The 277,327-nt window shown below is 35.4% G+C and overlaps 37 protein-coding genes, 1 long non-coding RNA gene, 1 other non-coding gene and 1 pseudogene across 60 annotated transcripts in view; 23 read left to right on the top strand and 17 right to left on the bottom strand.

The window, feature by feature from the left end:
* The window catches only part of NHL8 (NDR1/HIN1-like 8), a 10,950-nt gene extending 2,997 nt beyond the window's left edge, over positions 1-7,953 (top strand). Inside the window, exons 5-7 of the mRNA XM_023699011.2 lie at positions 1-97; positions 198-345; positions 7,538-7,953. The exon at positions 1-97 is cut by the window's left edge and continues 130 nt beyond it. Of these exons, the coding sequence (XP_023554779.1) occupies positions 1-97; positions 198-345; positions 7,538-7,666 (374 nt within the window). The 3' untranslated portion in view covers positions 7,667-7,953. The remainder of the gene's footprint in view (positions 98-197; positions 346-7,537) is intronic.
* A 1,586-nt stretch (positions 7,954-9,539) lies between these two features.
* SAMBA (valine-tRNA ligase) lies at positions 9,540-12,971 on the top strand. 2 transcript variants are annotated; one of them, XM_023697983.2, is made up of 3 exons: positions 9,540-9,896; positions 11,160-11,270; positions 12,588-12,971. In XM_023697983.2, exons 1-3 carry the CDS (start codon positions 9,749-9,751, stop codon positions 12,668-12,670), a joined length of 342 nt encoding a protein of 113 aa, XP_023553751.1. In that variant the 5' UTR covers positions 9,540-9,748; the 3' UTR covers positions 12,671-12,971. The 2 variants fall into 2 exon arrangements, with proteins under 2 accessions (XP_023553751.1, XP_023553752.1); XM_023697984.2 differs by having other exon boundaries at positions 9,547-9,896; positions 12,617-12,971.
* Positions 12,972-13,825: 854 nt separating this feature from the next.
* Positions 13,826-15,187, bottom strand: LOC111811877 (uncharacterized). Of its 2 annotated transcripts, none has more exons than XM_023698916.2 (3): positions 14,799-15,187; positions 14,673-14,717; positions 13,826-14,587 (listed from the first exon to the last, which is right to left on the bottom strand). In XM_023698916.2, the coding sequence occupies exons 1-3, from the start codon at positions 15,088-15,090 to the stop codon at positions 14,445-14,447; spliced, it is 480 nt and encodes a 159-aa protein (XP_023554684.1). In that variant the 5' UTR covers positions 15,091-15,187; the 3' UTR covers positions 13,826-14,444. The 2 variants fall into 2 exon arrangements, with proteins under 2 accessions (XP_023554684.1, XP_023554685.1); XM_023698917.2 differs by having other exon boundaries at positions 13,826-14,584; positions 14,799-15,186.
* Positions 15,188-16,796: 1,609 nt separating this feature from the next.
* LOC111776368 (uncharacterized) lies at positions 16,797-20,579 on the top strand. The gene is made up of 2 exons (XM_023655801.2): positions 16,797-16,936; positions 19,884-20,579. The coding sequence occupies exons 1-2, from the start codon at positions 16,806-16,808 to the stop codon at positions 20,338-20,340; spliced, it is 588 nt and encodes a 195-aa protein (XP_023511569.2). The 5' UTR covers positions 16,797-16,805; the 3' UTR covers positions 20,341-20,579.
* A 7,566-nt stretch (positions 20,580-28,145) lies between these two features.
* On the top strand, positions 28,146-35,064 carry LOC111776386 (homeobox-leucine zipper protein HDG5). Of its 2 annotated transcripts, none has more exons than XM_023655821.2 (12): positions 28,146-28,352; positions 28,506-28,630; positions 28,705-28,889; positions 28,976-29,093; positions 30,917-31,105; positions 31,411-31,875; positions 32,026-32,127; positions 32,199-32,411; positions 32,721-32,889; positions 32,982-33,250; positions 33,945-34,040; positions 34,115-35,064. In XM_023655821.2, the coding sequence occupies exons 2-12, from the start codon at positions 28,529-28,531 to the stop codon at positions 34,574-34,576; spliced, it is 2,370 nt and encodes a 789-aa protein (XP_023511589.2). In that variant the 5' UTR covers positions 28,146-28,352; positions 28,506-28,528; the 3' UTR covers positions 34,577-35,064. The 2 variants fall into 2 exon arrangements, with proteins under 2 accessions (XP_023511589.2, XP_023511590.2); XM_023655822.2 differs by having other exon boundaries at positions 28,146-28,387.
* A 4,563-nt stretch (positions 35,065-39,627) lies between these two features.
* LOC111776470 (lysine-specific demethylase JMJ13) lies at positions 39,628-48,309 on the top strand. 7 transcript variants are annotated; one of them, XM_087118155.1, is made up of 12 exons: positions 39,628-40,052; positions 40,193-40,303; positions 40,901-41,278; positions 42,966-43,122; positions 43,198-43,417; positions 44,080-44,133; positions 44,216-44,307; positions 44,401-44,678; positions 44,783-45,178; positions 45,614-45,987; positions 46,279-46,533; positions 47,581-48,309. In XM_087118155.1, the coding sequence occupies exons 3-12, from the start codon at positions 41,011-41,013 to the stop codon at positions 47,929-47,931; spliced, it is 2,445 nt and encodes an 814-aa protein (XP_086974281.1). In that variant the 5' UTR covers positions 39,628-40,052; positions 40,193-40,303; positions 40,901-41,010; the 3' UTR covers positions 47,932-48,309. The 7 variants fall into 7 exon arrangements, with proteins under 7 accessions (XP_086974281.1, XP_086974282.1, XP_086974283.1 ...); XM_087118156.1 differs by lacking the exon at positions 40,193-40,303; XM_087118157.1 differs by lacking the exons at positions 39,628-40,052; positions 40,193-40,303 and adding an exon at positions 40,363-40,498.
* A 6-nt stretch (positions 48,310-48,315) lies between these two features.
* On the top strand, positions 48,316-48,418 carry LOC111776528 (U6 spliceosomal RNA). The gene has a single exon (XR_015412019.1). It is a non-coding gene; the product is annotated as a U6 spliceosomal RNA (small nuclear RNA).
* Positions 48,419-63,645: 15,227 nt separating this feature from the next.
* LOC111811344 (putative transcription factor KAN2) lies at positions 63,646-68,546 on the top strand. The gene is made up of 6 exons (XM_023698147.2): positions 63,646-64,586; positions 64,684-64,760; positions 65,443-65,488; positions 65,573-65,750; positions 67,029-67,089; positions 68,252-68,546. Exons 1-6 carry the CDS (start codon positions 64,001-64,003, stop codon positions 68,375-68,377), a joined length of 1,074 nt encoding a protein of 357 aa, XP_023553915.1. The 5' UTR covers positions 63,646-64,000; the 3' UTR covers positions 68,378-68,546.
* Positions 68,547-77,669: 9,123 nt separating this feature from the next.
* On the bottom strand, positions 77,670-84,354 carry LOC111811343 (inactive poly [ADP-ribose] polymerase RCD1). 2 transcript variants are annotated; one of them, XM_023698146.2, is made up of 8 exons: positions 84,202-84,354; positions 83,694-83,806; positions 80,599-81,803; positions 79,964-80,211; positions 79,665-79,708; positions 78,507-78,692; positions 78,332-78,427; positions 77,670-77,931 (listed from the first exon to the last, which is right to left on the bottom strand). In XM_023698146.2, exons 3-8 carry the CDS (start codon positions 81,690-81,692, stop codon positions 77,875-77,877), a joined length of 1,725 nt encoding a protein of 574 aa, XP_023553914.2. In that variant the 5' UTR covers positions 81,693-81,803; positions 83,694-83,806; positions 84,202-84,354; the 3' UTR covers positions 77,670-77,874. The 2 variants fall into 2 exon arrangements, with proteins under 2 accessions (XP_023553914.2, XP_023553913.2); XM_023698145.2 differs by having other exon boundaries at positions 84,178-84,350.
* A 7,059-nt stretch (positions 84,355-91,413) lies between these two features.
* Positions 91,414-100,931, top strand: LOC111811599 (glycerol-3-phosphate acyltransferase ATS11, chloroplastic). 2 transcript variants are annotated; one of them, XR_002817570.2, is made up of 14 exons: positions 91,414-91,724; positions 92,349-92,446; positions 93,565-93,651; positions 93,747-93,844; positions 94,443-94,500; positions 96,850-96,951; positions 97,054-97,115; positions 97,351-97,461; positions 98,100-98,178; positions 99,190-99,309; positions 99,383-99,496; positions 99,671-99,848; positions 100,086-100,287; positions 100,621-100,931. XR_002817570.2 is itself a non-coding variant. In XM_023698529.2 (13 exons), exons 1-12 carry the CDS (start codon positions 91,445-91,447, stop codon positions 99,803-99,805), a joined length of 1,344 nt encoding a protein of 447 aa, XP_023554297.2. In that variant the 5' UTR covers positions 91,414-91,444; the 3' UTR covers positions 99,806-99,848; positions 100,086-100,482. The 2 variants fall into 2 exon arrangements, 1 of the variants encoding a protein (XP_023554297.2); XM_023698529.2 differs by lacking the exon at positions 100,621-100,931 and having other exon boundaries at positions 100,086-100,482.
* An 849-nt stretch (positions 100,932-101,780) lies between these two features.
* Positions 101,781-105,892, bottom strand: LOC111811177 (putative xyloglucan endotransglucosylase/hydrolase protein 30). Its single transcript, XM_023697926.2, has 4 exons — positions 105,584-105,892; positions 105,372-105,472; positions 104,681-104,889; positions 101,781-102,405 (listed from the first exon to the last, which is right to left on the bottom strand). The coding sequence occupies exons 1-4, from the start codon at positions 105,792-105,794 to the stop codon at positions 101,883-101,885; spliced, it is 1,044 nt and encodes a 347-aa protein (XP_023553694.1). The 5' UTR covers positions 105,795-105,892; the 3' UTR covers positions 101,781-101,882.
* Positions 105,893-110,373: 4,481 nt separating this feature from the next.
* On the top strand, positions 110,374-116,111 carry LOC111811541 (protein IWS1 homolog 1). Its single transcript, XM_023698438.2, has 12 exons — positions 110,374-110,540; positions 110,678-110,858; positions 110,943-111,432; positions 112,346-112,465; positions 112,774-112,994; positions 113,062-113,191; positions 113,283-113,345; positions 113,443-113,520; positions 114,091-114,182; positions 114,282-114,347; positions 114,489-114,642; positions 115,671-116,111. The coding sequence occupies exons 2-12, from the start codon at positions 110,839-110,841 to the stop codon at positions 115,767-115,769; spliced, it is 1,533 nt and encodes a 510-aa protein (XP_023554206.1). The 5' UTR covers positions 110,374-110,540; positions 110,678-110,838; the 3' UTR covers positions 115,770-116,111.
* Positions 116,112-117,492: 1,381 nt separating this feature from the next.
* Positions 117,493-121,512, top strand: LOC111811186 (protein AE7). 2 transcript variants are annotated; one of them, XM_087117906.1, is made up of 6 exons: positions 117,493-117,756; positions 118,252-118,385; positions 118,781-118,884; positions 118,996-119,095; positions 119,964-120,009; positions 121,099-121,512. In XM_087117906.1, the coding sequence occupies exons 2-6, from the start codon at positions 118,260-118,262 to the stop codon at positions 121,197-121,199; spliced, it is 477 nt and encodes a 158-aa protein (XP_086974032.1). In that variant the 5' UTR covers positions 117,493-117,756; positions 118,252-118,259; the 3' UTR covers positions 121,200-121,512. The 2 variants fall into 2 exon arrangements, with proteins under 2 accessions (XP_086974032.1, XP_086974031.1); XM_087117905.1 differs by having other exon boundaries at positions 117,494-117,756; positions 118,248-118,385.
* A 1,163-nt stretch (positions 121,513-122,675) lies between these two features.
* Positions 122,676-129,460, top strand: LOC111811419 (phosphomevalonate kinase, peroxisomal). Of its 2 annotated transcripts, none has more exons than XM_087117904.1 (11): positions 122,676-122,952; positions 123,054-123,098; positions 123,321-123,471; positions 124,491-124,588; positions 124,901-125,013; positions 125,110-125,162; positions 125,307-125,687; positions 126,694-126,798; positions 127,651-127,878; positions 128,702-128,824; positions 128,979-129,460. In XM_087117904.1, exons 2-11 carry the CDS (start codon positions 123,091-123,093, stop codon positions 129,240-129,242), a joined length of 1,524 nt encoding a protein of 507 aa, XP_086974030.1. In that variant the 5' UTR covers positions 122,676-122,952; positions 123,054-123,090; the 3' UTR covers positions 129,243-129,460. The 2 variants fall into 2 exon arrangements, with proteins under 2 accessions (XP_086974030.1, XP_023554025.2); XM_023698257.2 differs by having other exon boundaries at positions 122,677-122,952; positions 123,051-123,098.
* Positions 129,461-130,281: 821 nt separating this feature from the next.
* Positions 130,282-132,467, bottom strand: LOC111811418 (Tetratricopeptide repeat (TPR)-like superfamily protein). The gene has a single exon (XM_023698256.2). The coding sequence runs from the start codon at positions 132,160-132,162 to the stop codon at positions 130,345-130,347; it is 1,818 nt and encodes a 605-aa protein (XP_023554024.2). The 5' UTR covers positions 132,163-132,467; the 3' UTR covers positions 130,282-130,344.
* Positions 132,468-134,823: 2,356 nt separating this feature from the next.
* On the top strand, positions 134,824-142,653 carry SUV2 (protein dimerization). The gene is made up of 12 exons (XM_023697916.2): positions 134,824-135,247; positions 135,931-135,969; positions 136,414-136,532; positions 136,997-137,052; positions 137,164-137,516; positions 138,083-138,151; positions 138,824-138,906; positions 139,516-139,857; positions 139,927-140,033; positions 140,845-141,002; positions 141,659-141,852; positions 141,965-142,653. Exons 1-12 carry the CDS (start codon positions 134,867-134,869, stop codon positions 142,230-142,232), a joined length of 2,169 nt encoding a protein of 722 aa, XP_023553684.2. The 5' UTR covers positions 134,824-134,866; the 3' UTR covers positions 142,233-142,653.
* A 230-nt stretch (positions 142,654-142,883) lies between these two features.
* Positions 142,884-149,615, bottom strand: LOC111776281 (DEAD-box ATP-dependent RNA helicase 5). 2 transcript variants are annotated; one of them, XM_023655694.2, is made up of 13 exons: positions 149,041-149,615; positions 148,838-148,962; positions 148,024-148,131; positions 147,625-147,705; positions 146,661-146,739; positions 146,418-146,503; positions 146,279-146,335; positions 146,127-146,194; positions 145,717-145,779; positions 145,503-145,596; positions 144,094-144,258; positions 143,905-143,997; positions 142,884-143,157 (listed from the first exon to the last, which is right to left on the bottom strand). In XM_023655694.2, the coding sequence occupies exons 1-13, from the start codon at positions 149,513-149,515 to the stop codon at positions 143,062-143,064; spliced, it is 1,590 nt and encodes a 529-aa protein (XP_023511462.2). In that variant the 5' UTR covers positions 149,516-149,615; the 3' UTR covers positions 142,884-143,061. The 2 variants fall into 2 exon arrangements, with proteins under 2 accessions (XP_023511462.2, XP_023511461.2); XM_023655693.2 differs by having other exon boundaries at positions 145,717-145,785; positions 149,041-149,614.
* Positions 149,616-152,052: 2,437 nt separating this feature from the next.
* On the top strand, positions 152,053-155,726 carry LOC111776489 (phosphoribulokinase, chloroplastic). Its single transcript, XM_023655945.2, has 5 exons — positions 152,053-152,831; positions 152,905-152,989; positions 153,066-153,150; positions 153,985-154,229; positions 155,251-155,726. Exons 1-5 carry the CDS (start codon positions 152,269-152,271, stop codon positions 155,500-155,502), a joined length of 1,230 nt encoding a protein of 409 aa, XP_023511713.2. The 5' UTR covers positions 152,053-152,268; the 3' UTR covers positions 155,503-155,726.
* Positions 153,238-155,353, bottom strand: LOC147789167 (uncharacterized). The gene is made up of 2 exons (XR_015412004.1): positions 155,214-155,353; positions 153,238-153,701 (listed from the first exon to the last, which is right to left on the bottom strand). It is a non-coding gene; the product is annotated as an uncharacterized LOC147789167 (long non-coding RNA).
* A 949-nt stretch (positions 155,727-156,675) lies between the features above and the next one.
* On the bottom strand, positions 156,676-162,248 carry LOC111811410 (plastidal glycolate/glycerate translocator 1, chloroplastic). The gene is made up of 9 exons (XM_023698239.2): positions 162,156-162,248; positions 161,547-162,063; positions 161,138-161,453; positions 159,926-160,187; positions 159,688-159,803; positions 159,116-159,225; positions 158,228-158,405; positions 157,904-158,033; positions 156,676-157,036 (listed from the first exon to the last, which is right to left on the bottom strand). Exons 2-9 carry the CDS (start codon positions 161,982-161,984, stop codon positions 156,886-156,888), a joined length of 1,701 nt encoding a protein of 566 aa, XP_023554007.2. The 5' UTR covers positions 161,985-162,063; positions 162,156-162,248; the 3' UTR covers positions 156,676-156,885.
* An 868-nt stretch (positions 162,249-163,116) lies between these two features.
* On the bottom strand, positions 163,117-172,254 carry LOC111811409 (AMP-dependent synthetase and ligase family protein). Of its 3 annotated transcripts, XM_023698235.2 has the most exons (9): positions 172,095-172,254; positions 171,896-172,000; positions 171,347-171,403; positions 166,763-167,860; positions 165,536-165,725; positions 165,270-165,415; positions 164,361-164,428; positions 163,483-163,585; positions 163,117-163,384 (listed from the first exon to the last, which is right to left on the bottom strand). In XM_023698235.2, the coding sequence occupies exons 3-9, from the start codon at positions 171,347-171,349 to the stop codon at positions 163,271-163,273; spliced, it is 1,722 nt and encodes a 573-aa protein (XP_023554003.2). In that variant the 5' UTR covers positions 171,350-171,403; positions 171,896-172,000; positions 172,095-172,254; the 3' UTR covers positions 163,117-163,270. The 3 variants fall into 3 exon arrangements, with proteins under 3 accessions (XP_023554003.2, XP_023554005.2, XP_023554006.2); XM_023698237.2 differs by lacking the exon at positions 171,347-171,403; XM_023698238.2 differs by lacking the exons at positions 171,347-171,403; positions 171,896-172,000; positions 172,095-172,254 and adding an exon at positions 167,959-168,337.
* A 7,885-nt stretch (positions 172,255-180,139) lies between these two features.
* Positions 180,140-184,838, top strand: LOC111776474 (Homeodomain-like superfamily protein). 3 transcript variants are annotated; one of them, XM_023655921.2, is made up of 8 exons: positions 180,141-180,472; positions 180,586-180,784; positions 182,019-182,095; positions 182,188-182,251; positions 182,588-182,627; positions 183,157-183,226; positions 183,315-183,715; positions 184,541-184,838. In XM_023655921.2, exons 2-8 carry the CDS (start codon positions 180,658-180,660, stop codon positions 184,542-184,544), a joined length of 783 nt encoding a protein of 260 aa, XP_023511689.2. In that variant the 5' UTR covers positions 180,141-180,472; positions 180,586-180,657; the 3' UTR covers positions 184,545-184,838. The 3 variants fall into 3 exon arrangements, with proteins under 3 accessions (XP_023511688.2, XP_023511690.1, XP_023511689.2); XM_023655920.2 differs by lacking the exon at positions 184,541-184,838 and having other exon boundaries at positions 180,140-180,784; positions 183,315-183,719; XM_023655922.2 differs by lacking the exons at positions 182,019-182,095; positions 182,188-182,251 and having other exon boundaries at positions 180,140-180,784.
* A 577-nt stretch (positions 184,839-185,415) lies between these two features.
* Positions 185,416-188,594, bottom strand: LOC111776321 (isoflavone reductase homolog). Its single transcript, XM_023655746.2, has 4 exons — positions 188,236-188,594; positions 187,194-187,434; positions 186,552-186,755; positions 185,416-185,800 (listed from the first exon to the last, which is right to left on the bottom strand). The coding sequence occupies exons 1-4, from the start codon at positions 188,554-188,556 to the stop codon at positions 185,637-185,639; spliced, it is 930 nt and encodes a 309-aa protein (XP_023511514.2). The 5' UTR covers positions 188,557-188,594; the 3' UTR covers positions 185,416-185,636.
* A 2,395-nt stretch (positions 188,595-190,989) lies between these two features.
* Positions 190,990-191,705, top strand: LOC111776338 (NAC domain-containing protein 30-like). The gene is made up of 2 exons (XM_023655769.2): positions 190,990-191,417; positions 191,510-191,705. Exons 1-2 carry the CDS (start codon positions 190,990-190,992, stop codon positions 191,703-191,705), a joined length of 624 nt encoding a protein of 207 aa, XP_023511537.2.
* Positions 191,706-195,694: 3,989 nt separating this feature from the next.
* Positions 195,695-196,341, top strand: LOC111776337 (NAC domain-containing protein 30-like). The gene is made up of 2 exons (XM_023655767.2): positions 195,695-196,062; positions 196,155-196,341. The coding sequence occupies exons 1-2, from the start codon at positions 195,695-195,697 to the stop codon at positions 196,339-196,341; spliced, it is 555 nt and encodes a 184-aa protein (XP_023511535.2).
* Positions 196,342-200,530: 4,189 nt separating this feature from the next.
* LOC147789166 (uncharacterized) lies at positions 200,531-201,789 on the bottom strand. The gene is made up of 4 exons (XM_087118240.1): positions 201,464-201,789; positions 201,192-201,328; positions 200,919-201,098; positions 200,531-200,769 (listed from the first exon to the last, which is right to left on the bottom strand). The coding sequence occupies exons 1-4, from the start codon at positions 201,787-201,789 to the stop codon at positions 200,531-200,533; spliced, it is 882 nt and encodes a 293-aa protein (XP_086974366.1).
* A 1,255-nt stretch (positions 201,790-203,044) lies between these two features.
* Positions 203,045-206,170, bottom strand: LOC111776322 (isoflavone reductase homolog). Its single transcript, XM_023655747.2, has 4 exons — positions 205,835-206,170; positions 204,254-204,494; positions 203,369-203,572; positions 203,045-203,285 (listed from the first exon to the last, which is right to left on the bottom strand). The coding sequence occupies exons 1-4, from the start codon at positions 206,153-206,155 to the stop codon at positions 203,125-203,127; spliced, it is 927 nt and encodes a 308-aa protein (XP_023511515.2). The 5' UTR covers positions 206,156-206,170; the 3' UTR covers positions 203,045-203,124.
* Positions 206,171-208,775: 2,605 nt separating this feature from the next.
* On the top strand, positions 208,776-209,431 carry LOC147789165 (NAC domain-containing protein 30-like). The gene is made up of 2 exons (XM_087118239.1): positions 208,776-209,143; positions 209,236-209,431. Exons 1-2 carry the CDS (start codon positions 208,776-208,778, stop codon positions 209,429-209,431), a joined length of 564 nt encoding a protein of 187 aa, XP_086974365.1.
* Positions 209,432-211,197: 1,766 nt separating this feature from the next.
* On the top strand, positions 211,198-214,576 carry LOC111811889 (bifunctional pinoresinol-lariciresinol reductase 2). The gene is made up of 3 exons (XM_023698938.2): positions 211,198-211,578; positions 212,855-213,095; positions 214,028-214,576. The coding sequence occupies exons 1-3, from the start codon at positions 211,249-211,251 to the stop codon at positions 214,393-214,395; spliced, it is 939 nt and encodes a 312-aa protein (XP_023554706.2). The 5' UTR covers positions 211,198-211,248; the 3' UTR covers positions 214,396-214,576.
* Positions 214,577-215,067: 491 nt separating this feature from the next.
* Positions 215,068-222,616, bottom strand: LOC111811890 (MOB kinase activator-like 1A). 3 transcript variants are annotated; one of them, XM_023698940.2, is made up of 7 exons: positions 222,489-222,616; positions 220,724-220,772; positions 217,843-217,951; positions 217,432-217,525; positions 216,661-216,794; positions 216,419-216,582; positions 215,068-215,460 (listed from the first exon to the last, which is right to left on the bottom strand). In XM_023698940.2, the coding sequence occupies exons 1-7, from the start codon at positions 222,509-222,511 to the stop codon at positions 215,386-215,388; spliced, it is 648 nt and encodes a 215-aa protein (XP_023554708.1). In that variant the 5' UTR covers positions 222,512-222,616; the 3' UTR covers positions 215,068-215,385. The 3 variants fall into 3 exon arrangements, with proteins under 3 accessions (XP_023554708.1, XP_023554707.1, XP_086974149.1); XM_023698939.2 differs by having other exon boundaries at positions 220,724-220,775; positions 222,489-222,526; XM_087118023.1 differs by having other exon boundaries at positions 216,419-216,794; positions 220,724-220,775; positions 222,489-222,613.
* A 1,666-nt stretch (positions 222,617-224,282) lies between these two features.
* LOC111776336 (NAC domain-containing protein JA2L-like) lies at positions 224,283-224,938 on the bottom strand. Its single transcript, XM_023655766.2, has 2 exons — positions 224,571-224,938; positions 224,283-224,478 (listed from the first exon to the last, which is right to left on the bottom strand). The coding sequence occupies exons 1-2, from the start codon at positions 224,936-224,938 to the stop codon at positions 224,283-224,285; spliced, it is 564 nt and encodes a 187-aa protein (XP_023511534.2).
* Positions 224,939-225,532: 594 nt separating this feature from the next.
* On the top strand, positions 225,533-226,320 carry LOC147789164 (NAC domain-containing protein 30-like). Its single transcript, XM_087118238.1, has 2 exons — positions 225,533-225,986; positions 226,062-226,320. The coding sequence occupies exons 1-2, from the start codon at positions 225,619-225,621 to the stop codon at positions 226,318-226,320; spliced, it is 627 nt and encodes a 208-aa protein (XP_086974364.1). The 5' UTR covers positions 225,533-225,618.
* Positions 226,321-226,575: 255 nt separating this feature from the next.
* On the top strand, positions 226,576-228,557 carry LOC111776332 (uncharacterized). Its single transcript, XM_087118237.1, has 3 exons — positions 226,576-226,672; positions 227,903-228,239; positions 228,314-228,557. Exons 1-3 carry the CDS (start codon positions 226,576-226,578, stop codon positions 228,555-228,557), a joined length of 678 nt encoding a protein of 225 aa, XP_086974363.1.
* Positions 228,558-231,184: 2,627 nt separating this feature from the next.
* Positions 231,185-232,912, top strand: LOC147789163 (uncharacterized; annotated as a pseudogene).
* A 1,474-nt stretch (positions 232,913-234,386) lies between these two features.
* On the bottom strand, positions 234,387-235,042 carry LOC147789162 (NAC domain-containing protein 30-like). Its single transcript, XM_087118236.1, has 2 exons — positions 234,675-235,042; positions 234,387-234,582 (listed from the first exon to the last, which is right to left on the bottom strand). Exons 1-2 carry the CDS (start codon positions 235,040-235,042, stop codon positions 234,387-234,389), a joined length of 564 nt encoding a protein of 187 aa, XP_086974362.1.
* A 1,768-nt stretch (positions 235,043-236,810) lies between these two features.
* On the top strand, positions 236,811-238,569 carry LOC111776334 (uncharacterized). Its single transcript, XM_023655764.2, has 4 exons — positions 236,811-237,221; positions 237,967-238,062; positions 238,156-238,204; positions 238,364-238,569. Exons 1-4 carry the CDS (start codon positions 236,865-236,867, stop codon positions 238,450-238,452), a joined length of 591 nt encoding a protein of 196 aa, XP_023511532.2. The 5' UTR covers positions 236,811-236,864; the 3' UTR covers positions 238,453-238,569.
* Positions 238,570-238,716: 147 nt separating this feature from the next.
* LOC111811467 (putative methyltransferase PMT21) lies at positions 238,717-242,539 on the bottom strand. Its single transcript, XM_023698328.2, has 8 exons — positions 242,345-242,539; positions 241,150-241,445; positions 240,933-241,081; positions 240,650-240,845; positions 240,355-240,565; positions 239,606-240,278; positions 239,420-239,497; positions 238,717-239,328 (listed from the first exon to the last, which is right to left on the bottom strand). Exons 2-8 carry the CDS (start codon positions 241,426-241,428, stop codon positions 239,106-239,108), a joined length of 1,809 nt encoding a protein of 602 aa, XP_023554096.2. The 5' UTR covers positions 241,429-241,445; positions 242,345-242,539; the 3' UTR covers positions 238,717-239,105.
* Positions 242,540-256,365: 13,826 nt separating this feature from the next.
* On the top strand, positions 256,366-267,570 carry LOC111811096 (formin-like protein 14). Its single transcript, XM_087118000.1, has 19 exons — positions 256,366-256,528; positions 256,960-257,079; positions 257,167-257,870; positions 257,952-258,173; positions 258,321-260,155; positions 260,533-260,659; positions 260,848-260,919; positions 261,194-261,292; positions 262,064-262,105; positions 262,188-262,268; positions 262,347-262,397; positions 262,482-262,563; positions 262,853-262,947; positions 263,065-263,136; positions 263,229-263,345; positions 263,682-263,750; positions 263,841-263,907; positions 266,860-267,113; positions 267,203-267,570. Exons 2-18 carry the CDS (start codon positions 257,007-257,009, stop codon positions 266,991-266,993), a joined length of 3,942 nt encoding a protein of 1,313 aa, XP_086974126.1. The 5' UTR covers positions 256,366-256,528; positions 256,960-257,006; the 3' UTR covers positions 266,994-267,113; positions 267,203-267,570.
* A 1,064-nt stretch (positions 267,571-268,634) lies between these two features.
* LOC111811097 (putative polyamine transporter At1g31830) lies at positions 268,635-273,963 on the bottom strand. 2 transcript variants are annotated; one of them, XM_087118281.1, is made up of 2 exons: positions 273,596-273,963; positions 268,635-270,577 (listed from the first exon to the last, which is right to left on the bottom strand). In XM_087118281.1, exons 1-2 carry the CDS (start codon positions 273,800-273,802, stop codon positions 269,120-269,122), a joined length of 1,665 nt encoding a protein of 554 aa, XP_086974407.1. In that variant the 5' UTR covers positions 273,803-273,963; the 3' UTR covers positions 268,635-269,119. The 2 variants fall into 2 exon arrangements, with proteins under 2 accessions (XP_086974407.1, XP_023553594.2); XM_023697826.2 differs by lacking the exon at positions 273,596-273,963 and adding an exon at positions 271,571-271,744.
* Positions 273,964-276,054: 2,091 nt separating this feature from the next.
* On the bottom strand, positions 276,055-276,842 carry LOC111776335 (NAC domain-containing protein 30-like). The gene is made up of 2 exons (XM_023655765.2): positions 276,389-276,842; positions 276,055-276,313 (listed from the first exon to the last, which is right to left on the bottom strand). Exons 1-2 carry the CDS (start codon positions 276,754-276,756, stop codon positions 276,055-276,057), a joined length of 627 nt encoding a protein of 208 aa, XP_023511533.2. The 5' UTR covers positions 276,757-276,842.
* Positions 276,843-277,327: the final 485 nt, after the last annotated feature.

The following is a 277,327-nucleotide window of genomic DNA, read 5'->3' as shown; positions in this document are numbered from 1 at the left end:
CACGGACCGAAGGTTGCAATAAGATGGTTTGCAATAACTGTGGACAGTATTTCTGTTACCGCTGCAGCAAGGCAATTGATGGATATGACCATTTCAGGTTTGTTCGTGCGAACGAGCATTAGTTTAGTACTGACGATTCGCATCAATTGTGCACTTCTCTTATATAGATGAATCTAACACGCTAATCTTTCATGAAGGGAGGGCACATGTGAATTGTTTTCGCAAGAAACCATTCAGCAGTGGGAAGAGCGCATGAATGCACGGCAGCTGTTGGGCCAGATTCGTGCAGAACTTTTTCCTGAAAATGGTCATCCATGTCCTAATTGTGGTCAAATTAATGCCAAGGTGAGTAGCGAGTAGGACACATTTACTAATGGATATGGTGTTTCTTTAGGTAGTCTGTGTGTCAATCAGCTGAACTATACAAAGAAATGAATGCATTCGAAGGGGGAAACGGGTCGTAATGTAAAAATTTTGGTAGTATTATCACTCAATGTAGTCCATCCAAGATTCCTTTTTAGTATAGCACTGTAACTGTCCAAGCTCACCGCTAGCAGATATTGTCCTGTTTGGGCTTTCCCTTCGAGCTTTCCTTCAAAGTTTTTAAAACGCGTCTGCTAGAGATTTCTACACCCTTATAAAGAACGTTTTGTTCCCCTCTCCAACCGACATGGGATCTCACAATCTACCCCCTTTAGGGCCCAGCGTCCTCACTAGTGACACAATCGCACTTTCGAAGGCAGCGGACTAGCGATTGTGCGGCACTCACTTTCCAGCGACAAGTGAGTTAAGCCAATTTGTTCTTGCGTCGCCTACGGCCAAGCGACGTACGGTCGAGCCTCTAGCCTCGGTTTTAAAAGAAGGTTTTAGAAAACGAGGAGAGAGAGAGATTTTTGAAAGAGAGATTTTAGAAAGAGACGTTATATAAGCAAGCAAGAGAAAGATAACAACGGCTTAGCATATATAACCTTGGGTAGGGAGAAGTTGACGACTAGTCATATCCTCTATAGTACATTCTGGGCCATTTTAGTTCTGGCAGGCCTAGACATGATTTTCTTGAGGTGTCATACGCTCTAGAATTACAAAAGGAAAAACACTAGAATGAAAAGACATGACAAGGGTTTGGCTTGTCATGGGCATGCGGCCATGGGCAACATGCCCTGGACAGGCATGACCGTGACATCCTCCCCCACCTAATTGGTTGACGTCCCTGTCAACCGACTACTTTCATACCTTGCGATGTGGGTGGCGGCGGAGTTCAGATCTTCGGCGCGTTCCCAGCTTGTTTCCTCTGTAGGGAGATTCTTCCATTTGACAAGGAATTCACGAATCGTCCGTACAGGTCTTCCTATCTTCCTAACCCTGTCGGCTAGGATCTCTTCCACTTCCTTTGTTTCTTTTTGTTTCAGATCGATGCTCGGTCTTGTGGTTGCGTTTCGATGGTCGTCGTCTGGATCAGGGTGATAGGGCTTCAAGTTGCTCACATGAATGACGGGGTGGATTTTCATCCATGCGGGGAGTGCAACTCGGTAGGAGGTAGCCCCAATCTTTTTAAGGACTTCAACCGGGCCTTCGTATTTACGAACTAGTCTCTGGTTCTTTCGGCTACGAAATCTGATCTGTTCTGGTCTCAGCTTGATAAGGACTTGATCTCCTGCACGGAAATGAAGGGGGCGACGCTTCTTGTCCGCCCATTTCTTCATATGCTTGGAAGCCTTCTCTAAATATGCTCGGGCTATATCTGTCGTCTGCTTCCATTCTCTTGTAAAGTTGTGAGCTTGAGGGTTTTTTCCTGCATAAGGATGATCAATAATATGGGGTAAGGCCGGTTGTCGTCCACTTACAATTTCAAAGGGACTCTTCCCTGTAGACGAGCTTGTTTGACAATTGAAGCAAAATTGGGCGACATCTAACAATTGTATCCAGTTCTTTTGGCGAGCGTCGACGAAGTGACGTAAGTATTCTTCAAGCAAGCAGTTGAACCGTTCTGTCTGTCCATCGGTTTGAGGGTGATAACTCGAGGAGATGTTCAAGGTTGTTCCCAAGAAAGCGAATAACTCAGTCCAGAATGTCCCAATGAATCTGCCATCCCTATCACTGATGATGCTCGACGGAATGCCCCATAACTTTACAACGTGTTTGAAAAACAGTTGGGCTGTGAGTTCCGCCGAGCATAATTTGGGAGTGGGGATGAACGTCGCATATTTTGAGAACCGGTCCACAATAACCAAGATGGCGTCATATTCCCCGACTTTTGGGAGGTGTGTTATGAAGTCCAGAGATACACTTTCCCAAGGTCTTGTTGGCACAGGTAGAGGTTCCAAGAGTCCAGAGACTTTGGCTTTCTCGACCTTATCCTGTTGGCAGATGAGGCACGTCTTGGTGTATTGCATGATGTCTTCTCGCATGTTTGGCCAGAAGTACCCCTTCTTTATTAGGGCGTAGGTTCTTTGCCATCCCGGGTGTCTGGCCCATAAGGTGTCATGACATTCTTGAATGAGCTTCTTCCTCAGTTCCCCCGTTCTTGGGACGTACAATCTGTTTCCTTTGGTTATCAGGAGGTCCCCCTCAACCCAAAACTGCCGTGTCTTTCCAGCCTTAGCTAATTCGACAACGGCTTTGGCCGATGGGTCTTTGTGTAAATGTTCCTTGATGATGTCGCGCATCGATCCGTCGATCTTACTTGAATGAATATGGGCTAACATGCACAGGGCCGCATGTTCGCCCTTCCGACTCAGCGCGTCGGCTGCTTGATTACTCTTTCCCGTTTTGTGTTCGAACTTGAAGTCGAATTCAGCCAACGACTCCTGCCACCGGGCTTGTTTTGCTGTTAATTTTGGTTGATCAAAGAAGTGGCAAGTGGCGCTGTTATCCGTCTTCACTACGAACTGCGATCCTAAGAGATACTGTCTCCAGACTCGAAGGCAATGGACTACAGCCAGCATTTCTTTCTCGGAGACAGTGTATCTTCGTTCGGCATCGTTGAGCTTTCGACTTTCGTAAGCGATGGGGTGGCCTTCTTGAATAAGGACCCCACCGAGAGCAAAGTCGGAAGCATCGGTTTCCACTTCAAATGGCTTTGTGACGTCAACCAACCCGAGGACAGGACCCCTCGTCATGGTTGTTTTCAAATTTTCAAAGGCCATTTGACAATCATTCGACCACGACCAAGGGTGGTCTTTCTTCAACAGCTCTGTTAATGGGGCGGCTCGTCGTGAAAACCCTTCGACGAACCGCCTATAGTAGTTGGCTAGTCCTAAGAAGGACCTCAACTCAGATACGGAAGTAGGAACCTTCCATTCTTGGATAGCTTTTATCTTGTCGCTATCCATATTGATTTGTCCACATCTGACGACATGTCCAAGGAAGTTGATGCATGTTTGTGCGAATGCACATTTCTCCTTCTTCACATACAGCTGGTTCTGCCGGAGCTTGTCAAACACTAACTTCAAGTGCACTTTGTGTTCCTCGAGGGTTGTGCTGTAAACAACAATGTCGTCGATGTATACTATGACGAACTGATCCAGGTATTCGTAGAAAACCTGGTTCTTCAACGTGCAGAACGTAGCTGGGGCGTTTGTCAAGCCAAAGGGCATTACTAGGAATTCGAAGGCCCCATATCTTGTTACGCACGTCGTCTTGGGTTCGTCCCCTTCGGCAATACGTACTTGATAATATCCCGATCGTAAGTCCAACTTCGTGAAGTACTTGGCCCCGTGAAGTTGGTCGAACAAGTCGGATATTATCGGCAGAGGATATTTGTTGCGTACTGTCACCTTGTTTAAGGCTCTATAGTCTATATGCACAGACGCAACGTCCCATCCTTCTTCTTCTGGAATAGTACGGGGGCTCCATAAGGGGCCTTTGCCGGGCGAATGAATCCCGCCTTCAGCAACTCGTCTAGTTGTTTCCTCAATTCGGCTAGCTCGGGTGGAGCCATCCGGTATGCATTCTTCGCGGGCGGCTTAACCCCGGGGAGGAGTTCGATTTCGTGGTCAATGCCTCAACGAGGTGGTAGTGTTTGTGGTAGACTCTCTGGCATTATGTCGGTATAGCTGTCTAATACATCCTTGATTTTCTCTGGGACAGTCTCTTCGGTGGTTGCCTCTTCTATCAGTGGTATGGCCATGAAGGTAGGTTCCTCTCGGGCGAGTCCCCTTTTCAGCTGTATGGCCGAGATCATCCGAAGATTACCTGGTTGCTTGATGCTTGCAGGTATTACTGCGGGGTTACGGTCGGTGATCACCAAGCATTTTGCCAATGGCATTGGGATGACCTTGTGTTCTAGGAGGAACTCCATCCCAAGTACCACATCGAAGTCGTCCATGCGAACCACGACAAGGTCTAGCTCTCCAGTCCAATCCCCTATTTTGAAGGGGACTCCTTTGGAAACTCCCACAATAGGCAAGGCCTCGGAGTTGACAGCTTTCATTTTCCCCGGGTCTTTTCCTATGGTGAGTCCCAATCTTCTGGCTTCTTGATCAGCAATGAAGTTGTGGGTTGCTCCAGAGTCTATCAGAGTGCTCTTGCTCAGTCGAGAGTTTATGGTGGCATCTACGAACATAAGCCCTTTCTCTATTATCTCCTTCGGTTCGACTTTCCGTTGGAGGGCTGACAAGAATTTGAGTGCGCCCATTCGGGGGTTGTCGTGATCTTCTTTCTTGTCTAGCAAAGTCTCGACCCTGGCCTCATTGCTCTCTTGAATGGACACTTGGAGTGCAGTGAGAGAGGCCCGATGAGGACAGTAGGATACCTTGTGGTGGCCTTTACATAGCATGCATTGCAAAGGCGTCGTCGGGTGGTTCTTTTGGTGGTAAGGCCCTCGAGATGTCCCCGCTTGATTGTTCTGAGGAGGTCTATCCGTCCATCCATTCGATCTGTTGGGGCTTCCATTTCGATGGCCTGGTGGTCTGTATGGTTTGCCCCCATTGTTTGGGGCTGGTGTCGCTCTTCTTTGGGATCCTGCTTCGTTCCCACAGTCCACGAGTCTCTCGGCGCAGGCCATTGCGGCAGCTAGGGTTTGGACCCTGTTCTCATGTATCTTTGTTTTGGCCCACGGCTGTAGACCATTTATAAAGAAGAACACCTTGTCCTTCTCTGCTGTACCCCTGATATCCAGCATCAGGGTTGAGAACTGTCTGACGTAGTCCCGTATGTTTCCAGTGTGTTTCAGGGCTACTATTTTCTCCATTGCTATGTGTCCTGCGTTTTCGGGGAGGAATTGTTCCCTCAACTCTCTCTTGAGGTCCTCCCATGAGTCGATGGTGCACAATCCATCCTCGATGTCTTGCACCTTCGTACGCCACCACAGTTTGGCGTCGTCTACGAGATACATCGCAGCTACAGTCACCTTCTTGTCGTCGGTACAAGCCGTTGTGGCTTTGAAGTACTGTTCGACGTCAAAGATGAAGTTCTCCAACTCTTTGGCGTCCCGATTCCCTTTGAAGGCTCTAGGGTCTGGGAACCTTAGTTTGTTGGATCCTGCATTAGTTTGTCCAGCCGTGACACCTTCCACGGCTTTCATGGTAACTTCAATTCGAGTGCTCATGGCGGCCATCCTTTCTTGGAGGTCGTCGACTGTTGATCTGAATTCATCAGCCAATCCATTGAACAAACTCATCATTGTGTTTTGTAGTACGTCGAACTCTTCGCCACGTCCCTCTTTGTGTGCGACAGAGCTATCCGGACTATCAGACGGTTTTGGGCTGCTCGTAGGAGCAACTCTTTCTTCGAGCGAGGTCACTCGAAACAACAGTTCTGCGATTGGCAACCCGTCTAGGCGGTTGCCCATTGCGTCGACTTGGACGACTTTCTCACTCAGTTCCGTCACCCGTGTTTCCAGGAAACGGAGGGTGTCAGGGACTTCTTTGAGGAACAGCATTTCCTCCTCTATTAGCGTAAGCCGATCGGCTTGTGCTTTGGGTGTCGACTTTGTCGTCGACATGATCTCGGTCTGTATGACGTTACGGAGCTAACAAAGCTCTGATACCACTTGACACAATCGCACTTTCGAAGGCAGCGGACTAGCGATTGTGCGGCACTCACTTTCCAGCGACAAGTGAGTTAAGCCAATTTGTTCTTGCGTCGCCTACGGCCAAGCGACGTACGGTCGAGCCTCTAGCCTCGGTTTTAAAAGAAGGTTTTAGAAAACGAGGAGAGAGAGAGATTTTTGAAAGAGAGATTTTAGAAAGAGACGTTATATAAGCAAGCAAGAGAAAGATAACAACGGCTTAGCATATATAACCTTGGGTATGGAGAAGTTGACGACTAGTCATATCCCCCTATAGTACATTCTGGGCCATTTTAGTTCTGGCAGGCCTAGACATGATTTTCTTGAGGTGTCATACGCTCTAGAATTACAAAAGGAAAAACACTAGAATGAAAAGACATGACAAGGGTTTGGCTTGTCATGGGCATGCGGCCATGGGCAACATGCCCTGGACAGGCATGACCGTGACAACTAGCACTCATTTTCTTCTCTAATCGATGTGGGATCTCACAATCTACTCCCTTGGGGCCAGCGTCCTTGCTGGCACATCGCCTTATGTCCACCCCATTTCGGGGTTCAACCTCCTCCACATCGCCCAGTGTCCAACTCTCATACCATTTGTAATTGCCTAAGCCAATCGCTAGCCGATATTGTCCTGTTTGGGCTTTCCCTCAAAATTTTTAAAACGCGTATGCTGAGGTTTCCAAACCCTTATAAATATTTTGTTTCCCACTCCAAGCCTCAAATATTTACCATTTGAGATATTATTGAGAGTTGATATCTCTTTCCTTAACGATGGTATTCAACGTAGATTCCCTATTAGGATTCAGAGTTTCTTTTCTGATAGGCAAGACAACCCTATCATTCAGAGTGTTATTTTGGGGAAAAAAAAATGGATTTCTCTGTCCGATGCCATCATGCTCTTGTTCTGTATCCTCCAATTGAGCATTTCCAGCTATCGTGCTCGCAATTGTTCGAACATCTTACAAATGGTACTCTTCAACCTAGTTTTCCTTTTCCTTTCCCCATAGCGATTGATTCAACTCTATAAATAGCTTTGGCGAACTTCATCAAGTTTTGAATCAAGCTATTGGTCATTTCCTCTAGCATTACCGAAACCCGGGTCTCGATCTCTTTACTACATTCCTCTGTTTCTTATTGCTAATAATTTGCTTGATCTAGATCTCAACACCATCATGCTTTCATTCTTTATCCTCCAATTGAGCGTTTCCAGCTATCGTGCTTGCAATTGTTCGAACATCTTACAAATGGTACTCTTCAACCTAGTTTTCCTTTTCCTTTCCCCATAGCGATTGATTCAACTCTATAAATAGCTTTGGCGTGCTCCACATCAAGTTTTGAATCAAGCTATTGGTCTTTTCTTCTAGCATTACCGAAACCCGGGTCTCGATCTCTCTACTACATTCCTCCATTTCTTATCGCATATAATTTGCTTGATCTAGATCTTAACATGCTGATGAGTGAAAAAAAAATACTGTGTTTGTGATTCGACTTTATTTTGTTTTCATTCTTTTAATGAATGAACAGGTTGGCAATAACAATCACATACGTTGCTGGTCGTGTCAAAACCACTACTGCTATCTATGCAAAAAAGTTGTGAAGCGCAGCTCCCAGCATTATGGACCCAAGGGCTGCAAACAACACACAGCTGGTTAGTTTTACTGCTACACTTCCAAAAGCTAAGGCTTATTACTCATCAAAATTAAAGGGAAGAGCCATTTACAATCTCGTAAAGCTTTTATCTTCTTCTCCCACTTTTTCTTTCCCTCTTTCACTTCATTTTTCTGACTGATTTAGTTTAGTTGATCATAGGATAATGTTTTATTCAGCACTTCTTTTTTTTGTTGAAACAGATAGCAGAAATTTTTTAAGGTTTACCCATGTAAAGGTATTAGAATTACAGGCCTGTTCTAATAATACCCATGTTGTGGTTCACGTGTTTAGTTAATTTGTGTGAATTCTCTCCTTCACCCGTCGATAAATGTGACCGTCTAAGCCTACCACTAGCAAATACTGTCCGTTTCAGTCTATTAGGTATCGCCGTCAGCCTCACGGTTTTAAAATGCGTATGTTAAGGAGAGGTTTCCACACCCTTATAAAGAATGCTTCGTTTCCCTCTCCAACCGATGTGGGATCTCACAATCCATCCCTTTCAGTGCCCAACATCCTCACTGGCACTCGTCCCCTCTCCAATTGATGTGGGATCACACAATCCACCCCTATTTGGGACTTAACGTTCTCGCCGACACACCGCTCCGTGCCTAACTCTGATACCATTAGTAACAGCTCAAGTCCACCACTAGCAGAGATTGTCTGCTTTGGCTTGTTACTTATTATTGTTAGTCTAACGATTTTAAAACGTGTTTGCTAGGGAGAGGTTTCCATGTTCTTATGTTCTTATAAAGAATGCTTCGTTTCCCTCTCCATGTAAGATATCACAATAAATGTATCCAAATAAATATTTGGATGGTAATTAAGTATAATAGTTAAAATGTTATGTTGTTATCATCATTATTTTGAATAGTTATATGCTAATTTTTTTTTTTCAATTCTTTAAAAAAAAAACTAAGGTTGGTAAGAAATTGTGAGTTTGGGAAAAAGAAAAATCTTTAAAAAAAAGTTTTTGAAAAAATTATTAAAATTTTAATTTGTGCATCAAAATTAGTTTAAAACGTAATGTTATTGGAACTATGAAGATTTTTCAATTTTTTATTTTATTAAAATTAATAGATGAATCATTATAAATTGAATAAATGTTAGAATCTAAGTGAAATTTAATTATTTTTACGAAACTTATATAAATTAAAATTATAGGTTAATTTATAAGCTTAATTTCTAAATTTTAAAATTTACCTTTAAGGTAGAAAACCTCTCAAGTAAATGAGCTTTAAAATCAACCGATAAGAATAATATCTGTTAGTCGTAGGCAGTAGGCTTGGACTGTTATAAAATGGTATCAGAATTATCTGTTAGTAGGCAGTAAGAGGTTTGGGCTGTTATAAATGGTATCAGAATCAAACATGTAACACAGATAATATCTGTTAGCAGTAGGTAGGCAGTAGGCTTGGGCGGAGTAGGCTTGGGCGGTTATAAATGGTATCAGAATAAGATAAATGGTATGAGAATCAGACATGAAACACAAAGGAGAATATCTGTTAGCAATAGAAAGGATAATATCTATTAGCAGTAGGCTTGAGATGTTATAAATGGTATCAGAATATCTGTTAGCAGTAGGCTTGGGCTGTTATAAATGGTACCGGAATTAGACATCGAGCAGTAGGCTTGAGCTGTTATAAATGGTATCAGAATATCTGTTAGCAGTAGACTTAGGTTGTTATAAATGGTACCCGAATCAGACATCGAGCTGTTATAAATGGTATCAGAATATCGGTTAGCAGTAGACTTGGACGGTTATAAATGGTACCAGAATCAGACATCGAGCGGAAGAGATCGTGGAAGAACGATCTTATCTCATAAGAGTGGGAGTTACCCCAACCGGTCTACTCTCGTCTATTTGTATCTCAAGTTTAAAAAATAAATGGTCGTGTATATAAATCCTCGAAGCGCTTCAAATTGACAGCAGAAATTCAAAACCCTTATCTTCTCCGATCTCCATTGCTCAATTTTCCTCTCAGACCCCTTCGTTGCATTTGCTGTTTTACTTGTTCCTAAACGTTGATTTGATTTCTGATTCCTGTACAGTTCTAGGGCTTAGTTCATACGAAATTTGGGATCGCAATGAATACCTCGTCGCCGGCTAATTCTTCCATTTCTACCACACCGGTTGCCGGAAGGTGTACCACTAATGCTGCAATGTCTCTTGACGATTTTCGCTTCCCCGCCAATTTGGTTTCCTTACAAGAGCGCAAGGACGAGGCCATGAGCGGTTAGTTTCCTTTTGATCCTCCTTCTTAGCTCTTCGTCGTTCCAGCGATGTTCTTAAACTTGGGAATCTGATTCTGATTTTCCTGCTTCCTTAGGTATAAAATTTCTTTCAAGATCGTGTGTTTGTTTCATGGTTACTTCAACTCCAAAACAATGTTGTTGATGTTTCTACTTTTGTTCTTGTAAATCAGTTCGTGTTGTTTTGTGCCTTTTAGATTTCTTTAGGCCTTGATTTGATTGCTGGGGAACTGATCAACTGACGAAAATGCTATGTTCTTCCACCAATATACGACGAGAAACATGTAGTCGTCGGTGGACATAGATATACATACTAACTAAAAATTTAAGGGATGGGGAAATAAGAACAAGGCTAGAAAATTTGAAAATACTTTTTTGAGTTTACGACATGGTAAGAGGTGTTGGATGATGAAAGTCCCACATCGGCTAATTTAGGGAATGATCATTGGTTTATAATCAAGGAATACTATCTCCATTGGTACGAGGCTTTTTGGGAAAGCCCAAAGCAAAGCCATGAGAGCTTATGCTCAAAGTGGACAATATCATACCATTGTGGCTTACTCTGTCATGAATGATGCGGCTTCTAACTAGAACTACAGAGAAGGTAGTGAATTTTTTAGTTGGTACTTGGTCGTTTGAAACATCATTGAAAACCAAAATCTAACTAGTCTTTAATGTAGTGAGTAACCAGATAGTGGTTGAGGATTCTTGGGAGAGGAGTCCCACGTCGGCTAATTAAGAGATTGATCATGCGTTTATAAGTAAGGAATACTATCTCCATTGATACGAGGCCTTTTGGAGAAGCCCAAAGCAAACCCACGAGAGGTTATGCTCAAAGTGGACAATATCATACCATTGTGAAGAGTCATTATTCCTAACAATGGTCTCCCACCCCCGGACAAAAGAAAATGATTTTATGTGCCCTAATGGAGTTTTTCTTTTATAAATTTCACCTTCATTTAGTATGCAGTAGCGTGAATTTACATAAAGAGTTAAGAGGGAGATGATCCATTCTTATTCTTTCTCAATTTTGTGAAACATTTCCAGGTAAAATACAATATAGATCTTCTGTTGAAATGTTTTGATGTTTCCCACTTGTGTTATATTTGGGCGTTTGTTGATTAAGAGGGGTAGTGGATAAGAGTTTTAATTGAACATTATAATGTCTTTTTGCTATGCATTTTGGTTAATGAATGAAGCACTTCCTCTTGTAGTGAGTAAGGTTTGAATTATCTGTGCGTTGCAGCTCTTAAATCTAATATAATGGCTGCACTGAACAAGGAGGTCAAATCTCTGGATGATGATAACTGGATGTTTGAAGGTCCTCGCTCTCGTATCAACCTTATGTCACGACAAGGTCAACTATTCAACTAGATCTGACTTCCTCATTCTGCATTCTGCACTCTTATTTAACCTTCCTCCCCCTTGCTTGTTCACCGATGTATGTGATGCATACCGATGTAACAGTATAGCCCTTGTATGCATCTTGACATGTGTGAGCATAGTCTGCTTGTTCACCGATGTATGTGATGCATACCGATGTAACAGTATAGCCCTTGTATGCATCTTGACATGTGTGAGCATAGTCTGCTTGTTCACCGATGTATGTGATGCATACCGATGTAACAGTATAGCCCTTGTATGCATCTTGACATGTGTGAGCATAGTCTGCTTGTTCACCGATGTATGTGATGCATACCGATGTAACAGTATAGCCCTTGTATGCATCTTGACATGTGTGAGCATAGTCTGTCCTTTGAATTACATATGCAAAGAAGCAAATGCGGTAAGATCTTACATCGGTTGAGGAGAACGAAACATTCTTTATAAAGGTGTGGAAACCTCTCCCTAATGGACGCGTTTTAAAAACCTTCAGAGGAAGCTTGAAAGGGAAGCCCAAAGAGGACAATATCTGCTAGTGGTGGACTTGGGCTATTACAAATAGTATTAGAGCCAGACAGGGGGTGGACATGGGGGGTTCCACATCGATTGGAGAAGGGAACGAGTGCCAGCGAGAATGCTAGGTCTAGAAGGGGGGTGGATTGTAAGATCCCACATTGGTTGGAGAGGAGAACGAAACATTCTTTATAAGGGTGTGGAAATCTCTCCTTAGTGGACTCGTTTTAAAAACCTTGAGGGAAAACCCGAAAAGGGAAGCCCAAAGAGGACAATATCTATTAACGGTGAGCTTGGGCTGTTACAAATAGTATCAGACCCAGACACCGAACGATGTACCAACGAGGAGGTTGAGCCCTGAAGGAGGGTGTGCACGAGGCAGTGTGCCAGTAAGTATGCTAGGCCCCAAAGGGAGGTGGATTGGAGGGTTCCACGTCGATTGGAGAAGAGAACGAGTGTTAGTGAGAATGCTGGGTCCCAAAAGGGGGTGGATTGTAAGATCCCACGTCGATCGGAGAGGATAATGAAACATTCTTTATAAGGGTGTAGAAACCTCTCCCTAGTGGACGCGTTTTAAAAACCTTGAGGGGGGAAAACCCAAAGAGAACAATATCTACTAGCGGTGAGCTTGAGCTGTTACACATGCACACGCCATTGACTTGGAAGATTAGTGTGTAAGAGCTCTAGTGATGGATGTTTAGTTTTCAGCTATTGATTTCAGTTGTTGAATGCAACTATTGCCATATATGCTTGACTACTCTACTTTTGCGGTTTCAAGGTGCTAATTGCCATGCAATTCCATATCAGGTGCTCATTTCCTCAAAAAGACAGAAGAGAAAACAAGATAATGGGCCAGCTTGATCATAATCTCAGTAGAGTTCTTCAGTAGAGTTCTTCAGTAGAGTTCCTCAGTAGAGTTCTTCAGCCTCATTCCCACAATCCAATCAACTAATCCTTCTATTCTATTTTTAATTTTTCTTTACCTGTTTAAGGGTTTGCAAATGCTTGTCAAAATCAAACCTTGCTTCACATGTTAGGATAATTTTTTATCTTCCTCGTTTTTCTATTCGAATAGGTGATGTATTTATATGAAGAGTTCGACCTATGGCGCTTGAATCGAGGTTTTGAACGTTAAATTAAATTAACCCTATAATCCTCTGCAGTGCCTTTTTACTTATCCAATTTCGATTATACCTCTTAGTCTCAAAATAAGTCGTAATAATAATCTTAAAAGCTTAAAAACTAGACTCATACAGAATCAAATTAAAACAATTATGTCATCTCTTTTATCAAATTTTACCTAATACGTCATATTTTGAAAATAGATTTTCTAATAGAACTAAATATTTTAGCTTTCGTGGTCAAGTGTTAAAGATTTAGAGAGAAAGATGTGGGTAAGAAAGAAGAAAACAAAACTTGCCAAACACAAATTGGAGAACCCAATAATCATCTTGGCTTCCTTGTGTGTATTAACCATTCTTTCTTCCATGAATTTGGCTTTTTCCATTTGTTGAATGCTTTCAAATTTTATACCTAACCACTATTTTGATATGCTTTTAGGTTTACCTATCACAACTCAATTAATACAACGTATACGTTCGTTACGATATGATAAAAAAATAGACATAGAATTAAAATTTTACTTAATATATTACATCTCAAAGTCACAAGATAATGAGAAAAGTAACTCGTGTATCTCATAAAATCAAAAAACTCTCTTCATATGTGAGATCTTCAACATATAGATATAAAAACTACTAATAATTATTAGATATAAATTTGAAATACCTAAAATTGCTCATCATATTGTGGTGATTTAATCCAATAATTTCTTCTAGTAATTTTTTTAGTGATATATACCAAACTCAAATTTGGCTCTTATAGTCAAATTATGTTATCAAAATTAATTATGAGATTGATTTCAATTATACCCAACACTTTTAAAATATGAGATCGAAACTTTGATCCTAACAAAAATAAATAGAAAATTTTGATAGAAAATTTGGAAGAAATGAATAATAAAACGGGGCAAGATGTCCCGATCACCCAAAATTTCCAAAAATAAATAGGCAATAGTCAGAGGGCCTAAAGATAAATAGGCAGTAGACGGAGGGCCTAAAGATAAATAGGCAATAGACGGAGGGCCTAAAGATAAATAGGCAATAGATAGAGGGCCTAAAAGTAAATTTGATAGGAAGAAAGAACCTGACTCCCGCAGCTACGCCAGTATTTTCCAACTGGCGTATTGGCCCTTCTCCCAATTCTGTAACGGTCCGATTCGGAAAATCGAAAATAGCAGTAAATATGCTCCAGCTGGATTCCACTTTCGTATCCGCCGCGCCGGCGTCGGAAGTTCACGTGAACTATCTATCGGTGCTTCGGTAACTGGTTCTGTTTTCTGATCAACTATTTATTTACTCATTCTTTGTTTAGATTTAAGATTATAGTATCTAAACGGAAGTTACAGAAGCGCCGACAAAAAAACTTGGAAAACTAAAAGGAAATGGAATAAAGACGATTTGATCCGGCGGAGTATTTGATGTACAGAAGCACACGCGGCGGCGAGTGAAGCCGTACGGCGAAAACGAGGTCAGTGAGATTTTACCGGAAGTTCAGATGATCGGAAATGCGGAGTTTAGAAATCCGCGAGTTTCCTCGGAGAGCGAGATTTATGAGAGGATGATTTTACGATCTCTTTTAGGTTACGGAAACTCTGAATCGCCAGAATGTTGCCTTGCTTCGGCACAATAAGTTCGTCTCCATCGGCTTTGATTTCTGCTAGTAAAACACCAAATCCAAAGGTTCAATTACAGAAATTACACAGAGAATGCCTCAATTAGCAAAATCCTCTACTACATTATACCTAATTGTTCAGAAGGATGTTTGAATCCATGAAACTGAGCCAAATCTGAAAAAATCGAAACAGAATATTAACCTAGACGATCGATTAGATTGAAAGTAAAGCGAAATAAGGAGCGATTGAAGGTACCTGACTGCGAAGGAGTGTGCGAGAAGATGTAAAGGATGAGGAAGCAGATAATGGTAAGGATAGGGATGGCGTGAACGAGGTTCTCCTGCCGCGGAGGAGAAGGCGATGGAAATGAGAATCGGAAAGATTTAGAGACTTTCTCGTCGTCTTGTCCGTCGTAGATGACAATTGAGGAAGAAGATGGAGAATGCTTCTTGCGCTTTGGATCGTCGGCCGGAAGTTGATCGGATTTGGCTCCGGCGCCATGGCCGTGGAGCTTGGAAACTGGTGAGCCTAGAGATTGCCTTTGCATTGTAGAGAGAGAGAGGTAGAGAGAGAAAGGCGATGTTTGCTCACTAAAAGGCAATTATAACATTTTGTCTTGTTTTCCATATTTTTTCCATTTGTCTCTCGTTTGATTTTAACGTGACATTAAGTCCATATTTTATTTTTAAAATATTTTTAAAATTTTAATAATTTTAATAATATCTTTAAATTTTTTATTTAAAAAAAACCTTTGAATTGTTAACAAATATATATATATATTTTTTTTTTTTTTTGAGAAAATTAAAAAATACGTACTATTTTTAAAAAATATCCGAATTTTTTTTAAAGTAGTATTAACATCATTTACCTTTAAAAAATTTTTTTTGAGCGTCAATATGGACAAAAATCGTCTATGGACGCCTCATATGTACTATTAGTAATTATATTTTTTTTTGAAGTTTTTAAACAAATTTAAGATATTTTTAAAGTTTTAAAAAAATTTAAGGGCGTTAAGGAAACTTTTGAAAACTCGAGCATTTCTTAAGCATTTTTGAAACATTTTAAAATTATATTACCGATTCCCTCTAAAACTAACTGTAAGGATATTTTTTAATTTTTTTGTAGTAAGATATTATTGAAACTTTTGAAAGTGTAAGTATTACACAGTATTTTTATTAATTTAGCTTATATATATATAGAGGAATAAGTTAAATAAATCAAAATTAAAATTATATTTTATTTATTATTTAGTCCATAAATATATTTTTTAAATATGAATTTTTATAAATTATATGAACATTAAAAATATTTTTAAATTTAGTAGGGTGTTTTATTTTTTTTAATTGAAATAATATTTTAAAAATAAAAAATAAAAAAAAATATATTTTCACTTTTTATTTAAATTATTTGTCTTTACTCTTATAATTTATTCTTATTTCAATTAATTACTTATTTATTAATTTAAATATTTTTATGATTATTATGATTATATATATATATATATTTATTTATTTAAGCTAATTTGTCCTTTTGTTGGTGGGTAATTTAAAATATTTATATAGTTTTTCCAGAAAAAAATAAATAAATTTTAACTTTAAATGTTTAATTTCATTAATTTAAACCTCAAATTATATAATATATACTAATTTGTTATTTTAAAAAATTATAATAGACTCGTAAAAATATTTTTTTACTCTCCATTCTACTCGATCCATAGTTTATTTGAGATAAAAACTAATATGAAAATTACTTTCGAGAGCTAAGTTTATGCTCTTCATGATAGTGGTCACCCGATCTAAAATGCCTTAGTTATTTTTTATATTTATTTTCAATAAAAAATGTTTATCGTAGAGCAATGTGCGAGAAATCTTTATAACAGTGACTGTACACAAAATTTTAACCGAGAATGTAAATTAATAAATAAGACATCAATTATCATTTTAAGGAAAGAACGTAGCTGAATGAATAAGACATCAATTATCATTTTAAAGTTACTGAAATGAGCATGGCTCAACAATAATTAATATTTTTTTTTCTCTATGTTGGATATTTAAATATTTAAAGTCGATAGTTTTGATTCCGACGTTAATAAAATAAAAATAAAAAAATAAAAATAAAAATCCTCCATATAATTAATTTTTTTAATTTATTTATATTGGGCTTTTATTTTAAAGCCCATTTGGACCAGGCTCAGGCCCAGGCCCAAACCGGAATTTCAATAAAACCAAAGAAGAAAAAAGAAGATGAACAGAGCGAGGGAAAATGGTGTTATGGGAGATTGCACTGGCAACAGCCTATTTCTTGGGGCTCAAGAAAACATTTAAGCTCGTTTTGAAGACTCAGCGGCGTCTTGTATCCCCCAACCACCCTCGGATTCGTCGATTTCTTCACCGGTATTTTCCCCTTCTTTCTTATGTTCTTCGTATTTTCTTGATCTTAATGCTTCTGAATGCTTCTGCGCATTGTCTCGTTCAACGCCTTTTTTTTCCACTTGATTCTGTAGGATTTGAATTGAAGTCGCTATTTGATTAGTATGTGATGGATGTTTCAATGTCTTGTTTCGATGATGAAAGTTGTTCGATATCTTTTTGTTGAAAAAATCTGGAAGTTGAGGATGTTAGTGATATTGCATAAGACTTCCGTAACTATTGATCTGGATTTTGGAATGTTCATTCACAAATCAAGGATATGTGTCCTTGTGAAACATGATTTTGGGCTTAATATGCTGAACTTTCCATCGTTAATACTCTATCTTCTTGCTCTGCACCTGGGATTTGTTACAGAATCCAGCCCTTGGCATTAAACAAAATGTGAGATCCACTTCGGTTGGTTGGGGAGGAGAATGAAGCATTCTTTATAAGGGTGTGGAAATCTCTCCCTAACAGACGTTGTAAAAACCTTGAGGGGAATCCCAAAAGGGAAGGTCCAAAGAGAACAATATGTGCTAGCGGTGGGCTTAGGCTGTTACAAATTATATTAGAGCCAGACACCGGGCAATGTGCCAATGAGGAGGCTGAGCCTTGAAGGGGAGTGGACACGAGGCAGTGTGCCAGTAAGGACGCTCGGCCTCGAAGGGGGTGGATTGGAGGGTCCCACATCAATTGGAGAATGAAATGAGTACCAGCAAGGACGCTAGGCCCCGAAAGGGGTGGATTGTGAGATCCCACATCGGTTGGGGAGGAGAACAAAACATTCTTTATAAGGGTGTGGAAACCTCTCTCTGGCAAACACGTTTTAAAAACCTTGAGGGGAAGCCCGAAAGGAAAGCCCAAAGAGGACAATATCTGCTAGCGGTGGGTTGAGCCAGACACCGAGTGATGTGCCAGCAAGGAGGTTGAGTCTCGAAGGGGGTTGAACACAAGACGGTGTGCCAGTAAGGACGTTGTGCCCCGTAGAGGGTGGATTGGGGGTCCCACATGAATTAGAGAATGGAATGAGTGCCAGCGAGGGCGCTAGGCCCCAAAGAGGAGTGGATTGTGAGATCCCACATCGGTTGGGGAGGAGAACGAACGAAGCATTCTTTATAAGGGTGTGGAAACCTCTCTCTAGCAGACGCGTTTTAAAAACCTTGAGGGGAGGCCCGAAAGGAAAAGTTCAAAGAGGGCAATATCTACTAGCGGTGGGTTTAGGTTCTTACACAAATCTCGTGGCAATGGTCGGTGAACTAATTACTCTTAATATGTTTTGTTTATGGTTACTGGATTGAAGCCTTTACATTTGCATAGTAGCATTCTGGTGGAATAGTTGGAGTTATTTATTGTATTGTATGGAAGATATACATGGTCTTAGATGTGGAATTTTTCGGGTCTTCATTTTCTCTGTAGAGTCGTAGAGTGTAGGCAATTGGGTGATTAAGTTAGTGAAGTTTCAACCTGATAACTGTTGACTGTTCGTACGTACCTGAGGTTTAACAATCCACCTCCTTTGGGGGCCACGTCCTCGCTGGCACACCGCCCGGTGCCTATCTCTGATACCATTTGTAACAGTCCAAGCCCACCGCTAACAGATATTGTCCTCTTTGGACTTTCCCTTTTCGATTTTTCCTCAAGGTTTTAAAACGCGTATGTTAGGAAGAGGTTTCCACACCCTTACAAGAAATGCTTTGTTCCCCTTTCAAACCAACGTGGGATCTCACAATCCACCCCCTTGGGGGCCCAGTGTCCTCGTTGGCCCACCACCCCGTGCCTGACTCTGATGCCATTTGTAACAGTTCAAGCCCACCGCTATTAGATATCGTTCTCTTTGGGCTTTCCCTTTTGAATTTCCCCTCAAAGTTTTACGATGCATCTGTTAGGGAGAGGTTTCCACACAACTTATAAAAAATGCTTCGTTCTCCTCTTCAACCGACGTGGGATCTCACACCTTCTAAATATTTTAATTTGTTGCCTAACGTAAAAGGTTTGCTTCCCAAATTTTGGAGACGTCTTCAAACATGTCGAGTCCCTTCCACCGGGGCATATTTTGGGGTTGTTAGTGGTCCTCTTTTCCTTCACAGTTTTCTAATGCTAAATTTGTTATTTAGAACAATGTCTAGAATATGGAACAAATTGCTGCAATGAAACCGATTCTTTCATATTGAGTGATGCAATGCCGAGCGTTTCACTTCGACCAATACGTGAGATCCTACATCGGTTGGGGAGGAGAACGAAACACCCTTTATAAGGGTGTGCAAACCTTTTCCTAGCAGACGTGTTTTAAAAACCTTGAGGGGAAGCCTGAGGGGAAGCCTGAAAGGGAAAGCCCAAAGAGGACAATATCTGCTAGCGGTGGGCTTGGGCTATTACAAATGATATCAAAGCCAAACACCAGGCAATGTGCCAGCGAGGACGCTGAGCCTCGAAAGGGGGTGTGGATTGTGAGATCTCACATCGATTTGAGAGGGGAACGAGTGCCAGCGAGGATGTTGGGTTCTGAAAGGAGTGGATTGTGAGATCCCACATCGATTGGAGAAGGGAACGAGTGTAAACGAGGCTGCTGGGCCTCGAAGGGGATGGATTCTGAGATCTCACATCGATTGAAGAGTGGAACGAATGCAAACGAGGATGCTGGGTTTGGAAGGCGGGTGGATTCTGAGAACCCACATCGTTTGGAAAAGGGAACGAAACATTTTTTATAAGGGTATGAAAACCTCTCCCTAGTAGACGTGTTTTAAAATCTTGAGGGGAAGCCCAAAGGGAAAAGCTGAGAGGACAATATCTGCTAGGAGTGAGTTTGGGTGGTTCTCGATAAACTCACCAAAATTCCATAATAACTTCAGGATTAATTCCTATATCTTTGCTGCTAGTCTGAACTGGTTTTTTTTTTCTTTAACTGCTCGTATGCACGTTTTCCTTACTGCAGACGAACACGAGCCATATTCGACGTTACTCTGAAAGCTCACCGGACCATTGAGCATCGTGACTTAAAAGTTGGTAGGAATGTTAGCAGCTGGATTTCGCAATGGCTTAATCGAATGAAACCGTCTGCTGGGATTCATCAACATCCCAGTGGCACTGACACAGGTATGAAAATGATAAAACAGGTCTCCAACTCGTACATGAAACATCGAGCCAGCACTCGAGCAGCGATCGGTCAGAAAGTCGATAAATATCTATCATTTACCTCATCAGTACACGGATGGCCTAAGGCCTTCCCTACCATTGCAATGATCATGAGGCAACGAAAGCCTGCTGGGACTATGAATCAACACAGACAATTTAGCATTTGTAGCTCTGAAGGAATGAAAACAGATTATAGAAGAGGACGTTTCGAGCACGGTATTCGAGACGATATTAAGCAATGGATGATCCGAAACTAGAAGAGAAGATAGTATTCATTTTCTTCTTGTTTTAAAATGTTTGGAACATGTTCTTGGAAGCCATGAGTTTGCTTTTGAATAAATCCCAAAGGTAGTGTTTACATTTTAGGCAGCTAGCAGATAGATGGCAAGATATTACAATCTCCGTATCATTATATCAAATTTTTGCATATTTTTTTATACAAATACATTATATTTGTGAGATCCCACCGTTCGAGGAGAACGAAACATTTCGCACTACCTGTATGGAGAGAAAATCCAAATTTTTACCGACTTCAAGAGTTTAAAATATTTATACACCCAGAAAGAGTTAAACATGAGACAAAGAAGGTAGCTAGAATTGGTGAAAGATTATGACGTACATATCCAGTAACATCCTGGAAAAGTAAACTTGGTGGCAAATGCCTTAAGTAGAAAGACGAGTCGTTCGTCGGCCTTTCTTACAAGGGAAGTAAGGGTATAAAAAGATTTCGAGCGAGCCTAACCAAGGGAGTCATAGCACAACTGGCCTGACTCACCGTACAACCCACACTTAGGCAGAGAATCATTGACTCCCAATCTCTCGCTTTTGGCATAGCAGGCCCCAGCGGGAGGCCCGCACGACGGGCTATTAGCTCAGTGGTAGAGCGCGTCCCTGATAATTGCGTCGTTGTGCCTGGGCTGTGAGGGCTCTCAGCCACATGGATAGTTCAATGTGCTCATCAGCGCCTGACCCTGAGATGTGGATCATCCAAGGCACATTAGCATGACGTACTTCTCCTGTTTGAACTGGGGTTTGAAACCAAACTTCTCCTCAGGAGGATAGATGGGTCAATTAAGGTGAGATCCAATGTAGATCCAACTTTCTATTCACTCGTGGGATCCGGGTGGTCCGGGGGGACCACCTCGGCTCCTCTCTTCTCGAGAATCCATACATCCCTTATCAGTATATGGACAGCTATCTCTCGAGCACAGGTTTAGGTTCAACCTCAATGGAAAAATAAAACGGAGCACCTAACAACGTATCTTCACAGACCAAGAACTATGAGATCGCCCCTTTCATTCTGGGGTGACGGAGGGATCGTACCATTCGAGCCTTTTTTTTTCATGCTTTTCCCGGAGGTCTGGAGAAAGCTCCAATCAATAGGATTTTGAGATGATCCTAACCTACGGAAAATCCTAAGTCAATCCTAAGCCAACTAGTCAAGAGTCCAGTAGAAGGATTCTTGAAATCCTCACATGAAGGATTATTATGCCAGGGACGCATATGTGTCCCGACAATAGAAGAGCTTCCCCCGAAAGGAAAAGTCCGAGACAATATCTGCCAGTTACAATAGTTCATATATATATATATTGTACTTAAATGGATGGATTTGAGTAATAAATTATTAATTATATTAATAAATACAAACTTTTAAGACATGAATTTTGCCATAAAGTTATAGGGTTTGTTGAGATTGGTTTTGAAGTATATATATATATTCCCATGAGATCGAATTTGGTATCAACCAATTTGGATATAGTTTTCACATTCAATATACTTCATTTAAGTTCTGGATAACAATAATTATTAATATTAATAATAATAATTTTAAACTAAATAATTTATATCCAATTTCATTAATTGATTTTGTAAAAGTATTTTAAAGAAAATAAAAAGTCAACTCCCCTGTAGTTGACTTTTTGTGTTTGTGACTTTTCTAAAATGTCAAATAGATTAATAACCTATTAAACATAAAATCTATATCGACTAAAAAAAAGTTTAGGGATATATTCCATATTTTTTACCGTTTAAGGACAAATATCACAATGATTAAATTATAACGCGTAGAGGAATGAACGTGGGATCTCACAATCAACCCTTTTTAGGGTCCAGCATCCTCATTGGCACACCGCCCGGTGTCTAGCTTTGATACCATTTGTAACAGCCCGAGCCCACCGCTAACAAATATTGTTCGTCTTGGCCAGTTATGTATCGCTATCAGTCTCACGGTTTTAAAACGTGTCTACTAGAAAAAGATTTCCACACCCTTTTAAGAAATGCGTCGTTCTCCTCTCCAACCGATGCGGGATCTCACATTATAAATTTGGCCCATATGATTTTAAAAGTCAAAATTTTATCCCCATGATTTGATAAAACCCTTATAAATAGTCCCTATTATATGAATATATTCAATTTTATCCCGATGATTTTAAACCTATTCAATTTAAAAAAAAAAAAAAAAATCACTCAAAAGTGTGCATAGATATGAAAATATTATTACTCAACGAAAGAATACAGATTTAAGAATTAGAAAAAGAATTGGGATGAAAATGTTCAATCTTCATTGATATTCACGAACTTTAAATAGGATACAAGATACTAAATAATATCTACGAAGAAAATATAAACTAACTAAATCCTGATAATAAAATAAAATATACTACTATTCAAATTCAACTGATTACGATATCTAAGATATATTTCCTAACTAATATATTCTGGAAGATTACGAATATCATATATTCCATAACTAATTCAAACTAAAATAAGTTGCACTAAATTGTGACATCTATTATATACAAACTTGAAAATTGTCTTATTAAACGATAAATTCATCGATTTTTGAAAAATATAAATACTAAACATAAAATTTAAAACTTTGAAACTCATTCGGTATTTTTTAAAGTTGAAAGACCTATTAAACACGAAACACAAAATTCAACGACACCCACTAAACACTTTTCAAAATTCAACGACCTATTAATCAGATACAAAACGTGAAAATTTAGAGACTATAAACTCATAGCTTAGTCGATAGTTTCTCAGTCGATACACTAATTTGGCTCCGTTCTTGAATTGTCCTCGAGCTTAGGGTTTTGTTCGAGTTTATTTGATGAAACTAAAACACACCCGAGAAAAAAGGATTAAAAAATAATTCGAACAAAAATGAGATAGACAATGAGGTTTGTACCATAGAATTTAATGGCAAAGTTGAAGTGATAAATGATGGTAGCTCGAGTTGGTTTTTGACCAAATAGTAAATCCCATAAATTTGTATGCAGAAAATGCCGCGTTATAATTATTATTTCTGCTCAGAGTTTTATTATTTATTTTGTACCAAACCAATTTCTCCTCTGCACCATATTATTATTTGCTTTTCATAATTCATGTGTCCCCAATCACCATAATTCAAAAATTTGTGGCTCGGAACGTCTCCCGGTTCGAGAAAATAGAAGGTTGTGTTCATACACAATAGATCAGGTCGATAGACACGTTGTCTACGTCGTACAAAATTAGGGTAAAAATGTCTTTTACACAATAGATCAGGTCAATAAACATGTTGTCTACATCATACAAAATTAGGGTAAAAATGTCATTTTTTTTCTTTGTCCTTGAGTCAACTTTTCCCAGTTCGAGAATATTAGGGTTTGTGTTCGTAGAAAACGGATCAAGTCGGTAGGTCTGTTGTCTGCATCGTACAAAATTAGGGTAAAAATGTCTTTTTACACAATAGATCAGGTCAATAAACATGTTGTCTACGTCATACAAAATTAGGGTAAAAATGTCATTTTTTTTTCTTTGTCCTTGAGTCAACTTTTCCCAATTCGAGAAAATTAGGGTTTGTGTTCGTAGAAAACAGACCAGGTCGATAAGTCTGTTGTCTGCATCGTACAAAATTAAGGTAAAAATGTCTTTTTACACAATAGATCAGGTCAATAAACATGTTGTCTACGTCAAAATTAGGGTAAAAATGTCATTTTTTTTTCTTTGTCCTTGAGTCAACTTTTCCCAGTTCGAGAAAATTAGGGTTTGTGTTCGTAGAAAACGAATCAGGTCGGTAAGTCTGTTGTCTGCATCGTACAAAATTAAGGTAAAAATGTTACATTTTTTTTGTCCTTGATTTTCCGAGTTTGAGAAAATTGAAGTTTGTGTTTGTAGAAAACGGATTAGGTCGATAGGCCACATCGTGCAAAACTAGGGTAGAAATTGTACATTTTTTTTTTCTGGATTCAACTTTTCCGAGTTCGAGAAAATTGAAGTTTGTGTTTGTAGAAAACGGATCAGGTAGATAGGCTTGTTGCTTGCGTCGTACAAAATTAGGGTAAAAATGTTACATTCTTTTTTTGTCCTTGATTCTACTTTTTCAAGTTCGAGAAAATTGAAGTTTGTATTTATAAAAAATGAACCAAATCGATAAACCTGGTGCGAGAATTATATAAAATTAGATCAAAAAAATATTTCTTATCATTGATTTATGACAATTTAGTCCCTATCGTTAAGTTTCTCGTAAAATTTTATTAAGTTTTTTACATTTTCTTATGCTATATTACGTTTGGTTATTAATTGATTTATATCCATCTACCTAAGTAACAAACGTCCTATAATTTTAGCAATGGAAATGAGTTCTTACTGTTATACTCTCAATTTGATTAATCGATCCCTTCACCATACATATTTTAGTCTACGATTCACTCTGTGAAATAAAAAGCGTCGTGATCTTGACACGCTCACGACCAGCTTTAAGGGGAATTAAGTCCCATATAGATTTTTCGCCCCAGTTTTGTGGCTTCGTCGGACTTTAGACGAGGTTTGTCTTCGCCAATCGAACATCGCTTGTGCGGAATCCAAGCATGTTCAACCACACATGTCTCCTATGCGTGCATGTTCGATCGTCTGTGACACATCCGGCTTGCCTCTACACCAGGCCAAGTCATTCGGCTCGACCTTGCCTCTACTCGAGCCAAGGTCTCTCAATGCAATGTCGCATCTCGTCTTGTCATCCCGATGTCTCTATCTTGCTTATGTCTCAACTTGTCTTCAATGCCCACTTCGTGTGGTGTGTTAGATGATGCACCGTTCTCCTTGGTCGCATCATGGCACTCGTCTAGGTCCTCGCGTGGTCGGATGGGCGCCACTTGAAGGTCGTTGCTTCTATTGTCGGTACGTGAGGGTCACAACCTACTCTCTTCATAGTTAGGTTGTCAACATTCTCTCCCACATAAACTAGTCCACGTCCTCGATGACTTACTTTGGGGCACAACCACACTTTGGATTGTAACATTCTCCCCCACTTAATCTCGGCATCATCCCGATGACGATCAGAACTATTTAATAAAATAAAAAAATTAGCACAATTTTTAAAAATATAAAAGGGTTTTACTGCAACGATCTACAAGTTCAGGGAACTAGTTACTAAAAATGTCAACAGAGTGGGACGAGGACCGAGATTCTTCACTCAAAATTGAGCCTTTGTATGGAGAATATACGCCTTAATTAGTTGAGTTAGGCATCCAACCTTATCCATATACCATAGAGACTTTAGATTATTACTTGAACACGATTCTCTTATATGTTAACCACATACTCTTCAAGATTACATTAATAACCTTGGATTTTCATACGATTGATAATATTAAATTGTAAATAGAATAATAAAATTTATTATTAAAAATTAAATAATTAATTACGAGACTTTAGCCCTAAATCCCAATAATATCTTACTTGCACTAATACTGGTGAGACATGTATCCCAACACGTTTAAAGATCTGAAAAATTTGATCAATGCAATCCAACACCTGTACCGTTTGAGTTGGGTTGGGTTCAAATGAATTAAATTTTTATGAGTTCGGTTTCAGCTTGACCCAACTCTACCTACGAACATCCCTACGATCGTTTAGAACTGTTCGAAGGATCTGAAGAATCCGATCAATGCAACCCAACTGGACGGTTTGAATTGTGGTTTCAACTAATTTGAGTTGGGTTGGGTTCAAATGAATTAAATTTTTATGGGTTCAGTTTCAGCTTTACCCAACTCTACCCACGAACATTCATTGTTTAGAACTGTTCAAAGGATCTGAAGAATCCGATCAATGCAACCCAACAACTGTATTGTTTGAATTGTGGTTTCATCTAATTTGAGTTGGGTTGGGTTCAAATGAATTAAATTTTTATGGGTTCGGTTTCAACTTGACCCAACTCTACCCACGAACATCCTGACCATCTTTAGTGAGATTATTTAGGATACCATATTGTCGTAAGTTCGAATATCACCTCCACATACACATGTGATATAACTTAGGGTTGTTTCTGCTTAGAATATTACATCACGTGTAGTAGTTGGAGTTTGGTTAGAATTATGTCGAGAGAGGATTATTTATTATTATTATTATTTTTTTTGTTAGCTCGACCTCGACCTCGAGTAGAAACATTTAGACTCCCTAATTTTTTTTATTAGAGTATACGTCTTTAACTAGTTTAATTAAGATAATTATTAATTAATATTATTTTTAATTTAATTGATTATTAAACAAAAAAAGAAAAAAAAATTGTTAATCTTTGTTGTGTTGGGCCCGTAGGATCCAAAACAATGGACGGTCCAGATGCTATTGACCTGTTGACTGGTTGATTAATTTCTACCGGTCAAAGCTTTTTAAAGTCAAAGCTATATTTTATCTCTCAATCCACAATCCGGTTACTTGCTATCTCGGTAAATGGTTAATTAACACGAAAGCCTCCAATTCCAATACGAAATGGAAATTACAATTCACGAACCAATAACAGAGCGCGTGTAGTAAACACAGTCATATGGCGCGTGAAATACAGCAACGTAGAGGTTTGACTTTTCCGTAGTGTAGGGAGAGAATTAAAATCCATTTAAAAATCGCCACGTGGAAGGTAATAGCCGTAGTAAAAAAGTTGGAGCCGATCCGTTTGTGTGAACGTGCATTAAAAACTCGTCGTGGTGATTTTTCTTTTTTGTTCAAAAATTAAATTACGAAATTTATTACGGAGAGAGAAAATGATTTTGCTCTGCTTTTGAAAGATCTCAAAATAAATAAAACAAAATAAATAAATAAATTATATAAAAATGTTAAAATAAAATTACCTTGGGATAACAAAATTTAAAATTTACAATATATATATATATATATATATATATATATATATATATAAACTAAATTTGAGATTTTCGTTTAGATTTCTAAATATTTTTAATTTCTAAATGATATTAATTTTTTAGTTATTTTTTGAACCATTTATATAACTACCCCAAAAAAATGAAATTACACAATTTGGACAATTTTTTTTAACCTTTGACATCCCACCTCGGTCTGAAACCTTTTTTATAAGGATGTGAAAACTTCTCTGTCTAACGTACGTGTTTTAAAAAACTTGAGGGTAATGTTGAAAGCAAAAACTTAAAGAGATCAACTTCTTCCTACCCGACAGTTATATACTCTAAGTCGTTGTTGTTGCCTTTTTGCTTGCATCATATATAACACCAATTTCAATCTCTCAAATCTTGCTATCAAAACTCTCTTTCGAAATCTCTCTGCCCTCATTTTCTAAAACTTTCTTTTTGAACCGGGGGGCCAGAGGCTCGAGCATACGTTGCCTGGTCACCCGTTTCCTAAAATTTTTTTCTTGAATTGGAGCTAGAGGCTCGAGCATACGTTGCCTAGCCACCCATTTTCTAAAACTTTTTTCTTGAACTGGGGCTAGAGGCTCGAGCATATGTTGCCTGGCCACCTGCTTTCTCAAACTTTTTTCTTGAACCGGGGCCAGAGGCTCGAGCATATTTGCCCGACCACTTGCTTTCTAAAACTTTCTTCTTGAACCGGGGCCAGAGACTCGAGCATACGTTGTCTGGCCATAGACAACGCAAGAACGAATTGACTTGACTCACTTGTTGCTGGGAAGTGAGTGCTGCACAATCGCAAGTTCCGCTGCCATCAAAAAGTGCGATTATGAAGCAGTGGGCTTGAGCCGTTACAATAACCTAACGAATTAACTTTTAGGGCACAATTTTTTCAAATTTGTGAGGCCTCAAGATTTACCAAACAAACAAAGCATAAAGGTCTCTCCTTTTTGCAAGATGTGAGGTTTTTAGAGAGAGAGAGAGACAACAAAATTTGTCTAAGTTTTCCATTTGTGGGTCTGAATTTTAACACCACCTTCCTCCTCCTCATCCTCTTCTTCTTCATCCCAACCTCTTTCTCCGACCACCGCCAAAACCAAGAACAATCTTCATTTGGTGGAATTTCCTTGGTGGGTTAGAAAAAACACTAAAGAAAACAGCTAAAGTTGGTAGCTTTATTACAATATCTTTGCATGCCAAGCTTCTAAACACAAAACTCCCTCTTTTCCCAACAGATCTTTGAATCAATTATGACCAAAACGTTCTAATAATCTCATTTTCAGGTCAGTGCGGTGTAACTCCAAGAATGTATGGAGATTGCCAAGTGATATCAAGCAATATGGGAACAAACATAAACCCTAATTTCAATTTCATCTCCAATTTCCAACACTTTTCTTCCATATTGCCTGTAAGTTCTTCATTTTTTATCCTTTGTTCTTCATTTTTTTGGTTGAAATTATTATGGGTTTTGAATGTTTGCAGAAGGAGGAAAATGGGGTATTGAGAGGGAAAGAAGATATGGAAAGTGGGTCTGGAAGTGAGCAGCTTGTTGAAGAACATCAAGGAATAATTGAAATGGATAGCAATAATGATAATGTTCTTCACCAAAATTTGAAGAAGAAACGCTATCATAGGCATACTGCTCGTCAGATCCAAGAAATGGAGGCGTAAATTTCTTGTTTTCTTTTTGTGTTTTTTGGTTTGAAGATTGATGTTTCAAAAGGGTTTGATTTTGTTTGTTTGGTTTTGGTAGTTTGTTTAAGGAATGTCCACACCCTGATGACAAGCAGAGGCTTAAACTTAGCCAAGAACTCGGACTCAAACCTCGTCAAGTTAAGTTTTGGTTCCAAAATCGAAGAACTCAGATGAAGGTTCGTGTTTGTTTTTTTTTTTTTTTTTGTTCAAAAAGTCGTTCTAAACTGACTCTAAACGTCGAGTTTTACAAACCCGTTTTATATTTCATCTTGATTTGGCTTTAAACCTCGCTAATTGAAGTTTTGGCTCCAAAATCGAAGAACTCAGATGAAGTTTTGTGTTTTTTTTTTTTGGTTCAAAAAGTCGTTCTAAACTGACTTTAAATGTCGAGTTTTACAAACCGGTTTTATATTTCATCTTGATTTGGCTTTAAACCTCGCTAAGTGAAGTTTTGGCTCCAAAATCGAAGAACCCAGATGAAGGTTTGTGTTTTTTTTTTTAGTTATGTATTCAAAAAGTTGTTCTAAACGGACTCCAAACGTCAAGTTTTACCAACCCTTTCTATATTTCATCTTGATTTGGCCTTAAACCTCGTCAAGTCGAGTTTTGGCTCCAAAATCGAAGAACCGAGATGAAGGTTTGTGTTTTTTTTTAAATTATTCAAAAAGTTGTTCTAAACCGACTCTAAACGTCAAATTTTACAAACCCCTTCTATATTTCACTTTGATTTGGCTGAAGGTTTGTAAAAAGTTGTTCTAAACTGCTGTAAACGTCAAGTTTTACAAACTCGTTTTATATTTCATCTTGATTTCTCTTAAACCTAGTCAAGTTTTGGCTCCAAAATCGAAGAATCCAAATGAAAATTTGAATTTTTTAAGTATTTAGGAAGCCATTTCAAACCGACTTAAACTCATTTTATATTTCACTTTAATTTGGCCTTAAATCTGGCCGAGTCAAGTTTTGATTCCAAAATCGAAGAACTCAGATCAACACTCTATTTTTTATGTATTTAAAAAGTCATTTCAAACAGATTCCGAATGCCAAATTTTACAAACCCATTTTATATTTCACCTTGGTTTGGCCTCAAACCTCACCATGTCAAGTTTTGAGCTCCAAAATCGAAGAACCCACATAAAGGTTCGTGTTTTCAAAGTATTTAAAAAGTCATTTCAAATAGGCTCGGAGTGTCAAATTTTACAAACCCATTTTATATTTCACCTTGGATTGGCCTTAAACTTCACCCTGTCAAGTTTTGGGCTCCAAAATTGAAGAACTCTGGTGAAGGTTCGTGTTTTTGAAGTATTTAAAAAGTCATTTCAAACAGACTCTGAGTGTCAAATTTTACAAACCCATTTTATATTTCACCTTAGTTTAGCCTCAAACCACACCACGTTAAGTTTTGGGCTCCAAAATCGAAGAACCCAGATGAACGTTCGTGTTTTTTTAAGTATTCAGAAAGACATTCCAAACACTCTAAACGTCAAACCCACTTTGTATTTCACCTTAACCTGGCCTCAAACTTCACCAAACCAAGTTTTAGCTCCAAAATCGAAGAACCCAGATGAAAGTTCGTGTTTTTTTTTAGTATTTAAAAAGTCATTCCAAGCCAATCCGCTAACCCATTTCATATTTCACCTTGATTCTTGAGAGAAAAAAAAAGAAAAAAAAAGAAAAAAAGAGTATTTTGGTGATTCCTTCCATTTAAGAGCCTTGAAACCCTAAAACTGTGAACCCATAATGATCTTTACAAGCTACCATTGCTATCTTCTTCCTTTTAACAGTCTGTCCGCCATTAAAGCGACCTTGTGGTTGCTGTATTAAAAAGCCCTAACTGCTCAAATGTCTGTGTTTCCCAATGGCATTACAAATTAAATGCTTTCCCTTTAACTTTTACCACTGTTTTAAATCAGCTTAGTAAGTGAATTAGTGACTTAATTAGGGTTTCTTTTTGGTAATCAATTAATTAGAGACTTAATCTTTGGTTTAATTTGTTTGACAGGCACAACACGACAGAGCTGATAATGTCATACTTCGAGCTGAAAATGAAACCTTAAAAAATGAGAATTATAGACTGCAAACTGCCCTAAGAAACATCATATGCCCTAGCTGTGGAGGGCAGGGTATCCTTGGGGAACCTAGCTTGGATGAACAGCAGCTTCGTCTCGAGAATGCTAGGCTTCGAGATCAGGTAAATTAATTAGGTCAAATTATAAGTTGATTCGTCTGTGAATCTTCGAGTTTGTGTCTCGTGATTCGTCCTAGAATTTTAAAAAGGGTCTAATGAGACCTTAAAGGCCAAATCAAGGTGAGATTTGCGAATTTTCGAGTATCTTTCGAACTTTCTAATTAGGTCAAATTATAAGTTTGTTAGTCCGTGAATTTTCGAGTCCGTGTCTCGTGATTCGTCTTAGAAATTTAAAGTGTCTAATAAGCCATCGATCTTGTAGATTTGTGTCTGTTTGATCTTTGAACTTTTAATTTTGTTGTTAACAGTTGGAACAAGTTTGCTCGATGACCACAAGATACACAGGTCGCCCAATTGAAGGGATGCCCATGCAACCATCTTTGGATTTGGACATGAATATATACTCGAGGCAATACACGGAGGCCATGGTTTCGTCCTCCGACATGATGTCGATGCCCTCGATGCTCCCGCCCGAGGCTGCCCACTTCTCGAAGGGCGACCTATTAATTGATGAGGAAAAGACACTGGCAATGGACCTGGCTGTGTCGTCCATAGCTGAACTTGTTAAGATGTGTCGCTCGACTGAGCCTCTTTGGGTTCGAGATAGCGAGAGCGGTAAGGACATTCTAAATGTCGAAGAGCATGCCAGGATGTTTCCATGGCCATTGAACCTCAAGCAACACTTGATCAATGAGTTTAGGACCGAAGCCACTCGTGACAGCGCCGTTGTTATAATGAATAGCATAACTCTTGTCGACGCCTTTCTTGATGCCGTAAGTTCCCATTTCTATGCTTTTGTTTCGAAATTCAATGGTTATGCATCTAGCTCTCCGTTCCTGGTTCTCCTATAGCTGGATTTCGTTATTCGTCGACCCGATCCAACTTGAAATTTGACTAATCTTTTTGAATTGGAGTTTTTTTAGAACAAATGGATGGAACTATTTCCTTCAATTGTGGCCAAAGCAAGAACTATTCAAGTCATTTCATCAAGTGTTTCAGGCCATGCTAGTGGTTCCCTTCAGCTGGTAATATAATCTAAACCCTAAACTTCCAATTCCATCTCTAATACTAAGAACTTTTTCTTCCTTTCCTTTAGATGTATGCAGAACTTCAAGCCCTTTCTCCGCTCGTTCCGACGAGAGAAGCTCACTTTCTCCGGTGCTGCCAACAGAACGCCGACGAAGGAAGCTGGGCCATCGTCGATTTCCCGATCGACACCTTTCACGACAGCCTTCAGCACTCGTTTCCGAGATACAGAAGAAAGCCCTCTGGTTGCATTATTCAAGACATGCCCAATGGATACTCTAGGGTAAACCCTTCAAACCTCTTCTTTTTCGAGTCTTACCACAAAATCTCGAGTTCGACAAATTACCACTCAACTCAAAAATTCAAATCATGGGTTACGAAAAATTGATTCAAATTCATTCAGGGTGTGAAAACGTCAGCTAAATTGTTTCCGCTTTCCTCGAACATAGAATAATCAGAAGAGACTAGAACAGTGATATAGCAATTATATTAAACGGTTGAACGTATGAGAGAAATTACAAAACATGTTTCGAACCGTACATTCAGATTACGATGGATCGACCGTGCCGAGTGATTATTAATATGTTTGTAGGTTACATGGGTGGAGCATGGAGAGATAGAAGAGAAGCCAATCCATCAAATATTCAATCACTTTGTGCATAGTGGAATGGCTTTTGGGGCACACCGTTGGTTGGCTATCTTACAAAGGCAATGCGAGAGAATTGCAAGCCTCATGGCTAGAAACATCTCTGATCTTGGAGGTTCTAACTCTATTTTATCTCTTTCTCTTTGAATTTGACCTAATTTTGTGATAAATTTGTACATTATGGTTTCTTTTGGGATTTGTTTTCAGTAATACCTTCACCGGAAGCTAGACAAAACCTAATGAAACTAGCACAAAGAATGATCAGAACTTTCTCCGTCAACATAAGCACCTCCGGTGGCCAGTCATGGACGGCGTTATCTGAATCTCCCGACGATACTGTTCGTATAACCACACGAAAAATCGTCGAGCCTGGCCAACCTAATGGGGTTATTCTCAGCGCCGTCTCGACCACTTGGCTTCCTTATCCTCATTATCGAGTCTTCGATCTTCTTCGAGACGAACGTCGACGGTCTCAGGTATTTTGACCCAATAATTTGTCGAGTCGCTATAGATTACGTTAGTCTCAGGTATTTTGACCTAAATAATTCGTCGAGTCGCTATAGATTACGGTTGTTTTAGGTATTTTGACCTAAATACTTCGTCGAGTCGCTATAGATTACGGTAGTCTCAGGTATTTTGACCTAAATATTTTGTCGAGTCACTATAGATTACGGTAGTCTCAGGTACTTGACCTAAATAATTTGTCGAGTCGCTATAGATTACGATAGTCTCAGGTACTTTGACCTAAATATTTCGTTGAGTTGCTATAGATTATGGAAGTCTCGGGTATTTTGACCTAAATAATTCATCAAGTCGCTGTAGATTACAGTAGTCTCAGGTATTTTGACCTAAATAATTCATTGAGTCGCTGTAGATTACGATAGTCTCAGGTATTTTGACCTAAATAATCCGTCGAGTCGCTATAGATTACAGTAGTCTCAGGTATTTTGACCTACATAATTCATCGAGTCGCTATAGATTACGATAGTCTCAGGTATTTTGACCTAAGTAATTCGTCGAGTCACTATAGATTACGGTAGTCTTGGGTATTTTGACCTAAATATTTCGTCGAGTCGCTATAGATTACGGTAGTCTCAAGTATTTTGACCTAAATAATTCGTTGAGTCGCTATAGATCACGGTAGATTTAAAAACGTTGATATCGTTTCAGCTCGAGGTTCTTTCGAATGGGAATTCGCTGCACGAAGTTGCTCACATTGCCAATGGCTCTCACCCTGGAAATTGCATCTCTCTTCTTCGTATCAATGTGAGTTTCTCTTATGAAACTTGAAAACCCTAATCTCTGATTTCATCTCTATTGAAACTATTTGAATGTTGCAGGTGGCCAGCAACTCGTCCCAGCACGTCGAGCTAATGCTGCAAGAGAGCTGCACGGATCAGTCGGGCAGCCTCGTCGTCTACGCAACGATCGACGTCGATTCAATTCAATTAGCCATGAGTGGAGAAGACCCATCTTGCATTCCTCTCCTCCCCATAGGATTTTCCATTGTCCCCGTCGTCGGGTCTACCGTTGACGGACACCCATCACCACCACCCGAAGACGGTGTCGCTAACTCCGGCTGCCTCCTTACCGTCGGCTTGCAAGTTCTAGCCAGCACTATTCCATCAGCAAAGCTCAACCTATCAAGCGTTACTGCCATCAACAATCACCTATGTAACACGGTGCACCAAATCAACGCCGCTCTCGGCAGCCCGGCTAGTATCGAGAACGGTAATACCATTGCTGAGCCTAATAATGCACCAGCGCCGGCACCGGCACCGGCGCCAGCACCCAAGCAATAAGCTTTTGCATGGTAGGCAAAGAAAGAAGTGAGCTGCCAATTACCCAAAATCTCCCTCCCTCATGCCACCCATGACGTAGATTCCAAGGGTATTTTCGGTAACATGAAAAAAAAAAACTAGGGTTTTTGAGTGGGAGATTGTGGGTAATTGGGAGAGAGAGATGGTAAATTAGTTAAAAAAAAAAGTGTAATTAATTAAAATTATAGGAGTAGTTTTTGGTGGGTAAATAAGAGAGAGAAATAGGGTAGATTTGATGTGTGGATGTGGATCAGGGTGTAGGGTTATTGTGGAAGTCAAGAACGCACCAGATAAAACCCTTGGTCCCTGACAAGGCTGTCAGAAAGTGGGGCCTTGTCCAGTCAGCAAGGGTGGTGGTTCGGGCATTGACTTCTTCTGCTTAAATTGTGTGTCAGTCAGACGTCGTCGTTTCAGTTGCTTTTCAATTCTTATTTTTATTTAGATGAATTATTATGACTGAATTTATTGCTTCCCATTAATTGCCTTTCCTCCTTTCTCTTTTCCAAAAAAAAATTATTATTATTCAGCCACGTGGATGTCCAGTCATCCGTAGAAGCCACGTCACCAATCTCTTAATTATTTAAGCTTATGATAGACACCATATGAGAAATATATCTCAATTTACTCTTAAATATTTAAAAAAATAAATACTACTTTCATAATTTATTTTAAATATTTTTAAAAATTTTTAAAAAACAAAATTTGAAGTCGAGGGTCAGTTGCGACATGCACCGACCAAGTCCATATTGTGCACAATGCAAGTCCTCATGAGGGACGACGAGACAACCAGAATTGAGTGGGGGAGAGTCCACGAGAATGAGTAGCTCACCTCGAGAAAGTGCTCTAAGAAGTGAGCACGAGTGAATTCCTTGAGTCATCTCCTCTTGCTTAAGGTGGATGACTTCACACGGTATTTTTGAAATAAAGAATGAGTAACGGTAGGGATATTAATGGAAATTTAAAAAAAATAAAAGGGTATTTTTGTAAATTCAAATGTGTTAGAATGATTAAATTGCAAAATAACATAGGGAATATCCAAAGGTGGGTCTTAATATTGTTGGGTTACATGTGGTAGGGAATGATTGATGTTTATCCATTTGAATGATTTTAGAGGCCATCCCCTCAATTTAAGGGTAGTCAATGCTAGAAAGGGCAATATATTGCTAAATATATCCCTCAAAAAGGTAAGAAAAACAAAATATTTTATCATAATTATAAATTATAGGTAAAAGATATGGTGGTCTCATCAATGCCATCCATGTGAACTTTCTTTAACATGTTTCGTAATCAATAGCGTAAAAAAGTAGCCGTGTTTGAAAAATTCGATCATTCGAAAAATCTGATTCACTCAATCTAACCTTTACTGTTTGAGTTGGGTTCGGCTCGGTTCATCAAATAAATGAATTGGATTGGTTCATGGGTTCTCCTAAAATTAGATTGGGTTGCAATCTAACCTTCACGGTTTGAGTTGGGTTCGGCTCCGTTCATCAAATAAATGAATTGGATTGGTTCATGGGTTCTCCTAAAATTAGATTGGGTTGAACTCTATCCATAAAAAATTATCGAGAGGTCACCCAACATAGAATTGCTTCGAACCAAGGATGCTCGGATGTGACAGTATGTCACCCAATCTTTTAAGTATTGAATTATGCATTTGTCAAACGAGAACCGAGTTTGTACAAAGCTAAACTCTCTAATAGGGTTGGGATTGTGTTTGTGTTGAAACAAAGGGCTTCCGCTCCTTAGCTAACTTCTAAGGTTCACAACTAATTCCTTCTCTTCTCGACCCCTTTTACCAACTTCTAAATTTTCCTAGAAGACTTATTTTTGCAGTATGAGATACGTATAAAAATAGGCTCGGTTCAATCTCTATTTCATGTGTTACAAACTAATTCGATTGAGGAAGAACAATCTCCAACTTTGAAAGGTGAGTATTTGCACGGTAGAAGTGTGGGGTTGCTATAAATAGCACTAGATTCATAATTTGTGTTTCAAATTTTATTTATTATTTTAATTCCATAACTTCTTGTAGTGGGCAAAATGGACGAGAAGTTCTGTAACTTATTGGACATTTGAAGGGTAGCAATGAATAACTTACCATCATGACCACTAACTTCTTTTAACGAGCATTTGACCGTTTATTTTGTGGGGAGGCTATAAATACTAATAAATTAGTACGCACAAAGACATATTTTTTATAAATGAAATTGAGCTCTCTAAGTTATACTTTCACTCTTAGAAATGTGAGCGTCATATTTGTCATTTCTAAGTTTCAAGCTATTCTTGTAGTAGATTGCATCCGAGACATTCAATGAAGTCTTGATCAAGTTCGATTGTTGAGTGACTCAATTTAAAATAAAGTTCCAAATCTTGCTTTTAGATCTTTGATCATAACAGGTAATCTGTAATCTAATTCTAGTATTATCTCTTAGTTGATCCGAATTTTGTATTAAAAAAATATTAATTTATTTGATTCAAGGATTTTTGTTTCAACAAAAGCTTGGATCATTGGGCTGAGGATTATAAATTGTCTTATCAAAGACAATCTAAAATATTCAAGAACCCCAAAATGATAAGGAATCACCCCCGAAAGAAAGTGAGATTCGAATTATCTTGTTATCAAATATTTTAACTCCAGAAAACTTGTTTGAAATTCGAATCACTCTACAACCAAGATTGATTTGAATGATTCTAAATATGTAACCTAAATGTTCGAACCTCCGTTTGTAAGAAAAAAATAATTTATGTATTTATCTATCGAAAAGAATTGAACTATATTCAAGTTGACAACTATCAGATCCCACATCAATTATAGAGGAGAACGAAACATTCCTTATAAAGACGTGGAAACCTCTCTCTAATAGACGCGTTTTAAAACCATGAGGCTGATGACTATATGTAACGGGATAAAGCGATGAAATCATGTTCTTATTAACCTACAAATGTGTATACTCAAAGGTACACCAATAAAAGTAAGAACCAAAAATCTATTTTCTTTTAGTTCCTAAACTAAATTAAATATTTTAAGAGTTTGGGGACCAAAATAGAACAATTTAAATAGTTTCGAGTATATTTGGTGTCACAATTGCAGTTTCGAGGCAACGAACTTGACAATTATGCAACACATATTCTAATCCAACGAACAAGCCAACCGAATTCTGACACATGGTCGAGTTTCGAGCCACGTTTTGAGAGAAAAATGTTTTAGAAAACGTGGTCAGGAAAATCGTTAAAAGTAAGCATTGTAAAAGTCAATTGTATTGAAAACATGTCGACAAAAAAAATTACAATATTTGGTCGGGGGGAAAGTTTGATGACTACTTGATCCCCTATAGTATATTTTGAGGCGATCAAGTCTGACAATCTTAGACATGATTTCGCCGAACCATCATGCAAATAAAGGTTCGATTCTCTTTTATGTTTTCATATTCAAATTTTGAAATAAAACATTATATATTTTTTAATAAATATAAAAAAATGGTAATATATATATATATATAGTATTTTATGTTATAAATTTATTATATTAAAATATTTATTATAAAGTAATAATAATAATTGTTTTGTAATTTTCTAATTAATTTTGTAATAAAAAGGAAAGAATTGTAAAATGTATTATTTTGTGGACAACGCCGGTCCTTACTCGTTGGACAAAAAGGGTAAAAAAAGGTCAAGAGGTTTGCCACAGAAATAATGGCATTTATGTCAATTCGTACAGTTGCACCCACTGAATCTTCGCGGCGAGTAGAAACGTCACTGTACGCGCGCCCTCCCAAGATTCTCTTTCCGTGAATTCAGTAATTTCCGGGGCGCCACTTTCCCATTAATATATTTTCAGATATATATATTTTTAATATTATTTATGCTTCAATCACATTAATTAAAATTAAATTCCGCCGATTGAATTTAAATAAATTAAAATTTCACAAATTTAATTACATAATTAATTTTTAAAATTTTAGGAGGAGAGACACGTTTTAATTTAATGTTTGAAAATAAATAAATAAATAAATAAAGGTTAATTATCCTTTTACTTTTATTAAAAATAAAAATTAAATAAATAATAAAAATCTATACTTTGTTTAAGAAAGAATATTAAACTTGAAAATAGTTTTAAAAATACATTTTAATGTGTGAAAAGTATTACAAAAATATGACTGAGTTTTCAAAACAAATTATTAATACCTTTTAATTTAAAATAAAAATAGAATTTAGAGGTATTTTTTTAAATAAATTATAAAATTTAAGACTATTTTTATTAATTTAGCCATTTTTTAATTAGGGACTAAAACATAGGAATAAACCTTCCAAACTTAAATTATATATGGTGGATGATGAAAGTCCCAGTCGACTAATTTAGGGAATGATCCTGTTTATAATTAAAGAATACTCTCTCCATTAGTATGAGATCTTTTTGGGAAACCTAAAGCAAAGTCATGAGAGCTTATATTCAAAGTGGACAATATCATACCATTGTGGAGAGTCGTGTTCGTCTAACATGGTATTAGAGTCATGCCCTAAAATTAGTTGTGCATACTATTTGTGGGGAGTCGTGTTCGTCTAACGTGGTATTAGAGTCATGCCCTAAAATTAGTCGTGCTAATAGATTGGTAAATCCTCAAATGTCGAACAAATGAGTCGAGCCTCGATTAGGGGGATGCGTACTTTGTTCGAGGGGAGGTGTTGCCCTAAACTTAGTCATGCCAATAGATTGGTAAATCCTCAAATGTCGAACAAAGGAGTCGAGTCTCGATTAAGGGGAGGACAGGAGAAAATGACTGAAACTCTCCAAAGGAGTCGAGCCTCAATTAGGGGGAGACGTACTTTGTTCGAGGGGAGGTGTTGGATGATGAAAGTCCCACGTCGACTAATTTAGGGTTTATAAATAAATAATAAATTAAAGATTGGGTGTTGGATGATAATTTTATTTTTCAAAAATTGGGTATAGTTAAAGAGATGAATAAATTGGAATATGATTACAATTATTAATTAAAAATAAATTAAATGCTTATATAATTGTTTTCCAAAATCAGGAACTATCCTCCTGACCTCTGTGTGTTTCAAGCTCGCCTTTAGTTCTCGTTCTTCCCGCCGGAAACTTGCTTTCCTCGCCGGATAACCGCTTAGACTCCGGTGAAGCTCCTCTCTCTTCCACAGGCCACTCATCTTTCTCATTTTCTCTACTGTTTTTCCTTGGATTGGTCGGAATGGATTTCGATCTCCATGTAAATTTTCTAATGACTCGGTTTTGTGTCGTTTGTTGTGTTCTGTGAGAATGTGGTCGGCCTGCTGCTCGTCGGAGGCTTGCTCCTGACTGTTCGTTGATAACTATGACCTAAGTTCATTTGATTTTAGATTTCTTTCCTTGTTCTGTTCTTTCTTTTGTTCTCCGGTTGTTTGTAGTTCGAGGAAGTGATCACAGAGGGAGGCGTGTACAGAACGATTTCGGCATGAGATGGTACCATTTCGATTCTTTGTTTTTTTATGAGTTAGAACTTTCTTGTAGCTGCATGATATTGTTATTCGCTTCTTTTCAAGCCGATCATTCTATATCATTACGTTTGATGAGATCTTGTGCATTGTTTGGTTTTACCACAGGATCAGAGAAGTGACAAACAATTTTTGTTTGCGTTCTTCCCTCGATAATTTCTGCCTCTTCTATGCAGCTTTTTGACTCGCAAAAAGTCTGACATTATTGGAATCTATATGGTAATGGTTGAGTGGCTGAACTTTTTTTCTGCTCGAAATTTTAGTAACTCCTTGTCCTTATCTATCTATTCATTTAACCTTCAATTTTGTTTTTAGTTGTCTTTGTCCTCTAAGACTAGGGCGCTGGAATTTGGTTTGAACTTTGAAGAACTTAATTTGTATTTTAAAAACAGATTATTCTGGTATCATGTCGAGGTCGAACTTTTGAATTTTACGAATTTCTTATCGAACTGTTATTCCAGTAATTATAATTCCATCTCGTGCTTTTCAAGTTCAAGTGCGCTAACTGGTTGAACATTACTGAATGTTTGGCTCGCTCTGTCTGTGTTCCGTAATTAGAATTGTCACTGACGAGTCGTGCGTGAGTGTAGCTGTTAGTATTTCAAATGAAGCTTGTGATCAATTCGATTAAATTGTTTCTTCTTCCCAGTTTGATTATGTTCTTCTGTTAAAGGCAGTAATTATTCATAAGTGCAATTCTACAAGCTCCTGTTCCCCAGTTGCTTCTCTGGTTCAAATATCTTGTATTATTTCAAACTGAAAAAGTGTCCATGGCATCTTGTAGAGTCTAATTTTGTTATTTCATCCTGGTTATAGTGTTGACAGGTGGAATGACGAATCTTCATGTCCCCAGAGTCCCAAAATGGCGTCGAGTTTCTTTAACGAAAAAGGATTCAGTGAATGAAATCTGAAGCTGTTGCAGAAATATGTGGACGACAAGCAGGGGAGATGCTTCAAGAGCTTCGGTATCATGTGGCATGAAATTTCATGATGATGTAGATTCATTTTCATGGAAAAATGGTCCTTCTATTGGGAATGATGACTTTTCTAAGCGAGGAGTGGGCAAGTTTCACTGCAGTGATCTAGAATGGATTAATAAGATTCCAGAATGTCCCGTATATCATCCCTCAAAAGAGGAATTTGAGGATCCTCTGGTTTATTTGCAGAAAATTGCTCGGGATGCTTCAAGTTATGGTCAGATATCCTATTTTTTTTTTTCTATTCACATCATCATTCCATGCAATATCTTATTATCTCAATAATTAATGAATTATGAGAGTTTTAGATGATAATGAATGGGAATAAGGATAGTTTAGTTTAGGCATTGAAGTTGTTGAAGTACTGTTGTTCTGCAAAGGAACTTTTTTCAGGAGAAGGAATCTTTAGTATAGTCTAGTCAAAATTGGATATTGGTCATAGTTGATTCAGTGTAGGCACGTGAGATTAGTGATATATCATTACTATTTTCCTTTTTCTCTAGGCGACCTTTATTTAAAGTTGCTACATACAAGAAGTTTATGATGTTGGTTGACTCTCAAAACATGAAGTTATGTTCACTCGCTTACTCCTTTGAAATTTGGGATATGTGGTACTGATGGTGGTTTAGAGTTTGGTTTTGATTATTTGTGCGTTTAAAACACCATCTGTTCTATTAAATGGATCTTTTTTAGTCCTATCATTCTTTCATTATATTTTTGTCCAATGGTTTGAACCGTTCGTCATTATTAGTTTATTATGATTTATTTTTTTGAACAATGCTTCTCTACAAAGCTTACAGACTTCGTTCAAAGTTTTGATGTTAGACTGATTCACTTCAAATGTTCATACTTAAGAATTATATTTCTCATTTACTCTATACGTTTGATTGCTGCCTTCTAATAGTCACTTACTTGACTTCTTATCAGACTACAGGTTCTATCAGTGATCTTTCTACATATTTTGTTATATTTCTATTACACTCCACACAAGTTTTCACATTGTGCATTGTGCATAAATTTAATGTATCCTATGCCAGATGATCATGTAGATACTATTGAATTTTATTGAGTTCGTCAAAGCACAATACAGATGGCCATTGGCCAGTCTTAAAATAAACATTGTGCATCAATAGTTGATACTTGTGATTGTTTAAGATGAGTCTTGTTTTTTTGGGTTTTCTTTCCTAGTGTGTTATATACTTGTCTTTCCTTTATGGGGCTATTTTCTTAGCCCTTGTGTCTCTTCTGTAAGTTTTCCAGTACTTTCATCATTCCCAACGGAAGTTTTTCATGGTTTTTATACTTCCCACTGACCTTTACCCTTGTTTACGAATTTAGAACTTGGTAATTTCTTTAGACCTGTAGATTGGACTTTATCAAAAAGCGCATCCTTAAAATTTTCGTTAATAATTTTAGATAACTGAATTTCATATAGGTTGACATTTTGTTACGTTAGTTCATTGGGAAACCTGTAAAGTTAAAATCGTAACATTTAAAACAAGTTTATATTGTAAGTAAAAGTTGGTCCTTCAACAATCTCTCCAACATATTGTCATGGTTGTAAGTAAAAGTTGGCCCTTTAACTCGATTGCTTTGGTCATTTTGACTTGATATTACAGACATAACCTCTCCCATTTCATTTTGACTTGATGAAATCATGGTCATCATATATTTATGCACGAAACTTTTTAGTAATACTATTCTATTGCATTTCACTTAAGGCCTGAAACTTCTGTCACTTTATTTGAGTACCTCCCTAATACATAAGAGCTTGTAGAATGACTAATCTTCTCTTAACAACTAGGTGAACGTATAATTTCATTTCACTTTCCCAATCAAGAGAGTCCTCTTTTTGTTTTTTGTTTACAATAATTGTTGCTTCTCATTTTCATTGGAACTTTCAGGTATGTGCAAGATAGTTTCTCCTTTTAGTGCTTCTATCCCTGCTGGGATGGTTTTAATGAAGGAAAAAGTAGGATTCAAATTCACAACCAGAGTTCAACCACTTCGTCTTGCTGAGTGGGACGCAGATGATAGAATGACCTTCTACATGAGTGGGAGGTGTGTTCCTTACATAGTAAATTATTCTGGCCTTATTATCCCTTGTTTATTTTAAATTTTGATACGACTTTACAGAAATTATACCTTTCGCGAATTCGAGAAAATGGCGAACAAGGTTTTTGAGCGTAGATATTGTAGTTCTGGGTACCTTCCTGCCAAATACTTAGAGAAGGAATTTTGGCATGAAATTATTGGTGGGAAAACAGATACCGTAGAATATGCTTGTGACATTGATGGTACAGCATTTTCGTCTTCTCCAAATGATGAGCTTGGGAGAAGTAAATGGAATTTGAAGGTTTATCCATTTTTCTTCTTTTGTTCTATTTTGTTCCTAAAAGTCTTTACCTAAGTTTATATGAAAGATAATTGTCAGAATGTGACTAACATGATATGCAGATGGTGGAAGTTGAAAGGTAATTCGCCCATGTAGATCGTCTTTTATGGTCAATGAGCTTGCCGACTCATAGAAGCAAGCACTCTGTGAGAGTACTAATAATAGGAGATAGTGGTGATTGATTAGCTAGGGGTAGGGATTAAGAGACCTTAGAGGGGGAAATGGTTCGACTACGAGAGAGACATAGCCCTCTTGAAAGGCTATGATACTGTACTTTCTTTTTTGATTTTGTAATTTAGTTATGTATTGAGTTTAGTATTATTGGGATCCTAACACTGCAATGCAACTGACTGTATATACGAGTTCTCTTGGGGATTAGATTCAGTATTACAGTACATATCTGATAACATTGCTTCTATTGATGAGTTACTTACGTAGTTTTTCTGTTTTTAGTTAAGATAAATGGGTTCAAATGATCAGACTCAGTACATTCATAATTATGAGTTTAAACTATACCCATCACCTATTTAAGATGAATTGCACGATATTTGTCACAGTTTTTTGAATAAAAATATGAAATTTAGCTGCGAGATAAATGCTTATATATGCTATTCTTCTTTCAGAAACTATCATTGTTACCCAAGTCTGTCTTGCGTCATTTAGAGATGGAGATTCCGGTAATGAGATTGCTTCTTTTATATATGATACTGTGGAAGTTTCAGCCATAGTTTCTTACGTGACTTGGTTTGAATCTTTCAGGGAGTTACTGAGCCAATGCTGTATATTGGAATGCTGTTTAGTATATTTGCCTGGCATGTGGAGGATCATTTCCTGTATAGGCATGTTACCAAGTAGTCAAGATTTTTTGTAATCAGTATTACCCTCGGATGATAAAATTATTTTATTATTTCTTTGTGGTTTACTTGCATTTTCATATCTTGCAGTATTAATTATCATCACTGTGGAGCATCGAAAACTTGGTACTGTATTCCTGGTGATGCAGCTTTAAGATTTGAGGGCGTTGTCAGAGAAAATGTGTACAAAGATGATATTCTATCAGAAAATAGTGAGGATGGAGCTTTTGATATTCTTTCGGGGAAAACAACATTGTTTCCTCCAAATATTCTGCTGGAACACGGCGTCCCTGTATACAAGGCTGTTCAAAAACCTGGGGAGTTCATTATTACCTTTCCAAGAGCATACCATGCTGGTTTTAGTCACGGTGATACATTATAATCATTATCCTATGTTTTTCTTGTTCCTTATCCAACTACCTGCATTGTTTCTTAGTTTGTGACAGATTTTTTTTTCTCTTCAAATCTAAAGGCTTCAATTGTGGTGAAGCTGTGAACTTCGCTGTGAGCAATTGGTTTCCTTTGGGTGATCTGGCTAGCCAGCGTTATGCTCTTCTCAATAGAGTTCCCCTACTTCCTTACGAAGAACTTTTGTGTAAAGAAGCAATGCTTCTCCATACAAATATTGAACTTGAAGATTCAGATCATGCATCCATGGAATCAGTCTCTCACCGTTCCCTCAAGATATCTTTTGTGAGTTTGATTCGCTTCCACCATTGTGCTCGGTGGTTACTCATAAAATCCAGGGTGTGTAGGAGGATTTCTTCAAGGTCCCATGCCACCATCCTCTGCAGTTTATGCAAACGTGACTGCTACATTGCATATGTCAATTGCAGCTGTTATGGACATCCTGTGTGCCTTCGCCATGGTATACTTCCTCAATTTATATTTGAGAATATGTTTCACATCCTATCAAAATATAAATGAAATAAATAAATAAATAAATAATAGTATATCTGTGTGTGCATGTATGTATGTTTGACTTCTTTTTTTTTTGGGTTAAAAAAGGATCGACCCCATTTATTTGCTGAGTCTTCTGAATGATGTATGTTTATCTTGGGTCGTGGACTATTTTTGAGTAAAGAAGGAATGTGGCCCAAAACTGACAGAGTAGATTAGCATGACAAAGTAAATCTTTTGTCCCATGTACTTGCAAATTTTCATCTGTTTATTAATTATTACGATAGCAGCCTGCAACAATATGAAGAAAAAGAACAAAGAACATACAAATTACGTCCATTAAATGATATTAATATTCATTGTTCTGTTTTAATTCCTATGCTTACCTTGATTGCCCACCCAGATTTTGATTCTATTAACTTTTCATGTGGGAGAAATCATACACTGGTTTTGAGGGAGGACATTTCAGAAATGGAAACTGCAGCCAGGAAGTTTGAAAAGGAAGGAAGAATTTTAGAGGAAATGCTTGAGCGAACCAAAAGTAATCAGGACTTATATTCTTATCCACTGTCCAATTTGTTTCAGAAAGCTGAAGAAGAGGGTTACAATGCATACTGTTCGGTGACATTTCGGTTGAACCCTGAGCTCGAAGAAGTTGTTGGTAGTTATTCACAAGAGAACGAAGGTTTTAAAACTAAGCAGGCTATGGCGAGTGGTGCTGCTGACATATTAAGTACTGAAATGTCTGAGGCTTTACGTAGTCCTAAGCCAATCAATGTAAGATTTAGTTGTTTTCTTGAGATCTGCTTTTCTTGTTCACAATATTTTAGTGAGTGTAACTGCCCAAGCCCACCACTAGTAAATATTGTCTTCTTTGGGCTTTCCTTTTCGGGCTTCCCCTCAAAGTTTTTAAAACATGTCTACTAAGGAGAGGTTTCCACACCCTTGTAAAGGGTATTTCGTCCTCCTCTCCAACCGACGTGAGAACTCACACTGAGACTCTCCATAATTTGGAGGAAGGCTCACATTCTGGTTTAACTGAAATGTCACTTGTTGCTTCTTTCTAAGCAGATACAGAAACATGCTTATAACGAATTAGGGAACCATGAAGCCCCCAGTTTCTCTCAAGTGTTGTGCTATACATGCGAGTCTTTTCCTTCCCTTCAGTCAGGGAAGAACTGCTCAGGATCACATATTCAACCTCGGGCGGATCAGAATGATGATGATGATTCGGACATGGAGATTTTTAGAGTTAAGCGTCGATCATTGAAGGTGAAAAAGAACATCACGAATGATAACAGGATAAAGCAGTCTACTCAACAGGTACTGTGGATAGAATTGCATTCAGTTACGCTCTAATTTAATATCTAAGATTTTCTTACTCTTTGCTATTGATATTATGACTATATATGCATGTGTACTGAGTGCTGTAAAATTTAATCTCGATAATTTTATTAACTGAAAGGTTTGGTATTAATTGTGAGTAGAAATATATTTTTGGTTTTAATACTACTTTGATCATGGACTCCTTGTACTTTTGGTTTTAGTTCATATTAGTTCATGCAGTTTCAAAATGATCTTGGTCCTATACTTTCAAAATATCCATTTTAGTCATGTACTTCTTCTCAAACCAGAAACTTGGTCAATGTCTATGCTATTTTGTCGAAAGATACTTCATCGCTTTCGGCTATAACCTCTCCCTTTATGTTTCCGCTAATGAATCAATTGTAACGGCCCAAGCCCACTGCTAGTAGATATTGTTCTCTTTGGGCTTTCCCTTTCGAGCTTCCTCTCTAGGTTTTTAAAACACGTCTACCAGGGAGAGGTTTCCACACCATTATAAGAAATGTTTCATTCCACTCTCCAACCGATGTGGGATCTCACAATCCACCCCCCATTGGGGCTCAGCGTCCTCATTGGCACATCGCCCGATGTCTAACAACGATGCGTAACGGGCCAAAGCGGATAATATCTGTTAGTGGTGGGCTTGGGTTGTTACAAATGGTATCGGAGCCGGGCATTGAGCAGTGTGCCAGTAAGGGCGCTGGGTTCCCAAGGGGGGTGGATTGTGAGATCCCACATCGGTTGGAGAAGGGAATGGAACATTTTTTATAAGAGTGTGGAAACCTCTCCCTAACAGACACGTTTTAAAAATCGTGAGACTAACGACGATACGTAACGGGCCAAGGCGGATAATATCTATTAGCGGTGGGCTTGGACTGTTACACCAATAGTCATTTGACTTTTGGTCTAATTATATACACAATGTTTTACTTATTAAGAACAATTTACCAAAAACTTCTGTTGAGCCTGTTGAATATTTGAAGTTGTAGAGTATTCTGGCTGATCTCAAATGTTTCTTTCTACTAGGGTCTCAAAAGACTGAAAAAACTCCATCCACACACGAGGTGTGGTCAATTAATGTCATCAGTTTGTTGCAAAGCTGACAAGTCAGTTTCCAAAGTGTTTCCTACCAGTAAAGATAGTGTCTTTGTAGATAGATCTAGCAGAACAACCATTCCCATCTCTTTAAAGTTAAAGAGATTCAGCATTGGGGAAGCAGGGAGTAGACAACAACTTGAACGCCACAGTAAAGAAATGTTCTGGCATGAACAGGGAAAGGCCTCACACAAACCTCTCCCTGCTGCTGAGTGTGGGCCGAAGCGCATTAAAGTCCGAGTTCTATCGTCATACCTGGGGTCTCACCACAAGTTGCATTGAAGCTTTTGGCTATAAGGTATTGTCCAGCTATCAGGTTAGTGATTGATTGATCCACTCTCAAGCGTGCTTTTTCGCTTTATTTTGCTAACGATACGATACGAAAAGAAAAGGAGTAGACGAATACAGTTGACTCAATGGTTGAATGTGTATATACTTTATGCAGGCCTAGCATATAGTTAGCCTATTGTTAAGGTTCTTGAGCTGCGTGTTTTTCGATCATCAGCCGGGGAACCTTCCTGCAAGAGTGATGATATGGGATGTGGATAATTGATAGATGTAGTAGTTAGATGTAACATGTAAATATTCTGGCCAAATTTTATGCTGATAAACAGGTGAATTCCAAATGCACATTGAATAAAATTGGCTCTATGATTCTCATTTTCTGTCTTCATATTAGGGGGACATCCGATCAGAACAATACAAAGAAGATTAGCATGGTCTTTGGGCAAAGATGACACGCATAAATCGAGAAATGGTATTAGAGCCAGACACCGAGCGGTGTGCCAGCGAGGACGCTGGGCCTCCAAGGTGGGTGGATTGTGAGATCCCACATTGGTTGGAGAGGGGAACAAAGCATTTCTTGTAACGGTGTGGAAACCTCTCCCTAGTAGACGTGTTTTAAAACTGTGAGGCTGACGACGATACGTAACGGGCCATAGCAGACAATATCTACTAGCGATGATCTCGGGCTCTTACAAACGGTAATTACTTATTTTGTTGTTAAACTAACAGAATAAAATGCAGAGAAATGCCTGTTTTTGCTCGCTCATGCATTTCCATCAAATCCATGGCTATGGATAGCGTTAATCAGGTAAGTTGATCTATTTGAGTTTAAACTTTTTAGATCCACCAAGGTATGAGTGTTCATAGTAGTTTTTCTTATGAAATATTTTTTCTTTTCATAAATCAATTTATTATTCATTACTTTCTTTTATTCGATTTTTTGCCATTTTTTTATATCATAAATCATTTAATTGTTAATTTAATACATGCACACATTTCTTTGAGGTCACATATAGAATTATATTATATAGTTCCTAAGTAGAGTTGTCGAGTAAATAATCTATGAAAGTTAACTACAATAATTCTTCCCGAAAGTGTAAAGTTCATAATGAAAAATCTAAAAGTTCGAACCCCAATTTTGCATATCCATTCTTTAAGTTCAACACATGCATAGGTGACTGATCTTGATCTTTTCTTTTTTTATGGTAATATATGTCTTATTTTTTTTATCTTTTGAGCTATGTTCAAATTGGTTATATACTTTTATCTTGGTCATTCAGGAAATGAGTTCATAGCTATTCAATAAGGCTACAAATAGGTACGCTTTATTCATAAAACAACTCCCTTTTTAGCTATTTCACCGTGGTGGAAGACAACCTAATGTATAGACCAATATTAATAGAAAGTTTAGGTAAGGTAAGAATTACGTGAAATAAACAACCCACGTTTATTAGTAAAGGATAATCTTTTGTTTGCTTCTCAATTACAACAAAGGGCATAATTTATAAACATGTAATTATTCACTAATTATGTCACAATCAAATGGCAAAACCCACCAAATTTCTCCACAAAACGTCATATCCCTATTTTGTGGGACATGTTTGCTACTCTTGTGAGAAACATAAATTACATTCTTTTTCCTAAATAAAAAAAAAAAAAGAAAAGAAAAAAAAGGGCTTTAATTTGTGGGACCTACCCTCCTTCTATGACCATTTCTAGCTTTGCTTTATTATGACCATTTCTAGCTTTGCTTTATTATTTGAAGAGAATATTATGTGTTGAATGGAAATTGAGATATTGGAAGGAATGGAAGAAAGCAAAGAAAATTTAGTAAATGGTTTCTTGTTTGTACCCTTTTTCTTAGCTTTTCAAAAAGATTCATTATGTTTCATCTTTTTCTTATTTATTTATGCTAATGGGAGAAAATATTCATTAAATCTCAAGATTTATATTCCACAATATCCATTTTAAATAGTAATTAAAATAATATTCGCTCCAAATTAAATAATAATTAAGAAAAATCGTGTTCATTTATTATCATCGTGTTCATTGAGGCCATCATATTGTGACAATGGTGGAATGTTTTACTAAATTAATGCTGAAAAGTTGTTAGCTATATTGTGACAATTTTTTCAAAATCCACCCGAGTACCAAATACTATCATTTTCTAACAAATCTTCATTGTCTAACTACTACGTCATTATAATATTTCAAAAGTTGCAATATTACAGTTTTTGTGACGTTTGAGTAAAGGAGAAATACATGAATGAACCGAAACTACATTTAGATATGAAGATTGTGAGGATATGATGATTAAGAAATGAGTGAAAAAAAGTAATAGTTATTTACCTATACTAAAAATGTGCACATTCCTTTTTTTGGTGATCTATCATTGAAAACTCTAAATTTAAGCGTTCTTGACGAGATATTGTATGATGGATGGCTTCAAGGGTATGAGTGATGACAAAATATACTTAAAAAAAACCGCTTGTTGGTCTGGATGCATAGTTTTCAATCTTAGAAATAGTTTAAGTCAGGTTGGTAGCGTAATCATGTTGTAAGAGATGCAATAGAATGTCAGTAGTTACTATTTATACCAACAAGTTATTTATTTCTTTTCGGTGGCTTAATTATTGGACCTCTTGAAAACTTTTATAGGAACCATGTGAGTGAGGATGAAGCATATTAAAAGGTTTAATATATACTGTAACAACCCAAGTCCACCGCTACTAGATATTGTCCTTTTTGTACTTTTCATTTTGGGTTTTCTCTCAACGTTTTTAAAACGCATATGCTAGGAAGAAAGTTACACATCCTTATAAATAATGTTTTGTTCCCATCTCCAACCGATTTGGGATCCCACAATCCACCCCCTCTTAAGGCCCAATATTCTTGCTGGCACACGGCCCGATGTCCACCCCCTTCGAGGCCCAGCATCCTCACTAGCACTCGTTTCCCTCTCCAATCGATGTGGGATCTCACTTATACAGTTAATCGTCACTCTTAAAAGTATTTAAAACAATTAGATCACGTGCCTGTCACAGGAGATGCACGAGAATGTCAAGGTTACCAAGTGTCAAATCCAATTCCGAATCCTAATCTAAATACTACACACGAGAACCATTATATTTATTATTTCAAAAATTACAATATTACCCTTGGATTAAAAAAAATCTTTTATATCACGAATTTTGTTGATCCCACCAACAATGTATTACATAGACAATAAATTATTTTTATTACAAAAACGAAACAATAAAAATAATTATTCAAATTATTGATTCATCCCCTAATCAAAGTCAAATTTGTAATTAAACATGTTATTGAAATGAATAAATAGACTTTAATTCATTTATTTAACTTTAATTGACATTTACATCAATAAATTAGACTTTTATCATGTTGTGAAATCTCTCTATCAAATATAGACGTCAATTAAATAGCTTAAATTTATTTTTATATAATAATTTATGAAGTGAGATAATTAAATAATAAGCATTTAATTCACAAAAGAAAATAAATGCTTGAATCCAACCACTAATATTAGAAGAGAATAATAAAATTCAAATATCAAATTCTTTACCTAAATTAATGTCAAAGATCGCACATATATGAAATATGTAGACCCATATATGCATTTATTAAAATATTAACTTATCCATCTAAATTATTCTTTTTTTTTTATCTTTTTTTATATAAAAAAAATATTAGCTTTCAAAAATTTTAATATTTTAAATTTTTTTTTAAAACCTTCGAAATAAAATTCATTTAAATTTTTTAAAAAATAAAAAAATATGTTCTTATAATTCGATTATGAACCGAACAGTTAGTATCCCATTTTAAAAGTGTTCCTGAACTTTAAAAAATAAAATTAAAAAGTCGAGATAGACGATTTTTTTTATATTTTTTTAAGTCGAAAGATATTAATAATTTTTTTTAAAATTTAAAGATATTTTAAAAATAATATTAAAACTTACCGAGGAATTATTAAAAATTTCGAAAGTTTAGGGATATCTTATTAATAATATGATAATGGTTGATTTAAAAAAAATTAAATATTCAAATATATATATATATATATATATATATAAATAAAATAAAAAACCTAAAATATTATGTTTTTAAATAAAGTTTGTTTATTTTATTATACATTGGCTCCAGCCCATATGATTCGGGCACTATATAATAAAAAATAATGATAATTATGATATAATAATATGCATATCAGACCATATACTAAAAAATAATTAATCTAATAATTGCATTAATGTAAGATTCTCTTTAACAAAACCCATGGTCTTGGAATACTGAAAATCAAACCTTTATTAAAAAATTTGAGTTAAATATTTAATTTTTAATTTCCAAAATTACTGACAAAAATTTAATTAGATGCTTCCTATGCTTAGTTTAAAACAAAATTAGAAACCCTAATTCCTCATTTTCATGTACCTAATACTATATATTATTATTTTTTTAACTTATAAATATCATTATTACTAATAATAATAATAATAATAATAATAATAATAATAGTTTTTATATTGAAAAAGGAGCTATGTGAATAATTATTTATAAGAAAATAATTAAGTTCGAGTGTTTGAAAGTATATGAAGTATAATAGAATAAATACCGAAATATATTATCGATTTTAATATATTGGTTAAATTAATAAAAATATCCTTAAATTTTTTACTTGTTTAGAAAATACCTTTAAATTTTAAAAAGTATTTTTATTTACGGGTAAATTGTTATATTTTGTTTATTTCAAAAATATTCTTGAACTTTTAATAGTTTTTCAAAACTACCCTTGAATTTTAAAAAATTTGATTAATACCCTTTGAATTTTAAAAAATTTGATTAATACCCTTTGAATTTTAGAGAATTACTGAATTATCTATAAATATTTTAATATTAATTTAGAAAGTTTAGTTAAAAGTATTTTTTTTATTTTTTTAAGATTTTTTTAAAAGTATTATTTAAAAATATTTTAGGGTATTTTTTAAACCATTTTAAAATTGAACAAAATTTTAAAAAAATAACATTAACATTTAGTATATATATTTATGGAATAAAATTGATAAGATTTTTATAAAAAATGATATTAATATATATATATATATTTAAGTTTGTGAATTAATTCATGTATTTAATGGTTAATTTGTGGATTGATAAAATAAATTTGTAAAACATTAGTGGATAAATTAACGATAAAAAAAAATGGAACGAGAGTAGAAATTATAATATTTAACTTAAATATAGTTTTAATTTAATGCAATTGAAAGTATATGGTAAAATATAAAAAAAGAAATGTTTTTATTCTCCTTTTCACCGGACGTAGGATCTCATAATTCATGCTTTTGGGGGCTAACGTCCTCGCTGGTACACCACTCGGTGACTAACTTTGATACCAAATGGTCCAAGTCCATCGCTAGCAAATATTGTCCACTTTGACCCGTCACATATCACAGTTTTAAAACGTGTTTACTAGAAGAGATTTTCACACCGTTATGAGAAATGCTTCGTTTCTCTCTCCATCCGACTTCGGGTCTCGCATTATATTTAAAAAAATTGAAAATCACTTTATAGAAGTATGCATACGAATCTCCGAAAACAAATATATATATATATACAAATCGTCAAAACCTATCCCTAACATTATTAAATGAACAATTGTACCCTATTATCATTATGTTCAACCATTCGTGTATTTTATTCTTTTTCAAACTTTGGTCAATCGAATGAATAGATAATTTATATCTATATGTACCTAATACGAATGGTAGCGATTTAGTCTATGTTATCTACTCTTACTTTAGATTCAGATCTCACATTTCAACTTCGTCTTAGCATCTGTTTGCATTTGACTCGTGCTTGGCTTCACCACATTCTCAGGTCAGTTCATCTTCTCAACCTTCTGTTCGATCATTGTTGGTTTGTCATTTCGCACCATTGTACACCCGCTGTAGAGTTTCACGAGCTGTTGGTCTCGATTGGACCAATCTAGTGGGGTTCGATTCAGTTAGACTAATTTGGTCACTTACTCCTACTTAATTCGATTTTAAGGTTGGTATGCATCGATTCTTCCTCATTTTAAGCTAAAGTACCATGTAGAATGTTGATTTAAGTTGTTCATAAGAGTCGACTAGTAAAAAAAGGATTTAGAGCGAAATAACTTAGATCTAGAATGAGGCAGGTTGTGTAATCATTCGTGAATGGATTAAGCGCAATACCATTGTCATAGGCTAGATGATCTACAATTTAGTTCCTGATTCCAGGCTAGAGGAGTGGTCTATATTTTAAGACCCGGTCACAAACTGGATGGTCTATCTCTAAGGCGAGTTACAAGTTAGATACTCAGTTTTGAACGATTCTTACTTGTAAAATGATGAATACATGTATATAGTAACGATCTTAATCGGTCTAGTGCTAAAAAAGTCTAATCGTTACTTGTAATGGACGGTAAATATCTCTAAACTGAACAGAAATAATGAAATATGTGTCACAATTTAATATGATTTAAATACAAAAGTACGATCGAAAATTGATAATGATGTGTATGATTATAGATGTATTATATTCAGACATAAAATAAACATAATACAAACATGTCAGTGTTTGTATTGATGTTCCAACTTTGGTCTCCCTACAAAGATCTAATTTGGGTAAATAATATGATTTGAAGAATAAATATTGTCTCTAATGCTGTCTGAAACCTTAGGAAACACAAACCAAATTATTTATCCGTTTAATTAAATCACAACAATTTTGCATAAACAAATCCCACTTTTGTCGTTGCCATTGATATGGTATCTTCTTGATCTCGAGAGAGGATTTATAATTTATACCAATTTTTCTTTTAATTTAATTAATCTATTTAGCGTTTTCAAATCAGATATTATCCGTTTTGGATTTTCACTTTCGGGCTAGGGAGAGTTTCCAATCGCTTATACAGAATGTTTCGTTCTCTCCCACCAATGTGGGTTTAGAGAGACGTTTCCGAACCCTTGAAAAGAATGTTTTGTTCTCCTCCCCAACCGATGTGGGATATCTCGATCCACCCCCTTTCGGAGCCCAGCGTCTTCGCTGATGCTCGTTCCCTTCTCCAATCGATATAGGACCCCCCCAATCCACTCCCCCCCCCCTTCGGCGGCCCAACGTCCTTGCTGGCACACCGCCTCGTGTCCACCTTCCTTTGAGGCTCAACCTCTTCACTGGCACATTGCCTAGTGTCGGGCTCTGATACCATTTGTAACAGCCTAAACCCACCACTGACAGATATTGTTCTCTTTGGATATCACTTGTGTGCTTCCCCTCAAGGTTTTAAAACAGGTCTGTTAGGGAGAGATTTCCACACCCTTGTAAGGAATGTTCATTCCCTTCTCCAATTGATGTAGGACCCCCCAATCCACCCCCCCCCCCCCTCGGGGCCCAACGTCCTTGCTGGCACACCGCCTCGTGTCCACCTCCCTTTGAAGCTCAACCTCCTCACTGACACATTGCCTAGTGTCTGGCTTTGATACCATTTGTAACAGCCCAAACCCACCACTAGCAGATATTGTTCTCTTTGAACATTTCTTATGTACTTCCCCTCAAGGTTTTAAAACGCGTCTGCTAGGGAGAGATTTTCACACTTTCATAAGAAATGTTCGTTCCCCTTTTCAACCAATATGGGATCTCACAATTATTGTAGGTTTGGACCGAGGATCTTCTTAATAGGAGCTCGCTATTATATTGTTGAAGGTAAGTGACTTTGTTATTGAAACGTCTTTCGGAGTGCGAAATAAAAGCATGACATACTTCGAAAGCTTTTATCTTTCAGCTATTTCTAACTCGGTTCAATTTTGTAGGACCTTCATAGCATGCATGTGGTAGCGATCTCAATCTTAGTGTAGTCATGTTTTAGAAGTCGGATATTACTTTTTTTTACTTCGATATATGTATAAAAACATATCCAAGATTTGATTACACGTGTAAAACATTCCAATTAAGATTAATAGTATAAGAGTTATTGTGTCACTCGAGTAAAAAAAGGGACACAAATGCTCGATTGGAGCATCTTTTTTATTATCAACTCTTTATTTTTTATATATCTATATATCGTTTGGGACGACTGTTTTCAGAATTCTCTTTGGAAAAAATATACCAAAAACTTGTTTATGATTTGGAGAGTTCAAGAAACGACACGAGAGTCTATAAAGGCATTTTCAAAGTTTGAGATCATAGAGATAATGTCGGGGATAGAGATAATGACAGCAAGAAGATATTGTTCTCTTTGGACTTTCCCTTTCTGATTTTCCGCGGAAGATTTTTAAAACGCGTCTGTTAGGGAGAGGCTTCCACGCCCTTATAAATAATTTTTTTGTTCTTCTCCCCAATCGATATAGGATCTCACAATTCACCCGTTTCGGGGTCCAACGTCCTCACTGGAACTCATTCCCCTCTTCGACGATGTGGGATCTCACAATTTTAGCTTGAAATATTATAATTCGGCTTTGAATATGCATAATTAAATCCTTTATTCAAGGGGATTGATGTAGCCATCGATCAATAGATTGATTAATTGAACGTTCTATTATTGCTTGTTTTCAATGCATATAATTACATGCTTAATGCTCTTAATCTTCTTCTCATGCACATAATTGGAACGTGATACAATGGTGGTGATCTTGAATAAAAATTAAGACCCGAGCATCACCTAACTATTCTAGTTCATCATTACCAATCATTTAAAGGCCTAATTTCCATCTAAAATTTGATGGATTTCTACTCTAAATAGAGTTTTGATGCATTTACAAAAATTAAAAAAAATATTGTAATTTTTGAAAGAATATAGTTACAAGAAACATTAAAAAAAAAAAAAAACATGAACCTGTCTATTTTTTTTAGTACAACAAATATGAGATAGGAAGTTTGAATTTTTGAACTCGGAATAGGGGTGTTAGTGAGTCGGGTTGGGTTACGTTGGGACGTTTTTTAGACCCAACTCAATTGTTCCAATTCTAAATTTTTCAACTCAAATAACCCTTATAAATAATAAATTTGAGGTTTTCGGTTCAATTCAATCTAGTTTTAGGGGAACCATTAACCAACCTAATTTACAAGGTTTTCATTTGTAACATCTCAAGTCAATCACTAGCAGATATTGTCCGTTTTGGCCCGTTACGCATCGTCGTCATCAGTCTCACAATTTTAAAACGCGTCTACTAGGGAGAGGTTTCCACACCCTTATAAGTAATGTTTCATGATGTGAGATCTCATAATCCACCTCATTGGGAATCAACCTCACAATTTTAAAACGTGTCTACTAGGGAGAGGTTTCCACGCCCTTATAAGTAATGTTTCATGATGTGAGATCTCATAATCCACCTCATTGGGGACCAGTGTCCTCGCTGGCACATCCCTCGAAACCTGGCTCTAAGACCATTGATAACAACTCAAACTCACCACTAGTAGATATTATCTGTTTTGGCCCGTTACAAATCGTCATCAGCCTCACGATTTTAAAACAAGTATGCTAGGGAGAGATTTCCACACGCTTATAAGAAATGTTTCATCCCCTCCAATCGATGTGGGATCTCACCTCACTTATTTAAACCCAACCCAATTCATATAAGCTGATCGAATTTTCAAGTCATTGAATTTTTTAAATGCCCGTATGGGTTGAGCTAAAATGCTCGGCCTAAATCGAAATGGCTGGTCCAAGTATAGCCATATATAGCTCACTATATATAAATATATATGGTTCATAAAGAGGTGTGCCCACAAAAAAGGATGAAGATAAATAATTAAATTAGAAAAGGAAGCGAAGGAATGGGGAGTGTTTGGATTATCCACAAATAAGTAATGTTCAAAGACAAACTTCAAAAGCCAAAGTTTACACCACAAACCTAAAGCTTACCCAAAGCTCATTTCATAAGTTTTTAAAGCTCCAAAATCTTACCTTTTCTTTTCATAAAAAGGTGAGAAAAAAAAAGTTTTCATTTTTATTTCTCGATCACTCCCTTAAGCAACTCGTTCTTACGAAATTTCTCTCTTTTTCGTGTTCGATCAATATCCCGTTTATTTTTTACGATAATGAACTCGATATCTTCATAATTGATTCGTATTTTACCCTATTTTATATTTAGAAACAGTTTGATTCGAAAGAAGTTTGGACATTTATGTATCTCTAGGGTAGTGATGACTAATCAGAGTATAAAACTGATCGAGATTAATTTTCATACCCAAAAAGAAAACTAGGGATTAGTCTTTGTCAAACTTGTTTTAGATTTGCCTCCGTTCTTTTAAAAGTTGCAATATTACTCTCGACCTACTTGAATAGAATTTGGGACTTGAACACTTCTAGACTGTTTTAAGCCAAAGCCCAAAGAAAACAATATCTCCTAGGGTGGGCTTGGACTGTTACAAATGGTATTAGAGCCAGACACCGGGTGATGTGCTAGCGAGGAGGCTGAGCTCCGAAGGGGGGTGGACACCAGGCGTGTGCCAGTAAGAATGCTGGGCTCCAAAGGGGTGGATTGGGTGGTTCAACATCGATTGAAGAAGGGAACGAGTACCAACGAGGACGCTGGTTCCCGAAGGGGTGTGGATTGTAAAATCTCACATCGGTCGGAGAAGGGAAAACCTAAAGAGGACAATACTGTAATGACCCATGCTCTGAATTCGGATTCCACACTTGATGGCCTCGACATTTCCCTGCAACATAGTCAAGTTATTTACCCTTCACTTCTAAGAGTGAACAATATCCACACAAACCAACACGAATCCTTCCAGCATGTTTTGTCCTCACTCACATGTATTCTAGAAAAAATTGGATGAGTTCACCCAACATAGAATTGCTCTAAGTAAAACAAGTTTAACCTCGAGGTTCCTATGATTGAGCCACAATAAAAGTGCATCTCGTTGGTATAAATAGTAACTTTCAATTCTTTTAAGTCTTTCTAGTCATCCTATTCTAAGAATCGCTCTTATATGGATGTGATCTCACGTTATTTGATTTTACTTAGGTGTTACAAATATTCTAATAAATTTTATTTTATTGTATTTTTCTATTATGGAGAAAAAAACAAACAATAACCTTTATTTCTATTTATATAGTGAAATCAAAGAACAAGTTTGAGAAAATGAGGAGTCATGAAATTAGTAATATTTTCCTTGTGCGTTTTGAAGTTCTATTTTTCGTTATTTAGCAGAAAAAAGACAAAGCATAGCATTCAATCATAAGCATATGTTTGTGGGTTTTGGTCCTTGTCTTGTCGTGTCCATCCGATTAAGATAATAATGGGATTGTCAAAATTCGAATCTTTCGTCACATCTTTACGCTAATTAATTTCTTTATCGGTTTGACAAGTTTTATGAGAAATGTCTCGCTTTGATTTGAATGCAATCAATTAACTAAATTCGGGACGAATCAATTCATCAACCCCTATAAGATTACTAGTCGCTGAGAGCACTCGTCTTGAGATGGACTTACTGTTCAGATACTTTCAGTAATTATCCACTTTGCACTTGATGAAACTTTGGAGTAGAACAAAAGACAGGGGGACTCAAGTTAAAAGACTCTAATAGCTCAAGCCCACCGCTAGCAGCAGATATTGCCCACTTTGGTCTGTTGCATATCGTCTTCAGTTTCACGGTTTTAAAACGTATCTACTAGGGAGAGGTTTCCACACCCTTATATGGAATGCTTCGTTTCCCTCTCCAACCGACGTGGATCTCACGATCCACCCCCCTTGGGGTCCAACGTTCTCGCTGGCACACCGCTCAATATCTAGCTCTGATACCGATTTTAAAACGCGTCTACTAAGGAGAAGTTTTCACACCCTTATAAGAAATGTCTCGTTCCCCTCTCCAACTGATGTGGGGTCTCACAAAGACATTTATCCGAGAGACAAATGTGACCAAACGATCGAATTACTAATGACAAGTAGGAACATTAAAGTTAGTTGGGTTTGGTTGGGTAGGAAAACTCTACTGGACCAATCCAAAATTTCGAGTTGGTTGGGTTGATGAACTGAGCAACCTGAATAGAGTTCACAACCACCAACTCAACCTGTCAAGTTGAGTTAGGTTGTCTGGTTGTTCTTTTTTTAAAAAAAAAATTATATTTATCCACAATACACGTTAATAACTAAAATCTCATAAAATTCAAATATCAAATATTTACAAGCTACAACGCATTACTAACATCAGTTACAAACGTTAAATATTGTTAATCTTTTTATGAGTATGGTTAGATTGGGTTAGACTGTAATCCTATCTTCATGTATCCAACCAAAAAAATGTCAACCAGCAAACTAAACAAAATGTTCGATTTTCCAAAAATCCAACCCAACCCAAACCAGAAGAATCTAACTCAAACTTTTATGGATTGGGTTGAGTAGCTCTGGATGGTCGGATTATCAGTTCATATGAACATCCCGAAATCATTTTGTAACATGCTTTGAATAATTTAAAATCAATTTTGATAGTCTAAAAGTATATAATTAAATATTAAATTTATTTTGAATGATGAATTACTTGTTCCAAAGTATTTTGAATACGACCAGATTAATTTTAACCATTTTAAAATTTCTCCGAGATAAACCCTAAAACGGGAAAACTTTAAATGTTTAGGGTTCGGGATTATAGATAACTTATTGGTTAAAGTTTGGGGGAATGAATGAATGAATTATAAAGGTAATAAAATTAAACATTGCGTGTAAGAAATGGGTATTATCGAAAAGACAATATGGTGGAAAAGCATATAAGAAAAATAAATCAATTTAAAATAAAAAGATAAAATTAAAAATTAAAAAAAAAAAAAAAAGGCTAAATTTAAAAGGCAAGTTCGTACCCAAAATGACAAAAGACTTTAAAGAGAAGGCTCCCTAAAACTAAAACACCAACACAAATGACCTTACTTTCAGCAGTACACCAACAGCCTTATGCCTCTCTCTATAAAGGTAGATATGAAAATTTAGAGAAGATACCGACCCCGATCGAGTTTAGCTTAATAGGATAAGATTCGTTACATATCGTCGTCGGTCTCACGGTTTTAAAACACGTCTTTCAGAGTTACCTTATGCCCCTCTCTAAGGTAGATATGAAAATTTAGAGAAGATATCGAGCCTGATTGAGTTTAGGTTAATGGGATAAGACCGGTTGTGTATCGTCGTCAGTCTCACGGTTTTAAAACACGACTATCCGAGTTACTTTATGCTCTCTCTATAAAGGTAGATATGAAAATTTAGAGAAGATATCGAGCCTGATCGAGTTTAGGTTAATGGGATTAGACCCATTGCGTATCGTCATTAGTCTCACAGTTTTAAAACATGTCTTTTCGAGTTACTTTATGCCCCTCTCTATAAAGGTAGATATGAAAATTTAGAGAAGATATCGAGCCTGATCGAGTTTAGCTTAATGGGATAAGACCCGATGCGTATCGTCGTCAGTCTCACGGTCTTAAAACACGTCTTTCAAAGTAACTTTATGCCCCTCTCTATAAAGGTAGATGTGAAAATTTAGAGAAGATATCGAGCCTGGTCGAGTTTAGCTTAATGGGATAAGACCCGTTGCGTATCGTCGTCAGTCTCACGGTCTTAAAACACGTCTTTCAAAGTAACTTTATGCTCCTCTCTATAAAGGTAGATGTGAAAATTTAGAGAAGATATCGAGCCTGGTCGAGTTTAGCTTAATGGGATAAGACCCGTTGCGTATCATCGTCAGTCTCACGGTCTTAAAACACGTCTTTCAAAGTAACTTTATGCCCCTCTCTATAAAGGTAGATGTGAAAATTTAGAGAAGATATCGAGCCTGGTCGAGTTTAGCTTAATGGGATAAGACCTGTTGCGTATCATCGTCAGTCTCACGGTCTTAAAACACGTCTTTCAAAGTAACTTTATGCCCCTCTCTATAAAGGTAGATGTGAAAATTTAGAGAAGATATCGAGCCTGGTCGAGTTTAGCTTAATGGGATAAGACCCGTTGCGTATCGTCGTCAGTCTCACGGTCTTAAAACACGTCTTGCAAAGTAACCTTATGCCCCTCTCTATAAAGGTTGATGTGAAAATTTAGAGAAGATATTGAGCCCAATCGAGTTTAGCTTAATGGGATAAGGACCATTATATATCATCGTCAATCTCACAGTTTTAAAACACGTCTTTCAGAGTTACCTTATGCCCCTCTCTATAAAGGTAGATATGAAACTTTAGAGAAGATATCAAGCCTGGTCGAGTTTAGCTTAATGGGATAAGACTTATTACATATCGTCGTCAGCCTCACGGTTTTAAAATACGTCTTTCTGAGTAACTTTATGCCCCTCTCTATAAAGGTAGATATGAAAATTTAGAGAAGATACCGAGCCTGATCGAGTTTAGCTTAATGGGATAAGACTCGTTGCGTATCGTCATCAGTCTCACGGTCTTAAAACACGTCTTTTAGAGTTACCTTATGCCCCTCTCTATAAAGGTAGATATGAAAGTTTAGAGAAGATATTAAGCCCGATCGAGTTTAGCTTAATGGGATAAAAACCATTATATATCGTTGTCAGTCTCACGGTTTTAAAACACGTCTTTCAGAGTTACCTTATGCTTCTCTATTAAGGTACATATGAACATTTAGAGAAGATATCAAACCCAATCGAGTTTAGCTTAATGGAATAAGGCATCGAATGTAATCGTCCAAATCCACCACTAGCAGATATTGTTTGTCCGCTTGGGCCCGTTACGTTTTGTCGTTAGCCTCACGGTTCAAGTTTATTTTAATGGAGTAAGGTACCGATTGTAATCGTTCAAGTTCATTGCTTGCTAATATTGTCTGTCCGCTTTGGTCCATTACGTACTCCCATTAGCCTCACGGGTATAAAACGCATCTTTCAGAATTACGTAGCGAAACCGATACTTATCTAGATACCGTTCTCTCTGGCCTTCCTCTCAAAGTTTTTGGGTTTCCTTAAACCTACATAAAGAATGTTTCGTTCTCTTCTTTAACTGATGTGAGATCTCATACCGATAATTATCTTAAACATTGATAATTCATTGGATTCAAAAAGAAAAAAAATTGTACCGTTGTAGAAGATTTAATTTGTTGTTATGTTAATCGATCTAAACTCAGCTCATATCATTTATTGTTCAAAGCTAAGCATACTTAACTTTGTAGTTCTTATGATAGAGTCACTAAAAACGGTAAAATACACAGTATTTGTATAAGTAATAACCTTCAATTCTTCTTAACCATCATATTCTCACGACCACTCTCATTCAGATATGATCTCAATTCATTCATGTAACTCTTATTTACTCGAGCGTCACATGTCCACCAGTTTCCACTATGATTTATCCCCAAACCACATTCTACTAGGAGAGGTCCAGCTCTGATACTATATGTAATGTCCCATGCACGAATCGTCAAATCTAAATTCCAAATTCTGATCTGAATCTTAAACATGAAACGTTACCAACCCAACTGCTTTTACCATTTAGAAATCGTTTGCAAATTCGTTCCATTTCTATCCTTCTCTTCCATATTGTTTGCTTTCTCATAAGATCAAACATCAAATTAAAATAAAATTAAAAAAAGAAAAAACAAGAAAGAGAGAATAGAAAGAAAAAGAGGTAAGGTAAAAAACCAAGAGAGGAACCAACATCAAATTATTTACCCTTTTCTCTTTTTTTCATCTTTTCCTCACTTTCTCACCTAGTACCCTACACCCCCACGTCCAATAAAGAATCAACCTTTCTCTCTCTCCTCTCTCTTTCTCTCTCCTCCCCTCTCCTTCTCTCTCCTCCATTGCTCTCCTCAAGTGTCATTTTCTCAAATATACTTCACACAAGAAACAACCATTCATCACTTCATATCTATTCTCATTTCTTCTTTCTCTCTCTTCTTTCTCTCTCTTCTTTCTCTCTCTAAACTTCCATCAAAATCCCAAAGAAAAGAGGAAAAAGAAGAAGAACCCACAAATCTCCTCTCAATTCCCTTCAAAACCCATATTCACACTTCTCCAACAAATCTCTAAATCTCGAGAAAAATACGAATCAAGAACGACGACGAAGACGAAGAAGGAGAAGAAGCAAGAACAAAACTTTATGCGTATGGAGCTATTCCCAGCACAGCCAGATTTATCCCTCCAAATTAGCCCTCCAAATACCAATAAACCCTCTTCTTCTTGGATAACAACACCTTCTCAAGAAGAAGTTGATTTGAGGTTTTGGAATAATCTAAGTTTGGAGTCCACTAAATCCACTCCCAAACACCCCCCTCCACCTCCGCCTCCTAATCATCATCTTCATCGTCATCGTCATCATCATCATACCTCCGCTCCCCTTTTCGAAACCCTAAACAAAACCCGACACCGACCCGCCATTTTCCACCACGATACGACATCGCTTCTCAACCCGCCACCACCGCCTCCCCCGCTCCCGTTTCCAGGATTCTTGCAACCCATTAGAGGAATTCCGGTGTACCATCAAACAATTAACCCCTCCGGCATCGGTGTCGATGGTGGCCGAGGCGTTACTCCCTCTACCGTCGACCACCGCCAGATTATGATGCGGTCGAGGTTCTTGTCTAGGTTTCCAGCCAAACGAAGCATGAGAGCCCCACGGATGAGATGGACATCAACTCTTCATGCTCGCTTCGTTCATGCCGTCGAACTTCTCGGCGGCCACGAAAGTACGACGACCCTCTAATTTCTTCCCCTTTTGTTCAAATTCGAAGTTGATGGGTTACGATAAATTTAATCATTTATTCATATTCTCGACACAATCAGGAGCCACACCGAAGTCGGTTCTCGAGCTTATGGATGTCAAAGATCTAACCTTAGCCCATGTCAAATCTCATTTACAGGTACATAACTCATAAATCTTTCAAAAAAAAATAAAAATTGCTCAAAAACACAATTTAGGGTTAAGTTTTGGTAAGAAAATAAGAATCCCAATGGTTTTGCATTGTTGTTACATCCTTAATTAATACAGACAGAAATCAAGGTTGTTTTTTTAAGAACATGTTTGGTTTTTTGTTTTTTTTTTTTTTTTTTTCAAATTCCAATGTTTTTTTCTTCTTTAAAAATGCTCTGCAAAATGGCTCAAATTCTTAGCTTTTATTTTTCTTCTAGATCTGATGGTTCTGCTTCTGCTTAGCTAACAAACAGCTTTTTGCTTGGGAGAATGAGCCATACCAACTATGAGTAAAATAAAATATAAATTAAATTAAATTAAATTAAAATTTTTAATTTTTTTTTATTAATTCATCTGAACACATGCACACAAGACAAGGTAGCTCAGAGAAGACTGTTCTCTTCGATGAATAAATGAGAGCAGCTGTTCAAATTTAATGTAAATTAAATGTTTTTTAAATCATTAAAATCTTCAAACATTTGAGATAATTGTCTGTGTTTTGTGAACAAAACATAGATTTGTTCTTGATTTCACTGTCTTTCTTTTTTTTTATTTTTTTGGAATTTTTGTTTAAATTATCCAATAAAAACTCATAATTTGATTTAAAATATATATATATTTATCTATTGCAGATGTACAGAACAGTGAAGACTACAGACAGAGCTGCAGCTTCTTCAGGTGTGTTTTTTTTTTTTTTTTAATTATATTTTTTTTTTCTTTTTAAATCGTTTTTTAAAGCGTTTTTATTGAATATTTTTATAGGCCAATCAGATTTATATGAAAATGCTTCATCTGGGGACACAAGCAATATTGAAGATATAATATTTGATATTCAAAAGCCAGCCATGGGAAGGCAAAATGAGAGCTTAGTTCATCAAACAACAAGGCAAAACCCTCTTCAAGACAAGGATTATCATGCCCTTTGGAGCAATTCTTCAAGGTGATAATTCAATTCTTGTGCCTTTTTTTTTCGTTTTCCTGACACGATTATGAGAAGATTCGAACCTAGGAAATACGAAAGACGTTAAATCGTAATTTATGAGATCCTACATCGGTTTGGGAGGAGAACGAAGGATTCTTTATAAGGGTATGAAAACCTCTCATTAGCATACGCGTTTTAAAAACCTTGAAAGGAAGCTCGAAAGGGACAGCCCAAAGAGGACAATATCTGCTAGCTAGCGGTAAACTTGGGTTGTTACATAATCTATCTGATATCTTAAGTTTAATGGGTTACTGCAAACTTACTTACCGTAATTCATTAAACTTAGGAAGTAAGAAAGACGTTAAATCATAATATGTGAGATCCCACACCGACTGGGGAGAAGAACGAAGCATTATTTATAAGAGTGTGAAAATCTCTCCCCTAGCATACACGTTTTAGAAACCTTGAGGGGAATCCGAAGGGGACAGCTCAAAGAGAACAATATCTGCTGAGGGTGAACTTGAGCGGTTACATAATCTTTCTGATATCTTAAGCTTAATGTGTTACGGTAAACTTAGGTATGTCAAAATGATTTTAAATGGGTTGGGGAGAAGAACGCAACATTCTTTATAAGGGTGTGGAAACCTCTCCCTAACAGATGCGTTTTCAAAACCTTGAGGGAAAGCCTAAAGAAGACATTATCTGTGAGTGGTGAGCTAGATAATCTATCTGAAATCTTAAGCTTAATAGGTTACGGTAAACTTAGTTAGGTCAAAATTACTTTCAATGGGTTCGAACAAGAACGGATCGACCAGCTCAAGAACTTAAATCGACCGATAATGATGAGGCAATTATGAGCATAGTCTCTTAAAATGGATGAAAAGGATGTAAAAAGAAAGCACACGAACTCCCTAATCCCAAGAGAGAGAGGGAGAAATCTCCATGTTTTGGATTTTGTGGGGCTCAAATATGGAGACTTTATTCAAATGGGACCTGCAATAAGAAACTTAGTGTCAAAGCTAAGCCCTTTTGATGGACCCATTAGTGGAAATTTTGGTGCCTAAAAACAAAGCTTTTTTTTCTTTGTTCTTTTGAATATGGAGTTTGCAAATTCCTCGTAGTTTGTGGGTTTAGTAATGGGTTATCACATGGGGTTGGTGTTGCTTTTTTATCAATCAAAAGCACCAAATGCAAAGTGAAAAAAGATTTGTAGCTTTCTTTTTCCTTCACTTTTCTTGCTTTGCATGCTCTAATTTGAAAATTATGCTCCCTTTGTTTCTTTGTTTATGTTAATAGGGAAGCTTGGTTGCATGGTTTGCCAAACGATTCTTCTCGGGACCTTTCTTCGTCCCTCGAGGTACTCTATTTTATCTCCCCTGTCTTTCGATATGATATATTGTAGGAGATAAAGTTTGATCTTGCGTTATTGAAAAATCTTAAGTAAAACTCTGATCTTATTCGATATTATCTTAACCTGAGTTATTACGTTATTCAAGTATCTGAAGTAGAACCCTGATCTTATTCGATATTATTCTTAGTTCGAGTTATTACGTTATTAAAGAATCTGACGTAGAACCCTGATCTTATTTGATATTATTCTTAGCCCGAGCTATTACGTTATTGAAGAATTTGGAGTAGAACCCTAATCTTATTTGATATTATTCTTAGCTCAAGTTATTACATTGTTGAAGAATTTGCAGTAGAACCCTGATCCCTGATCTTATTTGATATTATTCTTAGCCCGAGTTATTACGTTTTTGAAGAATTTGAAGTAGAAACCTGATCTTATTCAATGTTATTCTTAGCTCGAGTTATTACGTTATTGAAGAATCTGAAGTAGAACCCTGATCTTATTCGATATTATTCTTAGTTTGAGTCATTACGTTATTGAAGAATCTAATGTAAAACCCTGATCTTATTTGATATATTCTTAGCCTGAGTTATTACATTGTTGAAGAATCTGTAGTAGAACCCTGATCCCTGATCCCTGATCTTATTTAATATTATTCTTAGCCCGAGTTATTACGTTATTGAAGAATTTGGAGTAGAACCCTGATCTTATTCAATGTTACTCTTAGCCCGAGTTATTATGTTATTGAAGAATTTGAAGTAGAACCCTGATCTTATTCGATATCATTCTTAGTTCGAGTCATTACGTTATTGAAGAATCTGACGTAGAACCTTGATCTTATTTGATATTATTCTTTGCCCGAGTTATTACATTGTTGAAAAATTTGCAGTAGAATCCTGATCCCTGATCTTATTTGATATTATTCTTAGCCCGAGTTATTACGTTATTGAAGAATCTGGAGTAGAACCTTGATCTTATTCGATATTATTCTTAACCCGAGTTATTACATTATTGAAGAATCTGAAGAAGAACCCTAATCTTATTCGATATTATTCTTAGCTTGAGTTACTCGTTAGATTTTTGTTGTTTGAAGTGAAGTTACAAAGCCTGTTTGGATTGACTTACTATGTATTTGAAGCGTAATCAAATTTTCTTAATTGATTCACAGAATGATACGGATCCGAAGTGCTCAAACAACGAGAGACTATCGGAAAGAAGCTCATCGTCGGATGATTGTGGAGGGACAAACTCTCATAAGCCAAATTTAGAATTCACATTAGGAAGGCCAATTTGATGAACAGAAACAAAGAGATTGGTTAGTTTTCTACTCATTTTGAGATATGATTATATCTTAGAACAGAAATTGAAGTGTAAGAAAAGAAAGCTAAAGAAAAGCAGCTCCTAATTTCTATCAACCTTTGAGCTCCCAAATCAAAATATATAAATCTAATTCATTTTTGTTTGTTTTTGCACTCATATGATCTAATCGGGTTGGGTCGGGATGATTTTTTAAGCCCACCGATAGCAGATATTGTCCGTTTTGGCCCGTTACGTATTGCTGTCAACCTTATAGTTTTAAAATGTTTTTGTTAGGGAAAGGTTTTCACACCCTAATAAGGAATGTTTCGTTCTCCTGGCTAATCGATGTGGGGTTTCACTCAAACAGTTTAAAAAGTTATTTGAAACGGGCTCGTGCTTGGGCTCGGAGGGACAAAATTGTAAATTTGGTAGGCCACATGGATTAGAAAAAAAGGAAAAAGGAGAGGGTAGAGAGAATATAAACAAAAAGATTGAAAAAGAAAGTGAATTAGAAGAAAAGATAGCAAAATGACAAAAGTTGGGGTACCAAAAGGAGAATTTGGAGTTGCTTTTAATACCCATTTTGCAGATTTTTATACCCATTAATCTAATTTTTCAAAACAAAGCTTTCAAATTAAGTCCCAATTAGAATCAATTACTTTTTTTTTTTTTTTTTTTTTTTTGTTCTTTATTAGCTTTAGCACTTTGGAAATGGTGCTTCCCACCCATGCATGAATTTCTTGTTTTTTTTTGTCAAAAAAAAAAAAAATTATAAAAAATTGAGCATGATTGATGTTCCTATGAGTTTAAGATGTTTTTTTTTTTAATAAAAAAAAACATGTTTTTGTTCGTTTCTCTGTTTGCGTTATTTTTGGAATGATCTACTAGTGAAAGGTTTCCACGCAGTTGTAAGGGATGTTTCGTTCTCCTCTCCAACTAAAAAATTATTTCATTTTTTAAATAATTGTGACTCTAATCTTAAATTTTTAAAAAGATTTGTTTCATTAAAAACAATACTAAAATTTGAATCATCGTCAGCTAGCTCATCTTACCGACATTTTTCTTTATTAAACATATATATATGGCTCGAGGGCGGTTAAGGAAGGCAATAAGGGCCGACCAAGGAGGACAACGAAAGGCATTTCTCGTCTCCTAAGCCAGGTGGTACTCGTGTGGAGGTGTGTCATGACGAAACAAGGAAATGATAGGTCGCAAAAACGAGAAATGAAAGCGTGACCGAGCCCTACGCCTAGCATATTATTGAACTTGAGTTAGAAATCTAGCTTTTGAAGATAGTGGATCACTCCGGTATTCTCTTGCATCCCCTACGTATCTAACGGCTCCGACATTTTCTTGCATCCCTACAACTTGGTTAGGTTACCTCGAGCGCTTTTCAGAATATTTTGTCCACACTTACATGCATCATAGAAAAATTCTCACGAGATCACCCATCATAGAATTGTTTCAAAGAAAGCCAGATTAACTATGTAGTTTTTATGATTGAACCACCGAAAAGAAAGGTGCACCTTATTGGTATACGTTTTAATTTTCAATTCTTTTAAGTTTAAGGTGCACCTCATTCAGATGTGGTCTCGGTTCATTCATATATCTTTTCTTCACTCGGGTGTCTCACTTATCTTTTCTTCCCCAGGAAATCTATCCGTCACGAACTCTCTCCCTATAATCTCCACTCCAAGACCTGATGAACACAATTATTTGTGAGAAACACCCGTACTCTTTATTAAGACAAAATGAGAAGTGATTACAAGACACTATCTAGAAACTACTACACTCTATTGTGTTCGAGATTTCTTGGGATGAAAACCTTGACTGTGTGGAGGGGTATTTACACGAGAAACTAAACAATTTATTCCTAAAATAACTAAATCATGTTCCCGAAATATATAGACAATGCGCTCGTACAATTATTGAGTTTAATTCTATTAGGTCAGTAATTATATTTTAACAATCCCCATTGAAATAAATGGAGAATTTCGCCCGGATGAAAAATGAAATAGATGGCGAGGATGGAGACAGAAAAGGCACCGCCCGGTGAACATGTCTAGGTAAGAGCGTTTTTTGCTACTCCATTAGTGACGAGTCCCGAGAGGAGAATGAAGCATATGAACTAATAGTATTAAGAATTAAAACATAGATTTAATGGTCTAATCTCTTCTTAATCATATGATGACTAATTCTCCTCTAATCTTACCCGCCTGTGATGTCAACGTCAAAGTAAATGATAAAAGGCCATGTTTCTTTGTACCATATTTTGATGGGAAATTTGTCAGCAAGCTGTACACAAAAGTCAAATACAGGATAATTCAATAAAACTACTTCACGCGCTATGGATTTGTATGGTTTCACCGACGCTGTAAGAAACAATTACCCAACCAATACATGAGAGCGTTGTTAACACGCGCTTAGCTTAGAGACTAACAAATTATGAGCTCTCTCTATTTTTTATTTTGCTCATCAATTATTGAAATTTTAATAATATTATTAAACTATAAAATAAAATTAAAATATTCTGATGTTACATAGAGACGGTTGATATTTTGTTTTTAAAATTGTGAGATCTTACTTCGATTGCATAGCCGAATGAAACATTTCTGATAAAGGTGTAGAAACTTCTCTCCGGCATACGCGTTTTAAAACTGTGAGGCTAGCGGTGATATGTAATAGGCAAACCAAACAATATCTACTGGCGATGGTTTAGATTGTTACAAAAATACTTGTGTTTGCGTTGGGTAGGTGTTGGCGGGCATGATGTGCGCGCAAGGGTGAGAGGGGCATTGGTGTGGCGCAGGGCTTAGCGCATGCACTCAAGGTCATGTAGGGCGCACGTGCACGACGACAAGCAGGGCACCTAGGCAAGATTGGCAAGTAGGACCAGCATTGGCGCATGCTCGAGGACCAACAATGGCGTCCATGAACTTGCCTTGGCCATAGGCCTTAGTATGCACACGAGCGCTCAGGCCATGCTCCCACCCATGCATCATTCTCATTAGCACCCAAACCCACACTAACCCAACACGTGACCTAAAACAAAAATTGAGATCTAAAATGTGTGGACGCCTTTTCTTCTCCAAGAACACCTTTGGAAGGTATAAAAACGGCAAGGGTAATATTGTAATTTTTGAAAAATACACGGTTTTAAACAAATTAATTTTGATTTTTTTTTTCTTTTTACACATTTAATACCCTAAATAAACTAGGGTACTTGTTTTATTTGTCTTGCCACTGATCTCAGATGCTGAGCATCTGAATTGTCCTTATTGGTCCAAAAAAAAAAAAAAAAAGAACAAAAATGCTTATTTTCAACACAAAGAAGGGTTTAAATAACTCATGGTACATGGTCATTCAATTACAATCAAGATGTCTCTTCATCCCTCGAACGATGCCTCGAACGATGCCCAGTATATGTCATAATTGTACTCTTGCAGTAGCGGGATAGCAATTGTCTGGTATTTGTTCTAATCCAGAGAACAAGTTAGTCGTGAAAAATTCGAACTTCGTGGACAACGTCAGAGTATACTTGAAGCTCGAGTCATGTTTGAGAGAAATGTTTTGAAAAACGTGAACGAAGAAATACGTTGAAGACAATTTGAAAGAAAACAATGTTATAAGCTAAAAGCGCTTAGGCAATAACGACTTTAATAGCATATAACCTGGGTAGGAAGAGGCGATGACTAGTCATATTCGTTTATAATATATTTTTAGACATTTTAGCTTTGATAGGTGTAGACATAATTTTGGTGACCGATTATATTTTCGTATGAATAAATAATAACAATATTTTTCATTTTAAGCATTAAAAAAAAAAAAAAACAGATATTTAAATTTAGTCCTATACTTTAATAAATGTCAAATTAGTTCATATATTTTGAATAAATTTTAAATTTAATATTTTAAATTATTTGTTATCAAAATTGATTACATAATAATAATAATTTTAAGCAAAAGACTACTTTTAAATATTTTAAAATTTTACAAAGGAAATATTAACCAAGATTCTTTTATTACAGAAAAGTCAAAAAAAAAAAAAAAAAAAAACTAATAATAAATATTATAATTCAGACGAATAAAATTCAAAATAGAGATCCCTTAACCAAACTTTTAAAAATTTCACTAATAACTTTGAATTAAAAAAAATTAAAAATATCCTTAAACTTTCCAATAGGTTAAAAAATACCCTTTATCATTAATTTCTAGATGAAAATCGTTAATACTTTGTCTAAAAAATGTTCGTTCAAAAAACAACTTTATAAAATATTTAAAAATTACCCTTAAATTTTTAAAAATTTAACTAACTTTATAAAAAAAAAAAAAATTTAAAAATATATTTCAAAAAGTTTAAAACGGATGCGTTTCAAAAATACTGATGAACTTTTAAAGGTAATATTAAAAAGTTCAGAAATAATATACCGATAGTAAAAAAAGAAATTAATTTTTTTTTCTTTAAAATTTTATAAATATATTTTAAACAGACTATCAATAAATGCATTTATGAAGTTAAAAGTGTTAATAAATAAAATGATACTTTTATTAATACAAATATATATATATATAAAAATTAAAAATAAAAATATATTAAAGAAAGAAAGGAATAGGAGAGAGGAGAGAGGAGAGAGAAAGTAGGGCAATATAATTTGAAAATGATTAGGTTTATGATTTAGTTTGGGCCCACATTCAGAGGAGATTGGGACCCCTAACCCTACACGTGTAGGGCCCTGTCCTCTTGCTTTTGATTGTTGACATTTTTTTTTTTCTTTATTTCCCAAGAAATAAATTAAATATTTTTATATTTTCAACAATATTTACACCCACGCACAGCCTTGAATTGAATTTATCGAGATCCATGTTTTTGCTTTTCTATTATTTTTACTGTTTTACATGCAGTCACTTTTTTTCTTTTTCTTTTTTTCTCTTTTTTGTTTTGAATTGGTTGGCATCGAGTTTTGGAAGTTTTGGACTTGTTTGACATTGGTCGGGAAGAAAATACAAAACTATATTTACTTTTTTTTAGTAAAAGATCAGAAATGATTCGACAATAAAATCAACTCACGAGAAAAAATAAATACTTACTCAATCAACTCAAATCTAATTAACCAAAAAAAAAAACTAACAAATACGGAAGCCTTTTTAATTCCAGAAACTAAATAAACCCGATATCCCAAAACCCCAAATGAAAAATATAATGGTTAGATCTTATTTTAGCCTTGAATTTTCAGTTTCGTTTCATTTTGGATCCCAAATTTTTAAAATGTCTTTTGTTTTAGTTTCAAAATTAAAAAAAAAATAATAACTAGGTTTGTCCTCAAGTTTATTTTATTTAAAAAAATTAATATATATTTTTCATTATATTTATTAAAATATTAATGAAAATTTGATACTAGCATTAAAGAAAATAAATTAAGATAAAACTTTGTATATTAAAATAAACGCTTTGAAAGATTATAAACTAAATTAGCGTTTAAATATAAAATATATATATATATATATGTATTTAAAAAGTTTTGCAGTCCAAAATAAAAACAAATTTGAAAGTCCACAAAATAAAATGAAATTTAAAATTAAAATGTGATATACAATATAATAAATTAAAAGAAAATTCAATATATACCATAAAATTTATAAGTAATAAAATATTATCTCAAAACAAAATCTCTTCTATTGTTAATAATTAACATTAATAATATTAATCAAATGAAAAAAGGGGTTTGGTTTGGGATAATAATTCTTGGAAAGTTAACAGTAAAAAGTAAATAAAATAAAGTGTGAATGGTGACGTGTGAAAGAAGGAAAAACAGTAAAAAAAAAAAAAAGAGAGATGGGGCCCACTGTCAGAGACGTTGAAAATTCAAAATAAAATATTTAAAAAAAAGGAGGCGCAAAAATCGAAGACGAAAAAGAAAATGATTTTGCCATCTATTGCTTTATGATTACTTTGCTTGCTTGCTGACCGTACGGGCAGTCCGGGCAGGAAGAGCCAAGAAAACGTTTGGTTTGACAGTGACTTTACCTCCTGTTCTTTACCCCCATAGTCCTCTCCTTGTCTGCCTCCCATTCAACCCAACCTCCTCCATCTTCTTTTTTATTTCTTTCGATAAAAAAACAAATATTCCATATCTTTAGGACTATATTGCAATTTCCTATTTCTTTGGACTAGACATAACTTCCCGATATTCTTGCATCTCTTAAGACATTATATTATTAACAAGAGAAGATATCTATTTGAACGTTACGCTGATACCTTTTCCTTTCATGTAGTATATATGATATGAGAATTTGAGCCTTTATCTTCAAAACAGAAGAGCTGAATTATGCTCATGTCGACAACGACACTATAATGCTTAATGACCTTTTTTATGTGAGAATATAATGTCATAGTTGTAGAGATAGAAATCACTTCTTGTGAACTCGTTGAAGATCATTCTGGTAAAGTCCATAGCCTATTAGAGGAAGTAGGTGCTCTATTGGAATTTGAGAATGATCGAGTGACTTTGAATCATTGGCCTGGATCTATACCAAACTTATACGGAAAAGGTACAACTATCTAATTTTTCTACTTTTAGATACTCAATTCAAACCTATTGGTAATACTACTCGGCATCAACACATTTGTATCCATTTTTCATCATATTGTGCAGGATCAGATATACCAAGACGAACTCATCTTATTTTTTCTAATTGATTCTATGATGATGGTCAAAATGGTTCGATTTCATAGGCCGAAAAGGTATAATAAAACACAGCAAGAAAAGTGAGAGTAGAAAAGGGGGGGGGGGGGAAATGGTGGGAAAGAGATGCTAAAAAAGAGAGGTGCAGATGGCGAAGTTTGAGGAAGGATAAATGAAAGTGGGACAAGAAAAGAAGTGGTGGGTGGGTGGGTGGGTAAGAAATGGGAATTCAAAAACATGAGGGGCCAAAAAAGAAAAAGAAAAAATAAAGATGTCAGATGTCAGAAACCTTCCTATGTAGAGGTGACAGAGACTCAGAGTTTTAAATTTACCTTTATCCTAAGCCTGTAATTGAATCATTCATTCATAATTACTTACTTTTTCATGGGCATTGGCTGATGGGCCTCCTGATGTGACTTTTCCTTCCACGTGTTACCTGTTTACACCCACACACATTTTGACAGAGAAAGAATTCTGTCAATTCAAAACTCAATTATTTGCTACCTTTTCCCCCTTTTAATCAACGGTAATGGAGAAATTTAAGCTGAACCAGATTATATCTCATGAATCAATAGGAATTTAATAGATGCAGAATAGAAAGGGTAAGTTTAAAGACAGGATAGACATTTATAGATACCGTATCGGATAGCGGGTGTATATATATCAACCTCTGACACGCGGGCTAGGACGCAGTATTGGCACACCCGTGATGCCTGGTACTGTCCTTGAAAACCCCATTTCAAAGAAAGTCTCTCAAGATACTCGTCTCGACACGCTTGCCCTCACTATGACATATGCATGTGCCACAGAGTGACTCGCTTAGGCCATAGAGGCCAAGATTAGGCATGGTATCAACTCTCCACCACTCTTGGATCCTCTGACTTAACCGAGCTACCCGATACAAATATGGCTATAATATCTAAAATGGAAAGCACTAGTTATGGCAAGAACATAATGGGTACAATTAATCGGACAATAAACAGAACCTTCTCAGCTCTCATTCAATTTTGCCTTAATTGTACGGTTTTATGGCATATAATACTAATGAATCATTTAAAACTATGTTGAAAGTTGGTTGAAGAAAGCACTTAACCAAGTAGTGTTTTATCTGGAAAAAAAACAATGCTTCACTCAAAAGATACTGAGATCTCTCAGATGTAATTGCAAAACTCACTTTTAATGGAAAAGGGGAACTACTTTTAGTTCTTTTAGGTAACCAAACACAGAGGAAAGGGGAGTGGTAATTCTAAAAGAAGGAAGATGAAAGCTACCCTTTTGTCTCTTTCCTTTAGGCTTCTGGAGAAGGGTTCCCTAACTCTCAAATAATTCAGAACAAACTAAGCCTTTGAGTGGTGGCTGTTTTAGGGCAATGCCAAAGTTTGCTGGGTTCATTTGTGGCTCATAGCTAGTAATCCAGAAATGCATAATTTTTTCAAGTAAAGTGCCTTGATCCATATGTTGTTACCATCTAGACAAAATTTGGTTGGTTTAGAGTAGGTAGGCTCCTCTTCAATTCTTATCACTAAATTCTCAACTTTAGCACAACTTGTGATAAAAATGAAACAAAAAGGCTGCCTCTCCTATTTTGTCTTTCAATTCCCCCCTCCATACTCCATAGCACTAGGAATATGACATGAAATTCTTCAATTTTCAAGGCTCTAACCAACTAGTTTGTTTGACATTGATAGTGAAAGGTCATAAATGAAACTATGTCATGTTTCATGTAGGGGTATATATGGAAAAAGAAAACTGAGAATTTCATACCTACAATAAACTTCCAACTACGCCCAAATGGATCCAAAAATTTGTGTTCAATCTGCACTTGCAGAATAGAAGTATGCAAGAAGAATACGAATACTTGAAGCATCTTACCATGCCCGAATTGTTCCAAGAATATACGTTCATTCTGTTTCTACAAAATAGAAATATGCAACAAGAAATCAACTTTTGAGTAAAATATTCAGATAAAAACGAGGGGTAAAAGAGGTGAGATAATAAAGGAAAGTAAATTGAAAAGTTATGACAGGTCGGCTTTTTCCAATTGACCTTTAAAGTTCAAATAATGCCTTTTCTTTATCAAACCCACTGAGCAGAACTAGAAGGGGTCTGATAACTCAAGGACGTTGACCTAGCAGAGCCAAATATATACATAACATGTTGTGAATAGTAATGGTTTCGTACTAGAGGAAAAAGAAAAATAAACCACTTGCAAGTTTTACCTGCAAAAAGTTCGCACAGTTTCCAATTCACTCGCAACAACGACAAATGGATTAAAAGGGTAAAAGAGTGGAGAATTCTCAAGCACACCAGACTATATACTTGAACCAGTGAGTCAATCAGCCAAACAGTTAGATAAAAGACATTGACACCAATCAAAATCATCCTTGAAAATGAACCGAGATCTAAACCTACTTGTGCGAATTTCTTTAAGAAGTCCTAGTCTCAATTTTCAGATCCTATGTGAAAGTTGAACAAGATTTTACCATTTACATGGACTACTGAAGAATGGAAGAATGGAAGAAAGCTAAGAAATATATGTTAATATAGTATAGCAAATTGTGGATAGATAAGAAAGAAGTCAGAAAATTGTAGTGCAAAAGGTAATATAAGAATGGACGCAATTGTCTGAGTGTATTAAATAAGCAATTAACTGAGAAGTGTACATAAGAAATAGTGACCATCTCACAAAGCTTATGTCGTGATGTCACAAATCGGATCGACAAATTCTAAGGCAAAATAACAGTAAGACGCCATGTACATTAGTAACCCCCATGACGAAAAGCACCTAAATACACTCTTACCAACAGCCTCAACATTCTTTCTCCTCCTTAGGAACTTTGAAAGCACATGGAGACTTCGGAGGTAGCTGAAACAAGAAAAGACTACTTAACAAGTTGCATGTAACAGAAACAGCTACCATCGTCCATGCTAAGATCCATATAGAAATGTTACTTGGTCAGGAAAGGAGAGTACAGTACACTTTGATTAAAGGTTAAAAACGAAAAACATGTTTATATTTAACAACCAACATGTAGTGGCCCGATTGATAACAGTAGTAATATTTTATTCTGTTTGCAAAGATCATGCTTGGTATATTTCCAATCCTTTTAATCAAACAAATAGCCTTTCACCCGGAAAAGAAAATTGTAAATTATAATGTTGACAGCTGCACATGATCCATATCCAAATGCTAGTCTTTCGCATAGCAACGAAACGACTCTACATCATACAAGAACTGAACAATAGTGATCACACATAAAACACACCTTGCACTGGAGACTCGTTAGCATAGATCTCAGTAACGGATCCCCAACAATGGACCTCAAACGTCTTATGAATTCATCCCTACTGATCTTCTTTTCCTAATATATTAGGGAATATCAAGATTATCCACTAAACAAATCAAATAACAGGAAAGCACTTATAGACACATTCACTTACTCTAAATAAGCAATAATGACCCTTCACCAATTTCATGTCGTTAAGAGAGACTTCTTTTGAAATGGCATTAAACAACATTGAAAAAGGCATCCAGGGAGACTTCGGAGTCTTCAGGGAGCTAGATCCATGGTCATGCTTTTCTGTGCACCTCTTTTCAGGAACTGGCGAAGACACACAATCCTCCACCTAAAAGTAAATGGATTCCCTTAATATTAAGATGAAAGGAAAAAGAAGTCTAGCTTTAATAACTTGAGCGTCCCAAACTTTCTTTTCTATTGACGATTTCTTTGAACTCTTTTGCAAAACTCTCTTCTTTATGGTGGAAAAAAACACTTCATATTGATCCAGAAGAAAATTATCATGTTTGCAAAAACAGCATAAACCTCTATTAGGCAATTTGCAGAAAAAGGGGTGAGCATCAAAATAACAATGACGCTTTGCAAATAAAATTTTTCTTCCCAATTCCCATCCTTCCCCTTAAGAGTTATTTGATTCATCCCCGTCCATACTCCCTAAAGCTTTTGTTTCATAAACTAAAAGAACTTTTGCATTTCTTCTAAAACCTGATTGCATAAAGGCTCCAAGTTTATGAACTGTCCCATCGAAAACCCAACAGCATCCAAAGGTCAGAAAAAGAGTATGCGCTCACAGAATTAACCATAAGGGCATCCATGAAACAAGATTGTTTCCTTGGTCTTCCTAAAAAGAAACCCAGTAATCTGGTTTGCCCAGGATGCTATGTAATGTGCCAATTGAATAGTTACAGAGAAATGTACGATAATCAAAGGAAAAAGTAATTTGGCAAGTGAAGCCTGCACCTAGGAGTTAGAACGTTGCGGTTAATGAATCTTCAAAGGCAGATCACCCAACTATTGAAGTAGGTAAGTAGGAAATAAAGCTGATTCCAGAAAGTCATCAACCCAAGAATTGTGAATGCAAACAATGATAAAGGTGGTCAGGTCAGGGAGGAAATGAAAACAAATTAGCTCAACTATACATGGGAACAAAGGCTTTGGCGGGCCGAGATGGAAGGCAACCTTAGGAAATCTATGCTGGCCCAAAATTAAGCTCAGCTCATATTGAATAAATAACAGCTTTCATAATCATAACTCATAGGTTCACAAGTCCACCTAACAAGAGTGGCAAGAGATGGCTTACTGATTCAATCGAAGAGCAATTTAACTGCAACTGGTCCTGGAGCCCTTCAGAATCAATTCCAAGAAAACGGATTAGAATACCAACTTAGATCTCCACAAGTCCCCCCCCACACACACACAAAAGGCGGGGAGAGAGTGAGGGAAAATAAATAAATATTTAAATAATAAAAAATATCACATCATTCATGAATCCTGACCAGTTCCAACTATTCTACAAGATACATGCGCCATGCAAGATTCAAAAAAACGTTATGATCCCATAAACAAGAAATGAGCAATAGCAACCAAAAGAGAACTTACCACATTCAGGAGGGCTAGATGATATCTTGAAACTGACAACATACTCCGGGAAAATGTGGCTTTTCATATTCATATTCCAAACAAAATATTGACTTGGATTATGAAGGTCATCTACTCCACTGTCAAAGTTTACAGAACTGGGATGATATGGTACACATCCAGGAGTGACAACTTCCACATTTCCCAATATGACATGACAGAATGCTATGTATCTAACCCCCTTTTCATCATCGTTGCAGTAGCTTGCACTAAACCAGTGCAGAAGTTAATCTCCAGGAATAATAAAGAACAAAAGAGTTATCCATACAGCTAAAGCTAAAAATAACATAGTGCAGTTGTTTATATACTGTTTCAGTATTGCCATGACCGTAATGTGATTCTTTGTCAGGATCATATGGTGCAAAAAGAGAATGGAAGAGGAGGTGATTTTCTTTAGCATAAGGCGTGGGTTTTTAAACACCAGAAAATCACAACCAGCATTAGTATTTGTTGCAAGGGTTGAGAGGTCCATAAAGCTCATAAAAACATGAAAACATATATTATAATATGGAAACTATTAGCCTATTATCTCATCATACAATAAACCGCCATTAATTTCCATATACTATTTGACTGAAGGAAGATGAAATATATACCTAAGATTTGCGCAGCTTGAAAGGTGAACACCAGATGTGGCTGTAAGCTTCGGCTCAAAATGACCTACCCCATGTAGCATGCTACCAGCTAGCCAACCATACTGAACATTGGCATTCCCACGACTCTTCTTGGTTATCTCTATTTGTTTCTTAAACAGATCCAGTCTATCCTGCATTAAATGACTAGACCAGCGTTTGACCTCAAGTATTTCAATGTTCTTAATAGATTCCATGCTCATTAAGAACATATTTTTTACATCATCCAAACCCACAGTTGAATGAATTATTTCATTTTGAGGCGTCACATAACAATCAATCTCTTTTATTCCTCCAACAGCCTCCTGCATTTGAGCAACTGGTTTCTGACTAATAGTTTCACTGTCTTCCCAATCCTCAGCAATATCAAAAGTTTTTCCTTTGATATTAGATATCTTAGCATCTCTATTTGACTCTTCAATATAGCCTTCTGATTGAGAACTATTTGCTTCAGTTATTCCAATTTCAAGGTGCAAATTGATCTCTCTCATTCCTGTATGGTCTGGTAATGCCACAGTAGAAGCATCTTCCAGCTCATACTGGTGGAACGGATGCATCACACTGTCACCCGAATAAAATTCTGGAAAGAAACATTGACCATTGTCATCAATCCAGGCAATGTGCTGCTGAATAGCTGTTTTCAGTTCCACTTGGATCATATACAAAGCATCTAGCAGCAAATGGCGGCCATTCAATTCCACTTCAATTGCCGCATTTTTAATCTGAAACTGTTCCCTAATCAACTTCACAGTTATCTGAGGGTAATCTACCCAATCCCCATCTTCGTGATATAAAAACCTCTTGGGAAGTCCACTTCTGCTAAAATTTTTATAGTTTCTAAGAAAAGATCTCCTTGAGTTTGGCCCACGACTGACTTCACAGTCATCAAGTCTCTTGCACTTGGCATGTCTATTCCTAGACGAGGTCAACTTGGACAAAAATGCTTCGTAGCCAGCTCCAACATGTGTCGTGCCTTGATTTGCCCTTTTCCTCTTCAAACCCACAGTAATCTTTTGGCCATTATGCTGAACCCTAGTTAACTCTGTTTCCATATTCATCTACAATAAACAATCCTTATCTACAAACTAAATCCTAGAATATTTACAAATCTACTCTCCAATATTAAGGGATTAGATAAGCCATGCAGCAATTGAGAAAATTCATAAACCCTGCAAAACAGATTTAGTTGTTAAACTTCCAATTTATTAACTTACAGATTCTTGTTATTAGTCAGAAAAATTACAATTATGCTCCAATGATGAGCATCAATATCTTGTAGAAAATTACTTGGCACATTCAAGAGCTACCTATAAATAATTTGTGGGAGAATAACAAATGACTAGCAAAAGAAAATATAAAATCAGATTACAGAACTAATGTACATATTTTAATGCGACACATATAGTCTACAGATGATATCATTGATATAATTCCTAATGTTACTCAAGTTAATTTTCTGTATTAGAGGAGTGCATAGTAAAATAAAATTAACGCAGAAATAGAAACTCTTCAATTTACAACTTTTCTGCATCCTGTAAGAGGCAAGAAAGATCTCATTTTTAACATTTCTTTGAGAAGACCAGAGGAATAGGGAAAAACTGAAAGAGGAGCATGCAGAGTAGCCAAAAAGTGTACAAAATAGTCCCATACTTGACAAGAGTAACAGAAAGTAGCGGATAATGTTTATAAAAACATACTGAATAGAAAACACGAAAACAATCTTTCATCATATCAAACATTCTTCCCAGGATTCAAGATCCAGCCTTCCACAGATCTTACAAAATTGGACAATGGAGTGCCATCTGTCCAATCTAAATATGATTCCGAAACAAAAAGAAGATCCACTGCTTCAAGTTAATAGTTTGGACAATAGGTTAAAAAAAACTTCTCTACACCACTTTCAAATTTGTATCAAGTAATAAGTCATCACAATTCATACGCAATTAACAAGTTACACAAGACAAGGTTAAGTACAAAGAAGTACCGGAGATAAGAAGCAAAAAGATCTCTTTTCCTTTGGGGTGAAATCTTTCCTTTGGAATTATGCTTAAGAAACATTAGCGACAGAAGGAATCTCCCATTGTTATGCTTCACTTAATTGTTGCTCCATTTGTCATGGAAGTTCATAATCTCAAGATCACTGCATCATATATTGCTCTCACCTCAAGTTTTATGGTGTCGGTCCTTCGAACACCCTTAATGTTCATTAGTGTGCTCCCCCTTTCCATCCTCCAAGGCTTGGAATTGCTAGGCCACTATCTCCCACAAAACCAGAAGGTCTTATCGACTAAAAGTTTTCTTAACTCACTTGGATTAAAAAAGTTTTCTTAATTCATTCTAGGACTTTGGTGCTCTCTATATTTCTTTTTTGTAAATATTTTGCTTTTTTATTATCACCACTGGGAGAATCTTTTGTAACCCAATTGGTTTGGTTAAGGCGATGTCTCTTCAACCTGTTTTCTTTCGCAGTATTCCTTCCTCATAAAAGTCAAAGTCTGGTAGTTTCCTATTATTAGAAACGAAAACCAAAAAAAAGTAACAAACTAATCTAGTTTACTATGTGACACCAATGTGTTTGAATGTAACTTGAAGAAGGCAGAAGTAAATAAAATGATCATACGACTAACAATAAGGAATCTGTCAAACTAAATGCCCACATAAAGAACGAACTGCAAAGGAAGAATCAAATTTTAAGGAACAAGACGACGAAGAAGAACAACAACAACCATCATCAATTAGTTCTACTTTAAGTAGCATAATGGATTCAAGTTTTTGATCTAAACAAAATGATAATAATTATATAAAAATCAAAACTTAAAATAAAGGTTAACGGACAACCCAGGACTACAGTTAATTTTCATGGCTTCCCATTGGGACTGTACTTATAAGCTTTATACGTTTTTAGCCTTAGAATGCTATCATCAACAAACCTTGTTTCGTATCATTTATCAAACAAAAGAAAAAGCGGGACAATAGCTTAAAACATAATTTTTCAAAACATTTCTAAACTACAATGGTCTGATCTGAAGTTAATAAAACAAGTTCCGAGCAGAAAATACCGTTGTCTGAAGTCAGCGGTCATCCTGTACAAGCCGCTCATTTTCCCCATTTTCTACAGCTACCAAATCAATTAAATTATTCCCCAAGCAGCTAGCATACCATTGAAATCCTTCTACAGAAAAGAAACCGGAAGCAATTAGAAGGGGGAAAATCATAAATCGGTTAAAAAAAAAACCTAAAATATTCCAACGAACAGAAACTTCTAATTCAGAAATCAAATTATCAAAGCACAAACGATCTTAAAGAAAACATAATACTTTTTTTCCAAACAGCAACCACATCATCAATCGGTTCCAAAACATCAAGATATCGAATACAGTACCCGATTTACACAAACACAATCCCGTAAACAGAAATTAACATATAAAATCGACAGAAGTACCTCAAAATCACAACCTAAACTATAAAAAAACATCCGGAAAAGATACGACCAAATAAAAAACGAGAAATCGGAAATTAAGAATGAAATCAAAAGCGAATTACATGAAATCTGAGAAGGAAACACACAGATCAACGATGAAGAAGACGAAAAAAGGGAATCTAGGTCTTCGGACGCCGATTCAGGGGTAGCAGCAACGAAAAGTGGAGCGTTGAGAAGATGGAGATGGAGATGAAACGACGGCGTTTGATTCTGTCTCGAGAAATGGAGGACTCGGCTGAGTCCGCTTTTCATTGCGACTTGAAAGCGACGTTTGCTTGGGGACGAAGTTTAAGAGAAACGGTGTCGTTTTGTGAGTACAGAGGAGGCCCACAAAATGGTTGCGTTTTTTTTTTTTTTTTCTTTTCTTTTCTTTATTTGTTTACTTAGCTCTTATCTAGAGACGGAGCCTTTATTTAAATATTCATGATTTTAACGTTTTATTTTTATTATTTTTTTAATAATTTAACAACCACTCGTCCAACAATTCAAACTTTTAACGACGATATAATCTTAATTAATTAGATTATTTTAAGCCGTTTAAAAAATAAAAAATTAATAGTTTTGCTCTTTCTCGGGAAAGATCGCCACCTGACAAAAAAATATCGGATATACGATAATCCTCGTTAGTGATCTTGATCATTTAACGAGCAGTTTATTTGGGAAGTAACATCGATATATTAATAGCAGGATAATTATATTACTCTTCGTACTAGAAAAAGTATAAAATTCACCCATCATCGGTAGAAACTGGAAATTTTCTGATTGTATTTTTGTACTCAAATATTCGTATGAAAAAACTATTTGTGACGGAATCGTGGCTCGATATAGATCCAAAAGTTTATGTATCTTCGGTAATAACTACCATATACATCTTCGAAATCATTACACATTTTTTCTATAGATTTAACTCAATAGCAGCTTTTTTGAATAATCTCTTCGATCTCCGAGATGAAAGTCGTAATAGCACGTGTGAGATCTCATATCGGTTGGAGAGGGAAACAAAACATTTTTTATAAGGGTGTGAAAACCTCTCCCTAGTAGACGCATTTTAAAATTGTGAGGCTAGCGGTGATACATAACGGGCAGAAACGGACAATATATGCTAGGGGTGAGCTTGGACTGTTACAAATGGTATCAAAGCTAGGCATCGAGCAAATAGCCAGTGAGGACACTGAGCCCAGAAAGGGGTGAATTGTGAGATCCCACATCAATTGGAGAGAGGAACTTGTGTTAGCGAGGATGCTGGCTTGTGAAGGGGGTGGATTGTGAGATCCCACATAAATTGAAGAGGGGAACGAAACATTCTTTATAAGAGTGTGGAAACCTCTCCCTAGTCGACGTATTTTAAAATCGTGAGGTTGATGGTGATACGTAACAGGCTGAAGCGGACAATATCTGCTAGTAGTGGGCTTAGGCTGTTACAAATGGTATCAGAGCTAGGGACCGAGCGGAGAGCCAGTGAAGACGTTGAGCCCCTAAGGGGGGTGAATCGTGAGATCCCACATCAATTGAAGAGGGGAACGAGTGCTAACGAGGACGCTGGATCTCGAAGGAGGTGGATTGTGAGATTCCACATCAGTTAAAGAGGGGAACGAAACATTTTTTTTATAAGAACGTAGAAACTTCTCCCTACTAACAACAATAAGTAACGGACCAAAATAGTGAATAGTAGGTTGGGACGAAAATGAAAGTCATAATGGGAAAGTTGATAGCCCAAGGATGTTGACAAATTGGGTGGAGAGAAGACCAAGACGGATGGTGCTTCTTCGTCAAGTTTCGGCTAATTGCCTCGTGGACGCCACCACTACATGCCGACAGGCGACAGTCAACAAAGCTTGCCGTATAATGTTTGTCCCTTTCATCGCCCATTTGAATCTCAATTTGAGCAACTATGCCCATTTGCATTCCATGAGGATAATCTTTTTTACAAGCAAAACTTTAATGATACAATTATTGACCTAATTTGGGTAATTTTCACAAGATCGAGCGATTCAAGAATCGAGGTTTGAAGAGGTGAGGAACGAGTGCGAGCGAAGATGCTGGAATTTGAAAGGGTGAATTGTGAGATCCCATATCGATTAGAGAGGGGAACAAAACGTGTTTTTATAAGGTGTAGAAACCTCTTTTTAGCATACGTGTTTTAAAACCTCGAGGGAAGCTCGGAAGAAAAAGCCCAAAGAGGACAATATCGGCTAACGGTATGCTTCCGCTGTTACACTTATTTTTCCATAATTCAAACAATGTTGCTCATTGATCGACTGCTCATGCTCGGATAGATCAACTCACTAAGGTTGGTATCAAAGAAGTAATGAAGTATAACAATTGTGGGTATGAAGATCTGAATTTTCGATTTTAAAAGGAATGCATACTAATTACAGTCATGTTCGTGTTGACACACTATTATTTCATTGAGCCATATGGGAATCCATCAACTATAGGTCATTCCAATTTAGACTTAGAGTTGTACTCTGATGTACGGTAGAACAAGTTATGTCCATTGATATAATCCTTATAAGCAAGTTAAACGTTTACAAGTTGTTCGTAACTACATCTGGGTCAAAAGTCTGTTTTACCCTAAAATTACATCTTTCGCTAGGGGTATACATTCAACCCGACAACCCGGATCAACCCAACCCGAACTATAAGGGTTGGGTTGGATAAGCATTTCGGGTAGGGTTGGGTTCATTTTTCTGAACCCGAACTGAATCGGTTCGGTTTCGTGTTCGTGAGCAAAACCTTCGGGTTGACCCGAGCCAAATAAAAATATAAAAAATATATTAAGAATTCTTTCATGTTAATGGGTTTGAGTGGTATTGAGGCCAATCTAAAAACAATCTAAAAACATTCACGCTCGAGTTCTCAGGAATTTTTATATATTTTTTATTTTGGTTATATACAATATCTTTAAACTAATCATTTTTATTGTTTATTTAAATTCAGGATCTATTCTTATATTTTTGTTACTCTAACCAATTTTCAAGTTGTCTTTAGTTTCATGACAACGTTGAACTAGGTTAATATATTACAATTTTTTTTTTTGTTTTTTATTAAATTTATTTATTATTATTCTTTTTTTTTTCAATAATCATATATTGATTTGTGTTTGTTTGTGAACTTTTAATATATTTTATCTAAAATTGTATCTGAATCATTATAAACCGTGTTAAATAAAACTTAAAAAAAAAAAAAAAATTTGACAACTCAACCGGACCCAACCTGAACCCAACCCGAAAATAGAGGGTTGAGTTAGGTTGGGTTGTGACAAACTCTTAAGAGTTCATAACTCACTGAAGATTAAGATTAAGTTGCATGTGATCATCCTCTGAAATATTAATCTTCTCAATTAACGAATTTATTAAGAGAGATTAAATATTTCTTGGTCCAGTCTTATACAAACTCATTGTATAGGATACCCCCACTTACATGTCTCCACATGAACGATTTGAATCAAATTATTTGTAACGATTACAAAGTGGGTCGTACCAATAATGTTACCAAGATGAGACACCCAACCTTATCCATATACTATTGACCCTTAAAATTTATACGCCATAAGAACGATAATAATGAGTAATACGTTTCAACCAATTAAACTATAAACCCCTACGAATCTCTACATGCAATTTGCTAAAAAAAACATATCGTAGAACAAGAACCTAGGCTCGATGCAAGAGCAGTATCAAATTGAGTCAAACTCGCAATATTAGATATGATATCAAAATAACATGGTTCAAGGTTGGTCCGTGAGAAATGAGGGACATACTTCATCATCGAGAGGGGAAACAACGTGGATCGCCTACTAAGAACCCTAAACGACCGTTTAGTGATAAAAGAGTAATGAGAAGAGATGACACCCGAGTTTACACTAATTAACCTAATGTAGATTAGGTCAAGTTCTTTTGAATGACAACTCACAAATGGTTCTTGTCAAGCTCTTCAATGGAGGAAAAGCACACTCACATGCAAAGGTGATAGCCCACACCAAAATTGTCTCTTTCACGTCTTTCTTCTTTAGACAAAACCAAAGGGGCACACCAAACCACGTTCACCATGTTTTTTTCTTTCATTTTGTAACACCAAAACTTGGCGACCAAGTTTGGTTTAAATGGGGCAATACTGGCTAAGGTTGTTCGGGCTCGATTAGCTAGGGTTTATCTTTTCTGTACGATAAGTAGGTATGAAGATTCGAACCTTCGAACTTGAAAGAAAAATATATGTCAAATATGGTTAAACTAGGCTTAGTGTATGTGAGATCTCATATCAGTTGGAGAGGGAAACAAAACATTTCTTATAAGGGTGTGAAAACCTCTCTCTAGAAGACGCGTTTTAAAACTGTGAGATTGACGGCGAAATGTAACGGGCTAAAACAGACAATATCTACTAGTGGTAGACTTGGGTTGTTACAAATGGTATTAGAGCCAGACACCGAGCGGTATGTCAGCGAGACGCTAGACCCTCAAAAGGGGTAGATTGTGAGGTCTCACATTGGTTGGAGAGGGGGATGAAGCATTCATGTGTGGAAATCTCTCCCTAGAAGACGAGGCTGGAGGTGAAACGTAATGGGCCAAAACGGACAATATCTACCGGTTGTGGGCTTGAGCTGTTACAAATGGTATCAGATCTAGACACGGGGCGATGTGTTAGCGAGGACACTAGGCTCCCAAAAAGGTGGATTGCGGGGTGTGGAAACCTCTCCCTAGAAGACGTGTTTTAAAACCATGAAGCTGACGACGAAACGTAACAGGTCAAAACGGACAATATCTTATAATGATGAATTTGAGTTGTTACACTATGGCATCATTTTAATATGGTTGGTACAAAGGTATTAGAAAATTTATGTCACAAATCAGCCTAAACGAGACCATAGAATCCTATTTATCTATGTCACAAGCTACCAACTTGAAAGAATCACTAATAGAATGCCACGTCTAGAAGCTCACTTTCCACGTCTCGAAGCTCACTTTTTCCATAAATGAGATAAAAATGAAATTGTGATGTTGGGATCGTGGATGGAGACGAGCGATATTTTAGTAGTGAAAGAATCATCTTATCACCCAGAAGAATGATTATTACGAGCCATACCTGAATCTATCTACCGACATTAGAGATTAAGTTATTGATGGGAGATGGGTCGAGAAATATAGAACGAACTCATGTGACAAGTCGTAGACCTAAAAGAATCACCAATGAAATACTACATCTAGAAGCCCGCTTACTCCATAATTTAGACAAAAATGGAATGGTGATGACCAGATCGTGGGTGTTGATGAGTGATATTTCAGTAGGTAAATTAACGTCTTAAATGACAAAATAATCATCGTATGCTACAAAAGATAGATAATTACGAGGCATACTTAGCATTCATGTATCCACTTCAAAGAAACTAATTTAAGACTACCTATACACGGTATGGATCGAGAAAAAAGCGTACGAGAATATGAAATTCAAACTCACGTGACAACCCACGAACCTAAAAGAATAACTGATGAAATACTACATCTAGAAGCCCGCTCACTTCGTAATTTAAATAAAAAATGGAATTGTGATGCTCGGGTCATGGATGGAGACAGGACCTTTATAGTAAGTAAATTAACAACCTAACGGAAACGACAATCCATACTATTATAAATAATAGACAGGTCAATTTTTATTTATTTATTTATGGTTAATATAATTGATAATATTTATTTAAGATCATTATAAATCTTTAAATTAATAAAAAAAGATTTTAAATTTTTATATAATAAATATTGTTTTATTAGACGTTATTTTAATATTCACAATTTGTTAAATTTAAAATTTTATTAGATTTAGATTTAAAATTTATATTTAATATATTTGTAAATTTGTAAAATATCAAAGTAATAACTTATTAAATAAATTAATGTTTTTAAAATTATTTAAACCAAATAGACATATAATTAAAAATTAACTATTTAGGCCTATATCTAAAAATGTTTTAAAAAGGATATCAAATTTAAAAACTAAAAAAAATAAAATTTAAAATATTGATTTTATTTTTTTTAAATAACCTTTTTAAATAATTTTTTTTTTATTTTTTAATAAAAACATTTGAATTCTCAATCAAATTATAAAATAAAAAATAAAATTTTCGAAACTATTTTAAGATTCCAAAATTGGTAATTAGTTTCAAAAAGTCGGAAAAAAACAAAAAAAAATTGAAACAATATTTATAAACTTAAAACAAAAAATTAATAATAATTTCATTTTTAATTTTGTATTTTTTAAATTTATATTTATTTTCTTCCAATTTTTTTTTTTAAATATTTAGATTTTAAAAATAAAAAAATATTTAATAACTATATATATATATATATATATTTTAAATTTAGTTTTTAAAATATGGAGAATGAATGAAAGAAAGATAATTTCCCGGTGGGACCACCGCCATTCTCTTCTTCTACTCTTCCAATTCCCCTAACCATCCGACGACGTTTTAAAGCACGTGGCGGACATTCGGATAAAAAGAGAAAAAAAAGGAAAAAACCTTGTGGGACCACCGCCATTCTCTTCTTCTCTCCCAGTTCCCCCAACATCCGACGTCGTTTTAAAGCACGTGTCAGACACACGAGCAAAAAAATTAAAAGAAAAAAAAAGAAAATTTCCTGGTGGGACCACAGCATTCTCTTCTTCTCTTCCAATTCCCCTAACCATCCGACGCCGTTTTAAAGCACGTGCCGGACACACGGGAAAAAAGAGAGAGAAAAAAAAGGAAAAGCCTTGTGGGACACCGCCATTCTCTTCTTCTCTCCCAGTTCCCCTAACCATCCGACGTCGTTTGAAGCACGTGTCACACACACGGGCAAAAAATTAAAGAAAAAGAAAATATCCTGGTGGGACCACAGCCATTCTCTTCACTCCCAATTCTCCTAACCATCCGACGTCGTTTTATAACACGTGTCAGACACACGAGCAAAAAAAAAAAGAAAAAAAAAAAAGAAAATTTCCTGGTGGGACCATAGCATTCTCTTCTTCTCTCCCAGTCCCCTAACCATCCGATGTCGTTTTGAAGCACGTGTGAGACACACGGGCAAAAAAATTAAAAGAAAAAAAGAAAAAGAAAAAGAAAATTTCCTGGTGGGACCACAGCCATTCTCTTCACTCCCAATTCCCCTAACCATCCGACGTCGTTTTAAAGCACGTGTCGGACACAAGGGAAAAAATATTAAAAAAAAAAAAAAAAAAAAAGGGGGTTTAATTCCTAATTCCAAAATCCTCCGATTCTCTTTAAAAACGCCTCTGGATCATTACGTCCGACTTCTTCTCCAACGCTTCATCACATCTCACATTCCCCACCCCCCCCCTACTATGTTTATCCTCTCTTCTTCTTCTTCCTTACCTTCTCCTCTCTCTCTCTCTTCCTCTAGGGTTTCTCTCTCTCCTCCCTCCTCCTCTTCTCTCACTCTCCTCCCCCTTTCTCCCCACTTCCAACCTCCCAACCTCGCCTGCTCCTGCTCCGTTGCTTCCAGATCAACGGCGGAGCTTCTGCACGACTTCAAGCACTCCGCTCATACCGCTGCCTCCGCTGATGAAACGAGGAATCACCTGCCGCATTCCCGCGCATTCCTTGATGTTCGCTCTGAACAAGGTTTTTTTCCTTACTTTTCTTTTATTTCTCGTGATTTGTTGTTGTTTACATTGCGAGTGGGGATGTAATTAGAAACTGGTTCTTCAAGTTTGCTTAATTGTTCGATGGTTATGACTCGGCTTTCGCTAGATCCGTTTATTGGATTCTTATGTGCTTCATCAGCTCAGCAATTTTGTATGAGCTTGCTAGTGTTTTATTTTTAGTGAGATGGGATATAACTTTAGTTACTTATTGTACCGGGAAGTAAAATCTCTTTTACTCCACCTTTTGTTGTCTTATATCCCTCTCCTGGATCAGATGTTGTCAGTATCCATTATCCATGTTCTGTCTTGTCCTGGGAAATTAGGGACTTAAATGATGTATTTTGTTGAAGTTTCTTAGTCTGAGGCAATGATACCCGCACCCACCCTTCGTGTAATAAACCACTCGGTGGTAGTTCAATTTTTTTTTTTTTTTTTTTTTTTTTTTGAATTCTTTGTTGTTTTACGTATCAGACACCAATCTTTCTTTTTAATACTTCTTGTTCCTCTGATTTATTTTTTTTAGCAATTTTTCTTTTTTTTAATAAAAAGAAAGCAATCTTGTTTAGGCAATGTGTAGAATGTTGATTTATCTTATCTGCAGAGTTGCTCTCCTACATCAGGAGGGAGGCAGAAGCTGGAAGGCTGCCTTCAAATGTTGCTGCAGGAATGGAAGAATTGTATCAGAATTATAAAAATGCCGTAAAAGTTCCCTCTTTGTTGGTTTTCCCTCTTGATAAATTCATCAGATGTATTATTTTGTTTGATGAGTGTTATTCTCTGACTTGCGGGAACTTCTCTTGGATTGTTCAGTGCTTCCGTTCTATCAAATTCACTTGTTTCATTCGCTTATTCATTTTGATTGTTGCTTTTGACTTGTTCCTTGGATTTATTTGCAGTATTCTCTCTAATATCTTGATTAATTTTTAAGGGATTTCTTAGCTACATTAATTAATTTCAGAGTTTCCATGCTTAAATTCTGTAATTCTGGTTATTAGAGGAATCTAAGTCTAAGAAGTTCCATCAGAAATGATTATAGTTCGCGTTGGGAACAAATTGAGCTGAGTGAATACAGATATTGTAAGGAGGCAGATTGGACGTGCATCATTTAAGATAACTTTTTCTTGACTACTCTTACTATTTATTTATTTTTTTATTTTAAAAATAAGAGACATAAGGTGCTTGCAGTGACCAAAATGAAGAAACACCCAAGGGCAGGGAGTCGAGAAAACCCTTCGGACAAGGAACTAATTAGAGCCTACTCATTGTTGAGGCATTTATACTATTGACTAAGGGTTATGTTGGTTGGTTCTTTGTAACTTAACCTCTTAGAAAGCTTACATACTGTACTCTACGCCATTGTCATTTTACAATCTAAATAATCTTTTTTAAAGTTTGTCTGCAACCTGTAGAATTTTCCCATAAAAGATGTAAAAATGTAATTGTTTGATGAAGTGCAAAGATGCTTAGAAAATGAAATGTAGATGTTGGATCATAAAGTGAAGGGATGACACTGTTATGTCTACGTTTTGTCTATGTTCTCCCTTTGACTTGTTGTAACATCGTGCACCTTAATTGTAAATCTAGAATTGCTTATAGAATCAACATTTAGATACTCAAGCAGCCTTGTCTCTGTCCTTGGATTCACTGAGCGAGGGTTTTAGCTATCCCAATACAAGACCTCTTTTATAGAATGTTCTCTTCCCTTCTAAGTTCACTGTCTTTTGTTTTGCTTTTGTTTTTGTTTTTGTTTTTGTTTTTTTTTTTTTTTTAATCACGGTGTATTTTTAAAGTATTAATTCCATGTCCCTTATTTTCAGGTTCTTAAGAGTGGAAATCCAAAGGCAGATGAAATTGTTTTGTCTAACATGACTGTTGCATTAGATCGCATATTGCTGGATGTGGAGGTAGTATATGATTTTATTTCAACTACAGTATGAAAAAGCTTTTAAGAAAGACAACTGAATGTTCTCTTGTCTGAGACATAGCAGTAATATTTCAGGAACCTTTTGTCTTCTCACCACACCACAAAGCAGTTCGAGAGCCTTTTGATTACTACACGTTTGGTCAGAACTATGTCCGTCCACTGATTGATTTTGAGTAAGTTGGAAATTTGGTCTTTCAATCGGTATATCAGATATGTTGTTATCCACTGGTTCTGTTTACTCTCTTATGAGAAATTACATCCCCTTTTTTTTTTTTGGGTACGTTAGGAAATGCTTCTTTTTGAAATAAACATGTTTGAGCTCTGACTTTTCAGAATTGTGATCTGGTGAATTGTGACGTTTGCGAATCATAACTTGGTCTTTGCTTTTCAAATAAAGCTTAGATCATGATTGAGCAAGTCCATTTTGCAAGGGTGATTATTATCATTATTATTTTGGTATTTCTCAAGCTTCATTGTTTTAGGGAAAAAAATCTTTCCATGGATGGCATCACAGGTTGCAAGTTTTCATCAATTCTTTTTATCTTGTGATATTGTCATTTTTTATTATTTGTTTTCCTAATCTGGACTGTTCATACGTGTGATCAAAATAACCGATCAAAATTTTATGATCAATTTAGAGATCGATGCAAGTGTTGACAGTGAAAGCAATCTTTTCTATGATCAATTTAAGTTACCTGTTGACTTAACGGCGTTAGCTTCTTTCCTGTATGTTTGCCTCTGTCCTGATGCCTTATAGAAATTTTTCTGCAGAAATTCATTTGTTGGTAACCCTTTTCTTTTCAAGGATATAGAGGAGAAGCTCCATCAGGTATCTATCTACAAGTTTCATCATTTCTCTATTATGTGATGATTTTGGGTTAATTTTGCTGATCATTGCTTAAGTTTATGATCTCGATAAAGCGAAGATAAGTCATAAATCTCCCCCATTAGTTCAACTGTCACGTTCAAATATATTCTTTCATTGCCGTATCCAAGTAACAATCTAACCGCTTTAAAATAGATTGGTATGCTAATTCCTAGCATTTATCTAAGCTCTTCTTCTGTAGCATTGTAAGCCCCTAAATTTCTACGTACTCAGAGTCGTTACTAACGTCTCATGCTCATCATTTATGTAGAAATATAATTCTTAAGAGCAAACCTCATCATAGTATAAATGTCGAAAACATTTAAAACATCCTCTTCCCTAAAAAGCACAGCCATGGTCTTACGTGTTTAAATACGAAATACTGAGATTTAGAGAAATTAAAAACAAATACAAAATAATTTAAAACAATGTAAGGCAACCTATTCTAACTGAAGACTAGGAATTTAAATATGAGTCTACCCTATGCATGTGCCACAGTCTCTGTTTGCAATTTCGCCGTCCTCTGTACAGGTGCGACTTGCTTTTACTTGAAAAATGATGTAGCACATGGTCTGAGTATTTCGAAGAATACTCAATAAGTGGCCCTACTATAGGGGGCCATGCAAATGCAAACATATACAATCATGCTCTTGGGATCTATCTCTAGCTCATCTAGGGGTAGCCTTTAGTCTCGAACAAATTGGATGTGTAGTACTTCTCTACACACGACCCACACGTGCGAGTGGAATCCCCAAGGCGCTCGCACACCCGTTGGACCCTCTGGTCAAGCCAATCTGTAGCGACGTCCAGAGGTCAGCGGAACCCCATAGTATCATGCTCCCCATGAACACCCTGCTCATCATACTGTGCACGTCCACACTCATCATCTCTAGGGGAAGTATCCTCATGCTTATGAACATACAATATGCATGAGGTCCCTCTAATGTCTATATTATCATCTCTTCTGACACAACCCTCTAGTCTCATCTCTTTGTTACATTAAGTAACACATGTTCGTGGATATTTATATTTATATCATTTTCATGCTCTTAGGGTTGTGTCCTATGTCGATCTAACGACATGATGCAATATGGCATTCATCATCATATAACATGCTCAATATGGAAAACATCATCATATTAAGGTAAAACGTCATGCAATCATCATACTCATCATATTGCCATAAAGTGCCTCAAGCATATCAAGTACGTCAGTCATCGAAATATATATATTACGCACATCATCAAGCATCATAACTCATACATCATCATATAATAGTATACGACAACATACGATACAACTCATACACCATCATAACTCATACAATTTCTAATCTATCCTATAGTGAGGCCACTTACTTGGTTGTCTTTAGCTAAAGTACTCCCTAATTAGCTAAACGTAAGCTTTTGTTCCTCGAGAGCTGCTCCAAATGTTGATGGGGTTCGCTTCCTATCGCACCGTTCGTTGGTATTTTACATTTTAATTAATAATCCAACTAACAATGTGAAATACGACTCTAAAACGGCCTCAGTAAAAATCGAATTCCACGTTTTTATTGTTTCTAAATTGTGTTCGGTAGTAAAGCTTAAATTTAAAATATGTCAATATTATGTTATGCTGTTATGCTGCTTGGATCATTCATTCCCAATATTTTATATTTTTTCCTTCTCTGAGTTTTACTTTGGTTTAGTCATTACTTTTAAAAAAAATGGCTAGTTATTTAATTTCTAACTAGAATCTAAATAATTGTAACAAAATTTGGATAAACGAGAAGAAAATCTAAGATATAAGTTACTACGATTTCTCCCGGACATGGGCATTATTTGGTATTTCTTTTCCAACACTTCAAAAGATTTGTAAGGAAATTGATGAATTCGGACAAAAAGAAAATTTGGAAATTGACTTACCGAAATGGTCTCGAAACGATAACATTACTTTTTGTGAGTTGAATCTGTGCAGTACCACGGACAGAACAATGTACATTATGCAGGAGGTTTATGTTTGTAAAAAGAAATTTTATGGCAGAATGGAATTTATTTATTTATTTATTATTATTTTTTTTAAGAATGTGGAGAGAGATTGGATAGTGGAATTGTGGGAATGCCCTTTTTTTTCTTCTGTTTATTTTATTTTTATTATTATTATTTTTAAAAACTTAACGGGACGTTACATAAAGAGAAGCAATTCATTGAGTTCTGTTTGATATTTTGCTGACTGGTTTTCCTGTTTCTCTTTTGCGACTTGTAAAACTTTATTTCTTCCAATCTGTTGCCATGCTGAAGGCCTCTGATTGTTCATGACATTTCATTTCAGGGTCACAATGTTGTCTTGATATCAAATCATCAGACTGAAGCAGATCCAGCTATTATTTCATTGTTGCTTGAAAAGACAAGTCCATATATTGCTGAAAACATGGTACGCCTATTTCTTTTCGGTATACCCCTGCAATGTTCAGCTAAAATTTTGAGGGAATTTAGTAAGTGCTGGCATAAACTGAGTATCTTTTCTGTCTTGCAGATATATGTAGCTGGGGATAGAGTTATTGTAGACCCTCTTTGCAAGCCCTTCAGCATTGGAAGGTTCCAATATAATGTTCCTTTCAATTTATCAGATTGTATATGTGATATCTACGGGAAGGAGAACGAAACACCCTTTATAAAGGTGTAGAAACCTTTTCCTAGTAGACGCATTTTAAAGCCTTGAGGGGAAGTCCGAAAAGGAAAGCCCAAAGAGGACAATATCTGCTATCGGTGGGCTTGGGCCGTTCCAGTATATCTAATTATTTAGCTAAACTGACTCAATTTACAAATGCAGAAATCTTATTTGTGTTTATTCAAAAAAGCACATGTTTGATATTCCCGAGCTTGCAGAAACAAAAAGGAAAGCAAACACACGAAGTCTAAAGGAGATGGCTTTACTTTTAAGGTACCTATACCACTAGTAGCAGCTAAGGGGAAAAAAGCTTGTTGTTTTTGTTAGATGAACACGACTCTCCACAATGGTATGTTATTGTCCACTTTGAGCATAAGCTCTCATGGGCTTTGCTTTGGGCTTCCCCAAAATGCCTCATACCAATGGAGAGAGTATTCCTTGATTATAAACTCACGATCATTCTCTAAATTAGTCGATGTGGGACTTCCATCCAATACCTCCCCTCGAACAAAATACGCCTCCCCTTAATTGAGGCTCGACTCTTTTTCTTTTGGAGTCCTTTGTTCGACATTTAGGGATTCTATTGACATGGCTAATTTAGGGCATGGCTCTAATACCATGTTAGATGAACACGACTCTCCACAATGGTACGATATTGTCCAGCATGGCTTTGCTTTGGGCTTCCCCAAAAGGCCTCATACCAATGGAGAGAGTATTTCTTGATTATAAATCCATGATCATTTCCTAAATTAGCCGATGTGGGACTTCCATCCAACAGTTTCTATGCTGAGTTTTACCCGTCATAAAATTGTCCATTCCAAATATCTTAAATTTATTGCGTCTTTTAAGCCTCAATATGTTCTTTCCTATTTTCCATTTTTATGTCTTCATCAGCGGTAAATTTTACATAGGGGTGGATCGCAACTCATTTGGATTGCACCAAGTGGTGGCCGGGACCGATTGGATCCATCATCTGGAGAATGGTCACCAGTAAGTTCTCTTTACCTTGAATAAAGACGAATATGCAGAGGCATATCTAAAATTTCTCGTTGCAGTAGTGAGCTTTGGTTAGTAATTCAGTTTAAAATATTCATTCTTGTGTTCTGATTTTTTGTCAGTGGTTTGTGTACTGGTCTTCTAATTTCATGCACATACCACAAAAATAAGAACAGGAAGGGGAATACTGAACAGTACTCTTATTATTTTGTAGATAAGGGTACAACGAAAATTTTTGGCCTGTCTTGGTTAGAAGATCTCCACGATAGTAAGGAGTGAATGAGGTGTGGGGTTTCATAGTTCTGTGGCCTCTTCCCCTTCACACCTTATCTTGGGACTTCCCCCTTTTCATTCTCTAAATCAATTTTTCGTAAAAATAGAAAAGGACCAACAAAAGCCTATTCTCTACTCCATTTTGTACACTTTATTTATCATTTCTGTAACGGCCTAGATCCACCCTTTGGACTTTCCCTTTCGGGCTTCCCCTCAAGGCTTTAAAACACGTCTGGTAGGGGAAGGTTTCCACACCCTTATAAATGGTGGTTTGTTCTCCTCCCCAACCAATGTAGGATATCAGAATCCACCCCCCTTCGGGGCCCAGTGTCCTCGCTGGCACTCTTTCCTTCCTCCAATCGATGTGGGACCGCCTCCAAATCCACCCCCCCGCCACGTGTCTACCCCCCTTCGGGAAATAGCGGGAAGGCTGGCACATCGTCCGGTGTCTGGCTTTGATACCATTTGTAACGGCCCAGATCCACCGCTAGCAGATATTGTCCTTTGGGCTTTCCCTTTCGGGTTTCCCCTCAAGGCTTTAAAACGCGTCTGTTAGGGGAAGGTTTCCACACCCTTATAAATGGTGGTTTTTTCTCCTCTCCAACCAATGTAGGACATCGCAATTTCTTCTTTGTGTTCGAATCTCTTTTAGTTCAGTCTATGTCTTTGAACTTGTTATATTCAATTATTTTATATATACAAAAGTAGTTCGTACTGATATTAGAGTGTCAGGCACCCTTTGATGCTTCTTCAATGGACAACATGAGAAGGCTCATTCAACACTCGGGTGTTCCTGGGCATTTGTGTCCCCTTGCTTTATTATGTTATGACATCATGCCACCTCCTTCAAAGGTATATATAACCTTTCATTCCTTTTTAATTTCATTACATTTTTATATATTAATTAACTCTTCCTTTTTTCCAGGTAGAAATTGAAATTGGAGAAAAAAGAGTGATTTCCTTTAATGGGGTGGGCTTGTCTTTGGCTCCTGCAATCAGCTTCGAGGCCATTGCTGCTACCCACAGAAATCCTGATGAGGTCTGTCTGATCTTTAAATTTTTATGGAGTATAAGGAGGTAGTAAAATATTGTGCTCGATTTATTGTTTCGATTCGTACGAAGTAAACATACTGTTAAATCTAGGAGTGTGAGAATTTATTTATGAAGCACAAATACAATGTTTTTTGTTCTCATTAAACCGGGGGTTTGGCAGGCTAGGGAGGCATACTCAAAGGCTCTGTTTGATTCTGTGTCCATGCAATATAATGTGCTCAAAGCTGCTATTTACGGCAGACAAGCACTAAGAGCATCAACTGCAGATGTCTCTTTGTCACAACCTTGGATCTAGTCATTTGCAATCGTTTTTCTAGATCAGTTCATTATATAATCAGGTACTTCAAATTCTGATATTTGCTGGAAATCCTGAAAAATGATAGAAAAACTGTCTAACGCCATCGATGTTTGTGATATGATTAGTTGATGCAGAAACCAATAGTCAAAACGAGCATAGCTTAGTAAATTAAGCATGGCTTAATAATCTAAAAGTTGATAACTCGATCTTTCACTCTTTTACATTTCGAATGGATTTCTGTACCATTTATCTTTCCATCTTCTTTTACAACGTGCAGGTCATGACATAATTTGACACAATTTTGCGACTCACAGAACAACACTGGTCATTCAATTCGTGCACGAACTGTAAGAGGAAATCAATTCTGTCACTCGTCATCGACGTCTCGAGGGAATTTTGCTGATTTACAGGCCTGTCCCTACCCCAAGGCATGTGCATTTCAATAGACATTGAAGCTGCCTCAAATACTTGGCCTCTTGGTAATGTACAGATCTTTCATCTCTTAGGATGGACTCATTTTATATATAGGTGTATATGTTCACTGCCATTTTCATGTTTATATATCTCAGGAATTATTAATTTTCAATTTGTACCATTTCTTCTCTTTCAGTCTGATACTTTTGGATATATATATATATAGATCGTTATAGAACAATACAATAATTTTCTTCAAATTCTCATTCCTGTATGAGTGTTAGAAAATTGTTCTTTTTGGGCTTTTCGTTTTAGTATCTGAACATTGGAATGTGTAACCAAAATCTATAAGCGATATGGTTGTCACAATGTGACTGACAATGTTTTCCATCAATTAGATGTATGAGAGAGAAGAAAGAACGAGTCTCTCAATCCGTATCGAAATTCAGATTTCATCCTTTGCCATATTGTGCTAGACGTTTGATTCATCTTCTTACCACGACCTACTGATGGCAAAGGCAAACATAACGGAATGACTATTGCAAACCCAATACAATACAAAAAGTTGATTAGTTGCAGGTGCGCTTTTTATGTATTTCAATCACGCTTACTATAAGTTGAATTATACATCAATTTTATAACTAAGACCTTTTGAACATCTACTCATCGGAATACTATTGAGGCATGAATTTACGTTTGTGTCGAGTCATTTCCACATATTGTATTGGAGTCTGACCCTATATATCAACCTAACTCATGGGACGCTTTGTAATATTGAACCACCTATGCCACTTGACATTATCCTCAAAAATTCATTTCTATTGGAAGACGTCTAAGACACCCGCTTATACCATAACATATACGCGTCTAAGACACCCGCTTATACCATAACATATACGCATCTAAGACACCCGCCTATACCATAACATATACGCGTCTAAGACACCCGCCTATACCATAATATATACGCGTCATGAAGTAGTTCACTTAAGCCAAGGGGCTTGGAATGTAGGTTAAAATAAGTTGATAGTAAACTTATATGATATCAATTTAAATTTGAAGATAAAATTATGAACTTTCGTGATCTAAGTCTCGATCTAAATTTTTATAATATGAAAGGTTGTGGGACAAGAATCGTATAATTAAAAAAATTCTAAATATATCGTATAATTAAAAAAATTCTAAATATAAGTGATTAAATCAAACTTTCAAATCATGCCAACTAAATTAAAAATACAAACGAATAAATCATTTTAATTATTTAAATAAACAAAAATATTAATCCAAATTCATGTGACCAGCAAATACTCCACTCTTCGAAGCAAACGTCAATATCAAAAGTCCACGTGGCATGGGTCATCAATCATAGAAGCATGGTACAGCTGTCCTAGACAGTTACATCCCCTAACTAATTTATCCACGTGGCTTTGTTGATAGCATGAAAATATTAAGTTTTAATTACTTACCATATTAACCCATAATGATATTTAAAAATTAACTAATTTTTATTATAATTATTATCCTAATCAAATAAAAAATCACAATAAGAAGCTGAGAATAATTTGAAAATAAACAAATATATTTATAAAAGTTTATTATTGAAACAACATACACCAAATTTATAAACAGACTAAAAAATTACTTACGTGCGCACACATTATTACATACTAGATTCATTGTTCAAAAAATCACTTGGGTTCTTCTTGTTGCGCCGTTTCGAGCGACGGCGATGGCTACCGCCGAACTTTAGCCTTCCAGTATTCTTGAAACGCTGTTGTTCAGTTAAAATAATGACGCATTCAGGAGGCGGAGTAGGGTATCGGAGTAAATCGTAACAGTATGAATAGTACATATAATGCTCGCGAAAGTTGCGCATGGCAGCGCGACGCCCCGCGGTTATAGTGGCAAAGTCTCGAGCGTTAAGACGGGCGTTGAGCTTGGTGCAATTGGAAGCTTCTAGAACTTCTTGAATGGGATCAGAGGTGCAACCATCCAAAACAAAGTCCTTGAATTCAGAAACAAAGGGTGCATATTTATAGTTAACTTTGTATTTGCCTCCTGAGGTTGCCCAATTGCTGGCATCCCAAATTGTGGCGTATAAAGACATTGGCTTTGATGGGTAATCTCCACCCATTGCTTCATTTCTCACCACTTCTCTAATGGGAACTTCGTCAATGTAAAATCTACAGAGTTTCAAAAAAAAAAAAAAAAAAAATACGAAGATCATATTAATAATTATGCATAACTCAATCGTACACGTACATTAATTTTCTCAAGGTCAAAGGTTCAAATTTTTCTATCATATAGTTACTTTTCTCGTGAACTTCATATTACAGTTGTTTTTCGTATATATATATATATATTATATTATATTAATAACTACGTTTTAAGTCAACATTAAACATAACTTAATGATTATACATACACATATATACATACACACACAAACATCATATGAATAACTATGTTCTAAGTCAACATAAACATAAACATAGCTCAATGATTATATGCATGCATACATACACACACGAACATCATAACTATGTTTATGTTTACGTAGAACATAGAACTTAATGATTATATATATACATATATACATACATACACACACGAACATCATATGAATAATTATGTTCTAAGCCAACATAAACGTAGCTCAATAATTATATATATACACACACATACACATACACATACACGAACACCATATGAATAACTATGTTCTAAGTTAACATAAACATAGCTCAATAATTATATACATATATACATACATACACACACGAACATCATATGAATAACTATGTTCTAAGTCAACCAAAACATAGCTCAATAATTATGTATATATATACATACATATATACACACAAACACACGTGAACATCATATTAATAACTATGTTGCAAGTCAACATAAACATAACTAAAAATAATAATAAAATAAAAATAAATAAATATATATATATATATAGTTGTTTTTCTCGAGGTTAAAAGTTTAAATTAATTCTAAATAACGAACTTATTATCATAGTACGCATCACAATTTCCGAGAGAGAGGTGATAAATTAGGGAGCGGAAGAATTAAGAGGAGACCCTAAACAAAAATTCTTATCCGAAGTCTTAAAGAGTACGCAAAGCAATGGCATCACATGGATCCATCTTTTGTGAATGGGTAGTGTTTACTTTGCCATGTGATCCAAAATTGTAGCTTTGTTCACAAATTCACACTAAAAAAAATAATAATAAAAAGATGCTGACTCTTGACTTTGCACCATGCAGTTCATTCAATCATATGGTATTAGAAAACACCATGTCGATTCAAAATCAAAAGATTAAATGACAAACAAACCAAAGAGGGAATTACTTAATAGGAACTCACAATTAATAAATTCATCACTTCAATTATTACTAAAATGATTCATAAATGAATTAGAATAATAAATGCATCACACTTACCTTCTATGATCAACGATTAAATAGTTTAATATTTGTAATTTAGCTAAGATTTAATTTTAAAATGAAAAAAATATAGAACCAAACAAATAATACTTTGTGTTTTTCAAACCAGAAAACCAGAAAGTCATCATTTGTCATTCTCAGTTACCATTCATGTAATCAATTCCTCAAAAGGAAAACTGAAATAATGAAATTCCTCAACCGATTTAGAAAGAAAAACTGAAAATGACCAGAAAATAATTTATGTCGATCTTTATTTAATGGCCACTCAATTCACGATGGAACCAAACCAACCATCGCCATCCATCAAATTCTACACGCAATCCACCCTTTCCAATTACCATTACCATTTATTATATATATATATATATATATATCTATACACGTTTTAAAAGTTATTGTAACGAAATATATACGTTTTAAAAGTTAATTTACGAAATACACTTCAAATTTAAGAGTTAATTTACGAAATATACTTCAAATTTTGGGTAAGTTTTGATAAGATTTTAATGCTTTATTTTTTACCTTACTTTATAAATGAGTTAAAAATATACATTTGAATTTTAAAATTATTTTTTATTAAAATAAAATATAAAATTTGATGTGACAAGCAAAAATTAGAAATTTACAAATATTATACAGAATATTATAAAATTTTAAGATCGTTGTTACCATTTTTTTCAATTTTACAAAAAAAAAAAATAATAAATTTACAATATATACATATATATGGTAAAAGTTAATTAAAATTATTTTTTATTAAAATAAAAGATAAAATTTGATGTGAAAGTAAAATTTAGAAAGTTACCATTTTAAAAATTTTAAATTATATTGCTAAAATCAGCTATACGTGTTTGAATCAAATTTCAAATTTATTAGCCCAAAAAAACTCTTAAAGAATTTAGAAATAAAAAATAAAAAACTGAAAACAAAATTTTAAAAGTACCGTTAAACATAGAAATAAGGTAATTTAGTATTTGAAAAGTCCATAGAGATATATACTTACATAATATTGTGAGCGCTCCAATGAATGCTGTATCGGTGGAACTCCTTGGAAGGGTCGAACCAGAGCCGGTACCGCTCCTCCCGCCCCCTGTTCGTGCTTCCGTTTCCGTACAGATTTGTCTGAAACCTCCATGGCTTCCCGTCTATGTTCCCTAAGAACTCAAAGTCCAGCTCGTCATGATTCTTCTCAAATACGTCTCCGTTCGAGGTCTGTTCCGGACGAACATGCACGAAAACGAAACAAAATTCAACCGCGATCATCATTCGCAATCATGGAGGATAACAAATTAGGATGAAATTAGTAAAAGTTCTCATTCAATTTCCTTAGAGTGTTTGTTTAATCTGAAATTGAATCGATACATTTCTAGGTTTTCTGTTCGATTAATTCATTCAACGATTACGACTCCTGTTTGACCGAAATTTCTTGTGGAAATTATCTTTTCAACATTCGCGGCTCTTAATTTTTCTCAGCAACCAAAAAATTAAGGCGAGATTAAACAGAACTTCATCCAATCGCTACTTACGGAGAAGGCTACAACGATTCCTTTTACTCAGCAACCAAACAATTAAGGCGAGATTAAACAAAACTTCATCCAATCGCTACTTACGTAGACGGCTACAACGATTCCTTTTACTCAGCAACCAAACAATTAAGGCGAGATTAAACAAAACTTCATTCAATCGCTACTTACGTAGAAGGCTACAACGATTCCAGCGGTGTAATCGGACGGCAATTTGATTCTGGCGCTGAAGAATCCATGATTATACATCTTCGACGAGATGAATCCAGAGCCTGAAAATTTCATTAAAATTGAAAAAAAAAAAAAAAAAAAATCAAACCGCGGAAATTCAAACACGTTTTCTCTCAGAAACAGAGAAATTTCAAATAAAAAAAAAACAATACCGGTAAAGCGATCGAGGAGAAGTCGAACGGATTTTCCGTCAGGAGAACGAACAAGATTGCTATCTCCAAAAAGAGGCGATAAACCTTCATTGAAACGGATTGTAGTAACATTGAAAGAAGCATTTGCAACAAAATTACAAAAACAAAAGATCATCAACATCCGAAGAAGAAACAGATTGGAGCCTCCATTGCTACACAGCCAAGCATCCATATTCTCTCTCTCTCTCTCTCTCTATCTATCTTTCTCTCTCTATATGTATATATTCCCTCTCTACTTCTGCACATATATATATATACACACAAATATTGTTCGTAAAAGAGGAAGATGAAGAGAAGAGAGGTTTGAAATTGAATGCTTAATTAAGTCTTAGATGAAATTAAGAAGTTGCTGACGTGTATTCTTTTAAACAGGAAATGACAGATTTACCCTTCTTTTTTCGCGATATTTCGGAAAAGCCACTGTTTCATGAGATGGATTTCTAAGTTCGGTTCCTTATCCTTTATTCAAATAATAAATCTAATTTATAAAAGGAATAAAAGGAATATTATAATATATATATAACATTGAATTAATTAATTAATTAATTAATTAATTATACTTATTTTTATTTTTATGTGTATTTATTTTGATTATCCATTCATATTGCTTACAATAAAAGATTAAATTTCTTAATTTGAAAGTCACGAAAAGGAGTTTGACACCTAAGATATTTATATTTAATTACTATTTTTTTTTTTAATATTCCACGTTGTATAATGATTATTTTTAGATATAAAAATTAAAATTAGAACGAACAAATTTAAACTTATCTAATTAATCTCTGTTTTAACTTAAAATATTAATTTATCTAATTAAAACAAGATAAATACTATTCTTATTGATTTTAGAAAGTACAATAACGACCCTACTGTTTCGGTTTAAAATAAGTTCGTTACTATATGTTTGTCATGACGGGTTGAAGTGAAAGTACCTAAAAATTCGTTTTAACCTCGTGGATTTTAACTGTAACAGCTTCAACCCACTATTAGTAGATATTGTCTGCTTTGATCTGTTACGTATCTCTCACGGTTTTAAAACGCATATAGTAGGTAGGGAGAGGTTTTCACACTCTTTTAAATAATGTTTCGTTCCCCTCTCAAACCGATGTGAGATCTCACAATCTGAAACGTGTGTTTGTCGGGAGTTAAATATCCTAATCATTGGACTGCGAATGGTATCAGAGCTAGACACCGAGCGGTGTGTCAGCGAGGACGTTGGGTCTCGAAGAGGGGTGAATTGTGAGATCGCACATTATTTGGAGAGGGGAACGAATCATTGTGTGGAAACCTCTTCCTACTAGACGCATTTTAAAATCGTGAGAGATACGTAACAGGTCAACCCCACTATTAGTAGATATCGCTTTGACCTATTACGTATCTCGCACGGTTTTAAAATGCATATAGTAGGGAGAGGTTTCCCTACTATATTTTCATGACTGCTTTTATGGACGATACTTTCTCTTTCGATTAGGGTTGGATGCAAAGTACTTGTCTACACACATGCATGAACCAACTAGGCGGGCTCGTTAACGTTCCACTTAGGTTTGACTACAGGCTAGCGCAAGTTCACGCTACAAAAAAACCAACGAAAAGGAAAGAAACGTGAATAATATCATAGTGTACGTTTTCGTACCTAACATGTTGAAGAGATAATTTATGATCATATAACATACAACATGCATGAGGGTCCTGCATTCAACCACATCATGATTCAACGACCTTTTTATTATAAATGTTTATGAACATTTTAATTATTCACGACCTTTTTATAGAGCTTTTCATGCTATGCACAGGCACTCGTATTCTATATATATATATATATATATATATATATATATGTATGTTACGTTACTAACTATTATTTCTTTTTAAAAATAATAATCAATATTTTATATTGAATTATATTCACATGGACGGAATAATTTCTAAATCAATTGAGTTTTACTCGATAATAATTTTATTTTCTAATAATAATAATTTTATTAAAACGAACGGGATAATAATTTTATTTTTTAATAATAATAATTTTATTAAAATAATTTGTACTATATATTGACGTGGATTTTGCATACGATTATCATGACTAAAAAAATCCATAATTTTGGTATGATTTATTAATTAAAACTATGGAAAAAAAATCAGAAAAATAAATATATAATTTTTTAAATGAGCTGGTGACAATAGATTTCTATTTTTTTTTTTCCTTTAATATTTAAAAAAGGAAAATGACGAAATTAGGACAAGGTGTTCCCATCCAATAAAATTTAATTTTGATGGTCTAATTTAGTCATTTAATTTTAATTATTTTGAGTTTTAAAAACTTGCATTATTAATTTTAAAATTTAGATAAAAAATAAAATAAAATATAAAATCATTATTTTTATTGACTTTCTAAAAATATAACCCTACACCTTCAAGCCTTTATTAATATATGTCTGTAATTTGTAAGAAATGATTAAGCCTTGTATTTTTGTAAAATAATAATAATAATAATAATAATAAATTCAGATTAATATAGTTATAAATCATTTATTATTATTATTATTTTCTCAGCTATTACAGCACAGAAAAAGAGATAAAAGTTTTCGGTATTTATATTTAATTTATTTACAACAAATAATTATTTTTTTAAAAAAAATAATTTTTATGAATTTATTAAATATAAAATTTAATATTTTCGATTTAATCAAACATAAAATTTATATTTATATTTAATAAATAAGTTAATTTAAAAAAAAAAAAAAAAAAAAGGTAATATGATAAAAGAAGCCTATGAAAGGTGGGGAGGGAGTTTTGTAATTAAGGTATGAGTGGAAGGGTAATATGGTAAAAACGAGCCTTTTATTTCCATTTGCAATTCCAGCCGTCTGAAATCGGCGGAGACGGTGGGAAGCCTCCCGTCAAGAAAGCGTGTCCAAGACTAACGGCGTTCGCCACTAGTTCCAAGCTGTCCTCATCCAGCCCGGTTATTACCATAGTCTTTGATGGTTAATGTCGAAAATACCCCTTTCTTTTCACCCTAGGTAAAATTATAAATTTGATTTTTTTAACTTCTACGCTCGAGTATCATAGGTCTTTGCACTTGTTACCTTCAACATAACTCAACTGTTTTTTACACGTCTTTTCGACCAAAAGGTTAGAGGTTTGAATTTTCACTATAATGGAAGTAAGGGACTGACAAATGGATCTCCACGGATAAGAGACAAGTGACCTTGAATCGTTTCAAATGTCTCACGAGAGTGAACAGATTCTAGTTTCTGCTCTTCGTTAGGCCAAAAATCAACTCGTCCTAAAAAGCAACATTTAAAGATTCCATGAAATAACAGACAGCGGGAACTCTGGAGTCTAGTAGAAACTTCAGTCTAACAGGTTCATAACCCATCGTCGTTAATTGATACTCAGGTCTCACCTATAAGAAAGGAAAAGTAACACGAATGAGTATAAAAATGTACTTAGTAAGTAACTCGCTTAAACCTAATCAGATTGCTTATACACATTCACATATAATTGAAACTCTACTATAAGCCATCAATAAACTACTTAACCCAGATTCTCGATAGTAGGTTGCGTACTACAGGTAGGACTCGTTCTGCTCATCTGAACTAAATTGGTTCTCATGTAACTACTTACTTCCAAGACATGCTTATGGCTAAACGTTGTATACGTATACCTTAAGTTTCCTTACCATGAGTATCTAAGATTAACTAAATCTCTTTTGGTCAACCTCGGGTTTTGTTTGAAAGCTTATGCAAACAACTGTTATTGATTTAATGTCTCACATAGAGTGGTTACCTGGTCTACAATCAACATCGAGCCCCTAGAAGCTCCTACTTGTACCCAAACGCCATAAACCTATGTCGTACGTTTGTCTAATTAGTATTTAGGTTCTTCTGCTTACTTTTAATTTTCAGCGGGTCAGTTTCTAACTTTTCTACATTAGCCAAATAAAGCTCTCTCTAGCTTGCTAGTCTCTTCGAGCTCGTTCACTAGGTTAAGTTCGGGATATCCAGATAATTGTGTTCTAGTCTTAGTGTATGTCATCGTATTTCCAACTCGATTTTGCTGGCATACATCGTAGAGTATGTTTTCTGTGATAGATAACTACTAAGGCAGTCGGTCTAGCCCTAATAGTCTCACAATGCGAATGAGACACGTGACACAAGAAGGAGTAACTCTTGTGTTTGCTGACTCTATGTGGTCCCCTTTGTCATGCTTTGACAAGATTACGATCAGAGAATAATTGAAGACCCCTCATATACATCATATTAAGTTTAAAAGTACATGTAACAGCCCAAGCTCACCACTAGTAGATTTTGTTCGTTTTGCCCTATTACGTATCGCCCTCAGTCTCACTATTTTAAAACGCGTCTACTAGAGAGAGATTTTCACACCCTTATAAGAAATGCTTCGTTCTCGTTTCTATAGGTCTCACACTCCACCCTCCCTGAGAGCCTAACGTCCACGCTGACACACCGCTCGGTGTCTGGCTCTGATACCATTTATAACAGCCCAAACCACGGCCAATAGATATTGTTCGTTTGGCTCGTTGAATTCTTAGAATTTGGAAGGAAATAAAATATTTAAAATGTTGAATTCAATAGATGATAATTGGAAAATATAAAATATAAAATATAAAATAAATAAATTATTATATAAATGTTTTTAATAAAAAAAAAAAACTTTTTAAAATGCCATTTTCCAAATAAAATAATAAAAAATTAAAAAAAAAAATCGAGACCCAATCTTTAGAACTTCCTAGTTCCTACTTCCTCTTCGGTTGCCTTCTTGCCATACGCACTTCGGGAGCAACTTCGTTCGCTCCCCCCAGAAGTTTTTGTCTGTTCGTCAATCTCAGTCTCCTTTCCGTCCCGAAGCTCGCCATTGTTGGGGTTTTGAAGCTTTTCCTCTTCGTTCTTAGGCACGTCTTTTTTATTTTTTTGATTTTTTTTGATTTTGTTGTTTTTTTGGTATTATTTGCATATATTTGCCGAGTTCCTCCCTCACGAAAGTCATATTTGTTGAGTAAAATGCTGAAATTTGGATGTTTTTGTTTAGTTCATCAATCGCAAAACGCATCACTCAATTCTTCTTATCCGATCGGTTGCGAAGTTGTATTTGAGGCGGTTTAGCGGTGATCGAGATCGACTCGAGTTCTCCTTCCCGTCGATCGGGATTACCGCTTCGTCAATTTCTGCGTGCAATTTTCATCGTCGTCAATGGGTTACGAAGATGATCCGTGAGTAATTTAACTTGATTGTATTAGGGTTTGCAAGTGTGAATTTGGTTCTTTTTTTTTATAGGGTATTTTTTTTGGTGTCAGGTACCGTGACGAGGATGGTGAACCATTGATGGACTTTGACCATATACAGTCAGACGGTGAGCAATCCCCTGAACCGTACAATCCCGACGAACTATTAGATGAGGATATTGGTGATTGGGGCGGGCGACAGCGATCTCAGACTCCTGTTTATGATGCGGAAGAGCCTCAGGCCAGGCCTAGAAAGAGGTTGATCAAAAAGAGTTTGGCTGGCAAGGAGACTGTGCCTTCTAATTTGGTGGACGATTATGATGATGCGAGGGACTTCTCGGCGGACCAGTTTGTGAGGGAGGGTTCGGAGGAGAGGAAAAGGAAGAGGGCGATTAGTAGTGGGAAAAAGGAGAAGAGATTCAAAGTAGATAATAAGTTTGGAAGTAGTAGTAGTGGAGGCAAGAGCAGATTATCGAAGAAAGCCTTCTCGGGGAAGGGGATGAAGGATCAAGATGGGGATGTCAAGGAGATGTGGGAGACTATTGCTGGTGGCGCTTCTGATGTAAGAATTCTTCATTCTTTTTTTGTTTTTCTTCTTGGGTTTTTCTCAAATGCTACTAGAATGATTTAGGTTCTCTAATTGGCGCCTCTAACCATTTGTTATCACTTGGATTGAATAAGCCTTGCCAGTTCAATTTTCTCCACTAGAAAATAGCTCAACCGCTAGCAAATATTGTCCTCTTTGGGTTTTCCCTTTTGGGCTTCCTCTCAAGGTTTTTAAAACGCGCCTGCTACGGGAGGTTTCCACAACCTTGTAAAGAATGCTTTGTTCTCCTCCCCAACCGATGTGGGACCTCACAGTAACATATTTCCTTATATTTGAATGGCAGTTCTAGAATTTGATTTTGTCTGCTTTGGTTCATGATTTTGCAACCTTGTAACCATAGAAAGTGCAATCGAAATTGCTTATCACCCTTTTGAACCTTTATGTCATATATTTAGTGATGGTCTGCCTTTTGTTTTTGATGAAGAAAAGCATTATGACTATTTGCTAGATACAAATATTTGGAGCTTCATGTCTTGAGTTTGTAGAATGATGTCATCTCTACATTTGTTCTAAGTCAGCTTTTCTACTGAAATTTTTTATTCTAGAAAGTAACTTAATTTGTTTCCTCCATTTTATATCTCAAACCATTGGATAGAGATTGTCTGTATTGTCTTCAGACTTGTCAAAATGGTACTTGATTATGGCATTAAATTCTACTGTATAACGGTTAAAACTAAACTCGCTGCTTACTGGTCAGGTGCTTTCATCTTCTCCATCTTGGCCTTTAGTATTAATGATCTCTTTCCATTGAATAAAGTGTCAATGATCTCATGATGTTAAATGCCTTTTAAACTTGATTATTTGTATAGAAAAAACTAACGGTTTCCGGTTAGATGTTTATAAACTGTGTTTTCTATTGATGTTATAGGATGATCAAGAAGGTGCCAGAACAGTTGATGATGATAATTTTATAGACGATAGTGGTGTAGATCCTGCTGATCGGTATGGAAGTGATGATGAGCCACGCTCTCCCCGCTATGCTCCTGAGGTCAGTAGTAATTTTCTTTTGGCAACATAACGTTATGAATTATGTCTAATATTTTCATGGGCACATGTAAGTTGAAGACTGTGCATGTAATATGTGGAATTGCATAATTAGAAGAATTGTACAAATTTGTTAAACTGGAACTCTGTCTTCATCTGAGGATCTGTATTTACTTTATTTCTCCTAATGCAGTTAGCAGCACCTGTAACTGAATATATATAGTAATTTGTTGGTCTTGATATTCTTATTAAAATTTTTGCTGGCCTTGATGTTCTTTCAAATACCCACTTTTCTATTTTGGATTCTAATAGGCCGAGGAAGGTGAGGAAGATGACGAAATTAATGATCTCTTCAAGATGGGTAAGAAGAAGAAGAAGCATGAGAAAAGTCCTGCAGAAATAGCATTGCTAGTGGAGAATGTGATGGCCGAGCTTGAGGTCACTGCCGAAGAGGATGCGGACCTTAACAGGCAGGGGAAACCTGCTGTTAATAAACTGAAAAAGCTGCCACTTCTGACTGATGTTCTGTCAAAGTACGTATTGATGCAGTCTTCTCTCCATTTTTATACATGTTGTTTAACTTGTGATTCTCCTTCACAGGAAGCAGCTTCAACAGGAATTCTTGGATCACGGAGTGCTAACCCTTCTAAAGAATTGGCTTGAACCTCTACCAGATGGGAGTTTGCCAAATATAAATATCCGGGAAGCAATCTTGAAGATTTTAACTGATGTAAATGGAATTTCTATTCTTTGATGGCTTAAAGTATTATGGTTATTGAAGACATTTTAGTAACACCCAACGTTGGATTTCTTTTTCTTAGTTTCCAATAGATCTTGAACAATATGATAGAAGAGAGCAGCTGAAGAAGAGTGGCCTTGGAAAGGTCAGTGTGAGGTCACCTTTAGTGATTTTCCCAACCGATTTCTCTTTCCTTTTTTATCGTTCAGGAGCAACGCATGATTATGATGTACATTCTGCAGGTTATTATGTTTCTATCAAAATCTGATGAGGAAACCACATCCAACCGGAAACTTGCAAAAGATTTAGTAGATCAATGGGTAATGTTGCCTCTTTCCTTTTCTTCTGCAGTTTTTATTTTGTGATGTGTCCGAGAAGGTACTGCAACCCGTTTCGCATGAAATTAGGGAGAAGCTGGAAGCAGAATTCCAGTTTGGTGTAGTGGGGTCGTTTTATGTATAATTTGGGAATTACTCCTTGTTTTTTTTTCCCTTCATACACTGGAGTAGATGTTGTTTCCAGCAATACCTGCCATGTCCAACTTAGTTGCACTGTCATGCGTTGTTTTATTTCAAAGAGTTCTTACTGTTTCCTGGATTGGGCTTGTGCTCTCTAGGTAAGAAAGATAATTTTTGTGGGATTTTGGTGCTTATTTCCTGCTTTTTTAGTGCCCATCTTTCTATGAGAGCCATACATGTATCTTCCAATTTCATTGTGCTATCATGCATTGTTTTATTTGTAAGAGATCATAATGTTTTCTGGCTTCTTCACGTTGTACTCTCAAGGGAAGAAAGAATGTATTAGCTGGATTTGCTTGCTGATTTATATATTATTTTTACTGCCAAACTTTCTAACATATCGATCGAAATTGGCATTTCGTGTAATTGCAGAGTCGACCCATATTTAACAAAAGTACTAGATTTGAGGACATGAGAAATATGGAAGATGAGAGGGTGCCCTTTAGAAGACCAATGGGGAAAAAGTATTGTTCTTTATCTTCAATATTTTTTTCTTCTTTCTCCCAGTACTTCTGTTTCCTTTTTAAATATTAAGGGAACTCTGCTGCAAAACGTTTTTGAAGGTCGGGAAACAAAGCTGCTGGAATTGAATCTCGAGATGGGGATCTTGACTTGGATGAATTCTCACAGTAAGATTTGATGTCATTTATAATTTAGTGGCGTACCTGGTGCACTTAAGTTCTAATCCTAATTTCAAATCTATTCTTGTTCAATGCCTATTTTCTGCATGTTCTTTATGTGAGATCTTTATTTGTGACATCAATGCACAGGGGACGCAAGTCTAGTCAGTCATCCTCAAGACAACATGCTTCACGGCCAGAAGCAACACCATTGGATTTTATTGTCCGTCCCCAATCTAAGATAGATCCAGATGAAATCAGAGCTCGTGCTAAGCAAGCCGTGCAAGATCAACGTCGCATGAAGGTTAGTTTTCCTTATTATTCTACGAAGGTGGATGACTAGAATAAATTCCTAACCTCAAGGTTTAGGTGTTTAGTTTGCTGAACCCCAGCTAGGGACCTCTGGGCTCTTGGACTGGATATTAAATGTCTATGATCTCACATGTTCTTCTTCAAGCTAGGAATCTTACTTCATGGTTAGGAGATTTCTGGTGTTGAAAATAAAACGTATGTTGTGGATGCCAAAACCACTCCTGTAACCGTCCAAGCCCACTCATACCAGAACCACTCTCGTAAGAGTCCAAGCCCACCGCTAGCAGACATTGTCTTCTTTGGGCTTTCCCCTTTCAGGTTTTTCCTCAAGGTTTTTAAAACGTGTCTCCACACCCTTATAACGAATACTTTGGTCACATCTCCAACCTATGTGGGATATCACAATGCATCTCCCTTTGGGGCCCAACGTCCTTGGTGGTACTCGTTTCCCTCTACAATCAATGTGGGATCTCACAATCTACCTCCCTTTGGGGCTAGCGTCCTCGCTGGCACACTGCCTGGTGTCTAGCTCTGAAACCATTTGTAATAGCCCAAGCCCACCGCGAGCCGATATAAGCCCAAACCCACCAAAAGGGAAAGCCTCAAAGAGGATAATATCCGCTAGCGGTGGGCTTGGGCTGTTACAACTTCCCAGTTCACAATCATGTTTGAATTGGTTTTATAAACGTTTCCTAATAAAAATATTTGTATGAAAACATTCAGAGGGTGCTTTTGGCTCAAGGACTGGTTAGGGAAGCACCCCAAAAACTTCTAAAATGTAAACTTGGTTGAATCTAAAAGAAAAAGAAGACATTGTTGCAATATTTGAAGAGAATAGGCGACAGCCTTAGAAGCACAATAAGATGTTGTGACCAACTGCTCAACTGTTTTTTTCGCATGTATATATTAGATTGAGAATCATTGCATTAGAAATTGTCAGGGTCACATTCATTTGGACTTGCATACTGTAAGCTCCATTATGAACTCAATTTTTTAATTTTTTTTTATCATCCATGTCAGATGAACAAAAAGTTGCAGCAGTTGAAGGCGCCAAAGAAGAAGCAGCTTCAAGCGACAAAACTCAGCGTTGAGGGTCGCGGTATGCTCAAGTACTTGTGATGTGTTAGTTGACTTATTAACAAACGAACGACTCTGCTATCCCGATCGTGGCTGGGAAGTCCTGCAGTTTGCTTAATAATTGAAGGAGACGAACGCTCGGAAAGTAGCACAGCAGTTCCTTCATCTACTGAAACTTCTCCATCCAATGATCACAAACTCTCCAAGAGATCTCTGAAATATTTATCTCATCTGCCCTTGAAATGTGCTTTGCTTTAAAGCCTTACTTGTACAAAATGATCGTTGTCGTATGTTTTCGGATTCGGATTGGAATCAAATTAACGCCACGCCCTTTCTGAATATTTGAATGTATCAATGTGCAAAAACTAGTATTAAGTTTTGTCATGCTTTGGCTGGCTCCCTACCGGCAAAAATGATTGCTTCATTTTGGTCATCTCTTCATTATCCTATTTATAGTCTTCCTTCTGTCCAGTTTCCAGTATACTTTTAAGGGTGCAGATTACGACTGAAATTTTTTTATGAAATTCAGACAGTTGGAGTCGTAGTTTGATGGATTTTTTTTTTTTTTTTTTTGTTTTTTTGTTTTTTTTTTATCCTATATTAGTTGGAGAAGGGAATGAAACATTATTTATGACGGTATGAAAACCTCCTCAAACACTTTTTAAAACCTTGAGTCTTTATGAGGGTATGAAAACCTCATCCGAGTAGAGAGACGCTTGAGGGAAAGCCTACCAAACTCCAGAAAAGATGAGAAACGTATTACGTATGAATGACAACCGGAATGAATATCTTACTCCATCATAGTCTGATAGATCTTTTGAAGAACGGATTAATCAGATGCGAATAGAATTAAGATAGAGTCCCATTCTACATGTCAATACCGATTCAAATGGCAGGTGGGCTTGAGGTGTTACAAATGGTATTAGAGCTAGACATTGGGTGATATGCTAGCGGGGACGCCACTAGGCCCTTAATGGAGGTGAATTGTGAGATTCCAGAATAAGGGTGTTGGGGGAGGGGGAACCATTCTACATGTCAATACCGATTCAAATGGCAGGTGGGCTTGAGGTGTTACAAATGGTATTAGAGCTAGACATTGGGTGATATGTTAGCGGGGACGCTACTAGGCCCTTAATGGAGGTGGATTGTGAGATTCCAGAATAAGGGTGTTGGGGGAGGGGGAACCTGGCGAATAAGGGTGTGGAAAGTCTACAAGGGTGTGGAAAGTCTACGGGGGAACGAATAAGGGTGTTGCAGGAGGGGGAACCCTAACGAATAAGGGTGTGGAAAGTCTAAAAAGCCCTTATTGAGATTCTAAGGAACGAAGCATTTAAACATTTATTATAGGAGTGTGGAAAGTTTAGAAAGCCCTTATCAGACTGATATAAGCCTATTTAACGGCCATTTTTAGAATTTCATTCCATTTCAGATAAAAATATATTAAGTTTGAACGTATTCTTATTAATTATGCCTATAAATTTTGACGAACTTATTTCATAGTTAATTTTTGCTTGGATTAAATTTATTTTACCAAAAATTATTTAAAATTGGTGAACGGATTATGGAAAATTAAAAGGCAGGTAAAATTATAACAATATATCACATTTAGAATTCAATTTGATTTAATTACGGCCAAAATTGATTTTTATCTGACTTTTAAAAAGGAGTTACAAATTGAAATATTTAATTATTCTTTAATAATTATCCAAATAAATTATTTACATTCTTTAATAATTATCCAAATAAATAGCTGCGAAACAAATGCGATTGAACCGCCAAATTAGACATTTCCATCAAATTTACAGGCGTGAGTCAAAATCCCTCGTTATCTATTCGCCGTATTCCTCCCATTCCCCGGGAGCCTATAGAGCATATATTCCTTCTTCTTCTTCCGCCGTCTCCTCCGCCTCCGCCGTCTCCGCCGCCTGGTTGTTTAGGGCTTCGACGAATTCGGAGTTTCGCCGGCAGAGTAGACAAAGAATCTGGCAACCGGTTGTTCTGCCTAGCAAAGGTTGAACGTTTCATTGAGGTATTATTTTGTTTTTTTTTATCTTGGCGGGGTTTAATTTCATGTGCTCTTGTGATTTTGCTTTCTTCGTTTGATTTCTGAGACATCTATGGACAATTTCGATATGTGAGGGTTGTTGCGAGGGGAAATAATTTTTTACATCTGCCATTTTCAAATTACGACTGGGCGGTTTGTCGAAACGGCTTTTCCTTAATGTATTTGTATTCAATTCGTTCTTTTCATACTTTTCTCATTAGAAGGAATTGCTTATGTGATCTTTTTTTGGGGTAAAATATGGTGAAGTCATTAACAGCTAGTTTGATCTTAGCTCTATCCAAATTATTTTATTGATTTGTATTTCTATCATTTTTCTGTATACATATTTTCATAGGACTAGATATTTCCTAGCGGACTTGATTGTTTCCAATTATATTCAGTATTTCAGTTATTAGTATTGGATTCAAAATACTATTTCAATGAAATTTGTTTTTAATGTATGGTTGATATATCAGCAAGGCAAGAAGATGGTATCTGGATTGATAAATGCAAATCCTGTTGTATACGAAAAGAAAGAACGCCGAGCTCGAAACACTCCATGTGATAGTGACGAATATGCAGTGGAATCCATTGATCAGTTGGAAATTTTTGATATCCTTTTTAAAATTTTGAAATTTCCTGTCTGTTCTTCATTTCGCTTTTGTGTTTTGGTTAAGTATTCACCATTCCTTAACTAAATGTTGTCAGCACAAAACACCAAGACTCTTATAATTATTTGCAGCAACTACTTTGCTATGGAACTTCTTTTATCATAAGGATATGCTTTCTGTGGTACATAGGACAAGCATGGTTCAAGGAATCTTGTATATATGTTGGCCTCATCTTGTAATGTCACTTCTCTTAATGAAATTGTGGTTTCTTATGCACTTTGTGTATGCTGTATTTGAAGAGGCATTTTTATTTATCAGTTTTATGGAATTTGAAGGGCTAATGAAACAAATCATGTGGTTATTCACACTGTATGATTTTTTCCTTAACAATCTTAAATCATATTAGAGATATAAAAGATCCTGAACACCCTTACTCTTTGGAAGAGCTTAAAGTGATAACAGAAGATGCAGTCGAAGTAGATGACGAGCATAGTTATGTGAGGTAACCTTATATTTAGTAATTCTGTTGTCTAACCTTTCATCAACCATAATTGTAACGTTTGTTTTATTCTAGTGTCTGTTCCCTTTCTGTAAATGATTTTGTTGCTCGCAGAGTTACATTTACTCCAACAGTTGAACATTGTAGCATGGCAACAGTTATTGGTTTGTGCTTAAGAGTGAAACTCATGAGGAGCCTACCTTCTCGGTACAAGGTATTAATCTTGAATCTTGATCACTTATTATTGGCCAAGCATCCATCAGTATTTCTGCATGGTGGGTGGGTCAATTAATACTCATATTTCAGCATTTAAAAGTAGAATCAAAATCAAGTGTGCTACATCTGGTTAAAATGACCCTTGTGAATTAGAGAAAAATGATGATCATGATTCCACTTCTCTGAGGGGGCTCAAATGTTAGGAACCACGGCTCTCCACAATGGTATGATATTGTCTGCTTTGAGCATAAGCTCTCATGGCTTTGCTTTTGGTTTTCCAAAAGGCCTCATACCAATGGATATATATTCCTTACCTATAAACCCATGATCATCTCCTTAATCAGCCAACGTGGGATTCCCTCCCAACAATCCTCAACACAAAGATTGTCGTAGAATTAGAGCTAGGCAAACAGATGGATACCACTTGTAGGAAATCTAGATTTTGAAGTTGAACTAGGCTGTAGGTTATTTGGGAAGATTAACTTCTACTGAGAGAGCTTTAGTGGATAGTAGTATAAGACAAGTACTCTGCTCTAAACGACCTGAAAAATTCAAATAATCACTCTATATGAAGATACCAGCTTCCGTAGAGATGGATGAACGTACAAAACAAAGCCACAAGAAGCCTTACATGTGAAGCCAAAGGCCACAAACAAACTAGAAGAATTACAAGAAAGATCCCTTTATCTATTGGTTAGGACAATTTCATATTGATAATGTGGTGAGGGAATTGGTTATTCTATGGTGGTGATTTTAAAATCCCAAATTAGGAAAGTTTCTCACGCATTCTAAAATTTGAGATAATTTCATTTTACATTACAGTTTTGTTGTTGATTGCTTAAAAAAACCATTCTCCATTGTTTTAGGTGGACATTAGGGTAGCTCCTGGATCTCATGCTACTGAAGCAGCAGGTATCTCATTAACCTTACATTTTCTCGTATTTTAGCTTCTTCTATGCTCTGATACATTAATTAGTAGTCCGCACTCCTCACCAAGCCACAATAAGCATACTTTTCTATGGGCTTAGGTTAGGTGATGAGGTTTAACGCCTCCCCTGTGTTCTTCAGTAACTAGGTGTGTTGGATTGATGCCCCTTTATGTAGTTTTTGGGTCTCCATTTTTTGTGGGACTTGTTTTTTGTATGCACTTGTATATTCTTTTATACTGTCAATGAAAGCTCGGTTACCAAAATGAAAAATTCAATATTCTTTGATAAGGAATCAACCCAAGGGAAAGCTTTGATACCAAAGGATAAGAATCAACCCAAGGAAAAGCTTTGATACCAAATGATAAAGAATCACTACAAAGGAAATAAGATTCGGATTATCTTGTTGATCAAATATCTCAAGACAAGAACACTTTTTGAGTTTTGAATCACTTCCCACAAGCAAGATTGGTCATGTCAATCTTGAATGAGTCTAAACATGCAATCTAAACTACATAGAATTGCAAATAAACTTAGTCATTGGCCAAAGGAAAGCACAAATGCTCGTTTTACTACATCTTTCAAGTCTCCTTACAAATACAACATATATGACTTTATATAGCCTCAAAATAAAACCCTTGACCTTCCATTAGGCATTTCAAGAATTTTAACTTTATCGTCATAATTAACCACCATGTAAATGTAACCAAAAGTAAATAAAAATTCATAAAATACATTAATGAAACATCACAACTCTAAACTATGATTCACCCTAAATTTATAACAATGAAACTTGATTCTTCTTCAATGTGCATGAACTGAAACATCTTTTGATAATTTTGACAACATTTTCTTCCCATCTTCCATAAAGTTTATATTATATGATTGATGTCTTGGTTCATATCATTCTTTTCTATAATTTCTATTTAACATCTAGTTTTAGAATATGAGAAGGATTTGTGATGAGTTGCCATTTGGAAAGATAATTATGAATGTTTTGCTCATAGTTGGGTTCATAATTAAGAACATGTTGGCTCCTCAAGTCACAATTTTAATTTATTTTTCACATCTGCAGTAAACAAACAACTTAATGACAAAGAAAGAGTTGCAGCAGCACTGGAGAATCCAAATCTAGTAGACATGGTTGATGAATGCTTGGCTCCATCTTATAGTTGATTGAGCTGGGAGTGACAAATGCAGTGAGATCAATAATCATCTTAAAAATCCATTCGAATGGTATATTTTTGGTCCCTTTTATGGATATATGTATTATATGAGTTTATTAGAATGCACAATGTTCTGAAAATTTTCTGGGACATTTGTTTCTCTAAATCAGTAGGATACAACCATACAGATATCTCATCAAAGTGTTAGCTGCACTTGGATTTCTTGTTAAATAGGGTTGTATTTTTTAAAAAATTGCATTGATCATTGAAGAATTTTTCTCACGTTCTTTTTTTGGAATGTAATCATTCATGTATGTCTTCAAGATTCTAGTTGCCATTTAGTTCTATGGTTCTATTGTATTTCTTAGGGCTTTCGAGTAAGTCAAATTGCGTTTCTGATTATCTATTTCTTAGGGTTTTCAGGTATGTAACGTTGCATTCTTGATTATTCCCTCTTCGGATTCTTAGTAATGTATGTATTCATGCTATGAATATGAATTGCGAAATGAAATGCTAAAGATGGCTCGTATGATTTTGATAAAATAAGATATCTTATTTTATTAGAAACTTGATTCTCAAATTAAAGTGAATATGAAATGCTTATGTTTTAACCACGTTTTTTTTAATTAATATACATTTGATACATTACTAGATGAGGCTCCCATGTGGTTGCCTCATTATATGTGCATTAAATTTTTTTCGTGGTTCCTAATGATTGAATATATATCATCAACTTGTTTCATATTCGATTAAGCCTTCATATTTCATCTTAAATTTTAATAGAGTATTTTAAGGTTGTATACGAGTTTAACTCTGCTACCGATAACTTTGAGTAGATTTTTACTTTGAGCCTTCATATTCAAGTTAAACTTTGAGTAGTTTTATATTTTAAGTAGCCCTTCTTTTTAAGGGTGTATACGGGTTGGAGAATCTTTTGGACTAATTCGAAACCAACCCAACCTTGATTGTCGGGTTATTTTGTTTTAGTTATCTCATAAAGTTCAAATATCAAACTCACAAATTACAATGTATCATTAATTTTTTGAAGTTTCATAATAATCTTAAAAGTTGATTGTGTCAATCCACAAACCGACCTAAATTTTTATTTTTCAAAACCTCAACCCAATTTAAATCGGGAAAAAAAAAAAAAAAAAACTATCCCAAACCCAACGTTTATGATTTGGGTTGTGAAGTCTGACTTGCTCGGATTCTCGAGTCATTTAAACACTCTACTGCTTCCATCTGTTTAATCAACCGAATAGAAAGAAGGAAATCAAATCAATTTTTTATATTTTTTAACAAACTAAAACTAAAGGAAAAATTCCCTTCACGTCAACTTGTTTTCAAAAAAAAGGAAGGGAAATTAAAAAAAAAAAAAAAAAAAAAATTTAATTTAATAATAAAAAATTAGGATATATTTTAAATAAAATTCGTTGTTGCGTTAGCTTCTATTGATAATTAACTTGAATGATGAACGATTAACAGTAGAACAGTTGAATTTAAATCAAGAATATTTGGAAAGGGAGGGTCAAACTGCTATCAAATTATTCTCTTTCGCCGGAGAGCTCTAGATTGAAGGGTGAATATCCAGTCAATATAGCTGCAAAGCGTTGAAAATCTTGTGAATTTCAACGTAGAAATCAACCGGAAAGCCGAAGTCGACGGTCGCTCTTCAGTCTTTTACAGTTGGAGTTCCGAGAGCTCAACAATTTGATTCAACTATTGCTCTCGAGCCTCCGGTTGTAATTGTATCATCACGATCTGTAAGCCGTCTCTACAGTCTTCTCTCTCTCTCTCTGGAATTCTTTTCTGGTATAAACACTTCCATTTTAATCTAAATCATTGATTTCCTGTGGTTCAGAAGGTGATTTGAAGTCGAAGTGGATCGAGGAAGAGCGGAAATGGCTGTGTAAGTCTGTTCGTTCCTTGCGTTGTTTATATTTACGATTGATCGATTCAAGACTTTGTTTGTTTGAGATTCTTTGTTGTTAGTTTGATTTTGTTCTAGAGAAAAGAAATTAGTTAAACATCTGTTTAATTTTTACTAGTACTTCAGCTTTAGGATGATCTCTATCTTTGGCTGTACGTTTTTTTTGAGACCTTATTTTTGCTGCAACATCGTATCTGCCAGGGTTGCTTCAGCTCCAGGGAAAGTTTTAGTGACAGGAGGTTACCTTGTCTTGGAGAAACCGAATGCAGGGCTCGTACTTAGTACTAATGCTCGTTTTTATGCAATTGTAAAACCAATTTACGAGGAAATCAAGCCTGGCAGCTGGGCATGGGTGCGTGGTTCTTTGATAATTATACCCTGTTGAACTTGTTGCTTCATAATCCTTCAAACTTCAGCTATGTGAACTACATTTCATTTGGTAGTTGCATGTTGTTGATGATATGTTTGTTATTTTGTTCACGTATAGTTTTCTGCCGAGTGGAAATAGTACATTTAGAATTGGGATCAAAGTAATTTCATGCTAATCTGAGAATCAAAAATGAAGTATTGGTAGTCGTATACTTCTGGCTTTCTGCGGTTTTCAACTTGGGGAGTATCACCTTGCTTAAACAACTTGCTACCTATGACTAGTCATCTGAGATGTGTTAGATGAACACGACTCTCCATAATAGTATGTTATTGTCCACTTTGAGCATAAGCTCTCATGGCTTTGTATTGGGCTTCCCCAAAAGGCCTCATACAAATGGAGATAGTATTATTTGATTATAAACCCATGATCATTCCCTAAATTAGACGATGTGGGACTTTCATCCAACACCTCCCCTCGAACAAAGTACACCTGCCCTTAATCGAGGCTCGAATCCTTTTTCTTTTGGAGTTTTAGTCATTTTTTACTATTCCTTCGAGGCTCACAATACTTTTGTTCGACATTTGAGGATTCTATTGATATGGCTAAGTTTAAGGCATGACTCTGATATCATGTTAGATGAACACGACTCTCCACAATGGTATGATATTGTCTACTTTGAGTATAAGCTCTCATGGCTTTGTATTGGGCTTCCCCAAAAGGCCTCATACCAATGGAGATAGTATTCTTTGATTATAAACCCATGATCATTCCCTAAATTAGACGATATGAGACTTTCATCCAACAAGATGAACTCTTTGCTTAGAGAAAAGTAATTAGAAATGGAATTGTGTTTTTTTTTTTTTTTTTCTGTTCTATCACTACTATTACTTCTGGAAGTCGATGTATGTATAATGCTAATATTCATAGCAACTGTTAAAAAAAAGTGTTCAATCAGCATATGTCAGCTACATTTCTTTTGCTTAACGGCCCATATTTTTCAGTCATGGACAGATGTTAAGTTGACATCTCCTCAGCTCCTGAGAGAGAGCATCTACAAATTGTCATTGAAAACCCAATCTCTTCAGAGTGTCTCTCCAAGGCAAGTAAAATAGTTATTCTAGTTGAGTGTTGGAACTTCTGTTTATAAGCACCCGTATGTGCGGTTATCTGAATAAAACTGGCTAAATTCAGTTGTTTGTCTCATCTTAAATTCCTGAACTTCATCATTCTTGTATTTTCAGTGATTTAAATTACTATGGTTTTATCATATCATGGATGAGCTTTTCTTCTTTCTGTATCTCTAGTTAATGGATTTCAGTTAGTTGAGATCAGGGTTATTAGTAAGATAGAGGTAAAATGCTTTTCAGTTCGTAATTAATGTTCACTTATAAGTATTGCATACTGTTTCCAGTCAAGCAAGAAACCCTTTTGTAGAAAAAGCAGTGGAATATTGTGTAGCAGCTGCATGTGCAAAATTTGTCGACAATGACAATAGGAATGCATTACACAAACTGCTCTTGCAAGGTAATGTTTAGTTTTTTTTATCATACCCTATCTGGCAATAATCAAATTGCTTATATACCCTACTAACTCTATGCTTCATTTCTACTGAACTTACAGGTCTTGATATCACTATTTTAGGTTGCAATGAGTTCTATTCATATCGGAGTCAGGTACTATCCCATTGCACTATTTCTCATTCCCCTTGGGGGTACACTAATTGGGCGTTTATCTCTTTTTAATTGATTTTCGTGCTATGTTATTTGGATGTACTCTAGAACTTTGCTTTTACAGTTTCTATTATGTCTGTTTCATAGATTGAGGCTCGTGGACTCCCGTTAACATCCGAATCCTTGGCTTCCTTGCCTCCTTTTTCATCAATTACCTTCAATGATGAGGAATCATATGGGGAAAATCGCAAGCCTGAAGTTGCAAAAACTGGATTGGGCTCATCTGCTGCAATGACAGCTGCTGTAGTTGCTGCTTTACTCAACTACCTTGGGGTTGTAAATCTTTCCTTATTGACAGGTGAGCAAGAACAGAAAGGTAGTGCAGATGTTGATTTGGTGCATATAATAGCTCAAAGTGCCCACTGCATTGCACAAGGAAAAGTTGGCAGTGGCTTTGATGTCAGTTCTGCAGTTTATGGCAGTCAACGCTATGTTCGGTTTTCACCAGAAGTGCTTTCTTCTGCTCAGGTCTCTTCTTGATGGGCTATCCCTCTTTACGTGTTGTTTGGTCATACTGCCTTCTGAACCTAAATAAAACAAATTCATCAGTTTTGGTGCACATGTCCTTCTAATATGAGAAGGTTGTTTTGTTTCTACCTGTAGATTTTTATTATTTAAAATATTTTATCTTTATTTAGATAAAATACGATTCCAATTTTTATTCAGGTTTTGATGCATATGTCCTTGAAACATGCGAAGGTTGTTTTGTTTTCTACCTGTAGATTTATATTATTTAAAATACTTTACCTTTGTCGAGATTAGATACCATTCTAGTTTTAATTTACATTTTTTAGTTTATAGTTTTTGCTCATTTTAGTTAGTTTCCTGTTTATTATATCTTTAGTTTTATTATTATTATTATTATTTTTTTTTTTTTTTTTTGTTGCATGTAATGAGTCCAGTCATGAATTTTGTGATGAGACATTTTAGTTTGCTCACCAAGTGAAATAATTGATCTCCTCCGAAGTCTCAATAGATAAATAATAGCATCCTAGTCGTCCCTTGCCACTTTTTTTTTAACCTTCTGCATCGTCATATAAGTTTAATTGAAATTCTGTAGCAACTGAAAACCAAGAAGCAATGGACTCAACGATGTTTGCTGAGCAACATTTTGGCAAATATCTGGAGTTTAAGCTATTGCCACATCCTCCATCCTAGAAACCTTTCATTTATATATACAGAAATTTCTTTGGATTGTCTTTCTTCTAATTCATAGTCCTTGAGGTAAATATCTCAATGAGAACTTAGGTTTCCATAAATGCACCTATCTTTTGGCATACTGATTTCAACTTTGAGAAATCTGGCACTATTGTTCTACTTGGTGGATTTAGTAACTTGAAATCGAGAGAACAAAGGATAACACTTGGCTTGTTCATCATTTGTCACTTGTTTTAAGAAAAAATGTAGAACTTTATTCACCCCTTAAAACTTTCATTTCTTTCTGTTGCCTTATTGTTTATATCCAACAATGCAGGCTGCCAAGAACGGAATACCCGTACAAGAGGTCATTGTCGATATCTTAAATCAGAAGTGGGACCATGAAAGGACCAAGTTCTCTTTGCCTCCATTAATGACTCTTGTAAGCATCCGGATTCTGCCTCTTAAAAATGATTTTGGAAGGCATTTTTATATTTACCGCTTCAAAAAGTTGTGTTTGGAAGTTATTTTGTGTGCTAAAGAAATGAGGCTCTATTAGTGAAGACGGATTTGAAAATTTCCCCACTTAATCTAATGTTGTGAGGCTCTTACTTTCTTATAATGAACTTTCTGTAGGTTTTTAGCACTAATAATTATTTAATCGTATTCAACTTTGCATGCCCCACATATTGCGAAATTTAACTTTATTTGTTCCATTGGAATCTGAATGTCACCTTAAAGTGACTTGATCTTGTCATCGAAGGAACTCATGTTTTTTAATTCCATCAATTTTGATTTGTGATGTTCGATACAGTTTGTTTTTCTGGTCTGTCACTATTGAATCACTCTCATAGACAATTTTGTGAATTAATCTTTTTTTTTTTTTTTTTTTTTTTCCTTTACCGTCACTTTATTTTCAAGCTCTCTGTAAAGCATTAAGCTCAGCGATTTACTATGCTTCGTTTACACAATAACCCATGCTTCTCAATTTTTTGTAGTGAGTTCTCTCCCTTTAAAAGGACGACTGATTGGAGTGCATCTTGAATATATATATATATATATTCTTTTTTCTTTTTTTTTTTCTTTGCTAACAATTAAGAACCGGATGGGGGCGAAGAAATTTGAAATTCCAAATTGCATTTTTCCTTTTCTTGGTCTTTGTACTTAAGTTATGTGCATTTGTATAACCTTTATATTCTTAAATTTTTTTCAATGAAAACTCAATTTCTCATACAATTGTTACTTCCACATATACTTTTTTCTTTCTTGTCCATCATCGTGGTGTTTTGATCAGGTACTTGGAGAGCCAGGAGTGGGAGGGTCATCAACGCCTTCAATGGTAGGAGCTGTCAAGAAATGGCAAAAATCTGACCCTCAAAAGTCCCTAGACACGTGGAGGAAGTTGTCGCAAGGGAACTCAGAACTTGAAACTCAACTCAATATGTTGAGTAAACTTGCTGCAGAACACTGGGATTCTTATAAATATATCATAAACAGGTGTTCCATGCTGACCTCAGAGCAGGTATCTCTCTCACCCTTCTTATAATCTAAATCTATTACTGAAGCAGTAGCCTTTTTGGTGAAAAATGAAAAAGAATATACTAATATAGTTGATCATGACTCATGAAATTTTTACATACTGTGGGAGGTGGACCAGAAGTCTAAAATACAATATACACACAAAATGTGAGATTCCACGTCGGTTGGGGAGGAGAACAAAGCATTCTTTATAAGAGTGTGAAAACCTCCCCTAACAGACACATTTTAAAAACATTGAGGGGAAGCTCGAAAGGGAAAGCCCAAAGAGAACAATATCCGCTAGCGGTGGGCTTGGGCCATTACAAATGGTATCAGAACCAGACACTGGGCGGTGTGCCAGCAAGGAGGTTGAGCCCCGAAAGGGGGTGGACATGGGGCGGAGTGCCAGCAAGGACGCTGGATTCCGAAGGAGGTGGATTGGGGGTCCCACATATCAATTGGAGAAGGGAGCGAGTGTGAGCGAGGACGCTGGGCCCCGAAGGGGGGTACATTGTGAGATCCAATATCGATTAGGGAAGAGAACGAAGCATTCTTTATAAGGGTATGGAAACCTCTCCCTAGCTGACGCTTTTTAAAAACCTTGAGGGGAAACCCAAAAGGGAAAGCCCAAAAAAGACAATATCGGCTAGCGGTAGGCTTGGGCCGTTACACAAATGTAGACCCAGAATTTGTACCTGACCTGGTCTTTGGCTTTTAGTCAGAATGCTATTACTTTCGACTTAGTATATGTTGGCAAATCATGTCTCTTTCTATACATATGTATCTCCATTAATGTTGAAGCAATTTATATAAAAAAAATGTGGCAGTGGATTCATCAAGCCTCAGAACCAAGCCAGCAAACCATCATCAAAGCATTATTAGGAGCAAGAAATGCGATGCTTGAGATCAGGCATCATATGCGCCTGATGGGTGAAGCTGCTGGTGTTCCGGTGAGTTTTTTCTTCTTCAATTACTTTATCGCCTTATTATATCTAGCATTTTGTCCACACAGGTACGTCAGTAAATAATTGTCAGGACATGGCGACGGTGACAAATACACATGTAGATAATAACATACTGAACTCCATTTTCTGGGATTTGTAGATTGAGCCTGATTCACAAACCAAGCTTTTAGATGCTACCATGAATATGGAAGGAGTCCTATTAGCCGGTGTTCCAGGCGCAGGTGGGTTCGATGCTGTTTTTGCCGTGACCTTGGGAGATTCAACCAACAATGTGATTAAATCATGGAGTAAACTAGATACTTTGGCTCTCCTTGTTAGAGAAGATCCTCGTGGCGTTGCTTTGGAAAGCTGTGATCCGCGAACCAAGGCAATTACATCAGCTGTTTCATCAGTTCATATTTAGTAAAGGGAAGGTTTCCATCTCGTTCTATTACATTGAATAATTTATTGTTTCAATTGACAATGTGAATTTTGTTCGAAAGATTATTTCCAACTTATTAGATAATTAATAATTGCTTCACTCATTCACAGATTGGATGAACGTCCATGTAATTTCCTTTTAATTACATTATGTATTACTCTTTCTCGATTAATAAGAGAACTAGCATTAGTTTCCCCTAATTTTCCATATTATTCTGCTCCGAAGGTTGATTATTCTGGACAGTTGATATTGCCAATGGTTTACTTGTGTTCTGATTAATATTCTTTAATTATACAGGGCGGTAGCATACCTGTTTTGGTGTCATTCAGAAGCAAAATTAGGTATCATCTTGTTAATGTCATCCATCTGCCTATTATTTGCTTCCTACCATTTCTTCCTCTCTAGGTGCCAACGGTCGAGGATTGTTGGGAAGGAGTTTAACATTGGCTAATTTACGGAATGATCATTGGGTTTATAAGTAAGGAATCTATCTATTGGTATGAGGCCCTTTGGGGAAGCCCAAAGAAAAGCCACGAGAGATTATGCTCAAAGTGGACAATATCATACCATTGTGGAGATCCGTAATTTCTAACATGGTATCAGAATCATGCCCTTAATTAAGCCATGTCAATCAAATTCTCAAGTTTTGAACAAAGAAATTGCTAGCCTCGAAGGTCTAGTCAAAAGTGACTCATGTGTCAAACAAAGGTGTACTTTGTTCGAAGGCTCTAGAGAAAGAGTCGAGCCTCAATTAAGGGGAGACTGTTGAGGGCTACATCGACCTCCGGGGAGGCTCTATGGTGTATTTTGTTCAAGGGGTGGATTGTTGGGAGGAAGTGCCACATTGACCAATTTAAGGAATGATCATGGATTTATAAGTAAGGAATACATCTCCATTGGTACGAGGCCTTTTGGGAAAGCCCAAAGCAAAACTATGAGAGCTCATGCTCAAAGTGGACAATATCATACCACTGCGGAGAGTCGTGATTCCTAACACTAACCTGATGAGACATTCTAGAGATTCCAAATGAAAATATATGGGAAAGTTTTTCTCCCATAAATCATAGTTGAACAGTTCAGTGATTCACCAGTAATCCCTACACGAGCAGTTTCCATCTTTAAAACGGTGGAACCGATTCCGGTCTCTTACAGTAATTTCTCGTTCATAGATCATTGAAATCAGTTTAGTGTATGTATGACAGTCAGTACACATTCTCAGGTTTCTAGTTATCCTTATTGCAGATCCCTGTGAAGTATGAATGAGCGCAAAAGCTATAGCCAACTTCTGGCTATGACCTTTCAATCTCTCTCTCTTTTCTTCTTCATCTACATCAAGCATAACCTGTGATGTATCTGCCATATAGCCTTCAAATCTCAATTGCCATTCCATCTGATGAATCATCTCGTAGATTTTACCCGATTTGCAGTTCGATTTATCCTGTGAAACAAATTGGTATACCTTCCTTTTCACCTCCACCAAGCTATACCCTGGTGTCTGGACAAAGCCATCGTCGAACATTTTTGTCCTGATCTTAGCTACATTCTCCCATTGTTGAGCTCTTGCATACATATTAGACAAAACTAGGTAATCGCTAGGATTATGCGAAGACGATCGAAATAGATTCTCTGCAGCTACCTCACCAAGCTTTAAGTTGTCATGAATCTTACAAGCACTTAGAATACTCCGCCAAATTATATCGTTTGCTTTTATAGGCATACCTTTCACAAGCTCAAATGCTTCTTCAAGCAAACCAGCTCGTCCCATCAGGTCTACCACGCAGCCATAATGCTGCATTGTTGGTTTAATCCCACACTCGTTCTTCATCCTATTGAAGAGATCAAGACCTTCTTCGACAAGGCCGGAATGACTACAAGCGCTAAGCACACCAACATAGATAACATCATCAGGCTCTAAGCCTTCTTCAACCATTTCTGAGAAGATTCTTAGAGCTTGTCTACCATGTCCATGTAAGCCAAGCCCTGAGATTATGACACTATAGGATAGTTGATTCCTTTTGGTCATGTTCTGGAAGAGACATAATCCTTTCTGAAGCGACCCACATTTCACATACATATCCATTAAGGAAGTCCTAACCGCAACATTTAGTTCAGTTATGTTTCTCAATAGAGCACCATGGGCACATCTTCCTAAATGAAGAGCACCCAAATGGGTGCAAGCAGAGACCACACTGACTAATATACTTTCCTCAGCCCTCCAACATCCTTCTGTACTCATATCCTCAAACAACATCAAACATTCCCGCCACAATCCAACACGAGCATGAGCTGAAATTATAGCACTCCAAGAAGCCACACTCTTTTCCTCCATACGTCGAAAAACAGCACAAGACAGTTCGATATCCCCACATTTCCCATACATATTGATTAAGCTATTCTGTACAAATAGATCATCTTCCAAACCTAGCTTGAATACATGACCATGAATCTGCATCCCTTCCTCGATTGCTGCTAACCGAGCACAAGCCTTGAGAACTACCGGGTACGTGAAGTTGTCGGGTTCTACTTCTCTTTGAAACATATCGGCATACAGATTTAGAGCACTCTCAAAGCTCATGTTGTTAACATAGCCTTTGATCATTGTGTTGAAATGAAATGTGGTAGGTTCATCTAGCTGTTGGAAAATGGAGCAGGCATAGTCCATGCTGCTCCAATCTGAGAGCGCACAAGTGCTCAAAAGACTGCTTGAGCAGAAAGAATCCCAGAAAAGACCCAACTTCAGAATTTGAACATGAACTTGTTTGAATTCTTCTAAGCTCTTGCATTTCTTTAGAAGGCACAAACATTCCTGCTCCTTCTGCTTCAAACTCAAATCTAAACTTTGTTGTATGTCTTTAGAGGGCAATAAATGATGGTTGTGGTTAAGGACTGATGTCCCCATCATCCTCTTGTCCTCACCATCTTAGAAATATACACAAAGGCGCTGCAAAATAAATGCTACGCTTACCATTCTCTGAAAAGACTCCGGAATCATAATAGGTGCCTACGGACAAGGCTAACGGTCTCTCGTGTGCGTCGAGAGACGTCGAAACCGATGGAAACAAGCTTTGTTTAACTCGGAATTTGATAGTTTCTGAATTGTAGATGGGATTTGAGAAAAGGGTAGAGCTTGTTTGTTTGAGTATTTTTGTTTACAGGGAGGAAAGAAGAAGAGTGAGGAGAGAGAATTGGGGGCTGTGAATCTCATCCATGAGATTTGAAGAGAGAATTTCAGCCAGAAGAAAATAGAAGCGTTATGGGAGATGGGGATTGTGGATAGGATAACGTGTTGGAAGGGGTTGGCCTTTTTGGGATATTTCTGTTCTATTTGAACCTCTTATATTTTGCCAAGTCAGCAACTGGGTCAGCTTTATATGTTCTTTGATTCATGTGGCGTGGGGCCTTGCTTTATGGGTGCTTCAAGGACCTCTATTATTATTTATACCTCCATTATATATATATATATATATATATATATAAACGGCATATTCTCTAAACTAAAGATTTGAGCAAAAAGTCAAAGTCCACGCTTTTCGAGTTTCCTTTCAAGGTTTTTTTTAAAGGTTTTCACACCCTATCTCCCTTTGAGGCCAACTACAACCAGGTATTGTCTTTAATGGGTTTTTCCTTTCGGGTTTCCTCTCAAAGTTTCTTCACCCTTGTGAAGAATGCTTTGTTCCCATCTCCAACTAATGTTGGATCTCACAATCCACCTCCGTTTGAGGCCCAACGTCCTTGCTAGCACTCGTTCCTCTCTCCAATCGATGTGAAATCTCACACTTCTCTTATCCTCTTTTAATACTTTTTGTAGGGTTTTTATTTTATATTTTAGGGGTGGATTGTTACACTGATTTCTTGGTAAAGTTCAAATCAAGATATTGTTTAAAGTTCAATTTGTACTATAAGGTTGATTTTGTTTTCTAATTGATGCAATGCTCTAGAGGTGGGTTGGACTCTTTGGACGATGTTATTACGACGGATGAGCACGGGTCTAACCTTTATAAGTAGAGATTAATTCATTGATTCTTTGGCGTTTACTAGGTCTGGGCCATTTCAACAATGAAGTTTAAATAACCTTTATTGAGGAGTTCGAGTTTACCAATTAAGTGGTCTTATTCGTGACTTCAGTAAAACTTTTGTTGCACGATGTTTATGTCATACAAGGAAGATCAGCATTTCTGATGCTTGGATTGTTGAACGGGTGCGGTTGTTTCTAGAGATAGGTTGTCATTTTAATTTTTGTTTTTACCTAAAAAAAAATAATAATCTAAAGAGTGAAGGTTAGATATTCACGTCTTGTTTCGTGGAAAGGAAAGCACACCATAAGCAACAGGGGTGTTCAAAAAAATTCAGTCAATTCAATCCAACTCAATACGATTTTGAATGATTCAGTCAATTCAATCCAACTCAATACGAATTTGAATGAGTTATGAACTTATTTGAGTTTATTTTTGTTCAAATAAATGAAAATTTTATAGATTTGATTGGTTCATAGATTTTCCTAAAACTAGATAATCGAACCAACTCGAATTTTCAGTTTATTTTTAAAAATGTATTTTTTTTTCTTATTATATAATTATATATATACATAAAAATTATGTCTCAAATCATTTTTAGCGTGCATATATCTTCTTACTTACACTTATAAGTAATAAAAGTATAGCATGTGGAGTATGTGTGTATAAGCTCTAAATTGATAATTAATATTACAAAATTAAGATGTTACACTCCTCAATGATTTTACCGAGCCAAAAGAATTCAATCGACATTTGTCCATCTAGAAATTTTTCTTGAGGGTGTATATGAGTTGGGTTCGATCGGAAAAATCTTTTAGACTAACTCGAAAATTCGAGTTGGTAACCCAAGTAATCCGAATAGAGTTCACAGTCCAACCCAATCCAATTTTTTTTGAGTTAGGTTGTCGGGTTGTTTTTTTTTTTATTTATTATTATTTGAAGAATACTACTCATCCATAATACATGCTACGTTAATAACTAAAATCTTATAAAATTTAAATATAAAACATTTACAAGTCTCAATGCAACAATAACATCAATTATAAACGTTAAATATTCGTAATTTTTTTTTAAAGTATGATAGAATTGAGTTAGTAACCATATTGTAAATTTAGTAAATTCATAATAATATAATTATTTTATTTTATTAATAATGTATATCAATAATAAACTAAAAAAAAAAAGAACATTCAATTGATAGTATGTATCCACGTTCTTTCTTTTGTTGAATAATTTTACTCCAAACAATTATAAAAACTAATTTTAGAATTTATTAAAAATACAAAAACTAAATTTTAAATTTTTAAAAATTAAAATGAATCGAGATTCAAAGGAGATACCAAAATTAAGTTTTAACAAAAAAAAAAAAAAAAAAATAAAAGAAAATTATTATTATTTCTCTAAAATAAAAAGATGATTGAATTTTTGACATTTTTGGTTATATATATTAATATGAATAAAATTAAATTTTTTCAAAAGAAAATAAAATAAGTGAAGCGTCCATCAGCCTTTTGACACAAGGCGGGAGGTCATATATTTAAGGAGCCTTCACTTTCCTTAGCATTTTTGAAGTGAAGGCACCAAAATCTGAGAATGCGGAGCGAAGACGAAGGGTTCGAAGATTGGGACGCTGATTTCTTGGACCAGCTCATCCAAGTCGAAGAGCTTGCCATCTCCTCTACCGCCAACAATCCGAATCCGATTCAGTGTTCTTCTTCTACCTATTGCCCGCCGCCGCCGCCGCCGCCGGAACCGGAACCGGAACCGGAACCGCATCATTTGGTGGAAGTGTCTCATGACCGTCCCATTAGTTATTCGCCTCCGCGAGAACTCTCTCAGAGAGCCGCTGGCTTACGGTCTCACGCTATTCGCTCTCCCATTGGCTTGGGCGACTGCGGTCCTTCTTCCTCGGCGCTGGCTCCGTGCTTGCCTTGCCCCGATGCTGCAAAAGAACTTGAAATTTCTAATTTGAAGGTTAGTGGAAGTGTTCGAGGCTATCTGCATTATATTTCTTATGTTAATTTATTGTGGTGTAGTTTTTCAAGGGAGTGCTTGGAAGATGAGAGCTAGGTATTGAATCGTCTGAGTTGCATTTTCTTTGTTTAGTTCTGCTCTAAATGTCTGAAAAGTTCGGCGTCTTTTTCTACCAGAAGGAGATGCAGAGAATGCTGTAAGAGTATATGAGATATACTTGAATTAGTTTAACAGATCTCTCTGCGTTCCTAGTTCTCTGAGTTAGTGCTTATGCGTGGCGAGTTTTTTTTACTGCATTGGAGCATTGCATTTTGATCAGTTATCCTTTTCAGTTTCGCATTCTTTCCTCAATCAAACACGACAGTTATTGCGAGGAATTATTTGAAATTTTCTCATATGAAGATTTCTCTCGTATTAAGTTCGTTTGATTGATGCGAATGTTAGACATTTTAATATCACAAGGCCTTGTTTCTTTAAAGAACATTTGAAATTTATTTTGCTTTTATCTTTTATTCTAGTGGTGGTCAGAATTTTCATTTCTAATGTTGGTAATAATAAAGCCTTAATTACTTATGAAGTTTTATCGAGGTATTTGTATAATCGTGTGCATAATGAGAAGAGGGTATTTTTTTTTTTTTTTAAGTTTATCGCAAGTTTTGATGGTTTGTGGTGATTGGTGACAGAGGGAGCTAGGGCGCGTCTCAAAGCAACTTAAGAACTTGGTATGTTCATTTTTTATTTACTTATTGTTATTATTTCTTGTATTCTATTGTATGTATGCAATAATAGAATGACCATTTCTCGTTGTCTTTTTTAATTTTTATTAAGAAAAACTATGCGTGATTTTGTTCCTTCTTTCTTGATGAAAAGAAAAATTAATTAACAATGTTTATAGCCAGCCGTTCCATTATGTTTAGAGACAAGCTGTTCCATTTGTGATTTTATCTTGTAATTTCAAACAATTGATCACTAATGGACTGGTTGCCGTTTGCATGATTTTCTTGTGAATAGATTGTTTTTTTTTTTTTACTTGATTTGGAAACTAACGTTATAGAGTTTTGGTGAAACTTATTTATTAAGTAGTTAAAGTGCCAACTATTCCCTTTGTAACAATGATATGTACTTAGAATTTCAGGTTTTGTCTAACTAAAAGAACTTGGTTACAGGAACAAGAGTGTGTTGAACTCAGGAAGAAAAGAGACAAAAAAGAGGAGCAGCTTAATGTTGTCTTTTCCAATAAAGATAAGCAATATATTGCCCATCATGGTCCAGAAATTACAGATTTGTGAGTAAAGTTTTCATTTTTTCGGAAAATGTTAACAGTTTTGGGCTGCAGTTTGCCTGTAGTCTCTATTTTGTTAGACAATCCAACGATTCAAATATCAACAATCGCCAACCCTACCATCAACTATAGAACGATTGTCAATAAGCTCTTCCCACTTTTTGTAAAAAAATCATCAAATTTGGTTTCTTAATTTTACTCATACAAATGAAGCATCATACTTGGAGCAAATATCTTGGGAACTATATACGAGGTGGCCATGATACATTTGTACATGTGCTCATTCTCTAATTATATTGTAGAATACTTGTTGTGCCTAATTGAATTTACTTTTCTGGAATGTCTTGCTTCGCCAACCTTACCTTGCTGTTCATTAAGTTGAGACCTGGAATGAATTATAGTTTCTTTTGTGCATTTATCTTCTGAAGTTTATAGTTAATTCTTATCCTTCATCATCAATAATTCAGGAGAGTGGCAGGGAAAGATGGTGGGCATCCTGGCATCAAGAGTGAAGATAATTCTGGTGGCCCTCATACTGAGTAGTTATAAGGATGAGCTAAATATCATTTCCCGTTAATTTTATGGTGCATACTAACTAATTTTTTTCATTATCTTACTTTTTCGCATCTACAAGTTACTTCAAGGAGTAAAGCCAATGAACAGGGAGAAAAAACCCATAATTCTGTTGGTGAGAGAGCCAACGATGATTCACCTGCTTTTGACAAGCTCTCCAAGAAGTTGCAAGTCTTCTGGGTTCCTGAAAAGGACTTTAAGATGGGACAAAGTTTGGTTTCAGAATTGCTTTTATCATGTGAAAGAGATTTTCATGTGCTTTTTCAGTGCATTGGCACAGAGTTATCCCCTAAATTCTCTGTGAATTCATTGGCTGGTGTTAACTCTTCTGATGTAGCTTTAAAGCATCCTCTGCAGTTTCTTCATGGACTGGAATCTATTAAAGTATCTAACCTCTACACCACCTTGACCAAGGTATCCTGACAGATTTTATCACTTTTTTGTAGCTCCATAGAAAATCCAAACCTCTTCTTTATTAAATATGGTAAGTGGTTTTTTTTTTGCCACCAAGTTTTTGTGATCATCAAGAAATGGATTGTTATCATGTTACTGAGGGTAGCTCAAAGTAGGAATTATTGTTTCCAAGCTTTCAACGTGGTGTCTAGAGGACTGGGAGAACTGGCAGAACAACGTCATTTTTGTAGTAAAAGTACCAAGAGAGCAGTTAATTCATATGTACTAGCTTTTTTTTTCAATCTGTAAAATGACAGATAAATATTTAGTAAGTGGAGGATAACTTCGATTTTTTTGGACTATTGAAGTTCATAATTATCAATTTAGAAACTTCTGAGAACGGAGGTGCCTCTGCATCTTTTATTTTTTATTCTTCATTTTTCTAATTGACTTGCTTTTTGCTATAATTTTATTTAGCAATTCATTTCCAAACCTGATGTTATATTTGTTATTGTCTTTAAGTAGTCACATTCGCTGTTCTTTTAATAAGTTTCTATAATTATTTTCCATCTGTTTGTTGGTTGTAGGTAAGTAATGGAATAGTCAAGATGGAGGCATTGTTTACCCCGTTGATTGATCTCTGTAATCTTGACAACGTGAGTAAGAGTTGAAGTTTTCCTGGTTACACAAACAAATTGAAATAAAGTTCAGATTTGGTTACTTTTGAATCTGCATTAGGACTAACAAAATCATCAAGTGTGGATTTCAAAAGTTTAAACATATGTATGGCGGTGAACACTCGCACCAATAAAGGAGAGGAATGGCTAGCAGACCCATGCCCAAGTTAGTTAGGTCGCAGCAATGATCCTTTTTCCCCCTTTTTCTCTTCCTCTCTCTATCCTTCACAAGAAACAAAAATCTATTATCAAGGAAAATACAAGAGGGGGAAGGAGCCTCAATCCACTGATTAACCCTGGGAAGATTTTTGATAATTATGATCAATTCGATTATATCTGCTACTAGGCAGGGAATCTCTTGTGGTTTCCCTGTTTATGCATTGTTGATCATGTTTCTGAATAGGCTGTTTATGATCACTATTAATTAATACGGTAAATTTGAACGTTGTTATGCATTGTGGTATGGTTACGTCACATTTTCTAAGTTTGTAAGTCATCTATTCATCAAGAAAAAAAAAAAAGGTAAAGTTTGTCAGGCATCAATATTTCTTGATGTGGAAGTTCGGTTGTCCATTTTAACAAAAAACATTTATTCTTGCTGCACTATTCCTTCTCTGTTTGAAAATTTTGTTCCTTTAACTTTGGATGCAGGTTGCGATAGTTCATAGGTCTCTGCACATATTGCATATGTTTCTGAAGCGCCTGATGTGGTTGGAGAGGAAATCAGAAAGAAGGTACAGTGCATTCTACTTTGCAACAGATAAATATTTTAAATCCCTAGAAGCTTATTATAATAATGTGGGAGAAGAAATTTTCTACTGCCAAATTTTCCAGCGTAATTCCAAATTGCTTGCCAATCAAGTATTAATATTTTGACGTTATTCTACTCCCGAGGTTCCTTGCGGATTGATTATTTAGAAAAAGAAGTCAGACAAAAATTTAAAGTGTTGTCCATAGATGTTTGTCAAGTAATTCTATGTACCACCACATTTCTTTTTGGCTGAGCTGGGAGTTTGCCTGTACTATCAATGATGGCACTGAACTTAGATGAATTTGTATTTCTGGCATATTTGAACTCCATGTTAATTTTTATAGTATTTAGTTGGTAGTTGAAAAAATTGAAGTCAACTCTGACTCATATATATTGGTTGGTGGCGTCAATCAATTTAATGCATGTCTATATATGTTTCTATTGTTTCCGATAGTTACTCTTCTGATTTCCTTATTATCATTTAGGATCAAATCCTTCTTGAGTGATGCTGTAGTGTTCAGCGTTAAGAACTTCCTTGTTTCTTTTGGTTCTTATGAACTCTGATTTGATCTTTCCAGTGCAATCTGCTCAGGAAAACAGTCATGATTGGGGGACTTGGCCCTAGGAACAATGTTGTGGATTCTTATGGATCACATAGTGCAGAAGGTGAAGAATTTTCTTTGCTGAACATGGACGAGACATCTACTGGCCACTGTTCTCCAGCTGGCATGGGATTCCCTGGTGCTGAATTGCTTTTCAAGAACAGAAACTTGAATAAGAATATAAATTTAGTTCCTCGAGTAAACTGGGTATCTTTCTTCGAGATGATGCATCGGGTTGCTAAAACACATAGTGCAGAATGTGCGAGACTTGAGGCGGTTTCGGTCATGAATTTGATTCTGATGAGAAATAATACTTATATGGAGAGGGAGAAGTAAGTTTGTGCTTTTTTAGTCTATATTTCAATGTTTCAAATAAAAAACGACTCACATTACTGTTACAGATTTGGTCAGGCACTTCTGTTTGATAGTGTAGTGGAGTTCATCAGAAAGGAATCCGGTTCAGCTATACAAAAGCATGCTGTGCGCCTTCTATTCCTGATACTAAACTGTAAGGCTTAATAATTTCAGTTCATTGTCTTAAAAGATTTTTTTTTTCTTTTTTGACTTTGCAAGGTTATGATAATTCTGCTTAAAAATTATTAAAATTCTTTTCTTTTCATTCTTCTAGACTTCAAATTTCTGAGTGTATTTCATTCAAACGTTAAATTTTGGATGAATTTTTTATTTAGTGGATACATGTTATGTTGAGGATTGTTGAGGTTATGTCGAGCGTCTATTAAGGGAAGGTTATTCGAGAGCTACATAGGCCTAAAGAGAGGCTATATAGTGTACTTTGTTCGAGGGGAGGAGTGTTGAGAATTATTGGGAGAGAGTCCCACATTGGTTAATTAAGGGGGATGATCATGGGTTTATAAGTAAGGAATACATCTCCATTGGTATGAGACATTTTGGGAAACTAAAAGCAAAGCCATGAGAGCTTATACTCAAAGTGGACAATATCATACCATTGCAGAGGGTCGTGGTTCCTAACAAGTTATTGGTTCCTTTTAGTCTTCTCTTGACATATTCGTAGATTGAATGAATGCCACGGAACTTTGGAACTGGATCTGGTGTCTGTTTCGAATTATTCAAACGAGAAACTGTAAATGCTTGCATTCTGGTCGTAGTTAGCGCCAAAACCTGGGCACCTCAAAGCATTACGGCTGACTTTAGAAGGCTGCTTGTAGCCTCTTTCCTTTTTTATTTTTTTTATTTTTTTATTTTTTGAACTTTTAATCGTAGGTCTTATTGCAGTATTTACTTGAACTGAATTTTCTGTTTATGTCCTTCACATTCTAATAATGTTTGCTTTAATTTAGGTCCCACGTTTTTTGTTGCATTCTGTTCTGGTTGCAAAGAAGCAGAAGCTGCTGATGCTGCAGAGGAAAATGTTAGATGTGCAGGAGGTTTCCAGAAATTCAGAACCATCCTTCATGGCTTGGCAGATTGTCTTACATGTCTTGGAAATGGTATTCAGGTAAGCATCATTAGGGATCTTTCATCGCCTCCTCTCTTCTTTTCAATACTCCACCCAATCATAATGAATAGTAAAAAATTGAGGACTATCACTTGATCATGTGATGTTGGTACTCAAGAAACTTGAGATTTGGAACCTTACCACTTAGCTTTAGTGTTCGGTTTCTCTTGCCATGAAATTGAGGAGGTTGATGAGAAAATTATTGTGGGCGAGTGTTAAAAGGAGGCAACTGGTGGAATTTTCAATTGTAAGACTGTAACGGCCCAAGCCCACCGCGAGCAGATATTGTTCTCTTTGGGCTTTTCCTCAAGGTTTTTAAAACGCGTCTACTAGGGAAAGGTTTTCATACCCTAGTAAAGAATGTTTCATTCTCCTCCGCAATCGATGTGGGATCTCACAGAGACTTTTGTGAATGGAAGAAATCTCTTCTGTTTAGAGACAGGAGACCTTCTCTAGTTTCTAACCTGTTTCAATTCAATTTTTACTATTCCTGCTTCGTAGCCAGGAGGGTCGATGTTTGGAGACGTGCCCCATTATCGACTGTATGTCATCAGGGCTAGACAGTCTAAATTTATTGTTCCATCTAATTCAAATTGTTGTAAATTTTATAATTCATCCACGTCTTTGATGTAAGGTATTATACCGTGTTCTTGCAGGAGTTGAAACTTCGAAGAAACACCGTGCTTTTGCTCGCATTTCTGTCATCGTCCGGGAAAGCGGGCTTAGAAATTCTCGTAAGCAACACGCTACATAAGAACTCAAATTTTCTCTCGTTGATTCTTCAAGTTGTGGTTTCAGAAGTTGAACAAGAAAAAAGAGTTTCAGAGGCAGTAGAAACTCTCGAGGAAAGGTAATTGATGAGTTCCACAATTCCTTGAAGACTACACAACTTTTCCTTTCCCTCGTTTCATATTCTTCTCAATAAAAATCATGCATATTTTTCTTGGAATGTCATTACCCAGGGCCTTGCTTTTACGGGAAGTGCTTATACTACTAAATAGGCTTGCATCTCATTCGGTATACTCGGCCACGGTCTTGCGTGTGTTGACAAGCAGCAGAGATATGGCCAGCCTCACCATTGATGTAACGAACAAGCTGTCCAGGAAAAACAACAGAAATTGCCAGTTTGACAGCAAGAAAAGAAAGATGAGGGAATCTGAAGTTGTGGACTTGGCCCAGGTATTTCGCAAAAGAGTTCTTACATATTTGGGAAACAGCATAATACTATAAACCACTTTTCATGCTTGGAAGAACACTCCCTCATTGGCTTGAAGTTTTGTCATCCCATTAGCATAGTTGGGAAGTTTTGTAGTTTTAAGCATTGTGTATATTCTTCAAAAAGAAAAGAAAAAAGGTAGAAATATGGAGCGCTTTCTCTGCGTCGGGCACCGTAACTTGGCTGCAATCATTGGAATTGGTTGGTCGCTTGCTTGTATCTGGTTTTTTCTCTCTTTGACGAATTTCGTTTTTGCTAGAGAGATTTGTTTTTTTGAAAGATTCTTGTCGATTCTCAAGGCTCATGTGGGGGTAATGGGGGTAATTTTTTTGTTGCCAGTGTTTTCGGAATATAGAGGATTATCATCTGCTTCACTTCAAGTGAAAGAAATTACTGAGAAATGGTTGTCACATGCTTTTGAAGGCATTGCTTTTAGCCTATGAATATTCCTTTTTTTTTTTTTTCCCTTCTTTTCAACAATACGACAGTGGCTATCACAGCAAAATTCATTTTGGACATGAAATCAATAATTTAGGCTCTTCATCAAGAAATTTCTTTAAATCTTTTGTAAGTGATTTTGAGTTTAATTATATAAATCACATAAATTGATTTTCAATGGATTGGCATTGTATTTATTGCATTTTAGTTGATCAACAAGTTACCCGAAACTGAAATGGCATAGAATTGCATTAATCATTCATCACTATTTTCTTCCGAACCTCATTGATCAATACATTAATGAAGCTCACAATATCAAAATTTTTGTAATTAAATAGAAAATGCATACTTTTTAATTATAAATTTTAAGAAAAAAACAAACAAAAACATAAGCTATTTTGCTAATCAGTCTTCATCGTCGGAATCATTGAATGTAATCTTCGTGGACTTGGGGGCATCTGCCGTAATCTCCTTGAAGTGCGCTCCATAGAGCTTGGATTCCTGCAGCGAAGCATTAACATCTCCATTAATTAATTAATGTTCTGTACAAGCTTATCGTTACTATATATATGTATATATATATAGATATATATAGATACATAGATATATATAGATATAGATAGATACATAGATATACATAGATATATATAGATACATAGATATACATAGATATATATAGATACATAGATATACATAGATATATATAGATACATAGATATACATAGATATATATAGATACATAGATATACATAGATATATATAGATACATAGATATATATAGATATACATACATACATATGAGAGAACATGCCGCTCCACATGTTTAGAAAATCACTAAAGCGAACAGTTGCCGATATCAAAATCATTTGAAAAATGCAACCATGAGCAGACAGTGACACATTTTAACATGCAAATCTTATAAAAAAGATCTACCTACTCCAACAATCAACCCCATATTAACGAAAAAAGGGTTAAATTACAAATTTCGTGTCAAAAGTATCTAATAAATCTTTCTAACTTAAAACTTTATGTATAATAAGTCCTCGAGAAATTAAGCGATTATACAATATCAAGATTTATGTTCAATAAAATTATTTACTTTTCAACTGAATTATAAAAAATATCAAAGTTAAAGAGGACTCAATTTAGACTATCCAAAGTACATGAAAAAAAAAAAAAAAATAGTTTAACCCAACAAAAACGGTGAACAGGATACTTGATTTGAGTTCACAGACAAGAATAATGTACCTTTTTCTTCACATGAGTACCGAATTTCAGAAGTGCATCAGGTACAACTTGCTTAGCTTCACGGAGAACATTTACCAGCTCCCCAGCAAGTCCCTAAAAGAAAGGCAACAGAGGTTAAAGGAATTTGAATAGGCCAAATTATTTGATTCCATTTTAAAAGGGGCGTAATATATATATAGCGAAGATAACCTTGTTTTGTTGCATGAAGAATGTGTGAGCAACACCCTTTTTACCAGCCCGTCCAGTCCTCCCAATTCTATGGACATAATCTTCCGTTGTGAGAGGAAAGCTATAGTTTATTACTACTTCTACATCCGGAATATCCAAACCTCGAGCGGCTACATCAGTAGCTATCTATAATTACAAGAAAATATACATTTTAGCAACCCATAATTAACTATTAAAATAAACATGAAATTTATATTTGTAGAGGCATTGAATATTCCTACCACAACAGAAAGCAGTGTAGCATGAAAAATATATACTTCTACTGTCGCACTATAAATTACAAACAACAGGTACTTAACCATTTGGCTTTTACAATTTCAATTTTTTTTTTTTTTTTTTTTTTTTTTTTTTTTTTTTTTTTTTGCAGCTGAGCATAATGGTGTTGCAAGATATCAAAATGGACCTATTACACGATCCAAGGCCAAGAAGATTCAAGAAGATTCAACAAGCATTCATTCTGCCTCTACAAAATTGGATAGGCTTGGTTCAACCATTATTTCACGTGTTACAAGGTGATTCGATTGAGAAAATACCATTTGGAGTTTCAGAAGTGAGTATTTACATGAAGTTGCTATAAATTGCATTAGAAAATTTTATTATTCTAATTTTATAATTTCTTGGAATTGGGAAAGGGGGAAGTTACTTCTCAAAGTGGCTATAACTTTTTTGTTTGTGGAGATTTAAAGGGGGTGGGAGTTAATTATGGTCTCTAACTTCTTTAGTGGGCATTTGAAGAGTTGAAAGTTTTTTCTTTTTTTTCGTGGAGAGATTATAAATACCTATAAAAGACAGATTTTTTAGGAGTGAAATTTAGCTCTCAAATTGAGACTTTCATACTTCAAAATTTAAGTATCATTTTTGTCATTTTTAAGTTTCAAGCAATTAGATTGCACCTGAGTCATCAAATCAAGCCTTTATCAAGTTAGATGGTGCAGTGACTCAATTTAAAACAAGGTTCCAAATCTTGCTTCTAGATCTTTGATCTTAAGAGATAATCTAATTCTAACCTTATCTCCTGGTTGATTCGAATCATGTATAGAGAGGTGTTGATTTCTTTAATTCAAGGGCTCTTGCTTCAATCAAATCTTGGATCATTGGGCTGAGGATTAGGATTGTCTTATCAGGAAGATATAAGGAGGTGTTGATTTCTTTAATTCAAGGGCTCTTATTGAAATCTTGGATCATTGGGCTGAGTTATCAAGAAGGTTAATTCATATAAATGTATACCAAAAGCCAAAAGCCAAAAAAAAAAAAAAAAAAAAAAAAAATCTCAAAAAAAGTGAACCATGATGAGATAAAATTTAAGAGCCTTGTGACAATATCAAAATAGCAAGAAACAGTAGAAGGAACAACTATTTGCAAATGCATACCATTAATGGAGAGCTTCCGCTTTTAAATAATGACAGTGCTTTTGTGCGTTCAGTTTGTGCTTTATCACCGTGTATAGAAACAGCCTTCCAACCCCTAGAGTATAATAACAGGCAGAAAGAGAGAGATCATTCATTAAAAAGTAAAAATAATGTCCTGAATCTAGAGAAGAGCCAAAATTGTTGATCCCAACATACTACGATGTAATATTATTACCTTCTCTGAAGCATGTTTTCAACTCGTGAAGCTTCATTCTTGTACAAGACAAAAACTAATACTCTGTTCCTGAAAAGAAAATAACTCATTAATGCCAAACAATTATTCTCCAATGCTCTTGTATAATAATATCCCACCATAGGACGTTAAAAGGGAATCAAATAATTGGGTGTTTGAAAATAAAATATCTACCCACTTCAGAGTGCTTTAGATTATTTACTATTGGGTTGAAAGATTCCCCTGTTTATTGTTTTTACGAGTTTACAATCCCTAGCCACGCACCCTCCTCTCATGAAAGACTGTCTAACAGTTGGATTAAACAACAAATACAAATGTCTAACACAAACCAATGTAATAGAATAAAAAATCATTAATTAGAATAATTTCATATTCATAAAGGGAGTAAATACCTTTGAGATTTATGGTATTTTTCAAGCAGAGCCACTAAACGATTATCACGTGATCGATCATCCAAAACCTATCCATGTCAATGATTAACGATTGTTAACTCTATTTAGTTTAATTTAGATGCCCAAAGCTCATCTCGATACGATAGATATACCTCAACTATTTGCATGACATCATGATTGGCAGCCAAATCCTCTGAACCTACAACAACCTGTCATAAAATATTTACACTCCTTAAAAAGTTAAAGAATAAAAAACTAGGATATAAATGAGTACTTTCAAAATGTGCACACCTTTACTGGGTCAGGATCCATGAATTCTTGAGCCAATTGATTAACTTGTAGAGGCCATGTAGCACTAAACATAACCATCTGTCGTTCTGCAAAAGAATTAGAGTTTAATATGAGGGCATAGCACCACAAATTTTCAGTCTTGTAGAGGCAAACTTAAGATATAACAGTCATTAAGAAGTGTGAGAGAATGATTGAGCAAACAGTAAAACAAAGACAGTGCAAATGAAGACCAAATATCTCAACCTTTACAAGTCTGGCTTAATATAAAGCGCACTTCTGGTTCAAATCCCATGTCCAACATTCGATCTGCTTCATCAAGGACCTACAAGTTAAGCTGTCTTATTAATAGGCTTACATAACAGAATTGGTAAAAGAATTATCATCGAACCAACAGCAAGATAATAGGATGGACCTAACAAAATATATTATCACTAATCGGTATTCTCTTTCAAAGTCATTTTGTAAAATAATAAAAAAAATTAATTAAAGATTGCATGCGCACTGTTCATAGCGGATCAATGTCCTTAAGGTGCACCCTTGTTTTTTTTTTTTTTTTTTTTTTTTTAAAAGCACACCCAATTTGTAATCAACTCGAGTGGGTTTATGCAACACGGGGTTTGGAATTTTTATAGCTCTTTTAACTAAAAGTTTTTTCAGCTTTCATGGATAGAAGTTGAAAGAGTACAAAAATAAGTAAAAAGGGCCTAAAAAGACAGCCTAGCAAAAGAAGCCTCATATCTAACGATATAAAAAGGGCTCCAATCCAAAATAACAAGACCAGAGGTTAAGAACAAAACTCACTAAAATTCTGAGTCCCAAAGAGAGGCATAAATCCTAACATTCAACCAAACCTCCTCTGAGGAATGCTCTGAATTGGATCAGATGATATTTTCAACTTCTATGGTATAAGATATTATAGTTCACAGATTCCCATATAGATGCATCATGTCTGATTAGCAATCCTACCCCGTGCTTCAATACTTCAATATTTAATGACACACAACTATGTTAATTCCATGCTGTAATGCATATTTTTTCTACATGAACACCTTGCACCCTACATAAACGCACAAAATGGCAAATAGAGAAACATAAAGCCCGAAAAAGAGATAGACATCAATAGATTTAACTGAAAGCGACCATTTATCAGCTAAGATTAAGAAAATACAGGTTCTCATATGAATGGTACCAAAGATTAGTCACATACCACAAAGGACACTTCTGAGAGTCTGCAGACCTCCATTTCCATCAAATCCTTCAACCGTCCAGGAGTTCCAATCACAATGTCCTGAGTGTAAGAACATAAATGTGTGATTTTCAGGGGGTAGAGACTGTGTGCAGTTTCTTTTCTTTTTTTGAAAAAAATGAAAAGAAACAAAGACTTATATTAACCAACATGGGAGGGGGAAAGAGAAAGAGAGAGAGAGAGAGACATGAGTGTGCGCGTTTCATATAAATTATAAAGTAAATGGCACCATATTATCATCCAAAATGTGAAACAAGAAAAAAACTCAGTAAAGTAATGAGTGAAATTCCCAACTTGATTGATATCTACAACATCGAGAAAAAAGTCACAAATCACAAAGAGGAGGCAGAAACAACATACAACACCAGATTTAAGAGAAGATATTTGGCTGCCTTTGGAGACTCCACCATACAAACAAGTAGACGTCACACCACAAGGTTCTCCGGCATTTTGCAGTACACTTGAAATCTGCCATAGTAAATGAAGCCTATAATTAATCGCAAATCGGAGTGGTAAAACAACAAGATTTATTTAATAAGAAAGCAAACTTTCATTGAAGGAAATGAAATAATGGTAAAACAACAAGATCAACATAAGATGATACTAACATTGCAGCCAGAACACATTCACAGTGATTTCAGTTCTCATGGACATTGGCTGCTCCATTCCAATACTATTAAAACTCATAAAACTGATGACATCTTATGATAGTTATAAGCTTAGATATTCAATTAACTTTGTAAATGCAATTAATCTCGAGATGCAGTAACTTATTAATGTTCAGACCCATCCCCATAATAAAGCGAATGGCGTTCCAAGAGGTTCCTATCCGAGTCGACCCGTACCAAGGTTTACATGTCAGCCATTCACGTCATAAAACCTTGTCTAATTTCCCATTATTCAGAGGTTATTAGACAGTTTTCCTTCTCAAACCTAATAGGAGACTAACCTAACCCTAAAAGCCCCGTATGACATCCATATTTTATAAACCCTTTTTCCTGTACTTCCCTTGAGTCAATTTATTCTTAGATAGAAGATAGAACAGAAACTGTACAGCCAAATGACAGACATGACTAATTCAAAACAATAATGATAATTTGACATAGAAGGCTAGATGCAAACTATCAGCAGTTCAATATTCAATCCAAGTGACTTCCAATTGGTAAGCACATACCTGTTGAGCTAATTCCCTCGTAGGTGATAGAACTAAGCAGAGAGGAGTCCGACCCTTCGGCATCTTGCCCTTCCTCTTGTTCAACACATGCATAATACCAGGTACCCCAAACGCCAGAGTCTTGCCTGAAACCACATATAACTAAAAGATCATCCACTGCTTCACAATATACATTATGTTCGACAGCCAAATCCACAAATTACCTGATCCTGTTGCGGCGATTCCAATGAAGTCTCGAGCATGCAACAAGAACGGCCAAGCGTGCGACTGAATAGGAGATGGGCTTTTGAAAGTTCGACAGCACTCCAATACTGCATCTGGAAGTCCCGCTTCGACAAACGACTTAAGCGGAACAAACCCTGCCTCCTTCACACCTTTACCAGTGACCACCACGGATCCATCTGTAGAATTTTCGTCTACCTTCGCCTCTTCTTTCTCGTCAGAGGCATTGATGCTTACATTTTCGTCCTTCGATTTCTTGTGCTTTTTCTTCTTCTTGTGAATCTCTGAATCAGTTCCTTCCTGTAACTTCCTCTTGGGACTAACTTCATTTTCCTCTTGACAACCCGAGTCTTTGTCTCTGTTCTTCTTCTTCTTCTTCTTCTTCTCGGCTTTTGTATCGAAAGCTTGGGCCACTGGTTCGCTGACGGTAGCGTCCTCTCTGAGCTTCCCAACCATGGCAGCGTCTGGTAGAACTCGGCTCAGGTGGAGTCGAAGAGAATCAGCGAACGAGAAGCTAATTGTCTGAGGGAGAAATCGGGGGATTTTTAGGGTTTTGACTTTTTGACTTTTGAATATTTATAATAATATATAATATAGTACGGTATTTTTTCTAGAGATGCTTTAATTTTTAATTAATTTCGTTTATTTTATTTTTACAACTGTAAAACGATTTTTTTACATTGAAAAAACAATCCTTAGTTAAAATAACTTTATAAGCAACCATATGGTAACTTTTACGAGCTTTAAAAAAATATATCTTCGAAAAATGAATTTTTATATTTTAATTTATTTGATTTATTATGATTTTTATATTTTTAATAAAAAAAAATTATTAAAAATGAGAATAGTCTACTAAAATATTTTTTCGAAAAGAATAATTTAAAAAATATAGAAAATTTCCTAAGAGGCCACCCAATCTCAATAATTAATAAAAATTGAAATAAGAAACAAAGACGGAAATAAATAAGAAATTGGTTAATTTTTAATTTATTTCGTTTATTTTATTTTCTAATATAATCTTTAATTATTTTTTTTGTAATCATTAAAATAAAATAATAAATAATTAAAGATTATATTAGAAACACAAAAAAATGATAAAAATTTAGTTAATTAATATATAATAATTATGATGGGAAATTCTTAATTAATTTTAATAATGACCAACGAATTTAATTTAATTTATTATTAATATTATTTTACAATAATCCATATAAAATTAATATAAATGACTCAATTTGAATATTAGTAAAAAATTCTAAAGAGTAAAAATGTAAATTCATAAAACTTGGAACCAAATGGTAACTATGCTTCAAGCTCAAAACTACATAAAAAATATTTAGAGATAAAAATAAAATTTAAATATGTTATTTTTTTATAAATAGTAAAAATACTTTAAAATTACTTCCTAGATAGAGGAACTTTTATAGACGATGATATATGTCTTAATCAATTGAACTATTTATCTTCATATTTAATCCGAGTAAATGAGAGTAAACTTGCGAATATAAAATTATAATTTAAGAAAGTCTTAAAAGAATTTATAGTCACTTTGTACTAATTATTTGTGAGACCTTTTGGGAAATAAAAAAAAAACCATGAGAGCTTTTAGTCGGGGGGAAAATATGATACTATTGTGGAGGTTAGTGATTCCTAACATCATATCAGAATCATGTCCTTAAATTAGTCATGTAAATAAAATCATTAAATGTCGAATAGAGGGTGTTGTAAGTTTCGAAGGTGTAGTAAAAAATGACTCATGTTGAATAAATGGTGTACTTTGTTCGAGGGCTCTAGAGAAGAAGTCGAGTCTCGATTAAAGGGAGGCTATTCAAGGGCTCCATAGGCCTCAACGGAGGCTCTATGGTGTACTTTGTTCGAGGGGAGGATTGTTGGGAGGGAGTCTCGCATTTGTCTAATTAATGAGATTATCATGGGGTTACTAGGAATACATCTCCATTGATATGAGGTCTTTTCGGGAAACCAAATGCAAAGTCACAAAGTGGACAATATCAGTGGAGGGTCCTCATTTCTAAACGTAACTCTAAATGTGCTTGGCTTAGAGCAATACTATGTTGGTTGAACTCCCAAACAATTTTCAAGGGAACATTTGAGTGAAGACAAAACACAAGGACCTTAGTTAAACCGTGAGGATAATCTTGACGTCGATGTCTCTAACAGTGAGTTGTACGTTTAAACTTCTCGTCCTCGTCCTCCTTGATTCACAATCGAGGCAGGTTACAAAGGGTTATAAAAACACATGCCCCGTTAATTTAAGATTAAGTACTTTTGGTTCGATGGTGATTATACAGACTTGCATATGTGTTACTTTCGCTGGTTTTAGGGTTCAAATATCACGGCTTGCTAGGTCTTACATGCTCGAGATAATACATGTCCGTCATAACGTCCGTCATAACAATAATCAACCGACGTGTTACGACCCGTAAAATATTATACTACTTTTTGGGTATGATAAGTTTAACACTCGACCATATGAAGTACATAAAGTCCAAAAAATTGAAAATGAATTGAATTTGATGGGGAAAGCCATTGTATTCTCTCCATCTCTCCTCCATTCCTCACCTCACCTCACCTCCCACACCCAATCCTGAACCAGCCAGTCTCCTTCTGCCACGTGTCACCCCATATCCAAATCTCCTCCTTGTCATTCTTCCATCTCTCTTTTCTTCACACACATCACAGCTTCCTCATCAACAATTCCACTCTCCTTCCCTTCTCTTCTCTTCCAATATGCAAAAGGAAATATCCCTTTTTTCTTAATTAAAAAAATAAAATATTTTCGAAAACGAACCATACTTGTCTACACACGCACCGGTCTACACCGATCTGATTGATCTCCTACTCATTTTCCAATACGCTCCACTGGTTGATTCCAGCTGCATTGAGCGAATAACTGAACCTCATTAAATTTTATAGCCACTAAAAAAGTACTACGCAAGTCAGTAACTAGTTCTTACTTCAACGAAACACTTCCATACGGATAATTCATGGCTCGTTTAAATCTCCTTTCTCTCTTCTCCATTCTCAGCCTCCTATCTCAATTTGTGCACCAAATTAAGCCTTGAAAAACATATAAGAAAAGTGCCAAAACCCACCCCTCATTTCAGAAGATAAGGAAGAAGAAGAAATCATACACCAAATTCTTCTTCCTTACTACCTCAACAACTGAAAAAAAACAGGAAAACAAAAGAATGGCTGTCTGTACATTAAACTCATCCTTCCTGGGCTTCCACCAGAAGAGCCACCAGCCACCGCAGCAGCCGCCGCAGCAGCTGGATTTCTTGAGTGGAAAGAGGTGGGGGAGCAGCAAAAGGGAGAGACACAGCAGCTTGAGCAACACCGCCTGTGTCATAACCTGCTCAGCTGGTGGCCAGCAGACGGTGGTGATCGGTCTAGCAGCTGACTCAGGGTGTGGGAAAAGCACATTCATGAGGAGGCTAACAAGCGTTTTTGGAGGGGCAGCTGAGCCACCAAAGGGCGGCAATCCAGACTCAAACACACTCATCAGTGACACAACCACCGTGATATGCTTAGATGACTACCACTCATTAGACAGAACAGGAAGAAAAGAAAAGGGAGTCACAGCGCTTGATCCAAAAGCCAATGATTTTGACCTCATGTATGAACAAGTTAAGGCTCTTAAAAATGGTGTCCCTGTTGATAAGCCCATTTATAATCATGTCAGTGGCCTTCTTGACCCTCCTGAGCTCATTAAGCCGCCTAAAATCCTTGTCATTGAAGGCTTACACCCCATGTAAGTGTCTTTATCTCTGTGTATTTTGGTGTCTTTTAAGAACAAGGCCTAATCTTTCCCCTTCCCCTAATAGGTATGATTCAAGAGTAAGAGACCTGCTGGACTTCAGTATCTACTTGGATATCAGCAATGAAGTTAAATTTGCTTGGAAAATTCAGGTTCTTCCTATAAATGATTATCTCCCTTGGCTAACTCTATTTGTTCACAACCTAACTGAATCAAATACTTTTACAGAGGGACATGGCTGAGAGAGGACACAGCCTCGAGAGCATCAAAGCGAGTATCGAAGCTCGAAAACCCGACTTTGATGCCTATATTGGTGAGATTTTAAGGCAATTTTGTAGTATCAAGTGTTGTTTATGGTTATAAATACATAAAAAGGTGTTAAGAATGAGAAACAAAAGTGGGATCGAAGTTACGATCTTCATTTAATGTTCACAATGTTTAAATAGGATATAAGCTACCAGAAAATATACTACCAACCAATCCCTGGAAACAAGGAGAAAATATACTACCTAAAAATAAGAGGAAAAAAAAATACTAACCGATTACAATCCCACATCAAGAGGGGAACGAAGCATTCCTTATAAAAGTGTGGAAACCTTTTCCTAGCCGACGCGTTTTAAAACCTTGAAGCCCAAAAAAGACAATATCTGCTAGCGGTGAACTTGAGGGGAAACCCAGAAGGGAAAGTCCAAAGAGGACAATATCTGCTAGCGAGCTTGGGCTGTTACAAACGGTATCAGAGCCAGGTTACCGGACAGTGCGAGACACGGGTCGGAGTAGAGATAGACTCTCTCCATAGTAGATGCGTTTTAAAACCTTGAGGGAAAGTCCAAAGATGACAATATCTGCTAGTGGTGGGCTTGGCTGTTACAAATTGTATAAGAGTCAGGTTACCGGACGGTGCAAGACACTAGTCGGAGTAGGGCTAAACTCTCTCCATAGTAGACGCATTTTAAAACCGTAGGGAAAAACCCAGAAGAGAAAGCCCAAAGAAGACAATATCTCTTAGCTGTGGCTTACGCTGTTACAATTACAGCTTTATAAAATATATTCTTTAACTAAGTACAGTTATACAACAACATATATTCCACAAATATATCTTAAATCAAAATTCATAATAAGGAGTGATGTTTATATGAATTTGCAGACCCACAGAAGCAGTATGCAGATGCAGTGATAGAAGTGCTACCAACAAATCTGATTCCAGATGATAATGAAGGGAAAGTTCTGAGAGTTAGGCTGATAATGAAGGAAGGGGTTGAGTTTTTTAACCCAGTTTATTTGTTTGATGAAGGCTCCACAGTTTCATGGATACCTTGTGGACGAAAGCTCACTTGTTCTTACCCTGGCATCAAGTTCTCCTATGGCCCTGAATCTTACTATGGCCATGAGGTAATCACTACAACTTGTTCGGGATGTTTTCGTTTCTTGTTTCTTGTTTTTATCTTGGAAAAGATTTTCGAAAACCGTTCGTGAAGTTCTTAGAATCGTGTTCGACTAACTTTTGGACACCTTTTTGAAACTATAAATAAATTCTAAGATCACAGATATAGATATGAGATATAAATCAACAAGACATGGACATAGTGATAGTCTTTTTTTTACAAATTTAGGTACGTACATAGGAAGAACACGTTCATTAAAATGTATATCATTATTTGTGAGATACGTACATAGGAAGAACACGTTTATTAAAATGTATATCATTATTTGTGAGATCCCACATTGGTTGAAAACCTCTCCCTAGTAGACATGTTTTAAAACTGTGAGGCTGACAATGATAAGTAACTGGCCAAAGCGAACAATATCTGCTAGGGGTAGGCATGGACTGTTACAAATAGTATCAGAGTCAGACACTAGATGGTGTGCAGTGAGGATGCTGGACTCCTAACAGGGTGGATTGTGAGATCCCACATCGGTTGCAGAGGACAATATCTATAGGGACTTTGTACAACTAGTGTTAAACACTTTCATTACATGTCAAAGTGTCCAACTAGTTGACATGTATTCACTACGGGTGTTCATATCACCCAATGACCCGAACAACTTAGACTACCTAACACAATCCTGAATTGAGTTAGATTTTTTTTTTCTCTTGGGTTCGGTTGAATCTTTGAAAATTTTGTTTCTAGGGTCGAAACTTTTTTTAGTCGTATTAACCTGACCAATCCAAGAATATGGTTCACAATCCAATCCAACCCTATCTTAAGATCATTGTGAATATTAACAATATTTGAGGTTCGTAACAAATTATATTTTGTAATTTAAAAATGTTTGATATTTGAGTTTTACTCGATTTTGCCATTCAGTTATTTAGTTGAATTGTTAAAAGTTCAAATCACAAACCAAAATTAGAAAAGCGAAATTGAGGCATACCAAGTGTTTGATGAAATGTCTGAATGGCGAATTCCAGGTATCCGTACTGGAAATGGACGGGCAGTTCGACAGACTGGACGAACTGATCTATGTGGAAAGCCATCTAAGCAACTTGTCGACAAAATTCTACGGCGAAGTGACTCAACAGATGCTGAAGCACTCGGAGTTCCCCGGAAGCAACAACGGCACGGGATTCTTCCAAACCGTCGTCGGATTGAAGATCAGAGATCTGTACGAGCAGATTTCCGCCAGCAGGGCCAAGGCGCCGGTGGAGGCCGCAAAAGCCTGAAATTAGGGCGTCGCGAGAGGCGTTTCTCAGTCGCCGGCCGATTTCTGGATTTGGCTTTCAAATCAAGCTTTGTGTTTATCGATCGTTATAGTCTGAGCTTCTTATGCTGCTTTACAATCACTTGTTGTTCTAAATTTCCTGATCGCTGGAGATTTCTGATGTAAAGAAAAAATTCCCATAAAGAATCGAAAGCAGAAATGAAATGGAAATTCCAAGTTCTTGCAGAGATTGGTTTCGTTTATAACTGAATGTATATATCTATTTCTATTAAATTAATAAAAATATCCTAAGCTTTTTACTTTATCACGAAATTATTAAAAAAAATTAATATTACTATACTTTTAAAAAATTCAAAAAATATTCTTAAATTAAAAAAAATAATAATGGAGACCATTAATATTTTTTTAAAAAAAAATTTATTGAAGTTCAAAAATATTATTTTAATTTAAAAAGTATTTTAAAAATAGTTTCAAAAAGTTTTTGTTAATACTTAAATATTTTTAAAAATTAATAAAAGTTCAAAAACACATTTTAATTTTTTTTTTTTTTTTATCAAATATACCTTATTTTAGTATATGGACGGAACTTTGGAAACTAACATTAAAAAGTTTGATAGACAGTTTTTATCCATATACTGATAATTAAAAGTACAATTTCACAAAGGTACAAAGGTAACTTCTTACCAATAAAGTAAATTTTTGTTTTTCTTCTAAACGAATACGATGTTTGGTTTTTACGATCGTATTTGGTTTTGGACCTTTTACTAGTTAGTCCCTCTAAAGCCCAAATAAGGATAATGTGTCGAAAAGAAAATGGCCGGTATCGTAGAGCAAAAGACTGAAAATCTTCTTGTCACCGGTTCAAATCCGCTATTAAAAATACGTCTAATGTGTCGACAAGGAAATTGGTAGAGCAAGATTTTTAAAAGGTTATAAATATGCAACTTTCATTTTAATATCCATAATCTACGTACCAAAGCAAGAACATAAATGTTTATTTATAGTCATGAAAATAAACCTTACACTAGCGGGACAATTGAAATGTTATAACTCTATTGAATGTAATTTAACATTTTAAAAATAATACTATAAAATTAAAAAATACTATGAAATCGTATTTTTTTTTCTTTTTGTACCATAATTAAGACACCTTATTTCGTGGGACGTTTATGCATAATTTAAGCATATATTTTCTTCCTTTCTATTTCTGTAAAATAAAAATAGTTACAGCACTGTCAGAACATTACATTCTAAGTATGAACTGCAGAAAAATGAAGCTTTTAAATGAATGAACTAGTTGTTCCCTGTAAAAACTCCATGCTTCTATGATTTTCTTTCTACCAGACAGTTTAGCAATGACAGTGAGCAAGAGACTGGCTTTATATCATCCAGCAATGGCAATCAAGCTTTGCCTAACTAATGGAAGTGAGCAAAGCAAAGAGCCAAAAATTCCATTCAAAGCGTAGGCAATGGCGCAGAACGGTAGAGCTTCGGGTTCCTTAGCCGATAACGCTGCTGTTCCGAGCCCGTGTGCGCTGAAACACGAACAAATTGTGGATCAACTCAATGGTAAACACATTAAAACTCACTAGTAGATTCACTTTGTTTTTTGACAACAATGCCTAACATAATGACGAACACGATGGTTTGATTTTCAAGTTTATGCTGACAATTCAAAGATCACTGAAGCGAGGCTATAACAAAAGCGGGAATTGAGTTATATGATTCAGAAAAAGTGTCGAGGGGATGATCATGGATTTATAAGTAAGAAATACATCTCCATTGATATGAGGCCTTTTGGGGAAACCAAAAGCAAAACCATGAGAGCTAATACTTAAAGTCGACAATATCATACTAGTGTGGAGAGTCGTGATTTCTAACATGGTATTAGAGTCATGCCCTTAACTTAGCCATGTCAATAGAACCCTCAAATGTCGAACAAAAAAGTTGTGAGCCTCAAAGGTATAGTCAAAAGTGACTAAAGTATCGAACAAAGGGTGTACTTTGTTTGAGGACTCAAAAGAAGGAGTCGAACCTCCATCAAGGGGAAGCGGTTTGAGGGCTCCATAGGCTTTAGGGAGGCTCTATGGTGTACTTTGTTCGAGGGGAGGATTGTTGGGAGAAGAGCCCACATCGACTAAATAAGGGGATGATCATGGTTTTATAAGTAAGGATTACATCTCCGCTGGTATAAGATCTTATGCTCAAAGTAGACAATATCATACTATTGTGAAGATTCGTGATTCCTAAACAAAAAGAATAAAGGAAATGGGATCGAGGAGAATTTTAATCAATGCTGTGTCACATAATTGCATGTTGTATAATATCTGATATGGGTTTCACTCCCTATGCATGAAAACAACTTATTACCATCGAGCATGACCGTGACACATAGCACATACCTAGAAGCAGTTGCGATTCCCCGAGCGATAGGATCACGGAACTTCAGATTGTCAAGGGTAGCTTGGACAAAATTTGCCCCAACCAGACCAGTTACAACAACCACAGCAGCGGTGACAGATGCATTGGTGCCTACAACCAGGAAAGAACAGAAACGTCAGAAATCTATGCTATGAACTGAGCTAGTTGAGTATCATACAGAAGAACAGCTTGAGATAACAATTATGAGCATCCAGACATGTTGCGGCTAAACATTTTGCTAACTATTTTGCATATAAAACACAGTTTCATAAAACTACAAGACGATCGTAGTTGTACGGTTGTACCTTCAAAGAATGTCACAATGCTAAGTGCCAATGCCACAGTTATACATCTTGGTAGAATGGAAACAGTTAAGTTCGGTTCTAATCCGATAAAACGTCCAACAAGAGCAGTCGAGTACAACGAGAATATGGTTGAGATAATGACAGAGGTAAAAATCTCAGCCGCATGCCTTTTAACGAGCTGCAAAATACAAGACAGATTTCAAATATTGAAATACTAATACAGTATTCCCTGCGCCAAATGTAATCTGGAGGTTCTTCATCCCTAATTTTATCATTTCCATTGTTCTTAATAAAGCTCAAATGAGAAAAGGAAAACTTTTGGAACGTAAAGTTTATTCTCATGGACATCATTATTGGATGGGAGTTTCTCTATACGAATCATGATGGTATTGTGAGATCCCACATCGGTTGGAGAGGGGAACAAAACATTTCTTATAAGCGTATGGAAACCTCTTCCTAACAGACGTGTTTTAAAACCTTGAGGGGAAGCACGGAAGGGAAAGCCCAAAGAGGACAATATCTACTAGCGCCTCAAGTTGTTACAGTTGGTATCAGAGCCATACACCGAGCGATGTGCCAGTGAGGATGCTTGGCCCCTAAGGAGGGTGGGATTGCGAGATCTCACTTCGGTTGGAGAGGGGAACGAAACATTCCATATAAGAGCGTGAAAACCTCTCCCTAACATATGTGTTTTAAAACCTTGAGGAGAAGTTCGAAAGGGAAAGCCCAAAGAAGACAATATCTGCTAGTGGTGACCACGTATTGCACTTACCAGCCAAAACAAAACTTTACTTAAATTCATTGAATTAGGTTTTCTAAGATCAAACCATGTTATGCACAAACAGGAAGTTCAGCTCATTAAATGTGATCAATAAGAAAGACAATTACCTCTCTCTGTTTGAACATTGAGAAAGCAAAGGAGAGGATAACAGATCCCAAAAATCCCATTAGAATATCACCAGCTCCAGGGTTAGATGATACCTTTGTCAAATATGAAGCTGAAATTTTATAGATTAACAGTCATGCAAACATTATTTGCATAATAGTGAGATACGAACTATAAAACTCAGTGCACAAAAAGAGTGAACTCAAGTATCCATCTACATAAGTCATAGAACCATTAATCTAAATATAGTGTGGTATAGAACCATTGGAGAGGGGAACGAAACATTCTTTATAAAGGTGTGGAAACCTCTCCCTAGCAGGCGCGTTTTAAAACCTTGAGGGGAAGCCCGGAAGGGAAAGCCTACAGAGGACAATAACTACTAGCGGTGGGCTTCAGCTGTTACAATATAGAAACTAACACCAACTACATGGGAGGACAAGGGAGAAACTTTCAAAAGTTTTACATGAAATCAATCTAAGAAACAAAAAGTGAAGCTGCAATCTGCTACTAATTGAACTGTCAACTAAAGAGAGAGATCAAAACGTAGCAACTATCTTGAAACAGTAGATTATACCTAGAATTGGATCAAGCCCAGTGCGGGAGAGGTATCCAAAAGCCAGTGCAGCAAGATCAGCAGAGACTGCACAGCAGATGATTGGGTGGAAAACTGTCTTAACACTGCCCGGTAAACTGACAATCATATATCAAAAAACTATTAGATGCAAAGTACAAGAAGTAAAACCCATATAAGAATAGTAAAAGGGTATTTTATCCTTTTCAGCTTTCTTCAGCTAAGGATAATAGAACTTTACTTAGAACCCACAATGTAGCCTAACACGGTCGAGGCGAGGAGAAACGGAAGGAATGTTCGAGCACTTGTCCCTAGAGCTGTTGGATAAAGCAAAGCAGCAACAAATGACACCAGAAAAATTCCAGTCCAACTCCACATTTCAACTGAAGAAAAGGGAGATGGTTTTTTCATCGGCTTAGCATCAATCATTTCCGTTTTTACAACATTTCTAACAGCTATAGCCATATATCCTGCAACACACAGAGTAGCTAGCCAACCGACAGCTGCAAAGAACCAACGAATAGAAGAGGGTCAGCCTTTAAACTGAAACTCAAACATCCACAGAGGGGAAGAGAGAAAAAGTGGTAGACGATTATCTATAGTTTACACAGAGACTAGTCCATGCTTACATATGTGAATTGAGAACTGAAACAAAAACATATTTCATACTCAAAAGGGATTCCATAAAGATGTTAACAGCAGGGAAACAACTAAATTTTAGCTCGCCCGAAAGCTCAACTTGTGAGATCCCATATCGGTTGGGGAGGAACGAAACACCCTTTATAAGGATGTGGAAACCTCTCCCTAGTAGATGCGTTTTGAAGCTTTGAGGGGAAGCCCAAAAGGTAAAACCCAAAGAGGACGATATATGCTAGCAGTGGGCTTGGGCCGTTACAAATGGTATCAGAGCCAGACACCAGATGATGTGCCAGCGAGAAGACTGAACCCCGAAGGGGGTGGACATGATTCGATGTGCCAACAAGGACGCTGGGCCCCGAAGAAGGGTGGATTTGGTTGGGTCCCACATCGATTGGAGAAAGGAATGAATGCCATTGAGGACGCTGAGCCCTAAAGTGGGATGGATTGTGAGATCCCACATCGGTTGGGGAGGAGAACGAAACACTCTTTATAAGGGTGTAGAAACCTCTCCTAGCAGACGCATATTAAAGCCTTGAGGGAAAGCCTGAAATGGAAAGCTCAAAGAGGACAATATCTGCTAGCAGTGGGCTTGAGCCGTTACAAGAGACATCAAGAGTTTTCTTTATTAAGTTCACTTGAAGATTCGAACATGGACCTTGAGTAGGTCTTAGTATTACTACAAAACACAGAAATCACATAACATTAAGTGGATAGGAGTAACCAAGCAACCCCAAAGGACATGTAAGGTTCGTTTAAGATTTTCTTAATCAAATTCTCACAGTTGAGATGCCATAGACGATAACAAATTCAGTACCTATTATGAAACAAATTTTGATCCCAGACGCCGCAGGGATGTCCTTCACAGACAAAGGCAAAATAACCAAGGATGGAACATAGAACAAAGGAAGCCACCTCTGAATAAACAAGAGAGCTGGTTCAAAGAAGTTCATAACACCAGTTGCAGCAGAAGGAACAGTAGAATCAAGAACCAACAAAACAGAAAAGATACAAAACATCCCAAACAACGCACTGGGAAACTTAATCGCAGCAGCCACAAAAGCCCCTTTCAAGAGATTATCAATCGCAAGAATAATTCCAAGAGAAGCAACCAAATGAATTACCCCAAACACCTACAGAGCAAAAACGAAAAATCACACAATACAACAAAATCACGATCCGAAACCTCAAAGAAAAAAGAACCAAATCCATCTTCTAATGCTTACACTTTGAGAGAGAGACGAAGAAGTGGTAGCTCCATCCGCGGCGGCCGATTTCAGAAGACCTTCTCTGAAAGTAGGCAAAGTTTCGGAAGACTCCATAGCCAGAAATCTTCGATTGGAACAGGGGACTGTGAAGAGGATTCTGTTTAATTCAGTGGGAGAGTGGGATTTATGAACAGCTCGAGAGCTGCGATTGAAAGGAATTGGAGATTTTTTGGAATTGGACGGACGAAATTGAGGCCATGGATTCGAATGGAGTGCGAGAGGGACTGATGGATGGAGGAATTTGGAAAGAGAGAGGGATGAAAATGAAAGACGAGGAGTGGCGGAGGAGGCCGCCATGGAAATGTGTGTCGCAGAGACTGGAAGCTGCGGGAAGTCGTTGAGTGGCCGTTGATGAATCAGAGGATGGACCGCACTCAGATCTTTATGATTTGACATGTGTCTTCTTTCACTGAAGGAGATAATCAAGTGTTGCCGTTTGTATCCTAACTTTGGTTTGTAATTTTTACTGTCCCCGCTAATTTTGGTAAAAAAAAAAAAATGGTATAAAAATCTTCATAGTAAATTTGACCAAAAAAAAAAAAAAAAAAACTTGTCAAGAGACTTTACCTAAATGGTCAAAATATAATAATGGGACTATGTCGATTGTGTGCCGTACCGTGTCGAGTGATTTTATACATATTCGAATTGGTCGAGTTGATCGTGTGTCGTACCGTGTCGAGTGATTTTATACATATTCGAATTGGTCGAGTTGATCTGCAAATTGGATCAAATTTTTTATTTTTCTAAAATTGAACTAAATATAATGTTTATGATTTAAGTTGGGTAGTTCGTGTGGGTCCGGGTCAATGGGATGATTATAAAAGATAGATATATCACAAAAAAAACTCTAGATGAGTTCAGAGATAATAAATTTTCCTGAATCCTCGAATGGCGAAATTACTCTTAATTGACTCTAGTCAAATATAAATCATAAAGATTGGGTTGGGTTCGTTAGATTTTTTCACTAGGTTGGATTAAATTTTTTATTGGTACATAAATTGACATTTTTTTAGTCGAGCCAACCTGACCAATCCAAAAATATGGTTGTACCACAACTCTACTTTTAAAAAAATTAAGAATATTTAACGTTTATGATAATGATGCACTAATGATGCACTGTAACATATAACTCACTAATATTTGAACTTTACGAGATTTTAGTTATGAATGTAACATATACTAAAGATAAGATTTTATTATTATTATTATTTAATTAGATTGTAAACTCTATCTAAGAGTCATCCACTCAATCAATCCAAAATTTCATGTTGGTCCAACAAAAAAAAATTCCAATCCAATCGAACACAACCCGTGTACACCCCTACACTGAACACCTTTTAAACTTACTAGCACACATTTTCAAACCTAAAGACCAAACTAACCTAAACCCGAGTAAACTTTCCACAAAGTTCTAAAATGAGGATTTTAGAACCAAACACTTCTTTAGTTCATAAACTTATTAAAAGAATCAACGACTAAACTAAAAATTTAAACTACCGACACAAAATCGAAAATTTAAAAACCCGAGTAGATACCAAACCAAAAGCTCGCCTTTCAAACTTATTAAAAGAATGGAGGATAAGGTGGTAATAGGGAATCGTCGCAACTAGCACAAATCTTACTTATGGACAGCACACAGCCAAAATATTAAGGAATAGAAGGAAGAACAATGGGATATTATCTCAGAGTTTAGAAGGCAAGTGCTTCCCCAGTTCCTTACGCAGTACTTTGCCAGCAGCAGATTTGGGTATTGATTCTGTAAACACCACTTTTCTGATCTTTTTATACGGCGCAACCTGCAAGAGCCCAGAAATGATACCAGAAATTCATTGTGGGGTTTACATTTCTTGCATTTTTAGTGCTGAAAATGGCATGGATTTCAAGTATGGCCAACCTGTTGAGCAACATAATCGATGACATCTTTCTGTGAGAGTGAGCTTCCTGGCTTTTTCACCACGAATGCCACTGGAATCTCCCCACATTCTTCATCTTCGGCCCTGTAAAAAGAAAACCGGAAAAGGATCGACCTCGGTTTTCTTTAGAGTAAAATACCATTTTGGTCCATATATTGAGTTTCATTCTATTTTAGTCTCGGTATTTTTAAATGATCGAATTTAGTCTATGTAGTTTAGTAAATCTTAAAACTAAGTAACATTCTTTTCACGAATCTTGTTCTGTGTTTGAGTGTTCGTGTTTCCTAGTTGTCAATCGTAGTTCATAATTATCCCGAACATCACATATGAGACTTGTTCCCACATCGGTTGGAGAGGAGAATAAAACATTCTATATAAAGGTGTGAAAATCTCTTCTTAGCAGACGCGTTTTAAAACCTTGAGGGGAACCCTAAAAGGGAAAGTTCAAAGAAGACAATATATTCTAGCAGTGGGCTTGGGCTGTTACAAATGGTATCAGAGTAGTCGAGTTTTAGGTCCTGTAGACTTTGTTTTTGGTAAAGTATCGTATAACTTGTGACTCACCTTGACATGCCCCATTGAGATCAGGTATATTATCTAAAGCTGTATAGCAGAATAAGTCTTGATGGTCACTGTTTACTACTCTCAATAGAATGACATTCTAGGCGACGTAGTAACCTAAGTTGTTGTGTTTTGATAGATTATGGCTTCAAAAAGATAGAGGAACGAAGCATTTTTTATAAGGGTGTGGAAATCTCTTCATAGCAGATACGTTTTAAAATCAAAATCTTGAGGGGAACCTCGAAAGGAAAAGTTTAAAGAAGACAATATCTAAAGGCGTGTTTAGAAGAATACTTACGCAGCTACTGCAGTATCAAGAACTTCTGGATGTGTGATCACCACTGATTCCAAATCAGTAGGAGCGATCTACAAAAGAACAGATAACCAAATTTATCATGATTACTCATAAATTTCGTATTGAACAACACTAGATGCGATGAATATCAATTATAATTTACAAATAACAATTCTATAAAAGTGCACTTCTATTATCAAAAAAATTTGGAAAAGACAGCGTTAAAAAGCTTATTTCGTGTGGAGAATTCACAAAGTTCTTTAATTATTGACACATCACAAGTAGAGATATCTACGGGTCAGAGACCCCATTTATCTGACGGAGAAAAAATGTTCCTGCTCTCTCTTTATTCCCTATCAAAACGGAAATTTTTCTATCTGTTCGGGTCGAGTGCCTGTAGGTAAAATGAACATCTCTAATCACAAGCATGGGTAGAGCTTGTGGAGAATTCACAAAGTTCTTTTAAGATTGACACATCACAAGTAGAGATGTCTGCGGCGTGGGGACCCCACTTATCTAACCGGAAAAAAATGTTCCTCACTCCCTCCCCCTTCGGGGCAGGTCCTCGCAAATAAAATGAACATCTCTAATCACAAGCAGAGATGTTTAGGGGTGGGGACCCGATTTATCTAACCGGAAAAAAAATGTTCCTCACTCCCTCCCCATTCCCAGTCTAAATGGGAAATTCCCGCCCCGTTCGAGTTCTCGCGAATAAAATAAACATCTCTGATCACAAGCACGGGAAGAGCGAAAGAACAAGACTTAAGGTTAAATTTTTTTCGAAATTATCTAACTAAATTTAGTTGGCTGAGGAGTTAAAATTTCAGTCTAGACTTGCAGGAGACTCATAAGCTTAAGTAGTATATCTTTAACGAAGTAAAAAACATGAAAGTATCGATCACTGTTCTGTACCTGAAAGCCCTTATACTTTATAACCTCCTTCAAACGATCAACAACATACAAGTATCCACCTCGGTCAAAGTAGACGATGTCTCCAGTATGTAGCCAATTTTCTTGGTCTATTGTGGACATTGTTGCCTCGGGATTATTCAAGTACCCTGTAAAGGCCAAAAAAACGAAACGAAAAAAACCGATATATCAACAGATGAAGCGTAAACTTCTGGGTTAATGGTAGTTTAACAAGATCTTAGGACAGTTTTAGAAAGAATCCTTCAAACCTTTCATTAAACCAGGTCCGCGTAACAAAAGTTCGCCGGTTTTACCAGGCGGCATGATAGATCCGCTAACCCAATCAACAACTTTAGCTTCCATGTTTGGTGCTAAGAGTCCAACAGACAAATAGTTTTGAGCCTTTTTGGTATTGAAGCCACGGGTGCCAACGGCTGTGGTTTCAGTCATGCCATATCCCTAACAATGAATACACCAAATTCAAGCATGTTTAAAACTATCAACATTCTAAGCTAAAATTCATCGGTTCCAAATAAGATTGTAATATGACAAACCCATCGTTAATAGATATTGTCCGCTTTGACTCGATACGTATTGCGCAGCCTCACGGTTTTTAAAACGCGTCTACTAGGAAGAGGTTTTCATACCCTTATAAAGAATGTTTTGTTCCCCTCTCCAACCAACGTGGGATCGCACCATCCACCCCCTTTGGGGACCAGCGTCCTCGCTGGCACACCGCCCGGTGTTTGGCTCTGATACCATTTGTAACATCACAAACTCACTGCTAGCAGATATTGTCTGCTTTGGCCCGTTACGCATCATATCAGCCTCACGATTTTTAAAATGCGTCTACTAGGGAGAGGTTTTCAGACCCTTATAAGGAATGTTTCATTCCCCTCTCCAACCGAGGTGGGATCTCACAATCCATCCTCCTTAAAGGCCCAGCGTCCTCGCTAGCACACCACCCAGTATTTGGCTTTGATACCATTTGTAACATCCCAAACCCACCCCTAACAGATATTGTCCACTTTGGTCTATTACGTATCACTGTCAGCCTAATGGTTTCTAAAACACATCTACTAGGAAAAGGTTTCAACCCTTATAAGGAATGTTTCATTCTACTCTCTCACCGATGTGAGATCTCACAATCTACCCCCCTTGAGAGCCCAACGTCCTCACTAGCACACCGCCCAGTGTTTGACTCTGATACCATTTGTAACATCCCAAACCCACAACTAGCAGATACTGTCCGCTTTGGCCTGTTACATCTCGCCGTCGGCTTCACAGTTTTTAAAACGCATCTACTAGAGAGAAGTTTCCACACCCTTATAAGGAATGTTTTGTTCTCCTCTCCAATCGATGTGGGATCTCACAACTTGGAATGATGTAATTAGAAGTCTGCTAGACTTAGACACAGTTTATGATCATCCACAAGTAGATTATTCCCAGAGCCCATTATAAACAGAATTGGCTAAATGTAATGAAAGAGTCGGTACCTGAATGAAGTCAACATGAGGGAGAGCCTGCACAAAATCCCCTATGATCTTCTTACTCAAAGAAGCAGCCCCACAAGAAACCTGTTTCAAACTACGAAATTTGTGCCCACCAAATTTCCCTGCAGTCCTAGCCATAAGTATCATTATTGGCGGAACAACAGGAAAATGTGTAACTTTAAATCTATCAATGGCCATGACCACCTCTTTGACATCGAATTTGCTCATTACAACAATACTCGACCCCAATGACAATAATCCCATCACAAAAATGGAGAGACCATACACATGAAACATTGGTATAGCAGCCAAATACACATTCTCGGTAGTCAAATACTCATACTGCGAAGCTTCAAACCGAACAAAAAGCTCGACCGTAGATATAAAGTTTCTATGTGTCAACAGAACCCCTTTGCTCACTCCAGTCGTACCAGAAGAAAACAATATAGCAGCTGTATCTTCCTGTCTAATCACAGGTCTTTTATTCAAATCAAAACCACCTGAAACAAGCTCATAAAAAGAAGAAAATCCCATAGGCCTCATTAAGTCCAAATTCGTATTTTCTGGTACTCCAATTGCCTGAACTCCCAATGCTTCAAAGTTCCCAACATTCTGTGGTGTTGCAAAAGCCAGCCGCACATTGCATTCACTGATTCGTTTCTTGATTTCTTGAGAACTGCTTTGAGGAAACATGGTTGTAATAACAGCTCCCAAATACAGCACACCCAGAAGAACAATGGGATAGAAAATGGAATTTGGTAACAGAAGCAAGACTACATCCCCTTGTGAAACACCCAATTTTTGGAGCCCAGAAGCCATGGAATTCACCATACGATACAATTCCCTGTAAGATATTGAATGTCCAGTGGAGGAATCAATGAGAGCTGAACGACCATTGTGTTGGAAGGAGAGGATATAAGAGGCAACATCAAGAAATGGATCAGTGGGCAAGTCTCTAGAGGCATGGACACTACGACAAATTCCTGTATCTGGTGAATACCAGCCAGGATACTTGTTGGGGATTTTTTTAGTCTGGACAGTCTGACTTTCTGGCGTTTGAAAACTGAATTGATCGTTTAGCAGTGGTGCCATTGTCCTAAACTGAAAAAGAAAAGAACAAACAACAAAACAAAATCAATCAAGGTTCAGAAACAGACCTCAAACCTGAACTACAATGAAAAAGACCATTTTGTTATTACATATCAGGTTAGAGCTCAGCAGTAAACTTGGTATCCCAATGAAGAACTTGCAATACCATGCCGTCCTCTAAGTAGTTCAGAAGTCAAACTCTATATTATAAATGAATTTTCAGTAAGTAGTGAAATTCATAATCAGACACTCAATCCCCTACTTGGCTCTAGAGTTGATAGGCTCGAATCAACCACCTTTTTGGACCATTTAATTCACTGACAATATTTCTAAATATATACTATTGTTCTTCTATATTGTTCTTCTATTTTATATGATACCATAATTAAAATAGAAATAGTATGAAAATTTGCTAATACTCAAAATTTTCCCATGAGATTTGATTGATGCTTACACGTTACATAGATCAATAAATTTGTATTAAATTAACTTATAAATTAACTTATATGACTACTCCCCCGCCCCCCACACTTACTCAGTTCTAGAACTCAGATTATTTTGGTAACAGCCCAAGCCCACCGCTAGCAGATATTGTCCTCTTTGAGTTTTTTCTTTCGGGTTTTCCCTCAAAGTTTTTAAAACGCATGTGTTAGGGAGAGGTTTCCATACCCTTATAAAAAATGTTTTGTTCCCCTCACCAACCGATGTGGGATCTCATATCATAATCCACCCCCTTCAGGGCCCAGTGTCCTCGTTGGCGCTCATTCTCCTCTCCAATCGATGTGGGATCTCACAATCCACCCCCTGCAGGGCCCAGTATCCTAGTTGGCATTCGTTCCTCTCTCCAATCAATGTGAGATCTCACAATTCAACTCCCTTCGGGACCCAGCATCCTAATTGGCATTCGTTCCTCTCTCCAATCGATGTGAAATCTCACAATCCAACTCCCTTCGGGACCCAACATCCTCACTGGCACACCGTCCGGTGCCTGGCTCTGAAGGGGGGGTGGATTGTGAGATCACACCTCAGCTGGAGAGGGAAACAACGCATTCTTTGAAACCTCTCCCTAGTACATGTACATGTATTTTTAAACTTTGAGGGAGGTCCTAAAAGGAAAGCCAAAAGAAGACAATATCTAGTAGTAGTAGGTTTGGGCTGTTACAACTCCACACATCTCTCTTATACCGAAACTCAAAGCCCAGACTTCCAAATTGTTATGAACAACGAACCTTTACAATGTTATGATATTGTCTACTTTGAGCATAAACCTCATGACTTTTTTTTAAGTCTTCTCAAAAGGCTTCGTACCACTGGAGATAGTATTTCTTACTTATAAATCCATAGACAACGTGGGACTACTCCTCTCAATAATCCTCAACCCAAGTTGGGTTGCTCATTTCTCCAAGCCCAATTGCTGTGTATCAATAATTTACTCATTGGTCGCTAGAGAAGTTGCCAGGAGGATCCAATCTCCACGTTTTCCAATCCTCCGATGGAATACTGATGTCCACTTATAAGATGATGCAGCAAATTTTAACCATTCCCCAATTTCTCAATATTAGAGAAGGATCCTTCATATGGGTGAGTGGGTAATAGCTCCCCCAATACAATACATACAAATTTCTAACAAAAAGTGCTAATCTCTCCGGCTTTCTTAACTCAAAGAACTCCATGGAAAAACAATGCCCTAAAACAAAAGCAAGCATCTCAAAGATAAGAAATAAACAGTCGTAATGGAACCGAAATTGAATCCGGAGGTGCATCCGAACGACAATGGAGCTGGCAACGGGAGCGGCGACGGCGAGGACAATGAAGAAGAAGCAGGGGATTGCAATAGAAGAGGAAGACGGAAGAGAAAGGAGAAAAGTAATAATTTAATATAAAATTATTAAATAAATACGTGATAATTGAGCAAAATTATCATGGAAATATATATTAATTAAAAATCACTTTAAAAATATTTCTGATCTTCAAAAAGTTAATACAAATTTTTATTAAATTTTTATCGTCTAAAAAGTTTATAATTTTAAAATAAACATTTATACTTTCGTCAGTAGTTGAAAAGTAAAGATTCCTCATGAACATTCGTTTAAAAAATAAATTCCTTTTTTTATTTGGTTTTTTAACTTTTATATTTTATTTATTTATTTTCCTTTTTTTTACATTTTAATTTAAAGAATATCATGATATATGCTTATACTCTAAAATCTCTCTCTTTCAATCCTGTGGGAGAGAATAAAAGAAAAAAATAAATATAGTTAATAAAATGAAATCAATTAGAAAAGTAAAGGTTATGAAACATATTTCTCAATTTTTTTTATATTTTAAATTTATAGCTTTTATTTAATTAATAAAAAATAAATAATATTATATATATTATAAATGACTAAATTAATAAACGTACACATAAATATTTCAATCCGACCCTAAAAAAATAATTTTAAAATGTTAGTACTAGTTTTGAATGGAAATTATTACTAATTTATGTAAAAAAAATATCCATAAAATTTTTAAAATAATATGAAATAAAAGTCTTTATAGAAAAATATCGTTGAAACACTTTTAAATTTTAAAACAGAAACAAACTATTAATAGAGTAAGTAAAGGACAATGAGGATAATTTTCATTCAAAACTAATTCACTTTATTACACTTCCAGATCTCTCAAACAAAAACAATTTAGATCGGAAACATTTCGACCAATTTTGAAGGGAGGCCGAACAAGGAGAACGGCGATGGCGGTGAGCTTCTAGAAGAGTAAGAGAGACAAATGGAAGAGCGAAAACACGCCGACGGTGGTCGGTGGCGGAGATTTCGGCCGGAGAGGAAGGAGAGGAAGAAGAATGTAAACGACCTTGAATTTGGGAGAGTTTTGATATGTATGAAACGTTCTTCCATGTTGTTGAACGCAAAATGATAAAGAAGGTAAGTAATTTAAAATCAATGGCGATCTGAAATTTTGATTTTTTTTTTTCTTAAAAAAAAAACCCTTCAAAATAAAAGACAAAATCAAACCCATCAAATACCAGAAATACAACTGGCTACAAGCACTCTAGTTCTAATATATACTATTTTAATCTTACAATTTTATTTTATTTTAATTCATAATCATTTAAAATTATCATTATAGTATATGAATTTTGGAATTTATTGTATTTTAGTTTCTAAATTTTTAAAATTTTTATTTAATCGTTAAACTTTAACAAAAAAAAAGATGATTTCATAAAATAAAAAAAATAAATAAATATAAAAAAAATAAAAAGAAAAAGAAGAAGAAGACAAATTTAAGGTAAGAAGAACAAAAATATATCAAAGATGGAAATTATTGATTTTTTAAAAGTTTAGGAATTAATATCAACTGGTTAAAATAGAAAATTCGAATAACGAAAAACAGAACAAAGCTAGACTACTCATCAAATCAATGAAATTATATTAAAAAAAAAATAAAAATCAAATCAAATCAAATCAAGAAAAGAAAAACAATGAATCGCCTAATTACCATGTGGAATCAACGAGGAGCTGTACTTAATCACGTGAGGGCAAGTTCGTTCCTTAACTATATACAAGCGAAAGAAACAAAAGAGTTCTGTTCAGATCCCTAAAAAGGAGAAAAGAAAGTCGGTCTTGTATGTCAGTAGCCTATGCATGGCAAAATAGACAATTGACCAGAGAAGAAAATAGATATATTTTATAAACAAATTTGCGGTAGATAGCAACCCTCGGAAAAAGAGAGAAAAAAAAAGTAGAGGAAAATATTAATTTTAAACTCGGAACTCAAAGAACTTGTTCCTGAGTTTTTCGTTTCGTTTCAAAATATATTCTGATTTCACATCCGAAATGTTCTATTTCAGCATTTCAGCATTTCAGCAATGTATGTAAGTATAGGTATCGATCTGTAAACGAGCAGCTTAAAACTAAAATCAACACAATGACGGAAACAATTTTTCAACCAAAAAGTTCAATAGATCGAAACGCAGAATAAAGAACAAACAAAACGCGAAAGTTCGAGACAGAATATGAGCATTTAAATCCAAACAAGAACAGTTACCGTATTCAGCACACAGATCTTCTCGCTCTGTTCGTTCGAGATCAACGAAGAAGATTTTCTGGACAAATCTCCAGGCTCCTAACCTACGCCATCGAATCGCGCATCCTGCAGAAGCATCTTAACAGGTTCAGGAAAATGTAAAACAACAAGAAATTAACAAACAGACGAGCAAGAATCGGAAAAAAAAAAAAAAACTCACAAAACAAAACGTCGAAAGTAAGAAATCGCGCGAATCTGAGGCGCAAGAGAGGCCGCCAGCGACGATTGCCTAGACTTTTCGTGGCGGCATGGAGTACCGGAAATCAGGGACGAGCTAGGGACGAGCAAGCGCAAGATGTAACAGAATCAGGTTTTTATAGGCGAAAACCCCGTGTCGAAGGAAATTTGGCTTTCACGCAAAATTTTCGAAACTTTCGCTACTGAGTGAAATACCCAAATTGCCCTCTCAACCTTCTAGTAGTTCTAAATTATTGTCCTTATCTGTCAAAACATTATTATTTCACCTTTTTACCCTCCGTGCAATTATTAAATAAAACAAAATTTAAAAAAATGTTTCATAAAGTAATAACATATAATCTCTTTAATTTCATTAATTAATTCCTTAAACTTAATCTTAATCAATAATTACCATAACTTTAGGATTAGTTATTTCAGACCAATTATTGAGTTTTTTTTTTTAATTTTTTAATTTTTATTTTTTTAAAGCCTATAAACACTATTTCTATGGTTTTTTTTAATAATAATTTTAAAATCTTTTGATAACAAATAATTGGTTTTAAAGAATTAAACCAAAACCGTTTTTTCAAAGCCTCAATTATTAATTATTAAAAAAATTATAAACACTAAATTACTCTTAAACTTTTAAAAAAATTATTTTAAAATATTATTAAACTTTTAATATTTTAAAATTTTTAAAAATTTTAAAAAAATACTCTTTTAATTTTAATTTTTTTAATTCAAAAATATGGTTGTGGTGGGTGTATGGACGGAACCATTAATACTAGTTTTATGAGTCGAATAATATTTTGTAAGTTTATGGGTGACTAATAGATGAATAAGTGTCAATTTTTATTAATAATTATGTTTACATAACTCGAGAATCCAACCAACTTGGACAACTCAACTGTTGAGTTCGACCTAACTTGGATAACTCGAGTTGGTTTAATTTTTTTTTTTAAAAAGCTCGACCTAACTCAGCAAATAATTTTTAATATTCATAAATACTATTAATTTTTTTTTAAATATTTATCAATTTTAAATCGTATATATATTTTATAATTCATTAAACGTAGACGTCGACAATTTATAATTATTGAAATACATTAAGGTAGAGATGCATTTTAATAAAATTTAAAAAATCAATACAATAATTTTAGGGTATTTTTAAAAAAATAACAAAAAAATATTATTTCAATTTAAATAACTAAAAAAAAAATATTTATATTTTTAATAGACAATTTAATTTTAACTGATTATATATACACTAATTAATGAAATATATAAATACCACATGAAAATTAATGAGATTAAACAATTTATACTAGTTAAAAAATAATTAGCCAATTTTTAAGGGAAAATATAAAATTCAATGAAAATACATTATTTATTTCTTATTTTTAAATGATGTTTAAAAAATACAATTAATTTTTAAATGATTTTTTAGTATATTAAATAAAAAAAGAATTTAAAATATACCAACGTGTTCAACGTTATCTAATATTAAAAAATATATAGAATTTAATAAAAAAAATTAAATTAAACAAATAAAATCCAACATAACATAGAATTACTTTAACCTATTTAAATAAATAAATAATAACATATTTAAATAGCAACTTATATTATTTTATTGATTTATTATTTTATAGGACATAAATTTATAGATTAATTAAACTTTTTTAATTTAAAGTCGTGCATAGAATTACTTTAACCTAAGTATGTTTAATTTTGAAGTTCTTGTAATTGAGTAATCAATATTCAATCTTGCCTCTGTTTGAGGTCAAGGTCTCTCAATGCAACGTCGCATCTCGTCTTGTCATCTTCATTTTGCTTATTGTTTATTCATGCGTATGTCGGAGTTGTATTTCATGTTATTTGTTGTTTTCATGTCAATCATATCATGCTTTTTATGCAACTTACAAGACATAACATAACGTTTTTATGCTCTCGACTCCCAATCCCCTTTTTTCGACGGTGTTCGACATGTGTGGAGCACCGAAACTTATCCCTTGTGAGCGTACAGGTCTTGGTGATTCTTTTCGTGACAAAAATTGGAGGTTTCGACGTTGGTTCTTCTCCATTCACGCTCGCCGACAAGGGTTTGTATTTTCCTTTCCTTTCTCTCTTTCTCTCTCGCTCTCTGTGTGTGCAGATCCTCTAGAGCGTCGTTGATGGATGGGTTAGGGAGTCGGGGTCCATGGGCAACGGAGGAGCATGCTAAGGGTGTTGAAACGAGATTTCAGGCCAATTTTTTTTTTTCATTATATTATAGTGAGATCCTAAATATGTTCGAAATGGGAACAAAACATTTCTTATGCCGACCTGGAAACCTCTCTCTAATAGACACGTTTTAAAACCGTGAGATTGACGATAATACGTAACGGACAAAAGCGGACAATATCTACTAGCGGTGAGTTTAGGCTATCTAAGCGGACACGTTTTAAAATGAATAAGAGAGTGCATTGAAAGTAGTGACTCATTGAGTAAGAGACATTAAAATAAACTTAGTTCCTTTAATAGCCATTGCAATTATCGAAAATATTAGGCCCACTAAAGTAAATAAAATAAAATAAAATAAAATAATACATCGATTTAATGATTTTTGTACGTATTATTTATTTTTATATTAATATTTTCAAATGATTATAAAAGATATTTTGTAATTATTCTGATTTATATTTAATAATTAAATATTTAAAATAATTTTTGCATTAAAAGCAGACCAAATAATAAATTGCCAACTAAAATTTTTAAACTTACGGTAATAATTAAGGTCGAGGTAAATATTATTAAACTACAGTAAAATTACGATTCTTTTTTATTTTTTATTATTTATTTATTTTGTTATCTACATTTTTTAAAATATTTTTATTTTTGTTTTAGAATTTTAAATGTAATTTTAAAATTAAAATATTATTTTTATTAATATTTACCTTGATTGACTTATGTACCCTACTTTTACTCCGGTGTTAGACTGTCTGTGACATTTTTCTAGTAGTTTCTTTTAAAAGAAAACAATACATTTTTTTTTTTTTTATGAATTTCATTTTTCGTTATATATATATATATATATATATATATATATTAAGCTTATCCCGTCTCGTCTCTTGAATCGCAGTATCAAGGTTTGATCCAAATTGAACAAAGACGACTGGATGTTACCTACCAAATAAAAGGCGACCTGGGTGGTGTTACACACTCATCTACTCTAGCTCTCATGTTTTTATCTCGATTCAAAAGGCGACCCGCTGCACCAAGCTATAACATGAGTTAGCCAATGAAAGAAAATCTCTTTCTACTTCCTCCTTCAATGACTATTTAAATGTTGATTTTTGGTCGGGTTTAAGATGATGTGGATTAAATAAATATTTTTACATTGTATTGGGATTTATCAATATATTTAAATAAACTTTTCCACTATTTTTCTATTGGAGACCCGAGGATTTTCAGTCATCTGCTCTACCAACTGAGCTATCCCGATCATTTCCAACAATATTAAAGGAAATTTTAACCTCGGGTAAAAGTGTAATTACGGAGGAGATAAAAGGAAGTTAAAAGAAGGGGGTAGTTGGCGAGGGGTAGTTGGCGAAGGGTAGAATTGTCAATTCACTTATGGAATATTCAGTTCTATAGCTGGCTCCTTTAGAATCATAAAACACATGCAAAATTACAGACGGCAAAAAATCAATAGATTTCCATTTTTCTGACACATTCACGTGAACTTCAACGACCACCGTCCAATCATACTTCCTTGGAAACGAACGGCCAAGATGGCATGATAATCACGAAAGAAATTAAATTCTTCAATATTTCCACGTGTTCAAATATTACGGGGTCGTTGGTTATAGACGATTCAACCCAACGAACTCTATTTTTGTAATTTTCTTTAATTATTTAAAAAACATTTTTTTATTCATAATACTGGTTACATTAATAATTAAAATTTAATAAAACAAAAATGTCAAATATTCACGAAGTTACCGCACATCACGAACATTCGTTACAAACATCAAATATTTTTAATTTTCATAATAATTTTAGAGATAGGATTAAATTATAACTCTATTTTCAGGTTGTTCGGGTTGATCCAGCCAAAAAAAAAAAAAAAAAAAAAATACAAAAATGAACCTTCAACCAACCCGAATGGTTGGTTTCCAAAAATTCGACCCAACCCAAATAAAAAATTAGGCCACTCGAGTTGGTCTAGCTTTTTTATCATGTGAACATCCTTATTGATAAAGGAGCGCACCAAGCGCACCGATGATGACGGATGAAGATATACACAAAATAATTAATTTTATGTGAATATGAAAAAAATTATAAGTTTATATTTATTTGATTATTAAATTTTTAAAAATATTTAATAAATTTTTAGAAATTAATCTAATTTATTTATTAAATTTAAATTTAAATTTTGTGTAATATTTAAATATGGATAAAAATAATAATTTAATATTTATTGTTGCAATAATTTAATATTTATTGTTGCAATCGTATATATTTAAATATACGAGAACCAACTACCACCGGTGGTGGCCCCACTTTATAGCACGTGCGAACCCTACTTTATAGCACGTGCGAAGAATCTTTTGTCATTCAAATTTTATTTTATATTCTTTTTTTTATGGGAATCTAACCACTCATTTTCAAAATAATATTTAAGTAACTATATTCCAATAAATTTTATTTTATTAATTATAAAGTTTAAATTTAAATATTCGGATATGGGTATTAGAGATTCAAAACACTAATATTTTGGTTCATGATATAATGTCTTAATTACTCGCGCGTATTAATTTTTTTTATTAAATTTAATAATTTAATTAAAATCGGCTTCTGTATAACTTTTCTATCGAATAACTCTATAAAATTACAAACAAATGACGTTTCTAGTTCTATTAGCTTTTGAAATATTTAAATTTTTTTGAACGTTCGATAATATTTTTTTGGTTAAATTAAAAAATACTATTGAGAGATTTGAAAATGTAAAAGTATTTTTTAAATTAATAATTATTTTTTTATTAATTTAACTCGTTTTAATCTCTAGGTAAAAAAGTGGAATTACCCCACAAGAGGAGGGGATAAAAGCAAGTCAAAAGAAGGGGGTAGTTGGGTAGGGGTAAAATCGTCAATTCAAGTAAGGAAGAATCTAGCTCAATAGCCGGCTGGTTTAGAATCATGTATAATGCATAATGCTAATTAATTGCTATAAAAAATATTTAAAAATGTTGGGAGCTTTTAATAAAATAAAAATTATTAATTTTATCAAATTTATAAATGAAAATAAAATATTATTTAATGACGTTTAAAGAAAATAATAATAATAATAATAATAATTTCCATTAAAGAAAAATACACGCTATAAATATATTTCCATTATAGAGGGTGTTTTGTTCTCCACCTCAACTAATGTGGGACTGCTACCAAATCCACCCCTTTTGGGGCCCAACGTCCTTACCGGCACACCGGTTCGTGTCTATCCCTCTTTGGGGAACAACGAGAGGGTTGACACATCGTCCGGTGTTTGGCTCTTATACCATTATAACGACCTAGGTCCACCGTCAGCAGATATTGTCCGCTTTGGGCTTTCCCTTTCGGGCTTCCCCTCAAGACTTTAAAATGTGTATGCTAGGGGAAGATTTTCACACCCTTATAAAGTAAGGGTGTTTTATTCTCCTCCCCAACCAATGTGGGACATCATATAATCACAATCATCTCGATCATCTTCATAAGAAATAATCAATCGATATCTTACTTTGTTCTAAGGATCTGAATTCTAAATCCAAAAGAGGAATAAGAGCAGTAGCAGAATGGTGATCTTGAAGCTCGTCCAATCCAGAAACTAGCACAAGATCACACTGTTTTTAATCACAATCATCTCGATCATCAACTTCATAAAAAATAATCGATCTATATCTTACTTTGTTCGAAAGATCTAAATTCTAAATCTGGAATAAAGAGTTGTAGCTAAATGACGATCTTGAAGCTTGTGAATCCAGAAACTAGGACAAGAGAAGGATTATACTAATAATCTTAGGATAATTTCTAACTATAGTAAGCAATTTGCAATTTTAAAGAATATTATTATAATGATAAAAAGCTCAATTAACGGTGTACGCCCGCCTTTGTAAAGCTGCCATTCACCGTAAAAACGCCCATGCCTTGGTCAATTCAGAACTCAAAAGGGAAAGGTTTCCACACCCTTATAAAGAATGCTTTGTTCCTCTCTCTAACCGAGGTGGGATCTCACAATCCACCTTCGTTGGAGGATTAGAGCCCGATGTTTGACTCTGATACTATTTGTAACAGTCCCTTATCACTAGGATATATTGTCCGCTTTGGTCCATTACCTATCATCGAGACCTGGAACGTAAATTATTCGGAGAGGAACGGAGACGCTGGTATAGTGATGTAGCAGAGTGGACAATACTACGATTGGAAGAAACGGAATTACTATTTGAGACGGCATCGCCGCCACTGATCGGAACTTGGCGCACCACGTGAGAATCGCCGTCGTCGTCGCCGTCGTACTTCAATGGCGAACGGGAACTTCTCAGAGAGAGAAAGAAAGCTACGCTTGGTAAATTGGTGTTGGCGCCCTTCCACGCTTTTTCACGAATTTGGGCCAAATTCGTAGCCCAGGCCCAATTACAATTGGGCCGCTATAACCCATAGGGGTGGTTCCTTCGTTAAATTAATAAAAACTATATATATTGTCTTAAAAAAAATATCTCTTAAGTTTTAAAAAATTTTATAATAGTTTTAAACTAAAAAAATTATTTTAAAAAAACGTTCAAAGATATTTTTAGCAATAAAAAAAATATCTTTAAAACTTTTAAAATTATTTAAAAAATACCCTTAAATCCCTTAAATCTTTTATAAAATAATTAAAAAAAAAAAACATTCTTACCCTTATACCACATTTAAAAATATTTATATAACTTCGAATTGAAATTTAATTTAGATTAGATATCGATCCGTTGGCCAAGTTTGAGCTTAAAGGGGCTGAGCTACTAGATTCGGAGACATAATTTTCATGGGCGTTCATCTAACATGATATCAGAGTCATGCCCTAAACTTAGCCATGTCAATAGGATTCTTAAATGTCAAACAAAAGACTCCAAAAGAAAAAGGAATCGAGCCTCAACTAAGGAAATGCGTACTTTGTTCGAGGGGAGGTGTTGAATGAAAGTCCCACGTCGGCTAGTTTAGGGAATGTTTATGGGGTTTGTAATTAAGGAATACTCTTTCCATTGGTACGAGGTCTGTTGGTACTGTAGTAGGTAAACTTCAAGGGGAAATAGATATCACTTTCTTTAGGCTTTGTTGATTTATACTACGTGATGATTCTCTTGAAAAAGATCGAACGGTATTTATTTCACTCAAGATTGGGTCTCTTTCTTTTCCAGGTGTTCTGTCAGTGGCTTCCGGTGGTATTCACGTTTGGTTCCTGCAAATTATGACTTCGTCCGGAATGTGAGCAAATATATCATGTCGATTGCTTAACTGTACTTTGGCTATCTTACTTGGAGCTGAATTAGGTTTTTTCGGTGGGTGGAGTCCGTAAAAGGAGACTCAACCTATGGTAAGCCTAAAACAAATCCATGAGAGCTTATGTTCAGAGTAGACAATATCATACTATTGTGGAGAGTCGTGTTCCGCCCCGAACAATCAGGCTGACCGGAGAAATGATTAAAGGACCATTTTGCCGTTTGGGCAGTACGGGCACCTTTTCTTTACAAAATTGAAAAATGAATTTACTTTTCGGCGGTGCAGCATACCCACGCGCCACGTGACTCCAGGAATATTCCTTTAACCGCGTACGCCGGTCGAATAACCCACGCTGGCATCCACGTGGCATGTGGAAATTATTCTCTACATTGGTTCCATAGTGAGCCTGTCTCTCCCTCGTGAAGTCCGCATTCTCCTCCGTCCAATTAAAGATGAAGATGAATCGGACGGCTAGTAGCCGTGGAGAGCATTGCTAAGAAAAGAGAATCGGCGCTTTGTATATTCTAATTTTCTATTTGGATTTAGTGATACCTTCATATTCGTCGCCGTCCTTCGCTCCATTTGCTTCCTCTCTCCCCCGCCATTGATGATTCCCTGCACTGTCTTTGTTTCTGATTGAAATCGAGTGTGTTTTGTCGTGTTGAATTCCTCTTCTTCGGCTATGTGATTCGATGAACATCTTTGAGTTGAAGTGTACTTTGTATGGATTAATGCAAGTATTTTGTGTTTGGGAAGAGGATCGAGGGGTATAATCAGTAAACAAAGCCTCGAGGTCATTGATGTTTAATGCGTGACTGGATTGGAGATTCCTGTTTGTAGATTGAGGAGTCATTTGTCAGCCTTCCGGTAATTGATTTTGGATTTGTTTCCGATTGAAGTCGAGTGGTGTTTTTGTATTAAATTCGTCGGCCTTGAATTTGAAGTGTGATTGGATTGAATGTATCTGTGTTGGGATGAAGAACGAGGATTATTAATCAGGAAGAAGAAGAATGATGAATTTTCGATGAGTGGAATTTTCTATTCGGTCGAGAATGGAGCGGAACTATCCGTATGAGAATGGAGTGATGATGACGAGAGACACGAAGCCAAGACTGAGATGGACTGCTGATCTTCACGACCGTTTTGTAGACGCGGTCACCAAACTCGGTGGCCCTGAAAGTAAGCTCATGTTCATCATTCTTACAGTTTCGTTGATGTATTTGCAGCATTTCTTGTATCCTTTTGAATGATGATCTTGAACGTTAATAGCATCGTGTTTTTTTAGTCAAATATTTGTTGAACTTGTTCTGTAATCTTCTATTTCTGAGACTGAGATATAATCGATTTTCTAGGCGAGTCCTTCTAACAGTATCGGATATGGATATCTGATTATCGTTATGGGAAATGTAGTGATTAGATTATGTTGGTGGGTAATTTAAATTCATTTAGTCATTTTCTTCTTGATTGAGCTCCTGCGATGAATTATATAATTAATTGTTAGATCAGTATTCTCATTAGATGCTGTCAATGGCAATGTTAAGGTCAACTGCTAGTCGGTAGTTCCTTTTCCTTTTGTCCCTTCTCCAATTCCCAATCTACTGGGAATGAAGTTCGTGTTAGGAACCACGAATCTCCATAATGGTATGATATTGTTCACTTCGAGTATAAGCTCTCGTGACTTTGCTTTTGGTTTTTTCAAAAGGCCTCATGCCAACGGAGATGTATTCCTTACTTATAAACCCATGATCATCTCCTTAATTAGCCAACGCGGGACTCCCTCCCAACAATCCTCCCCTCAAACAAAGTACAACATAGAGTCTATCGTGAGGCTTAGGTAGCCCTCGAACAACCTCCCCATAATCGAGGCTTGACTCCTGTCTTTAGAGCCCTCAAACAAAGTACACCCTTTGTTCGACACTTGAGCCACTTTTTTACTACACCTTCGAGGCTAGCAATTTTTTTTGTTCGACACTTGAGGATTCTATTGACATGGCTAAGTTAAGGGCATGACTTTGATACCAGGTTAGGAACCACGAATCTCTCCAATGGTATGATATTGTACACTTTGACCATAAGCTCTCGTGACTTTGCTTTTGGTTTTCCCAAAATGCCTCATGCCAATGGAGATGTATTCCTTATAAATCCATGTCGTCTCCTTAATTAGCTAATGTGAGACTCCCTTCCAACAATCCTCAACCGTTCAAAGGGAAAAGTTGTGACCGATTCCCTAAGTACTTTTCTGGACACTCACATCTATTCATGGGATGTGAGAAATTGATTGTCGATTTTAGCTGTTGAATTAGGAAATATAACCTTACGTAAATTGCAGACTTCAAACTTGTAATATCTGTAGTTTCTTCTAGCAATGAATTATACTAATTTAAGCTAATTTGAGGGGGACTGTCTTTTTCAGAAGCAACTCCCAAGTCTGTGTTAAGATTGATGGGTTTAAAGGGCTTGACTTTGTACCACTTGAAGAGTCATTTACAGGTAAATGTTGAAATCATTGCTTCTTGGTATTTCATTTGTCTTGTTACTGATTGGATAGGAATAAAGTATTAACACAACTTTCTGAACCTCAGAAGTATAGACTTGGACTGCAAACTCGAAAGCAAAATGTGTCTGAGCAAAGGAATGAATGTAGTGGTAAGTCTATCTAGACATAGGACAATATGTAGGATCATAAGGACCTCTCATTGGTTGCATTTGCCAATTTTCCCTAAGGACGGTGTGAATTTCTCGAGTTTATTTTATAAGTATTCGTGTACTTGTTTTCTTGGGTAGGCCAAATAACTCGACTAGTAATTTTTATTTTGATATTTTTTCAGGATCTGAAATTACTTATCAATTAGCTTGTTATTCTTCTGAGCGTTCATATTTTACTATTCACCATCTGATTTTAATTCGTATATTCCTCTTGTTTGCATATCGGTGTTCAACTCTAGGAAGCTCATTTATACGTCTCAATATTAACTTTTTCAGGGACTCTGAGCAACTTCATTGGAGTTGAGGAAGATGAGAGGTTTGTCTTGTTGTATCTCATCAAAATAAAATGCTCTTCTTTATGTTCTAACCTTCTCTGTTTTACTGTCATTCCAATGTCTTCAATGGTATTTTGCAAACATACAAATTAGCATAATAATGATTTTCTGATTTTCTCATCATTGACACTAAACTTAAATCGGTAAGAAAAACTAAGCTTCTTGTTAAGTAAGGGTTTTTCAGTCGGTTAAAGTATTGAGAATTGTTGGGAGGGAGTCCCACGTTGGCTAATTAAGGGGATCATCATGAGTTTTCCATTGGTATGAGTCCTTTTGGGGAAACCAAAAGCAAAACCACGAGAGCTTATGTTCAAAGTGGATAATATCATACCATTGTGGAGGTCTACGGTTCCTAAGAGGAAGTTCTCCAACTAGGTAGAATTAAGATAAAAAAAACAAAAAGGAGTCAAACATCCTTGACAGTGTGATTATCTATTGCATAATAGTATCCCATTTTATATTTAACTTTTCAATGCACCTTAATATTAGCTTATGGTCTAACTTAAACAGAGGGATGAAAATTGCTGAGGCACTAAAATCACATGTTGATGTGCAGAAAACAATACTAGAACAACTTGAGGTACATCTTGCTTAATTCTTCTAATTACAACAAATTCAATCCCGAGTTTGTGATCGCTTTTTTACTTTGTTGGCTATTGTAAAGACAGGTACAAAATAAACTACAAATGAGAATAGAAGCTCAAGGAAAATACTTGCAAGATATCTTAGAGAAAGCACAAAAGAGTCTGGCACTTGCCATTAACAGTGACCTTGGTAGTCTTGAAAGCACAGGAATGCAGCTATTAGGCTTTGACGTGGCTTTGTCAGATCAAATGGAAAAAATTAAGAAACAAGAAATGAGAGGAAGCATGACGACTGTAAACGATACTTGTAAGAAGACGGGCGACTCACCCATCCAGATGTGCAAAGTGGAAGCTGGAGAAGAAGACACAAACGAGTTTAATGTTGAAAGGAATATGATCAACTTTGATTTGAATTCAAAAGGTGGCTATGATTACAGTTCAAATGGGGCCGAAATACTCGAGGCCAAAGTGCTTCCTTGTTCGAGGTAATACTCATGCCATAAAATACATACTTCAGTGACATTTGCATCATTACATGTAATCGTAGATTATTTTTGGGAGGGAGCAAGAACTTCCATTTATCTCATCCAATATATTCATGCCCCATGTCCTGAAATTCGAAGTTTTGTTTTCTGTCACAAACATGTTAGTTCTCCAATTCTGTTTTAAACTTTATAAGAAATAGTTTAGAATGAGATAAATGATAAAGATACTACGGTTGTTGCAACTTAGTTGAAATTACTTCTGTGCGTATTAGACTGGGTCCATGTTAAAATATCATCACTAGTTCAATAGGGTCAAACCCAATAATTGTAGGAGTACATTGTATATTTAATTTTAGAAAAATGATTTAGGTATTTTGATATTTCATATCAAGACGGCTAATTATTCATTATAACCTTAAGTAGGGGATAATCTAATCAATCTTTCTTTAGAATTGATTAGCACGAAGAGATGGATCAAATACTAGTATCCTAGACATGCTTTAGGGATTAGGGCCTATTTGGAATGACGACTTTTTTTTACAAGTCATTAAAAATCATTCCAAACATGATATTAATCTTTCCCAATAGAAAAATATCTCATTAAGAAAGTCGATGGAAAGGAAACCGAAACCGAAGTTAGAACGAAAAGGAAATAAATTGACATTGTAAAGTTTTAGTGCAGATACTGGGAATCAAACTGAACAAAACGGGTAAAGAAATTAACATCTGTGTTGGTTTGCTTTGTATTGCATGTATACTGTTTATGCTAACTTGGTAGATAACTTCACAACCTTTTATTTGCTGTCCTCATGAAAACATCTTCAGGTGATCAACCATGCCAGTGTAGATCATTTCAGGATACAGCTTTTGAAGCGTTTTATCCGCCACCTATTTCGAAGTTTGTCGAGCAACGTTCGAAGAATCTATGGTAAGTTCATAACCTCTTCTTCTGCATATGCCACTTGCCTTTGTTCATATGAATGAAGAATTTGAAAAGGTTGAAGTAACCATAGCAACTCTTGGCCATCACTAAAGTATGGTATGATAATGTTCACGTTTTTTCCCTCATTTGTCTCGTTGTAAAATATCGACATATTTGTTTTGGTAATGATCCTTGTTTTAAGGTCGAGTTTTTCTTATTAAACTCACTCGACGAATTCGAAATTTCGACTAGAAACTGTATGTAACGGCCCAAACCTTCCGCTAGCAGATATTGTCATATTTGGACTTTCCCTTTCCGGCTTTCTCTCAAGAATTTTGAAACGCGTCCTCTAGGAGGAGGTTTTCACACCCTTTCCTTCTCCTCCCCAATCGACGTGGAATCTCACACTATAATAATAGGCCTTAGCTAAAGGAATTGTTCCTTGGGAACTCATGTTCTTTATTGAACTTGCCTACCATCTGATCGGTATAGTAGGTAAGTATATCATCCATTGAGAAGTATGTCATGAAGTAATGGATTGAATCCAAATCCAAATATTTTTCTTAATAAGTGCACTCAACAAATTCGAAATTTCAACTAGATACCGTATGTAACGGCTCAAGCCTACCGCTAGTAGATATTGTCCTCTTTGGGCTTTCCCTTTCGGGCTTCCCCTCAAGGGTCTTAAACGCGTTTGCTAGGAAGAAGTTTTCATACCCTTATAAAAATTTTTTCGTTTTCCTCCCAAATCGATGTGGAATCTCTAGTAGGCCATAGCTAAAGGAATTGCTCTTTGGGAACACATATTATTTATTGAACATGCCTACCAACCGATTGACATAGTAGGTAGTATATCATTCATCGAGAAGTAAGTCATGAAGTAACGGATTGGATCCAAATCCAAATATTTTTGGCACGACAAGGAAACTAAAAAGAAAAAAGAGTAGAAATTTAACAGTATTTTCATTTTGCATATAAAGTTGATAATCATTAAAGTGCTCATAAGAAGATCTTGAGATAGTCATCCATGCGAGTGTAGTTCACTTCTGGATAAAGCTTTGAAGCTTCTTCTTCTCCTTCTCCTATTTCAAAATTTGTCAAACAACCTTCAAAGAATATGTGATAGAAATGTCCCACTCCAGCCTGCTGTGCTATGTCCAGATCTGCATCAATATTATACTTTTTTATTTTTTATTTTTGAATACAGGTCCACCGTTAAGACTTTCTCTCAAGGTTTTTAAAACGTGTCTGCTAGGGAGAGGTTTTTACACCCTTATAAATGGTGTTTTGCTCTCCTCCCCAACCGATGTGGGACATCACAATCCACCTCCTGAATCAAGGTTTTTAAAACGTGTCTGCTAGGGAGAGGTTTTCACACCCTTATAAATGGTGTTTCGCTCTCCTCCCCAACCGATGTGGGACATCACAATCCACCCCCCTTCGGGAGGTTTTCACACCCTTATAAAGGGTGTTTCACTCTCCTCTCCAACCGATGTGGGATATCACAATCCACCCCCTTTCAGGGCCTAACATCCTTACTGGGAGAGGTTTCCACACCCTTATAAAGGATGTTTCGCTCTCCTCTCCAACAGATGAGGGACATAATAATTCACCCCCCTTTGGGGCCCAACATCCTTACTAGCACACCGCATCGTGTCTACCCTCTTCGGGGAACAGCCTCCTCACTGGCAATCGCCTGGTGTCTGGTTCTGATACCATTTGTAACAGGTTAGGCCCACCGCTAACAGATATTGTCATTTTTAGACTTTCTCTCAAGATTTTTAAAACAACTATGTTAGGGAAAGGTTTCCACACCCCTTACAAAGGGTGTTTTGTTCTCCTTTCCAACCGAGGTGGACATCACATTTTCATTATATATAAAATTTGAGTGTTATATATATTATAAAACTTTACCTTTCATCCTCGTAAGAAAATCTTGAGCAGAAACACTGTTCTTTTCTAATACTTTTCCAGAAAGTGCTTCCCATTTCTGAATCAGTTCTCTTTGGGAGAGAATGTTGTGTGGAGGCCTAATATACACTGTTTTGTTCATAGTTCGAGGATCTGTTGCTGCCTTCACGATGTACGTTGCAATGTCATCTTCGTCCACGTATACCGCTGTAAATTTTGTCATAAAATTATTTATATTTCAATTAAGATGTCTACAGAATAGAGTGGGGACGGGATCAATCCCCATTCTTATAAAATTTCTCACTTATTTTCACGGAGATCGAAATCGAGATCCTCCCCTTGGAATTTGCAGGGCTTGGGGTGGGCAGGGTGGGAAGGGCAACGTGAAATACCCGTTTAGCTAATAGAGAGAAATCTCTTTCTATTCCCTTCCCATTCTCTATTTAAACGGAGATTTTTCACTCCATATACGATGGGACTCGTGAATTAAATGAACATCTCTATATTTAAACAACATTATTCTTTAACAATATATCATTGACCAAAACGTTAAAAGTTTGACTACCGACCTCATCGACACCTAGCATTGAAAAATAAAAAGAGAAGCGTTCGAGTTTATATTAAGAATAATTGGTGGTGGGTTACCTTTAACGTTGCCATCTCCATAAAGGGTAACTTGATGTGTTGGAGGAACAAGAGTGTGCATTTGAGACAGGCTACCGGCAAAGTAACCGGCAAAGCAATTGGCTGAGACGTAGGTGAAAGGAATGTTGGCTTCTTCTATTGCTTTTCTTATCATCATTTTTTGATCAAATGTTTCTCTTCCGGGTTCGAGTGCATCTCTCATTCTTGCTGGGTCTATTCCGTACTCTGATGGTAAGAATCTCTGTATCAAGAATTTCGATAAATTAGTCTGTTCGTTTATATTAAATCACTGATCAACCTAAAAGATAAAGTGAATTGAGTCTCGAGAAATTTTATTGTAGGTTAAGAGTTTAGTTTATGAAGTATAAAGTTTGTGTCTATTTCGTTTATCAATCGTAAAAAATGTGTTTAATACTTGATATGTTTGTTAAATTTGAATTAAAAAAAGAGCGTGACTAGTGTTCAGTAAGAAATATTTTTCGATTACAAACTTTAAATATTTTTAATCTTTTTAAGAGTAGGATCAAAGTTCAACTCTAACAGCTCAAGCCCACTGCAAACAGATATTGTATGCTTTGGTCCATTACGTATCATCGTTAGCCTCACGATTTTAAAACGTGTCATCTACTAGGTTGAGGTTTCTACACCCTTATAAGGAATGATTCGTTCCCCTCTCCAACCGATGTGGGATCTCACAATCCACCCCTTGGGGTCCCAGCATCCTCGCTGGTATCTTGCCTAGTGTCTGACTCTGATATCATTTGTAACAGCCTAAGTCAGCCGCCAGTAGATATTGTCCGGTTTGGTCCATTACGTATCACTATGAGCCTCACGGTTTTAAAACGTGTCTAGGTCTACTAAAGAGAGGTTTCCACACTCTTATAAGAATGCTTCATTCCCCTCTCTAATTGATATGGGATCTCACAATCCACTCCCTTGGGGGCCAGTGTCCTCGTTGGTACACTGCTCAGTGTCCTACACGTAAATTTCAATCCTAAATATGAATATGAATAGGAAAGTGGAAGAGGGTAAGAAAGAAAACCTTGACATTGCCAGCAACTTGAATGGCTTCAACAAGCTTGAGTTGGAGGAGAAGGTTATGTGACCTGAAATGGACGCCAGACATGGCCGATATCACGACGTCGACACGCTTCACCGCGTCGACAAGGCTGTGAAAGTCCGAGAAAGAGGCGGGCACGAGAACCGCCCCCTGTCTCTTAAAGGAGAGCAGGAGCTGAAGCTTCTCAATGTCGAGACCAATCTCAGGCCGTTGAACCACATACGTCTGGTGCCCCTCCAAAAGGCTGGCCTTTACAATCCTCTTCCCCAAATAACCAGTCCCACCCACCACAAGAACCTTCATCTTTCCTTTACCTCTTCCAATCAAACTCACCTTCTCCCTTTATAGCCTTCAAACTCTCTCTTGCTTCGCTTGCAATTCTAAATTGCTAACTTTTCTCCAACCACTCTCATTCCTTTAAGAGTAATGTTAGGTCTACAAAGCTTTCCGTCAATATCTAATTAGGGTCGTAAATAATATGATTGTAAGATCCCACATCCGATGGAGAGGAGAACGGAACATTGTTTATAGGGTGTGAAAACCTCTTCTTAATAGATACGTTTTAAAAATCTTGAGGGAAAGCTTTAACGGAAAACCCCAAATGGTATCAACGCCAGACATCGGGCGATGTGCCAGCGAGGAGGCTGAGCCCTGAAAGGGGTGGACACGAGATGATGTGCCAATAAGGACATTGAGCTCCGAAGGGGAGTGGATTGTGGGGTCCCTAAGCCCTGAAAGGGGTGGACACGAGATGATGTGCCAATAAGGACATTGGGCTTCGAAGGGGAGTGGATTGTAGGGTCCCTGAGCCCTGAAAGGGGTGGACACGAGATGATGTGCCAATAAGCACGTTGGGCCCTGAAGGAGAGTGGATTGTGGGGTCTCACATCGGTTGGAGAAGAAAACGAAACATTGTTTATAAGGGAGGGAGCTAGAGAGATTTTTCTCCATTAGCTAAATGGGACAATAAATAAATATTATATCCCGTCGACCTTATCTAAATTCGTGTGCTACCCCAACATATATATATATATATAAATAATAAATATGTTTTAAAAAATATATAAAAATTAAAAAATTTATCTACCAAGATTGAAATAGATGTTAGTATATAAAATTTTAAAAAATAAATAAAAAATAGAAAAAAATAAATATATAAAAAGGAATAGGTAAATTAATTACCTAATCTTATTATATTTGAATAATTAATTTTAGAAACCTTTTCAAATACCAAATTTCTTTGACCAAAAACAAATATCATAACTAATAATGAAATTAATCCTTATTTATTTAGTTATTAAATTTTAATTTAGTTTGGTCACCTAACATTCTCTACAAATAACAACTATTGAAAATAATAATAATAATAATAATAATAATAATAATAATGGATATATATATATATATATATATATATATATATATATATATATTTTAATACATTAATTTTGGGAATGGAATATTGAGATGGCTTGCACTTGAGTTTTGCTTATTTCTTTATTCATCCCAACAACTACACAAACATTATTTATTTATTTATTTATTTTTCTCTATTTTCACTCTTTTTAAAATATTCTTCCAATGAAACAAATTAATTAAAATTTTCTTTAAAAAAAAAAATAAATTGAGCGAAAATCTTATTTAAATCATTATCGAACATAAAATAAGTTAATTATAAATTAATTAAGTAAATTTAAAACCTAATTTCAGTTAAAACGTCACATATATAAAACAAATGTGAAGCATATCGATACTGACATTTTAACTTAATTAGTGTGAGTCCTGTCATTTGTCTTGTACGTTCTTGTCATTACTTAAAAAATAAAATTTTGAAAAAATTTGAATATTAAAAATATTCAATACGTAACCCCTAACGAAGTTGAGTTATACACGAGGATCTGCGAGACCTACATAATTACTGTCAAAATATGTCATTTTTTTTTATTAATTTCATCTCAAATATATTAAAAAAATAAATAAAATAAGGTAGGTGAATTCAAGTCTATATCTTAACAACCTTACTGATATTTCAATATATTTGACTTTGCAATTTTTTTTTGTCCACTAAAAAAAGTATCCAATCATTTAAAAGCAAAGTATTGGATAAAATAAATAAATAAATAAAAAGGGTAATTTTTAAATTCAAGTTTCTATTTTTAAAACAAAAATTAATAATATTTATCATTTAAAACTAATTTTTTTTTTTAGTTTAAAGATATTATTAATCATCTTCGATTACATTTTTATTAATTTAGCCAATAATTTAAAACCTAATTTGTTGATTAATTTTAACTATTAATAAAAAGTTAATACAATTTTCTTTTTTCTTTTTGATATTTTACAATTATTCTTTTTTCGTTTTAAATTTTTTAATCAGATTTTTATTACAATCAAATAATCATAAAATATTTTTTATAATATTTTATTATTATCTTTTTACGTTTTAAAATATTTTATTAAAATATTTTAATCAGATTTCTATTACAATCAAATAATCATAATTTTTTTTAATATTTTACCATTATCTTTTTATATTTTAAAATATTTTAATTAAATTTCTATTAAAAAGAATATTCTTTTTGATATTTTACAATTATCTTTTTACGTTTTAAAATATTTTAGTCAGATTTTTATTACCATCAAATAATCACATACAAACCCTATAAACCCTCATTCCAAGAATATCAAGAAATACATTTACCAGAAATACATTCATAGTGTCTTTCTTAAATACTAATGGATTCTCATGATCGCCCTCTCTATGATCGCCCTCTCTTGCCTGTGGGAGTGAGATTCAGACCTACTGATGATCGCCCTCTCTTGCCTGTGGGAGTGAGATTCAGACCTACTGATCAACAGCTTCTTCAATATCTATATTGGAAGATTCACGGCCAACCATATTTCAAACGTGCAGTCTTGGACTCTGATCTTTATGGAGAAATAGAGCCATGGGAAATCTGGCTACGTTTTGGAGGCACCGACGGCGAAGATCTCTATTTCTTCACCAAACTCAAGAGGTCCACCAATAACTCTGGACGTTTGTCGGCGCATATCAACCGCAAGGTCGGCTTGGCCAACAGTACATGGAGTGGCGAGAACTCGGCCAGTCCAATTTTTGCTACCAAAACCGATAAAACAATAATCGGCTATTGCAAACGCTTTAGGTTCGTTCTGTCATTTTGATTTCAATTTTTGTTAGAATCTTTAACCTTATGTTTGTGTCCTTGGAACATTTAAGTTATTGAATACATTTTAGGTACGAGAATGTCCAGTTGCCCAAGCATCATGGCGAATGGATTATGCATGAATATAGTTTGCATCAAGATTCGATACAACAAGTTGTAGATTCAAATTATGTTTTATGCCGATTCAAAAAGAATGAAAGACTTAAAAGAAAATTACAAAAAAATCTCGAGGAGCAGCAACTTAGCAAGAGAAGAATAACCACCTGAATTCTTTTACGGTAGAAGTCATGCAATAAAAGACGATTAAAGATATAATTCTATTTTACAACCTACACCGTATTAACATTTAAGATGATGGGACAAATTTGAATCGTAAATTTTTAATTTTTAATTTTTAATTTTATGAGATTCTAGTTATTTACTTAATAATTTTTTTTAATCAGTTAAAAATAATTAACAGACTTTGTGCTTTCATTTGAAAAGCCTAAAATCTCTCTTAATTTTTTTAACTTCCATATTTGCCTTTGACGAATTTAAGAAAAAATATAATAAATTTAATTAAAGCTCTCTATTTTCGGGCTAGGTTCAGGTTGTATTGTCTAGTTATCAATTTTTTTTTAAGTTTTATTTATCCACCCTTTATAATTATTCGGATACAATCATAGATAAAATATATTAAAAGTTCACAAACAAACACAAATCGATTTATAATTATTCACATAAAAAAAATTAATAAAAAACAACAAACGAAAATGGTAACATATTAACGTAATTTAATATTACAGCTAAATCCGATATTTATTGAGAATTGGTTAAAATAAGAAAAAAAGATAGGGATAGATCATCAAATTAAATAAACAATTAAAATGATTAGTTAGAGATGTTGTATGTAATAAAAATAAAAATACTATAAAATATTTAAATTACAATACGTGTGATCTTCATAAAGGTAGAGAGCCCTAAACAAAACAAAATAAGAAATTAAAAATAATAAAATAATATACTCGAGCATGGGTATCCTTTGAGAGGCCAAGGTACCACTCTGGCAAACTTATTAATACGGATTTTTAATATAATTTATATATTTTTAATTGGCTCGGGTCAACCCGAAGGTTTGATCCACGAACTCGAAACCGAACCGATTCAATTCGAGTTCAGAAAAATGAACCAAACTCTACCCGAAATGTTAATCCAACCCAACCCAACCCTTATAGTTCGGGTTGGGTCTATCCGGGTTGTCGGATTGTCAAGTTGAATGTACACCCCCAACCAATTGGGGTGATCATATCCTAGATACGCACCTTCGTTACACCATACACCATTTGTTTCTCACTGATGAGGGGTAACTAAAGTTGTTTGATGAGGCCTTACACGTAAGAGTAAGCTATGGATGATGAGATGAAATATTTGAGTGCACCGAAATAGATTTTTGGGATGAGAATATTTTGAGATACATCCACAAGCACATTGAATCTATGAATTGGCTTTTGAGAGAACTATAGCTAATACTTCACTTCATTATGACAATGATAAACTAGTTCTACAACGTTTTTATAAATTCTGATTGAATGGAGATGTAAACTCTAGTAAAAGCACACGTGAAGACCCATCGGAGCTAATGGTGAACAGAGGACGTGTTAGTCGTTGTCAAAAGAGAGACTAAGAACAGACAGGAGGGTGCATGGATATAGAGAGAAAACATGAAAAGAACGCGCAGATCAGTTTCAGGTCGACTAAAACGAGATTCGGAATCCGTTAGAAACTTAAGTGCACCCGCTTGCAACCCAAACTTGTCGAAGCCTAATCCTCAAAACGTCCTTGTCCAGCTCATACACGTGACCCATGACCTTTGGCCCAAAACCCATCCAGAATCCATCTCTACTCGTCGACCCGATCGGCACGTCACTCCATAACCTTGATCCCCACATGCCTCAACTCGCTTATGATCCTCGTGTCTGCTCTGCATACCCGACCCAGTCGCTAGTGTGACTTGCACCTTTCTCCTAACTTTAGCATGACTTTGAGCGACATGGCTTCGACCCACGCCTTTCCCCTAACTTCGGCATTGCTCGACAGCTCCAATTCGACTTAGTCGATACATTTGGCTCGGTTTGGATTTATTTTATGTTTTTTGGACTTTTTCCTAACATTTTGGACATTTTCAAACTGTTTTTGACGTTTTTGGGAGCAATTGAAGTCAGTATGACCTAGTATTTGTCATCTTATGTTAAAATTTGGCTAAAAGTTGAACTAGTTGACACGTTTAGTTGAATTAAATTGTATATCTAGGTCCTGACTCAATGATGTGGGTTTACAAAGGTGGAATTGGACTTTAAGGAGCGGTTTTTAACCAGCTTTAGGATTACTTACTAAATTCTATTCGGGCCAACCAAGTAAGTGGCTCTACGGTTGGCTTGGTTGCATAAATTTTATTATGTATGATGATGTGTGCCGAATGGCCCAACACTTATCCTGATTACTGTTTTGTATTATGTTATGTCATGTTATGCTAAGTTGTACTATCTCATGTTATGTTCAGTAGTACTATGTTATGCCATGTTATGGTAATATGTTATGATTATGATAATCTATGATAAGTAAACCTCCATAAGTTATGTATGCACAATTCACATACTCATTATGTTATAGAAGAATGAGGGTTTGACTTGGATCATTAGTTAATTTTCATGATTTTAACCTATGGGAACCTCATGCACTCTTGTGTGTCATATGCATTAGGATACTTTCCCGTTATGATTAGTACAAACGCGTGTTTCTTATGATTTACGACATTTATGTTCTTCATGATGTTAAGCGGGTCATTTCCCTTCATGGTGTTCGGCAGCCCATAAACAAGTGCTAGCCCGACGAGCCAGACCCAGGGGTAGCAAGTCCACCTGGTGGGCCCATGTTGGCATGCGTGAGCCATGTGTAGAGGAGAAAAAAGTCTTTCTTTCTCTCCCTATTCAACTGCCCATCCTACGCACCGACACTCTCTTATCTATTAGCCTGTGTTGCCCGAACCGGAAAGCTACTTGAGACCATGCCATGCCATGATGTCTTTAAAATGACAGGTCTCACCATATTGCATGTGCTTGCATTTCCCTACCCCAAGAGTGGAGTTACTTACTGATTATTTCTTACAACAAGTAAAGGTAAGACGATCCATGTACGAATGACAGCATCGCGATTAAAGTCAAGGAACCAATGTTAGAGTAGTTACATACATGTCTGTTTAATAGTTCTTAGGTTAGTTCATGTCATTATTTAATTTATATCATTTATCTTCCGCATTATTACTTACAACTACTATGTTTTAAGATTTCGTTTTTAACGATAAATTCACGTTACCTTTATAAAATATCTTAAATGGATGTTGTTCATATGCATTAATCCCGTCATGCATATAATAATATAAAGTTGATCGTGAAAGTGCTCATAAATAAATCTTGAGATAATCATCCGTACGAGTATAGTTCATTTCGGGATAAAGCTTCGAAGCTTCTTCTCCTTCTCCTACTTCAAAATTAGTCATACAACCGTCAAAGAATATTTTATGGTGAATTCAGTCTATATCATAATAACATTACTCATTTTCAATATATTTGACTTTGCAATTATTTATTTATTTTTTTTTTTTTTGGTCCACTAAAAAAAGTATTCGATCATTTAAAAGCAAAGGTTTGATAAAAATAAAATAAAATAAAATAAAAATGGTAATTTTTAAATCAAAATTTTATTTTAAAACAAAATATTAATAATATCTATTATAAGTATTTTTATAACCATTTTTAAAATTTTAAAAGGTTACTTTTTTGAAATTTTGTTTGGTAAAAGGTAAAATTCAATTTTTTTTTATTAATTTAGCCCATAATTAAAACCTTATTTGTTCATTAATTTTAACGATTAATGAAACTTAATACAAAATATTCTTTTTCATATTTTACAAATATTTTTTTATATTTTGAATTAGATTTTTATTAAATCAAATAACCATAAAATATATTATATATATATTTTTATTTTACAATTATCTTTTTTACGTTTTAAAATATTTTAATCAGATTTCTATTACAATTAAATAATTCAAAATATTCTTTTTGATATTTTACAATTATTTTTTTAGGTTTTAAAATATTTTAATTAGATTTTTATTACCGTCAAATAACCACATATAAACCTATAAAACCTCATTCCAAGAATATCAAGAAATACATTCACGAGAAATACATTTACGGAGTCTTTCTCAAATACTAATGGGTTCTCATGATCGCTCTCTCTTGCCCGTGGGAGTGAGATTCAGGCCTACCGATCCACAACTTCTTCAGTATTTGCATTGGAAGATTCATGGCCAACCATATTTCAAACGTGCAGTCTTGGACTGTGATCTTTATGGAGAAATGGAGCCATGGGAAATCTGGCTACGGTTCGGAGGCATCGACGGCGAAGATCTCTATTTCTTCACCAAACTCAAGAGGTCAACCAATAACTCTGGACGTTTGTCGGCGCATATCAACCGTAAGGTCGGCTTGGCCAACGGTACATGGAGTGGCGAGAACTCGGCCAGTCCAATTTTTGCTACCAAAACTGATAAAACAATAATCGGCTATTGCAAACGCTTTAGGTTCGTTCTGCCATTTTGATTTCAATTTTTGTTAGAATGTTTAACCTTATGTTTGTGTCCTTGGAACATTTAAGTCATTGAATACATTTTAGGTACGAGAATGTCCAGTTGCCCGAGCATCATGGGGAATGGATTATGCATGAATATAGCTTACATCAAGATTCGATACAACAAGCGGTAGATTCAGATTATGTTTTATGCCGATTCAAAAAGAACGAAAGACTTAAAAGAAAATTACAAAAGATCTCGAGGAGCAGCAACTTAGCAAGAGAAGAATGACCACCTGAATTCTTTCGTAGTGGAAGTCGTGCAATAAGAGACGATCAAAGATATGATTCTGCATTACAACTTACTCAGTAATAACACTTAAGATGATCAGATAGATTTGACTGATAAATTTTTAATTTTTAATTTTATGAGATTCTAGTTATTTACCTCCTTTTATGTTATTATTATTTAATGATTAAATATTTATTTTAATCTTAATTCTTATTATAAATTTTGTATATTAAATAGTTTACAATAATATAATACATGTTTGAATTTTAATAAATTTATGCATATTCCACCCATTATTGTTACTTTTCAAAATTTAGGAATTACATTTTATATATTAAATATAATAAAAAAATATATATCTTTCATTATTTGTGAAGTCATTCCAACGCCATCCTAAAAAAGAGGTCTTATTTATTTTGTTTTTTAAATTTAAACTTTGCATTATTTTTTTACACCTTCCTTGCGGGTTGGATTAAAATTAATATATGAACCAATTGGTACGGGTGTACATGGTCTGGATTGGATTGGGTTGAGAGATTTTTTTTACCAATGCAAAAGTTCGGTTGGTTAGATTGGTAACCCAACCCAATCCTCTATTTTCGAGTTCGGTTGTCTCAATTTTTTTTTTTCCTTAAGTTTTATTTATCCACCATTTATAATTATTCGGATACAATTTTAAATAAAATATATTAAAAGTTCACAAACAAACACAAATCAAATTATAATTATTCACATACAAAAAATCAATAAAAAAAACAACAAACGAAAATGTAACATATTAACATAATTCAACATTGTCATAAAATTGATAATAGGTTAAAATAAGAAAAATATAACGATAGATATCATCCATTTAAATAAACAATAAAAATGATTAGTTAAAGATGTTGTATATAACAAAAATAAAAATACTATGAAATATTTTAATTGCAATATGTGTGATGTTGACAAGGCGAGAGAGCCCTAAACTAAACAAAATAAGAAATTAAAAATAACAAAATAATATACTCGGATGTGGGTGCCCTTAGAGCGGTTGAGGTACCACTATGGCAATTTTATTAATACGGAAAGATTCTTAATATAATTTATATATTTTTATTTGGTTCGGGTCAACCCAAAGGTTTTATCCACAAATCAGAAACCGAATCGATTCAGTTCGGGTTTAGAAAAATGAACCTAACCCTACCCGAAATGCTAATCCAACCCAACCCAACTCTTATAGTTCGAGTTGGGTTGGTCCGGGTTGTTGGGTTGTCGAGTTGAATGTACACCCCTACCAATTGGGGTGATCATATCCTAGATACTCACCTTCATTACACCATGCACCATATGTTGCTGACTGATGAAGGGTAACTAAAGTTGTTCGATGAGGCCTTACAAGAGTAAGCTATGGATGATGAGATGAAATATTTGAGTGCACCCAAATAGATTTTGGGTATGGGAATTTTTTGAGATACATCCGTGGGCACATTGAATCTATGAATTTGCTCTTGAGATATCTGAGAGGTATAGTTAGTACTTCAGTTCAGTATGACAATGACAAGTTTTTATAAATTATTATTGAGTAAAGATGCAGACTCTAGTAAAAGCATATGTGAAGACTCATTGGAGTTAATGGTGAACGGAGGACGTGTTAGTCGTCGTCGAAAGAGAGACTAAGAATGGACAGGAGGGTGCATGAATATAGAGAGAAAACACGAAAGGAACGCACATGTCAGTTTTGGGTCGACTAGACCCAGATTCGGAATCTATTAGAAACTTAAGTGCACCCGCTTGCAACCCAAACTTGTCGCAGCCTAATCCACAAAACGTCCCAATCCAGCTCGTACACGTGACCCATGACCTTTGGCCAAAAACCCATCAAGAGTCCATCTCTACTCGTCAACCTGATCCGCACGTCACTCCATAACCCTGTTCCCCACCTGCCTCAACTCGGTTATGATCCTCGTGTCTGCTCTGCATACTCGACCCGGTCGCTAGTGTGACCTGCACCTTTCTCCTAACTTTAGCACGACTTTGATGGACATGGCTTCGACCCGCGCCTTTCTCCTAACTTCGGCATTGCTCGACGACTCCAATTCGGCTTAGTCGACATATTTGGCTTGGCTTGGATTTATTTAAAGTTTTTGGACTTGTTGCTGTTTTTTATGCTTTTGGGAGCAATTGAAGTCAATATGACCTTGTTATAATAAATTTAGGTTACATTATGGTTAAATGTTGAATTAGTTGACATTGTTTGATGAATTAAATTATATATCACGCTCTGACTTGATGACGTGAGTTTACATAGGTGGAATTGGACTTTAAGGAGCCATTTCGAACAAGGTTTAGGATTACTTAGTGATTTTGGTTCAGGCCAACAAAGCAAGTGGCTCTATTGTTGGCTTGGTTGGATAAATTTTATTATGTACGATGATGAAGTGGCTCTACTATTGACTTGGTTGGTTAAATTTTATTATGAACGATGATTCGTGCCATATGGCCCCAACACATGTCATGATTATTATGCTATTTTGTATTATGCTATGTCATGTTATGCCATACTATACTAAGTTTTACCATCCCATGTTATATCGGTTAAAATAAGACTCAATAATATGTGAAATAACTCTTACACACACTAACAATCGAACGCTCCGATACTGCTTTGTGAAAGTACTACTCGCGTACTTGTGAAGGAGATGTTGAGACAAGGAGACAAAGAATACTAAAAAAACATTTTCCTATTACACTATACTTCTTGTTTTTCTTTTCTCTTGCTATTGCTCTTACTTTACTGAAATGGAGTAGGTATTTATACCTTTTCTATGGTGAGAGAAACTCTCGTAAACCCCTACCATCGTCCACTAAAAAAAACTCTAGGCCTTTTCTTTCAACTATCTTTTTCAAATTTACTTTCCTAACGTAATAAATTTACTAAAGTTGACATTAAGTTTATTTAAAACAAAAACTAACCTTCAGCATTTAAGTTTATTCCAACAAAACTCCCCCATAAACTTAAATGCTATATTCAACGATTCCATATGCGTCGTTTTCGCTTTCTCAAGCTCAGTCATGGTTTCGTCAATTTCTTCTCCTTGTCCTCGAGCAGCAAACTAAGCTCGTCCTTTTCTGACGAGACTTCATTTGGAGCTTCTCGAGAACAGCCCATTTGAGACACCAACTCCTCATTTCTCCTGTTTTCAGCCACGCTCGACTCAAACGTCATAGCTTCTTTTAGTTTACTAAATTCCCTTCACAAGTCCACAACGACATTTTCCACTTCCATTTTTTCTTCCTCCATCAATCGTGTGTTGTAAATTCACTGCCTCCTGTTGGACCCGATTCAGGTTCACGTCGAGTGAGTCTCTCTATTGAGTTAGCATCTCTAAATCTTTCTCCACCCTCACTAGCTCTTCCACTAGAGCATCAATCTCCATTAACAAGCCATTGTCTTTCTCCATACCTTCTTCAATTTTTCACAAGCTTAGAGATTAACTTTCCATTCTCTTCCTTCTTCTGTTTGAGATAGAGAGAACTCTCACTCAGCTCAGCCACTCCCTTCTCTAACCTTTATGTGATATCCCACATTGGTTGGAGAGGAGAACAAACCACTATTTATAAGGGTGTGGAAACCTTTCCCTAGCAGACGCGTTTTAAAGCCTTGAGGGGAAGCCCGAAAGGGAAAGCCCAAAAGGACAATATATGCTAGCGGTAGATCTTGGCCGTTACAAATGGTATCAGAGTCAGACACCAGACGATGTGTCAGCCTTCTCGTTGTTCCACGAAGGGGGGTAGACGCGAGACAGTGTGCCAGTAAGGACGCTAGGCCCAAAGCGGGGTAGATTTGGGGGCGGTCCCACATCGATTGGAGGAAGGAAAGAGTTTCAGCAAGGACGCTGAGCCCCGAAGGGGGGTGGATTGTGATGTCCCACATTGGTTGGGGAGGAGAACAAACCACCATTTATAAGGGTGTGGAAACCTTCCCCTCGTAGACGCGTTTTAAAGTCTTGAGAGGAAGCCCGAAAGGGAAAGCCCAAGTAGGACAATATCTGCTAGCGGTAGATCTTGACCATTACACTTTCAATCTTTCTTTTCTTCTCCCATTTTCTCTTCCATTCTCATCATCTTTCTTCTTTCTTCCTCAAATTGCTTTTCATGCCATTGGAGCTCTCACTCTTCGAGCTCAAGCTCTCTGTTATCCGATTGTTCATCCTTCTTTGGTTTTCTCGTCTCCAATATCGTGATTTTGCCAAATCACCTTATTTCCAATAATTTCCACCGCCTCACGACTACTTCCATTGTCTTTCGCGCCGCCGTGTTCTTTTGTTTGCAGCTCTTCATTTTGAGCCATCAAGAGAATGTCTTCGTTTGTTGTGTCATCCAAAGCTAGGTTGATTGTTTCTTCCACCTTTTTCTCGGCTCGACAATCTCTTGCGAAATGCCCCACTATGCCACAATTGTAACCATCAAGAGAATGTCTTCGTTTGTTGTGTCATCCAAAGCTAGGTTGATCGTTTCTTCCACCTTTTTCTCGGCTCGACAATCTCTTGCAAAATGCCCCACTCTGCCACAATTGTAACATTTTTCAGAGTTACAATCATTCGCATAGTGACCATATTTTTGACATTTATAGCACTGAATGTTGGAATAATATCCTTGACTACGTCCTCTTCCATGCCAATTTGCTTTGCTCGACTGTCTCTTCTCCTTATAGTATCCTTCGTTATTGCTGCCTTGACCACTTCGACCATTTTCGCGACTTCCACGACTTCTACCTTGAAAATTTTAAGAGTAGAGTACCTTTTCATCTTTTATTGATGCCTTGGTTTGAAGTGCTTGATCGAGTGTTTCCTCCTTCTTCTTCTTACGTTGCTCGTGTGCCTCGAGAGAACTGGCGAGCTCATCGATCGTGAACATCTCCAAATCCTTTAACTCTTCTATAGCACATACAACCTTCTCGAAGTTGTTGGTTAATGACCTCAAGATCTTCTCCACAATCCATGTCCTGGGTAACATTTCTCCGTTTCGATTGAGTTGGTTTACCACAGTCTGTACACGCGTATTGTAGTCAAATACATTTTCTGACTCCTTCATCTTCATGCTCTCCAACTCGCCACGAAGAGTTTGGAGACGCACTTACTTGACTCGGTCAGTTCCTTTGAACACCTTTTCTAAAGTGTCCCACGCTTCTTTTGAAGTACTTGCCCTGACAATCTTCTCATAGCCCGACTCGTCAACGGCTCGAAACAACATGTATAATGCCGCCTTATTCTTTGGTCGTAATTCTTTTAACACCTTATTTTGTGCTGCCGTATAACCCGTGGTATCCTTTGGTTCTTTGAAACCTTTTTTGACCACCTCCCATGCGTCTTGAGAACCGAGAAGAGCTTTCATTTGGATGCTCCAATTCTCGTAGTTCGTCTTCGTAAATCGCGGTAGCGGCATTTGACCCATCATATTCGCCATCGACTCTTATACCAATTTGTTAAAATAAGACTCACTAATCCATGAAATAACTCTCACACACACTAACAATCGAACACTCCGATACCGCTTTGTGAAAGTACTACTCGCATACTTGTGAAGGAGAGACAGAGATAAATAATACTGAAAAAACTTTTTTCGATTGCATTCTACTTATTGTTTTTCTTTTGTCTTGGTCTATGCTCTTGGTTTTTTACAGTGAAGGGATGAGGTATTTATACCTTTTCTATTCCTAATAATAGGGCGAGAGACATAAACCCCTACCATCATTCCCCTAAAAAAACTCTCGACCTTTTCTTTCAACCCAATTTTTCAAATTTACTTTCCTAACCTAATAAATTTACTACAGGTGACATTATGTTTATTTAAAACAAAAACTAACCTTGAGCATTTAAGTTTATTCCAACAATATCATGTAGTACTATGCTATGCCATGTCACGTCATGTTATGACAATATGTTATGATTATGATAATCTATGATACGTAACCCTCTATAAAATATGTCATGTAAACTATGCATCTTACAAAAGACTTTCCACAAATTATGTATGCATTATTCATAGACTCATTATGTTATAGATGAACGGAGGTTTGACTTGCATCATCAGTTTATTTCAAGAATTTTAAGCTATGGGGACCTCATACATTCTTGTGTGTATATGTATCTGGATACTTTTCTGTTATGATTAGTACGGACACATACCTTATTATTTACGACATTTATGTTCGTCACGATGTTATGCTAATCATTTCCCTCCATGGTGTTCAACAGCTCATTAGCAAGTGCTAGTCTGACGAGCCAGACCCAAGGAGTAGCGAGCCCATGTTGGCATGCGTGAGCAACGTGTAGAGAAGTATTGCACATCCATTTTTACCCGGACCGGAAAGCTACTTGAGGCCATGCCATGCCATGATGTTTTTAAAATGATAGGTCTCACCATATTGCATGTGTTTGCATTTTCCTACTCCAACGGTGGAATTACTTACCAAGTATTTCTTAAAATACTCAAGTCATGTGTTAGTCTTATTTTCCAGGTAAAAGTAAGACGATCCATGTACAGATGACAGCATCGCGATTAAGGTCATGGAACCAATGTCAAAGTAGTCACATTCATGTCTGTTTAATAATCCTTAGGTTAGTTAAATTTATGTCATTTATCTTCCGCTTTGTTACTTACGACTACGTTGTTTTAAAATTTTTATTTTTAATGATACATTCACGACACCTTTATAAAATATCTTAAAGGGATATTTTCCGTACACATCAATCACGTCATGCATACAGTAGCAGCCTATAAAGTTGATAATTAAAGTGCTCATAAGTAAATCTTGAGATAATCATCCATACGAGTATAGTTCACTTCGGGATAAAGCTTCGAAGCTTCTTCGTCTTCTCGTACTTCAAAATTGGTCATACAACCATCAAAGAATATGTGATAAAAATGTCCCAATCCAGCCCGCTGCCCCAAGTCCAAATCTGCATCAATATTATTCTCTTAATAAATTATATATTTTTTATTTTTCTTAAAAATAAAATAAAATAAATAAATAAATCTTTACCTTTCATCCTTGCAAGAAAGTCTTGAGGAGAAATACTCTTCTTTTCTAATACCTTTCCAGAAAGTTCTTCCCATTTCTCAACCATTTCTCTTTGGGAGAGAATGTTGTGTGGAGGTCTAATATACACTGTTTTATTCATAGTTCGAGGGTCGGTTGCTGCCTTCACGACGTACGTTGCAATGTCATCTTCGTCCACGTATACCGCTGTAAATTTTGTCATGAAGTTATTTATATTTAAATAAAGATGACCACGGAGTGGATTGGAGACGGGATTAATCTCCGTTCTTATATTTCTCACTTATTTTCACGGAGATTGAAACCCTAATTCTCCCCGTGGAATTTGTGGGGATCGAGGTAGACAGGGTAGGAATGGTGACGGGAAATACCCGTTTAGCTAATAGAGAGAAATCTCTTTCTGGTCTCTCTCATTCTTGATTTGAACGGAGATTTTTCACTTCATACATGATGGACCCTGTAAGTTAAAATGAACGTCTCTATACTTAAAAAATTTCACTTATTTTTACGAAAATCGAAATCGAGATTCTCTCGTGGAATTTGTAGGGATTAGGGTGGGAATGAAGACGAGAAATACCCATTTAGCAAATGGAGAAAAATCTCTCTCCACTCCCTCCCTACTCTCGATCTAAACGGAGATTTTCTACTTTATATATGATGGACCTCGTGAGTTAAATGAACGTCTCTATATTTAAACGACGTTAGTTTTTAAAAATATGTTATTGACCAAAAGGTTAAAAGTTTGACTACCGACCTCACCGACACCTAATGTTGAAAAATAAAAAAAGTAACGTTCGTTCGAGTTACGTTAAGTCGGGTATTGGTTGAGAATGATTGATTTAGTATTAAATATAATTGGTGGTGGGTTACCTTTAACGTTGCCATCTCCATAAAGGGTAACTTGATGAGTTGGAGGAACAAGAGTGTGCATCTCAGACAGGCTACCGGCAAAGTAACCGGCAAAGCAGTTGGCTGAGACATAGGTGAAAGGAATGTTGGCTTCTTCTATTGCTTTTCTTACTATCATTTTTTGATCAAATGTTTCTCTTCCGGGTTCGAGTGCATCTTTCATTTTTGCTGGGTCTATCCCGTACTCTGATGGTAAGAATCTCTGTATAATTTTGAATATAACTTGTTAGTATCAAGAATCTCGATAAATTAGTCGGCTTGTTTTAGTTAAATCACCGATCAACTTAAAAGATAAAGCCGTGGAGTCTCGGAAAATTTTATTGGTGTCCCGATCAATCCAAATACAGTTTACAACCCAACCAGTTGAACTGGGTTCACTTGTCGGGTTATTATTATTTTTAATTATTTACGATATATGTTATAACATAATCTCAAAAAATCAAAACTCATTATTAAAATCTAGGACAAACTTGGATCGAGTTGTAACTTTAACAATCCAAACTTCTGCTAGCAGATATTGTCTACTTTAGCCCGTTACATGCCACCTTCAACCTCACGGTTTTAGAACATGTTGTCTACTAGATTGAGGTTTCCACACCCTTATAAGAAATGTTTTATTCTCCTCTCTAACCCACGTGGGATCTCACAATCTACCCTTTGGGACGAGCGACCCCCTGATACACTGCTTAGTATATGGCTCTAAACCACTTTTAACTGCCGAAGTCCATCGTTAGCAGATATTGTCTGCTTTAATCCGTTACATATCGCCGTCAGCCTCATGATTTTAAAACGCGTCTAGGAGGTCTACTAGGGAGAAGTTTCCACACCCTTATAAGGAATGTTTTATTCTCCTCTGTAACCCACGTGGGATCTCACAATCTACCCTTTGGGACGAGCGACCCCCTGATACACTGCTTAGTATATGGCTCTAAACCACTTTTAACCGCCGAAGTCCATCGTTAGCAGATATTGTCTGCTTTAATCCGTTACATATCGCCGTCAGCCTCATGATTTTAAAACGCGTCTAGGAGGTCTACTAGGGAGAAGTTTCCACACCCTTATAAGGAATGTTTTATTCTCCTCTGTAACCCACGTGGGATCTCACAATCTACCCTTTGGGACGAGCGACCCCCTGATACACTGCTTAGTATATGGCTCTAAACCATTTTGAACAGCCGAAGTCCATCGTTAGCAGATATTGTCCGCTTTAACCCGTTACATATCGCCGTCAGCCTCACGATTTTAAAGCGCGTCTAGGAGGTCTACTAGGGAGAAGTTTCCCCACCCTTATAAGAAATGTTTCGTTCTCTCTCCAATTGATGTGGAATCTAGCAGTAACCCTATTTTTTGGTTGGCCGAATTGATCCAACCAAAAAACATACACCCCCAAACTAAACCGAATTTTTTATTTTCCAAAAATCCAACCCAGCCTATATCGAAAAAAGTCTAACTCAACCCAACCCAACCAATCATTTATAGTTTGAGTCAGGTAGTCCAGATTAGTCAGGTCATCGAGGAAAAGCAGAGGGTAAGAAAGAAAACCTTGATATTACCAGCAACTCGAATGGCTTCAACGAGCTTGAGTTGGAGGAGAAGGTTATGTGACCTGAAATGGACGCCAGACATGGCCGATATCACGACGTCGACACGCTTCACCGCGTCGACAAGGCTGTGAAAGTCCGAGAAAGAGGCGGGCACGAGAACCGCCCCCTGTCTCTTAAAGGAGAGCAGGAGCTGAAGCTTCTCAATGTCGAGACCAATCTCAGGCCGTTGAACCACATACGTCTGGTGCCCCTCCAAAAGGCTGGCCTTTACAATCCTCTTCCCCAAATAACCAGTCCCACCCACCACAAGAACCTTCATCTTTCCTTTACCTCTTCCAATCAAACTCACTCTCTCCCCTTTATACCCTTCATATCTCTCTCTCTCTCTCTCTCTCTCTCTCTCTTCACTTGCAATTAAAAATTGCTTCCACTGTTTAGGTCAAGTTAGGCGGCTGTTAAGTCTACAAACTTTATCCGAGAGGAAGGGAGTGTCACAGTCATGCTCGTCCAAGGCGTGTCGTCCATGGTCGTATGCCCATGACAAGTCCAACCCTTTATGTCTTTTCATATTCTTGTTTCAGAAATATCATGTCTAGGTCTGTCAGACATGAAATGCTTGTAGAGAGATACAACTAGTTGTCAACTTCTCCCTACCCTAAGTTATATACTGTGAGTCGTTGTTATTTCTCTTTTGCTTGTTTATATAACGTGTCTTTAAAAAATATCTCTCTGTCATCGTTTTTTAAAACCTTCTCTTAAAACTGAGGCTAGAGGCTCGAGCATACGTCGTTTGACCATAGACGACGCAAGAACGAATTGGCTTAGCTCACTTGTCGTTGGAAAGTGAGTGCTGCACAATCGCAAGTCCGCTGCCATCAAAAGTACGATTGTGATAGGGAGCAGGTAGAGATTTTTGTCATTTGATAAACAGGGTCAGGGACATAGATTATATTCCTGTCTCCGACCTTACCCAAAACCCCAAATTACCCCCAACTAATATGTATATTGAAATTTAAATTTTTATAAATGATGTCGTACAGTCTTTTTTTTTTCTTATGATATATTTTATATTTTTAATTACATTCAAAAGTATAAATTACCCATTAATTTTAAAAATAAATATATATAAAAAATTAAAAAGAAAATTATCTACAAGATTGAAATATAAAATTTAAAAAAATGGATAAAAATTAGAAAATAAATAAATATATAAAAAGGAATAGGTAAATTTATTAGTTAAGAAATTAATTTTATTATGTTTGAATAATTAATTTAAAAAACCTTTCCAAATACCAAATTTCTTTGACTAAAAACAAATATCACAATTAATAATGCAATTAATATTTATTTATTTATTTATTAAGTTTTAATTTAATTTGGCCACCTAACATTCTCTAGAAACAACGACAATTAAAATAATAATAATAATAATAATAATGGATATATATATATATATATATATTAATACATTAATTGTGGGAATGGAATATTGAGATGGCTTGCACTTGAGTTTTGCTTATTTCTTATCCCAACAACCACACAAACATTTATTTATTTATTTTGTTTTTTTTTTTCCTTCTATTTTCACTCCCTTTAAAATATTCTTCAAATAAAACAAATTAATTAAAATTTTCTATAAAAAAAAAAAAATTTGAGCGAGAATCTTATTTAAGTCGTTACCGAACATAAAACAAGTTATTCTCTCTAAATATGTCATTTTTATATTATCAGTCTCAACAATTAACTCGTTTTACTGAGTTGTGCCAACTCTCGAACAGTGCATTAGCGGGAGTCTTGAAAAACTTTACTCCAACTGATGAAAATTTTCACTCAGTCAAATATTGTTGAGCTTGTAATAATGGCCGGTGATAACGGATGAAGTTCCATAACTGTTTTTTTCAAAATAACATACGGAAGGTGGAAAGTATGGAAAAACATCTTGTAATATATTTAATTAGAAAATCCTTCCGATTTGGTGGAGCTACAAGTTGCACTAACCACTGTGATGACTATAATGCTTAGCTATTGCTGATCCCGAAACTCACATATATCAAAATTATGCATTAAAAATTTCATTTTAAAAAGTTTAATAGAAAATAAAATTTGAATAAATCATAATTTAAAAAAAATATTATTATCATATTTTAGGGTGAAGATTGTAATTTTGTTTTTAAATGTTTCTAAGAATAAAATAAAGTAAAATATATGACAACATTTTTAAAGGGTATTTTAAATTAGAATTCAAATATATATATAATTTATTTTTTTTAAATAAAAAAAAATTAACAGGTATTTTTAAAATATTTTTTTAAATTAATATCCTTAAATTTTTAAAAATATATTTTAAAAGTTTTTAAGGTTTTTTTTTATTTTATTAATTTCATCTCAAAATATGTTAAAAAAAAAAAAAGTAGGTGAATTCAAGTCAATACCTTAAAAACTTTACACATTTTTTCAATATATTTGACTTTACGATCATTTATTTATTTATTTATTTATTTTTATTTTTATTTTTTTATTTTATTTTTTTTTTGTCCCACTAAAAAAAGTATCCAACCATCTAAAAGCAAAGTGTTTGATAAAAAGGTAAAAAGGAAGAAATTAAAATTCAAAAGTATTTTTAAAATAAATTTAAAAGGTATTTTTTAAATTCTTTTAAAAGTAGGAAAATATTAACCACATCCGTAATAAATGTATTTTTTTATAACCATTTTGAAAGTTTAAAAATGATACTTTTCAGATATATATATATATATATATTTTTTGGGATATTATAACATTTTAAAATATTTTAATAATTATTTTTTTATAATTATTTTTTTACGTTTTAAAATATTTTAATAAGATTTTTATTACAATCAAATAACCACGTACAAACCTATAAATTCTCATTCCAAGACTATTAACAAATATATTCACAGAGTCTTTCTCAAATACTAATGGGTTCTCATGATCGCTCTCTCTTGCCCGTGAGAGTGAGATTCAGGCCTACCGATCCACAACTTCTTCAGTATTTGCATTGGAAGATTCATGGCCAACCATATTTCAAACGTGCAGTCTTGGACTGTGATCTTTATGGAGAAATGGAGCCATGGGAAATCTGGCTACGGTTCGGAGGCATCGACGGCGAAGATCTCTATTTCTTCACCAAACTCAAGAGGTCAACCAGTAACTCTGGATGTTTGTCAGCGCATATCAACCGTAAGGTCGGCTTGGCCAACGGTACATGGAGTGGCGAGAACTCGGCCAGTCCAATTTTTGCTACAAAAACCGATAAAACAATAATCGGCTATTGCAAACGCTTTAGGTTCGTTCTGTCATTTTGATTTCAATTTTTGTTAGAATCTTTAACCTTATGTTTGTGTCCTTGGAACATTTAAGTCATTGGATACATTTTAGGTACGAGAATGTTCAGTTGCCCGAGCATCATGGGGAATGGATTATGCATGAATATAGCTTACATCAAGATTCGATACAACAAGCGGTAGATTCAGATTATGTTTTATGCCGATTCAAAAAGAATGAAAGACTTGAAGAAAATTACAAAAAGATCGTGAAGAGCAGTAACTTAGCAAGAAAAAATGACGACACCTAAATTCTTTCATAATGGAAGTCATGCAATAAGAGACGGTCAAAGATACGATTCTGCATTACAACCTACACAGTAATAACATTTAAGACGATTTAAGCAATTTTAGTGATGTATCGTAACTTATAAATATTTAATTTTAATTTTATGAGATTCTAGTTATTTATCTAATATTATATAATATTTAGGATAGATATAATTTTTTTTTTTAATTAGTTTAAAAAATATTAACAACTTTTGAAAGCTTAAAATTTTTAAATGATTAAATATTTATTTTAATCTTAATTATTATTATAAATTTTGAATATTAAATATTTTACAATATTATATAATTTATAATATAATACGTGTTTTAATTTTAATAAATTTATGCATATTCCGCTGATTATCATTACTTTTCTAAGTTTAGGAAATTACATTTTATATATTAAATATAATAAAAAAATATATATATCTCATTATTTGTGAAGTCTGACCTAGTGTCACAGTCATGTTTGTTCAAGGTGTGTTGCTCATGGCCGCATACTCGTTACATGCTAAAACTCTTGCCTTGTATAACTTTATCGCTTTCCTTTTACTGCGTTCATGAGGTATAATTTCCTTATTGTATTTTTCAAGTGTATGACGTTTCGGCAGAATCATGTCTATGCTTAGTAGACATGAAATGCCCCAGAATGTACTACAGGGGGATCCGATCAGCCGTCAACTTCTCCCACCTAAATTTTGTATGACCGTTTAGTGAAATCACATCTAGGCCTGTCAGACATGAATCGCCTCAAAATGTATTATAGGGGGATGCGACTAGCTGTCAAATTCTCTCTATCCATAAAGTTATATGTTATTTAAGTCGTTGTGTTGCCTTTAGATTGTAGCGATATAAAGTTGTTTCCAACCTTTCCTTCAAACTCTCTTTCAAAAATCTATCTACCCCATTTTCTAAAACCTTATTCTCAAAACAGAGCAAGAGGCTTGAGCGTACGTTGCCCAACCGTAAGCACCACAAACCCAAATTGGCTTGATTCACTCAGTATTGGGAGTGAGAGGGGCACAATCGCAAAAGTCCGCTGCCAAGAAAAGTGCGATTGTAACACCTAGCACCTAAGGTTGTTGGGAATTAGCTAGTGAGCCTAAGAGACAAGGGAATGGTTGGACCGAGAACCCGATCTGGTCTAAGAACCTATAAATAACCTGTTATGAATAAAACTTAAAATATTGTGAGAATCCAACATTCCTTCGAGACACAATCTCACATTTGTTAGGGAACAAAACACCTTTTATAAGAGTGTGGAAACTTTTCACTAGCAAACTCGTAATGGGGAAACCCATAAGGGAAAGCCCAAAAACCTTAAAGGGAAGTCCGGAAGGGAAAGCCCAAAGAGGACAGTGTCTAGATGAGCACCGATTCCATTATGTAACTCTGAAAGACGCGTTTTAAAGCCCTAAGGGAAAGTCCAAAGAGAACAATATCTACTAGCGGTGGCCTTTTTAACCATCGAACAAATCAAGATCTCGAGCTCAGAAACTTACTAGACACAAAATCGTAAACACAAAACTAAAGTTTAAGGCTCGAAATCTAACCTAAATTTATAAACAACAAAGAATCAAAGCAAAGATTAGAACAAAAACAAGTAGTCTTCTCTTCACTTCAAAGATAAAAGCAAAAAGATGTTGTAGGTAAGCTTCATTTGTCAAGAGCTCCAAAAATATTTCAAAACAAAAATCATTTCAACCCCACATCCTCTCTATATCTTTCCCTCTTCCCACCATCTTCATTCTCATAGAGAGAGAGAGATTGGGAGAGATTGGGAGAGATTGGGAGAGATATGGGGAAGAACAAAGTGTTGATAATTGGAGGAACAGGGTACTTGGGGAAGAGATTGGTGAGGGCAAGTTTGAGGTTAGGGTATCAAACCTATGTGTTACAAAGGCAAGAAATGGGCGTTGATATAGAGAAAGTGGAGCTTCTTTTGTCATTCAAGAGAGAAGGAGCCCATTTGGTTTGTGCTTCATTTAATGATCATAACAGCCTTGTTGAGGCTGTCAAGCTTGTGGATGTTGTCATTTCTGCTATCTCTGGTGTTCATATTAGATCTCATCATATTCTTCTTCAACTCAACCTTGTTCATGCCATCAAGGAGGCTCCAAATGTTAAGGTAACATTATATTTTGATTACTCGAAAGTGTTTTACGTCGTTTATAGGAACGATAATCACTACGGTTCTTCGTCGTTCATATTGATCTAAGCTTTTCGTTTTAGTGATGATTTGTATCGAATACAGATGAAATTAAGAGACATGAAAATAACGAACAAACTCCTTGAACTTTGCCAACCTGATATTAGTTAATAGTTCATATTTATCTGCAAAATTGATAGGTTGGTCTGTTCCATTCACTAAGAAGGTATATATGACTAGATATTCTGACCAATTTAGACTATTCAACTTTTCTCCGATTTGATTGGATTGGTTAAATTTTTTACAACTCCGAAAATTCAGTTGAATTTTGGGTTTTCTGAAGGTTTTGTAAAAACCTTCCTTTTATTCCTACTCTTAAATTTTTTAAATAAACTTGAAAAATACCTTTTAAATTTTCTTACAAATCTTCAAAAACATTTTTGAACTTTTTTAAAAAATAAAAAAATGTTATGGTTGGTAGTACTATGTTGTAAAAATACTCGTAAACTTTCATAACAATATTAAAAAATTTAGAGGTAATCTATGAGGTATTGATCGACATGGTAAGAATTTATTTAATTTTTTTATAAAAATAAAAAGATGTTAATGTATTTTTTAAAACATAATATTAATAGTAAAGATATTTTTAAACATTTTAAAAAAGTTAAAGGGTTTTAGTGAAATTTTTTCAAGTATAATTTTGAAATACTATTAAAAATTTAATACCGACGCTTTTCGTGAAACTTTTGAAAATTTATGGGTATTATTTTAGAAATTTGTAGGTATTTTTTTTATTAATTTAGCGGGTGATTGATTAAATATTTAGTTTATGTTATATTAAATAAGTATTTTTTTTTTCTCCAAAATTTAAGGTATTACATTTTATATATTAACATAATAAAAAAAAATTCATTATTTGTAATAATTATGTTTGGTGACTTTAGAAAGTCCGTCCAGCACCTAGAACAGGTATTATTTATTTATTTATTTATTTATTTAATTTAATTTAAATTTAGCATTATTTTTTCCACCATCCTTCACGTGTTGGATCTTGAAAATAAAAATTAATATTCGAACCAACAATAATAATAATTGAATTAAAAACTAAAATCCTAACCTATTCACCAACTTTTAGATTTAGTATTATTTTATCATTAATATAATTAATGTAAATAAAATAATCTTTTTATGTAAATTATTCGATATTTTTTGTTTGAATTTTCATTAAAATAAAATTTGAAATTATTTTTTATAGAGATTTTTACCGTCGGAGTTCGGGACCGACCCGGCGAGAATGAAGAACGCGATGGAGCCGGGGAGGGTGACGTTTGATGATAAAATGGTGGTGAGGAAAGCCATAGAAGAAGCTAAAATCCCTTTCACTTACATCTCTGCAAACTGTTTTGCTGGTTACTTTCTTGGTGGTTTATGTCAACCTGGCTTCATCCTTCCTTCCAAACATCATGTTTCTCTCCTTGGAGATGGCAATCAAAAAGGTTCTATACTCTCCGCTTTACGTATGCATGCATATATATATATATACTCTACACGTTAAATGAGGTTAGCTTAATTTGAGTAATAGAGAACTCGGTTTCAAAATATTTAGTGGGAGACACGTGTCAAGATATTGATTTACATATGGGATTCATGCGAGTCTTGTGGCAGCTTTTGAATCGTCCCACTAAATGTGTCAATCGTACCCTAGATCTTCATCATTAGTTTATAAGGTGCGGTGTATGTAGGGTCTCATATTCGAGACTAATTGAAACTTACCTTAAAGTTTGAAAGTCTAAATATAAATTTAGATTAGATAATTCTCTCTGCCGTCTATATAGGTTTAATATACCTTGATGCCACTCGGGTTGGGGTGCAAAACAAGGACATAGATATTTATTAAGATTCTCTCTACCATCTATGTAGGTCTAATATGCCTTGATCCCACTCGGGTCAAGGTGCAAGACAAGGACCTAGCATTATTAAGATTCTCTCTACCTTCTATGTAGGTCTAATATGTCTCAACCCCGCTCGGATCGGGGTGCAAAACAAGGACCTAGGCATTATTAAGATTCTCTCTACCGTCTATATAGGTCTAATATGTCTCAACCCCGCTTGGGTCGGGGTACAAGACAAGGACCTAGACATTTATTAAGATTCTCTCTACTGTCTATATAGGTCTATATGCCTCGATCCCATTCAGGTCAACGTGTAAGATAAGGACCTAGACATTTATTAAGATTCTCTCTACTGTCTATATCGGTCTAATATGTCTCGATCCCACTTAGATCAGGGTGCAACAACCTAGACATTTATTAAGATTTTGTCATTCTTGACACAATGGACTCGATCTCCGAATGTTTTTTTTTTTTTGTAGTTATTACATAACTTGTCTTATATGAACACTTTTCTTTTTCGTGGTAAATGGTGACAGCAATATACGTGGATGAAGACGACATTGCAACATACACCATGAAGATGATTGACGACCCTCGAACCCTAAACAAAACGGTGTACATAAGGCCACCCAAGAACATATTATCACAAAGAGAAGTCGTTGAGATTTGGGAGAAATTGATAGGAAAAGAGCTCACAAAGAGCTCCATTTCTGATCAAGAGTTTCTAGCTAACATGAAAGGTCAAGGCTATGCAGAGCAAGTGGGGCTAACTCACTATTATCATGTATGCTTTGAGGGATGTCTTGCCAACTTTGAAATAGGGGATGGTGCTGAAGAAGCTTGCAGTCTCTATCCAGAAGTTAGCTACACAAGTGTGGAGGAATACATGAAACGCTACGTTTAAGACCCAACATGCAAACACTAAAAATAAGCCAAACTTCATTTGGATTCATATAACATGAACAGAACTGAGGCATCAAATCATGTGTTAGAATTCATGCCAATGAAGCTTCCATTATTCTTAGGTCGTTATAAACTTTGTGTGTGGATCATAATCTACAATAATGTAAGATTATATTTACCTACGAGCTAATTATAATCATAAAATATGAATGTTACCACTCCTAAAAGGTCAAAAAATTTCTTTTGAACTATATAAAATCCAACGTAAGCTTGAAAAATGGAGTAAAAAGAACATTTTTGTTTTATTTTAACCAAATTCTATGTAATTTAGATTGCAAATTTAAAATCATTCAAATTTGACATATGATTTCAGTCTCAAGCAAATATCCTTACCTTGAGATATTTGATCAACAAAATAATCTGAATCTTGAATCTTACTCCCCTCGTAATTTCAAGAAATTCAGTGAATTGAAAATGAAGAGACCAAAATGGTCAAGGGAGGAACATTTTGATGAACTAAAACGAACATTTTAAAAGCGAAGTATAGAACAAAATAGTTTGAGTATGTCAATTTTTCAAACATTTTCAGTTTGGAAAGGACTGAGAAGTAAATGTGATGATGCTCATATCAATGTGTGCAAATGTTGGACGGTGGCAATAGGAACAAGAGAAATTATGCTCAAAGCTTTGAATATATAAATACATAAATAAAATTTTACCACTCCAAACAGTTACCCATATTGAAACTTTGGCCACCTGAAATGCAACAATCTCCTGTGAGAAAAAGGAGAGAGACATTAAACTTCATTCCCTTAGAATCAAGAAGCTGGTTTCTTTAATCAGCTTGATCCATGGGAAGAGCAGGAGAATCCACAACCTTAAAACATTCAAATACAAAAACATGTACACAGAACAAAAACAGAGACCACAGCCAAACATGCAGAAAGCAATTGATTATTTAATTAGTTGTTCCTTGAAATAGGATCTTTGTTCAGTATGGAACAATGATGGATTCAATCAGCTCCTGAAGTGGAGCCAGCTCCCTTTTGTCGATCAAACCAAACTCCTGGACAAATCACACAGTATGTGTTAAAACCAATGATCTTAATTGCAATAGGAGAATTTAGAAAGAGATGTATATAAATTCTATTGGCAGAGCTTCTTAATCACTGAGTCAATATGTTCAAGAACCGATCATATTCATAAAATTCCTGCCTAGACTCTATAATTCCAAGACACAATTATGTAATAGATTGATAGAGATGTATCAACTTCATTCGGTGCAATAGAAAATTTAACTACCCAAGCCCACTGCTAGCAGATATTGTCCTCTTTGAGCTTTTCCTCAAATGTTTTTAATACGCGTCTGCTAGGGAGAGTTTTTCACACCCTTACAAAGAATGCTTTGTTCTTCTCCCCAACCGATGTGGGATCTCACAATCCACCCCCTTCGAGGTCCAGCATCCTCACTGGCACTCGTTCTCTTCTCCAATCAATGTGGGACCCCCAATCCACCCCCCCTTCGGGACTCGGCCTCTTCGTTGGCACATCACCCGGTGTCTAGCTCTGATACCATTTGTAACGGCCCACCCTTCCTCCCTCACAAGACAAGGAAAACCTGTAGTTGCCGATCTACTTGGTATTCCTTTTAGGCTTCCACTCAATGTTTTTAAAACGCATCAGCTAAGGAAAGGTTTCCACACCCTTATAAAGAATGTTTCATTCTCCCCTCCAATCGAGGTGGTATCTCGCAGAAAACAACCAACCCACAAAACTACAAATAACCGTATAAACTACATATGTCCAAAGACAACCGAAATAATAAAGAAAAAAAAAACCTTGTTTAAATTCAAGGAAACAAACTGCCAGTAAAATGTTGGAAGAGAGCTAATACAGTAGTGTCTTCTTGATTTGTAAACTGATATTATACCGTGAAAGAGATAGAGAGAATGTTTTGTAAAAAATGAAACTACTAGTAGCAATAATAAATTATAAAAATAAGCTGATTTGAACGAGTGACTTACATGTGTAAAAAGTATGAAATGCTTGAAGCACGTATTTAAATGTGCCTCCTCCTTAAGACTCACAATTTTCTGAAAGTGAGAGTGATAAATGTGGGCATATACACGGAATAACCTTTTGAATATCGTCTTCACAACCTCCTTGAAGTTGGCAGGAAATGGTGTACCTAAAAGAGGACATTGAACAATAAATAAGAATAAGACTGGAAACGGGAAGTTTTTTAGTAAACAAGACCGTTGATTACCAAGCTTCTGAGGGAATATTGATTCTTCATCAAGCTGAGATTCAATCCAATCCATTAAATATTCCACATATTTTGGAGCAGAGACCTCAATAGGCTTTTTGATTTGTACACCATCAGCCCACCTATACTCATACCTGTAAAATTTTAATTCAAGTTATTTCAGAAGAGGGAAAGACGCAAAAAGAAAACAGAAAAACTTCAAATACAAACTAACTTAATGCTTATAAGGAAATTGGATAACTAAGCCCCACATTCATACATCAAAATAGGCATAATTTCTTGATATGGACAGAGTTTTGAATGATCTAGGTAAAAACTGAAACCATATTTAGCTGTTCAAATAAAACATGTCAAACAAAGAGAATGTCATTCAAATGCAAGGATATCATATTACCATGTGCAGATACAAACCCTACCTCATACTCAAAAGTTTAACATCTAAATTTATTGCAACTACTAGTAGTAGAATCAGCAAACGAGAGAATGACCCTCAAAATATACAATTTTTCTTTTTATAAATCAACAATCATATAACAGTAAACAATATTCCAAATTGAGATAATCCTGCATTTAGAAAGCATGATAAGTTACTCTAGATAACTGCAGTCACACAAACAAGTAAAAAAATAAAAAATAAAAAATAAAATAAAAAAAAAAAGAAGTTAGAAACAATAAATAGTTTGTCTCGTACAGAGGAAATTCTAAAATCGAACTAAACTAATTTGTGTTAAACATCAGATAAAACTTGACTATTTCTCCAGTTTCCCTTACTTTGGTCCTGCAGTCATTGTAGGACAATTCTCTGGACTACAGAACTCTGTGAGGGTACCATATAGCAAATTCACCTGGTTGAAGAAATCCACAGCTGAAATAAAATATAAACAGCATGTTAGATATTGATTTCACATAAGAGATCCTGGCTGAATAGAAATGGTAAATAAATATTTTAACATGTTCTGTGTAATCTAGATAAAGAATGTAACATTATTCATTAAGCACATGGAGAGAAGAAAGCGTTTATGAGAGAAATAATAAGCAGAAGGGATTATGATACATGAGAACTGTAGAAAAAATTACCAAAATTTGAAAACCATTGAACAATTCATAGAAAAAGATTTATTCCCGAAGGGAAAAAAGGGTTGGAGAAAAAAAAAAATAAAGAAGGCAGAATCTACAACTTACTGTTTACAGCCAGCCATTCATTCAAATCCTCCCCAGTTGGGAGTCTCACTGCTTCCCTCAAATTTCCACTACCAAGTGTGGCATCGATATGCTTTTTGAGTTGAGCCCCCTGCAATTAGATAAAAACATCAATGAAACACTCATCAAGAGAAGCTATCATAAAAGAGGACTTTCACATAAGTCAAAAGGGAAACACTTTTTGGTGACCCACATTTAGAACAAAAAGATATATCATAGCTCAACCTAGAACTTTGATAAACGCCAGACTAATCAAAATTAGATAAAATAAAACACAACCTATCGTCGATTTTTTTTTTTTTTTTTTTTTTTTTTTTTTTTGTTGATAGGAAACAACTACATTGATTAAATGAAATGATACGATGAGAACCCATCCAAAGAGAAAACAAAATATTTCTCCAATTGAATAAATGATTATTTAAGCCGTAATACTTAAAAAGATTCATATTTTTACACCAACTGAAAGCGTTAAAAACTAAAATCTCAAAGACTTTAGTCGAGAATCTTTCTTTGCCATGAAAATTTCTTGAGTTTCTTACGTGCCAAAGCTTAAAACTAACTGCCCACACTATGTTAAACAAAATCCTTTGTTGATGTGAAAGAAGATTTTGTCAACAGCAACCTTAACCAACAAACCGCAGGACTTCGATGGAGGACCAACACACCATCCAAAAGAACCGAAAAGCTCAGACCAAATTTTTTATGTACGGGAGCGGTGGAAAATAAGTGGCTCTGTATTTCACTAGCTTTCTTACAAAGATAGCACCAGTTTGGATATAGATTAAATCAGGGACATCTTTTTTGCAATCTATCGTTTCTGTAGAGGATGAGTGGCTAATAATCTAGCAAAGAAGGAACTTGATCCTTCTTAGGGAGGGGAACTTCCAAATCTTTTGATAAAGCTCCTTAGATGGTAAACAATTTCAAGACACAAGGTTTGTGACTATCAATTTTGTGGAAAAGGTTCTTATCTGTCGAGAGCCCACGCCCATTGGTCTTGTCAATCTATAAGATGAACAGATGGGGATAAGCTGGATTAAAGAGGCCCATTCCACGATTTCTACTTCGTTGAAAATCCCTCTAAAATTCAAAGTCAAGGAGCTGGAAAATACAACATTAAAATTATTTGACCCTGGTAATTGAGATTTATTAACTCAGTTTATTTACAAGAAACAGTAGTAAGCCAGTTGACTAAGGTGGTTAACCGGGAGCCCAAACTCCTGAAAAAAACTTGAGTGCAAAAAGGCCATCCAGGTTTGCATGACAAAGAACCACATTTCTTGCGTTGGGACCATGGTAACCTAAAATTGGGCATAACCACCCATTGATACATAAAAATTGTATCCTAGTCCACAGTTCAGATAGCTTTATAGAAGTCCAAATGAAAACATCTAATATCCTTTCCAACAAAATTTTCTGAAATAAAAATTATAATTACAGTTGAGGTCTCAACCTTTTAAATCATGTAGCCTATTACACATGAACGATATATCTTCAGAAGACCTCACAAGAAGCTGAGTAGACAGCGTCAACATAAAGATTCTTCCTTCTTTTCCTCACTTTTTGAAATATACATATAAAAATGCCACAATCTAGTCTCTAATAAGGAATCACCCTAAGGGAAAGCAAGATTCGGATTACCTTCTTGATCGAATATCTCAAGGCAAGAACACTTGTTTGAGATTCAAATCACTCCACAAGCAAGGTCGATCATGTCAAACTTTAATGATTCTAAACATGCAATCTAAACTACATAGAATTGCAAAGAAACTTACCCCTTGGCTACTAAAGAAAAGGTAAAAACACTTACCATAATGATAAGGATCCCTCCAAAGAAAAGTAAAATTTAAATTACCTTGTTGATCAAATATTTCAAGGTAAGAACACTTGTTTGAGATTCGAATCACTCCACAAGCAAGATCGTTCATGTCAAGCTTGAATGATTCTAAACATGTAATCTAAACTACATAAAATTGCAAAGAAACTTAACCATTAACTAAAGGAAAGCACAAATGATCTTTTTACTACACTTTTCAAATCTACTTTATAAAGACAACATACGTGGGTTTGTATAGCCTGAAAATGAAAACCCTTGATCTTCCATGAGGTAGTTCAAGAGTTGTAACTTTCATACTTTATGACCATAATTAACCCCTATGTAAATGTAACCTCAAAGTAAATAAAAGAATTAAGTACATTAAAAAAAACACCATAATTCTAGATCATCACCCACCCAAATTTGTAGGCATCCAAGAATAAACAAAGCTTGATTCTTTTTTAACGTGGCATGAATTGTAACATCTTGTGATAATTTGAACAACATTTTTCATTACATTTTCCTTGAAGTTTATATTGCATGATTGATGTCTTAGTTCATATCAGTCTCCCTTAAAAAAATTCATAAAAATATACCCAATTCAAACAAATTTCAGAGGGGATATACTTCCGAAAGAATTAAAAATTGTCACGTTCCATCACACTCCATGGTTAAGGTTCGGGAATCATGAGAAATTCTTAACTTTGTCATGTAGTGAGAAACATCACTCCTTTTAATATCTCTTCCTTTCTTCTTTCTTCGGACCAATATCTTAACCTAAAACAAGACCCTTCCAGAAAGGCTAGAAGGCATGATAACGATTCCCCAAATAATGAAAGGATTCAATATGCAATTCAAGGAGACCACTAGCTTCCCTGGTCACCCCTTTATTAACAAATCAAGAGTGTTAATTTATTTAAAATCATTTACATTCAAATAATCAATGAAATAAATAAATAAAAATTAATTAATTAAAAAAAAAAAAAAAAAAAAAAAAAAAAAAAAAAAAACTCAATGTTTGTTTCAGAAGTAATAAGGAGGCCAAACCTTACTCCCCGATGGTGCACTCTTCTTGGGGCGAAAAGTCCTTTGATTTCTGCTGCAACACAAAATTTTGGGATGGATTATAAACAGCATATGTGATTGGGGCATAAATAGCACGCAAACACCAACATTAATGACAAGCTTTCATTGAATCACAAAATTAAGATGTCATGACATTGATAGAATAGTGAGAGCAACAAAAGAGATAAAAGTAATAATTGTAGCAGAGGTTTGACAGTGCAAGGTTCATACTTTTAGCATTCCAAGTAATGCTAAGCCACCGCCTATAGTTCACACTATTCTTGTTATCTGGGACTCTTCTTAAAAAGTAAAATCAAGCATCATAATCCTAACTAGATTCTTTCTAACCTTCTAACCCTCAGATAAGTATTCCTATTTACGCGTTCTAAAGACGATAAATAAACTTGACCTTGTTATTGATGGGGAAAAGTACCAAATTGATGAGAAAATATGATATCAACCAACTCAAGACCAAAGAAGTTTATGACAAGCTACTCCAATTGAAATGACTAACCAAGAAATAATTGTAATTACGAAATAGCTCAGAGAGACAGCCTCTATAAAAGCCCAAAAATTTAAGAGTCTCCTATTTTCTTCCCAATTCCAGTCTTTGTACTCAAAATCTAACATACCTAAGATCTATAAACTATATGAAAGAAATTCAACTCAGTCGAATTTCCAACCAAGTAGATTATCTTCCTAAATAACAAGTACTCCATCCCATCATAATCTTATTTTTCTGACATAACGTCTATCTTATTCCCTTAACTATTTGGAAAGCTTTCCAGCCACAACTTATCAACATCTTCAAAACCTAAAATTTTTAACGCTTAGCCATGATATTTATGTAGCTTAAATGTAAATTGCAGAGAAATAGGTTACAATTCCTCCAAATGCTTAGCATGCTGATCTTGTCGATTAAACACGCCACAACCATTAAAATTTGGTGGAACCATTCCACGAAGCAATTGAAAACTCTGAATTTCACATTGTCACTGTGAGTATTATGTTATGTTTCTGTATCGATAATCTCGGTTGGTAGAACTCTTTCTTCCTCCTGAGTAATAGACCATTTATTCTAAAATAATTCTTTAATTCTTCCCAGAAGGAAAGCTTCCTGCACTACGCTCAACTACCTAACCACAAAACGCCCCATCTTTACAATTGGGACTGGTGTGAATTACTAATTTGTTGCATCTTAAATCAAGAGGCAAATTGTCAATCACTGACAGCTTTTCACGCACTCAAAATGAACACGGGGTAATTTAGAAGGAAAATGAATAATTACCGACAGAGCGCCGATACGGAATTGTGGCAGAACAATCAATCCAAATAATAGTAATAATAAATAAATAAATTAGCTGCTTCTCACAAAGAGATATGAACCGAATTTCACAGGACAAAGACAAGCACGAACGATACGGCTATCAGATACAAATCAAGCATACATAAATCGAAATCAACTCACACACAAGACGCATCTGCACATGCATGACGAACGAATACGTTAACTAAAAATCAAGATGCTCAAATCGCATCAGAAAAATACTCAAAATGTAATAAACAAGACAGCAGATCTGATGAAGCTGAAAGAGAAAATCGGAGAATCGTAATCAAACAATCAAAATCAAGAAACCAACTGAATTCCGTTTCATCAGAAAGAAGGAAAACAAACGAGAAAGAGAAGGAAATTGATCGCTTCGTTAAGGAAATTTTCCATGAAAGATCGTCAATGATTTCAACTTACCTGCCTAGACCGAAGAGACTCATCGCTTCAGAGAAGGAAGAACGAGCGCACAAGAGAAAAGCTCGATTTCTGGTCTTCGCGTTGTGTCGTTGGGTTGAAGAAGAAAGGGAAATAAAAAATAATAAATAATAAATAATAAATAATAAATAATAAATAATAAATAATAAATAATAACACTAACTTTTGTCTTTTTGCACGATTTTCCCTTTAATTTCGGAGAATCTAAAACATGGCCCCGGTAATTGTTTCCACCTTTTACTGTGATTCCACTATTTTTCTTTTCTTTTTTTTTTTTTCTATTAAATTTTATTTCAAATTAATTTTGAAATACCAATTTTACCCTCCATTTAAAAAAATATATTTTTTTAAAATTTCAAAAATTCTTTAAATTTTAAAAATATCTTAAACTTCAAAATAATAATAATAATAATAATAATAATAAATAATTCAAAAATATCTTTAACCCCTTAATATATGAACGGCATCGTTAATACTATATTACACGGTTAATATATGAACGGTATAGTTTATACTATGAATAGGTTTGGATTTTAATTTTTTAATTTTTTAATATTTTAATATTTTAGGGAAAATAATGAGAAGTTTAAATTTAAAAAATATAAATAAATAAATGAGACATTTTTTTTACAGTGGAGTTGGATATGAACCACGACCAACGAATTTTCATACCTCAAGGTTAAGCTACCACAAATCTTATGTGAACTCATCAAAGAAAATTCTAGAAGATGTTGGAGACCTCCCATGCATAGTTTAACTTCAAAAAAGAGATGAATTAAATGCACTTTAAGTGCATTTATTGAACTAATTATGAAACTAGTATGACTAATATGTACCTTTCATTCATTGTACTATTTAATTATAGTTTACCTATTTGTTTGTGATATTTAAGGTAGTTTTAAATATAGGAGTCAAGGTTATATTGTAACCCACGTTACCATATTCCACCCTTAACTAGCTACTTTAATAGGGAAGTTATGGTATTTCTCATTTACTAGCCTATTTAATCTGAGAGTTATGTATGACATAAGTTAAGGTTGTAAAGGTTATATAAAGTTTTTTTTTTTCTTTGATTAGACATCAGATTTTAGAATTAAGAATAGAATGCAGTGTTTAGAACTTGCATGATAGAGTCATTCAAGTGATATTAATCAAACCTTTTGTGGAGTAATTCGAATCACTGATTTTCTTTACTTTTATTTTGATTATCAATGTAATCCGTCCCACTTTCTTGGGTTGATTTCCATAACAGAGTTGGACCGATGGAAGATAATTTTTTTTATTTTTTTTAATATATAAATTTACGCCTAAATTTATTAAAAATGAAACAATATATTATTATAAGTTATATAATATTGTAAAGTATTTAATATATAAAATTTATAATAATAATTAAGATTAAATTAAATATTTAATTTGTATGTTAGAAAGAGAATATAAAATATTATATAAAATATATAAATTATTGACTTTCTATTTTTTAATTAAATTATTATTATTATAATATTTTTTTATTTTAACAAATTTGATGGGAGAAATTGAAGCTTTTGAAATTAGAAAGTGAGACATAATATTGGTTAAAAAAAATTTATACTCACTGAAATTTGATTGATGACCTCTCTAATGGAGAATTCAAATATTATATAAATAACTAAAATCGGATGAAATTCAAATATTTAATATTTTAAAATCGGTTGGATCATCTGAAGTGTCGGTTGTAGTGTAGAATCATATCTTTGATCGTCTCTTATTGCACGACTTCCACTATGAAAGAATTCAGGTAGTCATTCTTCTCTTGCTAAGTTGCTGCTCCTCGAGATCTTTTTGTAATTTTCTTTTAAGTCTTTCGTTCTTTTTGAATCGGCATAAAACATAATCTGAATCTACCGCTTGTTGTATCGAATCTTGATGTAAGCTATATTCATGCATAATCCATTCGCCATGATGCTCGGGCAACTGGACATTCTCGTACCTAAAATGTATTCAATGACTTAAATGTTCCAAGGACACAAACATAAGGTTAAAGATTCTAACAAAAATTGAAATCAAAATGACAGAACGAACCTAAAGCGTTTGCAATAGCCGATTATTGTTTTATCGGTTTTGGTAGCAAAAATTGGACTGGCCGAGTTCTCGCCACTCCATGTACCGTTGGCCAAGCCGACCTTGCGGTTGATATGCGCCGACAAACGTCCAGAGTTATTGGTGGACCTCTTGAGTTTGGTGAAGAAATAGAGATCTTCGCAGTCGGTGCCTCCAAAACGTAGCCAGATTTTCCATGGCTCTATTTCTCCATAAAGATCAGAGTCCAAGACTGCACGTTTGAAATATGGTTGGCCGTGAATCTTCCAATATAGATATTGAAGAAGCTGTTGATCAGTAGGTCTGAATCTCACTCCCACAGGCAAGAGAAGGCGATCATGAGAATCCATTAGTATTTGAGAAAGACTCTGTAAATGTATTTGTGGTGAATGTATTTCTTGATATTCTTGGAATGAGCTTTTATAAGTCTGTATTAAAATTTAAAAGATATTTGATTGTAATAAATATGAGATCAAAATATTTTAAAATTTTAAAGATATTTGATTGTAATAAAAATCCGATTTAAAAGATAATTGTAAAATATTAAAAAGAATATTTTATGGTTATTTGATTGTAATTGAAATCTGATTAAAATATTTTAAAATTTAAAAGATAATTGTAAAATATGGTTATTTGATTATAATAGAAATTTAATTAAAATATTTTAAAACGTAAATAAAAAAAAATAAAAAAAAAATATTATTAATTGTTAAAATTAATCGACAAATTAGGTTCTAAATATAGGCTAAATTAATAAAAATGTGTCGAAGTAATTACATATATTTTCAAAATGGTTCAATAATATCTTAAATTAAAAAAAAAAAAATTTGTATAAATTGCGAAACGAGGCATAACAAAAAGGCCAAAAAGTTTGTTTAATTATAATAGTGGCCCAGGTTGGTTTTGTTTGTTCTTAAGCAGCCTTAGTTTGAACCAAAATTGGACGAAATTCAACTAACCACATACAAACCCTAAAGCCTCCTTCCAACAATTTCAACAAACACATTCACCCATTCTTTATCAAATTTTAATGGATTCTCGTAATCGCTCTCTCTTGCCTGTGGGCGTGAAATTCAAGCCTACCGATCAGCAGCTTCTTCAGTATCTAAACTTCAAGATTCACGCCCTCCCATATTTCAAAGGTGCAGTCTTGGATTGTGATCTTTACGGAGAAATCGAGCCATGGGAAATCTGGCTACGGTTTGGAGGCATCAACGGCGAATATCTCTATTTTTTCACCAAACTCAAGAGGCTAACCAATAACTCCGAACATCTGTGGGCGCATATCAATCGCAAGATTGGCTTGGCCAACGGTACATGGAGTGGCGAGAACTCGGCCAGTCCAATTTTTGCTACCAAAACCGATAAACAAATAATCGGCTATTGCAAGTGCTTCAGGTTCGTTCTATTATTTTGATTTCAATTTTTGTTAAGAATCTTTAATCTTTTGTTTGTGTTCTTGGAAAATTTTAGGTACGAGAATGTCCAATTGCCCGAGCACCATGGTGAATGGTTTATGCATGAGTATAGCTTGCACCAAGATTCGATACACCAAGTTGTAGACTCGGATTATGTTTTATGTCGACTTAACAAGAATGAAAGAGTTAAAAGAAAATTACTAAAAAATCTTGAGCTACAGCAACATAGCAAGAAAAGAATAATGGCGCCAGGATCGACCATTGAACAAGACACTATGTATGACACGACCATCGATCAAGATTTCGATTTATAATTTTGACAATGAATGGTGCTTCTGCATTTTTTTTTTAATCTGAGATTTCGTTTATTAGAATCCATAACTCAAAATAAAAAAATATGCTAAAAAGACTCGTGTTAGTCTGTGAGGATAGTCTTCACTTTTAGAAACGACAAGTAATGTGATCATGTCGTAGGAGATGCAATCTCCACTCTTAGAAACGAGGAGTAAGTAACGTGACCATCTTGCACGATATGCAGTCTTCACTGTTAGAAGCAAGGAGTACGTACCATGACTATGTCACAGGAGATGCCGTGGAATCTCGAGACTATCAGATGCCGAATTCGAATTTCGAATCATGCTCCAATTCTTGGACATGTAGCGTTACGTGAGGATAGTCTTCACTCTTAGAAGCAAAGAGTAAGTAATGTGACCATGTCGTAGGAGATGCAGTGGAATGTCGGGGCTATCAGGTGCTAAATTCAGATTTCGAATCCTGCTCCAATTCCTAGGCATGGAGCGTTACGTGAGGATAGTTTTCACTCTTAGAAGAAAAGAGTAAGTAACATGACCATGTCGCAGGACATGCAGTGGAGTGTCGGGGCTATCAGGTGCCGAATTTGAATTTTGAATCCTACTCTAATTCCTGGGCATGAGGCGTTATGTGAGAATAGTCTTCACTCTTAGAAGCAAGGAGTAAGTAACGTGACCATGTTGTAGGAGATGCAGTGGAATATCGGGGCTATCAGGTGCCGAATTTGAATTTCGAGTCCTGCTCTGATTCTGGGCATGAGGCGTTATGTGTGGATAGTCTTCACTCTTAGAAGCGAGAAGTAAGTAACATGACCATGTTGTAGGAGATGCAGTGGAATGTTAGGGCCATCAGGTGTTGAATCCGAATTTTGACTCCCGATCTAGAACCCATGTAAAATACCAAACAGCAAAATAAATTCCGATCAACGGGAGAATTGCTAATCTATACCTTCCCCAATAATCGCACCATGTGTGAGTGTACTTTTGTCAAACGACCATTTTCACTCTCACCCGAGAATCCCGACAACCCCCGCCTTCCATTACACTTCTAAACCTCTCTATAAATAAAGGGAGAGAAAACATGTATCGTTACGTCCAAAATACAATACTCTTAATTATCGAAGCTCGGGGCTTAATATTGTACTAATGCACAACTTTTCTCTTGTTTTTGTAACGTGACGTATAAACGCATAACTGGGCAATAACGAGCTATCCAAACCTTAAATCATGCATAATAAACGTATAAACGCATACAACATACTCGTCATGCTCACTACGTGATGATAGTCCAACTGTTCACACTTTTTTTTTTTTTTTTCCGTTAAAATTCCACTTGGTACAATTGTATTAAAATCAAATGAAAAAACTTAGCAGAATTACAAATGGGGATGTTCAATTCCTCAAATTATGAAAGCGCACCCATTTTTTTATTAAATTGCGGAACGAGGGCCAAAAAGTTTGTTTAATTACAATAGTGGCCCAGGTTGGTTTTATTCTTAAATAGGTTTAGTTCGTAGCAGAATTGGAAGGAAATTTCAAGGAACACATTTTAATGGATTCTCGTCATCGCTCTCTCTCTTGCCAGTGGGAGTGAAATTCAGGTCTACCGATCAACAGCTTCTTCAATATCTGCATTGGAAGATTCATGACCTCCCGTATGTCAAAGATGTAGTCTTCGACTACCATCTTTATGGAGGAATGGAGCTATGGGAAATCTGGCTACGTTTTGGAGGCATCGACGGCGAACATCTCTATTTTTTCATCAAACTCAAGAGCTTGACCAATAACTCCGAACATCTGTGGGCCCATATCAACCGCAAGATTGGCTTGGCCAACGGTACATGGAGTGGCGAGAACCCAGTCAAACCGATTTTTGCTACCAAGACCGATAAACAAATAATCGGCTATCGCAAGTGCTTCAGGTTCGTTCTATTATTTTGATTTCAATTTTCATTAGAATCTTTAACCTTTTGTTTGTATTCTTGGAACATTTTAGGTACGAGAATGTCCAATTGTCGGAGCATCATGGCGAATGGATTATGCATGAAGATTCGATACACCAAGTTGAAGATTCGAATTACGTTTTATGTCGACTTAGCAAGAATGAAGGACTTAAAAGAAAATTAGGAAAAAATCTTGAGCTGCAGCGACATAGCAAGAAAAGAATAACGCGGCCTGGATCGACCATTGAACAAGACACTATGTCTGACATGACCATCGATGAAGATATGAGTTCATAATTTTGACAATGAATGGAACTTCTACATTTTTTTTTTTTTTTAATATGAGATTTCCGCTTATTAGAATGCAAACGTGACCATATTTCCCATGACTCCATTTCTCCATAAAGATCACAGTCCAAGATTGCACCTTTGAAATATGGTTGGCCATGAATCTTCCAGTGTAGATATTGATCAGTAGGCCTGAATCTCACTCCAACAGGCAAGAGAGAGCGATCATGAGACTTCATTAGTATTTGAGAAAGACTCCGTGAATGTATTTCTCGTGAATGTATTTCTTGATATTCTTGAAATGAGCTTTTATAGGTTTGTACGTGCTTATTTGATTGTAATAAAAATCCGATCAAAATATTTTAAAACTTAAAAGATAATGGTAAAATATCAAAAATATTATTTGTGGTTATTTAATTATAATAATTAAAATATTTTAAAACTTACCAAAAAAAATAATGGTAAAAAAAATATTTTATATGGCCGTTTTTATTAATTAATTTTTTAAAAAAATGCAGCTTAAAAAATATATATATTTCTAAACTTTAAAAATATTCCATAATATCCTTAAACTTTAAAAAAAAAAAATTAAAATTATAAAAAAAATCCTTAAACTTTTTAGTTTCAAAATATTTTATTTTAAAAATACCATTTTTAAAAAAAAAAAATTAAAAATGGCTTCTAACTCCTTGAAGGTTAATACGTTTGAATTCTAATTTAAACATTTTAAATTAAAATTTAATGATACATTTTTCAAAATATTTTTGAAATTATTTTAAAAAATATATTTAAAAGTATTTAACTTTAAAAAAAAAAATTAAATACCTGTTCAAAAATATTTTTGAATTCTAATTTAAAAATACCCTTAAAATTATAATAATAATATTTTTTTTAAATTATGTTCTCTTCAAATTTTATTTTCTAATTTAATATAGAAAAAAATGTGAAACTTTTAAAATTAAAGTTTTAATGCATAATTTGGATATATATACAGACGTTTTGGGAATCAGCATTACCACATTTTCTTTTATCTACAATAGCTAAGATTTAGTGAAGATAGATATGATATGTATATATTAAATCTTCATTTTCTTTTATCTGCCTTTTTAGAAATCCAATTATAGTTAGATCTTCATTAAACTATTACAGTGACTTAGCTTTGAATTAAAAACTAAATGTCAATCATTTATACTAATTCAGTAAATCACATCAGTAGATTAAATTTATATCAGTAGTCAAATGAAATTTGTGAACAAAAGGAAACACTGAGATAAAGAAAGATTTGGAAACAGGGATCCCCTAGAAATTTGGAATACATAGAACAAAATTAAAAGGCAAAGAGTAAATACAGATAAAAAAAAAATGAAGGAAGATTCAAAAATTAAAAAAATATAAACTAAATATAGAGAGAAAAGTAAATACAGTGAGCAGGAAAGCACAGACTAACTTGAAATAACTCTGTCTTTTCAAACTTGAAATTGATGTCATAGGCTCACGTAGATTGACTTGAATTTCAAAAGATAGAATCGAACTTTCATTAAGGATATATTCGTGACAACAACTTAAGCTAACTAGGTAAGTGACTTTACTATCGGCATGGTTATATTTGATGTTGACACGTGTCCTGTGGTTCTGCACGTGTCATATATATTGATATGTGTGAATTGTCTGTGGATCGATATGCTTCTTATATATTATGTATATGTTATAATATGTGAATTGTATGATAATAATTACGGTACGATGTGTTCAATGGTATGTTTGAGATAGGATACGAGAAGGATGCACAAAACGAAATGTAACGATAAGAGTAAGATATGTTCATGAAACGTTAAGGTTAGATTACATACCGAAGTGTTATGGATAGGAGAGATTGATGAAAGAATACGGTTAGGTTATGGGTAGAAAAGGATAGGTTTGTAATAGATTGATAGAACGATAGCGTTAGGATACGTTCCTGTGATGATATGACTAAGGTACGTTCACGTAACGATATGACTATGATAGGTATAAGGACGTTAAGGCTATGATAAGTTAGGGAACGATATGACCACGAAGTGTATACGATATGACATATTTATGATATGATATATTGTGATGTGATATGTTATGTTTAGATTGTTTTGTGTGACTATTGAGGTAATTGTTGTATGAATTGCACGTTATGAAATGACATGTTAAAAGCATGGAGCGTTATGTTATGTTTTCTAAATTGTATGTATACAGCATGTTATGAATGACATTATATCACGATAAATGAAATGAAATGAAATATAACCCCGTTAGAATTATGCATGATATGAGAACTGAAAAATGAGAAAATATATGATATGAATGTACAACGATAGTGGGGTTATATTTAATAATGTCGAAAATGAAAAAATATTGGGACCTCATGCATTATGTGTGCTCATGCATTGGGCATACCCTATTTCATCACGATGGGCAGGAGTACGATCATTATGTTTTACAAAATGTTGCCGGTAGGGGTACGATCAATATGTTTTACATAATGCTGTCGGCAGGGGTACGATCATTTTGTTTTACATAATGCTGCCGTGGCGGTTACTAGTTCTAACGGGTGTCTGGCCTAAGAAGCTCCCAGAGTATGCTCGCCCAACAAGAAAAGTGGCCCAATGGTGTGCGAACTGACAGGTGAGTTTATACTCGCACGTATGGCCTGTGAGTATATGGTACACATCAAAGTTACCCGTTAGGACATTACCGTAGAAAAATAGATTGAAATGATAGGTCCCGTCATTGCATTCACATGTTCTTGCATTTAACCCGAAATAGTGGAGTCACTTACTAAATATTTCTTTAAATACTCAAGTTATGTGTTACTTCATTTTTTCAAGTTAAGTTAAGGCAAGGCATTCATGTACGGCTGACGACGGCACACAACTCGAGACCATAGCATATGCATAGGGTAGTGATATTTATTTTCTTATACTTGGACTAGAATAGGATGTTTTTAATTTAAACGTTTATTTATTTTATTTAACCTTTCGTTGTGGCGTTTTAAAGGTGTTTTCGAAACACGTAAGTCCATGGCTGTGTTTTAAGATAAAGGTTATGTTTTATGAAATTTAAATAGAGTATTTCCGCATTCAATGTTTATGATATATATACAGTAGCGACCTTAAATTAAGTAGAAAATTTTGGGGCTTTCTTTTCCTTAAAAAATTCTTGAGTTTCTTACGTGCCAAAGCTTAATGTTCAAGATTTAGAGATTTTTTGTTTTCTCTTGGCTCTAGGTTCCACGTATGTCTAGTTCATTCATCAGTCTTGCATAAAGTGCGCCTCGGGTGCTGAGACACATGGAAAGGCCATAGGGTACTAATAGTCACAAGTCTAGAGGAGCCCTTTTTGCTCTAAATGATGATCGTACTCCATACATATCTACTTACTCAGCTCTAATCAATGGATTCTCTCAAATGGTACCGAGCAACATGTACCTGCTTATAAGATCAATAAACTACCCGTCACTTTTATCTTTCCATACTAGAATAGTAAACTATCTTCTCATGTACCCTTATCGGGTTAAATCAGTAAAACTACCCATCTTAGAGTAACTACAATAAAACTACCTGTCACTACCCCACTAAGCACCACCGATAGTACTTCAGTAGTATATCTTCTACTACTCTTAAAATCTTCAATGGGTGACAACTAAGGCATGTCTAACAATAGACCCTAAACTCAGTTGGTTAGTGCATGAATAGAGGTTGTGCCCTATCTAAACTTCAAGATTCACGGCCTCCCATATTTCAAAGGTGCAATCTTCGACTGTGATCTTTATGGAGGAATGGAGCCATGGGAAATCTAGCTACGTTTTGGAGGTGTCGACGGCGAACATATCTATTTCTTCACCAAACTCAAGAGGCTAACCAATAAATCCGAACATCTGTGGGTGCATATCAATCGCAAGATTGGCTTGGCCAACGGTACATGGAGTGGCGAGAACTTGATGAAAGTGATTTTTGCTGCCAAGACCGATAAAACAAATAATCGGCTATCGCAAGTGCTCCAGGTTCGTTCTATTATTTTGATTTCAATTTTCATTAGAATCTTTAACCTTTTGTTTGACATTCTTGGAACATTTTAGGTACGAGAATGTCCAATTGCCCGAGCATCATGGTGAATGGTTTATGCATGAGTATAGCTTGCACCAAGATTCAATACACCAAGTTGTAGACTCGGATTATGTTTTATGTCGACTTAGCAAGAATGAAAGACTTGAAAGAAAATTACCAAAAAATCTTGAGCTAGAGCAACATAGCAAGAAAAGAATAATGGCGCCATCGACCATTGAACAAGACACTATGTCTGACGTGACCATTGATCAAGATTTCAATTTATAATTTTGACAATGAATGTGTGTATCTATATTTTTTTTTTTTTTCTTATTTTTCTTTTATTAAATTATTTTTTAATTCTGTTAATATTTTAATTTTTATTTCCAAAATCCAATGGGAAAATGGAAAAAATAATTAAAAGTTTAAATTTAAAAAATATAAATAAATAAATTAGACCTCTTCTTAGAGTGGAGTTGGACTGACTAATGAAGATATCTTTTTTTTATTATATTTAATTTATAAAATGTAATTCCCTAATTTTTTTTAGTTATTAATATGCGTAAATTTATTAAAATGGAAGCAAAAGTATAAACAATATATTATTATTAGTTATATAATATTGTCAAATATTTTGGATACAAAATTTATAATAATAATTAAGATTAAATTAAATATTTAATTATTTAGTAATTATATATATTAATCAATAAGTTAGGACCACAATGGCCCACAATTGGAAAAGAGAATTAGGGGTACATTCAACTCGACAACCCGGACCAACCCAACCCGAAATATTCGGGTTGGGTTGGGTTCATTTTTCTGAACTCGAACTGACTCAGTTCAGTTTCGGTTTATGGGATAAAACTTTCGGGTTGACCCGAGTCAAATAAAAATATATAAAATATATGAAGAAGTTAACGGTAATGGTATGTTTGTCCGTTTCTTCGTCCCTATTTTCGAAGTCTATATATTCCTTTTATAGATAAGTTTATTTCAATTAAAATATTTTTATAATATATTTTTTATTTTTGTTATTTTGTTATATATATATATATATATATATATATATATATATATATATATATATATATATATATATAGTATATTTAAACTAACCATTTTTATTGTTTTTTTAATTTGATGATCTATCCTTATATTTTTCTTAGTTTAACGAGTTCTCAACCAATGTCGATATTTTAATTGTTTCTAGTTTTATAACAATGTTGAAGTATGTTAATTATTGATGGATTTTTGTGAATAATTATAGATGGATTTTTTAATTTTTAATTATTTTTATATAAAATTGTATCCAAATAATTATAAAGGGTGGATAAATAAAACTTTCTAAAAAAAATAATTTTTTTTAATGGACAATCCAACTCGAAAATAGAGGGTTGGATTGAGTTCGGTTGTGAAAATTTTCGGATTGGGTAAAGAAAATCCTTCAATCCAATCCAACCCGGAACATATATACCCTATAGATAAAGGTAAAATTTTGAAGGGAAAATATGATAAGAGAATTTTAAGGTTTTGAAATTAGAAAGTGAGAGTTTACCTCGAACTCTCTATTTTATTAATTTATTTTAAAAAATATATTTATCTTCAACAAATATTACATAAATAACTAAAATCTAATAAAATTCAAATGTTAAACGAAATAAAATCGATTGGATCATCTTAACGTTACTACTGTGTCGGTTGTAGTGCAGAATCATATCTTTGATCGTCTCTTATTGCACGACTTCCACTATGAAAGAATTCAGGTGGTCATTCTTCTCTTACTAAGTTCCGGCCCCTCGAGATTTTTTTGTAATTTTCTTTTAAGTCTTTCATTCTTTTTGAATCGGCATAAAACATAATTTGAATCTACAGCTTGTTGTATCGAATCTTGATGCAAACTATATTCATGCATAATCCATTCCCCATGATGCTCGGGCAACTGGACATTCTCGTACCTAAAATGTATTCAATGACTTAAATGTTCCAAGGACACAAACATAAGGTTAAAGATTCTAACAAAAATTGAAATCAAAATGACAGAACGAACCTAAAGCGTTTGCAATAGCCGATTATTGTTTTATCGGTTTTGGTAGCAAAAATTGGACTAGCCGAGTTCTCGCCACTCCATGTACCGTTGGCCAAGCCGACCTTACGGTTGATATGCGCTGACAAACGTCCAGAGTTATTGGTGGACCTCTTGAGTTTGGTGAAGAAATAGAGATCTTCGCCGTCGATGCCTCCAAAACGTAGCCAGATTTCCCATGGCTCCATTTCTCCATAAAGATCAGAGTCCAAGACTGCACGTTTGAAATATGGTTGGCCGTGAATCTTCCAATATAGATATTGAAGAAGCTGTTGATCAGTAGGTCTGAATCTCACTCCCACAGGCAAGAGAGGGCGATCATGAGAATCCATTAGTATTTGAGAAATACTTCGTGAATGTATTAATCGTGAATGTATTTTTTGATATTCTTGGAATGAGCTTTTATAATTTGTACGTGGCTATTTAATGGTAATAATATTCTGATTCAAATATTTTAAAATGTAAAAAGATAATTGTAAAATATGAAAAGAATATTTTATGGTTACTTATTCTAATAGAAATCTAATTAAAATATTTTAAAATTTAAAAAGATAATTGTAAAATATCGAAAAAAAAAATATATATTTTAGATTATTTGATTGTAATAGAAATCTAATTAAAATATTTTAAAACGTAAAAAGGTAATCGTAAAATATCAAAAAAAATATTTTGAAGTTATTTGATTATAATAATTAAAATATTTTAAAACATAAAAAAATAATTATAAAATATATAAAAAAAAAAAAATTTGTAGTTGATCGATTGTAATTGTAAAATATCAAAAAGAATATTTTTATAATTAATTGATTGTAATAGAAATTTGATTAAAATATTTTAAAACATAAAAAAAAAAATTGTAAAAATTCTTTTTATTAATAGAAATCTGATTAAAATATTTTAAAATTTAAAATAAATAATTATTATAAAATATTAAAAAGAATATTTTGTATTGACGTTTTTATTAATGGTTAAAATTAACCGACAAATTAGGTTTTAAAACTTAGGCTATATTAATAAAAATGTGTCAGATAAAAAAATATATACATTTCTAAAATAGATCGTACTTCTTACCGTAGCTTTAATCAGAAGATTCTTTCTGCTGAGCTCTACCTGTCACTATATCTTTTTAGACTAGAATAGTAAATTATTTGCCCATGTACCCTCATCGGGTTAAAACAGTAAAACTACTGGTCTTAAACTAACTACTTATTACTTTGCGTTTTTAGACTATAACAATAAAACGACATATCACTACGCCACTTAGGCTATAACAGTAAAACTACCCGTCACTACCTCATTAGGCATCACTGATAGTCGATTAAACCGCTATGACTCTTGAGATCCTCTATGGGTGACAACTAAGGCATGTCTAACAATAGACCCTAAACTCGGTTGGTTAGGGCACGAATAGAGGTTGCGCCCTATCCGTCACTACAAGATACCTAGTCAACTCAAGAAGGCTATGGAACGCATGACTAGGTATTAGGACAAAAATACGTGAAACAGTAACTCAAGATGGTGCACCTAACATGTTCGGACTTCAAACACCACGTCTAGCTCGACATTTGATCAAGACACTATGTCTAGCCTGAGGTTTGATCCGAACACCATGCATGACCTTAACTTTGATCGAGGCACCTTGTCTCAAATGATCATTCATCAGGATACCGTGACATGTGATTTGAATATGACTATTGATGAGTGTAGTAATCGTGCCAGTATGCCTGGTATGACTACCGATCAAGATACTAGTGACGTGTCTTACGTGCATGATACGATTACAAATCTGGATACTAGTGATGTGTCTGGTATGCGTCAGACGATCACGAGCAAAAGTGCTAGTCATGGAGCTGAAAACATGTCTTACTTGACCATTCACGAGTAATGAAAAAATATTTAGGTTTTGATGACTCGACTCTATAATATACAATTTGATGCTCGAGAAATAACATGTTTAACGTTCGAAGTGTTACCAATATTAATACATAATATCTAGTCATTATACATATTAGTAATTTGAAGAAAAAGAAAATAATAATAAAGAAAACGGTACTATAAATAATAAATTAATAAATAAAGAAAAGGAGGGAGATGCAACGATTTGGGCACAAGTATTCCCGCAAAATTAGCCATTAACGATTTTGAGCGAAGAAGATGGGGAAGAAGAGGAGTCGAACTCGCCGGTCTTCAGCGGCGGAGCTTCTGGAAACGCCACCGTCAACGCCACCTCCGGCCACCGATTCTCCAAAGTCAGCGATCTTCAACAGAAAAATTAACAGCAATGGAAACAAGTTTTCTTCACCAGAGAACACCAACATTGTGAAGAACAGAGCTCCTGCTGGTCTCTTCAAGTCGCCTTCTCGAAATGCTTCGAGTCTGAGCACTATATCTGATCTCAAGGATTTCGCGGCTTCACAACTCCTCGATCTCAAGCGCCACATTGATCATTCTCACTCGCAAATAATCAAAGATCATGAATCCTCAACCTCCCGCCTCGAAAAGCGATTTAAGGTATCCATCTCTCATTTTTATGATTTTGACGATAAATGCGTGCTTCTGCATCTACTTTTTTTTCTTTTTCTTTTTCTCTGCGATTTCCGTTTACTAGAATCCATAACTCAAAATTTCTCTGCGTTCCAAGAACATCATCTAGATCAGAGTCAGTTGTTTTAGTTAAATCCTTCTGTAATTAATTTAAAAATTACTGGAAATTTGCATACACCGTTTCGACACCGAATGTTCCATCGGAAAGTTGTGAAAGTTGAAGGCAGCAGAGAACACTATAGTTCTCTGTTTTCGTGCTAAACATGCTATACTGCCGTTGTATAAACCAAGATCTCTTTGGTGCCTTCTTAACCATGTTTTTAAGCTCTTATACACGAGTATAAGTTCAAAACTCAAGTTAAATTGAAAACTAAAAGTCTGTACTAGTGAAATTTTGGCCTCGAAGAAATGTCAATTGAACAGATAATTTGTATGCTTTTACTGAAATTCAGAGCACACACGAGGAACAGTGAGGACTAAATTATCGATTTAAATAGGTCGACATAAAGAGTTACGTTCGATCTTCAATAAAAATATTATAGATCTCTATGTGTACTGATTAACTTTGTTGAGATGAGCTAGGGTATAAGATTATGTGCTTAATCGCAATGACGGAAAAATTTTGGTTAGAAGTAATTTATTGATTCCTTTATGATTCTCGATTTGTAACGGGAAGAATGATCTTAAATTGTCATGTCGATTAATTTAACAGATTCAAAGTCAAGCATGCCAGAAAATGGTGGATGAAGCAGAGAAGGAGTATAAGAAGATGTCTCAAAGAATTTATGAAAGTCAGGAAGCAATGAAGGTGTGTTAATGAAAAATACAACTTGCAAAAATGTTTCCATGATCATTATTTTTTGTGCCAAAAATCTTACTCTGTTTCATTGTCTACTATTAGGCATCTTATGAAGAGTTCTTGGCACATGAACACGAGAGTGCATCTCGAGGTATGTCAATCTTGCAATGATAATTTTTAACTACGAATCGCTCAAAGATAATATCAATCAATATAGATGTTCTCCCGAAATTTGCATATTTTCATTATTCAGTTTTGAAACTGTTATATGAAATATGAAACCTTGATTGTAACACTTTCTCATTAGCAGCTTGCAAAACATCCATGACCGAGCTTTCGCAGTCCTTTGAGAGATCAATTGATGCTCTTCGTAGCCGTTTTGGGATCCCCACCACCTAACCTCACTATCAATTGCTCGGTGAGTCTATTAATCTTACATAAGTACATCATGTTTTGAACCCTAACATCACAAAATAAGAACAGGCACTAAATGAAATATGATGGTTCCTTTCCTCATTTCCTTGCTGTCTATGATCCTACTATCTTAGATTTATTGTTTTTGTTAGGTTTGAATTTTTCAGGTTCGTATTGAATCTGTTTAGTTCTTTTTTGCTCTTCAAAGGGACAAAATAAAAAACAAAACAAAACAAAAATCAAAGGACAGATCACAAGAATGGGACTTGTGGTTTGAACCTTTCGAGCCCATATTTTAATATCTCAACAACCCATCAATAACTTCAATGCAGACGACAAATGTAGTATTGAACACGAAAAGATACAGAAGAAAAGATGAAAATTGACATACAATTTGCTCCCTTACAAAAGAATATATCTATATGAAAGAAGCCCTGTAAAAATAAATAATAACCACATTATTTGACACCCGATTCTTCGAGGAGAAGTATCACAGTTTCCTCCCCAGTATAAATAAACTAATCTCTTTGTCCTTCTATTACTTGCTTCTTAATCTCTTTGTGCTTCTATTACTTGCTTCTCTTTGATTCTGAAAGTATAAGTACCTGGATTTGGCCCAGCTTCTGTTTCTCCGTCTGTCATCTTGATTTCCCACTAGAAGAATACCAAAGTTTCTTCTGACAAATCAATATCTTCTCCTTTTCAGTACTGTATTCAGTTTCTTCTTTACGACATCCCCATCTCATCTGTTTGGCTATTGAGGCTACTGCATCTACGTAGTAGCTCGACTCTCGGATTATCGCATACCCGTTAGGACGAAGGATTCGATCCATCTCCAAAAGCACATACTTCATCTCACATCTGCAAGGAATGCAATATAGTGAGAAACTCATACTACCTTCCCAATCATCCATTTACCAAAAAAGACTTTCAAACCGCATTATCTTTTTACCTATGGCTTTCTGCGGCAAAAAGACCATCAAGATGGAGCAAATCATACGTTCTAGGATACGTTGAAAATGCTTCACACCTGCCAAATTAGCCATTGCTAGTTAACCATAAGTTTTTCATCTGTGAGAGTATTGAAAACCAACCAAAAAGTAATGAAGGAAAAGAAGGAACAATTGTTTTATTTTACCAGTCATGGTAAGTTCCAATAAGGCCACGATCATAGACCACAGGAAGAGTATTAGCAGCGTAGGAAGAAACCACATTCATAACCCACATGGGATCATCAATAATGGCTGCAGCAAAACCTCCATAAACTGTATTCATATCCATAACATTCCTGATCTTATCAGTCCCAATAGCAGGAAGCAACTTCTTGTAGTGTTTTGCTCGGACCTTCCATTTACTGTCATCATGCTTGAAAGTGCCAGAACTTCCACCATAAACATCTGAAACACGTTCCGGTGAGGTGTGCAAACGATCTGGCCATTTAGGTACAGCCATCAAACTTGTCCTCTTCAGTTTCGGGTTGGGAGCAACGACACAAGTGCGCAATGGACTGTACCATGCTGAATCTGGTTCAAGGCTGTCATCACACTTAGGAGGGAAAGCATCAGCTGCTATCTTGCTAAAGCAATTAGGATCAGAAGATTTCTGCCAAACAGCAATATCATCCTTTTTGTTGTAAAGGGTGAAGCACATTGAAGTCAGGAGTTCCTGTAATTTTTCATAGTCTGATCTTTGTTCTTCCACTGTCGTATTCCATCCTCGCCAACGGTTTTCGTAGTTGACAGGGGGGCCAGATAGAACCCAGAATCCTCCAGGTCGAAGGATTCGATTGATTTCTAGCAAGTATATTCCACCTGAAAACCAAACCAAGAATGATAATCAGAAATTTTAGTCGACTCAATTGAGTTTAGAGGTAAAATAGATATTTACCAAATTCAGTCCATGGGATAAGGCATCTTGAGCAATGAGCCATATCAAAGGAGCTCGATGGGAAAGGTAGTCGTTGTGTCGAAATGATGCCAAGAATCGCTGGAATTCCACGTTCCAATGCAAATTGGACTTGAGCTTCATGGTTATCTCTTGGTGCAAGAGAAACTGTTAAAATTCCACGGTCTAACAAATCTCCTCCCCAGCTTGCAACCTAGAATGTTGTTCATCAAGCTGATCAAAACTTTTTCGTTCCTCATTGATATATATAACATAGTTAGTTGTAGAAAGTACTCACCCCACACCCAGTATCAATGGCTGTTCGAACCGTTCCATCCTTCATTTCCGGGATAAGATCTGTCATCAGATCGACATACGCGCTAACACCACGAGGAAACATAGTTCCCCCACCAGGAAAGTGGAACTTTTCACCTTCTTTCCTCAGCCAATTTTGATTAGACTTCTGTTTATTGATCCAATCATATGGCACGTTCCTAAAGTCGAGCCAACATAAAGTTAGTGAAACTTGGAAGATATGGAAGTTCGAAACCTATATGTGGAAGTTTGAAACATATTATTACCTGTACCAACACTCATCTTTGCTTTTTGGCCATCTAACTGGTGGTTTATACCCATCTGGTGGTGGAATTAAGCATTCCTTTCTTTCGAACACGGGCGGGCAATGTCGTTCCATGAAAGTAAGACGATGCAAACCATATTTCTTCCATTTCTGCACTCATAAGTGAAAATTAGACATGGTTGATATACTCTTTTAGATATGAAAGTCATGGAAAATACCCTTGGATCTGTGCAAGGAGTGTAATCTTGGTAATCACTGCTGCAGGCCTGGAAGGTAACAGGTTTAAGTTGGAGCGGGGAAACGGCTGTATCCCTCGGTGATGCAACCGAGTCTCCGACGTCCATGGATGTTTTGACATTGACTACCTCTTTCTCAGAACAAAAGATTCCACCCAGATAGAATGAGAACCCACATAACACAAACAACAGAATTGTCATAGGGAGAACTCTTGCATTCTTATCTGGGTTATATCCTGGCTTCCCATCTTTATACTTCATGATTCCCTATCAACAATCTGCAAAAAAAAAACATCCAAGGGGCCAGAGTTATATGAATGTTTGCATTAATTGATTAGGTTTTGAGATGTTTTTAACAGTTTCTTAAACAAAATTTATACTTCCAAGCTACTAGATGAACCTAATAAACGGAAGCCTATAACAAATCCTTTGAATCTACAAACAAACTCAACAGAAAGCAAAAGCTACCCTACAAGTTACAATCTGGAAAGATGAAGAAAACAACAGATCCAGTTAATTTGAGCTTGAAAAAGAAAAAATCAAGAATTCAAAAGCTAAGAAGATCAAATTGTGAAATGATGAACATGAAGTATGTGAAACGCAGCTGTAAAATTATCATCCGACAACGACAGCCGACAATTTCTACTTTCCAGATTGGAATTTTCACACATGGTGTTGGGCCACCAAACACACACACACACACACACACCTAGTCAAAGGAAAACCCATCCCTTGAATCTAAGAATCAACGGGAGAAATGGAAACCCAAATGAAATCCAACGACCACCGTTTTGCTAATGAGATGCTTCCCTTCTTTGATTCACCAATGTCTAGAAGATCTTTTCTTTTTTTTTTTTTTTTTTTTTGTAAAGAGGTAGAATTTCTCAGAAAACAAAGCAAATCAGCCAAGTATTAGCTGAAACAGAGCAAACCCAGAAGCATCTGTAGCTTCCCCAACATCAATGGATAATGTTAACAAGGAAAAACACCCAGAAGTGAGTGAGTTTTAAAAAAAAAAAAAAAAAAAAAAAAAAAAGGTAAAAATTGAAGACACATCAGAATCTAATGGTGAGATCTGTTGTAGAAGAAATAGAATGAAGGGTTTTGGAACAGAAGAGAGGGAATGTCCGGAGAGATCTGTGTCTTATAACTTGAAAGAGAGTGAAAGAGAGTTTACCTTGGGTGAGCGAGTGAGTGAGTGAGTTACTCTGTTTGTATTTCCTTCCCCACCACTGATTTTGAACTGGAAATGAAGGATTGTATGTAAGCTCAAATCTCTCTCTGGTTTCAGTGTCCCCAGAGAGAGAGAGAGAGAGAGAGAGGCTCTACCGGAGAATGTGTGAAAGAGAGAGAGAGAGAGAGAGAGAGAGAGAGAGAGCCTTTCCTTCGCCTTCATGTAGATGAAGGTTTAAATAAGTCAGGTTCTTGCCGGCCCTCTGCAGCTGTGTCCCCACTACCTCGTCCCTTCCCTTTCCTTCCTCACAACTGTCACCTCTCTCTCTCTCTCTCTCTCTCTCTCTCCCCCCATGTTTATCTATCTACTCTATTTCATTTTTTTACTTCATTTTCTATTTTTCATTTTTTTCATTGTTAAGTGTGAAATAATATTGAATCAAAGGAGGACAGGTACCCTAGTTTGTTGAATTCAGCTGATTCAATAAATGTAACGGTAAGAAGCTGAATCATGACAAAAATATTTTAACTATTGAGCCTTAGATAGTTTTGTTGCGTTAGGTTATGATCTGAAAAACTTATCAATCTAATTTAGGTTTTGATCAAAAAGCAAGGATATTGGACTCGTGTGAGTAGGAAACAGAAAATACCTATTATAGTTCTATCATCAGCTATAGATTCGAATCTAAGAGAAATTCTCGAAAATGTTTGTTATCCTGAAATTTGTCTTTCTTCAATGATAAAGAGAAAAGAAAAATCGGATCAAAAGAAAATGTCATTTTGGAGTTTTATCAACAATTTTCTTGTATAGTCGGAGATCAAGTATTTTCTGAATTGTTTATGAATTTTTTTGGGTAATTTGATTTCCATGCTTGGCCTTGGCTTCTGGCTTGTACTAAAGATTGATTCCTACGCGTTATGGAGAAAGAAAAGAAAAAAAAAAAAGCGACAATTACGGTTTATCAACTTTATTTATTTCTTTCATTTTTTAATTTTCCTAAAATGGGGAAAAGACAATGGAACTTTTCGGTACACAACTGGCCACGACTTTTATCAACTTGAAGCCAATCAGAACATGCCACGCTACTGTTGTCCAAATATGCTTATCGGTTTATTGATTGTTATTTCTTTTCTTTTACTGTTTTCAATTATATTTTGATTTTTTACCTTTACATTTTTTTTTATTTATATTAAGTAATGTAAATATATATCTATTTCTTCCCAAAATAGGATGTCACTCTTTTTGTTTGATGTCACTCCTTTTGTAACTAATAGATATGGTATGTTTTGACTCGTTACATATTGTCGCAGTCTCACGGTTTTAAAATGTGTTTACTAGAAAGAGGTTTCTACACCTTTTTAAGGAATGTTCGTTTCCTACTCCAACTGGTGCGGGATCTTACAATTCACCCCCTTGGGGGTCCAGTGTCCTCGTTGGCACATCGTCTAGTGTATGGCTTTGATACCATTTGTAATAGTCCAAGTCCACTGCTAACATATATTGTCTGCTTTGGTTCTTTATGTATCGTCGTCAGCCTTACAGTTTTAATACGTATCTATTATGGAGAGAGTCTATCCTTACTCCGACCAATGTCTGCACCATCTGGTGACTGGCTTTGATATCATTTGTAACAGTTCAAGCCCACCGCTAGCAGAATTGTCCACTTTGGTCTGTTATATATCTTCGTCAGCCTCACAATTTATAATGTGTCTGCTAGGAGAGGTTTACACACCCCTTATAAAAAATGCTTTGTTCCCTCTGGATCTCACATCTTTACGTACTAAGAAAATACACTATTAAAAATATATATAATCATATTTTACCCCTTTTTTTTCAATTATGACATGTTTATTTGATTATTTAGGATATATTTTATTTGTGTGTATAAATTTTTGGACAGCATTTCTAGTGATAATGAAGCCTGTCTAAACCTTTATCTTCCACTCAGGAAATCTGTTTCCCAATATTAATTATCTGGAAAATGGAAAATAATTACAGAAATGAAAAAACTTTTAGGGCTAAGGTTAATGATGGAATTTCACTGCTCTAGCTCTATAATTAAAACTTAGTACTCACATGGATGGATCCACATGACTACCGCATGCATTAAAATCTAAAAATGTTGATCAATTAAATGACTAAAATGCCCATCAATATTTAAAATTTAAATAATAGCATTGATTATCCAATTTTGAAACAAATAAATTATTTCCTCATTTCTCCAAAAACCCTAATAAAAAAAAAGCTAAATTAATAAAAATATCTTCTAATTTTAGATAAAAACCATTTTTAAAAATACTTTTAAACCTTCTAAAAAAAATTCATAACAATTCTTTAAGGGTAAATACTTTTGAAATATGATACTAATGATTGTATATATAGAGATTTATTTATTTATTTTGTAAGAATATTTTTTGTTTTTTCAAAAAAGATTTTTTAAATTAAAAAGGTCTTTTTTTTTTTTCTTTTTGAAAATTCAAGCTATATTTTTTAAAGAAAGTATTAACCGTTCTCATCTAAAAATTTAAAATTAGTGTTAAATGTATTTTCAATTTTTTAAAAAATTTAAAATTATTTTTGTATTATTATTATTTTATTTTTATTTTTTTATGTTGAAGGGCATTAAAATCTTTAAAATTAAAGGTTATTTTTAGATAAATGAAATTTCTTTTAATAATGTATTTTTGTGTATTATATATTTGGAGTTATTAAATAAAATAATTCCAAATATAATTATTGGGCTGACTCAAAAGTTTTAGTCTCTTTTTGAAGAAATAAAATTTTCATCTACTTTATTCAACATTAAAAATTTCCATCTAATTTATTCAATTATAATGTGTAGAGTACACAATTGCATGATCCAATGGAAATGTCGTAGCCCTAGGAATCAAACTTTCAAGTTCTTTTGGGTTACGAGCCCCATACAATGTGACCACGACACGTTTTTATTTATTTATTTATTATTTTTTTTAATTAAATTATGATGTACAGGGTACGGCTGACACTCTGGTACAACATGATCACGTTACTCACTTATTGTTTTTAAGAGTGAAGGTTATTCCCACGTACTAACACGAATCTATCTTGTTTTAAGCTTTTCTTAGTTATCATATCCATCAAAGTTCTGGGCATATGGTGTAATAACTAAGTCTAGGGCTAGCAGATATTGTCCTTTTTGGGCATTCCCTTTCAAACTTCCGCTCAAGGTTTTTAAAACGCATTTGTTAAGGAGAGATTTTCATACCCTTATAAAGAATGTTTCGTTCTCCTCTCCAACTGATGTGGGATGTCACAATCCACCCCCTTTCTAGACTGAGCGTTCGTTCTCCTCCCCAACTGATGTGGGATCTCACAATCCACCTCCTTTCTGGACCAAGCGTTCGTTCTCCTCTCCAACTAATATGGGATCTCACAATCCACCCCCTTTCTGGACCGAGCGTCCTCGTTGACACTTCATCTCCGATCGATGTGGGATTTCACAATCCACTATCTTTGGGGGACCAACATCTTCGCTAGCACACCACTCAGTGTCCACCCCCTTTAGGGCTCAACATCCTCGTAGGCACACCACCCAACGTCTGACTCTAATATCGATACATATGGTTTTATAAATAATACGGGAGTAAGTTTATTACATTTATTCATGATAGTTAAAAAGTACATTTATTCATATATTTTGTTAACCATAAATGTAATGTAGGGGTAGAAATGAATTATCTCGATTAGTTACATTTTTACAGTTAATTGGAGGTATAATTAAAATTAATAAAGTTTTCACATTATTGTGATTAGGGTTTTAGGGTAATTTATTGAACGATAATTAATATCTTTATACGCTTAGCTATACTTGAATTGATTAAGTTCATTTATTTTAATCTTTATATTATAATTTATAATTATGTTATTAAAATTTATAATAAAAAAAAAATGTATTAGGTAAGATTTGAGAGTTTTGGTCCCTTTTTGCGTTGACTTTTAAAGGAGAGATAATTAGACATTTTGAATTAATTTTCTTAAATAATTGAGTCTCCCTTTCCCTTCTTAACCCTAAAGTCTTAGGGTAGGTGCCCTTACCAAGGGCATTTACTAAATCCCAAATATAATAAATTAAATAAAAATATAAAGTAAATTAATAAAAACACGTTCAACTTTATACTTTGTCTCAAAAATACCCCTAAATTTATAAATGTTTGCTTAAAACTTTTTAAAAAGTTCCAAAAATACCCTTAAATTTAAAAATCTTCAAAAATACTTTTACCATTCGTTCGGGATGGAAACCGTAATGATTTATTTCAAAATTACCCTTCAACTTTCTAATGAATTTTAAAAATACTCCGTTTATTACGCTCAAACTTTTTTTAAAATTTTAAAAAATATCTTTAAACTCTTTTAAAAACTCCAAAAATACCTTTATTGTTAGTACCATGTTTCAAAAATAATCATAAACTTTAGAAGGTAACATTCAAAAATTTGAAGATATACAGTTTTCATCTATATATTGACGGTAATTTTTTTTTTTTTTTAACTTTTCTAAGCAAAATACTACGACAAGGGTATTTTTGAACTTTTTAAAATTTAAAATATTATTTATTTATTTATTTATTTAAAAAGTGGAGGGATGGCTTCCATGTGGAGGGAGTGCCAAATTTGTTGATTTAATCAAAGCTTTGTCGGTGGCATTCAAAAAAGCTTCCATTTTTAATTAATGTTTTTTTTATCCATCTTTTTCTTTTTCTTCAAATAATTATTTTTTATTTTTTATTTTCTCTTATTTAATCATAACATTTCTGTAATTATTTTAGCCTTTTTTTTTTCTCACCGACACTCAAAAATTATAATAAATAATTACAAAATTTAAAGCTTATTTTCACTAATTATAAATATTCATGTCCAACCCAATATTTTATTTAGAAATTAAATTAAATATTATATTAAAAAAATCCATGGAGAACACGATCCTCGCAAATTCTTTAAAACGTCTTTAAAAACAAATTGTCACCGTATCATGTTCAGTTAGATTGAGAAAATACATCAGTTCAAGGCTCTCATTGGTTTAGACGCAGAATATCGATTACTAACATCGTTACAAACCAACGTTGTAAAAATATGATGATATTGAGCTCAGTATCAGTTATGAACTGATATCATAGCTAATCGTCACTGTATGGTTACAATGACACTGAATTCAATGGGTATCGTAGCTAACTTCTATCGCACATCTATCGTAAGTCAAAATTTACCAGAATTATAATTTTAAAATTACTCGAACTATTTTATTTTATTTTTATTAACAAATAAAGAATATATTCAAGATATTCAAAGAATTATTGGTCAACTTATTGTTGTTGTTATTATTATTATTATTTATTTTTACGTAATATTCGTTTTTTATTATATTAAAAAAAATGGTAAAATTCAACGGTCAACACCGACGTGGATAAATGCAAGTGGTGGAGGAGACCCTCACATGTCTTTTGATTACACAATGAAACCGCCGTCAATCATTCACTAAACGACAAAACTTGAATTGCTCTTATTTTCTGTTTGTTTCCCGAGAAAACTAGCAAGAAAATCTTTGGTACTCTCAACTTTTACATCTAAAAATATTTTTTTTAATTTTTTTTTTAAATATATATATTGTCGGATTAAAAATTTTAGACGGGTAATTGATGTCTTATTAAAACGAGCTAGTTATGCTGGGTTTTAAAAGTGTACACGGGTGGGTTGAATTGAGCTGGAAAAATCTTTTCGACTAATCTAAAATTTCAGGTTGGGTGAGTTGGTTATTTAAGCAATGGGAATAGAGTCCGTAACTCAACGTAACTTAATATTCTACGGTTGGGTTGGGTTGAGTCGAGTTGTCGGGTTTTATCCATAATAAACGTTTAATTTTTTTAAAAGTAGGGTAGGGTACGATTGGGTTGCGTTGTAACCTATTTTCGGGTTGAAAAATATAAACTCACAAATTGCACCAAATTTTCGATTTTTTTTTAAAAAAAGAAACAAACTTAATGGTTGGACAGTCTGAATTGGTCGAGTTATCGGGCATATGAACACCCTTACTTGATTTTACCTAATAACTTTTACTAATCGTGAGATAACATTCATTTCTACTCATCATTTTATAGTAATTCTCACGATGGTTTTTTTATTAATTTAACGTTGTGTATGATAAAAATTTAAACTTCTGATGTTTTTGTCGATGATATAATTTATTTATTAGTTCACAAAAGCGTCACGTTTTTTTGTTTTTAAATTTTATCATAAATGTCGGCACACAAATTAGGTAGAGATAACTGCACTTGACTTGTAATAGGAAATTTGTTGATTTAGCTTTAAAGTTCGAGAACGACCCTATGACCTCAGACACAGAGCTAGGTTTAAACTATGTTTTTTATATCAATTGGTAAGATCAATGGACCTTTACACTTTAAAGTTCGAGAAAGACTCTACAACCTCAAACGACACAGGACTAGGTCTAAATCATGATTTTGATACTCAATTAATAAGTTCAACGAATCTTCGCATATCACCATGATAGTATAACGTTCTCTACGTTAAACCCACCCAAAAAAAGTCTTATACCAATGTCGAGAATTGTCCTCACTTATATACACGGTAAATCTCTTATTCAAAAAAATATTTCCGTTAAAAAAAATCTCAAAAATACCCTTATCACAGCTAATACTTCGTTTCAAAAATACCCTCAAACTTGAGTAGAATTTCAAAAATACTCTTTAACTTTTAAAATTGTTCCAAAAATACCCTTGAATTTTTAAATATTTCATTAATACCCTTAAAAAATTTTAAAAATTTTAAAAACACGACTTAAAAATATACGTGAATTTTTAAAAATAATATTAAAAAAATTTGGAGATAATCTATGACCGTTTTCATCCATATATTAATATATATATATATATATATATATTTAAAATTTCAAAGATTATTTTTTTAGAGCATATTTTAGATTTTTTTTTTTAAGTTTCGAATTTTTTTTTAGATAAATTAGAAAGTTTAAAAGTATTTTTATTAATTTAAATATTAATAAGAGAAAATATTTTTTATATATAAAATTTAAAGACTAAAATAAACTTAAAATAGAACAAAGGCTATTAAAATAAGATTTAAATTTAATAATAATAATAATAATAATAATAATAAATAATAATAAATAATAATAATAAAAGATTCTCACGCTCCAAGAAAGCGCGTGGAGATTGGGAAAGCTTGTAAAGGACGATAATGAAGGATACCAATATTCCTGTCCCTTCCCTTCAGCAACCCTTTAAATATTTTCGAATCTATAAACGTACTTCACCGACACCTCTTTTTTTTTCTTTTTTTTTTTTCCTTTTTTCTTTTTATTTATTAATTAATTTATTTATTTATTAATAACTATTCTCTTCCCACTACAAGACGCGTGTCTCTCACATGCATGTTCACCAAACGGTGCCGTACCGCCTCCAAAAGTACAAATCTCTCCTAGTATGTTCCCAAAAATACATACATATATTATTTATATAATTACAAGAAATTATATAAAATATTAGTTTATTATTTTCATTCATGGAATAAATTATAGTGTATTGATGTGACACTATGGGTACATAAATGAATCGGTGTCATATCTGAATGAGATCCCGAGAATAAAATAACTAAGAAAAACTTACGAGAACTGAAAGTTATTATCCATACCGATAAGTTGCACCTTTATTTTCAGTGTACTTTGCTGGAGTGACATTTTTTTAATTTTCTTACGAAGTATGTGAGGGAGGACAAAACATACTGAAAGGACCCGTGTTGATCTTGCATTGGTTTGTGAGGATAGTTTTCACTCTTATAAGAGAAGTGAGAAGTAAGTAACGTGACTGTGTTGGGAGATGTAAGGGAATGTCAAGGTCATTAGGTGCTGAATCTAACAAGGTGTACCTTCATTTTTAGTGGTTCGATCATAGGAACTCCAAAGTTGAGCGTATTTTGTTTGGAGCAATCCTATGCTGAGTGACCTTGATTTTCTACGAAAATGTAAGTGATGACAAAACATGCTGAAATGACCCGTGTTGGTGTGAGATCTCACATCGGTTGGAGAGGGAAATGAAATCGTCATTATAAGGGTGTGGAAACCTCTTCCTAGTAGACGCGTTTAAAGTCGTGAGGCTGACAACAATACATAAAGGGCTAAAGTAGACAATATCTGCTAGCGGAGGGCTTGGGCTGTTATAAATAGTATCAGAGTTAGACATGGGGTGGTGTGCAAGTGAGAACATTGGGCTCCCAAGGAGGGTGGATTGTGAGAACCCATATCGGTTGGAGAGGGGGACAAAACAGTCCTTATAAGAGTGTGAAAACCTCGTCCTAGTAGACGCGTTTAAAATCGTGAGGCTAATGACGATACATAACGGGCCAAAGCAGACATTATCTGTTAGCGTAGGGCTTAGACTGTTATAAATGATATCAGAGTTAGACATCAGGCAGTGTGCTAGCAAGGACGTTGGGCTTCCAAGGGGGGTGGATGGTGAGATCCCACATCGGTTGGAGAGGGAAACAAAACAATCATTATAAGGGTGTGGAAACCTCTCCCTAGTAGACACGTTTAAAACCATGAGGCTGACAGCGATACGTAACAAGCGAAAGCGAACAATATCTGTTAGTAGAGGGCTTGAGTTGTTACAAATGGTATCAGAGTTAGAGATCGGGCGGTGTGCCAGCGAGGACACTGGTCTCCCAAGGGGGGTGGATTGTGAGATCCCACATCGGTTGGAGAGGGGGACAAAACGGTCCTTATAAAAGTGTTGAAACCTCTTCCTAGTAGACGCGTTTAAAACCATGAGGCTAACAGCGATACATAACAAGCCAAAACGGACAATATCTACTAGTAGTGGGCTTGAAAGCTAGTCTTCCCGTGTTGGAATGCGTGGATAGTCTTCACTCTCAAAAGAGAAACGAGAAGTAACGTGACCATATCGCAGGGACACACGGGAACACCAAAGCCATCGAGTGTCGAATCTTGAACATGGACGGTGACAATTAAAACGAAACCGATTCCAAACGTGACAACTACGAAAGTTGGAACACACTCAATAGACACTACACTTTTGAATTGAATCTTTTCATCATTTAATACAAGTTAGCAAATTTAAACAAATCCACCAAACCCTTTTTCTTTTAATTATTTTGTAAGCAACTTTTCAAAAACACCTCAATGTGGAGAGCCCCACAAAACTTAGCTTTCAAAATAATACAATTAATTCATTCCTTAATCAATTTTTCCAACAAAATATTGCAATAAAATTAAATTAAAATACATTTGCTTAACAACAAAGGCTCATCAATTCTTCATTAATTACATTTTTGCCACTTCTAGATCTTATAATTTAATTTAATTTAATATTTAATTAATTAAAAAAAAAATTGGTTTGATTGATTTCAACAACACATAATAATATTTATTTTGTCACCCTATTTTCATTTTTATTTATAAATATTTTAAATATTTTGTTGAACACGACTCTCTGTCGGAAGCACTCGCACACTTTATTAAGACTAATTGAGAAGAAATTTATAAAAACACTGTGCAGAAACTACTGCTTGAGATTTCTCGGGATGATGAACTAAATAGGGTAGAGGGGTATTTATACTATTCAATCTATTCCTAAAATTTATAACGTTTTGTGTGAAATACATAAATCATTTTCCTAAATTTATTTCATCCTAAATCATAAATATAATTACTCTACAATTTTGGGCTTAATCCTATTCGACTAGTGATGATATTTTAACCATATTTATGGTAACAAATAAAAAAAAATTAAAATTAAAAATAATATAATATTTATTTGTTATTTAACTAACAATATTTAATTGGTTTTTGGTGGAAGATTTGTAAAAAAATATTAATAATATTCTTTCTAGGGTGATCTTTTTTATATTCATCCTAATATTTATTATGCTAAATAAAAAAATAATACTAATATTTTATTACAATTTTGCCCTTTATTTTTTTTTAATTTTAATCTTAAAAATGCTCGTTGGATCCTAAATAATATTATTTGAGTTCAAATGAATGGTAATAATAATTTTAATAATTTAATATTTAAAATTAAATAGTAAATTATGTCACACTTATTTTTCAATTTTTACAATAATACCCTATTTTAATTTATACCATTTATTTAAATGGAAAAGTCCTAATTTAAAAAAAAATATATATATTAAAGTTGAAGAATTAAAATTTAATTTTGTGGATATTTTGTATAATTTTAGGGGGAATTTATTATTATTATTTTAAATATTTGAAATTCAAATTTTATAATCCAAAAAACTTTAATTTTGTAGATGAATAATAAATTTGAATTCAAAATAATAATAATAATAATTATGATGGATAATTGAAAAGATTAAGTTTATATGGTTCTAAATATCTTAGGTGATGTTCATTGGGCGGGACAGAGAAAGGACGGTACAAGGAAGCCTTGCCAATCCTAGTCCCGGTCTTAGACCCTGCATCCTATTTCAACTCCTGGAATAGGGATTGGGTTCCCACCTTTTTTGTCTGTGAATCTTTGTCTTCGACTGTTTTTATCTAGGGGGCTGCCGAAACTCTTTTTTATTGAAACTAGAGGATGAGCAACGGTACGAGGGTGATGAGCTTGAAGTTCATGCGTCTCAAGGAGCAAAGGAGTCTGAGGTGTCGAGGGGACCTGCTTGTGCTCTTCTAACTAGGAGACCCTGCATCCTATTCCAATTAATGGAACATGGATTCCTAATAGGGATCGAGTTCCCACCTTTTTTTGTCCCACTGAATAAAATTTGAATCTTTGTCTTCAACTGTTTTTACCTAGGAAGGCGACGTTAAACTCTTTTTTCTTAAAATTAGAGGACGAGCAGCGATACTTGGGTGATGAGCGCGAGGATTAGGTGTCTCAAGGAGTGAAGGAGTCTGAGGTGTCGATGGGACTTTTGCTTGTGCTCTTCTAACGAGGATACTTCAATGAGATCTTGAGCATTATTTGGTCATCGTGACAAATTTTCTTCCATTCTCATTTTTTTTATAACAAAAATACTAGTTTTAAAAAAATTTAACTGATAATTCTTATTTTTCAATATAATTTATATTTAAAAAGATTGTGTTGTCGGTTAACAAACAAATTTACCTCAACCTGACTCGAGCATTACAGCGAATACAGTGGCATCTAATAAATCTCGAATTTTCTAAATATTCGTTGACCAAACTCATGTGTGTTACATCAACCAGCTAATTTGTCGTCCAAAATCACCCGATAATAAAGGTTAAAAGTCAACCCGTCATCTCAATATAAGGATTAAAAAATGACTTTTTTTTTTTTCAAAGAAGAACTTATAATAAAATTCAATAAAAATGCTCCAAATAATGAATCCTCAATTTGTATTGGTATTATTAGAGACATGGGATTTGGCGTTAGCGCAGCTGTCACGGTTGAGATATTTAAAGGAGCGGCCAAAAAATGGCGCACACCATGTGCTCACTGCGCCAACGCCAACGCCAATCCAATCACTCGCCATGTGACTATCAAACACACCACGACAGCCCCACTTTCTCTTTGTTTTCTTCTTTAACTCAGCCTCTAATCAATCATTCTTCACCATTTTCCCCCATTTTCTTTTGAGAATATTGATGGGTCGTGCATAGAAGTAAGGGCGAGTTCAAGCCCAAAGAAATTTTAATTCATAGTTCTTGTTGACATTTCGTCGAACACTTTGTGGGCAACACGTTTGTTTATGTTTTGTACTTGTGTTTGAGGGGTGTATTGCCTTCAATCATGGTGTCGTGGGCTATTAGGGGTGGAGTGTGGGCTTCCCACATGGCTCAATTACCTGAAGACACGTGTCTGGGTCTTAGCTTAGGCTTGTCAAGGTGAATATTGGACAATGCTGACCTGGTGTTATAGTCGTGCTTGTTCATGGTGTGTTGTTTGTAATTGCATGACGGATGTCCCGGAGTCGCACGCCCGTTCCAGACCCCCTTTTTACTTGTTGTCCATGGTCACATGCTTAAACAATACTGACTTGGCACAACCTTAGAAGACTCGTCTATCTGATAGTAAAGATAACATTGACGGAAAAGCCACTTGATGTGAACATACATGGTTAGAAAGCTCATGCAATTTCTTCTTTAGTAAATGTAGAGGTAATGCTTTCATGACGTACCTGATCTCGTTCTAATCTAAATCTCTCTCTAAAACACAACTCTAACTTGAAGCTTTGAGGCGTCACAAGATCAAGATGTCCCCGAACTTGAAATTGAGGTGCCATGTCATCTTTCCACCTCGTTCAAAATCTGCTATTCACTTTAATCTATTATCCTTTTCAATACCTTTAAATATATGCAATGTGAACGAAATCTCTCTAGATAACATAACGCAAATTTAAGTTTTGAAGTATACGTGGTCAAGCATCATGCCGGTGCGAGATTTTAATATGCGTTGAAAATATATTTAAATGAAATAGGGCGGGAATGAAGATAGAGAATACAATCCCGTCCCCGACTCCATTTATCTAAAGAAGAAAAAAATGTTCCCCACCCTCCCTCCGTTCAAATGGACATCTTTGGTTCAAAATGATTGTCTATATATAAATAAATAAATAAATAAATAAATAAATAAATAAATAAATAAATAAAGGATATTTCTTTTTTAGAAGAATACAATTAAAATAAGGAAATTAAAAAATAAAAGATGGAAATAAGGAAAAAAAAAAAGGAAATTAAAAGCGGAAGGGGTAATTTAGTAATTTGTGTATAATAAATAAGGAAAAGGGCAGCAGCTTCGCCAGCGACTCCACCAATTGGATCTTAAGAGGCCCAAGACCACGTGGCTTACAAGCCCAAATTGAAGGGGTTATTTAGTAATTTTGCATATAATAAATCATTAAAAAAAAAAGAAGAAAAATCTGGAAAAAGGCAGCAGGTTCGCCGGCGACTCCGCCGATTGAAAAATTAGAGGCCCAAAACCACGTGTTTGCTTAGAAGCCCTAAGCGAAAAGGGGTACTTTAGTAATTTCGCATATAATAAATAATTAAAAAATAAAAAAAACCTGGAAAAAGGGCAGCAGCTTCGCCGGCGACTCCGCCGATTGGAAATTAGAAGGCCGAAACCACGTGTTTGCTTGTAATTTCACGTGGAAAAATAGCATCGGAGAAGATGAATTTTCTCGCCGGAGTTTGATCGGAGTAAATTCAAGGTTTTAACCCCCTAAACTTCTTTGCAAAGGAATCGAATGAAATCATGGACGAGGGAGAGATTTTACTTGAAACATCATGTAAAAAAAAATTCACCCACCATAAATTTTTTTTACCGCCAACAATGACGGAACTATAAATTTTAAAAATATATTTTCCATCAGTATTATATTTAAAAAATACACAGAGAATTTAAAAAATAATGAATTAAAAATTTATTACAGTTAAATATATAAACAAAAATTATCGTCATTTACATATATTTTTATGTTATTATAAAGGTTGGTGAGTATTATTTTGTCACAATCCCACTTTTGATGGCAGTGGATTTGCGATTGTGCAGCACTCACTTCCTAACGATAAGTGAACTAATCCAATTCGTTCTTACGTCGCCTACGACCAAGCAACGTATGCTCGAGCTTCTGACTTCAGTTTAAGAGAGGATTTTAAAAAACGAGCGCAGAGAGATTTTCGAAATAGAGATCAAGCAAGTAAGAGAGTAACAAGTTTTGGGTAAGGAGAAGTTGACAAATATAACCGTTTTTAATTTTTTTACAAAATATTTAAAAATGTTTTTAAATTTTTTTTTTTTTTAATATTAACGAAAATTTTGAAAATTAAAAATAAATATTAATGGTTTTATTGGTATTTTTTAAACAATAATATTAAAAAAAAAAAAGAAATTATATTTGTTAGATTTTTTTTAAAAAAAATTAAAAAGTATTATTAAAGTTTTTAAAAATAATAAAAAAAAAAGTAAAATGATTAGATTTTCCGACAGCGGCCAAATCGGGTGGATAAAGAAAGGGAGAGGAAATGGAAGGATAAATAGAAGTGTGAGAGAGTAGAAAGGGGAGGCGGAGGTGTGGCTGCGGCGGCGTGGGGTCCTCTCTCTTTCTACGTTCAAATTCTCTAAATCTCCCAATTCTCCCTCGTTCTTCCACCGCTCGCTCGCTCTTCGCGCCCAGGTTTTCCTCTTCCTCTCTTTAATTTCTTCTATTTTCTGCTTCTCTTCCTTGATTTTGATCCCCTACGAATATTCTTTGCCGCATTTCTTCCCGATTCTCCTTTCATTTCGTACTTTTTATCGCTTCAGATATCGAAAATGGAGTAACATTTTGCTATCGTGATTTATTTTTCTTGTTTCGAAATCGAGAAACGAGGAGCATGTCTTCTCGCTCCACTGAGTACGCATTTTGTAAGATTTGTACAATTTTTCGTTTCTCAGTGGAAAATTTGCCTTTGATTGAAGTTTAAAGAAAGATGATGGAGAATTGGACTAGGATTGTTTGGCGTTAGTTTGTTTCTATGGATGTTCTTGAAGAAATTGTCTAACGATTGATGATTTCTTGTGCGATTGGGAAAAATTGAACTCCGGTTTCTGTTTCTTATCTTGCAGCTCTTAGTTCTGTGGTGTATGCTCATATGTGAATTCATTTCATCGAAATGTCTCTCCTCAGTAGATTCTTTTACAGAAGACCCCCGGATGGGTTGCTGGAATTTGTTGAACGAGTATATAGTGAGTGAAAATCTTAATTTGCCACTTTATTATGAACTTTGGCTTAATAGTTTCTCATTTGGTTGTCAATTTCATGAGTTTGTGCAGTTTTTGACTCGTGCTTTTCTACTGAAGTATTGCCTGATGATATGTACCAAATATATCTGCACGAAATCATAAACGAATTACATGAAGAATTCCCGGAGTCCTCTTTTCTTGCTTTTAATTTTCGTGAAGGGGAGAAACGGAGCCAATTTTCACAAATGTTGTGCGAGTATGATGTCACTGTGATGGATTATCCTCGACAATATGAAGGTTGCCCGCTTCTACCGCTGTCGTTAATACAGCACTTCCTCCATGTTTGTGAAAGTTGGCTTCTGCTAGGTAACCAACAAAATGTCATTCTTCTCCACTGTGAGAGGGGAGGTTGGCCACTGTTAGCATTCCTTTTGGCTAGCTTTTTGATATTTAGAAAACTGCACAGTGGTGAGAGGAAAACTCTTGAAATTGTTCATCGAGAAGCTCCCAAAGGGTTTTTGCAGCTCTTGTCACCATTAAATCCATTCCCATCTCAGCTCCGCTACTTGCAATATGTTGCAAGGAGAAATATAGTCTCTGAGTGGCCACCACCTGAGCGAGCGCTTTCTTTAGATTGTGTAATTCTTCGTGGCATTCCGGGTTTCGATTCTCAGAATGGCTGCAGACCAGTTGTTCGTATTTTTGGGAGGAATCTTTTTAGTAAGGGTGGGCTTTCCACGCAGATGATTTTCTCTATGCCCAAGAAGAACAAGGCCCTCCGTCACTACCATCAGGTACTGATTTTCTACTTCGATTTTGTGACCTCATATACTTTAGATATGTAAACCATGAAAAGATGGATGTTTTGATTGCAGACAGAGTGTGATGTGATTAAAATAGACGTTCAGTGTTTGGTTCAAGGAGATGTAGTGTTGGAGTGTTCACATTTGGAACCAGAACAAGAAAGGGAAGTTATGATGTTTCGTATTATGTTCAATACAGCGTTTATTCGATCAAACATACTGATGCTAACCTCTGAAAATTTGGACATTCTTTGGGATTCAAAGGAGCGTTATCCAAAAGGCTTTCGAGCTGAGGTGAGTTTCGACAGTCATTTGGAGAATCTCAATACCAAGTTTGTTGCTTTTACTATTTATTACCATATGAGATAAATGTCCCAAGAACGATTTAATGATTTATTTTTCCTCTTTGGCTGTTCATCCAATTAATTGCTTTTAAATTAGGTTCTGTTTGGAGAGATGGAAAGCATCTCCCCTCCAAGGGCTCCAACCACAATTTTGAATGGTGAAGAGAAAGGTGGATTACCAATTGAAGCTTTTTCCAGGGTTCAAGAACTTTTTAGTGGTGTCGAGTGGATTGATAACAATGATGATGCTGCCTTGTGGCTACTCAAGAATCTTTCTGCCTTGAGTGATGTGAAGGAATTGTCAAGATTGCAAAATAAAACAAGTTCATACTCCTCACCAGTGGATTCTGAAGAGGAAAATAATACATCTAGCACTGCCGATAGTTTAGATGAAGTATTTGATACTATTACAAGGCCTGTGGTTGATTCAACTTCTACCAATTTTACAATTCCAGCTACAGTACATTCTTCTGAATTATTGTCCGACAAGATTGGTGCTAATGAAGTGAATATTTCATCAGAGTCTCCTCAACTTTCTGATGAATTTCAAGATGAGATATCTTCGAATAAAGAACCTCCATTAACTTCTTTTGGCTCCTCAACCCCTCCTATAAGTTCTTTGATGTCATCGCCACTGTTACCTCCATCTAATCTACCATCTACTAATGCTAGTGGGGAACTTGTCTCAAATAAAATGACACCCACTGTTGAAGTAATTCCTCCTCCACCACCACCGCCGCCGCCACCTTTTTCCCTGTCTCATAATGAACCTCATGTAGAAACTTCCATCAGTTCAAATTTGACTACCATAACAATGCATGGGAGACCCCCTCCACCACCTCCACCTCCACCTCCACCTCAATATACTACTGGTACCAATCCTGTTGAAGCCTCTTTGACTCATTCACTGTCGCTTGTTCCTAAAACTTCGGGTGCTCCTCCACCCCCACCTCCCCCTCCCCCTCCCCCTCCACAAGCTGTTGGTCCACCTCCACCTATTTCAAATTCCTCCAGTTCTCCACTTCCTCCTCCACCTCCGCCTCCAGTTCCAAAATCTTTTGGTACTCCTCCTCCACCTCCACCTCTAGGTCCAAAATCTTCTAGTGCTCCTCCACCTCCACCTCCACCTCCGCCTCCGCTTCTAAAATCTTCTAGTGCTCCTCCACCTCCCCCTCCCCCTCCCCCTCCTCTTCTAAAATCTTCTAGTGCTCCTCCACCTTCACCTCCACCTCCACCTCCACCTCCGCCTCCAATTCCAAAACTTTCTGGTGCTCCTCCACCTCCACCTCCACCTCCAAAACTTTCTGGTGCTCCTCCACCTCCACCTCCACCACCACCTCAAAAACTTTCTGGTGCTCCTCCACCTCCACCTCCACCTCCAAAACTTTCTGGTGCTCCTCCACCTCCGCCTCCGCCTCCAAAACTTTCTGGTGCTCCTCCACCTCCGCCTCCGCCTCCAAAACTTTCTGGTGCTCCTCCACCTCCGCCTCCGCCTCCTAAACTTTCTGGTGCTCCTCCACCTCCACCTCCACCTCCACAATCAAATCGCGGTGCACCGGTTCCACCTCCTCCACCACCAAGACCTCCCAGTGTTGAGCTACCAAGTCATGGTACTAAACCAATTAGACCTCCTCCACCTCCTCCACCGTCAAAGTCCTCTAATGCTCACCCTCCGTCAAGTCATGGTGCTACACCAATGCCACCCCCTCCCCCCGGATCAAGAGGGCCAAATGTACCGCCACCACCTCCTCCTTCTGTTGGAAGAGGCAAAGCTTCTCTAGGGTCAACAACTCAAGGAAGAGGCCGTCTTGCTACTGGAGTTGTAAATGCTCCAAAAAAAACCACTTTAAAACCATTGCACTGGGTAAAAGTTACTCGAGCAATGCAAGGCAGTTTGTGGGCTGATTCACAAAAGCAGGAAAATCAATCAAGGTGCACTATGAATGAATTTTTGAGTTTTCTACTGATTGGATGATCCATGTTTTTTTAGACTGTAGAGCCTGTACTTTATTCAATAACGAATTTATATTATTAATGAAATCCTCCTAATTTGATCCTGGTGAACAGAAAAATAAAAGGTTTATTGATATGCTTTGATCTATCCATTTCCTAAAAAGATAAATCTTGTTGTGCACTTTCTTTTTGGAACCTATTCTAGGTTCTCTGTTTTGTATTTTCTGGTTGCCTTTTCTGTTACCTGTTGTCCCATACTTTCTACCATCACTCATATCATCTTGGCTGTCTCATTATTTTTGGGCTGCATTGCATGGAATTTCCTATAAGTCTCATTCCGAATAATGGTCTTATAGGGCCCCAGAAATAGACATCTCTGAACTTGAAAGTCTATTCTCAGCAGCCTCTGCTTCTGATGGAAGTGGTAGTAAAGGTGGAGGACGACGTGGTTCTAATATCAACAAACCGGAAAACGTGCAACTGGTTAGTCATTTTCCATTCTTTCTTATTCTTCCTCAGCATCATTCTTCTATGTTTCATACTTCTTTCTCATGATTTTGATTCATGGAATTCAAGGAGGTGAGGTTGGTAAGGAGCATTTGGTCAATTTCCTCCCTTTATTTATTTTTTTTGGGTCAAATTTGTGATGTGGTTCTGTGTCATTTTGTCAGATTGACCTGCGGAGAGCATATAATTGTGAAATAATGCTCTCAAAAATAAAGATTCCCTTACCGGATATGATAGTAAGTGATATTCTTTCCATTATGTTTCATAGTTTGCTTTCTCAGTAGATGGGTTGAACTTTAAATAGATTTTGGATATAATCTTTCATCTTATCAATGAAAATGCCACATTTTCTTAATAACATAATTCAGACTCCAGGTTAAATTTGTAGGGTCATTCTTAAATATCAGTATACTCTTTTCCTTTTTTGTTTTGTTTTTTGTTAGAAGGATATTGATTGTCTCCATTCTAAGCCTATGACATCTCTCCATTAATTTAGTTTACTTTTTGCAGAATTCAGTTCTTGCATTGGATTCTTCTGCTCTTGATATTGACCAGGTTGAGAATCTCATCAAGTTTTGTCCTACCAGGGAAGAGATGGAAACGTTGAAGGTACTTCCCTCCCGGCTTCCTCTTTCACTGTACATATTGCTGCACATTGCCATTCCAAAACTTTGGGGATTTCTCAATGTTGAATACAGTGAACCGTCATCGTTATGATATTCATGTGTAGGAATTAAAAAGTTCGGATAAGTTATCTAGTTATAGTCTATTAAATATGTGAGGGTTGCTCTTACCCAAGCCGGTTCCTTTTTTCCCATGGTAGGTTTTGCAGTTCTGACGAGTTATGAGTTTATTCATATGTGCTAAGTTTTGGATAGGACTTGCAATATCAATTAAAATGGCTCTACTGATCATTAGTGGGACATGGTTTAGAATTTTGATAATAAAGGAGCTTTACATCTAGCGGCTAAAGCAAAGGAGCAGCTATATTTATTTTTTGTTATTTTTTTTTCCCTGTTATGTTCTTGGGAGCCTTAAGCCCATTATTAGGAAAGTTTTGCCTGGCATATATTTAGGAAATTATTTTCTTATTTAATGTAAATAATGTGTTGCATATACGAAGCAGTGTATCTACCTTTTTTCCCCTTCAAGGACTCCCCATGTTTTCCATTCTGTACTAGCAGTAGGTTTTTTCGACGATATCGGTATTAAGTAAAGAGATGTGGTAAAGTCGGTTTTGGTATTTTTGTTTCTTTCATTTATTGAGTAATATGTTATCGTTTGCTGATTTACATTTATAGTTCGGTTGAAATAGATCAAAGCAATATATACTTTTAATTGTTTTCTTTTTCCTGCAAATGGTACATGTACATATTACAGAATTATACAGGTGACAGACAAATGCTAGGAAAGTGTGAGCAGGTACTTCAATTGCTTCTATCTCCCTAATATGCATAAGCCCCAATAAAGTTTCTGAAGCTCATGCTAGTTCATTCCCTTTCAGTTTTTTCTCGAGCTAATGAAGGTCCCACGAATAGAGTCCAAGTTACGAGTGTTTGCTTTCAAAATAACCTTTTCTAGTCAGGTATAATATCAAATTGTGTCACGTGAACTTTTATGCTATTTACTTGTAGTAAACAGTTTTAGTTCTTATCTTGGTTAGGTGAATGATTTGAGATACAACTTGAACACAATAAATGATGCTACAAGAGAGGTACTCTTCCACTTACTAGTGTTTTCAAAGTGACCGTCTCAATCATATCCAAGTCCATATTTATTTTGTAATTTAAAGCAACAGGTCAAAGAATCTGCAAAATTGCGTCAGATAATGCAAACAATTCTGACACTGGGAAATGCGTTAAACCAGGGCACTGCTCGAGGTAGATGTCTCACCCTTGTTGCCACTGATAAAAAACGTTCTTGAAGATGTGATAGACGAGCTTGAAAGACTAACACGACTAATTATCTGTCGTCAATTTTTTATTTTTATTTCTTTCGAACTAAAGTGATCACTTATAAATTTCTCCAATTAATGAATCGAGTAAACTGTTTAGTCCAAGCTTGGCAGCATGCGTCAATTTGTGAAGTGAGGAGGAATCAGGCTTCAGGCTTTGCTTGCTGGTCTAATGCATTTGATTTTTTTTTGTTTATATTCGTGTCACATTGCAGGCTCTGCTATAGGTTTTAAGTTGGACAGCCTCCTTAAATTGTCTGACACTCGGGCAAGAAACAACAAAATGACTTTGATGCATTATTTGTGTAAGGTAGGAATCTGGATATATTTTGTCTGTACGTGCACTACAATATAATTAAATTGTTTCTTTTATATTGATTATCCCCCCCCCCCCCCCCCCCCCCCCCCCCCCCAAAAAAAAAAAAAGCTCATTGCAGAAAAAATGGCGGAATTACTTGATTTTGACAAGGACCTTGTTCATTTAGAAGCTGCCTCTAAGGTATGTTATTTTCGGAAATATGAATAATCTGTGGATAAGATTCCCTTTCATTTGTAATTTTTATCTAATGTAATTGAATTTTGTAAAACTAGATTCAATTGAAAGCATTGGCTGAGGAAATGCAAGCAGTGAGTAAAGGTCTTGAAAAGATGGAGCAAGAGCTAACTGCTTCAGAAAATGACGGTGCTATCTCTATTGGTTTCCAGAAGGTGTGAAATTTAATGTTCATTTGGTTCTTTGCTAGGAATCTGGTTGCTTCTTCTCCCAGTGACGGAAACCCCAGTATCATATTTAGTCTGCACTAATGACTTTTATATCAATTTGATAGCGTTAGCTCCATGAGGAATCTGCATTTGACCCTGAACATTGGCGTAAATTTTAATTTCTTCTATATCAGTGCGTAGATCTTTTCATCATGAACTTAGTTTGGTTGTAGGAATTAGGGCATACTAGGTTTTGTCCTCAATTTAATTTTCTTTCCCTATTAGTTTAATCATCTTTCTTTCGTTATAGAAAGTTCCAAGTGTTTTTATTACTCCTTTCAGGTGCTGAAGATTTTTCTTGATACGGCTGAAGCTGAAGTAAGGGCACTTATTTCCTTATATTCGGAAGTGGTGAGTCCTTTTCTATTAAAAAAAAAAAAAAAAAACCATTCCAGATAGTTTTCTGGCTCCCCCTCCAAAGCTGACATTTTGTTATGTCAGGGGAGAAACGCAGATTCGCTATCCCAGTACTTCGGCGAGGATCCAGCTCGGTGCCCCTTTGAGCAAGGTCTTGTGAATTTTATATTTCAATGCGTAATCTTTTAAGCACATGGTAAAATGAGAAAAATATTACAGATGGAAAATCCAGGTTGAAGTGTGAGATAAAAAAGAACTACACGTGGAAATTCAAGTGATTGATATTAGAAACCTGGCCAATGGCTAAGATTAGCAGGGTAAAATTGGTTCAGTTCAGCTTGTTTTCAGCAAAAATTAACACCTTCTCTACTGTAGCGTTAGGAGTAGAAGTGAAAAGCAGCCCAAGCTGAAACTAATTGCAACTGAAAATCATTTATTACACCACTTAACCAAGGTTAACAAAATCCAACCAAAACTAGCCTCATAACTACTTTCCCACAAGAGAACTTGATAAGGAATAACGACAAGGGAAGTAAGATTTGGATTACCTTGTTGATCGAATATCTCAATCAAGAGCACTTATTTGAGATTTGAATCACTCCACAAGCAAACTCGATCATGTCAAGCTTGAATGATTCTAAACATGCAATCTAAACTACGTAGAATTGCAAAGAAACTTAGCCCTCGGCTAAAGGAAAGGTAAGAACACTTAACCCTAATGATAAGAATCACTCTAAGGGAAAGTAAAATTTGGATTACCTTGTTGATCAAATATCTCCAAGACAAGAACACTTGATTGAGATTTGAATCACTCAACAAGCAAGATCAATCATGTCAAGCTTGAATGATTCTAAACATGCAACTTAAACTATATATAGAATTGCAAAGAAACTTAGCCCTTGACTAAAGGAAAGGTAAGAACACTTAGCCCTGATGATAAAGAATCACTCAAAGGAAAAGTAAAATTCGGATTACCTTGTTGATCAAATATCTCAAGTCAAGGCAAGAGCACTTGATTGAGATTCAAATCACTCCACAAGCAAGATCGATCATGTCAAGTCAAATGATTCTAAACATGCAATATAAAGCACATAGAATTACAAAGAAACTTAGCCCTTGGTTAAAGTAAAGCAAAAATGCTCTTTTTACTACATTTTCCAAGTTTACTTTACAAAGATAACATACATCTATATAGTCTCAAAATGAAAACCCCGTAACCTTTCATAAGGCATTCCAAGAGTTGTAACTTTCATATCTTATGACCATAATGAGTCACTATGTATACTTTATAACCATAATTAGCCACCATGTAAATATAATCTTAAATGGAATAAAAAGTCTATAATTATATTAATAAAATACCATAACTCTAAATTATCATCCACTGAAAATTTGCAACCATCTAAGAATGAATGAAGTTTGATTCTTCTTTAATATGACATGAATTAAAACATTTTGTGATAATTTGAACAACATTTTTTTCACATTTTCCTTGAAGTTTATATTGCCTAATTGATGTCTTGGTTCATATCAAAACTACTTAAGATGATGTAATCCGCTGTAATGCACAACTGTGTATGTATGTGCTGGGTCAGGTCAATAACAACAAAAATTTAGCCCTACATACAGGTGGGTGAAAATTTGCCTAAGATAAAGGTTGTCTTAGCAGCAGTAACATAGGTTAAAATTTTTCTTTTTAGCTTTTTTTAAAATTTCCTAATATTTGAAAAGCGAACATCTCTACTGGATTGGAAGTGCCGAGTACTAAAGAGTAGCCAGAGATGAGTGTTCAATCAGCTTGTTATCTTAATTTCTGTGCAAAGAGTTGCATAGGCACCCAGATGGCAACTGCTGAGTGGCATGCAAATGATGGGGAAGTTTCGTATAGTTGGGAAATAATGCTTCAAGACTTTATTCAATAGAAAATCCAACCAAATTCAAAGGCTGATGGTCTTATTTAAAGGGGATGGACAACTTAAGTTTGTCCCGAAGTAACGCCACGGTTGGACTTTAAAACTAAAACTAGAATACAGAAGAGTAGAAATATTAAAGCCTAAGAGATTGAAGAAGAATTCTTTCTAAGAACCTAATCACAATCTTTATTATGCATCAAAGTTATTGAATACATGAGAGGGCAAACTAAGTATTAAAAGTACCAAAAGGATACTAAAAAGGATTTACCCAGGATTATCCAAGATTAACCACTAATCCTACCACATAAATTCCATCCCTCCTAAAAACTGGTCCTTTAAGTTTTAAAAAGAAAATAAGAATAGGACGAGAAAGTGCTTGAATGAAAACATGCTTCAGTCAATTGTCTAGTTCCTCGAGCGACTTTCCTTCGTCTTAGCATGAGAATTTGTATCTTCATCTTCGCTTGGGGTTGTGTCAATCTCATTTTCTTGGTTTGGATGTTTTTTTTTTCTTGAATTTTATTCACGTGATATTCTATTTGGCAAAGTAATTTTTCAAAGCACGTTTGAGGTCTTTCATCCCCACATTGATTTCCTCCATTGAGATCCCAGTCACGATCCAAAGCTTGATCTTATACTCGTAAGAAAAGTTTCTGGTTTTTGGGCGTTCTTCTATTGCTGTAATGCTCCATTCTTGGACAATTTTTGAAGCATTCTTGAAAGTTCCCCTCTTTTCTTGAAATAAAAGGTACACTAAAAAGTGTCCCTTTGGTAAATAAGTGTGGCCTGTTGAACAATGAGCATGACAATAAGCACAGCTCATGAAGCTCTCTCTAGCAGTCGACATCAATGAGAGTTTTTCGGCAGCCACTAACGTTGGTCTAGGGGATTGATCAAATACCAAATTGAATTGAGTGCATGTGTATTTTTTGTGGTAATCAAAGTTGACTCATTTTACCTTTTGAATAGTTTGTGAAGTTATGTTCCTTAAAACATTATGGACAAGTAGTTCCTGTTCTCCATCACTTTCAATAATTAATTAGTAGCGACTTGAATTGTGACCTCTTGAACGTGGGAAAGCAGCTCCTCCTCTAATACTTCTTGGATTGAGATTTTGTCTCAATATTTCCTACATTATGGAAATTTGCGTCGAACACATGCTAATGAATTTGTTGGCTTTTTCCTTGCAGTGACTCAAATTTTGATAGTCTTTGTTAAGATGTTCAAGAAGTCTCGAGAAGAAAACGAAAGACAGGCTGATGCTGAAAAGAGAAAAATAGAGAAAGAAGCCATGAAAGAACGAAGTTCAGTTAAGGCAAAGTGAGACCATATTATGTTTTTAGTAGAAGGTAGTGCCAGACAAGCCTAATTGGTTAATTCGGTCGAATACCTGAAGAGGTGCGAATGTGAAAATCAGATGTATGATTCATAGACTTCCTTCACGGTAAGTTTCCGAATCTCTTAACAAAATGGCATAGTAGCATTCTCGACGGTATGCAAACTTAAAACTCGTCTGGTTTATGCTTATAACAGCTGAGCACAAGGCAATTTTGTTCCCAGGTTGGCTCTTCGCCCTCCTGCGCTGCCATTTCTTTCATCAATATTGTGCTTTGTAAATACGTAGCGAATACCGACTCATGGAGTGGTTGCCTTTTGACAACGAGGTTAGAGCTCTGTTGATCTCAGCTTGACATTGTCATTATGGTAACAAAACTTCACAGGTAGCAACATATGGATATATATCAATTGTTGAAGATAGTTGAAATAGGGCTATGACCTTTGTACAGGTAGATATCATTGCTATATTTTGGTAGTTTTCTTGACTCGTGGTGGCTTCTGCTGCACATTTATTGTAAAGAAAAGGTCACAATTTCTAGTTAAAATGGTGTTTCATTAGTTCATGTGGAAAAGCTCCTTTACTTACTGCTAAACTTCAAGTTTAATGCTCTCTTCCCCACTCGCTCGTCCTATCATTAAACGACACGACACCGTATCGATCCTTCATAATTCTTAGGTCAAAAACTACTTTGCTGTCTGCATTTGACTTGAGATTCTATTAACTATTTTGGTAGTTTTTTTTTTTTTTTTTTTTTTTTTTTTTGAAATTTCGTTGTTTTCAATTATAGTAGTGAACTATTTCCATTTCAGTTTTCAAGTAGGCCCTTCGACTGGTTTGAGTAAACATGTTTTGATCACTTTTTCTTCTTTTTTATGAAATTAAAATGCTCAAACTCATTAACTGTACATGTACTGTTGAACAATACAACAGTAATTTACATGTACACATGTACAGTTCTTTTGAATTTGTACAAGATTAGTAGATAGATATTATTGAATTTGTACAAGATTAGTAGATAGATATTATTCGCTTATGACCAGTTACGAATACTGTTCCTTTGAATTGGAACATTAGTAGATAGATACTGCGTTGTTAGTGATCAAAGCATATTTAACCGTTGACTTTAATCATTGTTCAACCGTATTCATGAATTCAGATACTGTTCGACAATACATACAATATGTACAAAATATTTACTAATGATGTTATATATATATTTGCATGGACAATATCTACTAACGGCTGTATGAGTAATTTCATTACTTGGACTCAGTTTCAAACCACAATACGTGTCAATGTTCTTGTCCCTTTCATACACAATTCATATCCAAGGTTTTTTGAAGCTTTTTGTTCTATATATTAGCATGACAACTTTTTGGCTGTAAGGGTGCTGTTCCTCTTGTGAAGGACAAACTTTTTTGAGTATTGGATATCAATAATTCAATATGAAAGAACTTTTTGAACATTGGATATCAATAATTCAATCTGAAAGAACTTTTTGAATATTCGATATCAATAATTCAGTATGAAAGAGACTATCTCACATAAAAATGCCATATTTGCCTTCCATTTTGCCTCCCAAGAATTTCAATCACTTATTCAAACACGTAATTCATTGTTTCCAAATTCACCAAATTCAAACACGTAATTCATGATTTCACTATTCAATCTTTCCCAGTGATCATACAAAATAATCAGAGAGGATAATTTGGATCACAATATCCAAAATAATACATGATATATGCAAATCTTCTGCAAGTTTATTTCAAACAGATAGCATAGCAGAGAGACCTTGGCGTGCAGACGGCATTTTATTAGTGGAATTAGAACATTAACCCATAAGACATCTCAAGATGCAGTGTTACTAACTGATGCTTAATTTAAGGAACTGAGATTTTGCTTCTTTTTTGTTTTTCTATTTATCACCATTCTAAAACTAGGATGATAAACGTGACTACGTTACTACGACTTAAAGCACGTATCAAAGCAGAGAATGAACTTACAAGATCTTTGGCCTGCCATTGCATCGATTGTTACAAGTCTCCAACGCGTCGTTGTCGTCTCAGAAAGATTCTTCCTCTCTTTGGAACTGAATGACCATTGAATTCCCATTAATATACTAAGGTTTCTGTTCGGTCACGGTTGGCGAAATGGAGATCAGGGAGATCACCGCTAACAGAGAATTTGAGCCATCTCTTCTTTTCGACATACTTGAGACCGGGTTGCAACAATAAGCCGATTGCAACAGCAGCTAGACTCACAATCATCACTTTGACTGTGGAAAGGGCCAACACTACGCATATTAGTATTGTAGGAGGGATACACATCAAGATCGATCCAACCGTTCCGACAGGTATCTTGTAAGGCCGAGATGCAGCTGGATGTTTAATCCTTAGCTTGACAAAAGCTAAGAATTCCAGAATCATTCCAAAGCAGTACAAGAAATTCTCCGCTGCTATGATTTCCTGGAAGCTCAACCATGAAAGCAAAACAACGCCTGAGGCTGAAAATAGTATCCCAGTCAACGGTGTCCCGTGACGAGACCGTTGGCTGAAGAACTCAGGTAGCATACCGCGTTCTGCCATTCCGAGAAGTTGGAAAGAATCACTGCTCATCTCTGCTACAAACATTCCCATATTCGACATAGCAGCAGCCCCTTGGATCCACCAACTCAACCAAGCTCCCCCTATAATTTTGGCAACATCAGAGAAGTAGCCATCGGTCCACAGTTCACGGTTAAGCGCAATGGCTCCCGTCCCACTCAAAAGAGGCAAGAAGTAACTGAGAACAACCAAAATCAAGGCATAAAAAAGTGCTTTAGGGAGTGTTTTGTTTGGGTTTTCCACTTCTCCAGCCAATGTGCTAATAGAATCCCAGTAATTCAAATTCCAGAAAAGAGTGTTCAAATACAGATTCCAGTCGACATCCTTTAGGTTCACCACAAACCATCTAGAAGGCTGTAGTTTCGGAATAGACACGAGTCCCATAACTGCAAAAGGGAGGATTGAGAAAGCACCAAGGATTACAGCAACCCAACCAACAATTGTTAATCCTCTATAATTCATGTAAGTGAGGATCACTGTCAAAGCCAAGACCGCAGCGACTCGTGGAAGACCTTCACCAAGAACTGGGATCTCCGACTTCAAGTAATCGAGAAACAAGACAGGATATAAAGCATTATCAATAACTCCACTAAGCCATTTCATCCAACCCTGCTGAAATCCCCAAAACGGACCCAATGCAGAAGAAACCCAAACCACATAACCACCGTTTTCAGGAAACATAGTCCCCATCTCAGCAGTTATCAATGCTTCAGGAATACTCCATATAAGTGGAAAGACCAAAAACCCAAGAAGAGCCAACAGAGGACCAGCTGCCCCAACACTATCCTCAACTCCAAATGGACCCCCCGAAACCTCATAGAAGATGAGAAACACGAGAGGCAACACAGAAACTTTCTTTGCATTATTCACTGAAGGCGAAGGCAGTTCGCCAACCGACACATACTCTGCACGATTTATCTCTCCCATTGCAATTGAAGTTTGTCTGGCTGGCGAAGACCTCAATTTCTGCACAACCCACAAAGTAACATCATGACTAAGAAAGCTATAATCCTCATTTCACATTCAAACTCGAATACAGAAGAAACAAGAACACAATATTCTCAGTCACTTAAACCAAGAAAGCTAAAATCCACATCTCACATTCAAACCCGAATACAGTAGAAACAAGAATACAATATTCTCAGTGCAGAGAGAGATGTTCGACATTCATTCATCCATACGCAATCTCCGCTTCTATTTTGATATATAGTTTGCCCTTCTAACCATAGGTTCAAAGATGACAACCAAAGACTAAAGCCCGGTCTGAGCAAGATTGTCGAGACGCCTACTTGCATTCGAAACAATTGAAAAAAAAAAAAAGCAGACAGGAACCCTTTGATTCTCTAAGCAAGCTGGTTTTGAGTTATTGCTTCAACACCCTAATTCTCTTGTTGGCTACAAAATAGATCTTGTTCTATCGTTGATCAGAAATTTCTCTATGAACAATAGAGAATCGGAGTTTGAAGAAGGGGAAGGTATAATATCCACACTCTCAATCACTTAAATCCATATCTCACATTCAAACTCGAATACAGAAGAAACAAGAACACAGTATTCTCAGTCACTTAAACCAAGAAAGCTAAAATCCACATCTCACATCCAGACTCGAATCCCGAAGAAACAAGAACACAATATTCTCAGTAACTTAAACCAAGAAAGTCCCCAACCTACATCTGATAATAGCCATAGCAAGTAATTCACATAAAAAAAAAATTAAAATAGCAAGAGCCCCAAAAAAGACGAAGAAGCCACAACAGAGAATTCCAAATGAAATACCAAACCAAAAAAAAAAAAAAAAAACAGAACGAAAATTCCAAAAAACCAGAAATCATGATCTTAAGACAAACAAAGAAACGCAATCTTGAATTTAAAAAGAAAAAAGATCAAGATCTTGAGGTAAAAGCGACATCCGAAAGAACAAGTGAACAAAAGAAGAATGAAGCAGAAGAGAAAACAAACCATGAAGGAAAATCAATCGCCGGAGGTGAGAGATGCATTACTGCAATATCGCCTCCGCCGTGGAACAAACGGAGAAAACTACCGCCATGAGCCCATAAAGCACCACGGAGTTTCAGAACTTAACATACAAGACAAAAGAACAACGAAGAACAAAATAAAATAAAATAAAATAAAATTTCCGAAATTCTACAATATATATATATATATATATATATATATATATATATTTTTTTTTTTTTTTCTAAAAAATAAATTTTATTTTTTATTTATATTTTAATTAAAAAGGTCAAAAGTCGTACGTGGCATTTAGGAAATGACGAATATTTGCATTTCGCAAGGTGTTCCCCTTTTGAATCTTACTGTGCCACGTCAATGAATCTCCTTTCCTTGTTTTGACCTAATTTGTGGGCCCCACTGTCCACGTAAGCTTGTCTATACTGAAAGTAATACAAAATTGTGATTGGGCCCCTCTAATTACCAGCATTCTAAAATTCGCCCAAATCTTAACCTATATTCTTAAATATATTTTATTTAATATTTATTTCTACTCAAAATTACTTTATTAATTTTTTTTTTTTCAAATTAAAATAAATATAATAATTAAAACCATTATTTTAAAACAATTTAAGGACTAAAATAAACAAAGAATTTTCTCATTTTTTAAAAACTAATTAAAGGTTAAGAAATCTTTAGCCATGTTTAATTTTTTAAAAATAATTTATAGAAATTATACCAACTTTTTAAATCTTTAAGCTTATTTTAAATTTGCCTTAAAAAAATATTTATATTTATTTTTTAAATAATAAAAAATTCGAATATAAATAATAAAAAATTCGAATATCTAAACTTTTGATGGACTAGTTAAACTATGATTACCTCGTACATATTTACATTTAATCATTAATTTTTTTGGAATCGGAATTTTTCACCACGAAAGCACTTTTTAAGCTTTACTATTTTCTTTGTTTCCACTTTATGATTCCATCACGCCTACCTTTGAAGGTTGGATTTAGTTAAATAAACGTCACATCTATCTATATATATATATATATTACTATTACATTATATTATATTATATTCTTTGGTGGGATGAAAAAAAAATATATATATATATATCATAATATTCAAATATAGTTCGAAAAATATTTAAACCTTCGACTTTATTAAATTATATTATATTCTTGATAAATATGAGCTTAATTAATTTATTATTTAATAAAAATTTAGTCCAGATAAAAAAATATTAGAAGATTAACCTCTAAGGTAAGTTTAATATACTAAATTTAACTTATACTTAAATCTTATTTAAATATTTTTATTTTTGATTTTATCTTACCTTAAATCCTTAAATTTTTAAAATAAATTTAGTAACTATTTTCATCTTTAAAATTTTAAATTTGTTTTATTTGGTTTCTTAATTATTAAAATGTCATTTAGTTTTTTCGAATTCAAAAGATGATCATTTTAAACCTTATTTATTAAAATGTCATATAGTTTCTCAAATTTAAAAGATTAATCATTTTAAACCTTATTTGTGATTTAGGTTGGGTTGAATTTTTTAAAATCGAAAATCAGTTCCATTTGTAAATATATATATATATATATTTGTTCAGTTAAACCTGTCGAATTGAAAATTAGGTTGCAATCCAACCAAATCCTAGGGTAGTTTAAAAATATATATATATATAATTTGTAACTGATAGTAGCTATGAGTTGTGACTTATAAATATTTAATATTTGACAATTATGAAAATAAAAATAAAAATTTTAAAAAATAATTAAAACTCCTCAAGGTTGGCGCTGAAAGGGAATGGTTTCGGATTCCGAATTCCAATTCCAACTGCCAGGGAGATCTCTGTTACTAGCGATGGCTTAAGAAATTGAAAGAACGCTAAGAAGAAGCATAATCAACAAACAAGCACACGCAAACCAGAAGAAAGATTAATCGCATCAGCAGAAGCAATAAATCAGATTTTCCTTTTTCTTTTCACTTCTAAGTTACGATTCTCAGTAGCCTTTGTTTACCTGGTGGCTGGAATCGCCGACTATCGGCTGTTCGGTTTCTGCACGGCGGAGCTCCTCCTTGGTGCCGTCGCAGTGAAGCGGAGAGCCAGCGCCGGTCGAATTAGGTTGAAATTCCTTCTCGCCAAGTTCCGCCGCGGATGCAGTCTGCTCTGGTTTCCGATCGATCTGCGAAGCCGAAATCGGCGCTTCATCTCCGTCTCTCCTCATCAAAAGCGATTGAAGATTTGAAATATATATCAGAGGAGTTTTGAATCTTTAATTGATCATTCAACTTCAAGTACGCACAGAGGCGGTTAGGACTTGATCGTGCTCGTGGATTAGTGCGTGCGCGCGCGCGCGAGAGAGAGAGAAAATGAAATGAAGAACGCAAGATGAACTCGGATTTGAGAGTTTGTGGAGCAATGGCAATTAGTTTGCTTGTATTTATAGAAGAATCTAGAATTTATGGCTAATTGGACCATAACAACCGATTACGGACTGTTAATCAGCTTTTTAAGTTTTTAATTATTCCTTAATTTACTCTAAGCAAGAACTTAAATATATCTACGTTAATCAACAATTTATTTATTTATTTATTTATTTATTTTGTATTCAATTCCTTTATGAATGATATATTTGCTATGGTAAAAAATAATTTTATGGTAATTACACATTGTGTACTCGAGTAATTAGCCATCATAGTGACCTAAAGTAGTGATCCAGATCATTCTACGGGGTGACCCTCCATTTTATTGTTCGGTTTCTTACAAGAACCAACGTGAGATCTCACATCGATTGAGAGTGGAATGAGTGCCAGTGAGGACGTTGGCTCCGAATGGGGTGGATTGTGAGATCCCAAATTCGTTAGGACGAGGAACGAAATATTATTTATAAGGATGTGAAAATCTATCTAGTAGAGGCGTTTTGAAAACCTTAAGGGGAGATCCCACATCGATTGGAGAGAGAAACTAGTTTCAATGAGAACGCTAAGCCCTGAGAGGAAGTAGATTGTGAGATGTCACGTCTGTTGGAGAGGGGAACACAACATTCTTTATCTATTATTTATTTATTGATTTTTTTTGTTTTAGCATAAAAATTATTTGTTTATTGATATACAATAATTGTGTTTAATAAGTACAAACGTGTCACGCTTAAAATTAATTGTAATTTGTTCCCTATGGAGGGGACAAATACAAACGAAATCAAGTGGAAAACTATAATTCTTTTTTTTTAGTTTAATTTTCAAGGATCATGCCTTGAAAAATTCAAATTCGGCACCTGAACGCCCCATGCCCAAGAATCAGAGTAGCATTCAAAATTCAAATTCGGCACCTGATAGCCCAGACACTCCACTACATGTCCTGCGACATGGTCATGTTACTTACTCCTTCTAAGAGTGAAGACTATCCTCACATAACGCTCCATGCCCAAGAATTGGAGCATGATTCGAAATTCGAATTCGGCACCTGATAGTCTCGAGATTCCACTGCATCTCCTCCGACATAGTCATGGTACGTACTCCTTGCTTCTAACCGTGAAGACTGCATATCGTGCAAGATGGTCACATTACTTACTCCTCGTTTCTAAAAGTGGAGATTGCATCTCCTACGCCATGATCACATTACTTGTCGTTTCTAAGAGTGAAGACTATCCTCACAGACTAACACGAGTATTTTTAGCATGTTTTTTATTTTCCCGTGCATTTTAGGAAAATTTCCATGAGGTTGCTCAACATAAAATTGCTCAACTCCTAACTATGAAGTTCTTAGAACACATAAATTTTGAGTTATGGATTCTAACAACATGGTCACGTTACTTACTCCTTGCTTCTAAGAGTGAAGACTATTCTCACATAACGCCTCATGCCCAGGAATTAGAGTAGGATTCAAAATTCAAATTCGGCACCTGATAGCCCCGACACTCCACTGCATGTCCTGCGACATGGTCATGTTACTTACTCTTTTCTTCTAAGAGTGAAAACTATCCTCACGTAACGCTCCATGCCTAGGAATTGGAGCAGGATTCGAAATCTGAATTTAGCACCTGATAGCCCCGACATTCCACTGCATCTCCTACGACATGGTCACATTACTTACTCTTTGCTTCTAAGAGTGAAGACTATCCTCACGTAACGCTACATGTCCAAGAATTGGAGCATGATTCGAAATTCGAATTCGGCATCTGATAGTCTCGAGATTCCACGGCATCTCCTGTGACATAGTCATGGTACGTACTCCTTGCTTCTAACAGTGAAGACTGCATATCGTGCAAGATGGTCACGTTACTTACTCCTCGTTTCTAAGAGTGGAGATTGCATCTCCTACGACATGATCACATTACTTGTCGTTTCTAAAAGTGAAGACTATCCTCACAGACTAACACGAGTCTTTTTAGCATATTTTTTTATTTTGAGTTATGGATTCTAATAAACGAAATCTCAGATTAAAAAAAAAATGCAGAAGCACCATTCATTGTCAAAATTATAAATCGAAATCTTGATCGATGGTCGTGTCATACATAGTGTCTTGTTCAATGGTCGATCCTGGCGCCATTATTCTTTTCTTGCTATGTTGCTGTAGCTCAAGATTTTTTAGTAATTTTCTTTTAACTCTTTCATTCTTGTTAAGTCGACATAAAACATAATCCGAGTCTACAACTTGGTGTATCGAATCTTGATGCAAGCTATATTCATGCATAAACCATTCACCATGGTGCTCGGGCAATTGGACATTCTCGTACCTAAAATTTTCCAAGAACACAAACAAAAGATTAAAGATTCTTAACAAAAATTGAAATCAAAATAATAGAACGAACCTGAAGCACTTGCAATAGCCGATTATTTGTTTATCGGTTTTGGTAGCAAAAATTGGACTGGCCGAGTTCTCGCCACTCCATGTACCGTTGGCCAAGCCAATCTTGCGATTGATATGCGCCCACAGATGTTCGGAGTTATTGGTTAGCCTCTTGAGTTTGGTGAAAAAATAGAGATATTCGCCGTTGATGCCTCCAAACCGTAGCCAGATTTCCCATGGCTCGATTTCTCCGTAAAGATCACAATCCAAGACTGCACCTTTGAAATATGGGAGGGCGTGAATCTTGAAGTTTAGATACTGAAGAAGCTGCTGATCGGTAGGCTTGAATTTCACGCCCACAGGCAAGAGAGAGCGATTACGAGAATCCATTAAAATTTGATAAAGAATGGGTGAATGTGTTTGTTGAAATTGTTGGAAGGAGGCTTTAGGGTTTGTATGTGGTTAGTTGAATTTCGTCCAATTTTGGTTCAAACTAAGGCTGCTTAAGAACAAACAAAACCAACCTGGGCCACTATTATAATTAAACAAACTTTTTGGCCTTTTTGTTATGCCTCGTTTCGCAATTTATACAAATTTTTTTTTTTTTAATTTAAGATATTATTGAACCATTTTGAAAATATATGTAATTACTTCGACACATTTTTATTAATTTAGCCTATATTTAGAACCTAATTTGTCGATTAATTTTAACAATTAATAATATTTTTTTTTTATTTTTTTTTATTTACGTTTTAAAATATTTTAATTAAATTTCTATTATAATCAAATAACCATATTTTACAATTATCTTTTAAATTTTAAAATATTTTAATCAGATTTCAATTACAATCAAATAACCATAAAATATTCTTTTTAATATTTTACAATTATCTTTTAAATCGGATTTTTATTACAATCAAATATCTTTTAAATTTTAAAATATTTTGATCTCATATTTATT

Source organism: Cucurbita pepo, chromosome 15 (assembly GCF_057944985.1).
Source record: "Cucurbita pepo subsp. pepo isolate OVF chromosome 15, ASM5794498v1, whole genome shotgun sequence".
In the NCBI taxonomy this organism is placed as follows: Eukaryota; Viridiplantae; Streptophyta; class Magnoliopsida; order Cucurbitales; family Cucurbitaceae; genus Cucurbita; species Cucurbita pepo.
This window is presented reverse-complemented; position numbering and strand designations above follow the sequence as displayed.

Bases quoted from the DNA above. Each gene is read 5' to 3' on its own strand.
- LOC111811096 (XM_087118000.1), top strand. From the start codon at position 257,007: ATGTCTCTCCTCAGTAGATTCTTTTACAGAAGACCCCCGGATGGGTTG. The intron at 262,106-262,187 runs GTACTTCAATTG...ATTCCCTTTCAG, and splicing joins TGCTAGGAAAGTGTGAGCAG to TTTTTTCTCGAGCTAATGAA. The intron at 263,137-263,228 runs GTATGTTATTTT...TTGTAAAACTAG, and splicing joins ATTTAGAAGCTGCCTCTAAG to ATTCAATTGAAAGCATTGGC.
- LOC111776322 (XM_023655747.2), bottom strand. From the start codon at position 206,155: ATGAAGGTTCTTGTGGTGGGTGGGACTGGTTATTTGGGGAAGAGGATT. The intron at 204,495-205,834 runs GTTTTCTTTCTT...AAAATTATACAG, and splicing joins GAGTTGCTGGTAATATCAAG to AGATTCTTACCATCAGAGTA. The intron at 203,286-203,368 runs GTAAAGATTTAT...ATATTGATGCAG, and splicing joins CTTTCTTGCAAGGATGAAAG to ATTTGGACTTGGGGCAGCGG.
- LOC147789165 (XM_087118239.1), top strand. From the start codon at position 208,776: ATGGGTTCTCATGATCGCTCTCTCTTGCCCGTGAGAGTGAGATTCAGG. The intron at 209,144-209,235 runs GTTCGTTCTGTC...GATACATTTTAG, and splicing joins GGCTATTGCAAACGCTTTAG to GTACGAGAATGTTCAGTTGC.
- LOC111811541 (XM_023698438.2), top strand. From the start codon at position 110,839: ATGGGTTACGAAGATGATCC. The intron at 112,466-112,773 runs GTCAGTAGTAAT...GGATTCTAATAG, and splicing joins CTCCCCGCTATGCTCCTGAG to GCCGAGGAAGGTGAGGAAGA. The intron at 113,521-114,090 runs GTAATGTTGCCT...GTGTAATTGCAG, and splicing joins AAGATTTAGTAGATCAATGG to AGTCGACCCATATTTAACAA.
- LOC111811419 (XM_087117904.1), top strand. The intron at 125,163-125,306 runs GTACTATCCCAT...TCTGTTTCATAG, and splicing joins TCTATTCATATCGGAGTCAG to ATTGAGGCTCGTGGACTCCC. The intron at 125,688-126,693 runs GTCTCTTCTTGA...CCAACAATGCAG, and splicing joins AAGTGCTTTCTTCTGCTCAG to GCTGCCAAGAACGGAATACC.
- LOC111811467 (XM_023698328.2), bottom strand. From the start codon at position 241,428: ATGAAGTATAAAGATGGGAAGCCAGGATATAACCCAGATAAGAATGCA. The intron at 240,566-240,649 runs GTGAGTACTTTC...ACAACATTCTAG, and splicing joins CCATTGATACTGGGTGTGGG to GTTGCAAGCTGGGGAGGAGA. The intron at 239,329-239,419 runs GTAAAAAGATAA...CATTCCTTGCAG, and splicing joins TTTGCCGCAGAAAGCCATAG to ATGTGAGATGAAGTATGTGC.
- LOC111776470 (XM_087118156.1), top strand. From the start codon at position 41,011: ATGTGGACGACAAGCAGGGGAGATGCTTCAAGAGCTTCGGTATCATGT. The intron at 44,308-44,400 runs GTAGTCAAGATT...CATATCTTGCAG, and splicing joins CTGTATAGGCATGTTACCAA to TATTAATTATCATCACTGTG. The intron at 46,534-47,580 runs GTACTGTGGATA...TCTTTCTACTAG, and splicing joins TAAAGCAGTCTACTCAACAG to GGTCTCAAAAGACTGAAAAA.
- LOC111776332 (XM_087118237.1), top strand. From the start codon at position 226,576: ATGACTATGTCACAGGAGATGCCGTGGAATCTCGAGACTATCAGATGC. The intron at 226,673-227,902 runs GTGAGGATAGTC...CTCTCTTGCCAG, and splicing joins TCTTGGACATGTAGCGTTAC to TGGGAGTGAAATTCAGGTCT. The intron at 228,240-228,313 runs GTTCGTTCTATT...GGAACATTTTAG, and splicing joins GGCTATCGCAAGTGCTTCAG to GTACGAGAATGTCCAATTGT.
- LOC147789166 (XM_087118240.1), bottom strand. From the start codon at position 201,789: ATGGCGAATATGATGGGTCAAATGCCGCTACCGCGATTTACGAAGACG. The intron at 201,099-201,191 runs GTAAGAAGAAGA...AAAATTTTCAAG, and splicing joins TCTCGAGGCACACGAGCAAC to GTAGAAGTCGTGGAAGTCGC. The intron at 200,770-200,918 runs GTAACTCTGAAA...ATTGTGGCATAG, and splicing joins TGGTCACTATGCGAATGATT to TGGGGCATTTCGCAAGAGAT.
- SAMBA (XM_023697983.2), top strand. From the start codon at position 9,749: ATGAATACCTCGTCGCCGGCTAATTCTTCCATTTCTACCACACCGGTT. The intron at 9,897-11,159 runs GTTAGTTTCCTT...TGTGCGTTGCAG, and splicing joins CAAGGACGAGGCCATGAGCG to CTCTTAAATCTAATATAATG. The intron at 11,271-12,587 runs GTCAACTATTCA...TGCGGTTTCAAG, and splicing joins CAACCTTATGTCACGACAAG to GTGCTAATTGCCATGCAATT.
- LOC111811097 (XM_087118281.1), bottom strand. From the start codon at position 273,802: ATGAGGAGAGACGGAGATGAAGCGCCGATTTCGGCTTCGCAGATCGAT. The intron at 270,578-273,595 runs GTAAACAAAGGC...TGGGTTGTGCAG, and splicing joins TCGGCGATTCCAGCCACCAG to AAATTGAGGTCTTCGCCAGC.
- LOC111776334 (XM_023655764.2), top strand. From the start codon at position 236,865: ATGGGGAAGAAGAGGAGTCGAACTCGCCGGTCTTCAGCGGCGGAGCTT. The intron at 238,063-238,155 runs GTGTGTTAATGA...GTCTACTATTAG, and splicing joins AAAGTCAGGAAGCAATGAAG to GCATCTTATGAAGAGTTCTT. The intron at 238,205-238,363 runs GTATGTCAATCT...TCTCATTAGCAG, and splicing joins ACACGAGAGTGCATCTCGAG to CTTGCAAAACATCCATGACC.
- LOC111776338 (XM_023655769.2), top strand. From the start codon at position 190,990: ATGGATTCTCATGATCGCCCTCTCTATGATCGCCCTCTCTTGCCTGTG. The intron at 191,418-191,509 runs GTTCGTTCTGTC...AATACATTTTAG, and splicing joins GGCTATTGCAAACGCTTTAG to GTACGAGAATGTCCAGTTGC.
- LOC147789164 (XM_087118238.1), top strand. From the start codon at position 225,619: ATGGATTCTCGTAATCGCTCTCTCTTGCCTGTGGGCGTGAAATTCAAG. The intron at 225,987-226,061 runs GTTCGTTCTATT...GGAAAATTTTAG, and splicing joins GGCTATTGCAAGTGCTTCAG to GTACGAGAATGTCCAATTGC.
- SUV2 (XM_023697916.2), top strand. From the start codon at position 134,867: ATGCGGAGCGAAGACGAAGGGTTCGAAGATTGGGACGCTGATTTCTTG. The intron at 135,248-135,930 runs GTTAGTGGAAGT...GATTGGTGACAG, and splicing joins TTGAAATTTCTAATTTGAAG to AGGGAGCTAGGGCGCGTCTC. The intron at 137,517-138,082 runs GTATCCTGACAG...TGTTGGTTGTAG, and splicing joins TCTACACCACCTTGACCAAG to GTAAGTAATGGAATAGTCAA.
- LOC111811890 (XM_087118023.1), bottom strand. From the start codon at position 222,511: ATGAGTCTCTTCGGTCTAGGCAG. The intron at 220,776-222,488 runs GTAAGTTGAAAT...TTTGTGTTGCAG, and splicing joins AGTCTCTTCGGTCTAGGCAG to CAGAAATCAAAGGACTTTTC. The intron at 217,952-220,723 runs GTTTGGCCTCCT...ATCTAATTGCAG, and splicing joins GTGCACCATCGGGGAGTAAG to GGGGCTCAACTCAAAAAGCA.
- LOC111776321 (XM_023655746.2), bottom strand. From the start codon at position 188,556: ATGAAGGTTCTTGTGGTGGGTGGGACTGGTTATTTGGGGAAGAGGATT. The intron at 187,435-188,235 runs GTTTTCTTTCTT...TTCTTGATACAG, and splicing joins AAGTTGCTGGCAATGTCAAG to AGATTCTTACCATCAGAGTA. The intron at 186,756-187,193 runs GTAACCCACCAC...CAAAATTTACAG, and splicing joins TGGAGATGGCAACGTTAAAG to CGGTATACGTGGACGAAGAT.
- LOC111811599 (XM_023698529.2), top strand. From the start codon at position 91,445: ATGTTTATCCTCTCTTCTTCTTCTTCCTTACCTTCTCCTCTCTCTCTC. The intron at 91,725-92,348 runs GTTTTTTTCCTT...TCTTATCTGCAG, and splicing joins TGATGTTCGCTCTGAACAAG to AGTTGCTCTCCTACATCAGG. The intron at 96,952-97,053 runs GTACGCCTATTT...TCTGTCTTGCAG, and splicing joins CATATATTGCTGAAAACATG to ATATATGTAGCTGGGGATAG.
- LOC111776386 (XM_023655821.2), top strand. From the start codon at position 28,529: ATGTATGGAGATTGCCAAGTGATATCAAGCAATATGGGAACAAACATA. The intron at 28,631-28,704 runs GTAAGTTCTTCA...GAATGTTTGCAG, and splicing joins ACTTTTCTTCCATATTGCCT to AAGGAGGAAAATGGGGTATT. The intron at 31,876-32,025 runs GTAAGTTCCCAT...GAGTTTTTTTAG, and splicing joins TCGACGCCTTTCTTGATGCC to AACAAATGGATGGAACTATT.
- LOC111776489 (XM_023655945.2), top strand. From the start codon at position 152,269: ATGGCTGTCTGTACATTAAACTCATCCTTCCTGGGCTTCCACCAGAAG. The intron at 153,151-153,984 runs GTGAGATTTTAA...ATGAATTTGCAG, and splicing joins CGACTTTGATGCCTATATTG to ACCCACAGAAGCAGTATGCA. The intron at 154,230-155,250 runs GTAATCACTACA...GGCGAATTCCAG, and splicing joins AATCTTACTATGGCCATGAG to GTATCCGTACTGGAAATGGA.
- LOC111776474 (XM_023655921.2), top strand. From the start codon at position 180,658: ATGGAGCGGAACTATCCGTATGAGAATGGAGTGATGATGACGAGAGAC. The intron at 182,628-183,156 runs GTTTGTCTTGTT...TAACTTAAACAG, and splicing joins GGAGTTGAGGAAGATGAGAG to AGGGATGAAAATTGCTGAGG. The intron at 183,227-183,314 runs GTACATCTTGCT...TTGTAAAGACAG, and splicing joins CAATACTAGAACAACTTGAG to GTACAAAATAAACTACAAAT.
- LOC111776281 (XM_023655693.2), bottom strand. From the start codon at position 149,515: ATGGTTGGGAAGCTCAGAGAGGACGCTACCGTCAGCGAACCAGTGGCC. The intron at 148,963-149,040 runs GTAATTTGTGGA...ATGTGGTTTCAG, and splicing joins AATCGCCGCAACAGGATCAG to GCAAGACTCTGGCGTTTGGG. The intron at 145,597-145,716 runs GTAATAATATTA...ATTATACTCTAG, and splicing joins GAAAACATGCTTCAGAGAAG to GGGTTGGAAGGCTGTTTCTA.
- LOC111811409 (XM_023698235.2), bottom strand. The intron at 164,429-165,269 runs GTACAGAACAGT...GTTCTTTTGTAG, and splicing joins TAAAGTATAAGGGCTTTCAG to ATCGCTCCTACTGATTTGGA. The intron at 163,586-164,360 runs GTAAGTATTCTT...TTCTTTTTACAG, and splicing joins CTTGATACTGCAGTAGCTGC to GGCCGAAGATGAAGAATGTG.
- LOC111811186 (XM_087117906.1), top strand. From the start codon at position 118,260: ATGGTATCTGGATTGATAAATGCAAATCCTGTTGTATACGAAAAGAAA. The intron at 118,386-118,780 runs ATCCTTTTTAAA...ACAATCTTAAAT, and splicing joins ATCAGTTGGAAATTTTTGAT to CATATTAGAGATATAAAAGA. The intron at 119,096-119,963 runs GTATTAATCTTG...CCATTGTTTTAG, and splicing joins GCCTACCTTCTCGGTACAAG to GTGGACATTAGGGTAGCTCC.
- LOC111811877 (XM_023698916.2), bottom strand. From the start codon at position 15,090: ATGCAAAGGCAATCTCTAGGCTCACCAGTTTCCAAGCTCCACGGCCAT. The intron at 14,718-14,798 runs GTACCTTCAATC...CGATTTTTTCAG, and splicing joins GCACACTCCTTCGCAGTCAG to ATTTGGCTCAGTTTCATGGA. The intron at 14,588-14,672 runs GTATAATGTAGT...GTGTTTTACTAG, and splicing joins ACATCCTTCTGAACAATTAG to CAGAAATCAAAGCCGATGGA.
- LOC111811889 (XM_023698938.2), top strand. From the start codon at position 211,249: ATGGGGAAGAACAAAGTGTTGATAATTGGAGGAACAGGGTACTTGGGG. The intron at 211,579-212,854 runs GTAACATTATAT...TATTTTTTATAG, and splicing joins AGGAGGCTCCAAATGTTAAG to AGATTTTTACCGTCGGAGTT. The intron at 213,096-214,027 runs GTTCTATACTCT...AAATGGTGACAG, and splicing joins TGGAGATGGCAATCAAAAAG to CAATATACGTGGATGAAGAC.
- LOC111811418 (XM_023698256.2), bottom strand. From the start codon at position 132,162: ATGATGGGGACATCAGTCCTTAACCACAACCATCATTTATTGCCCTCT.
- LOC111811410 (XM_023698239.2), bottom strand. From the start codon at position 161,984: ATGTCAAATCATAAAGATCTGAGTGCGGTCCATCCTCTGATTCATCAA. The intron at 161,454-161,546 runs GTAAGCATTAGA...TTTGCTCTGTAG, and splicing joins CTTCGTCTCTCTCTCAAAGT to GTGTTTGGGGTAATTCATTT. The intron at 159,226-159,687 runs GTATAATCTACT...ATAAAATTTCAG, and splicing joins TGGGCTTGATCCAATTCTAG to CTTCATATTTGACAAAGGTA.
- LOC147789162 (XM_087118236.1), bottom strand. From the start codon at position 235,042: ATGGATTCTCATGATCGCCCTCTCTTGCCTGTGGGAGTGAGATTCAGA. The intron at 234,583-234,674 runs GTTCGTTCTGTC...AATACATTTTAG, and splicing joins GGCTATTGCAAACGCTTTAG to GTACGAGAATGTCCAGTTGC.
- LOC111776368 (XM_023655801.2), top strand. From the start codon at position 16,806: ATGGTGTTATGGGAGATTGCACTGGCAACAGCCTATTTCTTGGGGCTC. The intron at 16,937-19,883 runs GTATTTTCCCCT...TCCTTACTGCAG, and splicing joins ATTCGTCGATTTCTTCACCG to ACGAACACGAGCCATATTCG.
- LOC111776337 (XM_023655767.2), top strand. From the start codon at position 195,695: ATGGGTTCTCATGATCGCTCTCTCTTGCCCGTGGGAGTGAGATTCAGG. The intron at 196,063-196,154 runs GTTCGTTCTGCC...AATACATTTTAG, and splicing joins GGCTATTGCAAACGCTTTAG to GTACGAGAATGTCCAGTTGC.
- LOC111811177 (XM_023697926.2), bottom strand. From the start codon at position 105,794: ATGGATGCTTGGCTGTGTAGCAATGGAGGCTCCAATCTGTTTCTTCTT. The intron at 105,473-105,583 runs GTATTGTTTTTT...TGAAATTTTCAG, and splicing joins TCTCCTCGATCGCTTTACCG to GCTCTGGATTCATCTCGTCG. The intron at 104,890-105,371 runs GTAAGTAGCGAT...CGTCCGGAACAG, and splicing joins GAATCGTTGTAGCCTTCTAC to ACCTCGAACGGAGACGTATT.
- LOC111776335 (XM_023655765.2), bottom strand. From the start codon at position 276,756: ATGGATTCTCGTAATCGCTCTCTCTTGCCTGTGGGCGTGAAATTCAAG. The intron at 276,314-276,388 runs GTTCGTTCTATT...GGAAAATTTTAG, and splicing joins GGCTATTGCAAGTGCTTCAG to GTACGAGAATGTCCAATTGC.
- LOC111811344 (XM_023698147.2), top strand. From the start codon at position 64,001: ATGCGTATGGAGCTATTCCCAGCACAGCCAGATTTATCCCTCCAAATT. The intron at 65,489-65,572 runs GTGTGTTTTTTT...ATATTTTTATAG, and splicing joins CAGAGCTGCAGCTTCTTCAG to GCCAATCAGATTTATATGAA. The intron at 67,090-68,251 runs GTACTCTATTTT...ATTGATTCACAG, and splicing joins ACCTTTCTTCGTCCCTCGAG to AATGATACGGATCCGAAGTG.
- LOC111776336 (XM_023655766.2), bottom strand. From the start codon at position 224,938: ATGGATTCTCATGATCGCCTTCTCTTGCCTGTGGGAGTGAGATTCAGA. The intron at 224,479-224,570 runs GTTCGTTCTGTC...AATACATTTTAG, and splicing joins GGCTATTGCAAACGCTTTAG to GTACGAGAATGTCCAGTTGC.
- LOC111811343 (XM_023698146.2), bottom strand. From the start codon at position 81,692: ATGAATATGGAAACAGAGTTAACTAGGGTTCAGCATAATGGCCAAAAG. The intron at 78,428-78,506 runs GTAAGTGAATGT...CTAATATATTAG, and splicing joins GTCATTATTGCTTATTTAGA to GAAAAGAAGATCAGTAGGGA. The intron at 77,932-78,331 runs GTGTGTTTTATG...TTCTTGTTTCAG, and splicing joins TAACGAGTCTCCAGTGCAAG to CTACCTCCGAAGTCTCCATG.